The 261,173-nt window shown below is 45.8% G+C and overlaps 3 protein-coding genes across 29 annotated transcripts in view; 1 reads left to right on the top strand and 2 right to left on the bottom strand.

The window, feature by feature from the left end:
• The first annotated feature begins 48,963 nt into the window (after nucleotides 1-48,963).
• Nucleotides 48,964-50,325, top strand: TMEM200B (transmembrane protein 200B). The gene has a single exon (XM_065421505.1). The coding sequence runs from the start codon at nucleotides 48,964-48,966 to the stop codon at nucleotides 50,323-50,325; it is 1,362 nt and encodes a 453-aa protein (XP_065277577.1).
• A 29,318-nt stretch (nucleotides 50,326-79,643) lies between these two features.
• EPB41 (erythrocyte membrane protein band 4.1) lies at nucleotides 79,644-236,217 on the bottom strand. 27 transcript variants are annotated; one of them, XM_065421530.1, is made up of 26 exons: nucleotides 236,125-236,186; nucleotides 214,916-214,993; nucleotides 164,368-164,842; nucleotides 160,307-160,537; nucleotides 157,026-157,130; nucleotides 152,524-152,566; nucleotides 149,735-149,810; nucleotides 148,622-148,840; nucleotides 143,834-143,921; nucleotides 143,110-143,262; nucleotides 141,901-141,998; nucleotides 140,775-140,947; nucleotides 139,741-139,857; nucleotides 138,071-138,193; nucleotides 136,416-136,541; nucleotides 134,357-134,571; nucleotides 131,636-131,692; nucleotides 131,478-131,519; nucleotides 130,554-130,616; nucleotides 126,966-127,145; nucleotides 125,182-125,232; nucleotides 103,781-103,909; nucleotides 92,588-92,689; nucleotides 91,124-91,204; nucleotides 86,873-86,980; nucleotides 79,644-84,219 (listed from the first exon to the last, which is right to left on the bottom strand). In XM_065421530.1, exons 3-25 carry the CDS (start codon nucleotides 164,833-164,835, stop codon nucleotides 86,882-86,884), a joined length of 3,039 nt encoding a protein of 1,012 aa, XP_065277602.1. In that variant the 5' UTR covers nucleotides 164,836-164,842; nucleotides 214,916-214,993; nucleotides 236,125-236,186; the 3' UTR covers nucleotides 79,644-84,219; nucleotides 86,873-86,881. The 27 variants fall into 27 exon arrangements, with proteins under 27 accessions (XP_065277602.1, XP_065277604.1, XP_065277607.1 ...); XM_065421532.1 differs by having other exon boundaries at nucleotides 134,357-134,568; XM_065421535.1 differs by lacking the exon at nucleotides 136,416-136,541 and adding an exon at nucleotides 134,837-134,902.
• A 23,205-nt stretch (nucleotides 236,218-259,422) lies between these two features.
• Nucleotides 259,423-261,173, bottom strand: part of LOC135893760 (CCN family member 2-like) — a 15,000-nt gene continuing 13,249 nt past the window's right edge. Inside the window, exons 4-5 of the mRNA XM_065421683.1 lie at nucleotides 260,788-260,999; nucleotides 259,423-259,734 (exon numbers count right to left, since the gene is read on the bottom strand). Of these exons, the coding sequence (XP_065277755.1) occupies nucleotides 259,423-259,734; nucleotides 260,788-260,999 (524 nt within the window). The remainder of the gene's footprint in view (nucleotides 259,735-260,787; nucleotides 261,000-261,173) is intronic.

Raw genomic sequence — 261,173 nt, 5'->3', positions numbered from 1 at the left:
GTCGTAGTATGCTATTCTGCCAAGCGCCCAGTATTTTCTGCTAAGCACCCAGAAGAGGCCGAGGGCGATCTGGGTGCTGGCAGACATGGGGCTGGCAGACGTGGGGCTACATTGCTACACAGCAGCAACCCCTTGCCTTTTGGCAGTAGATAGTATATTATGACTGGTATCCGTCATCATCATACTGCAGTGGGTATCAGATCGTGCAATAGGCCTGAAGGCTAACTGCCAAGCGCCCAGTATTTGCTGCCAAGCACCCAGAAAATGCCGAGGGCTATCAGTCATGCTGCACCATCGTCTTAAGATGTAAAAAATAGATTTGTTCTGTATTCATTTCCTTCCCCCCTCCCTCCCTCAAATCAATGGCCTGCTAAACCCAGGCTTAGGAGTTCAATCTCGGGGGGGGGGGGGGCATTCTGTGTGACAGTTGTTTGTGTTTCTCCCTGATGCACAGCCACCTTTCTTGATTTTAATTCCCTGTACCTGTATGCCATGTCGTCACTCGCCCCTCCCTCCCTCCCTCCTTCCCCTGGTCCTTCAGATACTAGTTTCGCGCCTTTTTTCAGACCAGATGCCATAGCTAGCACTGGGATCATGGAGCCCGCTCAGATCACCGCGGCAATTATGAGCACTATGAACACCACGCGCATTGTCCTGGAGTATATGCAGAGCCAGGACATGCCAAAGCAAAACCAGGACCAGCCGAGGAGGAGGCGATTGCAGCGCGGCGGCGAGAGTGATGAGGAAATGGACATGGACCTAGATCAAGTCACAGGCCCCAGCAATGTGGAAATCATGGTGTTCCTGGGGCAGGTTCATGCCGTGGAATGCCGATTCTGGGCCCGGGAAACAAGCACAGACTGGTGGGACCGCATCGTGCTGCAGGTGTGGGACGATTCCCAGTGGCTGCGAAACTTTCGCATGCGTAAGGGCACTTTCATGGAACTTTGTGACTTGCTTTCCCCTGCCCTGAAGCGCCAGAATACCAGGATGAGAGCAGCCCTCACAGTTGAGAAGCGAGTGGCGATAGCCCTGTGGAAGCTTGCAACGCCAGACAGCTACCGGTCAGTCGGGAATCAATTTGGAGTGGGCAAATCGACTGTGGGGGCTGCTGTGATCCAAGTTGCCAGGGCAATGAGAGACCTGGTGATATCAAGGGTAGTGACTCTGGGAAACGTGCAGGCCATAGTGGATGGCTTTGCTGCAATGGGATTCCCAAACTGTGGTGGGGCGATAGATGGAACCCATATCCCTATCTTGGCACTGGAGCACCAAGTCACCGAGTACATAAACCGCAAGGGGTACTTTTCAATGCTGCTGCAAGCCCTGGTGGATCACAAGGGACGTTTCACCGACATCAACGTGGGCTGGCCGGGAAGGGTACATGATGCTCACGTCTTCAGGCACTCTGTTATGTTTCAAAAGCTGGAGGAAGGAACTTTCTTCCCGGACCAGAAAATAACCGTTGGGGATGTTGAAATGCCTATTGTGATCCTTGGGGACCCAGCCTACCCCTTAATGCCATGGCTCATGAAGCCGTACACAGGCAGCCTGGACAGGAGTCAGGACCTGTTCAACTACAGGCTGAGCAAGTGCCGAATGGTGGTGGAATGTGCATTTGGGCGTTTAAAAGCGCGCTGGCGCAGCTTACTGACTCGCTCAGACCTTAGCGAAAAGAATATCCCCATTGTTATTGCTGCTTGCTGTGCGCTCCACAATATCTGTGAGAGTAAGGGGGAGACATTTATGGCGGGGTGGGAGGTAGAGGCAAATCGCCTGGCCGCTGATTACGCGCAGCCAGACACCAGGGCGGTTAGAGGAGCACATCAGGGCGCGGTGCGCATCAGTGAAGCTTTGAAAACTAGTTTTGTGACTGGCCAGGCTATGGTGTGAAACTTCTGTTTGTTTCTCCTTGATGAAATCTCCGCCCCCCCACCCACCCGGTTAACTCTACTTCCCTGTAAACCAACCACCCCACCCTCCCCTACCCTCCCCCCTTCAAGCACCACTTGCAGAGGCAATAAAGTCATTGTTATTTCACATTCATGCATTCTTTATTAATTCATCACACAACTAGGGGGATAATTGCAAAGGTAACCCGGGATGGGTGGGGGAGGAGGGAAGGAAAAGGACACACTGCAGTTTAAAACTTTAAAACTTTAACACTTATTGCTCGGGAAATCATCTAGGGTGGAGTGACTGGGTGGCCGGAGGCCCCCCCACCGTGTTCTTGGGCGTCTGGGTGAGGAGGCAATGGGACTTGGGGAGGAGGGCTGTTGGTTACACAGGGGCTGTAGCGGCGGTCTCTGCTCCTGCTGCCTTTCCTGCAGCTCAACCATACGCTGGAGCATATCAGTTTGATGCTCCAGCAGCCGGAGCATCGACTCTTGCCTTCTGTGTGCAAGCTGACGCCACCTCTCATCTTCAGCCCGCGATTCAGCACGCCACCTCTCCTCTCGCTCATATTGGGCTTTTCTATAATCAGTCATTGACTGCCTCCACGCATTCTGCTGTGCTCTGTCAGCATGGGAGGCAGTCTGTAGTTCTGTAAACATTTCATCACGCGTCCTTCGCTTCCGCTTTCGAATATTCACTAGCCTCTGTGAAGGAGAAAGATTTGCAGCTGGTGGAGGAGAAGGGAGAGGTGGTTAAAAAAGATACATTTTAGAGAACAATGGGTACACTCTTTCACGTTAAATTTTGCTGTTCACATCACACAGCACATGTGCTTTCGTTACAAGGTCGCATTTTTCCTCTTATATTGAGGGCCTGCCGGTTTGGTGTGAGAGATCACTCACGCAGTGCCAGGCCACAGATTTCAGCTTGCAGGCAGCCATGGTAAGACACAGTCTTTTGGCTTTTTTAACCTTGTTAACATGTGGGGATGCTTTAAAACAGTACTGCTCTCATTAACCATACCAAGCACCCGTTGGGTTGGCCATTTAAAATGGGTTTGCAATGTAAAAGGAGGGGCTGCGGTTTCAGGGTTAACGTGCAGCACAAACCCAACTAATTCCCCTCCCCCACACACCCAATTCTCTGGGATGATCACTTCACCCCTCCCCCCCCCACCGCGTGGCTAACAGCGGGGAATATTTCTGTTCAGCAGAGCAGGAAGGGGCACCTCTGAATGTCCCCTTAATAAAATTGCCCCATTTCAACCAGGTGACCGTGAATGATATCAGTCTCCTGAGGATAACAAAGAGCGATAAGGAATGGATGTTGTCTGCATGCCAGCAAACACCGGGACCATACGCTGCCATGCTTTGTTATGCAATGATTCTAGACTACGTGCTACTGGCCTGGCGTGGTAAAGTGTCCTACCATGGCGGACGGGATAAGGCAGCCCTCCCCAGAAACCTTTTGCAAAGGCTTTGGGAGTACATGAAGGAGAGCTTTCTGGAGATGTCCCTGGAGGATTTCCGCTCCATCCCCATACACGTTAACAGACTTTTCCAGTAGCTGTACTGGCCGCGATTGCCAGGGCAAATTAATCATTAATCATTAAACACGCTTGCTTTTAAACCATGTGTAATATTTACAAAGGTACACTCACCAGAGGTCCCCTGTGTGCCCACAGGGTCTTGGGTGAGTTCGGGGGTTACTGGTTCCAGGTCCAGGGTGATAAACATATCCTGGCTGTTGGGGAAACCGGTTTCTCCGCTTCCTTGCTGCTGTGAGCTATTTACATTATCTTCATCCTCATCTTCCTCGTACCCCGAACCCGCTTCCCTGTGTGTTTCTCCAGTGAGGGACTCATAGCACACGGTTGGGGTAGTGGTGGCTGCACCCCCTAGAATGGCATGCAGCTCCGCGTAGAAGCGGCATGTTTGCGGCTCAGCCCCGGACCTTCCGTTTGCTTCTCTGGCTTTGTGGTAGGCTTGCCTTAGCTCCTTAATTTTCACGCGGCACTGCTGTGCGTCCCTGTTATGGCCTCTGTCCTTCATGGCCTTGGAGACCTTTTCTAATATTTTGCCATTTCGTTTACTGCTTCGGAGTTCAGCCAGCACTGATTCATCTCCCCATATGGCGAGCAGATCCCGTACCTCCCGTTCTGTCCATGCTGGAGCTCTTTTGCGATCCTGGGACTCCATCACGGTTACCTGTGCTGATGAGCTCTGCATGGTCACCTGTGCTCTCCACGCTCAGCAAACAGGAAATGAAATTCAAACGTTCGCGGGGCTTTTCCTGTCTACCTGGCCAGTGCATCTGAGTTGAGAGTGCTGTCCAGAGCGGTCACAATGAAGCACTGTGGGATAGCTCCCGGAGGCCAATAACGTCGAATTCCGTCCACACTAACCCAATTCCGACCCCCTAAGGCCGATTTTATCGCTAATCCCCTCGTCGGAGGTGGAGTAAAGAAACCGGTTTAAAGGGCCCTTTAAGTCGAAAGAAAGGGCTTCGTCGTGTGAACGTGTCCAGGCTAAATTCGATTTAACGCGGCTAAAGTCGACCTAAACTCGTAGTGTAGACCAGGCCCCAGTTTAACCCTGTTCCTAATTAAGCTAGACTGAAATAAGCCTGATCTAAACAGAAATAAGTGTTCGTTCTGCCTCTTGCACCAGTCCCAACATGGATGGGACCCCAGGGGGTGGGGAACACATGTGGTGATCTGTCCTCCTTTCTAGAGTGCTAAATGAGAGGAGAGTTGTAGAGGGAGTGGGGTGTAACTATGCAAAAGGCCTAGTCTGGGGCACTCGTCAAGTTTTAAAGAGACTCTTTTTGTTTTGTCTTGTTTTTTTAAATACACCTTAAACTAGAACCGTTTTAAAACCAACTTCTACACGTCCCAGAGGGTGAGTGGCTCGTTGGCTGGTGGAGTGATTTACAATCTTGGTGCCATAGCATTGGTCTTCTTTGGGCCATTAATCATCTGCTTCTCACAGACCGTCTCTGTGATTACGTGGCCATCATATTCACAGCAACCGTGGAGAATAAGAGTCAGTTGGTCCCTGGAGCGTGAGAGCAAACCCAGGCAGTGGGAGAATAAGTCACGCTAATGCACTCGGAGAGGGCTGCCGATGATTAAGGTTGAAACATACAGCGCGATACGCAAGAGAGGGCCAACTGTGCTCACCTTGCTCCTGTTGCGTTGTCTTTCTGGGGCTGCTGCCGGGGGGGAAAGCTCACGAAGGGAAATCCAAGGCCTGATCCTAGCAAATCTCAGGCACATGAGTAACACTGAATATGGACTATTTCCGACAGGGCTGGTAGAATCTCAGGCCCTATCACAAGCTGTTCCCCAGGCCCTGGAGTCCCATCGCATTGGCAGTTTTACCTGGGCAGGCTCCAGCCTGTCTGTTTTATTATCGGGGCTTTGCTAGGAGGGGCGAGGATTGCACTTTTGTAAATGCGCGTGTGGTTATTCAAAAATTCCATCTTCTTAATGAGACATAATGGAGTGAGCCCATAATGTCCTGGTTGGCCAGAAAAGCAGACAACGAGAGCAACAAGTAACAGACAAGGTGGTCTTGGCAATCAACAATTCCCTTACATTTTGGTGGGGGAGTTCCAGATAATCAAGTCAGGCTGTAGGGAAAAACGATGGCCACATAGTCATGACTAGCCTCATCATCTTTGCCTGGGGACATTAGCAGGGTGGGAGCAGTCTGAGCGGAGAGCAGAACGGGATATCGCTAAAGAAGGGAGAGCGGGATGGTAGCGTAAGTGTGTGGAAATGGGATGAGTCCTTCCTTGTGGGTCTAAATGCTTGTGAGGGAAGGTTCTCTGGTTTTGCCTCTCCCCTGCTCATCTTTCTGTTGTCTGCAGCAGAGAAGTTAGAAGGAAAAGACCATCCCTGCATCTGCCCATACAGAGGTGAGCACTGCAGTGCTTTGTCCGGCTGGTTTTAATGCCTTCAGGGCTGGAGTTTCCACAGTTTTCCTTTGGAGGCTAAGGGACAGCTCAGTCCAACAGTCTCACTTGTCAGGGTGGCTTTTCCTGATGCTAGTCTGACTTTAGCTCAGTTTCTTCCCATTCCTTTTAATTAGACCTGTCTGAGCCACTTTGAGCAATTCCTCTTCCTCCTTGGAGCTCACCCCACCCAGGGCTTGTAGATCTACCAGACACCCTCGCCCCCGCCTCCTCAGCACACAAAATCATCTGATTTTTATTCTTTGCGTCCACAACTCCAGTTGGCAAGGGCTTCCCCAAGCTCCTTTACGCTTAGTTGCTGCGGTTTCTTGTTGACCATCTTGTGTGACACTGGCAGGCCAGGTGCCAGCCCTTGCTCAGGCTGCAGGCATTAGCTGAGAACTGACAGTCTCCTAGCTGAAGAAGGTATTAGCGTTATAAGCATGTAGTTAGTGTTTAGACTCTATGAAATGCTTGTATGTTACTGCCTGCACTAATCTCACTTATCATATCTATGTCCCATGTTATAGGGTAATAGTGAAGTGTTTGCTCTGCAATTGGAAAACCCCACAGTCAGGAGCGCTGCATTCCCAAGTGTGAAATATTTGTGATCTCTTGCCCAACAAAAGAAGGTCCATAGACTGTACCAGACAAATCATCGTGGAACATCAGAAGACAGACTTTGTTGATTGCTCCCACACACACACACACCCTTATGAAGAGGAGACGTCCCATCATCTTGAACTCTGGGGGAAGGGAATAAAAATCCCTGGCAAGAAGAAACTGCTTCTTTTTGGCTGTTTGAACTCTGAAGGGTCAGAGACTGTAAACTGAGGCCAGAGATCCCCAGGGGCTGCCCTGAAAGACACTTTGAATAGACAGTTCCCTACAACTCTGTCACTCTTAGGATTTAGCTGGTAATTCATTGGTGTGTCTGTTTGCTTGCTTTAACCAGTAAATCACTCTTATTCCTTTTTCCTAGTTAATAAACCTTTAGGTCGTTTATTATAGGATTGGCTCCAGGAGTTGTCGTTGGTGTAGAATCTCCAGTACCAATTGATCTGGGTAAGTGACTGGACTCTTGGGACTGGAAGCAACCTTAGTATGGTGTGATGTTTTGGGGATAAGAGACCATTTATCACTAAGTCCAGTTTGGGTGAAAGCATAGACTGGAGAGTCTAAGAGGACTGTTTGACTCCGTGGTAAGACTGTTATAGTGATCCAGGAACTCACATTTGTTACTGGCTTGGTGAAATCTCATTATAGAACGTGCCACCCTCTGGGGTGCCTGCCCTGTTTTTGACAACCTGCCCTGAGGTAGGCACTCAGTTGTGTGCCACTCCAGACAGCATGACAAGGTGTCTCTGTGGAACAAAGCAAGGCTCCCCTCTCCATCCAGGACCTGTGTGTCTACCTGCTGGCTGGGTGAAACTGGCTAGAGGATGCACATATGGAACATGAATCTTGCTGTAGGCTGCTGTAAAATGTTTACTTGCAGTAAATTATTCAGCCACTAGATGTTGCTATGTGCTGTATAGAGTTCCAGGCTGGGTGTTCTTCCTGGTAAACAAAGGAGAAGCAGCTGGAATTCAAGCTGTGTGGAAATCTGTTTCAAAGGTACTTTCTTCAATGCACCACCTAATTCAGACAGATCGTGTGATTTTTCTGCACCATGCCTGCTGTGAATCTGGCCATCTTGACTATTTTTCTAAGAGGATACAATGAAGATGCTACATACCATCTACTAAAGGGTGTTTCAACTGAGACCAAAGTACATCATCTCATTGTCTCAGGGGGAATCCCATGAAAAGCCATTGCCTCCATTGCTAGTAAATAAAATGGTGCATTAGCCAGAGCCTCTCTACTTTGAGACTATCGCAATCCCTGAATCCATGGGAGAGTTAGACAAATCCAGAACCCCTCGCTGTAGCTGGCTTGGTGGTTAAATAGGTGATGGTCCACATCAGGGGGCTCCTTTCTTGGGCTCAAAGTGAAGAATTAAAGCCCCCTGTACATTAGAGATTAATAGGGGAAAGCTAATCATTGCAATGGGGGAGACCAGGGCTGGCTCCAGGCACCAGCTGAGCAAGCTGGTGCTTGGGGCGGCAGATTGTTGGAGGCGGCATTCCGCCCAATCCTAGGGCGGCACGGCCACTTTTTTTGTTTGTTTGTTTGTTCTTGTTCCGCTCCAGCCGCCCTGTAGGGGGCGGCGGCGCGGAGAACCAGAGCGCCCTGCAGGGCAGTCCTCTTCCTTCCTTCCCCGCCGACCGGAGCGGAGCCCTCGCGGCAGGTGGCAGGAGGCGGTGCAGCGGGAGGGGCCGCGGGGCAGCACCCCTGCTGTAGCCCTGGCCACCCCCTTCCCGCCCGCTCCCTCCCCCCAGCCGGTCCCCCTGCACCCGCGCTCCGGCCGCGCCACAGGGTTTTTTGTTTTTGTTTTTGTTTTTTTTGCTTTGCTGTTCTGGCCGCCCCGTTTTTTTTTTGCTTGGGGCGGCCAAAAAGCCAGAGCCGGCCCTGGGGGAGACATCCAAATGGTTGACTGTGAGCCAGGATCATGGGAAGCTGCAGGCACAGAAGCCGAGGACTTTGAATGGCCAAGTGGCACAGTGGATAGCTCTTCTCTTCTCCACCACCCAAGTGTGTGGGGCCCAGGATTGGACTAGCAGAGGGGCTGCAGGCTAGGACTACAGCACTGCCAGCCCCACGCATTCAAAAATCATGAGACTGACTTTAAAAAATGCCGGGGGGGGGGGGGCAGTGTTTCTTTATTTGCCTTTCAGTTTTTGAGCCATTAGGGGCCACTTGGATCACAGCTTTAGGTGTCTCTGCAATCACAAGAGGTAGATCATCACTTTTTGTTGTTTGTTCATTTAAATGGAAACTGAGATTCTCATGTAATCACTTGAATCCAAGAGCTGGGGCTTTGAGAAAAACACCAAAATTCCCTGAGACGACTGGAAATGGCAAGAGTTGGCAATGATGGGCTGGGGATGAGCCAGGTGGGAGGACCATGTTCCTTTCCAGTCTGCAGCTGGTGCTGAATGTCCCTCCTTTATTTAGCACAAACCCTTTTCCCCCCCACCCCACCCCATATCCATACCAGTAAGGACAGGCAGCACCTCTTGCTCATGTTCAGTGAAGTGGGTTCCTATGGCTCGCTGTTTTCTCTTTGCTCTCCGAGGGTTAGGATGACACAGAGTATGCGAGGTATCAGGCCACGCTGCACTCAGGGCCACCACAACACTGGCCAGCACTAGACCGGTTAAGTGGGGCTAGGAACCATGGACCAAATGGGCCACGTCCTTAGTTGGACCCTGTCCCTGACAGCTTGGGGGCATCTCCCTGGGCCACTTAAATGGGTGTGTGCCAATGGGCTCTGTAGACAAAGGCTGGGGGAGAAAGTGCCTGGAAGAAGGATGAGGCACCCAGGGAAAGGTGGGTGAGAATGTGTCCGAGGCAGCGGGCAGAGGGAGACAGAAGCAGGTGGGATTGTGGCCCTGTAAGAAGATGTGAATGGGACTGGGCCGTGGACAGGCTCCATGAGCACCGCCTGGCCTCTCTGCCTTGGGGGAGGGGGTAACTCCTCCCCATGGCTATTCCCTGTTGTTTCTCGCTGTCCCCTGCAAGGCCCAGGCCTTGAGCTCCCATTGCATTGCTGACCTGAGCTAGCAGAGGGTCCCTGTGCCATTCTCCTGGGCCCGAGGCTGACTTGGGAACAGAGTCCAGCAACCCTGCACCACAGTCAGGGGGGGTCAGTGAGCAACTCTCGGCTCCCGCCTGCCCAATGGGAGCGCAGGGGCAGCCTTGACGCTGGGCGGCTGCCCCTAGCCTGTGTCTCCACTTTCCCGCCTGCCTGCTGCATTTTCACAGCTCTCCTTCCTCAGCCACTTAATGGGGCTCCGAAGGCAAAAAACAGCCCTTGACTCAGTTTGGTACCAGATCAGGCCCCCCTCCCGCCCTCTGCCTGCATCATGGAAAAATGTTAACAGGCTTCCAGCAGAGGCCACTGGCAGGTTTCCATCAACCAGCGGCTCCACCATTGCTCGTGCCAGAGGCAGGCTGAGAAATGAACAGAAGGATCCCTGTGTACCACTTCCCCCTCCTCTGGCTGTGCGGCTCAGTTCTGCACACGTCCCTGCCCTGCCCCCTCTTTAGGCAGATGCTTTCCCCCCCCCCTTCCTTTCCCCTCTCTTTGAAATAACTATAGCTACACTGGGAATGCTCGGGAGCCGACTGCGCGTGGAGCCGACGTGCCTGTTCACGCCGAATCCTCGGCACGCTCTGTGGAATGCTCGGTCCGGAGTGGAGTGAGTGGTAGGTGTGAAGGAAATCCTGTGCGCCTTTCAGAGAAATCACAATCTGGAAAGGAAGCGGGCCGGTTTGTTTACCTGCAGCGTCTGCAGGTTCGGCCAATCGCAGCTCCCACTGGACATCACGTGTAAATCACGTGACAATAGATGCATTCTAGAAAAGTAACTGGTTTGTACAGAAGGCAGTTTCTTGATTTGGTCACTCCAATGTCAACTGATAGTAAGAAGAGGAACTGGGGAGGGGGGCAGGATAGGTTAGGAGATGCGGAGTCCTTCACCTCTAGCACCCCTGTGCCAATCTAGCCCGCATCAGCCATTACCAGCCGATGTGTGTGCCCACTGGTTCCAGCTCTGTTCCCAGCAGGATGGGTGCCCATGGCACAAAATCCCTATTGCTGGAGGTCCTACCTTGTCCCTTGTTGGCTGTCTCAGCAGAGACAGCCAATAACAGCACTTTTCATCAATAGGTCTCAAAGCACTTCGCAAAGCAGGTCAGTATTGTTAACCCCACTTTACAGATGGAAAAACTGAGGCACAGAGAGGCAGTGAGATCATTCAACAGGCCAGTGTGAGAGCTGGGAATAAAACTCAGGTCTCCTGAGCCTCGGTCCAGTGCTCTGGGGACTAGACCGGACTGCCTTTAAGGACTAAGCTGGTCATGGCATCTGAACTCCCCTCTCCCCTCTGCAGGTCAGGACTGTGGCATGCTGGCAGGGTAGCGTGTTGGCAAAATTTGTTCTGTTGCTGCCTGTGCTGTGGAGAGAGGGCTCTGATTGCCAGAGCTGTGGTGTTGCAATAGGACTAAATGTGCTTGTACTCATCGGGGTGGCAGGGAGCAGCAGGTCTGTTTGGGCTAGAAGAAAGAGCAGTTCCAACAGGCGGGAGTGGCATCCTGGTCAGCACAGAGTCACGCTAATCCCATTGCAGGGCAGGCGCATCGCTGGGGCTGGCTGCCCTCTGGTGCTCGCTGGATGGTCCACAGAGATTTAATCTCTGCTCCTGAGAAAACAGCAGCCTGCGGTGTAGCTCCACTGAACGAGCTCCCTCCACTTAACTTATTAAGTGTACTAACGCAGGGGCGCCGGAACGGGGGGCGGGGACCATGGCCCCATCTCCTTTTACCGGCCGTAATGGTGAGAAGGGACGGAGAGGAGTGAGTGGGGGGTGTGGCCTTGGGGGAAGGGGCGGCTCGTAGGTGGGGGCTCAGGGAGAAGCGGTGGCGCCTCGCGTGGAAGGAGCGGCATGGGGGTAGGGCCACACTGGTTCAGGCACCGGGGATCCCCCCACATTTAGGGCGCTTCCACAGCTCTTGTACTAACAAGGATGTATTCCTGCTCCAAGTGGTGTCTGTCTGCTCCGGGCCAATGTGCCCTGCAGACAAAAGGCCTCAGCCAGCGTGGAAGCGTGGCCCCTTCATTTGGTTGCAGATTTTATTGGTAAACGTCGATTTCACCGTACACGCAAACTGACAAAAATATATTTCCATCCATGAGAAGTGAAATTGACAGACAGGCGGAGTAAGAAATGTTGCTTGAGAACACATTAGAGTCCCACCTTAATGTGTATAAAATGTTGGAATGCTGTTGTTAGCTACTTATTGTCTGACCCAGCATCATTTTGTGCAGCTGTGGACATTGAAAGAGACAAATCTAAAATAAACATTGCTGCTCTAGGAAATATGAATTGAACTCAGCCAAACCTAGCTGTAGCTAATGTGCAGCTTACTCATGGGAGGCCAAACTTTGCTCTTGCAGCAAAGCCACAACGAGGCCGCCGAACTCGGGGAGTAGCTCCAGCGTTACGCTGACGTACATGAGAGCAGGAAATGGCCTGTGGTCTGCTCCATGAACTGGGGCGTGTTTAGGATGGTCTAAGATATAAGACAATCCCATCTTGTGGTCAGAGCAGGTGGCTGGGAGTCGGGTGGGACCCCTGGGTTCTATCCCTGGCTCTGGGAGAGAAGCGGGGGGGTAGCGGTTAGACCAGGGGGCTGGGAGCTGGGACTCCTGGGTTCTATTATCTTCTCTGAGTGGTGGTGTCGATTCATACTGGTACTTGCAATAAGAGGGAGGGGTGAATGGGAGACCTTGGAGGGGGCATGAGCCATTAGAGCCAAATCCCACAGAGAGACCCAAGGGAGGAGTGCGATAGGCTCAGGAAATACTGTGAGGTTGAGCTTTCCATCAAAGGGGAGGAGTCTGCTTCCCATCCCTGCAGGCCTCCAGGAACCAGACAGCACCGCGGAGGGTCCGCTACCCTGGGTTGCTGCGTTTTCTGCCCTCCCCCTGCCTGGCAGTGTCACATGGGAGCTGTGCTACCCTGCCCCAGGAGCAGGAGTTCACGCTACTTGGATAGCTGATGGGCCAGCATCAGGGGATGATGGTGCATGCGGTGTCTGCTCCCCTGCTCTACCCAACCCTGGCTCCACATTTGACCCCACAGCCAGAACTCTGAGGAAGGGGGATTCTATGGTGTCCTTGGGAGGCGGGTGCGATGCCCTGGAGGAAGCATGCCCTCCTTTCCACCCCTGTGTCTGCCCCACCAGACTGTCATCCCCTGCTGCCCAGGAAAGCGGAGGATGGTCTGGCCCAAAGAACCTTTGTTTTATTGGAAACTTGATCTAGTGCATTGAGCTGGGAGCCAGCTTTCTGGGTTATGCTATACCAGAACTGTACGATGGTTCCACATGGCTACAGAAAGGGGAACTTTTATAGACTCCTATAGGCTCTGGCCCAGATCCTCAAAGGAATGTAGGCTCCTGACTGCCATTTGTCTCTTGTGTTTGAGTTTATTCTCACCTTCTTCCCTGTGCGACCTTACTCTCTGTGCCGCAGTTCCCAGTCTGTATGATGATGATAGGCGATCACTGGTTACCAAGTATGATCATCTTCCATGGGAGTTATGGGTCCTCAGGTGGCTGATAAGGCCAATCCTTGAACCACAAGTTCTATTACAATGAGGGCAGATGTTTTCAGGCTCAGCAGGAGGCTGTTGGCCATGACTGGAGACCAGTTTTTCCTTCCTCCTGCACCTCTTGTCCTCTTCGGCTTGTCGGCGAGCAAGTTCAAAATGCAGGGGACCATCACGTAGGACTTCACTCCATTTTAAGCGATCCTGGGCACGTGTCTCCCAAGTATCAATGTCAATATTACATTTTTTTAGGTTGTCCTTCAGCAAGTCCTTATAACGCTTCCGTTGTCCACCCACGTTACGGTACCCAAAGAACAGGACCCGTTTTGGGAGGCGATGGTCTGACAACCAGACAACATGACCAGTCCAGCGGAATTGCTGACGGATGATCATTGCCTCGATACTGGTGGTCTTTGCCTCTTCCAGAACACTAATATTGGTGTACCTGTCTTCCCATTTGATCTTCAGAATCTTATGAAGGCAGCGTTGATGGTGCCTCTCAGGTTTTGGACCCATACAACAGTGTTGGGAGAATAATGGCTTGATAAACAAGAAGCTTTGTGTCTGTTTGAATGTCATAATCTTCAAAGACCCTGTGCCGTAAACGAAAAAAAGCTACACTGGCACAGCTCAGGCGATGTTGAATTTCTGCATCAATATCTGCCTTGGATGAAAGATGACTTCCTTCCAAGGTAGAGGAAATGATCGACATTCTCCAGTGCCATTCCATTGATTTTGATAGATGGGGCATGTAATACGTCATTTGGAGAGGGCTGATAGAGCACTTTAGTCTTCTTGATATTAAGAGTGAGACCAAGACATGCGTAAGCATCGGCAAACACATTCAAGATAGTTTGAAGATCTTTCTCAGAGTGAGCAAGATTGCGTTGTCATCAGCATACTGAAGTTCCACAATAGATATTGTGGAGATCTTACGCTTGGCTTTCAGCCTGCTAAGCCTGAACAGCTTCCCATCCATTCTGTAAGTGATTTCAATGCCAGCTGTAAACTTCCCAGCAATTAGGTAAAGAGTGACGGCAATAAAAACCACAAACATGGTTGGAGTGATGATACAGTCCTGTTTGACTCCTGTTTGTACTTTGAAAGGTTCACTCTGAGAGCCAGTGCTGCTCAGAACAGTCGCTTTCATGTTATCATGAAGCAATTTTAGGACATAGATGTATTTATCAGGACATCCAATCTTAGAAAGTCCAGTCCAGAGGGCACGGCGATTCTCTGAGTTAAAGGCTTTAGTTAGATCAATAAAAGCCATGTACAGTGGTCGGTTTTGCTCCCAATGCTTTTCTTGCAGCTGCCATGCTGTGAAGCTCATATCCACAGTTCCACGACATGGTCAGAAACCACTCTGTGACTCCAGTAAAATTTCTTCTAATGAGGCAGAAGGCGGGTTGCAAGGATCCACGCCAGAACTTTGCCTGCGATGGCTAGGAGGGAGATACCATGATAATTTCCGCAATCCACTTTATCCCCTTTCTTGAAGAGGGTGACAATCAGGGCATCCCTCATTTCACTGAGTATCTCCTCCTTTCTCCAGATTTTAAGGATAAGCAGGTAAAGCTGCCGAATTAGCTCTGGTCCACCGTTTTTAAAGATTTCAGCAGAGATCCCATCTAGACCTGCTACCTTGTTGTTCTTCATCTGCCTGGTGGCATTGTGTACCTCATACAAATTGGGAGGGTCTCCGAGCTTGTCCCTAAATGGTCGTTGAGGGATTTGCTCAAGGACTTCATCTGCAACCACAGAATTACAGTTAAGGAGATCTTCAAAATGTTCTTTCCAGCGAGAATTGATGGCTTCATTGTCCTTCAGACATGTGGTTCCGTCCTTAGCGCGAAGAGGATTCATACCATGACAAATTGGCCCATAAACAGCCTTGGTGGCACTAAAGAAACCTCATGTATTGTGGATGTCCACGAGATGTTGGAGATCTTGCGCTTTCTCAGTCCACCATTTGTTCTCAAGCTCTCTGGTTTTACGTTGTTCTTCCGCCCTTGCGTGGGCTTCTCTCTTTATATTACAATTGATGTCATTCTGCCAAGCACGAAATGCCATTCTCTTCTCATTGATGAGTTGCTCAATTTCAGCATCATTCTCATCAAACCAGTCCTGATGTTTTCTGGTTGGTAGCCTATGGTTTCCTCACAGGCATTGATGATTCTGCTTTCAATTGGCTCCAATGTTCCTCAATTTCTTCCGGAAACTCTGATGGGAGCTTTTTTTTCTAAGACTGCTTGGAAGTGGTCACGCTTAATAGGTCCTTCAAATCTTGAACCTTCAGCTTGCGCCTGACCTGCTTCTTTTGCAGCCTCCCTTTGGGATCGATCTTAATTTTCAGTGTGGATCGAATAAGGCGATGATCAGTCCAACAGTCATCAGCACTTGTCATTGCTCTTGTGAGAAATACGTCACTACGATCTCGGGTACGAACGATGACGTAGTCGAGGAGATGCCAGTGCTTTGACCGTGGGTGTCTCCAAGATGTTTTGAACTTTTCCTTTTGTCGGAAAAGGGTGTTCATAATAATAAGTTAATGTTCAGCACACTTGGTCAGGAGCAGAATTCCATTCGAATTGCTTTTGCCAACTCCTTCTTTCCCGATTGTTCCTTTCCACAGGTCTGAGTCTCGTCCAACACGTGCATTGAAATCCCCCAGAAGGATGATCTTCTCTTCTGTAGGGGTCTCCGATAAAATGGTTTCCAACTGAGAATAAAAATCTTCCTTTACATTCTCATCGGCATCCATTGTTGGTGCATAGACGCTCACAATAGTTGCCTGTTGATTTTTGGTGAGCCTCAGTCGGAGTGTCATAAACTGCTCACTGATGCCAACTGGTACCTCAGAGAGGCACCTTATGAGCTTGTTCTTTATAGCAAAGCCCAATTCATGCAATCGGGGTTCATTTATAGATTTTCCCTTCCAGAAGTAGGTGTATCCTCCTTTCTCCTCCCTCACCTGTCCTGTCTTCTAGTTTCGGACAAAGCAGCAATACCGATGTTAAACCGACTCAATTCACGAGCAATAATGGCTGTACGTCACTCTGGTCGGTCGCTGTTTGAATTGTCCATCAGGGTATGTACGGTCCAAGTTCCAAAGTTGAAAAGTTTCTTATATTTTCGACCGCTGAGGTGGTGATCCTGCTGGATGCAGCTATCCAGCCAGTAAAAACAGAGGCAAGACTATTTTTAGGGTACCTTTTCTTCTCCCTTCCCCATGTGGAGTGAGCAGAGTGAATCCTAAAAAGGACTGCTCAGTCGTGGGTGCAGCTGCCGAGATGCTCGACCCACCTCAATCCTCGAGCAAGACGACTGTATCACACACCCACCGCCTGTGTGTCAGTCTGTAACTAGGAACTTCCGGATTTCACTGTCCTGTTCCTGTCGCCGATTGCCACCGGACTTTTGACTTGTGCAAATGTTATTTTCCCAAAACCTGGAAGATGCCTGTGCGGGACTTCTTTTAAAGTGGGGAGACTGTTGCACAACAGTCACCACACTATTCTTGACAGATAGAGGACTTGAAACCAATGGCATGGACACCATGACGATTGGAAATCCTCTATTTGCTGCAGCCTTCATCCACCTTCACAGCCGCTGTAACATTACACAACAGTTTCACCTCCATTGTGCAGATATCCTCCATCTGCTCTGCTGTTAGGGACAGTCTATATAATGGATTAACGTCTCAGGTAGGGAAATATGATGATAAACGTTTGTGAGGTGCTGAGATACTATGGAGATGTGGTCATAGAGGTATTGGCGTGAGAGCCAAGATTAGAACTTGGAACCTCCAAGGTCTGTGCTCAGACTGCTACCCCACACCTTTCTTATACCAGTAAGCATTCCACTAGGTGATGTTTCTTATTTAACCCTTTAGGGACTAAGACATCCAGGGCCGGCTCTAACTTTTAAGCAAAAAAAAATAAAAAAAAAATGCCCCACCGTAACAACCCCTCCCCCAGCGCCACCCCGCCAAACCAAAACCAACCAAACAAAAAAACCCAGCGTCGCCCCGCCGAACCAAAAACAACCCCCCCCCCCGAGCACTGCCACGCTGAACCAAAAACAACCCCCCCGAGCGCCGCCCCGCCGAACCAAAAACAACCCCCCCGAGCGCCGCCCCGCCGAACCAAAAACAACCCCCCCCCGAGTGCCGCCCCGCCGAACCAAAAACAACCCCCCCGAGCGCCGCCCCGCCGAACCAAAAACAACCCCCCCGAGCACTGCCGCGCTGAACCAAAAACAACCCCCCCGAGCGCCGCCCCGCCGAACCAAAAACAACCCCCCCGAGCGCCGCCCCGCCGAACCAAAAACAACCCCCCCGAGCGCCGCCCCGCCGAACCAAAAACAACCCCCCCCGAGCGCTGCCGCGCCGAACCAAAAACAACCCCCCCGAGCACTGCCGCGCCGAACCAAAAACAACCCCCCCGAGCGCCGCCCCGCCGAACCAAAAACAACCCCCCCGAGCGCCGCCCCGCCGAACCAAAAACAACCCCCCCCCGAGCACTGCCACGCTGAACCAAAAACAACCCCCCCGAGCGCCGCCCCGCCGAACCAAAAACAACCCCCCCCGAGTGCCGCCCCACTGAACCAAAAACAACAACAAAATACCCCCGAGCACCGCCCCGCCAAAACAAAACAAACAAACAAAAACCCGAGTGCCGCCCCGCCACCCCAAGATTGGCCGCCCCTTACAAGGAGCCTCCCCAAGCACGTGCTTGGTCGGCTGGTGCCTGGAGCCGGCCCTGAAGACATCAGAGCCTTATCCTCCTACACTTTCCTGTGGCGCCCTGGAAAATCTTGCTGTTCAGACACACAGAAAATAGCAAAAACAAATAGATGTGCAAAGACTGTTAAGAGTGAATCTGGCTGTGCTGATTTTCATTCCAGCATTTGAGAGCCTGCTGACATTTTGCACCTTTTATTTACCCTGCAGAAAAATGTATCTACAACTAAATAATAGAATGGTACCAAAAAAAGAATTAAATAGTTTAGTGTCTGGAAAATGTGTGACTCAATTATCTAGCTCATTAATAATGCATCTTTTGTATGCTTGCTGCTCTAGGCTCTGTCGACCTAAGGTAGGGCTTTATCTGCACGGTATAATGGCAAATAGGCAGGTAGGGACTCAAGGTACATCTATGTGCAGTGGCCCAGCTATGATGCTGCAATAATGTATATGCTTCCTATACTGATGGAAGGGATTTTTGCATCAATGTAGTAAATCCATCTCTCATAGAATACTAGGTCGGAAGGGATCTCAGGAGGTCATCTAGTCCAACCCCCTGCTCAAAACAGGACCAATCCCCAACTTTTTTTTTGCCCCAAATCCCTAACTGGCCGCCTCAAGGATTGAACTCACAATCCTGGGTTTAGTAGGCCAATGCTCAAACCACTGGGCTATCCCTTCCCCCATCTCTGAGAGATGGGAAGCCAGGTCAATAGAAGAATCCTTCCATCAACCTGGCTGTGTCTACGCTGGGGGCTAGGTCCGTTTTTTCACAGCCCGGCGTGACATAGCTAGCTGGATCTAAGTTTTAGGTGTAGAACTGGCCTAAGTGTGCTGGTGTCACTTAGATTCCTATACTCACAGAGTCAAAGTTAAATCTCTTCTGCCTGTCCACCGAAGCCAGTGGGTTTCCTCCCATGTCGTTGAGATCAGAATTTACCCCAGTGATATTAATATGTTTCACTTCAGTAGCATTCTGTAAAGCACTTGGAGCTTCCTCAGATGCAAACGTTATTTGGACTGCAAGCTCTCTGGAGCAGGGACTGTCTTTTTGATCAGTGTTTGTACAGCACCTGACGCAATGTCGTCCTGGTCCATGATGGGGGTGCATAACACCAGTGCCGAGATGCTGAGCATCTTACGCTCCCCTGACTTAGGCTAACGGAGCCACTGTGGATTTACACCAGCATAAGTGAAATCAGAATCTAGCTCACTGAAGTAAAGTGACATTTGATACGGTCTTCCACAGTATTCTTGCCGGCAAGTTAAAGAAGTATGGGCTGGATGAATGGACTATAAGGTGGATAGAAAGCTGGCTAGATCGTCAGATTCAGTGGGTAGTGATCAATGGCTCCATGTCTAGTTGGCAGCCGGTATCAAGCGGGGTGCCCCAAGGGTCGGTCCTGGGGCCTGTTTTGTTCAATATCTTCATTAATGATCTGGAGGATGGCGTGGACTGCACCCTCAGCAAGTTTGCAGATGACACTAAACTGGGAGGAGTGGTAGATACGCTGGAGGGTAGGGATAGGATACAGTGGAACCTAGACAAATTAGAGGATTGGGCCAAAAGAAACCTGATGAGGTTCAACAAAGACAAGTGCAGAGTCCTGCACTTAGGACGGAAGAATCCCATGCACTGCTACAGACTAGGGACCGAATGGCTAGGCAGCAGTTCTGCAGAAAAGGACCTAGGAGTTACAGTGGACAAGAAGCTGGATATGAGTCAGCAGTGTGCCCTTGTTGCCAAGAAGGCTAACGGCATTTTGGGCTGTATAAGTAGGAGCATTGCCAGCAGATCGAGGGACGTGATCATTCCCCTCTATTTGGCATTGGTGAGGCCTCATCTGGAGTACTGTGTCCTGTTTTGGGCCCCACACTACAAGAAGGATGTGGAAAAATTGGAAAGAGTCCAGCGGAGGGCAACAAAAATGATTAGGGGGCTGGAGCACATGACTTATGAGGAGAGGCTGAGGGAACTGGGATTGTTTAGTCTGCAGAAGAGAAGAATGAGGGGGGATTTGATAGCTGCTTTCAACTACCTGAGGGGGGGGTTCCAAAGAGGATGGATCTAGACTGTTCTCAGTGGTAGCAGATGACAGAACAAGGAGTAATGGTCTCAAGTTGCAGTGGGGGAGGTTTAAGTTGGATATTAGGAAAAACTTTTTCACTAGGAGGATGGTGAAGCACTGGAATGGGTTACCTAGGGAGGTGGTGGAATCTCCTTCCTTAGAGGTTTTTAAGGCCCGGCTTGACAAAGCCCTGGCTGGGATGATTTAGTTGGGGATTGGTCCTGCTTTGAGCAGGCGGTTGGACTAGATGACCTCCTGAGGTCCCTTCCAACCCTGAGATTCTATGATTCTATGACTTGCCCAGGGCATACAATAAGTCAGTAGCAGAGCTGGAAATGATCCGAGGAGCTCTGATTTCTTCTTCCTGTACCCAAAACACTATACGTATCCCTTTCCTGGTGCCTGGGGGTATCTCTTCAGCAGCTACACTTATTTATACTGTATGCAGGAGCGTAGCTGGGGGGGAGCAGGGAGAGCGGCCGCTCCCCCACTGAGCACATTCTCCAAAAGTGGCGCCTTGGGCCATGCTGGGGCTGCGCACTCCCGCAGGGCAGCGTGGGCTCCGCGGGGAGGCTAGGATGTTCTTCGGGGCAAGGACCTTCTACTACTCTACCATGTCTAGCACAGTGTTGGCTTGGTGTCCCTATTGAAACAAACATGATGAATAGACTGGGCCTGATTGTCAGTAGAAGAAAAATTCATTGATTTCCCCCCACCCCCAGCTCCATTGAATCAAAATGAAAATGTATCATTTCAAATCAAATGTTTGTGGTTCCCATTTGGGGGGGGAGGGGTGCAGAGAAAAAGGGGGAGAACCACAATGAAACCAAATATTTCAGTTCAAACAGACATGAACCTTTTCCTTAAAAAACAAACAAACAAACAAACAAAGCATTCTATGAAAAATTTCAACAAGCAAAAAATGTTCATTTTGTTCAATTTTTGTGCAGAAAATACCTTTTTTCTTTTTTCTTTCTATTTTTTTTTTTGACCAGCCCTAGATTTAATGTCATAAACATCTTTCTGCTTTGCGTTAATTCACTGCTTTGTTGAATTTGAATTCAGTTCACAGAATTCTGGGTTCCTTTTTCAAGAGCTTGCTAGACAATCTGGCCTCTGGCCCTGACTTTTAGTGGCCCCTCTCCTTGAGAGAGGGGGTGTGATCTGATGAGTTGTTGGGTAGGCCGGAGGACATGCTGGGGGAACTTGCAGAATGTCGGTTTGCACCATGCCTGCCTCTAGACCAGTGGTCCCCAATCTTTTCCGGGTGGCGGGCGCCGGACGACAAGCCACCGAGGACCGTGACCGGTGGACAAGCCTCTGCCGAAATGCCGCCGAGAAGCGGCAATGTCAAGAGGCATCGCCGCCGAAATGCCACCGAAGTAGCATCATCAAGAGGCGTTGCTGCCGTAAATCGGTGGCGACGCCTCTTGGTGACTCCGCTTCTCGGCGGCATTTCGGCAGATGCTTGTCCACCCACCGGCCAGTACGCGGGCGCACATAGATGCCCCGACGGGCGCCGTGGCACCCGCGGGCACCGCGTTGGGGACCACTGCTCTAGACAGAACTTTGCAGTGGTGTTGTAGCCATGTTGGCCCCAGGATATTAGCGAGACAGGGTGGGTGAGGTAGTTTCTCTTACTGGGCCAACTTCTGTGGGTGAGAGAGACAAACTTTTGAGCTACACTGAGCTCTTCTTCGGGCCCAGGCCTGTGATCCTTGCAAACCTGCAGCTGCTTATGCTGTACTTGTCTCTAGCTCAGGCTTGCATGAGAATTAACGGTAATGTTCCTTTGCTTTTCAAGATTTAAATTAGAAAATTATGCCCAACAATTCAGAAATGTCTTTAGAACCCTTTATTCGAGGCTTATAAAATGGACTCATCAGACTTTGAAACACCACAGTGAACGCGGTGGCCCGGTGGGACTCAATGGGCTCCCTGCAAACCCCAATGAAAGCTCCACCCCCCCACCCCCTCCCCCAAACCCTTCATCCTGTCATGCCCAATCATCTGCCAGCAGGTGGGCCCAATCCTGCCAGGTGCACTCAACTCCTTGCTCAGCAACGGGAACTTAGGTCTCATGTTTTGGGATGGGGAGGAGCTATGCAAATGAGAGAACACAGGTTGGTATGAGGATGGCGAGCTCAAGACATGTTAAGGCTCTCGGCACACTCAGGGTGACCTGGATGTTTCCTGAAGCTTGAGCAGACTCGGACTGATCAGCGTGCTCCTGCAGTTCAGTGCTGGGCTTTCTACTAGCTGCCTGTGTGTACCAGCACCTCTCAGGATGGGGCCCTCCGGCTCTTGTCAGGCCAGTAGCGGGATGGGAGTATGTTCTATTGCTTAAGGCTCCAGCTGAGTTGTTACTGTCTCATCTCCTCCCCCTTTATATCCCCTCTTCCCCCTTCCGTGACTCCAGAGCAGTGATTACTCTGCCATCTGCCATCTGCCAAGCTGCTGTCCGTCAAGCATCTCCACAATCTCTGCTTACTGCTGTTTTCCTTGTGGGAATTTCTCATTTATATTACACAACCCCAGGAAACCTCCTCGTCTTAATGGGTTTGTGACTTCAGCACAGTAAGTCACTAATAAAGTTAACCTTATATAACCAGCATAAGCCACCGGCCTGAGCTGTGAGCTAGCACAGAAGGTTAGGACTCCCATCAGCTGACTCTAATGAGGGTCAAGGTGGGTGAGGGAACATCTTTTATTGGACCAACTTCTGTTGATGAGAGAGACCAGCTTTCGAGCTGCACAGAGCTCTTCTTCAGCTCTGGGAAATTTACTCAGAGTGTCACAGCTAAAGACAAGATGGAACCGATTGTTTAACACATTTCAAGGGACCATTCAAGGTGAAGTGGCCCATTAATACCTCTGCAGTCATAGGGAGTAGCAGCTGTGGAGGCGTTGTTAGTGCGTTACAGACCATTGTAATACATTATAAATCTAGTATCTCTGCAGGTTTCCTTTGAGGATGAGGCCTGACAGGTCAGATATGGAGAGAGTCCAGAGAAGAGCAACAAAAATGATTAAAGGTCTAGAAAACATGACCTATGAGGGAAGATTGAAAAAATTGGGTTTGTTTCTTATGGAAAAAAGAAGACTGAGGAAGGACATGATAACAGTTTTCAAGTATGTAAAAGGTTGTTGCAAGGAGGAGGGAGAAAAATTGTTTTTCTTAACCTCTGAGGCTAGGACAAGAAGCAATGGGTTTAAATTGCAGTAAGGGAGGTTTAGGTTGCACATTATGGAAAACTTCCTAACTATCAGAGTGGTTAAGCACTGGTATAAATTGCCTAGGGAGGTTGTGGAATCTCCATCATTGAAGATTTTTAAGAGCGGGTTAGACAAACACCTCTCAGGGATGGTCTAGAGATAATACTTAGTCCTGCCATGAGTGCAGGGGACTGGACTAGACGACCTCTTGAGGTCCCTTCCAGTCCTATGATTCTATGATTGTTTTGTGAGAAGTGTATGAAAAAAGACAAAGCCACCACATCAGCTGTGGGCGCACACTAGCAAGTGTGGCCTGGGGCGAAGGCACTGGGCTGGGTCTCAGGAGAGCTGGGCTCTGTTCTTAGAGCAGCCACTAACCTGATATATGACCTTAGGCATGTGCTTTCCCCTCTCTGTGCTTTTGTTTTCCCGCTTTAGCTGCTCTGTCTACTTAGCTCTTTGGGGGAGGTTGGAGCTGGTAGAAAAATGAAATTTGTCTCCCATCAGAAATTCCAACATTTCTAAATTTGGTTTTGTTCGGAATCAGAAAGAAAAGTCAATCTGGGAATTGTTCACAAAATGAAACAATGTGTTTTGACTTTATTGTTTCGGAGTTAATGATATAATATAGAAATCAACGTTGATAGGTTTTATCATTAAAAGTCAAAGCAAAACATTTTGTTAATTTCTCATCAAACTTCCACTAAATCCATCCAGTCCCGCAAAATGTTTTTCATTAGAAAATGCTGAGTCCACAAAACCGTTCTGTTGGAGAACTTTAGACCCGCTCCAGGGCAGGGCCTGGCTCTCACTCTGTGCATGGAGAACACAATACCATGGGGCCTGAGCCCAGCTGTATCCTCTAGGCACTATAAAATCCTGGAGAAGACCCTAATTATGCTAGTTTTTTGGGTTGGGAGTTTTTAGGGAAGCTACTTTGGCATTTCCCCTTGTATTTGCCCCTTTCTAATTCCTTCTCAAAGGTATCTCACACTGCAATAAAACCCCTCAGATGGCCCATGTCAGCTGAGTCAGGCTCGGGCTGCAGGGCTCCTAGGTGCCGATTCCGTGGGTGCTCTGGAGCTGGAGCACCCACTGGCAGCGCTCCCCCCAGCGCCTCCCCCCTCCCTCCCCGTGCCTCCCACCTGCCGCGATCAGCTGTTTTGCGGCATGCAGGGAGGCTGGGAGGGAGGGAGGGGGAGGAGTGAGGATGCAGCACACTTGGGGGAGGGGGCGGAACTGGGCAGGAAGAGGTGGGGCGGGGCCTTGGGGGAAGGGGTGGAGTGGGGGCGGGGCCTGGGGTAGAGCCAGGGGTTGAGCACCCCCCGGTAGTTTGAAAAGTTGGCGCCTGTGGGGCTATGAAATTGCAGTGGAGAGCCTGACTGTCTGCACTGTAGCCCCATAGCCCAAGCCCCATGAACCCAAGTCAGCTGTCATGGGGCAGGCACAGGGGGTTTATTGCAGTGTAGACGTATCCAAAGACACCACAGCAGGCTGACCAAGGTAAGACAGATACAGCTGGTGCTGGAGCCCAGGAACGTTCCTGCCCCCCCAAAGGGGGGCAGACAGGGAGGGAGGTTTCATGGGCTGAGAATGCTGTCCCTGCTGGCCTGCGATCCCCTGCATGACCAAGGCAAGGGAGCGCTTGGTCAGTGATGGCCCTGCAAGGCAAAGTCCACAGAGCCAGATGTGTCCATCCAGTGCAAACCCCAGGGAGCACGGATCAGTGTTCACATCGCACTCCCTTTCCGAACCTGGCCCGGGCCAGGGAAGCTAATACTCCAACCCATGGCCCAAATTCAGTGATGAATCCTGGTCACAGCCAGTGTTCCCTCTAATTTTTCCCATCTATGTGTGTAATGAATGTTATGTGCACCAATATGGAGGTGATGTGTGGTGGGGGTGGGGCTGAGGGATTCGGAATGTGGGAGGGGGCAGAGGGCTGGGGTTTGGGAGGGGAGGGCTCTGGCTGGGGGTGCGGGCTCTGGGGTGGGGCTGGGGATGAGGGGTTGGGGTTCAGGAGGGGGCTCAGGGTCAGGGCAGAGGGTTGGGGTGTGAGGGCTCTGGCTGGGGGTGCAGGCTCTGGGGTGGGGCTGGGGATGAGGGGTTTGGGGTGCAGGCTGCCCCAGGGCTGCAGCGGGGAGAGAGGACTCCCCCCAGCAGCGGGGGTCCGACCTAAGATACGCAACTTCAGCTACGTGAATACCGTAGCTGAAGTTGCGTATTTTAGGTCGGCTTACCTGGCGGTGAGGACGCGGGAAAGTCGACCGCTGCCGCCTCCTGCCGAGGTGGATTTCCGGAGTCGACGGCAGAGCGATCAGGGATCGATTTTACCGCGTCTTCACTAGACGCGGTAAGTCGATCCCCGAAAAACCGATTGCTACCCGCCGGATCGGCGGGTAGTGAAGACAAAGCCTTAGAGGGAACGTAGGTCACATGCCACCTGAGGTACATTGCACATACGCTACGAAGTTCAGCCCCCCTTGTTTGACCTTTCCAGTGGCTTGCAAGTGGCCTGTTAATCCCATCTCAGACTGTCCAGGGTGAAGAAGCTGAAGTTGCTCAGTGGGATTGAATTCTGGCTCTTCCCTATTCCCTCCGGGCTCCATCTGTATATTCGGTTAATAACGTACTGACGTTTCCGTGCTTTAAAGAGACACCGGGTGAAACTAAAAACTGCTTGAAAACAGACTTCCTCCTCCTGCTTCTACTAAGCCCTCGCTGTCGGAACTGAGGCGAGGCTACGCTACATAATTAAGTCAACCTACGTTATGTTGACGTACACCGCAGCAATGTAATCGGTTTTACACGTCCACGCTACACTCCTTGTGTCGGCGGCGTGCGTCCTCACCGGGAGCGCTTGCACTGATGTGCACTGTCAGTGCGGGGCGTACTGAAGGCGCTGCTCACTATGGATGCTGATTGGCATTTCGTTTAGCTTGTCAATTTCACTTAGTTTCACCTTCCCTTTTACATTAGTAGGCTGCTGCAATGTGTAGGTTGCAGGTGCAGGTTTTTTGGTAATAGTTTCTACGGAGCATTTTATTGAACTCCTGGGATATATTTCTGGTGACCTTTGCTTGTATAAAAACTTGTTTTATGGAGCTCAGTTCTGGCTCTTAGTGAAGTTCCTTTAAACTGACTGTATTGAGGGCTTAATTTTTCAATCCTTCCCTGGAACAGTACTTTTGAAATCAATGGGCTTGAGTAAGTATCACTTATGGGTCTGATTCTCCACTGCCTTGTAAATCAAATTTGGATTCATTTTACACCCTCTTTCCAGAGGTGTAAATTATGTCCCAAGTCATAAGGCAGTGAAGCCTCAAACACAATATAAGTGAGGATTTGCAATCTAGCACTCTATTTCTCTGGAAAAGCTCCCCTTCCAACGCTCCGTGTCGTGTAACTCAGCGTTTTATAAATTAATGAGTTCTGCTGATTTGAGTTTATCCTTGTCAAGGAATAAAAGTCTAACCAACTTACCAAAAATGTGTAAGTTTGCCTGTAAATGGAGACTGGTTAATATCTTAGGACTTCAAGTTGTCAGGCTGTTTCCAAGACCTTATTAAAAAATTAGATCTAATTACTTTTCCAGTGACATGTAAAGATAGTGAGTTTTCATTTACAGAACTCTCCTCCGATCTGATCTCAGTACAATCACTTAGTCAGAATTTGAACTATTTATATAGAGGTTGCGTCTCTTAACCACTGAAATGGTGCTACCTCTGGGGTGGAACGTGGCAGCTGTCCAACAATCTACATCACAATTTGAGTCCAGTTTCCAAATCAAACTACAATGACCCAGTTGGAATGTGGACAGGATATGTGGGGGCTTCATTTCCAAGGGTACCTAAATAAAGCTAGATTGTCAGAAGTGTTCATCCTGTACAAATGTGAACTCCTAGTCGTGTACGTGTGTGTCTGCCTGTTCACACAGCAACAAAAGCCCAGGCTGATCCCCCTTCCGCCAAAAATTGTTTGGGTCCTCTCCCAAACCTAGGAGGTCCATGGCCACAGGCGACAGCAATTAACCAATGACTTTCAGGACCATTTCTCCCTCTGCCATGGACTCACAGTGTGACCTTGACCACATGGCATCACTGCTCTGTGCCTCAGTTTCCCTAGCCATGGGGATAAGAGCTAGCTGCCTCCCATAAGCGCCTGTGGCGTCTCATTCTTGGCAATCCAGCACGGAGAGCCTGCAGCAGGGAAGGCTTCAGCGCAGGCCCTATAATAACTGAGTGCAGCAGTGCCCACAGCCACTGTGCGTACCACTGGCTGGGGGGAGGGGGTCCAGCACCAGCTGGTCTGCAGCCCACTTGGGTTTGGCCCTGCCAGGCCTCCGTCATAACAAAGGACCAGCATGGCCAAAGCGGAGCAGGCACACTGGGCAGTGGGTTGGGCAGCACTGGTCTTCCTCGCCGCTGCCATGGGGCTAGCTCCTGCACCGGGGCTCTCCCACCCACGGGGGGGCCTGCCTGGCCTTGGCCCGCATCCAGCATGCTCTCTGGGATGGCAGAGGGTTTGACACTGCAGCTGGGTGGGGGGGGGGGGGCGGGGGTTTGAACGTGGCAGCGGAGGGGCTGGGGCTAGAGACGGCAGCAGGAGCAGCTCCTGATGGTGTGTACGATGAGAAATGTCTGGGAGCATGCGGCAGTGACTTGGCTGGAGGGGAGGAAAGCCCCAGGCAGCCCCACTCCCTGCTCTCTTCTATGGTATGTCTACACTGCACACTAACCCTGGGACCCAGGCTTGTGGACGCAGTGTTTCCAAGCCCCTGCTTGAGTGTCCAAGCTGCAGTGTAAACCCGGGTTTACCATTGCTGGCCCCAGGACTCTCAGCCGTGCTAACGCATCCATCCTGCACCGTGCAGACCTTCCATCTCGCGTCTGCGGCTTCACTGCAAAATGACAGGACTTGGCCCCAAGTCACAAAGGGATTTGAGCTCCGACCAACCCCCCATCAGGGTCCTAGGACCTGGCTCCTGGCTGCTTCATGACCCAAGTCAGCCTGACGCGGGCGCGCGTGTGTGTGTGTGTTCGCTCGCTCGCAGAAGGGGGCTGGGGCTCAAACCCGAGTCACAGCCCAGGTTTAGTGTGTAGTGTAGACATACCTGTAGGTTCCAGCCTACTGTGTCAGGCACAGAGCTGGCACTAGGCGTCAGCACAGGCCCCGGTCAGGTTGCATGTGCTTGTCACTACCTCTCGCCTTCCCCTTCCTCCCATGGGCAGCTGCTCCCCCCCCCCAACTGAATGGCGATGGACCAACCCCGCCCCTTGCATCCAAAACTTCCCTCACCCCTTCTGACCAGCCCTCTCCCCGTACCTGCCTCCCACTGGGGCATCTCTAACCGCCTAGCCGCCACATCTCCTCTTGAGATGTGCATTTGGCGCAGCTTTTTGCTGCTGCTTGGGCCGGGTTCCCGCTGCGGGGACACCACCCCTGTGCAGCGCTCCAGCACGAGGGAGCAGCATATGCCACTGCTGTCCAGTGCGGCCCGGCCTGGCCTGATGCCGGCACCCAAGCAGGGCTGATTTCCAGAGGCTTCGCTCCCAACTCCTGCTAAGGAGGAAGGTTCTGCTGCCTCTGAAAGCCTGCGCAAAAGCCGGCTCTAACAGCTGTGTGTTCTCCAGCGTGAGTCATCCCCACCTCCCCATAACAACATTCCTTCGCTGTGAAATAAGGTCCTGGCTGTGTTAAATCACCATGCAGTTCTACTCCCCCCCCCCCCCCCCCCCGCCCCCACGCACCTCCTTGTAGCCAGTCTGGATGCCTCAGGCCCAGAACAAGGTGCCAAGGAGCAGGGAGTATCATCATTCTAATGCTTGGCCCTCCCTTAGCATAGGAAAACCTATTCAATGGCTGGGGAAAGTGAGGCACAGAGGTTGCAGAAGATCGCACAGCAAGGCAGGGGCAGAGCTGAAACTGGAGTGAAGATCTGCCTGTCCCTCGGCTCTTACATCTGGACCATGCTGGGTGTCATGTATTGTAGAGCAAATGCCAAGGTGATGTTTATTTGCAAAGCAGGAGGAACCTGGGATAACATCCTAGCAGGGAACGTCCTCTAGCATCCAAAGTGCACCTAATAAATAATCTCCCCTCTGCTGTTGGTTCAGGAGACTGGGCTGTTATGCATCAGAACCATTCACACTGCTGGCGCCTGCTCACTCACCCTGAGGTAAACCAGAAGACACCCAGCTCCCGGAGCAGACAATAGTGCTTCAGAGCTAGTGCTGGCCATAGGGGAAGGAGGGACTGGCCCATGTGTAGACCCTGAATATAAATCAAACATCTTTCTTTAAAGAATTCTTTTTTCCTGGCATATGGAGCCAAGCTCAGATGCTCATGCAGGGGGCTTTAATGTGGTGCTAAGTGTTAGGAAAAGCAAGGTCAGGAACAACGAATCCATGGTGTTTCTCTGCTAACTTTCCTTGCAGAGGGCTCAGCCATGCAGCTTTCTGGTTCAAGGGTGGAGCTAGCAATTTGAAATGTGTCATAATAACCCTTTGCCCTTCCCCTGGGCTTCTCATCCAAGGACCTCCAAAGTGCTTTCCAAACACCACTTGAATTAAGCCTTGCAGCATCCCCAGGAGGGAGGTAATGTGAGAAAAACGAAGTGGTTTGCACAAGGCTGTACAGCATGTCAATGGAAGAGCTGGGAAGAGAACCCAGGAGTCCTGACTCTCACTCCCATCCCAGAGCTGGGAAGAGAACCCAGGATCGCCATATTTGGGGTCGGGAAGGAATTTTCCTCCAGGGTAGATTGGCAGAGGCCCTGGAGGTTTTTCGCCTTCCTCCGCAGCATAGGGCAGGGGTCGCAGGATGGAAGATTCTGTTGTGGGTGGGTCAGCTTTTGTGGCCTGCATCATGCGGGAGGTCAGACTAGATGACCATATTGGTCCCTTCTGACCTTAAAGTCTATGAGTCTATGAGTCCTGACTCTCACTCCCATCCCAGAGCTGGGAAGAGAACCCAGGAGTCCTGACTCCTAGACCCCTGCTCTACCCCTTGGACCACTATAAACAAATGGGCAGGTGCCCCCTCTAGCACACAACAGGAGGGCATGCAATGTACGTCACTGGTGAACCGAGCCCTATATCTCCCAAAGCAGACCTGCCCTGCCCCAAATCCTGCAGCCCTGACTTCATCAAACCTGCCACTGATGTTACGCATATGGACTGTGGGATTTGATCCCTAAACCGAGTGGGGGAAGGGCAAGGTCCAGCAGTGTTTTAATGAAAGGGCTGAGGAACAGGCTTTTGCCTGCTACAGGTCAACAGGAATTTGGCTCCTTAAAACTGATGGACATGGCTGATTCCTGCCTTGGTGCAGGCTGGTGTGAATGTGATATGCTGTTGGGTGCATTAGCACTTCACAATTGCAATTCGGATCTGAGGTATGCTGTTCAATGAGAGAGAGAGAGTGTGTGTGTGTGTGTGAGAGAGAGAGAGAGAAACCTTTGTTATTTTTAGGTCCACTCTTCCTGTACATCCTGCTACTGATTTTAGGACCAGAGGGTCATCCAAGATGGAGGAAAAAATACACACACCAGCATATTTGAAACTGTTTAAAAAAAAAATCTTTCCTTTTCATTGTCAGCCAACATAGGACATGCCTTGAGACCTTAATTTAAACATCCCCTCCAGGCCCTTGTCCAAGTATGTTAGTCCCCAAAAGTGACACTGCATTTAGTGCAGCGGGCTTTCACAGTGAATGATAAATTCACATAGAAGAGGTACATTTGGGAGGCAGAAGGTAAAGCGGTGAAATAGGTTTCAGAGTGGTAGCCATGTTAGTCTGTATCAGAGAATAGGCCACTTCCACCTTAATTGAATTGGCCTCGTTAGCACTGACCCCCCACTTGGTAAGGCAGCTCCCATCTTTTCATGTGCTGTAATATTTATACTGTTTACTGTATTTTTCACTCCATGCATTTGATGAAGTGGGCTCTAGCCCATGAAAGCTTATGCCCAAATAAATTTGTTAGTCTCTAAGGTGCCACAAGGACTCCTTGTTTTTATAATGAAATAGCAAGTCTGTCTGTGCCCCGCTGCCCTCTTCTGGGGAAAAATCGGAACTCTTCCACACTGTGTCACAGGCCCTGTACTGCTGGCAGCTGTGGGAGACTTCCTTAGCTTCTGTGTAGGAAAGTGGGCTTTCAAATCAGCAGGATCTCTCTCTATTGGCCTCTTAGTATCCGAGTCTGCTCAAATATTTATGGATCTGTTCTTACACCATCCCTGGGTGGAAGAATCATAACTGATTTTACAGTCGGTGAGATTAAGTGATGTGCCGGGGTCAGGCAGAGAGAAAGTCTGTAGCAGAGCTTGGAATTGGAGTCACAGCTCCTGAATCCCAGCCCAGTGCATTAACCACAAGACCATCCAGCCTTCCTCTGTTGACCCCTGCCACCCTCACGGAGTTCCCAGTGGCCACAACTGGTCATCATCCAGTCAAAGGCAGTGAACGTCTACAGTACAATTAAAACAAATCAACATACAGTAAAGCAATTGCTACTTTTCCATGAATAGACTTTGGGTTGAAATTCATAATTACTCATCACAAGACCATAAAAAGTTAAGGAAGCCTCTGTTCCCAGCTGGATTTCCCTCTCCCGCCTCCTAGAATGGTGTAGCCAAGTGGGCAAAAGTGTGACAGGAAATATTACAGCCTCTTTCCAGCTGGCAAGAATCCAAAGCCCTTTTTCCTTTTATCCCCCTTTGACTCACCTTCAACTTGTTAGAATCGGAGGGGAGAATGGCTGAGGACATTCTATTCCAGCCTGTTCCCACACTGATTTTTAATTAACCTCCCCCCACTCCTGTGCTAAGAACCAGTCCACAACCGAAATTCATCCAAAACGGGCTCTCTACGTTTCCCCCCCTCTCCTTATAAAGCTCTCTGCGGGGAAATCAGAGACTATCTTGCAAAGCAACTGAGGGGTGGGGGGGTATTTTACATTTTTATTTCTGTCACTTTATGGTGCAGATGTTTTTTAAAACAAGAAAAAAAAACCCGAAGAACTCTCCAAAGGCAGCAGGGCCGCGCGCGGAGGATGGGGAGAAATCTGAGCCCAGCCAGGGGGGAAGCGGGAGAGGGAATGTTTGCGCCCGAGGGGAGAACGGCAGAAGACACGGAAGAGGAGGAGGGTTTCAAAGGAGGCCAGCGGGGGATTAAGGGGAGGAGATCCCGGGCAGGGTGGGGGGCGCTCAGACCCTCGCTGGGGAGCAGCCGCCCCACGCACGCAGCAGGCGGAGAGGACTCTCGGAGGCGCCTCTAGGGGGCACAGCATGGCTCCTCGGCCCCGGGGGCTGGAGCAGCAGCGGGAGCCGGAGGCTGGGCGGGACGGGACCCGGACGCCCCCCGCAGCGGGTAACTGCCTGGCGGGGGGCGGGGGGCAGCGCGGGGCGGTCAGTGCCCGGGCCGGGCGCTCCGGCTCCCGTGGGCACCTGGCTGTGGAGTGAGTGACCCGGGGCCAGCTCCTGTGCCGGGCGCTGCCTGCCCCTTCCCGGCGGCTGCAAGGCGGGGTGGAGAAAAGTGACCCGTCCCCTCCCGCCCCCGTGTGGGCTGAACATCCCTGGCTCCCCCCCGTGCCACCGGCCGGGCGGGGCCCTGCACTTCGCTGGCAGGACTCGGCCCCGCCTGGCGCCCCGAAAGTGGCCGAGCTGGCCCAGGCGGGTGTGCGTGGGAGCGCCTGGGCCGCGGGGAAACCCTCTGCCTCTTGCGCCTTCGTCCGGCCTCCCTGAGAGCGCAGAAACTTCTCCGGCCGCCCCCGTGACAGCCTGCTCGTCCCCCGGCCTTAGGTTTCCCTCAGCCGGCCCCCGGAGCAGCGATTCGGCGCCCTTCTCCGTCCAGCCGCCCGGCTTTGGAAACGCTTCGCACGGGGAGAGCAGCAGCCCCGGCGTGCTGCGGGTGGCTGACTTCAGCTGGTGATTAGCGCCTTTAAAAACCCAACCGTTCTTGTCAATGTTTGAAGGGGGGGTTGGTTCAAATCAAACCTTCGCCCCACGGGGGAGAAACTTCCCGGACAAACTCCACTGGGTCCGCAGGGAAATCCCCAGAACTGTGTTTTTTGGGGGGAGGGAACAGCCACCCACCCACCCTGTTGTCATAGACTACGTGCAAACTACAGCGGGGAGGCAAGTCGCCTCTCTCGGCTCCCCCAGGGCCAATCCCCGAGTGTTTACGCGCAGATTGAGCCCGGAGGCAGAATTTGGCTTGGAAGAGAGACAGAGGATCTACGGAGGATGATCTAGTCCATGGCTAGGAGGCTGTTGGAGATTTCGCGTCCGAGAACTGCTGTAGAAAGAGACTCCCTCCCGCCCTTTGCACAGAAATCACAGGATCAATCTTCATGCAACTTCCCTTGTGTTAAAGGGTCCAGGAAGGGACAGAGGGAACCCGGCTGCTGAGGCTAAAATCCCAACCTCTCATGCATTGACCTAAAGGTGGGTTAAACTCCTGTTCATAAATCTGCATCCTGTGAAGCTAAGAGGTGTGTGACAGGGCTGGGGGAAATGCAACAGTGCCTGTAGCGATTCATTGCAGCTCGCCCATTGGCATGTGCCTGGGCGAGACACCCTTGGCCATGGGTCTGTCCCCATATTCCAAAAGCAGCCGTTTCAAGGAACAATATTGTGGAACGGCCAATGGCGGGGACTTTGCATGGACAGTCACAGGGGAGCTGGGGTAAGAGGTGGGCAAGGAGCAAAGGGGGGTATCTCTTCCCCGGCTATGAACATTCAATAACGTACTAGCCCCATAGAGCAGCTTTTACCTTCCTCTCCTCTATTGCTGGAATTTTCAAAGGCACCCAAGGGACCAAAGTCAATGGGAGCTGAGCACCCAGCCAACTCCTTGAAAATCGCGGCCCATGTGTCTTCTTTTTGCTGGATCGCTTGCTAAATATGTTCGTCCGTACATTTCCCTCTCGCTGCAACTCTGAGACCTCCGTGTCGCTTCCAGTGTGTAGGAATTTTTAGAGGAAATGCCGCTATTTGCCCACTCTGTCCCCTTCAGTTAGGGGAAGGAGCTAAAAGAAAAACATCCCATTCTAGACTCAGTGTGAATATACTGTTCTCTTGAGTTAGGATTTATTTATTGTTTGCATTGGGTTTGTTAAAAAGATGAGCAATGCAGGTTCCTTTCCGAATCTGCCCAGAGAAGTGCAACCTTCGCCCATGTCGCCTTGTTGGGCAGTGAGCCAGAGTAGAGACAACTAGATGAGAAACCCTTTCTAAGAAGCCTGTAATGAGTTATGTGGCCATCTAACTGGCTTGACCTGCCTGTGACAGATTGTTGTTCAATTCCCAGCTATGGTGATTAGTGTAATTAGCAGAACAAATCTGCCTAAAGCAGGCTTTGTAATTAGCAATCAGCTGGATGCTTCTGCACATCTCTGTGTTAGGGGTAGTAAGGACTAGACCCCCAAAGAAGCCAGGGTGAGTTTACTGCTGGGAACAATCCAGGAAGGCTAGGGCACTGCTCCCTGGCTGTCAAACTTTCCCTATATAGAACCCAGGCTCCCCTCCACTGCCTGCCTTGTGCACAGCTCTGATCTTTCTGGGTCACTCTGCTGTTTGGTTCTTTCCTACTAGTCCCTGCCTGCTCCAGTTTGTCTGTTCCCTTCATCCTGGGCTGAGAGTCTGATGATGAGTCAGGCCATGAGTGACTTGCGTATGATCCTAGAGTGAATCGGTGACCGAACCCAGGAGTCCTGATTTCCCTGTCCACTGCTCTAACCACCAGACCATGCTCCCTCCCAAAGCAAACTCCTTTAGGCTGCTGGCCCTTACTTGACTTTTACAATGCAGTGATGACCCTGGTAGCTCCTGCAGCTGGCTCTGGTTTGGGTCATTCAACCTAAAAATACAGCCAAATCAAATAGCCCGGTCAGTTGCCAGCCCACCAGCTGGGCAGAACAGGTGACTGCTCGGGTCAGCAACATATTCAGGGACCGGTTAGCGGCTGCAGGGTTGGAAGGAGCTGATGTGTGCGGGAGCCCAGGGCAACTTCAGCGCGGAGACCTGCACTTTGATGCATGAACAACACTGTGATATTTTAGATGCCGAGCTCTGATTCTTAGAGCTGCCAAGCCCTGTTCCGAACCCATCGCCTGCAGGGGGATTAGCAAACAGCGAGGAGTCCTTGTGGCACCTTAGAGACTAACAAATTTATTTGGGCATAAGCTTTCGTGGGCTACAGCCCACTTCTTCGGATGCATGGAGTGAAAAACGTCCCACGCATGGGCCTCTCCTGCATGGGACAGACGGGGGTCACAGCTGCTGAAATGCCCCAGCAGCAGAATAAAATAGGGGTGCTCAGGACACACTAGCAGACTGCTGTGCCAGTGTCACCCCCTTTCTGGCTGGAGCACCCTTTCGGAAGGTTGTTCTCCAGCAGGGGCTGGGGTAGGTGGATTTTTAGGGCCCTATTTCAAGAGATTGGCCTCAGGTCCTCCATCTCCCACTGGCGTTGGGAGCACTCCGCACCACACAGGATCAGGCCCAGATACACGCCCATTTAGGACAGACCTGGCACCAGGCTCCCAGTGTCTTGCAGCGTGTTTGGTGCACATGGGCCCTTTCGGCATTGAATGCCTCTGTGCCAATACATTTTGAAACCCCCCAGTGCGAGTAGCTGTTCCCTGCCTGCGTCGCCCTGATGGAAGACAGCCGGTGCTGCTAGCCAGTGTTGCTTGAAGCTTTCCCAGCCTGCAGTGGGTGCTAACTCCAGGGGCAGCTCCAGGCACCAGCGCACGAAGCGCGTGCCTGGGGCGGCAAGCCGCGGGGGGCGGCTTGCCGATCACCGTGAGGGGGGCAGTCAGGTGGCTTTCGGCGGCATGCCTGCTGGAGGTCCCGCGGCTTCGGCGGCAATTCGGCGGTGGGTACTCCGAAGGCGCGGGACCGGCGGACCTCCCGCAGGCATGCCGCTGAATCCGCGTCACCAGCGGACCTCCCGCAGGCGTGCCGCCGAAGGCTGCCTGACTGCCGTGCTTGGGGCGGCAAAATACATAGAGCCGCCCCTGGCTAACTCTCTTCCTGGCCCCTCTGTGGGGAGTTGAGTGGCCTTAAGTCCTGACTGATATCGGATGGTGCCAGATTTGAGGAGGTCTCCTGCTCTCTCCAGCTTTAAGCTTGGCAGACATCCAGAGGAAGGCAGAGCCCCATGATTAGGCCAGGGGATTGGCCACTGGGACTCCTGAGTCCTATTCCCAATCCTCTGTGGCTCAGCTTACCTGTCTGTGAAATGGGGATAACGCTTTTCTACGTCCTAGGCTCTGGCGGTTAATGAGTTCACGTTTGCACTTGTAAAGCCCGTTAGATCCTTGTGTGAAAGGCGCTGGAGGAAATCTACTTAACTGTGATTAATTAATAGTCCCCCGTTAGTTTGGAGGCTAATGGGAATTTCATCGCAAGGTGACACTGCATTGGGGTAATGCTGATGGCACATGAGCTGCAAACATCGCAATTGTCATGACACACAGACTTTATCCCGAGGGAGGAAGCCAAGAAAGTGGCAGCCCTAGGGATAATAATGGGCAGTGAGCAATTAAACAGGCTTTGTTTCTGTGGAGAAAACTCCATAAAGACCCCGTCCTTATTCCCTGCTTTGCCCATTTTATTTCCCTCTGGGCTTGGCAACTGAACTTTTTATCCACGGGAAGAAACGGAAGTGGGCTACTGATGATGAAAAGGGGGCGGGGCAGTAGCTGTGACGGGTGCAAAAGCCAAGGGGGCAGAGGCATTATTTAGGGCAAGGAGGCGTCGCTGAGATTAGCAGGGGAAATTGAGCAAAGGAAAATCTAGGTTGGATACCAGCCAAAACGTCTGATCAGTGAGCTCCAGCAGGCTGCAGAAGACTCTGCCCCATTGCTTGAGCTGGACTAGACAGAGCTCTGGGAAATACAGACCGCAGGGAGAAATCCAGCACCAGTTCTGGGAGGTCTCTTCTGTTCCTAACTTCTCAGCTAAAAGACTCGGAAGAGATGAGTGGAAAGACCAGCACAAGCACAAGCTCCTGTGGCCTGGTCACCCTTACTCACGGGAGCAGCGCTGCTGAAGCCAGTGAGTGGGGCTACTCAGGGGAGCAAAGAGCAAACCTGAAATCACGTCTCAGCTGATTCCCGAGTCTCTCGGCAGCCTGGCGTTCCTGTCACTTTCCTTCTCTCTAGCTCTAGGGGCCAGAAATAGAAGCCCACGTCCGATTTCACCTGGTTCTATTTTCTTCACTTCCTCCTGCGGCTTCCAGGACGGGCTTGATCCCCTCGCACGCTCTCAGCGGCTCACCACGCTACCTCACTGCTCTCCCGGCCCCTCTCACGCCTTGCCTTCGCCCCTGCTCGCCCGTCCGCTCCAGGCCCGTGGGTGCTTCCTCCGAGCGGAGAGGTTGCCCTGAGCCTTCCAGCTCCGCGCCCTGCCTGGGTGTTGCAGTGTAACAGAGGCCTCTGCTGCTCACCCTTGGCTTTGAGTCTCGCACCAGGGGGGTACCTGGGGGACTCGAACATGTCTCTGAGATGGGGGAGGGTGTGACCCCACTTCCCTGCCAGCTCCCACTGCCCTTCCTGCTGACTCCTTCCTCCAGCTCGAGTGCCATCCCTGCTGCCAGGACGCTCCTAGCCAGGCCTAGCTCCCCAGAGTCCCTAAATGCTGCTTAAGGCTGAGATGGGACCTGCTGCTGCCCAATTGCTGCTGGGGATTGTCCATTTGCAGCCCAGTGGGGGGCCCTTCGCCCTCTTCCTCAGCAGCCCTGCCTGTTCCGGCCCTTGCCCCGGCAGCAGGCTCTGGGTGCTAGCCTGTGGCTGGCCCGTTCGCAAAGGCATTTCAACAGCGAAGCCCAGCGGCTGCCTCAAGATTGGATCTGCCCAGAGGGGGTGGTGGCAGCACCAGGGCTGCTTCTATGCTCTGGCAGAGCTACTGGCATTTCTTGCTGGACACTGGTCCCTCAGAAGCAGAACTAGGCAGGGCCCCCCGGTGCATGGCAGAACGGCGGTCACGCCCTCCCCGGGCAGCCTTTCAGTGCGTCACCTTGTTCTTGATGACTTTGTTGTTGATGGGCTGGCAGCCCTGGGGCTGAAATGCTCCAGTGAGCCCCAGACCAGGGGAGGCCTCCTCACGCCCGGCACCCTGCCACTGTGTGCTCAGTTCCCATCTGAAGTGATCACCCGGCAGGGGGAGCGGGGGGCCCTTGGCTTCTCTGCGGAGATGGCTAATTCCTGCCAACTCCGCTGAGGTTCTTGTGATGTGAACGCCGGTGCCCTGGGCACTGACCCGAGCTCTCTGATTCATTTCACACCAGCGGCCACCCAGCCAGGGGGGAGCTAACTGGTCTTGGTCGTTATGGGCCCAGTCCGGACCCAATCCCACCACAGAACCCACCGTCGCAGTTAGCACTAAGTGACCCCTGTTGGCCAACTCCCTGGCGCAGGCTCGGCCTGAATGGGCCGTGGAGGGGGGACTCCGCTCCCAGACGTAGTCCCCTTGACGTTGGGCTGTTCTTGTCCTGGGAGGAACGAGCAGCCTCCAACCTCCCAGGGCTCCGAGTCCAACAATTCCGATATTAAAGGGGAGATTGACCAGGGGATCAAAGCAGAACTAAGGATGGTGGAAGGGGGCAGCGCGGGTCTTGCGCCTGGCAGAGGGCTCCAGGAGCGTCTCCTCTTTGCCCCCTGGGCGTGGGTGGCGCTGGAAGGTTACACTGAAAGGGAGTTATTTTTAACCATCATATCTTGGCGCAGACTGTAATTATGATTCCCCTTCTCCTTGCGTGGTGGGAGGTGACTCCGGGGATGATTGTTCCAGCAGGAGCAGCGCTGCCTGGCCCCTCCCGGCAGTCGTGTCTTGGATGCCTTGCCCACCCGGGGATGAGTGGGTGACAGCACAGTGGTGGAGGGAGCTCTGCGGCTGGGTGGGGGATGCAGCCTTGAGCTGTAAGGATCCCATCCACCTCCATTGACTTTGATGGGGCGCGGATCGGGCCCCGGGTGAGACCCTGTGACGGGTTGGATCACAGAAACCCCCTTGGGAGCTGCCACCCGATGTGCAAAGACTACCCCTGCTTCTGTTTTCCCTGCCAGCTCAAGACTCCAGCACCCTGTCTTGCTGAATTAGACACTCCAGTCCGCTTCAACACAGACCCAGGGTCCGAATCACTTGTCCCAAAGCTGCAAGTTTACCCGAAAACAGCTCATAGAAGTGTGCTTGTCTTTAGCACTCAGATGCCCAACTCCCAATGGGGTCTAAACCCAGATAAATCCGTTTTACCCTGCATAAAGTTTATGCAGGGCAAACTCATAAATTGTTTGCCCTCTATAACACTGATAGAGAGATATGCACAGTTGTTTGCTCCCCCAGGTATTAATACATACTCTGAGTAAATTACTAAATAAAAAGTGATTTTATTAAATACAGACAGTAGGATTTAAGTGGTTCAAAGTAGTAACAGACAGAACAAAGTAAGTCACAAGCAAAATAAAATAAAATGCGCAAATCTATGCCTAATCAAACTAAATACAGATAATCTCACCCTCAGAGATGCTTCAGTAAGTTTTTCTCAGACTGGACACCTTCCAGGCCTGGGCACAATTCTTTCCCCTGGTACAGCTCTTGTTCCAGCTTAGGTGATAGCTAGGGGATTCTTCATGATGGCTCCTCTCTCTCTCTGTTCTCTTCCACCCCTTTATATATCTTTTGCATAGGGCGGGAACCCTTTGTCCCTCTGGGTTTCCACCCCCCCTCACTGGAAAAGCACCAGGTTAAAGATGGATTCCAGTTCAGGTGACATGATCACATGTCACTGCAAGACTTCATTACTCACTTGCCAGCACACACATATACAGGGAGACTCACAGGTAAACAGCCATCTGCAGACAATGGTCCTGGTTAATGGGAGTCATCAAGATTCCAAACCATCATTAATGGCCCACACTTTGCATAATTACAATAGGTCCTCAGAGTTATATTTTATATTTCTAGTTTTAGATACAAGAGTGGTACATTTATACAAATCGGATGATCACACTCAGTAGATTATAAGCTTTGTAATGATACCTTACAAGAGACCTTTTGCATGAAGCATATCCCAGTACGTTATATTCACTTATTACCGTATTTTCTCTAAAACTATCCCAGTTACATTATATTCACTTATTACCGTATTTTCTCTAAAACTATCCCAGTTACATTATATTCACTTATTACCGTATTTTCTCTAAAACTATCCCAGTTACATTATATTCACTTATTATCATGTTTTTATAAAACCATATAGACTGCACAACGTCACAGACCCAATGCGGTGGCACCTTCTCCCTCTGCTTGTCTTGGGAAGACAAGGGTTTACGTGTGCTCTGGAGTCTGGCGCTGTCCTGCCTGCCCAGCTAATGGGGTTGGAAGGGCGCTGTCCGTAACAGACCAGTTCTCTTGAGTCACATGCCTCGGAAAAGGGACATTGCATTCGTTCCAGTCAAAGGGGACGATCATTGTAGCATTTGTTAACTCAGGGCTCGGCACTCCCACCGCACGCCGCAACGGCCGCGCACTGCACAGCCTCACCCTGCTTGGCCCCTAGAGCACAAAGCAGATTGTGGGCGACGTGCCTAAAGCCACAGACGAGGACAATGGCAGAGCCAAGAATTGAACTCTGGCGCGCTCGGTGCTAACGAGGCCTGAACGGGAACTGGAACCAGAATAGTGGTAAACCACTTTGCTGATCGCTGTCTCCTCGCCTTGCCCGGGCCAGGTATTGCACAGCGGAGTGCAAAAGGAGATTTAGAGACCCATTTCTAGAGATCAGGCTCTGAGCTGTGCTTGGGCTCGGCCGGGCAGCTAACTCCGCATGAGAGATCATGAGAAGTATTTTTCTTCTGAGACCTCCAGATCCCATCTCCTCTTCTCGTCTCCCTCCCCTCCAGACCGCTAGCCGTTTGTTCTCCTGCTCGCCCAGCCTGACAGAGCAATTTTAGCTCATACAAGTTTGTGCCCTCAGTACTGTAAATTAAACCCCCAAAGTTCACAAAGCAAGAGTCCCCCCCAGCAAAAAACCACACAATTTTCAAAACTAATCAGAAATGCGGGGGGCTTTTTATTTGCCATGTGGTTTTTTGAGCCTTTAAGATGCACTCAGGTCACTTCTTCCACAATCACAATTGCTCGTGCAATCAGTCCTCTCCAGGAGCTGCCTGGGGCTTTAAGCAAAACCTTTGATATGGTGAGAGCTGGCAATGCTGAGAAGCCAAGGTGCATGTGGGCCTGGGACTGCCATGCTGGGCATATGGGAGGATGTGGCAATTGGCTTGCAAGGAAGTGGTCCCCAGGGTGGTATTGGGCTGTGTCCCCAGAAAGAGTGTGAGCATGTGGTCGCCAGAGGGCCCCTCGGTCGGGTCCGTTCCACCTAGGGCATCAGCACCAGGAATTTCTTTCTCCCCTCCCCAAGGAAGGCAGAGCTCCAGGCTTCCTGTCCTGTAGCATTCTCTGGAGATACCGACATTCCTTGGGCATCTCTCGCTGTCCAGGAGCGAGCAACTGGTTGGCCTGCAGCACATTAAGGAGCGGCTCTAGCACGGCTCACCAGGACACTGAGGGGATTTGCTGTGGGGGCAGGCATGAGGCTCGCTGGTGGCGGTGCATAGGTCCAGGAATAGCGATATTCTGGTACGGCGGCACTGTATCCCATCTGGGCTCCAGGGCATGGGTACGGGAGAAAGCTGCCTGCATGCCGGAGTATTGCAGATTAGCCAGGGCTGTTCTAACAGGGGGTTCCTCTGAAAACTCCCTTCTGGAGCCTGTGACAGTTCCAATGTTTTGGGGGTGCAGGAGCTGCAAAGTAGAGAAACTGGGGAATCTGCTTCAATGGCTTCTTCTAGCGCTCCAGCCAAGGAGGGAGACAGCTGTGCAGAGCAAACAAGCTTGCACGTGAGCGGCACTTCGCTGGAAACGTAACAGACCCTGTTCTTGAAGAACCAGCTCAGTGTGGGGGTGGCACGGCCCAGCGCTCGGCCTGTGTGGTCTGGATGGGGGGGAAGGTTTTGAAAGGAGGCCGTGAGACTGTATCTTGCCCAAGGAAAGTTTTGCTTCATACCTGCCTGTTTGGGGCAATCTCATTCATTCCAAAGGCCAAAGGAAAACCCTTCCCTTTTGCGAAGCAGTGTTACAAGCCCCAGAGATGAGCCGTGCCTGGCGGGAGCACCCAGGGGTGAACTGCAGTGAAAGGAAGGGACTCACCCCAGGCCTTGCTTCTATCTGGAACTTTAACCAGGGGTTCCCCAGAGTCTCCTCTCACACAGCAGCAAGCCTGGGTCCAGGAGCCACTCGCCTGACTGCGCCTTCAGAAGTGCCGAGGAAAACCGGAACTGCCCTTCCCCAGCAAGTGGGGATTGGATTCCCCAGGTCCTCGTCCAGGTCGCTCACCCACAGGTGTAGTGTTTGGAGCAGGGGGTTGTGTTAAATACTGCCCGCAGGACTGAGGCTCTTCCTGGGGGGCGGTGGGGGCGGGGAAGTCTTATGATAATACCCAACTCTTGTCATCAGTAGATTTCAAAGCCGTTTACAAAGGTCATCAGTATCGTTATCCCCATTTTATAGATGGGGAAACTGAGGCATAGAAGGGGGCAGTGACTTGCCCCAGGTCACCCTGCAGGCAGAGCCAGGAATAGAACTCAGGTCAACTAACTCCTGGTCCAGTGCACTAGCCACTAGGCAATACTGTCTCCTTCCTTGTGTCTCTGCTTCTTGTGGGTAACGCAGAAGAGAGGGGTTCCGGGGATCTGGGCTCCTTTCCCAGCGCTGCTGCTGACTCACTGGGAGGCCTCGGTCGAGTCTGTTTCCCCATCTGTAAACTCAGGATACGGTCCTGGCCCGCGAGGTGAGTGCGTGGGACGCTTCGGGCTCACGGGATGGACGGTGCTAGGGACGTGTGGAAGAGCAGCATCTCCTTCCAGCAAGCTGGGCTCATTCTATACCGCCGAGCAGGCCAGGGGGCTGCTGCGAAAGCTAACGCGCCGTTGTGTAGCGCTTTGCAAACCCAGGCCTGTGGTGCTGGGCCTGTCATGAGTAGAATGCCCCTACCCACAGCCAGGGGGTGTTGGGAAGAGAATAGTGCAGCGGATCTGCAGAGAGGCTTTTCCCAACGCCCACGTGCTTCATGCCAAGTTTGCTTTTGCCAAGTCCTCCAAGGTTTATCTTAAGATTTTAAGCAAGTAGGGGTGGGGGTGGGGAGGGGAGAGGGGTGAGAGGGATTGGGGGGGAGCCATCAACCTGTCTATGTGATGGGGGATTAGGGAAATAGTTCTGATTTTTAATGAAAGGCTCATTGCAGGGATTGGAAGCTTAACTTCCAAACGCCCAGTCTAGGAGCTGAGCTGCTGCCTCACTCTATAGTGCTAATGCCATTTCTGTAGCAGCTTTCATCCCACGGGACCCCCCAAACCCTTCCCAAACTGCAGACATACAGATCTGCTGAAATGCAGCCACCTCTGGGGTTGGCGGGCAGCAGCCGATAAGCTGCACAGCAAACTGCGCTTCAGGAGGGATGGGGCATCTTTCATCAGTGACACCGGGGCAAACGCCCCTCTTTTACAGGGAGTGCAGTAGGGTCCCACACAGAACAGAGGGGGCTTCAGTCTCTCTTTACACGTGGTGAGGTTTGGTGCTCCTGCTAAAATAGCGAATTAATCAATTAACTCGAGTGACAGTGTCTGGGAGTTTTAGAATCTGATGGCAACGCTGGGTTTTTTTTAAAAAGAAGCTTATGTAACCCTTGGGGATTCTATTAATAAAAATAATGGTGCTGAACTCTGGGAACAGCCATCTCTAGCGAGGAGTATTAAATGCTCCAACTTTTAAAAACACGCCGCTTTGTGTTGATACCATCTATGCTCAGGAGAGGGCATTGTGGGCGGGGGGAGAATGTCACATGAAGAAATTTTGGGGCAGGGTGGGTTGTTTCTTGCTTGTCCTGAAATGCCACTTGCAGTGATGATTTGCAGGACAAACAGCCTTTTGGGGATCAGAGGATAAAATGATGGAGACCGTTCTGGGAGGCCAACCAAACTGGAGTACCCCTTTAAACGCAACACACCCTCTTCTGATCAGCACTCGCCCACCCCACCACGGAAAGCTTTGGAGCACTCCATTGCAGAACTCACCTCCCTGGTTGGCTGCCTGGTTGGAGGGCTGTGGAGAAGCCAAAGTGGATCATGGAGAATCAACTCCCCGCCCGCCTGGACAACCAGACCTCCCACTCGGAATGGAGGCACGGTCGTGGGGCAGGGAAGGAAGCTCACACGACACTCCTAGTCTGGAGATGACCAGAGGCCTGCTGGCGTCTCTTGCCAGCACTAGATGAGCCCCAGTTCATCGCGCGGAAGGCCACTAGCTCACTTACCCTTTTCACAACTAGCTGCTGGCACCGTCCGTTCTGTGTGTAGCACAAGAGACGCCGTGGGCCTGATCCAAAGCCCGTGAATTCAGCAGGCTTCGAATCAGGTCTTGCTTGAGGAAACCAGAGGGTAAGTAGCAGATCGTGGCTCAGAGGAGTAGAGGGCATAGCAGCAGAGCCGGACACATCAAACCACATGGTGCCGTCTTACACAATTGTCATCTTTCTTTTTAACAGTTTTGGCTTTGTGAGCGGGCACTTTTGACACAGGTCATTTCCAGTAATGAAGGGTGGGAATAACAGCCGGTCTGTGTGGGACACAGGTAAACTTAAGTCCGACTGACGGATGACCCTTGGAATGAGGGTCAATTGGGTGTGATGCTTGTTAGTCCCCAAGCAATTATAGGCAGTTGCCTTGAAAAGTAGCTGGGTCTCTGCTTCGACATGCGGAGCTTAGGGGAAGCTAAATGAGATAGGAAGGGAATTAGGTTTAAAGAGACACTGACAAGGCTGGCAGCCAAAAATAGGACCAGCCCATTGTGTGTTTTAATGGTAAGACCATGTGTGAAATTTACAAGAATCCTCGTCCCTGAAACTGCAGGCAATGGACTGCGCTCTGGGGAGTGGATTTCACTCGACCCTACAACAGCCAAAGTCTGCAGCAGCATCAAAGAGGCTTTGCAAAATCCACGGAGTTTGGAGTTGTCAGCAGGACATTTAAAAGTTTGAATGTCGTTTTTTAAAGGTAGGTCAAATCTAAGATTGTAATTGAGGTTAGTTGCTCTCCACAGAGGGCTGGAGACAACACAATATAAACAACGGCACACTGAGGAGAAGCAAACGTAATCTTAGGAAGTATTAGGGAAGATTTAAAATGCCTGGTAACTTCATTTGGTAGCAGACGGTTTTAAGGGAGAAAATCTCGCTCATTTTGGGGCTGACTCCATCACTTTAGGTGACTGTTAAGGCAACCTTTATAATGCCTTTCCCCATGTGATGAAGGCTTTAGCAGTATGTTTCAAAGGCAGATTTAAAATCTCACTCATCAGTAGGCTGTGGGGTTTGTTGGGTTTTTTCCCTTTAAATCTCCCTCATTCAAATTGTCACAGCTTGACAGCCCTGGGCCAGGAACACACTGTCATCATGAAGCTTGTATATTTAATTCCTTCCCTCTGATACTAATAATGCCTTAAGATGATTAAAATTGGAAGAACTTTAGCATCTCATTTGCTTTCCATTGGTTATGCTGTTTGCTGGCTTTTTGCACTTCGCTCAAATTAGGCAGTGAAATTAGGCAGGTCGCTTTCCTTCTTTCCTGGTGTGTGTTTTTCATTTCTAATCAATTTGACTTTCTGTCTGTGGTGCGCAACTCCCCATCCTGTTGTGACTGGGTTCCCAATTCTGCAGGGGAAGGCTGCGAACTGGTGTGCGCTCTGTCGACAGCTGGGATTTAGGGCATGGTCTCTTTAACCCGTTTTGAGGAACACAATTCAGACTGGGTCCAGGCTATAGTTTGGCTGCCTCAGCACCACGGCACGTCCGCATCTACACCCTGCGTGCTTGTATCGGTGCATTGTGGGAGAAGCTGGGCAGTTCTCCAATCCCGCTTCGGCAGGGGATAGAGTGCCCGGAAGTCATGCACACAGAGGGAGAAAGGAGGGCTGGCCAAGTCAGTCATACGGGCACTGCTGGGGGGGTCCTGTCCGTGCCACATAAATACTACATTCCAGTCTAGTGACAGGAAAGGAGCCGCGTGCCAGCCTAGTCCTCTGACAGGAGCAAGATGCTGTTAGCTGCCAAGTTGGTGTGTGGACACAAACTTCCTTAGTGCCAACCAATGTTGGCAGCTGGCAAGCTGGAATGTGGCTGCAGGGTTATTTTTAAACCCAGTTTCAATCCACAACATGGGGGAAAATATTCTCCGCATGTTCGATTTGAAACCCCTTGTTTGTTTGCAAAATCTGATCATCCGTGGCTCAGTCAATGCCTGTTTGCTAACCCAGCAGCCTGCTCCCAGCCACTGTCCTGACGTCCCGACAAGCTGGGGTAAGGATCTGCCTGGGGGGTAATCAGCTGGTTCAGTCAGCTCTAGAACTGACCTAGAAAACAGGCTGTGCTCCTGCGTATGTAACAAAGACTTGCTGAGTAATGCGCACGCTGTACCTCCGTGGGAGAAAAGCCACTCAGACGTGGCTAACTGTTCTGTGCGTGCCGAGTACAGCCAGCCCATGGCTTTGCTCTACGCTGAGGGGAACGTCTCAGTGTTGCTCTGGAAGGGTGTTTTTCTTGCACACGTGGTACCTTTGGGGTATATTGGCAGTTGCCCTCCGGGCCCCTACTGCACATACCAATATACTGTCCATATATTCATTTATTTTCTTACTTTCTCAGTAGCTTAGCAGATGAGTGCTCTGCTTAATGTGCAAGTGATCCAGGTTCAAATCCTGCCTGCCTCAGAAGAGGTGAATATTCTCTCCTAGAAAAAAGAATGAGGAGTCCTTGTGGCACCTTAGAGACTAACAAATTTATTTATTGATTCATTTGGGCATAAATGGGTTAGTCTCTAAGGTGCCACAAGGACTCCTCATTCTTTTTGCTGATGCAGACTAACACGGCCGCCACTCGGAAACCAGTCTCTCCTAGGTCACACTAGATCAGTGGTTCTTAATCTTTACTGCAGCCTGCCCCCCTTTGGTTCTCGCACCCCGTATCAAAAATCGTTAAAGTAGGTCAGTTCTTTAAACCTAGCTATATTTTTTGTTTGTATATTACAGTAATCGTTAAAAAATGTATAATGTTAATAAATACATAGGTGTGATGAAACAAAGTAGTTGTACTTGCGTGCCTGTGCTTAATTTGTGTTTTCAATGATTTACCTTCTAAAAAATCTGGCATGTCTCGCCCCCCCAGAGAGGGCATCTCACACCCCCAGGGGGTGCGTGCACCCCAGGTTAAGAACCACTGACCTAGATGATCTAATAATCCTCCTGGGCTTACAGTCTATGACTCTTACGTTTCATTGAAAACAAGGTTTTTTTATATCAACCAATCCCTGAAGTTCTAGGAGCCCAAACACAACAGCGGGAGCTAATGCAGGACCACTGAGGAAATGCAACTGACTATGAGCAAAAAGCAAAAACCGGCTAGTCTAGCTCCACTTCCCAAGCTGAGCAAAGAACAAGAAGTAAATGGTAGAAAGGTCAGTAAGACAGACTCTTCCGTTCTTTCAGTTCTCCTGCCACTGACCCTGTAATAAGAAAAGAGCTTTTTCTCTCACCCACTGATGGGGTCTGTGAAACCCTCACATGGCGTTAATGGCGAGGGTTGTTTAAGTGTGGCCATAAACCAGACCCCTAGCTCTGCACTGATCTGCCCCCCGTGCCTCTTTCAAAAGACATCAGCTTAGTTTGACAAAGATCTTGCTGTCAGCCCTGTGACGCTGCAGGGGGAAAACGAGCCAGATTCTGCCCAGCTTCTAGAATCATCACTAGAGCTTCAGGCTGAGTCTGGAATGGGAAGGTCATTACCATTAACGATGGCTGCTCGAGAGTTATGGAAGTTCACAGCTTGGTGATCAGACCCCCGGCTCAGCGGCAGTCAATAATAATAATGATAACGCTGATCGTTAAAAACAACAACTTGTTTTGAGTAGGAAACTGAGCAGATTGGAGAATAAATGTGACGCTCCCAAGATCCTCTGCTGCTTTGTTTTGTTTTAATGGAGATATTTTTCTTGCTGCCTGAAGACTGGCTCTGTTGCTAAGATCCTGGGCTGGGAGTTGGGAGACCCGGGTTTTGTTGCACGCAGACTTGCCGTCCCTGCTCCGTGCCTCAGTTTCCCCAGCTGCAAATGGGGTGGGATAACGAGACCGACCACCCAGAGACGTTGTGAGGTTTAGCTAATACGTGTAAGATCCTTCGACATCCCTACCTAGAAGGTGCCGGAGAAATGGAAAGTACAGGCTGAAAGCCTGAGTCCTTACTCACCACGACTTCAGTGTGAACATTGTCGGAGCAAGGGCTGTTTATTTGTCCTGTCAGTAATTGGGCCAACAAATCTTGCATGTGCCCGCGCTGCTTTGACGTGCCCAGGGAGCTATTTTCACCTGCACAGACAGGCATTCATGCTCACGGTCTCCTTTTCATTTGCTGGGCTGTTCGGGGTGGGGACCATTGTTTTCTTCCGCTATACATGCAATCAACCTTACTAATCCATCAGGCAGATGTGCATTGCTTTGGGTGGGCATGGGCTAGGCGCTTGTGTTTGAAAGACACCACCCAGTCTAGCTTCTGAGTGGAAAGGAGAGAAATGCCTCCAGGAGGACGTAGGCAGGAGGCAGAGAAGGGAAGGGGAAGGCCTGTTGCATGAGCCACCATGTCCCAGCTCCTCGGTTGTGAGCCCTTCCTCTCCACTGTCTGCTAGTGATGCCTTCTGTTCATCTCTTTTCTCCCCCACTCTCTAGAAAGACCTGACAAGGAGGATGCCATGACGGCCGGCAGCGCCGAAGCCAGCAGAGCCATGAGAAATCAGGAGCCTCTGGAGAAGAAGCCCCTGGGACCCGCCCCTCCTCCACGGAGGCACAGACGCAGGTTGAGGCGCAAGCCGCCGACCGAGGGGGCCGTGAAGGGACAGCTCCGGATGCGCTCGCCTTCAGGGGCCTTCGTGATGGTGGGTGTCTCCGTCGTCTTGGTCGGCATGACGATCGCCGTTGTGGGCTACTGGCCTCACCGGGGCCCACACGCAGCCGGGCCCGGGGCCAGGCTGGGTAACTCCAGCGGCATGGGGGACATGAAGAAGGAAGTGAAGGTCTCTGCCCAGGCCCGCTACTTCCCTCACAGTGAGAAGCTGAAGCTGATTGGCCCCGTCATCATGGGCGTCGGCCTCTTCATTGTCATCTGCGCCAACACCATGCTGTACGAGAACAGGGACATGGAGACCCGCCTGTTGATGCAGAAAGGCCTCTACTCCATGACCCCGGGCCTCCTCCAGGACTTCAGCCAGGAGGACAAGTACTGCCAGAGGACGACTAGCTTGCCCCTCCTCAAGGCCAATGCCGAGTGTGTCGAGGGCTGTTACGAGGTGGATCTCTCCTCCAGCGGCTTCCAATCCTGTTCCAGTCCCAGGAACAAATGGGCCGACTGCTACGGGCACAACAGGCTCCAGACGACAGCCCAGCTGCTCCATCACAAAGGGGTTTCCCCCTCCATGTCCCTCCTCAGCGTCCGCTCAGACTCTGGCAACTCCATGGAGGGGAACCTCAATCTGTCCTTCACCCGCGGGGCCGAGTCTGTAATTTCCTTGGCTGCCACCGCCCGGTCACTTCCCATCATCAAGGTGAACAACTGCCTCATTGAGAAGCCATCTGCATCTCCGGGGGCGGGCGACGAGGGGGGGATCAGCCTGGCAGGGACGCCGGATGAGGCACCAAGGCTCTCCTGGACTCTCCCACCCAGGGTCGGCAGTGTCTCCCCCAGAGGAGATGACCTCCAGGGTGGCCATGTTGTTATTAACATAGGCAGCAGGCCTCCGTCCGTCGCTGCTGGCGAGACGTACCTGGACCCAGAAGGCACCGAGAACGACTTCAACTCAGACGTTCAGCTCCACAATCCGGGTCACTCCAAGTCGCTGGACCTTGGCAGCCCGGGCGTGCTGCTGGTGGCGCCCATCAAAGACCGGAAGAACAGGAGCTGGCCTAGACTTGACCACATCAGCCTGGTAGGCTACGCCAAACTGGAAAGCACGGGCGAGTCCTCCGACAGGCTATTGGAGCAGACAGATCAGCAGGGCAGGGACGAGCCCAGCCCCAGCACCCAGGAGGTGGGAACAGAGATGGGTTCATGGGTCTGACTTGGCAGGGGATGGGTGACACGGCCAGGACACTCTCCCGTCTTTTCATTGCCTCGCCTGGGGGACTGCTGGGTGTGTTCTTCTTTGAAGCAGATGTTCCAATGATGGGGGGAGGTCAGTGCTGCTGATTGAGCCCAGGACAGGCCTGCTGCTCCTTAGGGGAGACTCTTCAAGGCATAGTTGTCTCCTCCCCAGAGGCACCGGGTGCTGAGGTGTCGCTCGATTTCTCAGTGGGCAGTTCGGCCTTGCCTTACGACCCCCTCTCCCCGAGCCACGTGGGGAATCTGGGCTTAGACAAGCACCCCCAAAAGGGGAGGCGGGGTGGGGATCCCTGCTACTAAGCCACATGGACCCCTTTCCTCATCGTTAGCCGGAAGGGCTGCGGCAGCGGGTGGGTGAGGGCCCCCCCCCCACCGCCCCACTCCGCTCAGCAATTCACTGGCCAATGGCACGTTAAGGCTACCAGGGTTATTAAATGTTCTCTCGCCACCACCAAGGTGCTGAGTCAGTCATTTTGCCTGCATGATGTTTCGGCATCTGTCTTTGCAAAGCTCGCTGTCACGGGTTGCCCCCCTTCAGGATGCCACTTGATGGGCTGAGATACCACTGAGTCCACCTGTTCTGCCAGCCTGGGCCCCCTTTAACCTGTCTTGCTGAGCCAGGCTCTTAAGCCTCCTCCAGCACAGACACAGGCAGGGCCACACCCACCTGCAGAACGACACAGACACAGAGATCAGCTCTGGGAAGACTCAGCTAACGGGACTTGCCCCAGCACTCAGGAGCCCACCTCCCCTGGAGTGCAGACCCAAAGGGATATTGTCTTGCGCTGTTCAGAAGAATCTGCACCGCGCAAGCTCATAAAAATTCACCCTCTTCCTCAATGTGAAGAGAAATATGCACCCCTTTGTGCCCTCCCAGTTAGAAATCGCACAAACTGGGTTTAATAATAAACAAAATATATTTATTAACTATAAAAGGTAGATTTTAAGTGCTTATAAGGGTTAGCAAACAGAACAAAGCAGATTACTAAGCAAATAAAACCAAACACGCAAACTAAGCTTGTTTCACTAAAGAAATTGGTTATAAATAGTAATTTCTCACCCTGAATCTTGAATTTAGGCGGGATGCAGAGTTTCTGTAGCTCCAAGTTCCACTTATTTCTTCTTACAGACTGGACCCCTGTCTCAGTCTGGACTCACCCCTGCCTTTCCCCTCAGGTTAGTTCCTTTGTCCCTTCAGGTACTTTCAGCAGTCCCTCTTCTTTCCTCTCCATTTGCCTTCCTCCCCACCCTTAAATAAGTTTTACAGAAGGTGGGGATCTTTTGTTTCCCAAACTTGACCCCACCCTTTTAGTGGAAAGTGACAAGAAGTCCCAGATAATGTTCAGTATCAGGTGACAAGACCACCTGACCTAGTAGTTTCACAGCTATGGCCTCCCAGGAGGGAGAAAGATTAGTATCTTCACAGTCTTGTTGTTCCTCCTAATGGCCCATCAAATCTGATGGCCTGTCGTTTGGTGGGTGTCTTCCCAACACACACCCAGTTGTAATTGTTACATAGGCCATATTCCTAACTTTAGATACAGAAATGATACATGCATACAAATTGGATAATCACATTCAGGAAATCAGAACCTTTCCAATGATACCTTACATGAGCCATCTTGCATAAACCATATCTCAGTTATGTCATATCCATATTATAAGGATATTTTCATAAAGAATCTGGAGTGTAACGTCACACTCGCCAGCGGCCTTCAGCTCCCGCGTCCTCCAGGAAGTCCCTCCTGCCACTGTCAGAGCGACAGGAACCGTCAGCGGACGGGGCCCAGGCAGGATCTCTGGTGTGTCTGGTTTCATTGAGGAGGGCACCTGGCTGAACATGAAGAAGCAATAGGAGCATTTCCGCGGTGTGGAGATGGGACTCCGTTGGGTGAGGGCAGGTCCACACTGCAGTCGGGGGCGTGACTGCAGCTCAGAGGGGCACACCCCCTGCCTGCTTTAATCTAGCTAGGCTAGCTTGCTAAAAACAGCAGCCGCACAGACCTCACCCTGGGCTAGGAACATGAGTCGTACCCAGGGGTCTGGGCGGGTTTTATGCAGCCCCCCCTGCTGCGTCTTCACTGCCATTTTTAGCCGCACTCACTTGATTAAAGCTCGTGTGTGTATGCCTTTCCAATCTCCACTGAAGCTATATCTCTGCTCTGCAATCAGACCTCTGATTGCTGTGTAGCTAGCGCTTTAAAGGAGTGGCACTCACTTACACCAGCTCTGAATTTGGCCCTAGAGCTGCGTGACACAGCAGGGGGAGGGAAGGAAGTGGACTTTTTCCTGGGAAATGTTCGCCATTTAAATTGGATCAGTTCCCATCCCCTTCCCGGAAAGGTCAACTTTTGCCTCAAACGTTGGTACAAGCATGTCTCGTCACCTGTGTCCTCTGCAAAGCTGCTCGCGTGGGGGCAGGGGGACACTGTTGGGGCATTGTCACAAAAACACAATACATTTTTGCATTTGGATCATGTGCTCATGGGACTTTTGCACAGCCCTGGCACATGCCAGGAAAGAGACGGCTGGGGACGAGGAGGATAACTTTGACCAGGATGAGCAGCGTGTTTTAAAAGTGTTATGATGTAAGCAGGGATGTGACAGCAGGTACCCACGCAGGCACCAGGTTAGCCATGCATAGGTGACAGCGTAGTCATCTGCAGCTATGAGACCCTGTGCATCAGGTTGATTTGTAACTACAGATAAAAGGGAACCTGGGTCTGATCCCTAGTTTGGTTGGTCGGTTTGTACAAAATCAAGACTGAAGTTTTGCAAACTCCAAACCCGGCTTCCTCTGCCCCTGGCAGTCAGCGCACCGGAGGAGCCTTCTCCAGCCCTGTGGAACAGTAGGTATGGGCTGTCTAGGCCCACATCTAATCCTGCATTCGTGCTGCTGTCCGACTAGGTAGAAGTTAAAGGCTCAAGGCTTGTTTCTCTTGTAGCCACGCACAGCCAGGCATGCAGCCCTTGCAAATATGCTAGCGCTACTGACTTCTGTGGGAGCTTGGGTAGATGATATCGACCTGTGTTAGGATTATGTGCGGCCGCCCATCACTAGAGGTAGGTGATAGTGCTTAAATCGATAGCAATAGCAAAGTCCCTAGGGGACTTTCTGGAGTTTCTGGCTGTTTGGGGGGGGGGGGTTGTTTGTGTTACATCGTTTCAGGCAGGTAGGGATTGATGGGGTGGAGCGTTTGAGTACATGTGAAGGAGGGGAGGGGCATCAGGGCTGGGATTCTTATGGTGGAAAGTCGTTTTCAGAAAGGAAGGTTTTGGACAGACTCTGGATTTGCCTGATCTCCTCTGGACGTTCGCTCCGTAGCTGGACTCCCTCGGCCAAGGCCCTGGCACGGTGGAATCAGAGCAGAAGGCCATGCTTTCAAAGGGCTGCCTCCCGTGTGCGAGGCACAACTCCTCTGTGCAAAGCGCCACGCCGGGGTGCACACCTGCGCCCAGCTGCACGCTTCTCCCACAGACGCCTGCGCACACACGGGCTGGCACAAGAAAAAAAGCACTCGTGAACTTTGGCCAAGTAAAAAAACCTCCCCCTCAACCTCCTTTTCCATCTGGGTGAGTTCAGGGCTGATGGAAACAAACATCATCCTCGTCTCACTGGACCTGGGTGAGTCATGAGGGCGGATGACCTGGTTACTGAATAATCTCTTCATTGCAGAACCAGGTAACTTACTAGCCCAGGTATCAATGGTACTTCCAAGCTGCTCTGCTCGCAGGGTCTCTCCCATCCTTGCTCTACAGCTCAACACCTTGTTCCCTAGGAAAGCGAGAGCTGGAGTGAGAAAAGTTCCTGGAACAAAGGTTTCCATCACCCTAAGGACCGGGAGAGTTCAGCTCCAGGGGTCTGATTTGCAAAGAGAGGGGCCACCTGCTGAATTTGGATCTGGGTTTGGGATTCTAACGCCTGTGAAGCTGGGAGGGCGTCGTTTGGATCTGGGTTTTGTTAGTGCTAAAAGAAACCAAGACCAAAGGAGCTGTTCCATACCGCCCAGTAACTCAGTAGGGGTCACACATTGTACGGTGAGTCTGACTCGCCCCACGCTTACACCCGTTTAAACTTTGCTGCAGTCAGGGGAGAAAGGCTGATCCAGAGGTTTGGGAAACCTGTATTCAATTCCCTGGTCTACCACAGATTCCCTTTATGATCTGGGGTAAGTTTCTTAGACCTAGTGCTTTGAAGCTATTTAGGTGCCTAACTCCCATTGGTTTATTCTTTGGACCTCTGTTCCCCATCTAAAAACAGGCCAATAACATTTCTGGTGCTGGAAGCATAAATGCATTAAAGACTGTAAGGTTCTCAGATCTGATAGTCGTGGGGGCTGTAGAGAGATTTACACCCGTGAGAGGAGTATCAGGCCCCCCCAGTTCTGAAATCGGGACTTTGGCAAAATTCCCGCTGAGACCTCACTCCCCACTCACCTCGCTAAGCCCAGTCTGTCGGGGTGTTGCAGGCCCGTCTGTCACAGGATCCTTTGTAGCCGATAGCAGGGAAAATCGCAGCTCGGCATTAACCTGCCGAGGAAGGAAAACATCTGCTGCCCATTTCCTTGTGTGTGAGGAATTTCCTAGAAATGTTTCTAATTCTACTCCCAATGTCCTGTTCCAAATTCTTCACTGTGGCCTTAATTACCCTCTGGAAGGTGGGGTGAGAAGCAAACAGTGCTGGCTTTGGAGTTGTTAAAGGGGCCGCGGCAATATACCACTCATCTAGCTATGTCTTTTAGCTCCGTCCTGACTCATATTTAATAACATGCCTCGAGACTGGGCCGGCTCATGGTGTTTAATTTTTCCCTTCGTGTTGCTTGTTCGATGCTCTGCGCTTTGCTCCGCGGGAGCAGTGAGACGTCTCACGGCCGGGTTCTCAGGCACTAGCCCTGTGCTGTGATGCGCCCAGCATTGCAGGGACACAGTGTAGTCTAGCAGGATTTATTATAGCCAGTGAGGAAGGCACTAGACACAGTCAGTTTAGCTAAATCTAATCCCCGATTTCCCTGTGTCTCTGTGGCCTCAAGTCACATAAACATACCGTGCCTCAGTTTCCCCATCTGCATAATGAGACTCCGCCTCCTTTGTCGCGCACTTACAGATCCTTGGATAAAATCTGCGCTGTAAATATTATCAGTGGATTGATCACATGAGTCGTCAGTTCTGCCGCCAGCTCGGCCTGTGGCCACGACACTTAACATCGCCCTGCCTCAGTTTCCACCTCTGTTTTAAAACAAAAAAGGGAAAATCATCGGTAGCACCAGGGTGTCGTGAAGATCAACTAGTTAACATGGCTGAAGTGCTTTAACAGTGGGACATGCTAAATATTATATGGCAGAGGGAAGTTTGGGTAAACAAATCTTTTAAAAGCAAGACCCCACTGTTTTTCTCCTGGGCCCTACTCGCCTGTCCTCACTCGGGTTTTACTCCCATTAAAACCAGTGGGAATTTTGCCTGAGTAACAGCTGCAGGATGTGCCCATTTGCTTTCCTGAAACTCGTCCCTTCTTAAAAACAAATCTGAACTCAGCATCACCCCGAGCCAGGCAGCCTCTCAGCAGGCTGAGGGCGGAGGAAGGAGCGTCTTCCAGAGGAAGCAGCTTGTCCCCATTCTGTTCGCCGCCAGGGAGGTGGTTGGTAACGGACCAGATGGGCGCCTCCCATACAGCCTTGAAAAGCGGTGGTAGTGGGATCTCCTGGATTTCGCCAAGGAGGCTCTGTGCTGCAGTGTAGCACCTGAGCTGAGCGGGGTGGGAAGTGACCGACTTGGGCTAAAGGCCAGACAGGAGCCATAGTGACCATCTGCTCTGAGCCCCTGGGTAGCACGGGCCAGAGCTCCTCACCCAGGGCGTCACTTGTGGTTGAGCTGGAATTCACGTCTTCTTAGACATCCAGTCCCGAGGGGAAGGTTCCCGAGCGATAGAGAATCCACCACATCCCTTGGGAAAATGTTCCAATGGCCAACGAGGTTGTTGCTAGGCTCTGGCACTGCAGTTGGGAGCTGGGCCTGGGACTTCCCCCTTAACAAATATCCAGAGTCTCCCATTCAGGGAGGGCCTGGGCTGGCTTTAATCTAGCCGGCTCCGACAGCAGAACGGTGCTGCCGTGGCAAGGTGAGCGTCAGTGCTGGCTGTACAAACCCGCCTGGAACACCGGGTACATTCCTTGCAGGGCTGCTGCGGCTTCCGGCAGCCGAGCTAGCTAGATTAAAGCCAGCTCAGGCGCGTCAGCTCAAGCGGCAATCACACCCCGCGACCGCAGTGGAGACGGCCCCAAAGCCCCAGGTCTGCTCTTGGCTACGTTCACCATCAGCATTTTGCTGAGTGCCCTTTTGCGTCCCGAGCTCCCCAGCCATTTCTCCGGAAAAGGAGACAAATGAATTCAAATTAAAAAAAAAAAAAAAAGCGGTTTGCGTTGAGTGACCTTTCACTCCCCTCAGTTCCGGGCACGGATTGCTGGCTTTTTGAGGGCCATGCTGGCAGCTTGCCAGCTGCCCACGGGCCGCACCAAATGCAGCATAAACCTCCAATTCCAAAATAACCCTGCCCGGTCGTAGTGTGTGAGCTCTGACTTGCCCTTTGTTAGATGACTAGAAATCGCCTGCAGGGCAAACCTGCCCTGGATCCTTGTTAGCCTCACTCGGCAGCAATAAGGAGAAGCCCAGTGACTCCACGGGCTGCGCTTGGTCTGGCTTAACGTCGGCTAGGCACACGCACCTCTTTTCGGAGCCCCCCCCCGGGCCGTGCTCTGCCACCACTGGGCCCCCATGAAACTGAGACCCGAGCTCAGCCCAGCCTGGGTCACATTTCCAGAAAGCGGGAAATTTGTCAGTGCAGCTTCCAGTTTTTATTTGTGCTGATGACATTCCAGTCAGGGATCAGGATCCCATTGTGCTAGGGGCTGTACATTCATGTAATGTATCGGCGGTCCCTGCCCCACAAGAGCTTACACTTGAAGTATCCCGGGAGAGACAGCGTTAGGTGGGGCATGGGTATGTAGCCATGATAACCTCCGTCAACTGCCTCCCCGTGGACCAGCACCACATCCCAACTGGTCGCATGCTGCACTCAGACCCGGCACCAACCCAGGCCCACCCCAAGGAGGGCATGTCCAGGGGAAGTGACTTATTTCAAAGGGGACAAATGGAGGGAGACGTAAGAACAAAAATCAGCCAAACACAATCTGTGATAGGCCCACAGCCGAGCCCTAAATGCCCACCCTGGAGGAGGTGGAAAGGTTCAAGGGAATCCTCCGGGCTTACAGAAATTGGGCTCCCAGCTCCTCTGCCTTCCTCTGGAGGATTTGAAGAATAGGGGGAACTATCCAAATATCCTGGGAGGAAGAAACACGCACTCTCTGCAGTCAAATGGCGCCCAGCCCGGTACTGAGAGCCGTCTGTCACTGACGGAGCTAGACACTTACTCGGCTCCGAGAGGCCTCGGCTCTGACGTGCCGTTTTCTGTGGAAGTCGGCTGCTGCTGTCAGGATCGCGGAGGGGGCGTTTTAATAGCAGCCCTTCAGCTGCCTTGTACAATCAGGCTCCAACGCAAAGCAGAAAGGTTAAAATAGCAGCGTCGGCAGCCCAAACATTGCAGGGATCGGAGCTGTTCGCTCGGCGTGGATCCGGGGCTGTGGATTTTGCATGGGGCTGCTTTATTTTCGGGGTTTCCTCACGGCAATATTAGGGTTTATCATTTGTTACAGTAACACCGAGAGGCCCCGAATGAGGTCAGGGCCCTACGGTGCTAGTAAGAGCCAGCCCCTGGCCTAAAGAGCGTCCCAGACAAGGCAGAGAACAAAAGGCTTTTATCCCCATTTCACACATGGGAAATGGCCTCACAGAAAGAGATCTAGTCACCGGCCCAAGGTCCCACAGGCAGGTTGGGAAGGGACTGGGATTTGGAGCCGCTGGACCAGCTCTCCTCTCCGGCGGGACCCGTGTACTCTGGGGACGGTGGTTCTTTGTAAAGCCCCCTGACCTCCACCCAGGACACGGGCTCGGGTTATTGTTCCCCAGGGATGTGGAGGCAGCGCGCTCTGCTCCCTTCCCCCACGCGCTGGGGCAGGGTGGGGCTCATGTGACACTTTCTCCGAGCACCCAGGACTGTGGGTTACCTTGTTACCCCCCCCTGCCTCAGCAGGAGAGAGATTTGTTGGTGCTAAACGGGGTGATCATGGGGTGGGGGGGGTTGGCCTGTCTCTGGGGCCAAAACAATGAGTTTGGGGGAAATATAAGGTGAAGCAAAACGACATTTTATTATCCACCCCGAGGGAACAAACAGGACAGCGCTTTTATTATTTATTAATATTTTTTATTATATTATTTTATATATTTTATTCGCTTTTGTTTCCAGGACCCAACTTAGACCTTCGTCTCCCATGGCTTCATATCCCCCAGCCCCTCCTCAAACTGTTTTCCTGTTGACTTAATAGGCAAATGGGGCTTCCTTTGTGTTGGTGCCACAATGCTTAATTGACATTAGACCCAGCAGTGTGTTGGGTGCAGTGAGTTTGTCAGGCCTGATGGGATTTACTGATGCAGAGCAGGGAACCACTCAGGGGTTCCTGTGTTCCTCAGTTGTGAGTGCTGTGAACGGTGCCCGTGGCTTCACAGGGTGTCCCAGCCCAATCCTCCTGAACTAGAAAGCTGCAATGCTTTGAGGGAGGGGGAATGAGCCCTCCACATATTCTCCCACACACTGGGTTCTCCAAGGGCTGGAGTCGCTTTATTTATGTAAGGTGGGACTTTCCAAAGTGCCTCGGAGAGTTAGGAGCACAAGCTTCACCCTTAGTCACTTAAATGTAACAATGCAGTTCTGTGCACCCTAATTCAACTCCCAGGAACAATGCTAGCCACCCTGGGGCGTTAAATACTCGGATACACTCCGCTCCTGACTGCCCCGCATTTGAGAGAGGGCAGAGCTGGACCCAGGTTTCCTTTCACTTCCCTCTGAGGTTTACCCTCTGGCTGGTTCCAGCTAATAAGTTGCACAGGTGGAGCTAAATCATTAGTTGATGCATTTCACCTGCAGCAGCAGCTACCCCCCCTCCTCCAGCCGTGAGGTGACCTGCAGGGGGATTCGTGCTCTTCCCCTGAGCTGCAGGTTGGAAGTGGTTTGAGGAGCTCTGCTTTCTGCGGACAGGTAAGGGAAAGTCTTGCTAGCTTAGTCTTCAAGCCTATGCCAAGCCTAGGGCTGTATTAACAATTGGGCACTTGTAACAGCCAGGGAATTCCTATGTTGGTGGGGGATTTAAATGGCATGTTCTCTGACATAAGTGTTAGGGTTTTGTACGTTACTGGCCTAGAGGACAGCGGGGGAGCTGTAAATGGGATATATCGAGATATTTGTAAGTCTTTTGACGCAGTCCCACAAGCCATTCTCCTAAGCAAACTAGGGAACTGTGGTTGAGATGGAAATATTATAAGGTGGTTTCAAAACTGGTTGAAAGAGCCTGCTCAAAGAGTAGCTATCAATGGTTTGCTAACAGACTGTGGGACGGACCTACTGGAGTCCTGCAGCGGTCTGTCCTGGGCCTGGCACCAGTCAATATTTTCATGGACGACTTAGATAATGAAGGTGGGAGGGGTCACAAGCACTTTGGAGGACGGGATTGGAATTCAAAATGACCTTGACAAATGGGCGCGTGGGTCTGAAATCAGCCAGCTGAAATTCAAGAAAGACAAGTGCAAAGCCAAAGGGGGGGAAAAAGTCAAATGCACAACTACAAAAGGGGGCTAACGGGCTAGGTGGAGTGCAGCTGAAAAGGATCTGGGGGTTCTAGTGGGTCACAAATTGAATATGAGTCAACAATGTGATGCAGTGCAAAAAAAAAGTGAACGTCATTCTGGAGAGTATTAACAGGAGTGTCGTATGTGAGACCCAGGAAGTCATTGAGCCAGGGAGATTCTGGAGCAGTGGCCCTCACGGGCATGCTGGCAGGGGCCCGAGTGGGCAGTGGGGGGACTCACGCGAGCACCTGTCAATGTCCTGCTAACTACCTGGGGGCTCTCCCTTGACAGCCGCTCTGTGGGAACGATCCCTATGGCAGGGCTCGGGTCCCAAGGGGGCAGTCCCTTGGCAGCCATGAGCTCCTGCTCCTCCCATCAGCAGGAACGAACAGCTGTTCCCAATGAATGAGGCAGGCGAACTGAGATGGATGACTTAGCTATGGGGGAAACCCGGGGGGAGGGGCGGGGGGCTGATGGAGAATTTTAACCCCTACGTTGCTGGAAAGTCTCGCTCAAAGATCTGGAGAGAGACACGTGTGCCATTACACTGAATACAAGTGTTTCCTGGCTGTATTTGGCATGTCCAGCATGGAAGAGGTTAATGTGGCCTTCCTTTCACTCCCTCGGGTGTCAGTTTGGTTCAGGGGCCAGTTCAGCGGCTTGAGCACTAGGATCCTGGGTTCTAGTTCCACCTCTGTGGCCGCCTGGCTTTGAAAAATCATCTTCCCCGTCGGTAAAATGGGGATGATGATCCTTGTGTCAGAGGCAGCGGAGGTTTAATTCCTGCCAGGGGAGCGGGGCTGCGTGTCTAGTACTGGGAACGGGCTCGACAGCTGTTTGGAGCAGAACTTGGCAGCTCAGTGCAGAGGGGAGAGCTCCCATCCAAGTGCAGCTGCCTGGCAGGCCCGGGGCAGAGCCGCTGGGAACGTTGTGGACCCAGCAGGCTCACGAGGGGAGGCTGAGGTGCCTGAGCGAAGGCTGTAGGCTTGGGCTCTGTATCAAAGCCATAATCCATTCATAACCTCCCACTCCACCCTCCCAGCACTGCAGAGAGTACCCCAAACCATCACAGCTAGAGCTCACTGGTCGGAGACCTCTCTCCCGCCCCGCACACGCTCCCTCACTCTGAGTCTTGCTGCGCGTGGTCTGGTGTGAACCAACTTGGGGACGCCGGCTGCTCTCCATCCATGATTCGGGTAGCTCTGAAGCTTGCACTGGGTTGCTGTGCGTGTGGTTTCGGGGCTCCTCGGAAGTACCCCTCTGTGCTCCGACAGGCTCTTCGTAGCCCCGCTGTTTTGAATCCTGTTTCTGGAACAGACGCTGTGGTTTGGAGCAGCTGCCTCGGCATGAATCTTGCAGGCGCTGGGCTCGCTCATCAATAGCGGCTGTGCTGAGAATTGGGGTGAAGGTAGTTGGCTGATTTATTGTCCCACTACACGGAGAGCGTTCCTTGTTGAGATCCCTGTCAGAGGCCGAGTTTCCAGTGCAGCATTACAGGAAAGCATTTCTCTCGCTCAGATTCCTCCTGATTGTGCAGCCGGCTGCTGCAGGGCCATGCTGGTTACATCCCACAGCAGGAAGAGCTCCGGATACCCGGGCCTCTCGCAGTAAATCTCCTCTCTGTGACTGTATCTACAGGGACGGGGAAAGTCGGTGGCAGTTCTTCGGCCTGTCCAGGTGCCTCTTCGGCAGGCAAAGATGGTCAGGGCCCCGGTGCAAAGAGTTTGCCCGGAGAGAAGTGCGTTCCCAGTCTACACAGCGTGGGCTTGGGATTTGCCCATCACGCTGCTGCATGCAGGGGATGATGTGTCACATGTGATGTTTCGGGGTTGATCAGCTGTGCATCATTGGATGCAGGATGACTAGTGATGAAAGGGGTACATGTGTAGCACTGAAGGATCCAGTATGAAGCTGTAGATTTTTTGCCTGCGGTTGGTTAGTTTCCAAGACTTTCCTCTCTTAAAAACTAATTTACTCTCCCTGCCTAGCGAACGCTTATCCTCTCTCCAGACGTACCTGCAGACACATGCCTGGGATGGGCAGGCCAGGAGGAAGGTCCGTCAGCAGAGCTGCATAGGGGAGTCCAGGGTGGGTATAGCAGGGGGTATTTGCATGGGGCGGGTGGTAGATGATGGCTGTGTGCATGGGGGGCTTCTCCGTGTGCATAGGGGGTGAGGGGAGAGGCTGCTCTTGTAGGGAGAGTACTGGAGACTTGCTGTGGGTGCTCAGGTGGGAGAGTCCAGGGTTGGAGCCACACAGGAAGTGCTGGGGGTTCACCTGTGTTTGGTGCAGGAGTCATTGCAAAGAGGCAGCACGACCAACCCTCGGCACTCGCCAGCCAGCCCCCAAGAAACCATGAAATTGGCATAAGAGTCCATGCGGTTTTAAAAAATAATCACTGCTGGGCTTGGTTTCTTTGCCCCCTTGTCTCTGACCTTTTAGGGGTCATGGTTTTCCAGCTGTTCATGGCTGCAAGGGCTGGAGACTTTCATTTAAAGCTGATGTCATCACCTGCCTCCAGGAGCTGGGGCTTTGTGCATGACACCAACTGGTGGGAGACCTGGGATAAAGTCATGAGTATTGGCAGCACTGCAGAGGGTGGGGACCGTGGAGTGTCTGAGGTTAGCGGGGGGCGGAGGGTTGCGGAGCGGAGTTTGTGTCACTTATGGGGCAGCTATGTGTTAAGAACCAGAACCGATCAGCCTAAACTCCATCCCCTTTCTCCACCCCCTGGCTGGGTTCAGGATTTGGGGATGGGAAGAATCCTCCTTGAGTCTCTTGCTGGTGTGGGGGGAACAACAGCTCTTCTCGTGTCCAGGAGCTTCTGCACCTGATTTCATCTAGTCGCCAGCCTCTGCTGAGAGCACACGTTCCGTGCCGTCCTCCCCGGCTCCTCCTGGCCCCCTGCTCTCTCGTCAAGCAAAGCATCCTGCTCGTCCCGGACTCTCTGGTGAAAACACTGAGGGCATTCAGGCTACCTTGGAAGGGGAGGGATAGCTCAGTGGTTTGAGCATTGGCCTGCTGAACCCAGGGCTGTGAGTTCAATCCTTGAGGGGACCATTTAGGGAACTGGGGTAAAAATCTGTCTGGGGATAGATCCTGCTTTGAGCAGGGGGTTGGACTAGATGACCTCCTGAGGTCCCTTCCAACCCTGATATTCTATGATTCTATGAATTCCCCAGCAGCCGAGCACAGCTCGGGGCCCTTCCTCGGCACTTCACCTTGGGCTGGAAACTGGGCTTCCTTGCACCCTGCCATGGTGCCACCTCCTTTCTCAATAGGCAGGAGCATAACCATAGCATCACAGCTGGGGCTGGGGCAGAGGTGTGGGGGGGGGATCCTTGTTCATGTGGCCTACACTGAAAGATACTTCTGGTCAGCGCTGCAGCCAGGGTCTGTGGGGTCTGGTAGAAGCTATAGAAGCAGGACACTGCTAATGGGGCAGAAAGGGGATGCAGGGAGGCTGGAGATGTCCGAGTCTCTGGGCCAGTGCTGGTGTATTCATAACCGTTCTAAACTAGCAGGTTAGTGCAACATAATGTGTGTGACCCTGTCTCCCTCTAGTGGCTGATTGAAGTGACTACAATAGCCTGCCACTTAAAACCAGGCTTGGCACAATTCCATATAATTTTGACAGATAATATCAACGTTTGTTTTTAAGCCTTTTTCTAGATATATATTTGTTTTACAAATTTTCACAGTTGTCAGAAATGATGTGGGTGGGGTCAGAGAATTATTTAATGATGAGACACCGTGGTTCAAAAAGGTAAACCTTGGCAACCGTTAGCACAAGCTGTCAACTTCACATAACATTTTAGCCTCCAGTCAAACTCTAATTAGTTCTCAAACAGCATTTGTGTTACTCTGCCGAGCTGGAAATTTTGATTATCAATGGAGTCTCTGTGTGTGTGTGTGTGTGTGTGTGTGTGTGTATTGTGACAGACCCAGACCAGTGGGGTACAGGAGTCTGGTAGAGGGCAAATATACTGGTCACTGGATGAGTAGTTTTCTGTTCCCTGAGTGACCAGAGCAGGGGCTGCACTAGAGTAATCAGGAACCTGCTAGAACCAGTTAAGGCAGGCAGGCTAATTAGGACACCTGGAGTCAATTAAGAAGAAGCTGCTAGAATCAATTAAGGCAGGCAAATCAGGGCACCTGGGTTTTAAAAAGGAGCTCACTTCAGTTTGTGGTGCGAGAGTGTGAGGAGCTGGGAGCAAGAGGCGCAAGGAGCGGAGAGGGAGAGGGAGAGGGAGTGCTGTGCTGCTGGAGGACTGAGGAGCACAAGCGTTATCAGACACCAGGAGGAAGGTCCTGTGGTGAGACTGAGGAAGGTGTTTGGAGGAGGCCATGGGGAAGTAGCCCAGGGAGTAGTACCTGTCATGCAGCTGTTACAGGAGGCACTATAGACAGCTGCAATCCACAGGGCCCTGGGCTGGAACCCGGAGTAGAGGGTGGGCCCGGGTTCCCCCCAAACCTCCCAATTGACCTGGACTGTGGGTTCTTCCAGAGGGGAAGGTCTCTGGGCTGTTCCCCAACCCACATGGTGAATCTCTGAGGCAAGAAAATCCGCCAATAAGCGCAGGACCCACCAAGATAGAGGAGGAACTGTGTGTGTGTGTGTGTGTGTGTGTGTGTGTGTGTGTGTGTGTGTGTGTAAATTGAAGTTTACCAGTAAAAATCGAATCCCTCTAAGCCTACTCAAAACAAAGCGTTCTCCCTTATCTCAGTGGCTAGGGTCCTGTATGTCTTTGGGAGTTGAGGTTATAGGTTTGAACCCTGCTAATCTGGCATCTGCCACTTACCATATAATCCTTACATAACTTAGTCTAGCTGCAAATATACAGAAGCCACCAGGCCTGCCAGAGTCTTCTGATTCTGGATGGAAATCTCATGGAGTAGAGGAAGAATCTGAAGACTTCAACGCTTTCAAAAGTGACCAGAGATTTTTGGTACCCAACTTGCGAACCGGCTTCTCAGAGGGTGGATGCTCAGCCCTGTCTCAAAATCTGCCCCTTCTCAGGAGTCTGAAGTTGGGCCACCCAAGTCACTGGTCACTTTCTTTTGAAGAATTTAGCCTTTATTTTAGTGTCTAATGTGCATACGCTCTTCAGCTGATCAAATTCTTATCGCAATAGCACAAATTTCCCCATGGGCCAGATACAATAGGTCCAGTCTGCCATTTAGTATTATTAAATGTTGATAGCTCGGTAGAGTAACCTGGCATTCTTACAATTGAGAGGAAGAGGCTCCCAGCACCTGAGGAGCTGACACTTCTGACTCCAGGGGGAGAAGTTCTACAACAGTATTGACATGGGAGCTGGGCAAGGTCTGTCCATCTGCTTTTTTTTCTTTTTTTTTCTTGTTTCTTTTGAAGTCTTCTGACTCTGTTTTATGCTGTTAGCCACCGTAGCTGAAATACATCCCACTGAGAGTTTGTGTGTGTAAATACTGTAGAATCTAATTTTTCAGGCACACGTGCTTAACTTTCAGCCCAGTGAATAGCCCCTGTTCCTTGTACTTAAAGTTAAGCATATGCGTGAATCTTTGCAGGATCGAGGCCTTAACGTCTCCGCTGGTTGGGGGAAATTGTCAGTCAAAAATAGAACTGACAAAGGAATTGAAATTTTGAAAGAACTTCTGAGACTCGTTTTCCCACCCAGCTCGGTAACCTCAACAGCAGTTCCCAAACGGAGCTTTCTTGGTGGGGGCTACACTTCTGTTCCACGCTTTGGTCATGGTGGGTTCAATATGTGACCCAGACCCAAAATGAGATCACAAGGTTGCAGTGGAAGTGAGGAGTGGGAATCCGCTCTTTGGTGTAGATAATTGCCTAGAACCTCAGTTCCATGGATCTTTCTTTCTGATGTAGAGATGAAGGATGGTCCAGTGGTTAGAACATTAACCTAGGATTTGGGACACATGGGTTGAAGTCCCTGCTCTGTCGCAGACTTCCTGTGCAACCTTGGGCAAGTCACTTAATCTCTGTGCCTCAGTTTCCCATCTGTACAATGGGGATAACAGCATGTCCCTGCCTCACAGGGGGATTGTGAGGATAAATACACTAGATTGTGAGGCACGTGGATACAGTGTGTGTGTGTGTGTGTATATATCTACCTAAGTAGATGGAGATTTCCATCAATAAAAGTGGAGGGCCATGCAGTGGTGTGAAATGTAGGAACATGGAACTCTGGGCTGAAATGAGCGAAATCCCTTGAAATGAGGGGTGTGAAGTAGACACCTTGGAGAGGGAGGCTCCTAACTTGGGTCCCCTACAGAGCTGTGTCTCCGTGCTGTCTCCAGACCGTGCGTGAGGTGGCTCCAGATATTTGAGTGATCCCCTTGCCAGATCTGGAGTTACCCATTGTCAGCTATGCCCTGAAGTCTGGCTATTCCCAATATCTTCTGTCAATTGGCTTGCTGCTGATGTGCCTTAGATAGGCTGGTTAAATAAATCTCGGCCTTGCTATATCCCCGCTCTCCCCCGGCAGCTGGCCTGGGCTCCGAGCTCCATATTTGCCACCGGGCATCCGTCCAGCTCTCCACTGCAGCTGGGCAGAGACCAGAGAGCCTGCCTTCTTTGGAAGGAAGAGGCAGAGCGCTGTGAGGAGCTAGAAATGGACACTGCTGGGGCTGGAGCCTTGAGCATCTCAGCCCTCACCTCCTTGACTTGATGGGACCCTCCAGCCAGGGGGCTGGCAGCAGGTGCTGGTGTTACACATGGGTTGTCACCCAGTGCCCTTGGTGCTTACAAGCCTCCATTGGGCCTCTCGTTTTCCCCCTACCCCATGAGCCAGCCGGGGATTGTTCTCTCCTGCTGAGCGAGTTGCTGGGAATTGGGGTTGCTGATTTCCCTGTTCTAAGGGCTAGGCTGGCCTGGCTGTTCTGCAGGTCCCTTTGGTGGGAGAGGCCCCGTCCCGCCGAGCCCATTTCTCCCCACTATTCGGAGATGCTCTGCTCACACCCTGCTGGGTCGTGCTCTACGTCAGCGGCGCGGTGGGGGTGGAGGGAAGGAGGGGCTCCCCACGCAATGGCCTTTTGAGTCCTGGGGGGCTGTGATGAGTCCCAGGGCCCATTTCCCATTGCAGATCTGGGCCCCAGGAGCTCTGACGTTACAGCCAGTCTGGAGCGGACGCACTGGAAGGGTCACCCAGCGCCAGTGGCCCCTTCAGGTGCCATGTAGCCATTTGCAGCTCCCTTAACTAGCCCCCCTCTTGTGAATGGCTCCCCATTGGCAGGACCGGCCTGCTCCGAAGGGGGCTGGCGGTGGGGGAAGCCTGCCCTGAAATGCAGCTGCCGGAGCTAGCGGCTCGACGTCCAGTCCAGCATCTCTCAAGCAGAGGGATTCGCTCCCGCAGCGCACGACAAGCGTGATGCTGGTGGACGGGGAATTGCACTTTGACGCAGCTCTTTTCTATAGCCCCTCTCGTCGTGCCATCTCTCCCCGGACACCGTCACAGCTGAATGCTAGGGGGGAGAAGCAAAGGGGCCTCGTTAGGGGGATCAGATGTTCCCGACTGGGGTGGGGGCCGGGCATGAATGAGGCTGGAGGTGGCAGGAACCACAGAGGAGACGGTCCTTGCGCTGAAGGGTCTGAAACCACATGAAGAGATGGGGGGGGGGGGGGGGCAGTGAGATACAGCATCCGTGTGGTCAGCGGGAGCGAGTCCTCGGTGAGTTTTCATGAACAGGGCTTAAATTCTCAGAGTATTTCCTGGAGCCCACCATGCCCCTCCCCCCATTCTTTGCAGGGGTCACCAGGGGAGGGTGGCACCAGGGCTTCAGCCCCACCTGGTGGGGGGTGGGGTACTGGGGCTGTAGCCCTGTGGGGCTAAAATATTTACCGGAGCTCTGCTCTGGACAGCTCTGGCTGAATTTAAGCCCTGGGCATTGACCTGAGAGTCAGGGGGGCGCTCGTATTCCCCCTGGCTGAGGCCCAGGGAGCCGGGTCCGTGCTGCATCCTGGGATGAACGAGAAGTGGGCCAGGTTGGCCAAGTGACTCTTGCAAATGTCCCATGAAACCAAGTCACCCAAGTTGGGAATGTGCTCCCCACGCTCCTCCCGAGCTGGCTTTCGGGTCCTTCCATGGGAATGAGGTGACAAAGGGCTCGGCCTACGCTGCAGCAGCCAGATGGGCCTGCTTAGGCTGGAGAAGAGTGGGAGCCCAGAAATGCGCCCTGCCCCCACAACACAGAAATGGGGTACACATCCCAGGCCAGGGATTCACTTGTCCAGGGGAGTGACACTTTCTGGAAAGAGAACAAGAGAGTGAAAGCCAGGGGACCAGAGTTCCTAGCGCTGCCACTGCCATGACCGTGTGATCAAGCCCTTGATCTTTTCATGCCTCAGTTTGCACACCTGTAAAATGGGACTAATGCGCCCCCCCACCTCTCCAGTTGTTGTCTGCAAAGGGCTGTGTATGGGAAACACCAAGTATTGCCCCTGATCTGTGGTTAACTGGTTGTGAATTAAGAGTGCCACTCTCAAAGCTGACTCTGAAAGCCCATTAGAATTCCTCCGCTTTATGAGAAATGGGGATGTAGGCACCATCTGTTCCTGTTAAGCTGCTGCTCTCCCTCCATCCCTGTTCCCCTCCCCCCTTAATAATCATCTCAATTATACCGAGACACTAAGGAGACAGGGAGGGAATCTTGAAATAACTCTGCACAAACAGGATCATCTTTAAAAACGATGCGCTCTGCTTCTGGCTCCGGCCTGATGGGATTTTGTCATAGGTCTTGGATCTGCTCTGGTGCATCGTGATCTGGGCTGTACCGTCGGATGAGGCAAGGTCCACCTTAACTTCCGGAAAAACTGATTTATCCTCATTGAGCTGGGAAGATCAATCCCCTCCCTGCCTGTTCTCCACCTGCTCTTTGTTTATGGAGGGATCCCTGGTCAATCTGAAGGCAGCAAAGAACAAAGGTCAAGTCTGCACGAGGGAGCGCAGGGCGCGTCTGGACAGGCTGCACTGAACGGCCTGAGTGTGAAAAGGTTGAAAGGAGCAGTAGGTAGAAATAGCTGTAGTTGTTTCATAGTTAAATAGCTTCCTGTTGGGCATCTCCACTCCTCCAGCCTGGGCTGCAGCCAAGGGATTGCAGGGGAGCTTTTTAGCCCTTGAACGGCTTGCAAAAAAACCTGTTTCCAGCATGTCTCTCTCGCTCCAAAACAGATGCTGTTAACTGACCCGCTGCCTGGGTCGTGCGGGGGTACATCTCCGCTGCAGCGGGGAGACGTGGTTCCTGGCTCGGGTGGACCCACACACACTCACTCTGCCCAAACGTAGCAGCGTGGCCGCGGCGATGCAGGCTGTAGCTTGGGCTAGCTGCCGGAGTGCGGTCCCGCCCAACCCCCTGCGTATATACCCAGGGGGCAAGCCGCATGCCGGCACCAGGGCCACTGCTGGTTTAGAAGCCAGCTTGAGCAGCGCTCCAGGGAGTCTCATCACAGTACTGCTCGCAAGAGCGTCCGTTGCTTCCAGCCAAGGGAGTGGAGGGGCAGATCTGAAGTTTATTTAAGCACCTAACGCCCATTGCTTTCACTCCCTTGGCTGGAAGCAGCAGACTCTGACCTTACATGGATTAGCCACTAGAGGGGGACATAAACCAAACCATCATAGCGTGTGGCCGGGCTGTCATGCCAGTAAATCTTTCTAGCAGCACCAGGTGAGACTAGGGTGACCAGATGGGATGAAGAAACTATCGGGACACATGGGGGGAGTCCCGCCGGCAGAGCAAAGAAAAAAAACAAACAGGAGTGTGAAATATCGGGACAAATTACATCCCGACCAAACATCGGTCGGGACGCGGGACAAACGCCTAAATATTGGGACAGTCCCGATTTTATTGGGAGGTCTGGTCACCCTAGGTGAGACCAAGAGCAGGATTTGGCCTCCTTAAAGCGTAATAGCTCATAGAGGAGCTAGTCACTGTTTAGCGTGTGCCATGTATCCCCTTCTGTGCCTGAGCCCCAGAGCAGAGTCTGTGACCGCTCCTGACTCCAGGACTGCTCCTAGATCCGGAGGTCGTGAGTTCAATCCCTAGTTACTACATTTCTCCAGATTCTAGAGCAGCGGCAAGTTCCCGCTGAGAATGGGCGTTCTGGCCCCAGACCTGCCTGCATAATATTTATCCCTCGTATGCTGGGCTTTTTCACAGAATTCCCTGGCGGCCCTGAGGCCAGCTCTGACCCTAGTTAAACAAACGGAGCTGCCAGAAAAACAACCCGGCTGCGTGAGTCTCGGAAGAGAGAGAGAAAACTAAAAATACCCGGCTCTGGAACGTTGTGGTGTTGGATTGGAACTTTCTCCTCCCGGCCTGGCCAGGGCTCGTGGCTGCTGCGCTGGAAACTCCTTTTAATTCTGGTTTTGTTTTGAAATTGCTTTATTGCCTTAATTACCAGTTTGGGGAAGAGAGCTGGGCCCAGGCTGCGCGCCAAGGTGGGCCGGATCATCCAACAGGGAAGGAGGGGACCGAGCTGGGGTCAGCTGGCAGTGAAATCACTGCCACAGTCGCCGGGCGAGAGGGGCTCTCATGCTCTTCCCCTAAGATCCAAAGTGGAGATGCCAGGGGTAAGAGTTGGCAGTGGCCCCCCTGTTGGACTGGGGACCATCTTGGCTGGAAGTGGGGTAATTAGTCTGGAGTCAAACCACTTCTTGTGCTCTGGAATAGTGTGTTCACAGAGGCAGCTAGACAGCCCTGTCTGTGCTGCTTCTGCCTTCAGGTACCACCCCCGCAGCTCCTATTGGCCGGCAATGGGTAACTGTGGCCAATGGGAGCTGTGGGGGTGGTGCCTGTGTCCTGCAGGGAGGGGCAGCACACGGAGCCATGTAGAAAATCTGCTTTTCACCCAGCCCCGCAGTTACATGCCTCAAAAACAGAATTATCAGGGTATATACAGAACTCCTGACGTAGGGTCTGTACATATAGGCACCGACTTTCTAATGTGCTGTGGGTGCTCTGCCCTAGGCCCCACCCCCATCTCACCCTTCCCCAAGGCTTCACCCCTGCCCCACCTCTTCCTGTGCCGTTCTGCCCCCTCCCCTGAGTGCACCCCACCCTCGCTTGTCCCCAGCACCTCCTGCATGCTGCGGAACAGCTGATCATGGTGGGCAGGAGGAGGCGCTGATTGGGGGGCACCAGGGGGTGCTTAGCACCCCACCATTGTTTTTCCATGGGTGCTCCAGCCCCGGAGCACCCACAGAGTCAGCGCCTGTGTCTGTCCGTACATCTCCCAATGGTAGTGATGTCTAGAGTGATACAGATTTTTATTTGAGACCTCCCATGACACTTTGAGCTAGAACAGGGGTAGGCAACCTGTGGCACGTGCGCCAACGGTGGCACGCGAGCTGATTTTGAGTGGCACGCACACTGCCCGGATCCTGGCCACCGGTCCGGGGGGCTCTGCATTTTAATTTAATTTTAAATGAAGCTTCTTAAACATTTTTAAAACCTTATTTACTTTACCTACCACTATCGTTTAGTTATATATTATAGACTTCTAGAAAGAGACCTTTAAAAACGTTAAAATGTATGACCTTAAATCAGAGTGAATAAACGAAGACTCGGCACCCCACTTCTGAAAGGTTGCCGACCCCTGAGCTAGAATGTAACAGTCAGAGCCAGCAGACTCCTGTAACCCGTAGGCCCCCTTTACGCCCGCTGCCACTCGGCCTCAGAGCTCCCCGCGGCAGAGTCACTGCTGTGGGTTACAGGAAAATGGCAGGGGGGTGAGGGATGGTAGAGGGGGCTGGGCAGCACGACGGGCAGCCACTGGACATCTCATCAGCCAGGAGCGGCTCTTCTGGGTTTGACCTCAGGCAGCATGTTCTGTGCATTCTCCAGTCCCTTTCCGAAGCACCGATTTCCCCAGAGGGCTTTAAAGGAAGAGAGCAGAAGCAGGGCACAGAAGGGGGAGGGGGGGCAGCAAAGGAGAAAAGGCAGTGTGAGATCCCTCCTGGAGGGATGCATCAGGGTCGGGATGTTTGAAATCCAAACCTAGAGCTGGCTCTGATCCTTGGGGACCCCATCTGCTGTAATGGGCTGACCCAAACCTCCCAAGTCCAGGCGTGTTTGGAATGCAGGGCCCCCCGCCTGAGCCCGTGTGTGTAACTTGGTGATTCTACCCCCTGCTTACGAACAGGAGGGTGGTGGCAGGAGAGGCCCGGGAATGGGAGGCTGGCAGTAGGGTTAGGAGCAGCTCTACGGGATCGCAGGCAGCAGCGGGGTGGGACGGCAGGAATGGCCCTTCAACCGGGAGAGTCCCAGGTCTCCTGTTTAACCTTCCCCGGGCAATAAGCCAGACGGCTGGTTAATTTCACTGGCGCGTCTGGGCAATGGAGGTGGCAGAGTCTGCTGGGGCTCAGGATAAAATGCCAACTTCTGTAACAACTGGCTGGGAGCAGCCTAGAAACAGGGATGTTTCCAAGGATCTAAGCTCCCCTTCCTGGCAGAGCTGTCTGCGTCCTGGCTGACACGTTAGACCTGACTCCAATCGGTGCTACAGCATCGTTCCCTGCTTCCAAAGGAAAACACACACACACCCCACCCGCAAACTAAAGCCAAACCACAGAAGTGAGGGGGTGGGGGGAGGGAAGAGAAACTACAGTTTACGTAGGCCCTACCCAAACAAGGCAGTGCGCTCCTTCTGCTGGTGCTCTAATGATAACCACCGCTATTACCTGAGCTACTCTGACATGAACGATGATGTGAGCTCACAGGGCAGCAAGGAGAGAGGTGCAGTTTCTAGGATCCCTCTAGAAATATTGGGGGGTGAGACAGAACAAAAGGCAATGACCAAGTGAGTAATGTCTAGGCGCACCTCTAACAAAAGTCAAAGCAATGGAGTATAAAGAAACAAAACACCAAGAGCCCAGAACAGCCCTCGGCCTCCCCCTCCACAATAATCTCCTATAAATAACACGCTGTGCGGAAGCTCATCCGAGGGTGTTGCAGACATGGGAGAGTCAAACAAAGAAATCTCCTTTCCTCCTCCTACGCACGGCCCTAGCCCCGGTACCCTTTTAAGGTAAAACTTTCCCCAGTTCCATTTCTGTAGCGTGACCTCTCTCTCCTCCCAGCATCATCCTTCGAAGGCTTCTCATTCAAATGTGCTTTTCTCCTGAACTTTGCCTTCACAGACCAGTACCCCACATTTGCGCCTCTATAGGGGTGAGGGGGGGATTGAGCACCTTGCCTGGACCAACTCAGGAAAGAATCCCTATGGCAAAAAGTATATTGTCATAGTCTAGGCCGGGGAGCAGAACTGCATTCCAGGTGCGCTCCCAGCAAGCCACTCTCAGCTCCCTGGTTGTATTTGCGAGGTCCTGTCTGCTTCAATCTAGGAATAGCATTGGTGTCGTGAGCAGCCTCTGACTGCAAGTTCTTGTTTAGCGTGCTCTGTACGATCACTTCTAGCTCTGCCCTGGCCTCCATTTCCCATTGAGTTCAGAACTGCTGTGTAGTTCCCTTCCCGGGCGCCGGATGTTCGTGACAGCCAGCACTTGGACAGACGCTTAATGCAGGTGGACAAACATCATCATCCCCGGGGGGGAAGGGGCCGCTCAGACCTGGAGACCAAGTGAGTGTCTGTGGATAAGGGTCAGACCTAGACCCAGGGATCCTAATGCCCACACGGGGACTGACCCCACTGGGAACACTCAGATGTTCGAGGCTCTTCCCCCCCCCCCCCCAGTGTTCCAGGGGAGAAGGGGGAACCCAGCATGGACTACGGTATGAATAGTGATGTGGGGAAAGCCAAGTGCCCGAGGGGACAGGACGATCCGGGGAGTGGACGGGGGAGCTGAGAGATGGGCAGCGCATAGGCTGGGGGAGGCTGTGCTGCCCAAACAGCCCACGGTGGCCCTGCCCACACTCGACCCCAAAGCCCTGCTTGGCCCCAGCCCAGGCAGGCTCCTGCCTGCTCCTCCTCAGGGAAGCAGCGTGTTGGGGCTGGGGGCATTGGGGCTGCCTGCCCTGTGCTCAGGGGCCAGAGGTGGGGGGGTCATATGCTGCCCACCCAGTGCTTTGGGGTTGGGGGGGCTGGCTGGGGACTAGCCTCCCCCAGCCGGTGGTTCACCCCCTGCCCATGGGGTGACGTTGGGGTTAGTAACCTGTACTGGATTTTCCTCCGCCTCTAGCCCATGCAGAACAGGGTAACTAACTTTGGTCCCAGTTCATGAATTGGATGCTGGTCGCTCACTGACCCTGTGCTTATTTCAGCCCCATCTTCCGCTCTGTCCTGATCGGCCCTAGGTCCTCGCGTCATGCCTAGCCCCAGGGAATCTGGCCTCAGCCCTGTGTTACATCATCTGGCTTCTGTCATCTTGCTGGGGGCTCGAGCGCCTGCTGCCCATTTCACTTTATTGGTTTGGTTTTTTTTCTCTTTTTAATTAAATTGGCCTTTCTTAATCTATGAAATCCCTTCAGATGGCAGCAAAACCCAGACAGACCCCTCCCTGCTACTCGATCTTGCCCTTCCTCTTGCTGGCTCTTCTCAACTCCCCGCTAACGATTCTACAAACCATGACGGCATCCTGCTTTGGGGACGTGATCTCTGCTTGGGGAGCCGAGCGAGCCCAGCGCACAGGCGCCCTAGGAGGGTGTCAGTGGCTAACTCCAGCCAGCTGCCTGGGTCAGCTTTTATAGGCATCCAGGCCCCCTGAGGAAGGCAGCAAGAGACTGTAAGGTAGTGGGCATGTTGCTGTGACCTTCTGCACAGGATCCACCTCACGCAGGAGAAAGGTTACGTGCTATATGATAAGGCAGCTGTGCTGGTGCTGAGCTTGGCTAGCTAACTCCCTCCCCCCCCCCGCAAGCATGTTGGCGCTCCTCAGTTGCGAGACCGTTCTGGAGCCACATAGTATCACAGGAGCACATTCACCCTGAGTGACATTCTCGCCTGCCCACTGCCCTCCCCAGCCTAAACTTCACACAGCGCAGAAGGATGAGAGGCTGCATCTAGGCTGACGTGTTGCCTCTCGGAGAGAATAGAGGGCCGAGTGGGATCAAGCTGGGAACTGGAAGGATGGATCTGAATTGAGTTCCGCTAAGTGGCAGCTTATTTTCTTCATGGATGACAGTAAATAACGGAGAGGAAGGAGATGGAGGGGTGGGGATGTCTTGCTGGACTCTTTGCCTGCTCATGTGGTTTAAACACACAGACTTTCTTTAAACAAACCAGACGAAAGGGCCATCATCTTCTTGACTCAGTAAAATACAGTGACTGTTGGGCAGTCTCCAGTTAGTTACTTTCAAATACTGAGAGAAATCTCTTCTAACTTTTGGGTATCTATATTGAGATCTCTTAAAGGGACCTGATTTTCAGTCTCTCTTGAAAATGGAGGCATCTCCTTTTAAAACAGTCATTCTTGTTGGTCCTTGTGTGGTTGCTCACAAAGCCTTGGTAGCTGTCTGCACTGGACAGATTTATTCCCTTAATGGGGAATAAACATCCCTAGCTGGATGTTTAGTACAAGTCTTACTTTCTGCACAGCTGAACTGGGAGGAAGGGTGGGGTTTTGTAACAGATGGAAAAATAGCTTAAGGAAGGAAGCAGGGGGCCTAACACTTATACCTTTACATTTCACCACATACCGGTCTTCTCACGCTGGTGAAGGACTGTAAACCCACAGACTAGATGCGCAAATAATTCAATTAAGCATCACTAAACACACTTCCTTCATTCTCTTAGTCTGTTGTAAATCTAACTTTCTTGCCCACTGGCGTTGGAATACTTTGCTGGGATGCAGCATGCCATCAACGTCTATCCAGCTCAAGAGACTGGATATGATATTCTACATCCTCTTTAAATAGCTCTATCCTGAGGAACGGAGCACTTGGGAGGGTTGGATGCACATGGTGATTCTAATGAGGGTAGACAGAGCAAGGGCATACCCCAGCGTTGGAGCAGAAAGAGCGCTGGATAGCCTTATATGCACAGCCGAAGAGGCTTATTTTCTGTGGTATTTTATTTTATTTGAAACTGTATTAAACAGCTCTTGTGGGTGTGTGCTGTATTAAGTAAATCAAGTTCTTTGGAAGGATTATGAAGAAATCAGTCACAGCAGTGGTCTTTACCCAACGATTTCTGGCAGGTTTTTAATTTTACTTAGTGTGGGGAGCTGATGGCTGGAACGGTTTGAAAGCACACTGGCCTAAGGCCATTGTTAGTTTTGCAGTAGGGCCAACATTATGGTGTCAGTAAAAGAGAGACACGGAAGTGTTTTGATGCTGAGTGTGTATCTGCTTCCAGCATTCTACAAGCATGAATCCCTCAGGGCTGGGATTCACAAAGGTGTTACGGTACTGATTCCCATTGCTTTCAAGGGCAGTTAAATACCTAAATTGCTTTGGGAATCCACACACACATCCCCCAGTAAAATATCTCCCCTTTGCAGCTGGGCAAACTGAGGCATGACAACCAAGCCATTAGACTTCTCCACCTCCACCCCTGGAAGCCTGTAGGCAACAGATCATGTTCAAGCCTGCGTAGGGGCTGAAAAGTTTTAGGCAGGGGACTGCTGTGACCTAACACTGGTTGGGAGAGCTGGGTTCTGTTCTACAACTCTGCTACTTAGGGCTGGTCTACACTGGGGGGGGGAGAGAAATCGATCCAAGATACGCAACTTCAGCTACGCGTCGAAGTATCTTGGATCGAATTACCTGGGCTCCCCCGTCGACTGCGCTACCGCCACTCGCTCTGGTGGAGTTCCGGAGTCGACGGTGAGCACGTTCGGGAATCGATATATCGCGTCTTAACGAGACGCGATATATCAATCCCGGATAAATCGATTGCTACCCGCCGATACGGCGGGTAGTGAAGACGTACCCCAAGTCACAGGATGATCTCGGGAAAGCCCCTTTAATTTCTTTCACGCCAGACTGTGGGGAGCCGAAGGGCTGAGTGGCAGCGCTATAGTCTGGTGTGCATACACTCTAGTTCAGAGCAGGAAAGGGCCACTCGTGTGCGGCTGTGTGGTTCTGCTAAGCCCTGCCGCTCTGCCATGAGAGAGCAGGGAATTCATTACAAATGAGCAGCAAGGACTCCGGCTGGGTGCACAGATGAAACACATGTGCCAGACTTGCTGCATCATTAATTTGATCCTTTCAGCATTCTTGTCTACAACTTGGAGCAGCTGCGCTGGAGAACACAGATGGGTGCCGAGGGCAGGAGAACAGCTGCCTGGGCTGCGGCAGGCCTGGCACAAAGGAAAAGCTGTGATGGTACAATTAATCTGGCTCATAACATCTATCATTCTCCAGCAGAGCTGCCCACAACTCCAAGGGGAAGGGGTAGACTGGAGCAGAACCAGCTTCTACTGGTTCACAGTCCCAGTCACCTGTTAACCTACCAGTTCAATGGTCTACGTGTTCCATCTCATCCTGTATCTTGTACCTTGCTAACATCCAGTAACCACATGCTGGAGAGGAAGGTACAAGACACTGCAGTGGGGAACTGGAAGCAGAAGCGACTGAACCTTACTTCACCCTAGAAAGGCAATGTCAAAATTTATCTCTACGTCCTGCTCTCCCTCCTAGCTGAAGCCAGTATTAGAATTAAACTAACTGGCTTCCACAGTAAATCTCACCTTACCCTTCTTATTGCTGAATGCAGTCGTTCCCAAATGTGCTGCAGGCACTATTGTGGTGTGTAACGGTTCTCCCTCTGGCACAGGTAAGAGAACAGCTAGTGAGCACATGTGCAGTGTGGAAGTAGTTGGAGCAGAGCATGGAGTCATCAGGATTGCTAGGTTCCATTCTTGGCTCTTGCCTCTGGTTTGGATAAAGCTCGGTCCAGTGTACTAGGGTGGTTCGTGGCTGCCTTTCCCCATCCATGCCAGCTGGACTTCCTTACCCCTATTCCCAAGAATACTGCATCAGGGAGTAGTGATTGAGTAAGCCTCTACATGACTGTTGCCTTCTCTTCATCCCTCTTCCCTACAGGAGGGTCACTCCCATCTGACAGGGTCTTTATCCAGAAGCTCTCTGCTGGTAACAAGCAATCCGTTGGGGGTCCTGTAACAGGCAGAGTTGATATGCAATCCCAGCCTAATCAGGAGGGGTGGCTAATACCAAAAGGGCAAAGGCCCAATATAGATGCAAGCATGGCCAAAAAAACCCTATTCTCCTAGCTCTAGGGAGTGAATGAGGTCTACCAGATGTCCTCTGAATAGGGTGTGGTTAGGAATAAACTATGTATACTGAAACCTTATGCAGCTAGCGTAGACTGACTTGTGTTCAGTGGATTGGTGCTCTGGGGCTATTTGAGTAAAATTTCCCACAGTGCGTAAGTCACTCTTGAAGACTGGATGTAAAGTTCTAAGTCACTTAGGTGCTGTGGAAAATTTTCCCCCTTGTGTCCAGCGGGACAGGCCTTCAAACTCACTGCAGGAGGCTTTAGCGGGTTTAACAACGCACAAGCAAATCAATTAAAAGTGGAGGTTGATGACAGCAGACACTACTGCAGCCGAAGTCTAGTGCGGAGTTGTGGAGTACTCTAGTGGTCATTTTCCTGAACTGCAGGCAAAGCTGGAAATGCAGGAAAGCCTGAAAGGGTTCATTGGTAAAGTCTCAGCATCCTTCAGAGAGACGCAATGGCACGTCTATCGAACTCTGCTTCCAGTTTTCTTCCTCCGCGCTCCACCTGAAGAAACATACTTGTACTGTCAGAGAACGGGTGTAACTCACTCTACCGTCAGCAGGTCAGGGCCTAGTGTTGCTAGCTGGCCCAGGAATCCCTTTCGTTTCCCCTGTTCAATCACAGGGAATGAGAGACCAGAGAGGTAAGACGAAGAGGCAGGAGATGCTTATCTTGGAAGTGTTGCTTCAAAACTCTTTGGGGGAGGATTTGCAAGCCCCAAGCCCAACAGGATTTCACTGCAATATAGTAAGTGTTCCTGAGAGGCTACAGGATTAACTACAGCTGCAGCACTTCAAATGTAGACAATCTGCCTTCCTGAGAGGCAGTAGCTAGGTCAATAGAAGAATTCTTCTGCCAATTTAATGCTGTCTACACCAGAGGTTAAGTCAGCTTCATTACCTCAGTCAGGGTGTGGATTTTTCACACCCCTGAGTGACAGTAGCTGAGTCAACCTAACTTTAGTGTAGAGCAGGCCTTAGTCCCATTTTCAAAAAGTGAGTTAGGAATCCAAGAGTCACTTAGGCACTCTTGAAAACTTTATCCTAGACTTATTCTGGAGTACCACTGAGGTCACAAAGAATGCAGGGACTCGGAGGAAGGCTTCAGAGCTGGTGTTCACAGTAACAGGATTTTACTTTGAGATTCTTCATAATTGAAGCTTGTAGGGTGAAATCAGCAAATATATCTTTGCTAGCTCAAAAAGGCCTTGTCTATACTCATGAAAGTTGATCCAGAATAGGAATTGAAGGCAGATTAAGTCCATGGCTGGATGCGCCTATTCTGGAATAAGAGCATCTGCCCAGGGAGTTAAGTAGCCATTCCAAATTCAGAATAACTCCCCATGCAGACAAACCCTGAGTGACCTGGACAAGGGAAGATTTTTTTTTTTTTTTTTTTAAAGACAAGAATGCAGTAGTTTGAAAATTTATTGAAAAATGCAATACAAGAAACAATATTGAACACTTAGGTCTGTCTAAACACTACAGCAACTTTCCCTTTGAATTACTACAAAAGTCCAAAATAACAGCTCCTGTCATTTACTATTCACTCTATAAAGATTTGCCAGTTTTAAGTCTGTTGTGATATTTCCTATTTGTTGTAAAGAAAAGATGTAAACAGCTATTCTAGACAATTCACAATTGTCTTAAAAAAATGTACAAAGCTCCTTCATATTTGCAACTAAATTTTGATTAAACTTATAAAAAACCCCACGGTTGGGACACTAACATCTCTTAAGGTAATTGTACATTGTATGAAATCAGCAAACTACAGTTTACTAAAATCAGAACTCAGTCAGTCAAGTCCTTTAATACAGCTGTATTGCTTGGAGATTGCAGTCTGGAAACCAAAGCTGCCTTTCCAGTTTAATTAATCAGAGGTCTTGCTTCTCCTGCCTTCCTTTCTATACATTCATTCATATATAAATAGCTTCCGTAAAGTGTATACTATACAATCAAGCCAGTCTCTGGCTTACCTCCTGGACTGGGAATAGCTGAGAACATTCATATCTTATAAATACAGACCTTGTTCATATGTTACATTGACATGAGCAGCGCTGGTCCCTGGAAATTCACAGTTCAGGGTGGACCAAATTTTAAAACTCAATCTGATCAACTCATTGTAGGAGGAAAAGGTGAAAAGTGGGATGGGGCACAGGCAGTTTTGCAAAGGTAGAAGTTAATTTACACCTCTACCCCGATATAACATGAATTCAGATATAATGCGGTAAAGCAGTGCTCGGAGGAGGAGGGGGGCGGCTGCGCACTCCGGTGGATCAAAGCAAGTTCGATATAACGTCGTTTCACCTATAACGCGGTAAGATTTTTTGGCTCCCGAGGACAGCGTTATATCGGGGTAGAGGTGTAGTTAGCTTTTAGTGAGATTCGCTCTACCTACTGCTACTATTTTCTTCCCTGTCCCTCTATGAAAAGCTCAACTGCTTCAGTAGGAGCAGTTCCAGTGGCAACCCCTACTCCTCTCCAAGATCTGGACTAGGAGAACCTTCTGCTTATAAAAACTTGTCCCTCAGAAGTGTGCTGGGGTTGCGTGGGTGTGGCAGCTAGGAATCCCTCCTGGGATTAGGCAACAAGCTCCTGAAAGGTCAACAGTGCCCAAGGGAAAAAGTTTTGCCTGCCTTCAGAAGCCAGTTTGGTTTGCACTGTGTTTTGTCCCATGAAGATAGCACTGACGTATAATATCAGAGGGTGAACAGAAGAAACAAGCGCGCTTAATGCTATCAAGGGAACCTGAGCAGCACAGCTATCTAAAAGTTACACTATTCTACGTCTTGTCCCTTTTTAAGAAGGGGTTTTCTTGCAAAGGCAGAAGCCTGTAACATGTAGGAAATGCTTGTGCACCATTGTTTGGGAAGGGAAAAACTTCTCACCAACAAGAAACTCCTCTGGATCTTAGACAAGTCAAGATCTCTGTTCCTTAGGAGGAGTTTTTTTGTTTTGGTTTTGTTTTTAATAAGATCAAACTTTGTGCTGCCACGGCTTTATTGAACAAGCTTGGGTGTGAACTAAGTTACAGCTGTGTCAAGGTCCTTAGTACTTCCTTCACTAGTTAAAGTAGCATATCTAAACCCCCACAGCCACCAAATGCCTTTAAGTGCTAGGGACAGATTAAACATTTGGTAGCTCTAAAAGTCCCATGAAGCCAGCTGTGCAGAACTGGGAAACTGTTTATGAATAGTGTGCATACTGCTTGCAATAGCATGTTAGAGCAACCAGACAGGAAAGGCAAAACAATGACCTAGATAAGGAGCATCCCAGCAAATGCTCAACCACCACTGCCAGATTATTAGTTGTACCCAGCAGGTGCCAGCAAAGCTACAGAGATGTTTTTATCCCTCTCTCCTCAGCCTTAGTAAGATAGTGGCCAGTTGTAGGATTTGCCCCAGGGAGGGGGAGAAAGGTTTGGCAGCAGACTGAAAAGGGCTGCGGAGATGCAAACGAACCCTCAGATTCAGGAGCAGGGACTGGAATAAAATGGCCCTACCTAAACTATGGTTAGAGAGGTTGACTCATGCATATAGGCCTCTGACTAACCCTCTGCACTATGTGCCTTCTGGGTGGATGAATGAGTGAAATGCTTTGTTTTGACAAAACTGTCACTGCAAGCTTATTCTGGGAGGAAACTGCCTCATAGGTGCCCAATCCGGTTGGGCCTGTCAGATTTTTGTGGTTGGTAAACAGGGGGCCTGGAGCTCCAGTCTAAAGCCTATGCGGTTCCACCCAGAGCAGGAAACCAGGTTTGTCAGCCGAGGGACTGAAAGGGGGTCTAAATTGCAGTTCACTAGCTAACTGCACATTTAAATGTCTGCCTACAGGAGGTAAAGTAGCATTCCCGCAAAACAGCTGCCTTCATAGGAAGCAAAATGCTGATAACTACCCCAGTATTCAAGCAGCTAGCTCCATAATCCTTTCAAAGACAGTGTCTCCAGCCAATACTAACACTTACTTCAAGGTGGGGTGAAATTTTAATTATAAGACAGTGCCATTTAAAGACAATTTTCAACCAAACAGTAAGTCATTGAGTCTAGCTCAGTCTTCTACCTCTTTAAAAAAAAAAATAAAAGGTCAAACTTTAAGTAAAGCACTTACTGCCCGTTTCTTCTCATCCTGGAATGTGGCTTAGCAGCAAAGGGCTCTTTTCCCTCACAGCTAGAGGTGTGCCACATCAGATACAGAATTACAACTTCAAAGCTCTATCTTTAAAAAAATATTGCTCACAATTCTATTCATTACAAAACTTTAAAATATTGCTGGAAAGAAAAACCAGGGCATGATTAAGAGGTTTCCATTAAATCCAAACAGGTGGTGGTGATCTACTGCTGCGGTCATGAAAGGAGGTATGTCCTACCCCCATAAAAGCATTACACACTCATTTTGAAAGTCATGATTAACACCACAGTGGTCACCTTACAAATTTATGGATCATCTCCAGGTAGAAAATTCCATTCACACACAATCTCCCTAAAAATACTTTAAAAATGATTACGATTAAAAAACACCCAACCTCTATTAAGTATGCCATAAGCTGCTATAGTGGATATGACAGGAGTATCTAGAAAAAATACTTTCAGTGCTTTTTTGGTAAAATACATGGGATGTTTTAAAAACAGCAGCTGGGTAGTTGTCATTATAGACCTGAATGCACCATCATCCAGAAGCTGAAAACTGCAGCCAGCTCTGGCCCTGGTGTTTCATTGCAGCATGGCAGTGAAGAAGCCAATGTACTACAGAACCTTAATTTATGTAGAGAGGGGAATGCCAGTGATCTTTCCAAATATGCACTTTCCAAATGGTTTGACTTTGTTCCCACTGGTTGCTATAATCTACAGCTGTGAGAATGTCTTGGACTGCCAGCCCAAATTGAGCTTACATGTCTAGGAAAGTGAGAGTGTCTAAGAGATGATTTTAAATTAAGTTAAGATTACACACACACACACACACACCCTGCCCTGATTTGTGGGTAATGTGCTTAGCTTTAAATAGTACTGGAAAAAACATGATTTACAAACTTATTGAAAAATGAAACATAAATAAAAGTCTGACACTGAGAAATCAACTATTGCGAATAATGCATAGCCTACCATATAGCATTCAGAGCCCAAACCCCTTAACCACACACTTCAATAGACTTATTTAAATGGCATCTAGAAAGCAAAAATAGGTAGGCAGCATTCAGTAGAAATGCAGTCTCTGAGGAGCAGGAAGGGGTAGTGCCCTGTCACAGTTCTCTTAATGCTCTAGAATTCACAGTATAAGAGAGATGTGAAGCAACTTCCAGTATTCCTTAATCTAGCCAACTACTGAAATGTGTGAATATTACACCACAACCCCCCCTCCCCCCCCACACACACACTATGTTCAAACAACATCAAGGGACCAAAACCCATAAAAGCAAGGAAATGCAGAGTAAAGGTATAGAAACACCTGGGTAGTGAGACTTGGAGTTTTCTGGAAATATCTAGGGCCAATCGCAAGAGGCTAGTAGAAATGCCACACACGGACATCTAAGTAAACTGATTCTTCTGGCAGAAGGCCCCATCAATCACTAGGGTTTTCAAACAGCTGTTATTCTAAGGTGCAGTTTCTAAGATATGCATGAGCATGGCTTAACCCCAGTATATCTGAAGGAATAAGACTTAAGAATCAACCCTTTTGTGAGGACCTATGGAGGCTATGCATGAGGGAATGCAAAACTGAAAACCTATTTAAAAAAAAAAAACATTCAGTACAGTGAGAAGTATGGCATACTGTTTTACAATATAAAAATATTCAAAAGGATCCACTGTATTCTGGAAAATCCCAAGTAAATGTCAAAGCGTAACTCCTAGTAAGTGATATGAATGTTCTGTTATTGACAGCAAAGCTTGTAAATCTGTGGTCTTTGTGCTCCAGGTAGTTTCTCTGCAGTTTTTCCCCTACCGCTCTCTCCTCCCTTTCTGGCGTTCTCTCAGTCAGGGAGGAACATCTCCTAGAAAGACAAGGTTAGGGTAAGTTGCCAGCTTCCTGTGGAAACACTCCCAGTGGCACCCAGTGAGGGGCATTTTAACACCACCAGCTTCACAAGGTGCTTTCTCCCTTGCTCCCAATACTCAGATCCTTAAAGCATTGACCATAATTTTCCACCATGTGTCTAAAGTCAAGACCCTAAATAAGTGCCCTGATTTTTAAGAAGCCACAAACACCCACAAATCCCAATGAAGAAGCCAATGAGAAATGTGCATGCTCAGCACTTTTGAAAAAGCAGAGTAATTTTATTTAGGAGCCTACATATGAGACGGGTACTTGACTTTCAGCATGAAGGTTGGAAAGAGAGGCAGTCAATGGGATTTTCCTCCTATCAAATTTGGCTTTTTAAAATGGTCTTGTCGTGATCTCTCCACTGCTCCCATATTCATCCTCTCCCTCCACCTCCCTAACTCTCATCCACACACTTTTTGTTTTGAATGGATCAAACACACACGTGGACTGTTCAATTATACTTTATCGAGCATGCTATCTGGCCAAAACATGCTGGTGCACCAATATAACTGATGCTGAGCACAGCTCTAGGAATAAAATGTTTGCTAGACAATGCTGCTGCCTTTATGGGTTCTTAAAGCAGCTTTAAACAGTTACTATTGTCTCCAAACTACTAAACTGAAAAGCTAGGTATTGAGGTCATAGCAGATCACAGCAACCTTATCTCAAGTTTTGGGGTCTTTTCTAGATTAGGAAAATAAGCAGATTTACTACCAAAGCAGAGGAGAACTATTTGTTAATCTTTGGCCTCAGGGCTAGTGCTGGGATAGAGCCCATCCCATAACCCGTCATTCACAGCTGCAGATAACAGAGCCTGGGGCGAAGGGGAAGAAGCACTTCCACTTCCAGACCTGAGGAGTGGGGCCCCCCATTGGTTCTACCATTAAAATGCTCCTGCACAACTTCCTCGTCAAGTGATGTTGAACTCTGACCCTTTTCACAGCCACTGTAGCTCAAAGAACATGTGCCACTGCAGCTAGCAGAGACACCACTGCTCCTTGTGCGTACCACCATTTTAATATTGCTGAGAGGGGAGGAGACCCAGAAAGCACCTCTTCTTGACATTGTCAGACTGCTGCTTTTCCTAGTGCAGACAGACTCAGAGTTCCTAATTTTAGTCAAGGGGTAAACATCAGTCTGTGGTCGCTTGTTCTTCTGCACTGCATAATGTTATCAAGACAGAAAGACGGGGAGGAGAGAGAGAGTCATTACAGGTAAAAATATGCTGCAATGACGCTTTTTCTATATAGGGCTCTAGAATTATCAGTGTCATCAAGCTTTTGTTTACATAGACAAGGGTAGGGAATTTCACCTGAGTCTGGCTGTTATCAAAACAGAAAAATGACAGTACCTGGTTTTAATTAGGTTATGCTAATACAATAAAATTGGCACAGTTGTGTTATTCATTCTGATTTCTCACAGCAAAGCCACACCAGGCTTGGACAGTCCTCTAGGGAAAAAGCCAGGAGCTGCAGGAAGTGATGTTGGCAATTTAGTGAGTGGTGAGGTAGGGGTTCATATTTAACACCCTTGTCTTTTCCTTCTGAGCAAGTACTAAACCAATGTCCAAGTAATGTGGTGTTGGAGATGCTGGATACAAAGTAAAATGGAGATTCTGATCATCCATGGTCATAGATGAAACTTCTTGCAAACATCTAAGCAATTGCCTTCACTGCAAAGTTAACTCAGGTTATACCTAAACTCTGCATCACTTGTGGCAGCACAAGTTGGCTGCCAAGACCAGGGCTAAAGCTTGAGTAAGCACAACTAATCAGCTGTGCTGTAGTGTGGACACAGGACTGGCCAAATTCCAAGTTGGTTAACTGCATCCAGCCTATCCAAATTAACCTGTTGCTTCATGTGAAACAAAAGTTGATTATCATTTCCTGTTCTAAGATGGTTGTAGTATACATGCCAGCCTTCCTATTTAAAAAAAAAATTAGTATCTTCATTCTGTCCCACAGACATTTTAGTCCAATGTATTTCTACTGAGTTAGTGTCTCTACTTATAGATAACCAATGGGGTAGCCTTCGCCTGCTTGAATTTGGCATCTATCGAAATGATTTCTGCAATACAACAGTTCCTAAAATTCACACTGGTTGTTTTTCCCCTTTTTGTCCCCAAAGATTTGAAATCCTGCTCCCACAGCATCAGCCTGAAATCTAATCAGCTGAAGTTAAAAGTAGTCTTACATACTACAAGCATTTTCCTGTTCTGTGTTTTAAAAAGAAAACGCAAAGATCCAGAGATACAGGATGCCAGTGCACAAAATAAACTAAACACTTTTTTCTCTGAACTAGTATTGAAAGAGGTGCTTCTTGGAGCTTCCAACCAGTGAGGTTCTATTGTAGCTTAGGTCTGTAAGACACCTTGATACTTGAAGTGCTATGCAAATGAACGTATCTGTGCATCTTCTGCTTCTAGAGTTACAGGAAGTGCCTTGCTAGATCACATTCAAAATACTGAGATTCCAAGAGAAACCTAAAAAGCTTTGATAGATTTTTCATGGACTCGTGATGACTGGTCCTCTCTGGCTGTAGGTGTTCCCTCCTCCAGTGTTTCCAGAACTTGTGGGTCAGAACACGCATTTCTACCTGCTTACCTGGCCTTGCTATTCTTCAGCAATCTCGGTCTCCTGGTGGACAACGACCTTGGTCACAGACATGTCCGGGTGCTGCTCTTTTGCTTCTTTGATGGCCTGTACTAGAACCTGAGAAAGAAACATCTCTTCAGAGAAGCACTTTGGGCTGCATACAGCCGAACAGTTGAAAGTGAATTTCACTGCAGTCTCTCCCACGTCACCAGACCAGACACTGGGTGAAATCCTGGCCTCACTGATGTCCATGGCAAAACTCCCATTCTTTTCAGTGGAGGCAGGATTTCACCAATGGCTGCAGCCTTGAGCAGCAGGGGGAGGGTAGCAGGCCTGCCAGCCACTCCCACCCAGACCAGAGGGGAGCCAATCTGGGACAGCAGGTCCAGTTGACAGTCGCCTGAGGGTGTAAAGAGCCTTAGCTCCAGGAAATTCCGCTGCTAGCTGACTTCATTGTTGCTACCTTCCCACCTTACAAGGATGATAACAACACTGTTTTATGTATGAAGCCACAAACAGGGAATGCTTTTGCAATTTGCATTTGGTTGAGTTGTTGGTCTACATTCACACTAACTCACGCTCTTGCTCTCCACTAACGAATATGAATCAACACGCAACCACCCTTGTTTCTTCCTCCAGCCATCAACCACTACTTTGTTTGCATGTTGTGTCTCTTTCCACCTTACTACGTCTTCCCTGTCTATGTAGTTTTGGAAGCTCTTCAGGGAAGATACCATGTCTACATAGCACAGAGAGGTGCCCCACTCCTACTGATCTCTTGACACCATTACAATACCAATAGCAGCAGTATTGCCCATTTACTGTAGCCGCCATCATCTTCACAGCACGCCAGAAAATACATAAAACCTGGAATTATTGGACAGTCATGCCTTTGTCATTGAGTGTTTATCCCACCTAACTAATCTCAGTCAGCCTGAACTAGTATTTGTTCCTGTACAATTTATGGTTCTTATTTTACATGCTACAAAACCATAGTCTCATTGGGGTGGAATCATTTAGTCCTAAATCAGCAGATAATCAACAAATACATTTCGATCTTCAGAGATCTGGGATGTGATTCTTCAATATACTTCCTGCACTGAAATTTGTTCCAGTTGTCACAAACCAATCTGTTGTAGAACCTGGTTTTGAGATCCAAATAGCAACCAGATTTGCTGCTGAAGATAGGTATTTGTTTTCATTCAGATTTTGTTACCTGTGTCCAGGAAATGAACAGTCTTACATGCATTTATGTCACACCTTTATTAAGCTGTCAGAAGACTACTTATCTTTGGCAAAAATGGAGCAAATGAAGCCACTTGAATCTCTCAGTCTAGAAAGAAACTAAGCAGAGAACTATATGTGGAAGTTGCAGTGCTTTCAAGTCTTCCTGGAAGCAAGTGGCATTGCAGGGTGAATGCCCCACATTATTTTTTTTTGGGGGGGGGGGGAGAAAAGGGGGAAGTCAGAAGTTCAGAGGCATTAGAGATGTACAGTACATTCTAGTGGGAGCACAAAGAAACAGAAGCTGCCAAAGTCGATCAGATTGTGATCCATCCAATCGGGAAAAGCACATTTGCTTTACAAGAAGCCAGTTGCCAAGTGAGTCCATTGTTACAGGCCTTTGCAATAAAGTTGTCATGAATGAGAAGAATTAACAGATTAGAGACACTTGTAGAACAACAGAAAGTCTGGCCTATGTAAGATTATTGGGAGAAAGTCTCAAGTTTGCAAAGAACAGTGGATATTAACTAGTAAAACCAGTTTCTCAAATGAAAACGTTGGTGAATGGAAAAACTGAAGTTAATCTAAATAAGATGCACACTGAAGCATAAAGACAAAATCTGAATAAAACAAATAGCAACCAGATTTGCTGCTGAAGATAGGTATTTGGGTCTCAAACTCTCAAAACCAGGTTCTACAACAGATTGGTTTGTGACAACTGGAACAAATTTCAATGCAGGAAGTATATTGAAGAATCACATCCCAGATCTCTGAAGATTGAAATGTAGTTGTTGATTATCTGCTGATTTAGGACTAAATGATTCCACCCCAATGAGACTATGGTTTTGTAGCATGTAAAATAAGAACCATAAATTGTACAGGAACAAATACTAGTTCAGGCTGAATGAGATTAGTTAGGTGGGATAAACACTCAATGACAAAGGCATGACCATCTTAGAATGCTAGAGGCAGTTGTACAAATGGAAAGACCTCAACAGGATGGCCTCACAGACATTCATGGGCATGTTAATTTTGAAAAAAGTTAGGGATGAATTTGCTTAGGTGGGTTAACTTCTCCATTCAGAATGCTGTGTGAGAACTACACATAATGGGGCTTGAATGACTGGCAAGAAAGAATCATTTGGGAATTAAATCACAGAACCACCTGTATTGAAATATTTGGAAAGAGTCTAAGATCTTAGCTAATGCATGCTGACATGATTTGGGGCTGTCCTAAACAATAATTGCCCTATGGCATGTGCTTCTAAAAGCACTGACTAATATACACCAGAACTGTGCTGTGATTAGTGTTGAGTGTCTGGAGTACATAGCACACTTTTCAATGCTGTATAAATAATTACTCCATTAGACACCAATAAAAGGCCTAAAGCAGCTTAATGTTCATGTGAAACCGTAATATTGTTATTATGGGAAAGGGAAAGTTCACAAGAGGAACAGTTTATTGGATCAGGTTTAGGCAGCAGCTCAGTGGCTTTGAGAACTGTCTAGATCTGTAATTTCTAGGAAAAGCTCATATCTCCAGTTAGGAAGAGTTACCAGATTCCCAGTCAGGGTTCTGTTACTACTTGGGTGCACTAACTGTAACTTTTTCTGATCTTTTGTTTTTATCACTGAGCTCCAACTGCTGAAGCATGTTGTCTATGTGGAAACAAGAGTTCTTCAAGAAGCAGAAAACAAGAATACCCAGCATAAAAGGGGAAGAGCGACATGAGCACTGTTAACATGTTAAAGAATGTATCTGAACCTACCCTGACACTGTCTTTCTCTGGTGACTTCTCCCTTCACAAACTAAATGAAGATTAGCTACACCAGGATGACAGAGAGAGAGAGAGAGTGTGTGTGTGTGTGTGTGTGTCATCTTTTTAAATACATCTGAGTTTCATACTTGCTCTCTCTAAACTTTCCTGAGCCAATTTAATAGTAAAAATGACAACACTACATATTATACTTCTCTAACACCGTTCAACAAAGGTTCTCAAAACACTTTCCAAACATTTAACCCTCAAGATCCCCTAAGAAGTTGATATGTATTAAGTATTTTACAGACAGGTAAACCAAGGCAGAGTAGGGCCTGTGACTTGCCAAAAGATCGCACACAATTAGTATCAGAGCCCAGAACAGAACATAGATAGCCAGATTCCAAGGTCAATATTCTAACCACTGGAAAACATGATGATCAGTGGCAAAGGCTGTTTGCTTCTAAACTTCAGTTGCTTTCAGCTCTGATACACTTGTATACACAAACTTCCAACTCTAAATTTTTAGGCTATTCAATCCAAATTTTTACATACATCATTCAGGACATAAAAGCAAAACAAATCCTTGCAAACGTGCACACAGAGTCCCCTAAACTCTACAATGCTCCTTGAAAATACAACAAGGGATGAATTACTGGTCTCTAAGGAAATGTTGGGCAGAAAGTGACTAAAAGAATGACTGAGCTGTCTCATACTTATTCTTCATCAGAGACTTTCATGTCACATTTCCTCAGATTTTAAAAAACAAACTTGTTTTGAATTGAAAACAGCCAGCAGCACACTCAAAGCTGAGCCCTTCTGCTTTGGACATTGCCATATATAAAAACTTCTGGAACCAGAACTTTGTGCTAATATCTGGCAGAACAGAATTCAGCTCGCTCTGCCCCAGCTACAGTATGTCTCTGCAGAACTAAATGCCTGTTTGCCAGTCAGTTACAACTTGAAGACATACAATAGTAATAGGTAGCACCACAGGAACATCTGCAGTCACTTTTCTGACATTAACAGTTTAAAATGAGACAGATCTATGTCTGCAGCTGAAACACCAGATATGAAAAGTGTTACCTCTTCCACAGAGACAAGCAATTTTTATTCTAGCCCAGGCCAATTTCCCTAGGCTGCAACCTAAATGACTGGATTTACCACAAGTGAGGCCACTTGACTGTCTAGCACAGAGATAATTTGCAGGTCAGAACAACTGATTAGCTCTTTGCAAAACTAAAATGGCTCTTGGCTGGGTAACACTAAAATCGCTCACCTGATCGTGGTCAATGTCTGCATCTCCTGTGATGACAATTCTTTTTTCAATTCGTGTCTCTGAAATTCCACCTTTTACAGTCTAGTATGAAAGAACATAGGTTACTGGTAGCCTACAGAGCAACAATGATAAAGAATTACAAAGTGGATTGGGGGGAGGGATAGCTCAGTGGTTTGAGCATTGGCCTGCTAAACCCAGGGTTGTGAGTTCAATCCTTGAGGGGGCCACTTAGGGATCTGGGGCAAAATCAGTACTTGGTCCTGCTAGTGAAGGCAGGGGGCTGGACTTGATGACCTTTCAAGGTCCCTTCCAGTTCTAGGAGATGGGATATCTCCATTAATTTATTTTTTATTTATTTTAGCCTGGCTTTCAAAGACAGAACTCAAACTAAAGTCACTTGCCAATTACCAAAACACTACTGGGAAACTAGCATAACTGGATCATAGACAGAGTGAGAGGACACAAAGAAAAAATCTCACCTCAGTGTATGACAATATTCCCTTCTTCCAAACCAAACAAGCACATTGTCAATAAAGAGTTTTTTAGTAAATCAAGTATTAATCATTCCGGTCTGCAGGCTGGAATGTTAATCATGTGAAACGGACACGGTCAATGTAACATGTTCCATTATTACAGCTGAAAGTCATTTAAAAAATTTAATTTGTATTTCAGCATCTGGAGTATGCACTCTCTGTTGTGTGCTTCACTCAACGTGGACAATGCACTCGGGCTGCTTAGTTTCACTTTGACTCCCAGGAACTAGCACAATAATAGTGTTTAATTTTGTTCAAATTCAAAAATTCCCTGCAACTCTGCATTGAAATAAATAAATACAAAACAAGAAGCCCACAGCAATGTTGGCAGTCCATGACAGCATTAGTGAAGTATTTTAGGTTTTGTAAAACCTTTGATAAAAATGTGACATGAGTCTAGAACTAGGGGACATTCCTGCATATTAGAAGTCAATTGAAGTCTTCAAACTCATCCCTACTTTCTTAAATTGATGATTTCTCACATGTAAGTTTGATTTGCCAACATTCCCCAACTTTAATCATTCGTAGCTCAAACGCTGCATTAATTAAAAAGTTCTAAACAGGACTCAATCTTATTTACCGCACAGAAGAGCAAATAAGAACCCAAAGGCGAGCTACATTTAAAATAAATATCTGGCTAACACACTGATGGGAGGTTCTCAGAACTGCCTCAGGATCCCAAGCTACTGTTGGATCACTCAAACTGTGGTGGTACAGTTCTTCAGGAAGCAAGATAATGTCCATTTCCAAGTGATCCTGAATTGCGCTGGTGTCAGGCAGAATTAAGGGCAGAGAAAGGGGGAAACAGGATTGGAGGGGGAAATATTTGTACAACTAAATATTTGGCAGGAAAAGGCCAACTTTGCTTCCTGTGGTTTGAGCATCAATAGAACTTTTAGATTTCATACCAGTCCTGTTATCACCTTTTTACCTTTGTAATCTGTGTGGTGGTTGTGCTACTGGTGGTCTCTGACGTGATGGTCTGAGCAGTGAGCAGGACTCCAGGGTCTGAGTCCCCATTGCCATCATCTGTCTATGAGACACACACAAAACAGCAATCAACCATCTTCACACAGTCACCATTGCAACAGGACCTCAGTGCTGTAATTTAAGATGATGTACAATCATTGCAAAAGTAGACTTTGCATTATTTATGAGACGAAGTGAAGTGATTCACAGCTGCATGAATAATTAGCGTTTTAGCAGCGTAACAAAAGTTTCAAGACTAATGCTGTCTGAAGGTACAGCACTTAAAGAACCAAGGAGCCATGCTGCCCTCCAACAGAGCCACAATGAAATCAAGCAGAGAAGCCTTGAGATCCATTAGGACATCTGCGCTGTGATCTCACCCAACCACAGGGTGATGATTCTCCATTTCACACAGTGACTTTGTTCAGCTCTCCCGCTCTCAATTCTGGGATGATGAATGGGTCTTCCTATCCTCTCTCTTCTCCTCTCTCTTTCCAGTTGAATTGGGGTGCTGTGCTGGTAAGGTTGACTCGCATGTTTTAGGCAGCAGGGGTAGTACTGCGTGTTTACTTTCTAGTTGCTCTGCATTGTCACAAATTACTCCTACAGATTCCATAGAAGCTACATGTCAAGGTCCCCACACCCATCACTCCCCCTGCTCCACCAATACCAGCCTTGTCCACGCTGCCTTTTTTGCATATACCACCTTCCCCGAACTGGTCTATAAAGGCCATTACACTGCTCACATCTCACTTCTGTTGAAACTCCTATAAAAGAATCCGTTCAATTAAGATGGCTGAGGGGGCAGATGGGGTTAGTTGGCATTTTATCCATTTATCATTCTAAACAGGTTTGGAAGCTATTTTGAATCCATCTCCCCCAAGCCCTTTGTACATCAACCTCTTCAGGGCTGTGCCCAGCGCAGCGCAAGAGCTCTGGATGCTACTAGAACCTAAATAAACCATAAGTAACAACAACTGTGTACCATCTCTTTAATTACTTGGCTCCCATCCTGTACAATTCTCAGGCTTTCCAAAGCCCATCTATTGCTCCAGAGTTTATTGTCCAAGTCTCCAAATGACTGAATTAAAGATAGACAGTGAGTAACAGCCTCTTTTGTCCAATTATTGTTACAGAACAGTCTATGAGATTGTAATGACAATTTAAGACAAGATTATATCTTCAGAGTGACCACTAGGGGGGACCAGTTTCTGTGCTGTATAAAACTTCAACTCCCCAGAGATCGGCATTACTTTTTGGCCAAATCTCACCTAATCTCAAATAATTAGGTTACAGAATTCTTATTTCTCCCTTGAGACATTAGAACTAGAGATGTAAAGATGGTGACTAGACTAAGCTGGAGCAGTTAATCTCAGCCACTAATGCTCTGAGCAATACGGGTTCAAACCTAACACTATAACCTGGAGCTTATGCCCAGTACTGGTGCTGCAGTATTTGAGTGCTCTACCTCAGATGGGATGTTGAACAATCAGTTGCTGATCATCTCTGGAGACAGAGTTTCCACAAGGATGACAGTATGCCAGGTATGCATTAAACAAATGGTCCACTGCACAGATACCTCCTTGCAATAGGCAATCTCATGAACTCCGTATTACAGATAGGGAAGCAGACACAAAGGCAAAGCAAATATTTTCAAATGTGGGTGCCATATTTAGGCACCCAAATAAGTTACTAAATGACACCTGTAAAGTGCAAAGCATTAAAGCCAGTCAGTGGCAGAACAGAACCCAGTTCTTGGTTATTCCTCCACCATTTAGCCTCCAAGTTGCAGACTTCCTAAAGTAAAAAAAAGGTTACTTACCTGTTCTGGAACTGTTCTTGGAAACGGAGGTGCGGACATGTATTCCACTCAGGTGCGCGCGCAAGCAGCACACCAACGTCAGAGAACCTTGCCTAGCAGTACCTGTAGGGGCAGCCCTTAGCCCCTCCCCATCCCTCTCAGTTCCTCTGACCCGAACATCAAAAATAGAGACCCTGATAGAGAGGCGACAGAGGGTAGGTCATAGTACACACATCTACACTCACATTTTGAAGAACAACAGTCACAGCACAGGAGGTCACCAGTTGCTGTTCTTCGAGTGGTTGTAGACAGACACATATTCCTCTTGGGTGACTCACAAACAGTACTCGGAGGTTGGCGCCTACTTAAACAAAGACTCCAGGACTGCCTTCCCAAAGTCTGCATCTGACCTAGACGCAGTGGTAACAGCATGGTGCTTGGTAAAAGAGAAGATCAGGTAGCAGCCCTGCAAACTCCTACTATCAAAACATCACTGAAGAATGCTATCAGTGTGTCTTGGGCCCTCATCAAATGGCCCATAATGTCTATGGAGACATGGTCTGAGCTACATCACATGCTGTTATAAAGCAGGAAGTTATCCACCTGGAAATCGGTTGTGCAGAGAATGACTCTTCACCCGATCAGCATAGGAAACAAAAAGCCTGAAAAGTCCTCTCTAAAACGCCAAGCACCTTCTCCCATCCAACGTGTGAGGTCACTGTTCATCTGCATTGGAGTTTGGTTTAGGGAAGAACACCAGCAATAAATCATTTGGTTAAGGTGAAACTACTTTTAACAAAAGTTGGCCACTTTGTTTGAAAAACTGAGTACATGGGAGCTCTGCCATTAAGACCTATAGCTCACTTGCTATAACATCTGCAAGTAACAAAGGCTGTCTTGTGGCACAGGCGGGACCGGGAACAAGTCTCCTGGGGCTTGGGTGGAGGTCCCATAAGGGCAGCTAAGACAGTATTAAGGTCCCACAAGGGAACCTCTTTCACAGGTGGGTAGAGACAATTGACTCCTCTTAGAAATCTCACTATCACAGAATTTGAGAAAATTTCCTTCCCTTGGACGGACCGGTGTCTTGAATAGGAGGACCGATGCCAGGGGTTGGGCGGGATCAGTACTATGATGGAGACCATCCCCGCGGTGTGGGAGACGGGGATCTGTGCCAAGGAGATGGGAGGATGAACAGTGCCAGTGATACGGTGACCGGCGCCTCCCCCTAGGCGATCCACGTCGAGAGGGCAGAGACCACGATGCTGGCAATCTAGGGTGCCAGCACAGGATCTGGGTTGAGAAGCCAGAGATCTGGGGTGTCGAGATAGTGTGTGTTATAGACTCATAGACTCATAGACTTTAAGGTCAGAAGGGACCAATATGGTCATCTAGTCTGACCTCCCGCATGATGCAGGCCACAAAAGCTGACCCACCCACAACAGAATCTTCCAGCCTGCGACCCCTGCCCTATGCTGCGGAGGAAGGCGAAAAACCTCCAGGGCCTTTGCCAATCAACCCTGGAGGAAAATTCCTTCCCGACCCCAAATATGGCGATCAGCAGAACCCCGAGCATACAGGCAAGATTCTACAGCCGGACCCTCATTTTACCCGCGATGGCACGTTAATGCCTAATTGACTAAAATCACATTATCCCATCAAACCATTCCCTCCATAAATTTATCAAGCCTGATCTTGAAGCCAGAGAGGTCTTTCGCCCCCACCGTTTCCTTCGGAATGCTGTTCCAAAATTTCACCCCTCTGACGGTTAGAAACCTTCGTCTAAGTCGTGTTGTTTTGGCTCTAGAGATCTGCAGGGCTGGCTTGCCCTCGTAGGGAGCCTTTGCTGCTTCCTGCGATGCACGCAGTGCCGGTGGCGCTGGTAGAGGCCTCAGGTTTCTGGGCGCCGGGAGACCCTGGGAAGGCATGAGCCCTGCCACAAGCCTGTGTCCCCTACCACTCCTGGGAGTCAGTGGTGGATCCCTCAGGGGGCCATGGGACCCCATTGGGAAGGCGCTCCGGTGTGGGTGGGAGGCCCGAACTGGGTCCTTTGCCCGATATCCCATGGCCCTTCTTGTTCAGTTCCGGGGAGTTACGTTTCTTCGATTCCTTCTTGGGCGCTGGCGACGGAGCCCAGTGCTGGGGTGCGCTATGCACCGAGGCCGAAGTGCTAGGGGTGGAGTCCGTCCGGGAAGGCTCAGAAGCCGGGCAGAGAGCAGCCCTCAAACGGATGTCGCGCTCTTTCCGAGTTCTTACAGGAATGGCCTATAGCTCACGGACTCTTACAGGAAGCAATTGTCTCTAGATAATACGTAGTCCTGCCACGAGTGCAGGGGACTGGACTAGATGACCTCTCAAGGTCCCTTCCAGTTCTATGAAGTCTATGCGACACCTGTCATTCAGATGTGATTCCCCCCAAGCACTTCAGGCACCTGCTATGGGGGTCACTAAAAGGCATAGGCCTGTTCCAGTCAGAGCAGGGCTTAAAACCAGAGGCCCCATGGGGCCATTCTCCAGCTTGTAACTACACTAAACAACTACTTACTAATTAACTACTGAAGCAAACTATTTACAAGACCCTAATGCTCAAAAAACAGTAGAGAAGAACCGCTAATCCTTGCTAGGCAAGGAAAAAGGCACTCCGATAACCTCCACTGGCAGTAAGGAGGAACTGAGAGAGCGTAGGGCCGGCGGTGCCTGATGTACTGACGCATGAGCACGGCACTCAAGAGGGCACCACAGTCGACCCTACGGATACTGCTAAGGCAAAAATCTCCGATGACCAGGCATGTGGGTGCGCACACGCCTAGAATGGAATCGGCATGAGCAGCACTCGAAGAAGAACTAAGGGTACTAACTAAATAACTGTAACTATCCCCAGAACAACAAAATCTCAGAAGACCGAGATAGAAAAGCGTGAGGTAAATACCACACAGAACACTCCGACTCTAGCCACAAGCAGGGAGAAGGAATGGAGGAGGGTCAGAGCTGTGCTGCCCTTAAGTAGCCAGGAGAGAGGGTAACAGCTGCAGGGCGCGAGCGCCGCTCCTACAGGTACTGTAAAGCAAAATTCCCCAACTCCTGTGCTTTGGGAGTGCACACTCCTGAGTGGAATACACGTCTGTAGCCACTCAAAGAGGAATCTGTACTACGCACAATTTGGGTATTCTGCTTCATGCAACTGCAGGCCCTCAGCAGTATGAGTCTGAACTGTAGTACCATGGGGAGTTCCAGTGTACCTTTGTGCCATTTGTGAAGCTCTCATGCTGCTGTTGCGACCTTCCTACACTTTGTCAAAGCCCGCACCTGGAGCCCTTAAACTGCTTTCAACAATCGCATTCTGCCAACAAATCTCCAAAACTGGGAAAGGGCACAGGTCCTTACCACGACCTGAAGTTTACAGACCAGTCCATTTTGGACTAATGATAAGCCAGAAAAAGATAATCAGGAAAAAATAGTGAAGAGATGTTTCTGAACCACTGTCTGTCTAAAAGCTTATCTGATTTGCCTTGTCAGAAACTTTTTTTACTCTGACATAAAATTACATTTGTAAGATATTAAGAATTTGCATCAGGTCAAAATCTGCTTCAGCCTTAACTATGGAGCCACATTTGAATATAGTTATTACACCACTAATTTAAAGTGCTTTGAGATTGAGATTGATTATAACAAGTACTTTCACATTGAGTCTATTTTTGGTTTCAGTACCTGCTTTAGATATAGAAATGTAGCAGGAAATCATCAGGATAAGATGATACAAAACAAAGTTTTTAAAAAATGTCAAGATAATTTAATCTGTACACAAAGTTCTGAAGAAAGAAACAGAAAAGAGACTACAGGAAAAGTGTGATAAACAGGAATGAAAATAAAATAGACAGCAAATCTCTCATAGCACAAAGGCTACACTTTGTTTGCTTAGAACAGTCTAGTCTACATCAAAGCACCAGCAGCCGGTGAGAAATTCTGTTCAGACATGGAGTTATTTTGAAAACCTCTTACTGGTAATTCTTACTGGTGCGCACACATCAATATATACACAAGTTATTTGTGACAAACTTTCACATTCACATAAACAAACAGAATCTTAGTTTAATACACAGAGATCTGGAGTGTTGAGGCTGATTTCATTCAGCCTGTTTAAGGATTCATGAAACATGCCAAGCTTTTCATTTTATTCAACACAGAATATTTTCATTTGATGGGCATTGTAAGGGATGAAACTGGAGGACTCAGAACTAGCCATCCTGATATCAGAAAGACAAGTAAGGATTTTCCCGATAAAGAAATGTAATCTGAAAAAACTACTACTACTATGGTGTCAACTGGCCAACTACCTAACTCGAACTGGGGATTAGGACAACATTTAGAAGGAATGAACAGAGAGCCAGCAGCACATTGAAAACAGACAAGGGAGCAGTTCCATTTCAAAGCTAGAGCCAGCGAGAGGAACTGAGTGGCAGTTGTCCACTCTGCCCTTTTTAATGTGGTTGGCATGAGACATGAAGGAAAAAACGGTTACTAACCTTCCGTGACTGTTGTTCGAGATGTGTTGCTCACCACATGAATCAGTGCTGAAAGTTTTCCCCTCACTGGTATCTACAGGGGACCAGCTGTGGCGCCCTCTGGAGTAGCGCACATATGGCGCCACTGGCTCTCCCACTCTCAGTTCCTTCTTGCCGCAACTCCAAAAGAGGGGAAGGAGGGCGGGTCATGAAATGGACATGAGCAACACATCTCAAAGAACAGTAGTTATGGAAGGTTAGTAACCGTTTTTTTTTTTTCTTCAAGTGCTTTCTCATGACCGTTCCATGTTAGGAGACTCCCAAGCAGTATCTCCGGAGGCGGGTCAGAGTTCATGGACGTGTCGATTGCAACACAGCTCTGCCAAAGCCAGCGTCATCTCTGGCAACTGGGTGATGGAGTAGTGAGTCGTGAAGGAGTGTACCAACGACCACATTACGGCCCTGCAGATGTCCTGGATAGGGACTTGTGCTAGGAAGGCTGCTGCTGACGCCTGAACTGTAGTTGAATGGGCCATCACTATCGGTGGAGGTACAACCTGCGCCAACTCGTAGCAAATACAGATGCAGGCAGTAATCCAAGACGAAAGCCTTTGAGTAGACACCAGGCAGCCTTTCATCCTGTCAGCCACTGTGATGAAGAGTTGAGTCGATTTACAGAAGGGCTTGGTATGCTCTAAGTAGAAAGCCAGAGCCCACTTGACATCTAGGGTGTGCAAGCGCCTCTCCTCGTTGGACGAGTGAGGCTTTGGGCAGAATACTGGGAGGAAAATGTCTTGGTTAACATGAAAAGGTGACACCACCGTTGGCAGGAAAGCAGGATGGGGACGCAACTGAACCTTGTCCTTGTAGAACACCATGTACGGAGGTTCCAACGTAAGGGCTTTAATCTCAGAGACTCGACTCGCTGAAGTGATAGCCACAAGGAAAACAAACTTCCACGACAAATGTGAAAGAGAACAGGAGGCTAGAGGCTCGAAAGGAGGGCCAGTGAGCCTAGAGAGGACTAGGTTGAGGTCCCATTGGGAGACCAGGTCCCAGGCCAGCGGAAAAATCTTTTCAAGGCCCTTAAGAAACCGGATCATCATTTCATGCAAGAATACTAATCTGCCCTGGACGCGGGGATGGGAGGCCGAAACGGCTGCCAGGTGCACCTTGATCGAGGAGAAGGCCAGGCCTTAATGTTTCAAGTGAAGCAGGTAGTTCATAATGGACTGCAGAGAAGACTGGGTCGGGGAGATCCTCCGCTCCAATGCCCAGCAGGAGAAGCACTTCCACTTTGCCAGGTAAGTTGCTCTAGTGGAGGGTTTTCTACTCTCCAACAGAATGCGCTGGACTTGAGTAGAGCAGGCCTGCTCCTCCGGGTTCAGTCATGCAGCATCCACGCTGTGAGGTGGAGAGAGAAGAGGTTCAGGTGACCTCCCGTGATCCTGAGAGAGCAGGTCTGGACAGTTGGGAAGTGTCCATGGGCGCGCTGAATCAGTGCTGGTGAGGCCATGCTGGGGCTCTCATGACTTTGTCCCAGTCCCTCTTGATTTTCAGGAGGGTCCTGCTGATAAGCAGGATCTCGGGAAGGTATACATCAGGTCGCCTGCCCAAGACAGGAGAAAAGCATCGGAGAGTGATCCGCTGTTGAGCCCTTGAAGGGAGCAGTCTTTGTTTTTGGGAGTTGGGCCAGGTTGCCCCTGCCTATCCCTCTCATTGGCTACAGAGACCACTAAAGAGTTCAGTGCCGGGTGGGAATATAAATATTCAAACCCCTTCCCCGGGACATAATACTTCCTCTCAGCCCGCTTGGAAATAGGCAGGAGAGAGGACAGGGTCTGCCATAAGGCTTCCACCAGCTTTACTACCCCTTCATATAACGGGAGCGCCACCCTAGACAGGGCCACTGTGGCCAGAACGTCAAATAGTGTGTCAGAGGGTTCCGCCAACTCTGCTTCCAATCCCAGGTTTGCCACCTCGCTTTAGAAGCTCCTGGTATGCCTTGGCATTGTCCTGTGGCACTGTCTGGGATGGTCCCGCCATTGCCTCATTGGGTGAGGACGACGAGGAGGCAAGGGCAGGTGGAGGGGCTGGCTCAGCGTCCCCCACATGGGAGGCCTCCACCGAGGCCTGAGGGTGCTCCTGGGCACCTTGCTCAGACCCTTCCTGTAAGTCCGGAGGTGGGGCAGGAGACCGTCGCCGACCTCTATGCTGCATCTGGGTCTCCGATGCCTGGGAGAACCCCCACATGTTCCAAAAGTGCCACGGGGTGGGCCATGCTCCAGCTGGTGGCCCTGGAGGAGCCTGCCCAAATCTGGCTGGGTGTGCCTGGCCCGAGGGACCCGTTATCTCCTCAGCCTCTGAGCTCGAGGACGAAAGTTCCTGCCTTGGGGACCACTGCGGTGCCGACGCTATGTCCACGACCCCTCCATGTCTACCATCCCTGCGCCTGCAGCTGTGGGCCAGATGCCAGGGCTCGGGGTCCCGGTGCTGCCTGTATGGGAACCAGCGACGGCGCTTGGCGACAGTACACCGGTGATCGACAACTAGAGCTCTGGGAACAGCGTCGGGAGTCCGGCGACCAAGAATGGGACCGCCTCAACCCCGGGGATTGGTGCCATGAGTCCGGCGATCTGCGTCTTGGCACTGGGGACCTGTCTCGTGGTGCTGGGGATTGGCATCGTGGTCCCCGAGGAGCGATGCTCACGCTCCAGCGACCAGTGCCATGCTTCGGCTCTGTGCCGGACACTGGACAAGCGATGCCTTGTGGGACCGGTGCCAAGAGTCCGGTGAACGGTGCTGGGAACTCTGGTTGGTATAGGCAGGTCGGAAGTGCATCCCTGGGGATTCGACGTTGACTGCCACGGTGCTGGGGAGTGATGCCGCACGGATGGAGACTGTTGCATGGGCCCCAGTGCCAACTTCCCTCTGGAGATGTTTACGTCTTGACGGGGTGTTGGTGGCACCGGCAAAGACATGATGTCTTCTGCAGCCTGGAAGGCCTCCAGCGTGGATGGGACCTCCGCCAGTACCCGGAGTGGCTGGTGGGTCCCTAGGAGGGAAGGGTAGCCTAGCCATTTATGCAGGTGCCTGGTTGGGCTCCGGACACATGCTGCCCCGCATGGGCCTATGATCTGCTCCAGACTTTGCCTTTCAGTACAGGATATCAGGGAACGCCCGCTCCTGGTGTGCTTCCTTGCTTCTTAGCGGATACCGAGGACTGGGACCGGTGTCGGTAAGCCAGTGCCACCGGCACACTTCAAACAGGTGCCGCTGTGCTCAGTGCGGAGTCCGATCTCGGTGGTCCGGAGACCGGCACGAGGGCCGACTCCATGAGGAGCGCTCTTAGGTTTATCTCCCGCTCCTTTTTAGTTTTTGGCTTGAAACTCTTGCAGATGCGACACTTGTTGCTAATGTGGGTTTTCGCCAAACACTTCAAGCTGATCGTCATAGGCTTTTTGTAGCCATCACAAGGCTTGAATCCGGGGAACTGGGGCATGCCCCGTCACTGGGCTAAGTCCCTTAGGGGACTATCTAACTTATCTACAGTACTATTAGCTAACTATTAAAAGAACAAAAAGAACTACTTATCTAAGAACTATTTAGACAATGAATGACAGGAAGAACCACTGAGTAAGAGCACTTGCCAAAGCAAGGAGATGTTCCAGCACTGTCACTGGCAGTAAGAAGGAGCTGAGGGAGGGGGAGCCGGTGGCGCATATGTGCGCCACTCCAGAGGGCGCCAGAGCCAGTCCCTACGGATACCACTGAGGGGAAAAACTTCTGCACTAGTGCATGTGGTGAGCACACACACCTAACATGGAACGGACATGAGCAAGCACTCAAAGAAGAACTCAGGTTATATGGGTGGCCACAACGGACACTGCTAGCCAAAAGACTCCAACCTCAGGCCCATGGGGCACATGCACACTATCAGTGGAATATGTCTATGGACAAGCAGTTGAAAAAGAACCTTAATTCAGTCCCCTGTGTGTATGTATTATGATATAGCTTTTAATTAAATGATCATATTCCTGAAACCTGCAAAAAATACCTGGTGCAGGAAAGAATAATTCTTGCACTGCTAGAATCTACAATATGCCAACACCTTGAATAGTGCGCGCAGTTCAGGTCGCCCCATCTCAAAAAAGAGAGACTGGTATTGGAAAAGGTACAGAGAAGGGCAACAAAAATGATTAAGGGCATGGAACAGCTTCCATATGAGGAGAGATTAAAAAGACTGGGACTGTTCACAGCTTGGAAAAAAGATAAAGGGGAGATATGATAGAGGTCTATAAAGTCATGAAAGGTGTGGAGAAAGTGAACAAGGAAGTGTATTTATTCCATCACATAACACAAGAACCAGGGATCACCCAATGAAATTAATAGGCAGCAAGTTAAAACAAATAAAAAGGAAGCATTTCTTCACATAGTGCACAGTAAACTTGTGGAACTCATTGCCAGGCGATGAGAAGGCCAGTACTATAACGGGGTTCAAGAATGAATTAGATAAGTTCATGGAGGATAGGTCCATCAATGGCTATTAGCCAAGATGATCAGGGATACAACCCCATGCTCTGGGTGTCCCTAGCTTCTGACTGCCAGAAGCTGAGATTGGACAACAGGGGATGGATCACTTGATGACTGCTTGTTCTGTTCATCCCTGCTGAAGCACCTGGCATTGGCCACTGTTGGAAGACAGGATACTGGTCTAGAGGGACCATTGGTCTGACCAAGTATGACCATTCTAATGTTCTTATGTGGTCTCATTCTAAGGATTAATAAACTTTGCACTTACATAATGTTACATTTAATTAAATCCACTGTGAGTTAGGCAAAACATTTCTACCTGTGCAGCTTCGTAGGTGATGGTCTTGGTCTCTGTGTGAACAATGGGAACTTCTTTTGTTGGAATTTCACTTTTCACAGCATTGGACACGTCAGAGATGGTAACTGTCTGAGTCTTCACTAGGGGTGGCTATGAAAGAGGTTTAAAAAAAAAAAACACGGAGCACAGTTACATACTGATGATATTTCTGGTCAACGCTCTGACATTGATCTGATAAAAACATCACAGACAGAGAAACCAAGACTCAGCCTAGAAATCTTGAACATTTTAGCCCTACAGAGAGTTTGATAAATGTTTCAGAGGATCAAGCATTGAACCAGCAAAGTCAAATTTGAGGCTTAAAACACACAGTGAAATCCTCTCTGCTAACAGCGCTGTTCTGTCTTAAGTTAGACCAAGAAAGTCATCAAGGGTTAAACAGTCAGATTGCTATGAATGTACTATACTGATTAGCTTCCTAATTACGAGGATGAGGACCCCATAGAAAACTGCCAGACAGACCATGACTCTGACTGTACTGAAATATCAAAATTGATGCTGTAGAGACTGGACAAATAAAAAGTTAATCATGGCTGACTGAAGCTTTATTCTGAATGCAAACAAAGCCATTTCCATTGTTAAAATACTCATCAATCTGTGGTTCACTGGCTTTTATTAAATCAATGTCAGATACAAGTCTTTAAAAGAAAAACTGTGTGTGTCTTGAAAGAGAAACTGGAAAAATCAGTTCTTCCACCACCTGGTAATTCATCAAAAGAGAAGATAATATTAGCAAAAGACCCACAAGGTTTTCCCAGCTCAATCAGTTTCTGCTCACCTTCCCAAAGCCTGACAGTTGCCACCTTGTTAGTAAGTTAAGTGGTCATCTATTTTGACATAAATGATGGATATTCAGCAACACTGAAGCAGGCAAAAATCTCTGCCATGGTGATGGTGGGATTTGAAATCTCATGACAATTACAATGTAAATGTAGACTTTTGACAGAGCTAGAATTTGCTGTGCTACATTACGTTTCAGCCCTGCAGCATCTCCTTTAGCCTGATTTCCAAATTTTCTGCAATATAGTAGTAAAACACACCAAAACCCCATGATAACCACCCAATTCCGTGGAATAAAATTAAACGTGGTGGTCTTTGGAGTCTGCATGTTTCCTTTTATTTAGAAAACAGGGCACTTGAGTCAAAGGAAGACAAAGGCCATTTTTCATTGAGGCATGTCTGTCACTTTATGCAAGGCTAAATTGGAGGGGGCTCAGTTGCACAGACTTTGCAGGAGATTAACTGGCTGATTAGTTTGGGGAATGAATTCAGGCCATATAAACGTAATTCCTCATCACAGATTTGTAGCATATGCTTGCTGCAGTGTTTGGGATTTCATTCCAAAAACCAAAAGGAAGATTTGAAAAAAAAAAGGAGGTATTCTGAGCTCACAGTTACTACCTGAAAACAGCGAATGAGTGTGGGAAGCCCATTATCAATATTCCAGTTGTGACACTCTCCGTTTAGCTTTCTAAGTGGATCTCTTGTAAAATAATTTTCTTCAACATTCTCTGTCTCCTCCTCTCTCTGACAGGGATGCAGTGGAGGTGAAACAGAGATTGTAGGGGTCTCCACCTCAGACTGCTCATCTGAGTCATCTGCCTGCTTTTGCACACCTGCATAACCCTTTTCATATGTTAGGTCATCCTGGCTCTCAAGGAATACAGGAGCTCTCTCCTCCTCCTCACCGCTTAGGGAGGAAGTGCCAAAGTCATGACTTTGTAAAGACTCTGGTGGAGTTGACATTTGGTTCTCACTACAGGCTACTGAATGCTTTGGGACCACCAATTCAAAGTCAGGGTTAGTACTTTTCCTCTCTGTCACTGCATCCACATCCGTTTTGGGGGGAAAGTCACACAGACTCTAAAAAGAAAAAAAATACACAAAAAGGCCAGAGAAGGTTAGGAAGAATGTAGCATCCTGAAATATTAAGAAAAGTAATGTCAGTCTCTAACTTACACTGTATTGAGTCGACTGCAATCTATGCACAGCAATAGGTGGACTTTAAAAAATAAAAACAAAAAAGCCTGAAAACGTTGTGTAATACACATTGCATCCAGAGGACATCCCAAACACAACCTTCCAAACTGACTAGTTATCCGTGTGCTTTAGGGTTATGGAGTAACAACAAACCGCTGTCTCTCCCTGGCACCTTGAGAAATCACAAGGCTGATTCTTGACTTAAACACTCTTTGCCTAAATTAGGAAATAAAGGAGTAACTGCTGTATGATGGATGGAGAGGTCTGCACACAACCAGAAATTGTAGGAACAAAGATACCCATCACTGTAGCGACACTATACTCCAAGTCCATTTCTTTTCCTTAAAATAACACTTTAGTGGAAATGAGGAGGGGAGAAGTGGGCACAAAACCACCATGAGCCACTGAAAAAGCATCACTGTCACTGGGAATTCAGACAGCCTGTGTTCAGTTGATTAGAACTCACATTGTGTAGCACCTTTGAAACATAACTGCAGGGGTCTTGTTATTGCAGCCCCTAGCAGAGTAATTCTCACCTGTTTACCACTGTGAGCTGCATATGCAGCTCTCTGTGTTATGTGGGCCACATCCACACAATATATATACTACCTGTATGGCCCCGAGGATGTCACATGGGCTGCAGCTGTATGCTAATTGGGCCGCAAGTGGCCCGCAAATTGAGAACCACTGATCTAGGATAACTAATACAGACATTGTTGTAAAGAACATGATGCTGTTGATAATGTTATTGAAAGAAGTCAGTCCTGTAGTCAACTGATTCAATCATCAAGAGGCTCCCAAACTGAAAGAAACCACTGGCTCACCCAGGAATTATGATGTATCCTTACTCAACATAAAGTAATCATTATTCTAGTCAAACCAGATCAACTGAGGATACGTCTACACTACCCGCCGGATCGGTGAGTAGTGATTGATCCCCGATCGCTCTGCCGTCGACTCCTGTACTCCACTGCGGTGAGAGGCGGAAGCGGAGTCGACGGGGGAGTGGCGGCAGTCGACCCCGCGCCGTGAGGTAAGTCGACCTAAGATACGTCGACTTCAGCTACGCTATTCTTGTAGCAGAAGTTGCGTATCTTAGGTCAATCCTCCCGCCCCCGCCAGTGTAGACCAGGCCTGACTTGCACAAAAATTTAACATACTCCTTGTTTAGCTGAGGAATCACGTAAGTAAGCAATAGCTCTACACTGGAAAGCCAGATAGTCAAGCTAATGCGTACTGACCCATTGTGGTTGAATACGCAATTCTGTTTATTCCAAAACAGGTTAACAACTGCATATTGCAGTATGATTTGTCCAAAACTATTGAAACACATGTACCATACTTTGTTGCAATAGTAACAGTCTGAGCACAGAAACCCTTACAATACCAATCCTCTTAAACTTACAATATAATTCGTATTAGCAACAGTACATTGTAGAGAAAAGACATGTAATAAATCAATACACCTCCCTAGAAGAAAGCAAGTGTGTCTATAGCACCTGAGGTACTTTGGAAGCCTGTGCCAAGCCAGAGGATTTAACTAAGGCTGGAGCTATTCTGCCTTCCATTCTGCTCTTGTTAGCAAGTTCTCAACTAGGTCTTCTTACATCTCTGGGAGCCCTCTAGCCAGAACTTGAAGAAAAGGAACAGTGACAGAAGAGAAGACAAGAGTTAAAACACGCACAAGACAAAACTGGCACAAAATCATCTGTTTTCCCAAATGCCCAATGAGTACAGGAAAAATATTTAATACATAAACTCATGTCAAACTCATTCTGCATAGAGGACTGGGTTCCATTTTTAAGTATGGGCTGTGAACCAAAGCTAGGGTCTCCTATCCTATTCTAGAGTCACAGCATTTCTTCCACTGACAATCTAATATTAGTCTAAAAACGGAGGGTACAATAAGCAGCCTTACGTAGTAACTACAATTTTACTATCATTATTAAGTTACTGCTGCATTCAGTGTCACTCAATGAGGGCAGGGGGAAAGCACCAAATGATGGAGCTCATTTAGCTAATTCTTCTCTTTATTTAATTGGTAATTTGCATGGTTAGTTGTGGTAAATGTACACAAATAGGACATACAAATACATGCATGCACAACTGCCTACCTCAGCTTTCAGAAAATCTTGCTCCATTAAGTGTTACCATTAAGCTTCAAAAGTTACCATTAAGATGATCAGTAGACATCATCACATTGATTTGCATTCAAAAGGTTTTCTTAGCAACTTCAAGAACTATCGTCTTTGTTTTAAATTAAATTAAAGCTTGCATTCAGCAGAAGCTGAATCTGCCATAGGGTCGAGATCAATGTATCAAGTGGGTCAGAAGTCTGACATCCCTGATTTAATGGTTCCCATTTGATGGGATAGCACAAATCTGTTTTAGGAACTATGACTGCTTTTTATTTAAGGACAAGTTAACACTTACTTTCACTTTGTTGGGATGAAACGATGGCTCAATTCTAGATCTCTACACTGTAACATTATGGATAAGGTCAATCACAAATTGCTACTTATTAAGATTTCCCAATAATTTGTGTTTCCTGTAAATTCTTTGGATTTGAACTTGGGAAACACATTCAGCGGTGACTAAAATGATACAAGGACTACCAAGATAGAGGATATGCATAAACTTATTTGATTGAAAATATTGCTTTTACATGTATCTACACACACACACCCCCCTAGGTAATGCCAATTTTGAACTACTGCCTAATACGAGGCAGTATATTGCAACTACCTTTCACATTTCGGGGAGACAATGAAAACTGTCAGCTTTTTCTGCCCGTGTGTTAATCTCATTTGAAGTGCTCGTTTAGCGTCCTGTCAGCGTGCCGAGTGATACATGACAACGTTTTGCAAACTAGGGGCCTGATCCAAGGTCTTCAGTAGGAGCAGCAAGTGCTCAGCACGCCTATGGAATACGCTCTGGAAGCACAATTTGCTTCAACATCAACTGTGAGATTAAGTTGAACAGCACGAAAAAATGAAATCCCATAAAGAAAGCAAAGAGTCTATAGAAAAGACCGAGAAAACTGGAACTGTATTTAAGCTCTTACAAGAACAAATATTTTGCAACTAAACGTAACTTTCATTGTGAGTGTATATAAAAATATCAGCACTCAGAATGAAATCTACATAAAGATATATTGGGTTTCAATAAAGCAACATCCTGAAATAAACATCAACATGCAAACAAAAAAAATGGAACAAATTATGATAAGATCAATTGACCAGAAGTGCTTTGTTCTTCCCTTCCTGTTCCAGCAGTACACCAAGGGAGCCTTACTTAAAACTATTTCTATCTATAAACAGATATAATTACCTATTTACACACAGAGACTTTTTTATACAAATACGCCTGTGCTTGTTCCTGTTTAGAAACAGTCTACATGCAGGTGAGAATAGATCATCTGTTTATAAAGATAAATTGGGAATTTGGACATCTGATCTCATCAAGATGTTTTTTAATTTGCAAATGCAAAGGCACTCCTGTTTTTAGGACGATTAAAAGCCTGATTTTCAGAGCTGCTAAAGCCTCTCAACTTTGACTTAAATCAGCAGACGTGGAGGGTGATTAGCAATTCTGACAAATCAACCAATTAGTTTCTAATGGTGACTTGCAATAAAAAACGAATCTGATGTGCAACAGACTATTTTGCATAAGCCATACATAGTGTAGGACGAGTACAGGACAAGATGCATTGCCCCATTTCTTAAGAGCAAAAATGAATGCAATTAAAACAATCATCCTGGGAAACCCCAATCACAGTGCATTTGATGTTGAAAAATACTGAGGATACCGTTACATTTACTTAAAGTTACAGTGAAAAAAGTGACACTAAAACCAGCAATTCAGATACAGGATAAATTAATAACAGACTAATTGTGTGGCTGATAACAAAGACCACAGATATTTTTAGTGGTTTAATATATTACTGCTTTTTAACGGTACTTTTTAGCAGCAAAATATATGAAGGCTGTTTCTTACCCACCCTCCCAACATTCAGCCAGTTGCTCATGCTTAACTGTCAAGTTTTCCTACTCTCTACCCTCCCTCATTTCAGAAAAGTGCTTGCATAGAGCACATTTCCACAGAAATGGTGCTGACTTTCTCGTCAAAATTTTCAATTACCTCACCACATGAGAGAACTGTGGAGGGAGTGTCTACGGATTGATAAAGTAGTTGTTAAGCCACCAAAGCTGCCAGTTACTGAATGTATCTGATAAACATTTAGGATGATGGAATAATCCTATTAACAATGCCAACTTGAAACAAACAGAACTGAATGAAATTTACAAATTCTAACTAGCTAATCTTTCTAATCAACTTTTTATTCAGTACAGAATTATCCATGTTGAACACTTGCATTTGTTATTAGGTTATCCCCAAGATACAAGTGTATGCATAAGCAAACAAGATCGATGTAAATGCCTACGGATGCACAATTAGCCATTAAATAGAAGACATTGATTTTTCAATGAACTACACTCACCAGTAATAATTCCACAGATCAATTGATGAATGTTCTCAACCTCAACAAAGCTGTCAGAAGCACTTGAGCAAAGAATATTATAAAGCAGTAAATAGATATCTTTAATTTACAACACCTTTTTACACATTATATAGCTTCCTGATTTCCCAAGACAAGGAAAGTTAAGGCTTTACAACTAGGACAGCAAAAGCTATCTTTTATTTATGGCCATCAGCTGTGAGGTTGCATATTTTGGATTCGTTTTTAGGTCACCAATGAAATGAGTATAATATTCTGATGATTAGCCTGTCTTGTAATTTCAAACATTATTGTACTGAATACTGATCCAAATCCTGCAAGATGCAGTGTGACATCAATTCCCAGTGCATCAAAATGAATTTCAGTTGCTTAGCGGCTTGAAAGATCAATACCCCAGTAATTTTATTAATAAAGCAATTTGCCAAGTTATACTCTTCCAGAGCACACTTCGCTCGATCTTTAAGGAACAACTCTGTTCTGGAAGGCCACAGCCCAGGATATAGTATTGTGGTGTGAGGTTGCACATTTGCTGTTCTAGTACCCCTTCCATGGGGTATCAACTGCCTTTAGAAATGAACACTGCACTCAGAGTCAGTTTAGCAGCTGCAACTGAAAATATACTAGAAACATAGTCAGATATGAAAACTGAGAAGAGATCATTACTTTTTTGCTGCTTCATTTCCCCTACTCCATCTCCAGATACTATTAAAGCCTCAGATCTGCAAGCTGCTCCACATGGGCAGAGCCTATGCTCATGCAGAGCTCCAACTAAGTCAGTAAGATTCTGCACGTGTGCAGGTCCCAATCAAGCAGAGAAGCAGTGAGGATATATGAGGGTCCTTGTTCAGGGGGTGGTTGGTAGGGGAGCATCAGACCTAGTGGTCAGGGCCTAGGCCAGTGACTTGCAGGTGCAGTGACTGGTAGGAGAGCCTGGGCCCTTCCACTCCACCAGGCTCCAACACAGGGCCCTTTGAGGGCTATCAGTGAACTGACAGTCAGGGGTGCTTAAAGCTGCCCTAGCAGAGCCACTTCCTACCACCACCCTGCGATTGTCCCAAGGTTGCCATCTGGGTTAAGGTGCTGTGTTCACTATAAAAGGCACCTTTCCAGCGGTTGCGGGTAACATGAGAGCTTCCTTTTTCTAGGGGCTGCAACAGCCTCATCCCCTGGCATGGCCCTCCCTCCTGGGCCAGATCAGTCCTAGGGCAGTCCCCTGCTGGGGCAGTCAACAAACAAACCCACCAAAGGGAACTCGCACAACCCAGAGTTCACAGGAGAGGGGGATGTTTCCATCTCAGGCTGTCTCTGAAGTGGGTCTTCCCTTCCCTCAGGGACCTTTCAGCAGTTTAGGGAGAGATTCTGCTCGATCTGGATAAAGAATAAACTCACAACTGAAGAGCTGGTATAAAGAAAATTTACTCTAGTTAATTTATGAATGACCCTTCACGTAGGGATACGTCTTATGTACAATTTTAGTCAACTTCAAAGTAAGCCCGTTGCTGAAACAAGGCCAGCTAATTTTATTGCATGAGCATGGGGGTGCAGGGGAGGGAAGCTGGTGTGAGTGGGGGAAAATAGAAGTTGGTTAGTTAGGGAAGTTAGTGCTTCCCAAATGAAATGTTGTTTTTTTTAAAAGGAGCATAAAAAAAATCTTTGCCTGAAACCACATTTTTCCAGGTACTGTGCAATGAATTCACATGACTGATGACACCACAGAACAACTGTAGTGTAAAAAAAACCCAAAGGTTAAAAAACATTTCAACACAATTAGAATCACTGACCAGCAACGTCCTATGCAGCTTTGAGATAGGAAAGAATGTTTCTCATGCTGGCTGCAGAACAGATGCAACTACTGTAGCTTTTCCAAACTCGTTTGCTCACCTTCAATCTTAGTAGCGAGTACGAAGAAATGTGTTACTTACATGGAGCAATTCAGAGAGGGCCACATGATTTTTTAAAGCTATTAGGGTGCATGAGCTTTAGTCTCAACAAATTATTATGGCTGTATTATATGGCAGTGAATATAGGGGCCTATAAGGGCAACCTAGTGGGACCCTGCACTAGCTAGTGGTTAGCTCGAAAATAAAGTAAGCAAAAAAATGGATTAAAGATCCACTTTTTGTGTAAGACTGCATGGTACCGGGTTTGGCATAAAGGGCTCACGCAGACAAGAAAGAGAGCGTTAGTCCAAATAGGTTATAATGCGGGAATACTTCCTGTTTTGTTACAGAATAATAGAAAGAGGGTTCAGATTTGCAACAACATTTATTAACAATACATGTACATATTTACAAAGCAAATAATCGGAGAAAAATACAAAAGAAAAAAGTGTTCCAAAAGAGAGTTTTAGTTAAAAATAATCTTATTGTAGTTCCCATGCACTGACGTTAACTATACCATGTACCACTGGTATAAAATTACAGACACTGAGTGGCACAGACACGGAGTTCATCAGAATGCAGCTTCCTAATATTGGGTGCTTGTCAAGGAACATAGCTCAAGAGTCCTAAGCTTTCCCACAGCCCCATAACTGAGAAACATTCCTGTACCCAGTAAGTGAATGTGCATCTATCTAGATACCCTGGGTCACCAGTACTCTAAATGGAGACCAAACTGGGTTCTAAACTAACTGCCCTTCCCTCCTTTCATTGAGCTTTTCTAAAAGGTATTTTTTCCTTCTATCTATTGGAATATTCCTATTGTCTATACACTGTTTTTATCCACAGTCTCTCTCTCTCTCTCACACACACACACACACACACACACACACACACACAAATCAATTAGGCTAGTGGTGTAATTTATACAGTGAAAAGTTACCAACTCTTACATAAATTAACACACTTTATAACATTGATAATCATCTTGACAAGCTCAGAAGTGTAGACTGAACAGATTCGGATTTCACTATGGTGAGAATCAGGAGTAACTCCAGTGAAGTCACACAAGGGTGTAAGAAAATCAGTCTCCCTTTTTCTACTTGCCCTTTGATCATGTCCAAACCCCATTGCTTGCTGTTCCTCACTATATCCTTCACAAACTAAATGGGGAAACAAGGAATAAGAAGTCTGCAGAAGAACTGGTTTGGTGCATAAATGGAGATTAGTTTCCTGTAACTGCAAGTTCTATGAGATGTGTTGTTCCTATGTGTATTCCACGTGTGGGTATGCATGTGCACCATACACCCAAGCCTGGAGATTCTCAGTAAGCAGTGCCCACACACCTGCACAATGGCTCTCCTCATGCTCCAGACCAAGGACCTAAGAGGCAGTGGAGGCTGATGCCTCTCCAGTTACTCTTCTTACCATGAATCAGATAAGATCCAAAGCAGGGGGAAGGAGGGTGGGTAGTGGAATACAGCTAGGGACCACACATCTCAAAGAACTTCTAGTTACAGGGAAGTAATCTCTTTCTGGTCCCTATGTGTATTCCACACATGGGTGACTGATAAGTAGTACTCAGACTAGAGGAGTGTATGAGAATGCAGTCCGTAAAGATGCTTGAAGAACTGAAGTCACTACAGCCGCACATGCAGAGGCGGCCTGAAATAGCCCATAATGTTTTGTCAATGTGTGAATGGAGCTCCAAGTAGCCACTCCGCATATATCCAGTACTGGTACTTCCTGAAAAGATGCTGTGAAGGCAGTTTGTGCCTCTTGTGGAGTACACCCTTACCCCTTCCTGGGGAGGAATATGCACTAATTGGTAACTCTTGATGATGATGCAACCAGAAATCCATTTAGAGATTCTCTGAGAAGATATTGCTTGTCCTCATGACATTTCTGTTATAGTGACAATCTTGGTGATTTTCTGAATGGTTTGGTTCTTTGCAGGTAGACTGCAAGGGCTCATCTGACATCCAGGAAATGAAGTCTTCTCGTCAACAGAAGCACTGGGTTTCGGGAAGAAAATCAGTAAATGGAAAGATTGGTTTAGATGGAATTCAGAAATTACTTTAGGGAGGAATTTAAGGTGGCGGCAAAGGGAAACCTTTCTTCTTGTGAAAAATGGTGTATAATAGGTTGGCCATGAGCGTTCCTCTCTCACTCACCCTCCTGGCCAAACTAAAGCAACTAAAATTGCAACCTTTGTGGAAAGGTGGGACATAGAGCATGTGGCCAAAGGTTCATATGGTGGCCTGATAAGTATTGACAGGATTAGACTGAGATGCCATTGAGGTGTAGGCTTGACCACTGGTGGGAAGGTCCTGACTAGGCCCTTTCGGAATCTAACTGTTGTTGGGTGAGTAAAAATGGAATGCTCATATACTAGGGAAGGAAGGCACTGACTGCTGTGAGATGGACCTGCAGCGAGCTAATGGAAAGACCCAAATTCTTCAAAGACTGGAGATAATCTAAAATGACTGGGATATCTGCAGATTCTGAGGAAGACTAATTGTGCCATCCCAGGGGAAGAAGTCTCTAGCTAGGTAGCATTTCCAAGTGGAGTCTTTCCTATTCCATGCAGACTACAAGAAGGCAGCTACTACAAGAAGGCAGCAGAAACAAAGTCACCAACCTGACCTCATGGTTGGAATGATCTGTTAGGAGCCAGTTGTCCAAGTATGGGAAGACTACAAAGCCATGGCATTTCATTTGGGCTGCCATCACTGAGAATACATTCGTGAATAGCTTGGGTGCAAGTTGCTAGTCCAAAGGGAAGGACTCTGAACTAGTAGTGTTCCTGACCTACCAGGATCCAGATACATTTTCCGTGGAACGGATAAATATCCACATGAAAATAGGCATTCTTCAACTCGACAGCTGTGAATTACATTCCCTCCCACAGAGAGGGGATTATTGATGCTAGTGTAACCAAGCTGAATTTTGACTTTTGAATAAAGATGTTCAACTGTTGAAAGTCCATGCTCTCTCTTTTTTGGGGACTAAGAACTATGGGGAATAGAACCCCCTCTTCCTTGATACTGAGATGACAATTCCTTCTATTGCCTGTCGTTAGAGAAGAGAATTAGCCTCCTGGCAGAATTGAGAGAGTGGTCCCTCGAGAGGAATCAGGAAGGAGTTTGAGTGGGGAAGGGGGAAAGAAAAATTTGATGGAGTAACCATGGTGGATGATTTCTAGAACCCAATTGTGGGCGAAAAGTGTGAGACAGCCCGCAAAGATAGGGGTAGGGATATAAGTGGTTGGCATCAATAAAGGCAGGTGGTTCTTGACAGACATCAAAAGTAGCCCTTAGCAGGAGGGTGGATGTTATGGTAGCAAAGGGGGTGAAAATTGAGGTCTTTGAACTCAGTTGCTTGTGTGGAGATTCAGCCAGATGCTGATGGGGGAATGGTTGTGGAGGGAACAGTCTTGTTCTGTACACCTGCCTCTGGTGTTCTCTCTTTCAGGCCAAGGTGTAAGTTCCCAGGGAGCAGAGGGTCAGTCTAGACTCGTCTTTAAACATGTGCAGGGACTCAAAAGTTCTTTCAGTGAACATGTCTGACTTGTCAAATAGTAAGTTCTCAATGGTATTCTGCACCTCCCTGCGGAACCCCAAAGAGTGAAGCCAAGACTCACGCCTCATAATTATATCAGTGGCTTGCTCTCTAGATGCTGCATCCGCTGTGGCTTGTAGGGACGTTTTTGCCGCTAGCCTGCCTTCCTCAATTAAGGTTTAAAATTGGGCTCTGTCCTCTAGGGGAAAGGTTGTCCTTAAAGTCTGCCAGTCTGAAGTAGTTATTAAAATTGTATTTCACTAACAAAGCCTGACAGTTAGTGATATGGAACTGCAGGTTCATAGATGAGAATACATTTCTTCCCCAAAGGGTCAACCTCTTCAAGCCCTTGTCAGCCAGGGTGGCCTTAGGATATGTCTACATTACCCGCTGGATCGGCGGGTAGCGATAGATCTATTGGGGATCGATTTATCGCATGTAGTGTAGACGCGATAAATCGATCCCCAAGCGCACTCCCGTTGACTGCTGAACTCCAGCTTGGCGAGAGGCGGAAGCAAAGTCGACGGGGGAGTGGCAGCCGTCGATCCCGCACCACGAGGACGCAAAGTAAGTGATTCTAATTCGATCTAAGATAAGTCGACTTCAGCTACACTATTCTCGTAGCTGAAATAGCGTATCTTTAGATTGATTTCCCCCCCCCAGTGTAGACCAGGCCTTAGGGTGTTGTAACCGTCTCTTTCTGTGGCTGCCTGCACGAAGTTGGGCTCTGGGTGCATGAAAAGAAATTCAGCTCCTTTGTCTGGGACAAAATGGTGCCTTGTCTCTTTTAAGAGTGGGGGTGTAGGAGGCTGGGGTATGCCAGATGATCCTGGCTAGTTCCATGATGGCCTCGTTTACTAGGGGAGACACTTTGCTGGGACCTGTAGGTTACAGGATGTCAAGGAGCTGATGGCTGGGTAACTTGGTCCTCTTCCAGTGGGATCTGGAAATCATTTACTATCATCTGCAGGAGCTCCTGATACTGCCTATGGTCGTCTGGCAGAGATGGTGAAGCATTTGCTTCATCCAGTGAAGAGGATGAGTTCCCTGTCAATACCATCAGTACTTGCGGATTTGGATCACTTCCTCCTCGTACTGCAATGGATCCAATAGATGCTGTGTGGAAGAGGTATGGTAGGGCTTGTGAACAGATCTGGGAATAGTCATATCTGGGAGGAAGGCATCCAGATCTCATGAAATTCCCTGTCAAGATTCATCTATGAGGGGTTGATGGGCTGGCCAGAACATCTGATTTGTCCAAGTAGGTGACTTACTCTTGCTCCACCTGTGGGACCGTTGGTACTAGAGGGTGAACACTTCTGCCTGAGGGTTCTCATACTGTCAAAGTAGTTTCTTCCTCTAGTAAGGGAATGTCTCTCCGGAGGATCAGGCTCAAAAGGAGAGTGGACTGAGGATAAAGGAGGAAGATATCCTCCAGTGAGGTATAGGTGTCTCTGCATGTCCCAGTGTTCTGGGTTGTCCAGTGCTTGTGACTGACAGTTCCAATATGTCCCAAGAAGTTGAAAGTGAAAGGACTTTAAAAGGGTGGGCTGGTACTGCTGAAGAGTCAGATGCAGCACTCTTACATGGAGCCGGTGGATGGCGGTCTCTATGTCTAGCAGTCAGAATCAGTGACAGTACCGATGGATCCGCTTTCATGCTTTACCCTCCTGCCCGGGAGTCTTAAGCAGTCCTGAGCTAAGAGTGCCTTTTTCTCGTGCAAAGCCCTGGATAATGATTCCTTGGGCTTAGCAGTTCTAGGCTCCACTCGTGAGCTTGTGCTCAGAGGGGTGTTGTTTGTTGGTTGACACTGGTACATTGGGATGGGGTGAGGGGGGTCTCTCTGGCCTGGATCACAGTGAGGTCTCATGGCCCTCTCCATAACGTGTTTCCTCAACTGAAGCTCACATGCTTCATGTGTCCGCGGGGGAAACAAACAGCAAATGCTGCTCTTTGCTTAGATATGCGTCTAATCCAGACAGTAGAGACAACATTGATGCCCATGATTCAGAGAAGGAGCGAGGACAAGAGACAATTCTTGAATCCTAAGACTCCAGGCATAGTCTCAGTGCATGAGGAGAGACTCCCAAGAAATGGAAGAAACTAAGCTAAACCATACAATATTAAAGCTTTAACTATGCTAAATATTAAAACTATTTACAGGCTGATAAGAAAGAAACTGGAGAAATCTGTGGACACACAGGATTCTGACTCAGGCCATGCGGCAGTAAAAAGGAACTACAGAGGCGTCAGCCCACACAGCCTCTTATGTCCTCAATCTGGAGCACAAGGAGAGTAACTACGCATGTACAAGTGAACAGACTAAGAATCTCCAGACTTGGTAGCATGGTGCACATGCATACCCATGTGTGGAATACACATGGGAACCAGCACTTGAAGATCTACTTCTGTATTCCAAGAGAACATCCAACTGATAATGCTCAAATTATCCTGCTATATTTTTGATATTAGTACTGGTCAAGAGATCACTAAGATCTCACAGCACCTGCTGGTACCATTAACTCTTTGTGCAACACAGTACAAAGGAATGATGCTGCCTCATGAGACTGATAGCCTCTGGCACCAAATACTAACTACGGAAGGTACACTGAAGCACTGTAGGTCATACAACTTGAACAGTCTATTTTAAAAATTTAAAGTGTACTAGGTAAGGATGTTACTGGTCCTCTGCTAACAGACTTCATCTGAGTGTCTCCAATTAAAATGTAAATAATACAGGTTTTTTAAAAAAATTATATCCAGTACCACTTATCTATTTTAATATATTTTATCTTCATCATTTAATCTGAATTTCAATAAGTCCTGAGTTGAGGAAAAAAATCTCTGCGCAAGTTTCAAAATGCTAGCATCATAGTTAGTAAAAAGTCCCCAATGATGCCTGGGCCTGAAACAGACAGCCACCAGGGAACTCAAACTCACCTCCCTGCTTCAAAGTGCCGATAACTTTTAAAAGAAAATGTGGGTAAGACCAAGAGACTATTTTGCATTTCACCCCACAAGGGAGTTTAGCAACGCTAACATAATAATGAAAATAAATTAAGATTCACAGAATTTAAAATGACTTCTATTTAAGTACATGCATTATATATACAATCAACTAATTTATTCTGGAGTTTTGAACTTCACAACCCAAAGACTACAGGGGATTGAAGCCTTGAAGAGAAGTCTCTTATTTCTGCCTCTAACTGGACTGCATCCCCAATTTTACATAACCACACAAAGCACACAAAAGTCTTAGCTAAACAAAGTCTAGGTGTGACAGTCGAAGATATTAGAATGAAAAACGCTGGAAAATAATTAAGACTAATTCATATTAATACTGTTAGCAGCCTTTATCCATTTAGGTATTTATAAAGCACCTAGTGACCAGTATCTAGGTGCCACTGAAACATCCTGAGTTGTAATAAGTCATCAAGGATTAAGTGTAAGAATGCAGCCTTCTTCACATAAACCTAGGCAAGGTTACATTTTATGCATCCTGCTGACATGTTTACTCTCCCTTCAGAGTAGCAAATATTCACAACCTTCTCAAATATTCACCATCAGTGCAACAGACCTCAATTACACTATTGGCCAAATACAAATAATGACAACAAGATCAGCACTGCCATGAATTAATGTATGACACTGGCATGGTAACAATTGGCCAGTAGGTTAGATGGTTTGTGACCACTCCACTCCATCTTGTCCTCTGGAGTCAGGATAGAGTAAGATACATTCTTGCAGTATTTCTTCATGAAAGCTCTGCGACATCTACCTTTAAACTAAGGTATAGTGTTAAACACCTTATTCTGCACCTAATCTGCCTGACATCAGAAATTACGTATCTAGTTGTAAGGTAACAACTCCTCTTGTAGCACTTTTTAAGAACATCTCAGTTCTAGAAACAGTAAATCATACTGTTAAAGTATCTCTGCTAGCAATAGACATAAAAGGAAAAAACATCTCCTTGCAAGCTATTTAAAACTGACATTTTGTACTACATTAAGCATACAGAACTATTTATACATACACAAATGTGTATTATTCATATAATGTTTTTATTTCAATGCTGCATCTTAAGCTGACCTAAGGAAAGCATAGAAAGACAATTAGCATAGCAAAGTGTATATGATGTATGTATGTATGTATGTATGTATGTATGTATGTATGTATGTAATGCAATACAGAATCACCAAAATGCAGGACTGAAAGGGACCTTGAGATACTGAACACATATGCAAGTGAGATTTTACCATCCTTACCATAAAAGGTGGTTTTGTGGTAATACTGTGCTTAAATATGCCCTGTAAGCAAACAAAGAGGTGGTAGTCTCTCTCCAGGATAGGTCAAGACGTAGCACAGAAGACTACTTATACACATTTTCAAGAGATACACTGCAATTTTGACTGGACAAAATTTCAGTCTCTGATACTCTATATTATATTATTTATAATTATTCTCCATCTAAGGGTCCAAGAAGCATAAGACTCTCCAGTCTAAGAGGAGGGAAGAAAAGGGTAAGACCTCATACATAGCGAAGGCAAAATTTTAAGTTTCTTCCTTGATGTTCCTTCACTCAAAAACCAGATCAGAAAGATGGCGGCTTACAGGACGTGAACATAAAGGCCAACTCTAGGATACTAGGTTATAGCTCTATGAATTTTTAAATGTGGACAAGACCACATCCTAAGGGTGCTTGAAAGTAATGCAGTCTTTACCAGGTATTTCTGCGAGAAACAGACTTGTTTGAATGGTATAAATCTAATCTAATGTAAGACATGCACCTTCACAATTTGTTTGGCTGATTAGCGGACCTCTAAATAAAAAGATATTAATAGCTTGTTCAATTTCTTCATGTCCTCTTCAGAGATAGTAATTAAGTGCTGAGAAACATTATGTGGGGCTCTCTCAGAATCTGTATGTAGTTCAAAGGTCTTTTACTGATAGAAACCAGTCTCATTTCAAAGTTATCTGGATAAAGAGATGGTTTTATTTAGGAAGTTCAGAGACGACCTGAGTAGAACAAAAGGATATAAACTCTTCTTATCCTAGAGCGATAGATCTCTTGAACACTACATTCAAACCTCTTTCTAGGTAAGGTCCCAAAAAGATGCACTTCCTAGTTCCTTTTGACAAGGCAGATATGGCTGTAGAAACCATGGCCTTGTGATGATTGATATTCATTATAGTCATTTCAGGGTATTCTCTCTCTTTTTATTTTTTTTTTTAAACAGGAGTTTCTAAAGTAGTCTTGTGAGAAGTTGATTTGCCTCAAGTCCAGCTATCCTCAATAGCACCATATTAATCTCAGGCCTATGGCTCTTTAAACATAGTGCTAAGTACTTTTTTCTAGTTATAGTGTGTTTTGGGGGCACAAGAATAGTTAATGCCTGGGAGTGAAGGCACAACTACCCCTCACTTTTGAGATGATGTGCTGTGGAGAGCAAACCTTTTTTTTAAAGTAGCCTGGGATCGGAGTTTTAACATCTCGTCCTTTCCAATTCTTGCACAGCAATTCTGGTCAGAACTCAAATACCAGAAGTGTTCAACACCCTGCTCCTATTTCAGGTTCTCCCTTTGGCTTTTGACCCACTGATCCAAATTTCCAGCTTCCTCACTGCTCTTTCCTCCCACTTCCTCGGGGCAATCCTCCTACATTTCACAACGAGCCCTACTACTGGGGTTCTCCATTCATTTGCCTACTGAGCCTTATTCTTTAGATCCATCCAGTGCATGATTTTTTGAAGTGGCATTTCCCCTTAGCCTGTGGCTAAACCTGTATATGCATACCAATGTTACCTTTAATGCTTAATTTAGTTTTTACATTTTTAAATAGTTACAAAGAAAAAACTGTATATTATGGTTTCAGTATATACTATTTGGCATCAATACAATGTTCAAATTTGTTTTTAATAGGAAGTTTACAATTATGGTACTAAAAGGGTCTGACGCTTTTCAATTAAACTGGTATTGACACAAAGCAAAATCCTGAGGGCACAAATGGGAACACTAATCTGAACTCATAATAAGTATTCAAGCAGTACTGGCCAAAATCATGAACATTCTCATGAGATTAAAAACAAAATTAATGTTTCACTAACTAGATTCTTCCTAGCTAAAGTTCTGAAATACTGTTCAGTGAGCCTCACTCAACGCACTTATGAGCGTAAATAGAGATGCAAATGAGATATTTTAAAATTCACTATTATCCTCTCACTGGAGAACAAGTGCACAATTCCATGCACTCATTATAGATTTGTCTCCTTTCTTTTCCTAGTGCACACACGCACACACCCACCCACACGTATACTTACACATTAACTTTCTAAAATAACATTGTGTACATAGCTCTATAAAGAAAAATATAGACACAGATTTTAGTCCCTTTCATCCAAGTGTCTTCCATTCTTTAATAGCCCCTTAGTGTGAATACTGATGGCAGGTCTCAGCAATAATGTTATTTCTACACCCATACTCTAGAGAATGCAAATTACAACGGGAAGAGTGGGCTGGCTCATCTCTGTCCCCTGACTATTATATACTCAGAAGCAACTGCCCATGAGAAAGAGTCCCATCTTCCCTCTGCTTTCGGAGCCAGGTCTGCTCAGCCCAGCTGAGCATCAAATCTTGGTTCTCAGACAACTGAATCATTAACAATACAGTCAAGTTTAAACTTAATTATAGATCATTTAAACCAAATAATCCAGATATATACAAAAGTGCTACAAAAAATAAGCCGCATGCAAACGTTTTGTTAAAGAAGTCAAAATAATAATTGTTTTAACACTAGAATTATGATCTGGACATACTGCTCTTTTACACGTTTTGATAAACTTAAACTTAAACAACAATGCTATTAGTCAACATGCAGACACAGGATGTGTACTTAACAGCATGTTACTTCCATTCACATGACCATTAGTACACACACTTCAGTGAGTTCAACACAAATTGAAAGAACATATATCTACAGTGCACCAAGGGAGTCAAATTCAGGAAACAGATTAATTTAACCTTACAATAAATAAGTATTGCTTTTAATGAGGGTTCCCCCTCCTCCCCCCAAACAAAAGTTAGACAGTATTTTCATTCGGAGGAGAGTTCAGCTATGAAAGATAAGCAGTGATGCTCGTGCAAAGACAGTAGTAAGACCTGAAAAGGATCTTCCATAAAGAGGACAAGTTGAAGTAGTCTGTCCCTATGCACATATATGAATTATCCCTAAGAGAGCCACTGACACCAAGCCTTTTTTAATTAAAGAAAAGCGATTTGTATGCTAATATTGTTTTCTTAGAAAAGGAGTGGTTATGGATCAGACTCTGTACACTGTTGTGAATGATCTTAAGCCTTTTGAATAAATATTTGAGACTGAATTTTCCCCACCATAAACACTATAAATGTATACAAGAGCTGGGTTTAAGAATAAGAGTAACCTTCAATCAAGTCTTTTCACAAACTGCTGTGCAAGAAATCTTTGAAGTGTACTGAAGCAAAACGGCCACTGTCAGCATGTCCACCTCAGCACTAAAGACTTTCAGATAGGTACTCAATAGCTAACATGCTTTTTAAAATTTAGTCTATGGATCACCAAGGCTCAAATTTCAGTGCATTATTGCAGGTCTGGCAACCCATTGCCACTCCTTTAGAATTCCAAATCATACACTGTACAAGGTAAAATATTATGAGCAAAAACATAGTTGTAGAGTGTTCGTAGGACAACGAACTACGGAGATCAGAGGGCAACACGTAGAAGACACAGTAGAAGATGCAGTTGACCATTCAAGAGCTGTGGTCATGAGGTTTCAATTAGGCCCCCCCGTTTCCAATCACAGAAAGACCAACCACCACACAGTTAGTGCAAGGACCACAAAAAGGGACATCATAAAGGGAATGCGTGGAGAAGGAAAAGTACTAGAGTACAGGTGGCACTTTTTGAGTGATTTCTGCTCCTCAGGAATTGGAATAGAAACCTTTGGAAGAATGTCTTCTTTTGCTTGCTGGGGCACTGCTGTCTCAGTAGGCATCTGCTTTTTTATTTTGTCTTCATCCTGTACTAACAGAGGACGTTCCTGTGTCTGCTTTCGTGGTAGAAGATCAAGAAAGACAGAGAGATGAACAAAAATGACAGATGGGAAGTGCTCAAAATGGTACTTAGGGATGTACAAAGTGTTAGGACAGGTCTTCCAGAGGCTCTGATCAATATTTTATTACTAAATTGGCAAACTGCTGTGAAGGACAAATTCTGTGGAGGCTCAATCAGGATAGAAGCACTTCAGCAATATCCTATAACTTAGCTTCTGAGTATGACCATCTTCATAGAATCCACTAATCTTAGGGCCATGTTCATGTGTGTTCACAATTTCCCTTTGAGAGACGAATAATTTAAAATCTAGTACTTAAGTGTTCCACAATTGAAGTTGCTGAGAAAAGTTTATTTTGTTGTATTACAAATAGAAATGGTAGTATAAAAAATGCAGTCTTTTACAACTTCCTATACTATACTGGCCTTAAAAGTGACATTAGTTCGTAAGGTTTGACACCTAGATTTTAATGCAGATGATAAAATCTTGTTTTGAAAGTATTGAAGATTTTGCAAATGAAGATAGTATCAAAATTTCTATTTTCAAAATATTGTAGTTATGAATGCAAAATATTCAATCCCTTAGAAATCAGGAGTGTGGAACATGAATGTTTTTAGTAGTAACATTCCAAACTCTCTGGATTTTGTTTTACATTTTAGTGCATCTGAGTCTTCAGAATCTAAAGAATGTGAAATTATAATGAACACAGTATCATACAAATGCTTTAGCACTTGTGAAAATTGTTTGGGGAAATTTTATTGCACTTTATTCAAGAAATGCTTTCCATCCTTTCAGCTGGCCAAGCATGGTCAACCCCGGTAAATCTACGAAAGAAAAAATTTGGCCCTAAGCTCCCTCAGTTGATCCAACCTCCTTTGATCAGTCTTGTGTTTTGGGACTGGTTCTTTGCACACCCCTAAGTGATGAGTATCAGGGAGAAAGTAGCTGGGGGACTGGGCAGCAAAAGAAATAAAATAAAATGCAAGAGTAACATGATTATTAAAACAAAAAACAAAACGGAAAAGAAAGGAAAGGAAGACAACATAAAAAGAACAGGGTATAGTTAAACTTTCAGAATTGTTTTTCTTTCCGAATACACGGTTACATCTTCATGCAGCTTTTCAACCAGCCATGCGCCGAAATAAGCAAATTGAAAGCTGCAAAAGCTGCAGCAGTGCAAATCCTTTAAGGTGTTAGGTCAGGAGGCTGTGAGATATGAAACTACTTAATGTTGCCAAAAAAAAAAAAAAATGTTACTCAGCAGCTGCTGTTGAGTTTTTGCTTAGTGCCATTACAATAGCAAAATTCTGGTTCAGAAGCACATATAAACAGCAGCTTTACCTCTGGCCCACCAACCCTTCTTTCAGAGGATGGGAGATTGGCTTTCTTGACCTGGACATACACAAAGTGTGTAAAGTTCAGTTGTCTTGTAATGGAAGATATAGGAATAGCAGAAAGATAACCCCATATAGAATGCCATGACTTTGGCAACAACAGCATAATGGTACATCAGCAAAAAAGAATATTACATTCAAATTTATCTTCCTTATACATTTGATAATAACGTGAAGGCAAACTAAAACACTGTCCATGTGCCTTCCTGCAGGTGTCTCATGTTCTGATCATAAATCACCTTCACTGAAATGCCGTTTTCAGAAGGATCATGTCACAGGTGTTGGAACTTCCAGAGACAGGTATCAGTGAAGTGATGCACATAGGGCTGGCACCACCCTTAGCACAGTGTTAAAGAATTGCTAACAAACCACTGTAGTTGCGGGTTGGTAAGCACACACTATCCCCTCTGTCCCCATCTTGGGAAATACTCTTACAGGTGGAGACCCCTGCATCATCTCTACTGGAGAGCATCCTGCAGAAAGGCTTCTTAAAATAAAGTTCAGTGATCAAACTGTTAAGTGGCTTCATGTGTTTAACAAATTAACTGGCAACTTCCTCCTCCCTCCCCCAAGATGATTCCATGTTACAAGTTCCACACTTGCATGGTTTAAAAGTCAAGCAAAGAAAAACACAGTCTCCACAGCAATTGGTGGTGGGGCAAGGGGGGGGCGGATCTACAGTGAAATCCTGGGCCTACTGAAACCAGTGAAAGTTTTGCCATTGATTTCAATAGAGCTAGGATTTCACTCCCTCCCTTTAAGGCAAATAACTATCATTGTTCAAGAAGTTGTAATTATTTTGATCTATGAGCTTTAATTAGGAGTTAAGTAACAGCAGTAGTAATATGACAGGGCCTATCCCAGTAAGATATTGACTACCAGTAAGGAAGAGACTAGACAGACTGACTGATCTCTTGGCTTCTCCAGCTTACTTGTATTGAAAAGTAGTAAAATTCTTATGAAACTAAACAAGAGGCCTATGAATGTGCATAACTGCTACAAATATGGATAATACTTCCCTAAAAAGCAATTAGGTTTCTACCAAGCTAGGGCCCAACCCCTTGTATACCTCTGTGCCTGTGTTAGTAAGACATCCCACTGGAATATGGGTACACACAGGCAGTTCCTGATGCAAGATCAGGGCCGAGTTGCATACAAAATTCTCTTAACAAGTTCCTCTCCCGCTTATCAAGCCTTGTGATTTTTGGTTCTTAGAGGCACCATCCAAAATAAAAAAATTTTTCCTCCATGGTTTGTGATAATATCCTTGAAGCTAAAATTTAAAATTACAATCCACATCAATTTTGACATTTTCCATTTTGGAAGATAAGATTTACCCCCACCTGTATATTTTGAATAAACCAGATCCCAACATAACTATTTAAGTCTCTGCACTTGTAATGCTGAAACTGATAGCAAGAAAACAAGGTTCCAGTGGCAACATTAACTAATGTTGCTACAAAACCAGATAGGAAGTGCCAATATTGTTTTATACTGTATCACATAAGAATTGTGACTTAAACTAAAAAAAAAAAAAAAAAAAAAAAAAAAAGAATACCCTCAGCAACAATGTTGTTCTTAAAACCCACCAAAAGAGACATCTGAAATGTCCCCAACCAGAAATATAACGAGCCAAGTTTAGTCCTCCACTATTTAAAGACGTTCATTTAGCGTCAGTATTTAGTTGCTACAATATAAAATCAGTCAATACCACATTTCATAAGTACTCACTCCTTCCACTCCGGTGGGGACCTGCCCATTGACGTTAAATGTTCTGAAGGGGGAGTGAGTAGACAGGCGCTTATCCCATTCACTAGGCCGGGACTCGGGGACGGACTCCATAAAGTTCTTCTTCAGCTCACTGATGTTAGCATGATGTTTCTTTATTTCTTCTTGAGTTTTATCTAGTTCCTATGATTTAAAACAATCAAATGAAGATGAACATAAAAAGAGGCCATCTAAAATTGCCTGTGCTGCCAGATAGCAAGCTGCACTCAAAGTTGTTGCCAATTTCCATTAGTTGTGCTCACTCTGTAAACATACAAGGGAATATTCTCCTTCCCTTTATTCTACCCTCAGATTGAGGGACAAATTTTAATTAAGTGGAAGAGGTCTGCCCCTCTAGCAAGGAGACCTGACATTAGTCATCTTTTACTTCAGCAAAATAGATTATAGTTGAAACACCTGGATTTTTACCTAAAGAGGATTTAAAATATCAAGGTACAGAACTAAAAGAACCCTGACAATTTGATTTCATATCCTTCACTGCATGTTTTCCTCTTTTGTTGTTCTTCCATTAACCCTGAATATCTAAGGCCTGGTCTACACTAACCCCCAAATTCGAACTAAGGTACGCAACTTCAGCTACGTGAATAACGTAGCTGAAGTCGACATACCTTAGTTCGAACTTACCGCGGTTCAGACGCGGTCCACACGCGGCAGGCAGGCTCCCCGTCGACTCCGCGGTACTCCTCTCGCCGAGCTGGAGTACCGCAGTCGACGGCGAGCGCTTCCGGGATCGATTTATCGCGTCCAGACCAGACGCGATAAATCGAACCCGGAACTTCGATTGCCAGCTGTCGAACTACCGCGGTAGTGTAGACCTGGCCTAAGGGAAGCTCACAGATGCTGTTAACATTCTTAAGAGTTTGTTTCTAGTTTCCACTTCTTCCCCTCCCATATGAAATTATCTTTAAAAAAGCAACCTCATAACCTTCTTTGCCCACACCTCATTCCTTCCAGGAACTATACCGGTGGTTTCACACTAGTGAACAAATTGTGAGATAAGAAAACGACTCCTAAAACTAACTGAGCACCTACTTCATGTCAAAGTAACCAGTGCACCCAAGCTAAAACGATAAGGGTATGGAAAATGCTAACTCTCTATTCTGTGATGCCAGGTTACAGCATAAATGCACAGACTTCAACACAAGTCCACTATTCAACTAACTCATTCAAAAACAGCCTCGCCTTGCAAGTAAAAACAGAGTTTGTTTAAAACAAAGCCTTTTGAATAAAATAGGCTTAAGCTAAACAAAGACATTTCAAGACAGTGCAAAAAACAAGCAAGACAAAGTCATTGGCAAATTTGATTTTGCAAATTCCATTCTCTATACATTCAATTGTTTTTCAACCTACTAAGTCACTTACTTACACAAGACTAGATTGCTTGCATTTGCTTTAAATTAATACCTGTCAAAAGAGGCTACTCTGTTGTCTGGTCACCCAGTCCCGCGACCCTGCAAGCTTACCAAAGACAGACTGCCTTCAGCTAGCAGAGATAAAAGGGTGCTTCATTAATATAGCTTTCTCTTTTGGCCTATCCGTGGGGAACCAATAGTTTTAGCTTTTGTCCCACATGAAAACATGAGATGAGTGTCTGCTAGTTAGAAAAAGCATGAAAACGACTATTGAAGACTCCACGATAAGCTCAGAAGCTGGAATCGGCAACACATGCAGAGGAGCCCTGCCACTGACTCTGGATTGAAAGAACACAAAGATCACTCCTCTTGTTTAGCCTGCCCCTGGTAAGAAGCACTTTATTCACATTTGGACTTCCCCTGCCAAAATAGTATTAATGTGGAAGCTAAAGTTAGCAAGATGTATCCCACAGAAGTTTGAATTGCTTTTGTAAGCCTCTTTTAATGAACAAAGCCCTCTAATAATTATACTTTTTTCCTGTTCCACCTTTTTATAAATTTATGAAGCACAGAAGTTCAAGATCTGAAGGAGTAACTGTTTTCAATAAAATAAAATAAAATAAAACAAACATTTTCTAGAACATTTTCCCGCACTCAGCCAGTCTGCTGGATTTAATCTGATCTGCCAAATACACAGAATAAAAAGGAAGAAACAATAGACAACTCAACCTTTTTGGTTGCCCATTTCTAGCTGAGGGTCTGTGAACACCTGTAACAAAAGTGTTTCGGGTGGCAGGGGAAGGCAGTAAGAGGTTGAGGAGGCTGAGGCAAAACGAAGCGCACTGGAGCACACAATACATGTGCCAGAGCCAAGTACCACACTAGCAGGAAAAAAGCATTTAAGACAAATTTTCATTGAGAATTGATAAACAATTAGCTTATGCATGGCCTAAACAAATGGTGGGTGAAATCCTTGTTGCATTCTGACTCCTGCTGACCATTTTACTGATGTCCAAAAGCTTAAAATTGTAGCAGTCAGAAACCAAAAGCTGCAAAGCTTTAAATTAAGATTTTAAAAAAGGCAGTTAGTACATTTCATTTTCAAAAGCAACTGCTGAGGAAACCCCTATCAGCTGCTGAAGCTGTAATCGTTAATAGAAACACAACACACAGAAAAAGTCAGTACCAGAAGCCACGAAGTGTCTTCCATAACAATGTATAAATATATGATTGGAACGTTCCAGTCTTCGAGATCTTGTTTGCGTGGGAGCCCTCTAAATTTTAAGTTTCAGTGTCATAAAGCAGACTATCCAAGATCTACACCTGTGCATGAAATGACAGAAAACAACCTTGCACCCTCAGAATACATGGCAACTGACAGCTGAGCATTAGCCTACTGAAGTGTACTCAATGGTACACTTCGCTAGGGATAGTAATTACATCAGACACCAGGGGACTTGCTATTGACCACTCGTTTGTTCCAATGTAGGAGAACTGTAAGTTTCCTAGAACACATTAGAGCAGGAAAGTGTTTAGAGAAAAATTATAGCAACAATGATGGTAAATTCTATTGGCAGGTCTCTGGAAAGCGAAAAAGGCCTCATCTAACATTACTGTGAGCAAGCAATGGTGGCTTGAGCCCTCCTGAAGTGGCATGAGCCCTTCTGAAGAACGCTGAACAAGATTGCTGTATAGTTTATACAGCTTGCAGCTTTACTGTCAGTCTCATTTTTATGTGCTCAATTGTGATTCATCCTTGATTTCATTCCCCTCTTTATTCCTTGTCTCAGTCAAGGGGAGAGAGACACTCTCTCTATATACTTGCATCTGCGTGATTCACGTTAGTCTGAGTTACCAGTGCAGAAATTCCTATTTGTGGACTGAAGGGAAAAAAACATGCAATAAAGTCACTAGGATGCTAGAAATAGATTTAACACAGGACTATCCCAATCATATATTTTTCTGGTAAGTATGACAGAATGAAAACCAAAAAAGGTAGGAGAAATGACTGCACATCGTCGTGTTTATTGTTGACATGCAAAAGCATATTTTTTAAAAGTCTTCATGCAATAGCATGCAAAAACAAATTCAGCAGCAGAGGAGGAAGAAAAAGAGTTCAGCAAAGAATGCAGAAGGTCCAGGCAAACGCAACTGAAATAAGCGTCAAGTTCATACAAACCTCCAACATTAAATTGCTATGCCTGATATAAATGTTTTCACCATCTAGTTTCTTTGATCTTTTCTGTGAAAATGAAAGAAAGGGGGAACAAAAAAATAGAAAAGCACAAAAAATTAAAATGTTGTTCTTGCGGGAATCGCAAATTGGCAAATAAAGAAAGTTAAATAAATGTTTGGAGCGCAGCATTGTGCCAATATGGGATGGGCTGTAGAACCACAAGAACGTGTGTAGACACAGTCACCACCAAGAAATGGAGGACCTTGCTCATGAACAATGGAATAATGTACATGAGTTTCATTTAAAGAGACAGTTCCCAGAGTTTCATTGGCTTATTTGCATTGCTACAACAAAGGCATCCTGCTCTCAGCAAATAAGTGTTCAACATTTTCTATGGAAGACTTGCAAAGATTAAGACATTTTCAACCTCCTGATAATGAAGTGTGTATGGTGCTGCATTAAATGGTATTGTATGTGTAGTTTTTCCAATGCTTCCAAGCCTTTAAAAAGCATTTTATTAAAATGTGTACTACAATTAATATACTTGAAATAACTTCAGCGTTTTACATATCTTCCCCGTCACGTACCCCATAAAACTATAAATGCTTAAGTTTTTGCATTTCCTGGAACGTTCAATGTACAATTTTCTTGTGCTTGTTACTAGCTTTATTTCTGTACAGAACTGTGAAACAATTCATATTCAAAGCAGAGTATGTTTCTCACTAAGAAGTTCTTTAACAGAGATTTATTTAACAATCTCAGATTGCCACTGGGACAAAAAGCTGAATCGTCTTGAAAACAAACAACAGATACTTGCCGATTAAAAATCAAAGCACATGAAGAAATTGGAGCACTGTCTTTTTAAATAGATTAAGTATGCATGAGTGATATGGCAATTTTGCTTGGTGAAAGTGTAAGATGGCTAACCTTCCTCATTCTTATCGGATCTTCCTCTTTTTCTGCAGGCTGCTGTTTTGCAGTGATAAAAAACAAAAAATGTTGGTTCATTTAGTTATGCTGAACCTTCATTTTACAACCTTTTTAAAAAAATGTGAAAAACCTAACTGATAATTATCAGCACAAACCTGGGGCTGGTCACCATTTGTGGTAGGCAATGTGACCTCGCTGTGCGTTTTCCCCACCTACATTTAAGAAATAAAGTGGTAAAAACATTTCTTGTTAGTAGATTTTTGGAAACCACTCAGTTTCAAAACACAGCTGAAATATTAAGTTGGTTTTGAAATGTGTCAACGTGCAGGAATCAACATGCAGTCTTTTGAAGAGGGTTAACAAGAGTTAACATAACTAACAGTGACAATTTGTTAGTTCAACATCATGTTTCTAAAACTGAAAGTACAATTGACACCAGTGTTTTAAAAGACCCCAAAGAGCATTTATTTAATAGTTCCACCAAATATAGGCTTTTTGTTTTAAGGATATTTGTAAGCCAGTGTTTCCAAAGGTTATCTACAATTTGATATCCCAATGAGATCACTGTCAAAAGTGACATGTTCAAATTAATAGATATACAACTTTTCAAAGACAGAAAATAAAGATGTTCTTTCATGGTGATCATCTAGTCTGACCCCCTGTATAACACAGGCCATACACGTGTCTATAAGTATGTATTTACATTTGTCAGCCAATTGACCTACCAGTAGCACTGGATCTGAGTCTTTCATTCCACATAACTGTAGAGCTAAGAACCAATATTTTCAAAGCTTTTTAAAGTTAAAAGGAATTCAATTCATCCAATTCACATAGGCAATCCAAGCTGTAACAGAGATGGCATGCTTACATTTGATGGGCAAGGTAAAGACCAAGAATCACTCAAGTAAGACTGCACCGCCTACTAGCCTATCACTGAAGTAACTTTGGAAAGATTACCTTGATGGGCCTGTTGAACTAGCAATATCACCACCACAATGCAGGAAGAATGTTGAAATGGGATAAAGTACAAATACAGGAAACATCACAAAGATTGGTTGTCACAAGGCAAAAATAGTTATATATGCAAGGATAAAGAAACACGTGATTAACCCAAGACTAGATTAGATTATGGAGCAGTTTAGGAGCTTCTAGAGTCTACAGGATTTTACAAGAATTCTTTCTACACTAAGCGCCAAAGTAAATCTAATATCGTAACTAGAAAAATCTGTCCGATAAATGAGGGACTGGGTGAATGGAATTATTTTAAATGTAACCATTGTGTGGCATTAACCTGTTTTACAATGTTTCAATTATCTGCAAGACTCCATTAGTCTTTAGCACTCATCCTCAGTGACTTAGTGCTCCTGCTCCTGCTCCACGCCTTTATGACAAAAAGTTCAGAGCTCTTAACTATTTGGCAATCGTGTACAGCCATTGACAATTTTAATCAGTGGTGTCATCAGTCCAAGTGTGGGTTACCAAAAGTTGTGTTTCGTTAATCATATAGACGGTCCTGTTGACTAACTGATTTGTTCACCTCTCGTGTGTTTTTAAGGAAGAGAGGCACTTAGATATCAAAAGGAATACACTTAGTACTGTATGTTAAGGAAGCTACAAAGTGATTAACACACAATGAAAATGTGACACTGTGATTATGTTAGGCAATTGTGGTTTTGAAGGGCCAAATTCACTAGTTTTAAGTGGATGCAACTTCATGAGAGTCAGAGATTGACCAGATGTAACCAGGTCCAAATTTGACCCTATGTTTCCAGATTGCCACCAGTTTTCTCCAACCAACAGGAATTCTTATTATCCCTACAGGGATTCCTTGAAGACTGAAAATAAAGATTTCTTGGCTTGTCTGGGGGGTTGGTGAGGATATTGCACTGTCTCCTCCCTCATGCCTCAAGTGCTTATTTTATACATACTGATCTTCCATGGAATACAACTACAGCTACCATACGTGACTTGCTCTCTATACGATGTAATTACAAGAAGAGTTTGACTCACAACAAAAAATGGGGAAAACAGAATGTACACTATTCAGAGTGACAGGAAGCAATCTTAAGTTATCTACCCTTTCTGCCTCTAGATTCTCCACTAGCCATACCCTCTCTCAAAATAAACTTTAAAATAATAGTGTTGAAACACCCTCTTCATACACTATTCTGCTTTATATTTTTATCTATCTATATTTTACACAGAATACTCACAGAAGAACCAGATATTTTCACTTTCCAATTTTTTAGTCCCACTTAATAGTAAATCCAACACAGTCTAAACAGTGTTTAAATAGTCATAAATCAACATTTTAGTCCAGCTGCCAGCCTGTCAGAAGTCCATTAACAGCTCTCCAGGGAAAACAAATCAATTAAAACACCACTTTACACTATAAATGCTGGAAGATTCTGGGCCCAATTCTTCTCTCACATGGTGTACATCAGGGGCAATTCCACTGAAGTAAAGAGCGTTACTAGTTAACAAGAACAAATTCAGTTGTACATGGGGTTAATTCTTAGTGGAACATATTTTAAGGTGATCAACGGGTAACACCTAATTTGTTTAGGACCATCCCTGAAAAAAAAGGTTCTGCCCTAGGTACAATTAAGACATGAAAACTGTAACATGCACTGTAGCATTTTTTTGTGGTATCTTGAAGTTCAGGAAAGGTATTCTCTGGAATCACAACCAACTAGCTAGAGAGGATCCCATTCCCAATCCACTGACTATACAGGAATGAGATACCTCTCTACCCCTTCCCATCTAATGCAACATTGCCATTGGAGGCCATTTTAGAGCTAGCATTCCATATAAAGCAAAAATCACTTGCAGTCCTCACAAATAAACACTTTATGGTAATTCTAAGGCTAGTGTACCTTGGCCACTTCAGATGGTTCCATCTTCGCCTTCTCTGGTAGCATTTCTTCATGCTTTCCCTCAGTTTCCACAGCTTCCTTCTCCACTTTAGAGACTACTACTATTTCCTTGGTATCTGATGCAGCTGGTGGGGTAGGTTCAACAACATGTCTCTGAGCAATGGCTGGTGCAGAGGTGGGCCGTGGGCTTCGGTCAGGTGTAACCACCGCTACTGCTGAACAGGGAAAAAGAGTCAAGGCAAGGTTCAAAATGCATAATGTTTCTAGATCCCTAGGAAAATCTTCCCAGATTAGAGCACTGTAGTTAAAAAAAAAAAAAAGTGGGGGGGGGCGGGGGGGAGAGAGAGTAAAGCAGCTTGTGCATTTAGTACAGAAAGGTGGAGGATATTTTCCTTATAGTTTTAATAATAGGCATTGTACAGAAAGTAAAAAAGCAAGCTTGCACTCTGCAAAGAAGCCACACCAGAAATGCTAATTTACTTGTGATCCTGCAAGGAGTTTCTGGATCTTTCAAACACCACTGATGTAAGTTCATCACTATGAAACCTTTAAAGTACAAACATTTATAACTGTGATCACTTGTTTTAACTGCACCATGAAGTCCCCAAACAGAAACTTTAGAAGTTTTTGAATCAGACATTGAGATTCTCCACCTCCTCACCATCTCTGGATCAGATTTATGCATTTTCTTTTGGCCAATTAAAAATCACTAGGTATTTCGTTATAAAGCTTTACAGACAAGCAGCAGTCTCCACTTGGCTTTCAAAGCAGACTTCTACTTTTTAGGTCAGATGATTTCCCCTGCTACAAGAAGAGTCACTGTTGAGGACCGATGCCCATCATTTCCCAGTTGCTGAAAGGTGCAGCACTGAACATATAGGCTTCTAACACGTGTCTGTCAGCAGAAGCATGACAAGCCTCACATACAAGCATCAGGTACATGCAAAACTCACCAACCCTCTTCCTTCCCCAATTCTAGTTTGAGCGATCAAGTTTCTAAAAATCCTTACATTTAGGAATAGGTGGTCAAACTGATCCTTTATGTCAAAGCAAGCCCCAAACAATTCACTAAGCAATTTCTATACCCACAATAGCCTATTCATTTTTATGGTTGTCCAATTAAACTTCTTCCCATTATTTGAAATAATAAATTCAGTTTGACAGAAGCTCATATTCATGAAGTCAACTACTGGTTCAAATCAGTGGCGCTGGAACATTTTTAACAGTGGGGATGCTGAAAGCCAGCCCTCTTACCCCTTTCTGCGCCCCTTCCCCCCTCCCCTGAGCTGGGGCCAAGAGCAGGGCCCTGTCTCCGGGAGAATGGGACCTAGACAGGGGTAAGGGGGCTGAGGCTGGGGCCGGCAGCTAGGACCCCGGGCTGGGAGCCCATGTGTGGGGCCAGGAGCTGAGCCCCACCTAAAACCTAGGGGTGCTGCAGCACCCCCCACACCCTAAGTTCCCGGGCCTATGGCTCAAATAGGACAATACACACTTGGTACTTTGTCCAAGCGAATACTAATTTACTACGGTTCACCCAGCTAGACCTAAGACATCAGAAATTTTCAGATTTAAGGATCATAGTTTGTATGTTTAGATATCCTCTGATCCCTGTTTTGCCTCTCATTCAAAAAGGTTTTAAAATGCTTTTTGTCTTTGTCTATAAAATAAAATATGCAGAAATACTGTATGTATTTGACCAATACAAATAGCAGACCAAGAGAAAACTGCAAGAAAACTGCAAACATAATTTTACTGGTAATCAAGTGCACAAACTTGTTGATACCAAAGTTTACTTAATTTTCACACAGTTGCATATTAATCCAAGGTATGACATTTCTCAAAAAACATTTCTCCTACACATCAATAAGTGCCTGGTATTGACCTGGCGTCCTTTTGACACAATCTCATCTAGCACCACTGCCTTGACACTGCTTGTACTGTGGAAGTGACAATAAACATGGGAGAAGTTGTATGTGGTAGCTGTGAGATAGCAAACAGAGGCAGGCTTAGTAGAAGGAAATGTAAACCACACGGGTGTGAGAAGCCATCACAACTGTACCTGGCTCCTTTTGGACTGGTTCCAGAAATTTGGGCTCTAGTTCTAGATCTTTCATCGTCATCACTTTCTCTTCCTCCTCATCTTCGTCTATTGGGCTTATCTCAATATTTTCAAGGACATGTATAACTAAAAAAAGTATGCATTCATTAAAATGCCACCTCAAAGACGGCATGGAAAAGGAGAAGTTACCAAGAGCAAACTTGCAAGAACCACCTCTCTTCAGGAACCTTGTCTGAATATCAGCACGCAGAATTATGCTACTAATTTTATGATGCTTTGGGATAAGAGGACAGGGGGAGAGAACACAAAATTCACACAGTTTCCTTTAGCAGCCTATAATTACTTATCTGATGTATCAAATACTAATTACTTTGATTACTAGGTTATACTTAAAATGTATTTCTGTACCCAGCATAATATTGGCTATAGAGGCACAACTTGTTATGGATAATAATGAAGAACCACATAAAATGAGAGTGGTCAGGCTGAGAAAGGAAACAATTAACTGTCAGGTGGGCATGGATTCAATGCCTGGAAGGCAACATGTTCACAAAGGTCCATCTCAACAGAGCTGGGTGGAGAAATCGTTTCAATTTGGCAATAACAATGTACATGGTTTTGGAGGTGTAGTAAGCCACTACTCTGACCCACAGAGGTGTATGTGATGGGACCAAAGAGTGGAGGGAACGGGTACCTTGCAAACAAAGACTGGTTGATGGGAGAACAAAGGGATGATTTCCCTACAAAGGGAAGAAGAAACTCTGCTGATGCACAGAACCGTGGACCATGTGATCCGGACATAGCTGGCAGGCTGAAAGTGCAAGGTTCTGAGAAACTAGTTTTGCCTGCCACACTGCAGTAGGTAATATTTGGATATTCTGTAATTTAAGCACAGAGCTAGTTTACTAGTTTATCAACCTTTTCCACAGTATCCAAGTAGGTGATATGTCTACGTATTTTACATTTTATTTTATTACATTATGTTGGTCTCCAACTTCTGTAATTTGCCAATAAAATCTGCCTTTATTTAAGACAAATGGAGGTTTATTTGAAGCAATGGAGTGGCTTGGAAAGAGCAACTGACTCCAGGGGAGGCTGAATCAGTAGTGAATAGCCGTCAAGTACAATGCAATAAAAAAAGGAGGTTGCAATCTAACTCCTCAAACTGTGTAGCACAACAGCTGCCACAGGTCAGGGAGAGCACAACTTGAACAATTCTAGACTTTGTATACTGCTAGTAGGATTCATGACACATATGCCTATGAAAGTGACAACACTGCAGCACTTCCAGCAAGGTACACCACCTTTGGAGGTTGCCATCTGTATGAATCAGTGCATGTATCAATGGAACTGCTGAACCACTGCTGTAAAAATATTTCTTTTATATGTCTCCCCACCCCACTAAAGTTGTCTGGCTCATAACTACGTTTGATGTTGTAGCATTATGATCCAAGGTACTTGCCACATTTACTCTGGTTTTAATTGAGTTAGTACTACAGCAAAAATTCTAGCCATATTCTATAGTATTTCAGCACCTTTAACACTGGCAATCCATAACGCTGCTTGTACATAACAAATAAGCTGTGTAAAAGCAGGTGTAAGTACTGTAGGAGGTGATGTTAGCACGACTGTATGAGAAGCCATCACAGCTGTACCTGGCTGTTTTTGGAATGGTTCCATTAATTTTGATTCTGGAACAGTAACCTTAAACACCTCCACTTTCTCCTCTTCCTCTTCTGCTATTGGTTTCATCTCAATATTTTCAAAAGTATGTTTGGCTAGAAGAAGTTACGAATGCATTAATATACCAAATGGAAGACTGCAGGGAAGTAACAATCACTAATGGTGAGGTTAGGGTCAATGGGGACTCATCTCTTAAGGACAGCGTATGTCTACATTTGAAAGGGGGGGGGGGGGGGGGAGAAATAGCCAACACACTAAAAAAGCCTGTTTTAAGCCGCTCTAGGAGTTAGATCTTTGGTATAATCCTGCGTTGCAATTGCATACGAAAACAATCAAAACAATCGGAATTGTGTCCTGGTGTCTTACTTGCTAGCCCTTTGCAGTGCCTTGTGGGAGGCCTGGGTTGATTTACAGTATCAATCTCTGACTTCTCAAGCCAGCCGGAGCTGGCAACACTTCCGTAGGCAGATGTCACTCCGGTATGGAAGATGGGAATGACTGACCTGTATCAGTCTCCATCTTAGGAAAGGTATTGATGGGCCTGTCTATATCTTTTTGGACAGAAACATTATGGCTACAAAACAAGGTTTCTATAGTGAATTGTGGTGGAGTGGCAGAATGGGACTCTACTCAAACACAGATATGGAGGATGCTGGCTGGACAGAAATATGCGCCAGTAAGCATTCATCATGAGTTTCCTTTCATTATTAGGAGAAGTAGCAAACAGAGCAGATTTCTGATAACACTGGTATAATACACAAATTCGTCCTAACACTATACAAAATTTATACACATCTCAGCTTCTTTGCCAAGAAGTCAACAAGATACTGTTGTAACAAATAATAAACATGTCCTAAGAAATCTAGGCTCTACAAAAGATGGCTCCCCAAGATGTCATGAACTACAAAACGTATTTAACAAGATTTTAAAAAAAAATGAAAGCAACCTCTAAGATGAAATCCAAAAAGAGAGTTTTAAAGCAGATATTTTAAGACCACAAAAACAATATTCCACATTTTCTAATCTAGCATTTATAAGTACACAATTTAAAATATAGTCTTATTTGAAATGTAATTATACCTTTAAAATCTCTCCATCTGAGCACAGAGTTTCTGTCTAAAAGTCTGCTAGATTTATTTACAACAATCTGTATCCCACTAACCCCCTCTTTTTGCCCTATCACTGCAGAGATATTAACAAGCCTCTCTACCTTGAACGATCTCTTAGAAAACAGTATGTTCCATCTTGCATTTAGCTGTGATGCTCAGAGTACTTTTCCCAGACCTGAAGAAAAGCTCTATGTGGCTCGAAAGCTTGTCTCTCTGACCAAAAGAAGTTGGTCAAATAAAAGATATTACCTCACCCACCTTGTCTCTCTAATCTCCTGGGACAGACACAGCCACAACTACACTGCATACATGTCTAAAAAGTGTAATCAAGCAATTCTATTCCAACATTTCTCCACACTTAAGGACATAAACCCATCCCAGCCTGTTGGTTGCCTGACTATAAAGAGACATCTTGCAAAGAAATGAAGAAAAAGGCCAAAATTAGTGAAACATTTCAGAGCTGTCAAGTACAAGCATAAAAAAGGAAAGGATAGAAAAGGCACTGCAGAGAGTCATAGCCACCACAGCTATACCTGGCTTCTCTCCGAACTGTTCCACAGGTTTTGATTCTGGAATCTCAACCATCACCACATCCTCCTGCTTCTCCTCCAATATAGGTCTGACCTCAATTTTTTGAGACGTATGTTTAGCTGAAGAAATTGTGCACATGTTAACAAGCTACTCATGTAGCATATAGAGAAGGCTGCAGACTTCAATTCAGACAGAAGCATTAATTTGCTGTTTTTATTTTCCAAGGTCTGATATTAAAGCACAAGATTAGTAAAAGTGGAACTTGCCCTTCTCCTATGGTACTTGCCCATAGAGTTTGACATGAACTGTCATGCCAACACCGCTGATGAAGTTTAAAAACTTACTAGCAGTACAAAACAAGTACCACCACTTGGATCCCAGATGTAGTATGGGGATCCAAAGCTAGATCTGTGGTAGTAGTTTTCAAAAACTACATCAAAGTTAAAATGTACTATTTTTCTTTTAGCTTTTGGTGGCAACAGGACAAGCAGGTACAGACTTTTTACTGAAGTGTTTTATGGCATTTTCTCAAGACTTGAGTTATTACTTTCAAAACTAAAAGAGGAGTCTTTATATAATAATTCATATTCAGATGAAAAAGCAATCCGTTTCAACAGACTTTAGGAATAGAGTCAGTCTTCAGGATTTAAATTCACAACATTCTTTTTTGCTTGTCTTATTTGACAGTTCTGTGAAGTGTCACCTCACTGTCATTTATGAGCTTTATAACAAACCAATTTATTTCTCTCTACAATTTTCTGCCCACAAATTTTGAATCAGAATTGACTATTTTTTAATAAACTAAAATTAACAAAATGAACTTCCTTACAACAACTGAGTGTCTAGAAATACATTCCAGGCACTGTCTCGGTTTCAGGCTCTTTACATCAGCTTTCTTCTTTAGCTAAAATAAATTATTATTGTTAATAATAATAATAATAATAATAATAGTTATGAAGCCTAAGCCTACAGGGTGATTTTCAATAGAAAAAAAAAGTATGGAAACCTTACAATAAGGTAATGAAACTTCACTCACCTCCATCAAGGCTTCTAGATGCCCGTTTACTTGCTGTTCGTTCAAACTGTGGAGCAGGTCTGTCAATCAAGGCACTAGCTTGTCTTGTCTGGGCCTGCGTCCGTCCACTATAACGGAATTTAGAGCCCAGTGCCAGGAATCTGCTCTTGGGAAGTGCTTCAGGGGAAGTTAGCCTGAAAGGTACACATGTACTTTAGTTTTATATCTCCAAATCACTCATATTATATAGAAAGAAATTAAAGAGATGGGGGGTGGGGGGGGGTGGAAAAACTGAATATATTTTTCTAAATGATCTCAACATAATATATTCCTGGGGGGATTCTGCATCACTGTGCGCCCGCCACCACTGCAGAATTCCTGTGCTTCTCTGCGGAAAAAAAACAGGGAAGCAAAGGGAAGCGGGGCACAGGGGGGACCATGAGTGCAGCTTGGGGCAGGATTGCACCCCCCCAGAGTCGAGGCATTGGGGGGGCACACAGGGTTACATGCCACACCTCTCCCCCCCCCCCCCCCCCAATTTCTGCAAGCACAGATCTGCCCAGCTCAAGGAGGATGCATGTCTGCTCCCCAGACTCTGCAGCTGAACGCCGCCTCCTGGGTCCTAGTGCCAGTCGTGCTGCCCTTCTGTGTGCTGGGAGCCTTCCTGTTTTTTGTGCAGCGAACGAGTGCCCGCGGTGGGGTGGGGCGGGGCATAGGGCAGGGGGAAGGGAATGTGAGAGAGGGGATGGAGAAGAAATGGGGATAGGAGAATCATGAGGGGAAGCAGGAGCCTGGCATGCAGCATCCCCTCGGCAGCAGCTGGGGCTCCCCTGTTAAGCAGACCCATCGAACCCTCACCCTGACAAGCCCTACCCCCCTATACCCGGACCCCTCCGATGAGCCCCGTAAACCCAGACCGCACCTCATTGATCCCCAAGCAGCTGCACCTGGACCCCCACCCCATCAAGCTCCACTCCCCCAGCACCCAGACCCCACACCTACAAAGTTTCTATATTAACCAAAAATATAACATTTAGATTTCTAAGAAAAAGCTTTAGGGAGTAAGGAGGGGCACTTAGTATCACTTTTAAAAACCCACTATATTTAATAAAGAGATTTTTTTTTTACAATTTTAAGCAAGACATACCTGAAAAAAGTGTGATGTTCAACACAGACTTTCCACAGTTTCTTAGCTGCTCGATAAGTAGGTAGTTTGAATCCAATGGTACTTTCATATTGTTCGTGCTATGGAAAATTGCAATGCAGATTATTTTATTATAGCTACAAGTGACGTATGCAAAAGAACATTACTACATAGAACATACCCAGTTAAAACCCAGGCAAGCAATTCCAAAATTCCCCTCACAGAACTTCTTCGGCATTCTTCCACTAGAGAGATGAGGGTTTGGTCCACAAACCCTGTAGATATACGAACATACCCAGGCATCTGCAAGAAGGCGTAGGCCCTTCTATATGGAGCCTATATTTCTCTGCAGCAGTTCTGGGATCCCCTTTAAAAGGGATTTTCCACCAGAGAAATGAAAACGTGGCCTGCGACTATATTACATTTCTAGGGGTATTTTCCCTGGGTGGGGGGAAATGCGTCTCCCCTGGCCTCCCTACTCATTGTCTGCTTCCATTCATGCTGGACCCAACAAGGTGGGGGTAAAACAATGCAGCAGAGGCCACTCCATTCCCCTTTCCACATGGGAAGGAGATCCACATACAAGTCAAAACAGCATGATCCAGCCCCCTCATATACCATGTTGCTACATACTTTGACAATTGATAAAAGTACAACATTCTGAATTATGAATGGTCATCTAAGGTCTTATGAAATGAACAGCTACTTGCTTTCCACAGCAAGAAAAAAAAAACGTCTTTACCACAGAATCTTTTGCTCTCCTCATTAAAGTTATGTTTCCAAGTACTATCAGAAAGATCAAGCATTTTGCTTCATATGGGTAATGGTGAAATATTTTGTTTATATTTGTATTTCTGCAACAAAGATCTGTTATATGCTTGTCTTATTCCAATGAGAATATGTTCAACAGCAGAATACCATACTCTACAAGTAGGTGGAGCTAACTATGTAATTTATAATTCAAATGTAATTTTATAGGCTCAGATATTTTAGTTTTATATTATAAATTGAATCTACTACAAAGCCAAATAACACAGGCAATAAGGTACAATTTAAAATGAAAAACCAATTGTACTACTGCAATTATGGAAACAACTTTAAATCTCCACAGCACTTTTCTGTTCTTTATGTAAACAAGAACAAACTGGACACTAATTAGAAAATGTTTTATTACTATACAGGACAAAAACAGAAGATAAACTGGCAACGTACCTCCCCTGGCCGGATCTTAATGAAGAAGCTGCTGCGTTTGTAGGAAATCTTCAGCACTTTGGGCCAAGGAAAGCGGTTGATTCTCAGTTTATCTTTATAGACAAGAAGGCCACTGGAACAGACTCCCAGAATGATGTCAACTCCCTCCAAGTCCTAAGGAAGTTAATACATATTTATACCTACAGCAGTGTTGAAGTTCCAACAACTGATCACCCAGCATTTTCTCTATACACTCCTTTTGTCTTTTCCTAAATAGCTACTGAATTCATTTGTCTTGCATGCTTGAACAGCTTCCAACTTCCCACGTGCCAAGGGCCAATTTTACTTTCCTTCATATCTCTCCTTAAAACCTCCTCCCTTCTATTGATCTCTTCTCCAATCCCATCTGCTTAAAGTTTGTGTCTGATCTTTTAGGGTTTATACTGTATTTATCAGAATTCTGAGAGTGGATTATTTTTCAGGCTCAAACATTAGTTTAAATTCTTCAGACTAAGTGCTTGTCTACATTGGTAGGTTTATAAAGAGCTCTCTATAATATACAGAGAAGCAAATCAGGAAGTGTAACTTCCTTTTTATAAAGCTTGCACTAATGCTTACAACATATCTATTATATGCTTGCATTTCTGCAAGGGTGGCTGCCTTCCTGCCTACATCTTTGATCAGGGCTCTTGAAACAAGGAACCTGTGGGCCCCAACCTACACCACCACCACCAAAATCTCGTACCTTGGCTTGGTGAAGGTCAACTCCATACATAGATAGTTTTTTTGCATTCTCAAGAAACTCGAGGTCTGCTTGGGCTGGAGTCATGGATCTAAAAAAGGTTATGGGGGGGGGGAGAAAGACAATAAACTTACTGTTATCTATAGTAATGATTCGTTTAAAAGGAATAGACAGTGATCTTCTATTTAGCAAAAGAATTGCTGAGCCTTGGTTTGCTGAATTGATTTTCTGAATGCAAAATGTTATGTTTACAAAAGATACTGCTTCGTATTTATTCTATGATAATTCCTCAACATCTTATGCCTCTGAAGTACCTAGGGTGACCGTATGTCCCCTTTTGGCCGGGACAGTCCCCTTTTTAAGTCCTGTCCTGGGCGCCCTAATTTTTTTGGCAAAACTGGGCATTTGTCCAAGTTGTCCAGTTTTGCCAAAAAACTGGGGCATGAAGGAATGTTGGGGGGGGGGGGGGAGGGGGAAGAAAGTGGCTCGGGCCAGCCCTGCACACAAGAAGGGGCTTGGGTGAGCCCCACACAATGTCCCGTTTTCCCTTTGGGAAACATGGTCACCCTAGTAAACGGACTGAAAAAGGAAAGCACCGCTGTACGAATCATGGCACTGATTCTCTAAACAGCCAACTTCATTTGCAAAAAAGGTGAACAAATTAAAGCTACTGAAGCCAAACAGCGAACTGTGGTACCCACTCAATACTTTTCAGAATCCAGCTATTGTTCTGAGAATTAAATGCCAGGGCAGTTGAAATCACTTAATAGGAGACTCCTACTAGGAGCAGGCTACATGAATGAGACATTTTCTGGGAATAGATAGTGTCCTGTCCATAGGAAAGGCAATACAGTGCAACTCTGGATAACAGAAACATCCTGATAATGGGGCTATTTTCAGTGTTATTGAAGTATCTCTGGTAATAGGCTTCTATTGTGCAAGGTGTCCAAATGCTATATTGGGACAGTACTCATTTATATACATTTAGTTTTGTTTGCTGCTTTGATATCTTACTTACAAAAGACTTTACATTTTATGTAAACTGTAAATCCTAGTGTTGTGTCTTATGCAGGCATGATACAATACAGACCAACGGGAATAAAAAGGATTAATATTGCAACAATAGCCCATTTTAAGTGGAACAACAAGGTCAACATTCATCTCCTAAACACAAACCCTCTGTAGTTCAAATAAAACGGCAATAGCAGTAAGAACATTTTATGTGGAAATTCTTTACCTAAAAACCATCTGATGTTTAAAGTTCTCAGAACAACATCCAATATTAATGAATTCATCTATACAAGAGGGAGGCTATATAATGCTACAAATTTAGATATAGCCATGTTATTCAGGTCAACTTTTAATATTTTTGTTTTACACAAAATGCTTTATGTTCACTGGCTCTTTTAAGAGAATAAAACAGCCAAAAAAATAATTCGGCCATGTTAGTTGCCTGTTCTATCACAAATAGTATTTCATAACCTGAAGTCAAAGGAAGATACTGAGCAACTGAGAAGCTTATCTTCCGCATGCGTCTCCCCCTCAGTACAAATATAGAGAAATCAGTTTAAAATATTGACCTGACAGTGCGAGTTTGAGGTGTTCATTAGAGCTTCGGTATCACCCTTGGACTGAAGTCCACTATTACAGGTTATGCTTATGTTATTAATTTGCATTTCTTGTGGAAAGGTCTTCATCTTTGCTTTTAGTTTTCTATAGGCATTACTAAAAAGCGACAAAGAGTCCTGTGGCACCTTATAGACTAACAGACATATTGGAGCATAAGCTTTCATGGGTGAATACCCACTTTGTCAGACGCAGAAGCTTTCGTATTCACCCACGAAAGCTTATGCTCCAATACGTCTGTTAGTCTATAAGGTGCCACAGGACTCTGTCACTTTTTACAGATCCAGACTAACACAGCTAGCCCTCTGATACTATAAGCATTACTGTGGCTCAACTCACAGCTTTGGGGCAGTCAAGAGAGACTACAGGTTCAAGTCCCACACAAGGGCTTGGGCTCATTCTCAGTGTTTTATGGCGTTTTCTTTCTTCCCTTAAAACTACCGACACTTGCACCCCTCTTTCAGATTGTACAATACTTATATATCATGGTGGTAGGCTCCTTAAAAAGTGTGAAGAGAGCTAGATAAACAGTTCAGTGTGGTCTCTGTAGTTGAACATGTCAGTATATTAGCGAAATATGCACAATATAGGATAAAATTTCTTTTTCAAAAAGTTAAAAAAGTTTTAGTTTAGTTATGATCCTCTAACCTGATACAAGAGCTGCTCAAGAGAGACTCACCAGTATGAAAAGGTAGTCACCGAGGGATAAAGAAACCTTTCACAAATATTAGGTTATAGGAAAAGTTCATTCCTATGGGGTCAAAAGACATATCTGGCATATCTGGCTTCAAGACTAAGCTTGATAAGTTTATAGAGAGGATGATATGATGGGATAGCCTAATTTTGGCAATTAATTGATCTTTGATTATTAGCGGCAAATATGCCCAATGGCCTGTGATGGGATGGGATCTGAGTTACAACAGAGAATTCTTTCCTGGGTGCTGGCTGGTGAGTCTTGCCCACATGCTCAGAGTTTAGCTGATTGCCATATTTGGGGTCGGGAAGGAATTTTCCTCCAGGGCAGATTGGCAGAGGCCCTGGAGGTTTTTCGCCTTCCTCTGCAGCGTGGAGCACGGGTCACTTGCTGGAGGATTCTCTGCACCTTGAGGTCTTTAAACTACGATTTGAGGACTTCAATAGCTCAGACATAGGTTAGGGGTTTGTTACAGGAGAGGGTGGGTGAGATTCTGTGGCCTGCGTTGTGCAGGAGGTCAGACTAGATGATCATAATGGTCCCTTCTGACCTTGAAGTCTATGCATCTATTCCCTTTAATATCATCATCCAACCAAGTTGAAAGTGCAGCTACATACCTAGTAATAAATTTGAAAAATTGCTACACTCTGAAATCCTTCCTCCGGGGTAGAATGCAATTGTACTAGCTCTCGCCGTCCATTTAGATCATGCACCCCGTCGAGTAGAGGCCACATCTTTGTGTGTTTTATATCGTGTTAGTGCTTAGTAAATAAAACCAATGCTCCCTACAACCTGATGAGAGTTCTGCTCATGTCAGCACCAAAAACAAAGTTATGCGGAGATCTCAGTATTCACACCTTTCATGCACACGTCCGATGCATTTGGTGTTGTACAAGGTTATTTATTAGTAGTATTGCAGTAGCACCAGAAGACTCCATTCAGGATGTAGGCCACGGAATCCTAAGTGCTAACATACACAAAGGAAGACAAGGCCCCCTCCCCCACAGGACAACTGAATAACAATAGAAGAGGAGAAGGGAGAACAAAGGACAAAGTTAACAGTATGCACACTATACAGTTCTAAGTGGAATCAAAGCCATCCTCCACTGTCATAAGGGTGAGGACTATAGAGACTCCAAAAGTGGGGTTCTTAAAGATACTTTTTAAAGTTTCACGGAACTCTTCTAAAAATAGTTTATTTTTTCTAGTAGGAAGGAAGAAAACCCTTTTACTAACTAACAGCTGCAGGATATTCTCAGAACATTCTCACTGGTTTTGGACTCACCAATGTTTTCACCAACTCCTGTTATTCTTTATATTGCGGTAGCGCCTAGAGGTCCCATTGTGCTAGAGACCATACAAACAAGTAAAATGAGAACACAAAGACAACCTCTCCCCAAAGAGTCTAGGGCAGGGGTCGGCAACCTTTCAGAAGTGGTGTGCTGAGTCTTCATTTATTCACTCTGATTTAAGGTTTCGCGTGCCAGTAATACATTTTAACCTTTTTAGAAGGTCTCTTTCTATAAGTCTATAATATATAACTAAACTATTGTTGTATGTAAAGTAAATAAGTTTTCAAAATGTTTAAGAAGCTTAATTTAAAATTACATTAAAATACAGAGCCCCCCGGACTAGTGGCCAGGACCCAGGCAGTGTGAGTGCCACTAAAAATCAGCTTGCGTGCCGCCTTCGGCACGCGTGCCATAGGTTGCCTACCCCTGGTCTAGGGCCTTGGCTACACTGGTGCTGTACAACGCTGCAACTTGCTGCGCTCAGGGGTGTGAAAACGCCCCCCCCAAAGCGCAGCAAGTGCAGCGCTGTAAAGCGCGAGTGTAATCAGAGCCTGCAGCGCTGCACGCTCGCTCGCAGCGCTGCAAGCTATTCCCCTCGGAGAGGTGGAGTACTTACAGCGCTGCGAGACAGCTCTCGCAGCGCTGGCGGCGCAACTACACTTGCTCTTCGCAGCGCTGCCACGGCAGCGCTGGGAAGTCCTGAGTGTAGCCAAGGCCTAGGATTATGACAAGACACAAATGGTGAACAAAAGGACAACAATGGGAGTGAGTGGAGGGGGAGAGGGGAAGGAAGCAGTAAAGGCTACAGTTTGTAGGTAAGTAGTCTCAAGGGGCAATTACTATTACATGACCAACTCTGGACTCTCTTAGTATCTGATTCCTTCATAGCACTAGCAGGATAGTTTATGCAAAGCAAGTGGGTTATAAATTCTGGAAGGACTTTTTGTAACTGTTTGGAGTTTATTTATTTACTTAAAGCAGATAGATTTTCTTTGTGAACTGAAAACTCATTTATGAAACTATCTCTCTCTCCTCCTGTTTGAGGCTCACAAAAGATATTGATGGCCCTGAAGAGAAAAATAAAAACACAGAATTTGTGAAAATACTAAATGGCTATAATTCTAATTACTCCTTTTACTTTGTAGTGCACAGACAAGTTCCCTTAATACCAGCACTCACCTGTATGTTTTATGTAGTTCCATGACTTTTTCTTCAAGTTCCTTTGTCTGGTTTGGGGCCAGTTTAAACTCACTGACATAATCTGCACTATGTAACTCCGGGTCATAATCTCCCAATTCAGACTGGACTGTGTAAGAACTCAGCAGGGCCAGTGTCGCAAAGGAACAAGGCAGACGCCCTGTAACAATGTCATGTCTAAGCTGAAGACACAAATAATACCTACAGGGAAGAAGCAGAAGATGTGATTTTAACTGAGAGTTCAATAGAACAGTGGTTCTCAACCAGGGGTCCGGGGCAGGTTTCAGGGGGTCAGCCAAGCAGGACCAGCGTTCGACTCGCTGGGGCCCAGGGCAGAAAGCCAAAGCCCCATCACATGGGGCTGAAGCCCGGGGCCCTGAGCCCCGCCACACAGGGCTGAAGACGAAGCCTGAGCAACGTAGCTTCGCGGGGGCCCTGTGGCATGTGGTCCCAGGCAACTGCCCTGCTTGCTACCCCTTAACGCCGACCCTGGCTTTTATATGCAGAAAACCAATAGTTGTGGCACAGGTGGGCCATGGAGATTTTATAGCATATTGGGGTGGGCCTCAGCAAGAAAAAGGTTGAGAACTCCTGCAATAGAAGACAAAAATGTGGTCATTTTATTTTGAGCTCAAGCTCCTGAGGAAATGAAGAGAAGGGCCACTTTTTATGCTGCTAAATGGCATGGAGTGGTTTTTGTATTGGCTTATAAGAAAAAAGAGTTAGTGCACCCTCGTCATTCAAAGGATAAGGGCTACATCGGTCTGAAAGGAAGAACGATCACAGGATTTAAAAATAAAATCACCACCTTCTAAATGGAGCTTTTGATAACTGAAATCAGACTTTGTTCAAGGCATTTAAAAGTATGTGTAGGTATGCATACATAAAAATCATGCACATATAGACTTCAGTGCAGACTAGGTCTAGTCCTATAGTATTAACTCTAAAATATACTTGAAAACAAAGATTTATAAATAGCTTTTGAGCTTTTACCTGAAAAGCAAAATATCGCGCACGTCTAGTGTACTTTCCACTCTCAGTACTTTACTAAGCGAGCCTGATTAGCAAAGTTAACGGGAAATAATGTATCTTTACCTCGTTATATCTTCTGTCAGCTGTGCTGGATCTGGTGGATAAAACTTCACATTGAATGTAAAGTTCCAGGGGCCTCCTGTAGTTAGAAACATACAAGTTTTGAAAATTTACAACAAAAATGTTCACAATACAGAAGTTTATAAAAATTAGGAAGATCAAATCTGACTTTAAAAATAAAGCATTCAACTGATATTTATAGTTGAATGCTGCCATTTGAACTATTGATTATAGAATGTAGTTTAAAGAAGTGATAAAGTCTCTGATCTGTTTTCATTTACTTAGCTTAAAATACATCTTTTATGGGGAACACGTAAGCAGACTATGTGGAGGTGGACATATTCAGATAATATAAGAAATGTGGAATTCACTTGTTTTGGAATCTACTGCTCATTAAATACTTCATATCTCTCTTTGCTTTTTATAGATGTGATCAAGTATGAATAGAGGTCAAACTGTGGTGTGGGTTAATGAATTAGCATTTTACCACCAAAGACTCAGGTTTTAAATCTCCCTTAGGTGAGAAGAAAGAGGTGTTTAGTGGTTAAACATTGGCCCATGCCACACAGCCACCATATAAATTCAGTACAAATGTCAATGTGTAGTCAAGAAACACACTAAAACAGCAAGGGTTTTGCAGGTCAAGACTGAAATGTTTTAGTACAGCTGAATTACAAGGTTTATGTAGCACTTTCAGAGATAGTACTTCGCTCTAGTTAGTGTCATCAGTCTTACTTCTACGAGTACTACAATTATATTCAAAATGTATGCTCAGACACTGTTCAATAAATCACATCTAACAAGCAAAGATGCAAAACTATGTTTATTTTTCAATTTATACAAAAATGAAACCTTTCATAAACTCTCTGGGAGTCATACTGTATTTGAAAATAAAGATTTTTAAACAAACTGATAAGTGAAATCATTAAGAAGATACAAAATACAATGTTCCAATCTAGCACCTTACAATCATAATTACATTGTGTGGACATTAAAACTCACCCCTCCCCTCCTTACTTCAGAGAGTTCAGATACCAAGAAGGCAGTAGCTTTAAAGATTTATTTTTTCAAGTGTTCAGAATGAGGTCACCATTTCCTCTTGGAGGGTATAATCAATTTTGCCCTTAGATAGCTGACCTGAAGGGCAGAGGCATTAAATGCTTCAGTAGGGAATTTCTAAAATTGCTGCAAAAACCTGAGTCAAATATAACGACTTCATTCATTACCCTCTAATTCAATAGTTTAAAATGGTACTTAATTCAGGAAGGCAAGTTTTCCTGATTTGGTTTCTTAAAAGATTTAATAAGTCCCACATGGGGCTGGGACAGGGGAGGATGGGAGAAACCAAACAGACTCCATTTACAGATTTGCCTCTTACCCAATAACATAACTGAGTTAAGAGACAAATCCTGCCATTTTCATTCTATGGTGCCAGAAACATTCAAATTATTCATGAATAAGTTTAAGATAATGGTGAGCAACTTTCCATCTATTTTAAGGGGAACACAAACATTCTGGGGTTGTCTGTAGAAAAGTACTGTTCCCTTTTTTAGATCTGTATCTTAATCATGTCATTTTTCTAGTAAGACAATTTAAATTTATCTCAATCAGCTGAGTGAAACAAAGGGTTCCTTTAAATATCATCCTGCTGTAGGTTTTTGCACCAGTCTCATAATATTGTACTTTTACCACTAATGTCGCAAAGGAGAAAAGCAGCTAAAGCTGTGCATACAAACAATTGCTTTTGTAGATTATAAAAATAAAAATAGATGACTGAATGAAGAAGCTTTCCCAGTGCTGTTTATTTATTAACACCAATGGAGTTTTGCCTCTATTATGCCACACAGAGAGCCTCTTCAGTTTATAGCTTTGTTGAAATACCTCTCTTCCTCCCTGTAAACCTACACACAAATTCACTTTCACTACAGTGAGGCTACATCTACACTACGGGGGGGGTCGATTTAAGATACGCAAATTCAGCTACGCAAATAGCGTAGCTGAATTCGACGTATCGCAGCCGACTTACCCCGCTGTGAGGACGGCGGCAAAATCGACCTCCGCGGCTTCCCGTCGACGGCTCTTACTCCCACCTTCGCTGGTGGAGTAAGAGCGTCGATTCGGGGATCGATTGTCGCGTCCTGACGGGACGCGATAAATCGATCCCCGAGAGGTCGATTTCTACCCGCCGATTCAGGCGGGTAGTGTAGACCAGGCCTGAGACGTCTTGAGTGTGTGTATTCTTTGAAGAAAAACTGGTCTCTGAAAATGGATCTACATGGACACTGATATCAGAAGAAGTCACAGTCCATTTCTGCTTATACTGTGAGACATTCATCCTGACACTGTTCAACCCACTTGTTCAACTCAGATATCCCATTTGGATGCCTGAGCAGTTCTGAAGAATCCACAGAAGTTTGCTACAGCATATACTTTTCTTTTCCCGATTCCCATCTCCTTATTTATCCTTAAGTGGTTCTCCATGACACTCATCTCTCCCCCCGCCCCACACACCAGCAGGCTGAAAGACATCTACCTAATTCTGGATTGCACTATGGAGGCACAGCATTTGTCTACCTCCTGACAATGTACTGTAGGATATTCTTCATTGTACCGAAGTGCCACTATTAAGAGTAAAAAGAGGGAGTGCATGCTGTTTGAACTTGTGCTGATCCCTGACAAACACCCTTCCATGAACTCTAACTGGTCTTCGGGGGTTGTCTGAATTGTAGACCAAAGCTATAAATATCTACCAGTAAAAAAAAAATAGATCGAGATTAACTCAATCCACTTACCATGAACCTGCTTTTTTATTTCTTTGGCAGAATCCAACCATGTCTGTAAGAGGAGAAAACAGTAAAATTCACACAGTTGACAAGTATGAAAAGAAACACCACAGGAAACAGTGCTGCCAATCAGCTAAATAAGCAGCTATCAAATGTGAACTGAACTGGCTGTTGTAATGTGTGTATACCGTCTATATTGTACAATATCTATCCACCCACCTCTATATTACTCTATACTACTACTCAGACACATGTACAACATCCTAAGTTTCCCCATTTTTCAGCATGTTCACTCCAGCCTACTATCTCATCACACCATTCATCTACATGCAGTTCAAAGTGGAGAGAGAGAAAGGATGGGATGGACAGCAGCAGAATTCACATCCGTGGCTTTTGTCCCCCAGTGGCCAGCTAGTACATATACACTGCATACATGATAAATTAAAATTCCAAAGGACATGAAAGCTCTATATACAAAAAGCTTCATTTATTTGAGCTCCTACAACGGCCTTGAACAATAAAGTGCTAACTTCCAAGGGAAGCCATCTCTCTGGGATCTAAAGGTGCAGACTACTCAGTTTTCTCATTAAAATAAATGCTCTGATGAAATACTGCAAACTACATTTCTCTCAAATTCCAGCATCAGACAGTCTAAGCTAGAGCTAGACATTAGATCCATAAAGGTTTTAACTCTGACATTTTCTCACAACCGGCTGCACCTCCCTCCGCATTTTAAGATGTATTTCTCACACTCATTCAGATGTTTAGATAGTAAGTTAAGCCCCTCTATGTGTAGTCTTTAATAAAGACAGTTTTATGTCCTATCAATCACTGGAATAAGTGAAGATTTTACGATGACAGCAAAAACTTAGCACCTATCATGACAGTTCGGGGTGGGGGGTGATAATCCTTATTTTTTAAAAAAAAAGGCACATTTCTGAGAATTAGCTTGAGGAGATAATATATTTAGACATTTTTATCCAGTTTCCTCAGCTGCCCGTAATTCAGCTCCTTTATTTGTATTTTTGAGGAGCAAGGAGGTGGTGCAAAACTGATGCCAGTGAAATTATTTCACAGTCCTGCCAATGCTCCTCCTTCAGTTATAACCTGAAACATCTCCGTCTCGAGCCTCTTCTTAGCTGAAGCGATCAGTTGTGATACACTGTATGAAGACAGTGCAATATTGATAATCATCTTCTAGAGGCTAGAATGAAGCCATCAAATTCATGTTCATGTGACCTAAGCAGGATTTGTAAACCTGTGTCTTTTGAGGTGAAAAACTAGTATGCCCACCCCATTCAGCCCTCTAAGCTCATCTTTCTTAATCTAAAGGACATTTTTCTTTAAATGTTTACTGGTACAACGGTGGATAGGTTTAATTTAAATTCATTATTAAAAATCAACTCTCTTCTACTCTTCCAATCTTTACAACTAGTGCTATGAAACCCATGAAAAACAAGGCCCACAGGCCATCTACATAGCATTTTTTGGGGTCTATGGTTTTGTCAGCATAGCAATTTTAAATGTAAGTGCTGATGCTACAAATGTTAGTTTTCTCCAATGAGAATGGGACAGCCTAGCTGCCGGCTCTAACGCAGCCTGAGTGCAGTCATGCATTCATGGAACTCATCCTGTCTGCCTAATCCAACAGACAATGAGGGGTTCGGTAATTAATGATACTCTTATCCAACGCTGTTTCATGAATCAGTGGGAAACAATTCTCCCTTTCAGACTAGTATAAACTCCAATATAAACTCCTTCAGTGCTAAACAGTCCCTCTATTCACTTTCCCACACTGGAAAAACAGAGGATGAAAGTGCCCTTCCTTGCAGACACTGTTGGTTTATTTCTGAAGGTAGAAATATTTAGGTATAATATTTTCATGTGTATGTGCGTGCGCATGCACACAGCCCTTTCTCCCATCAAACCCTAGCTATCATTTTGGAGGAGGTTCAAATGTTGGTTTGTTGAAGACTCTTATTAAAAACACTTTAGCTGGTAAATCAAATAACTAGGTGAAGGCGCTATTTAAAGAGTATTGTAGTACTGGAGGGAATGTCAGACTTGGAAGTTTACACTCCATTAAACAGAAAGATATATAGATATATAAGGCAATTATCTCAAAAGAGCAAAAGGTGGCTGCAAACATTAATAGTTTATTCCAGACTGGGATTAAAAATCTATATCGAACAGCTGTTTAACTCTCTCATTCTTGGTTTTAAGTGACAATAAATCTCCGACACCGAACAATCCTGCTACTAACTGTGTTCCCTCACTCGTTGCAGTCTGTAAGAAATTACAGCAGCAAACTCCGAATCAGACATCGAGCGAGTAAAAAAAGCATGTCTATAATTCTGTTTTCGAAGACGGCAATGCAATTAGCTTTCTTCCACTCCTCCTGTCCCAAACCTAAGGAAGCCTGCTTGACTCAAAAGTAATGGATACAAAGAGAGGCAGACAAAAGGGGAAGTGGTCAGAGAATGATGACCTGGCAATTTTCTTCCCACAACACAAAACACATTCGTTAAAAGACTTAGCTTGAACAGCTTGACATTTCTGCCTTTAAAAATATCTAATAATGTTTTACATATAGTAGATTACATTAAGTATGGAGTAATCAACCCCTTATATTTAGAATTTGATTTCATTCTTGCAGTAAGAAAATAAAAACGAGACTTCAGCTGACATGAAAGCCACCATTCTGTTAACTGTCCACAAGAAGAATCTTTCTTTGTATCTTTTAAAGAATCTTTTAATGGTTTAATTTCTTCATCCCACCGTAGTAAACCAGTTTAACATAAATGATTCCAATATGTGAAACAGGGAGGTAGCCAGAATACTGACCATAAGCTATGAAAAGTCTTTAAATACATTTCAAGTCAGACAATGATTTGAAATCAATCCCCAGGTAGGCTTAATTTTTACTAAACAAGGCCTTAACTTTTATGTCAGGCAGTCTGATTTGTTAAAGAACACACAAGCGGGTTAAAATAACAATGCATGACAATGACGCTGCATAAATCTAAACAAAAACAAAGTAAAACTGACCAATTTGAGTTTCAGTATGAAGAATTTAACTTATTTTCAGCAAATACATTAAAAATTGCATTGCCTCACTAAATATTTACTCTTAGTATTTTCCTTCCCTTCCGTCAGTGACAAGCCTCAGCTTGAAACATTAATCCAGAATGGCCTCCCACCAAATCTTGTAAATGCTGACAAGAGCTCCAGGGACTTTTTCCAATGATGGTCAGGCCAGCTGGAGCCATTCTCCTGTGACATTTTTCCACTCTAAAGGGAAAGTGCTCCAAGAAGGCTACACGCTTATTTGGTTAGTTCAACTAATCACAAATAAGTGTGGATGAAAACTGACAGTTTCCATTTAGTGTTTTCCTGTAGAAAATCAAATGTAACTAAAAATTTTCTAACTCTATTTCCTCGGTTACACACAGGACAGGAGTGGAATTTATATATGCAACTCCATGGGAATTATCCAAATAATTCCCTTGTGTGCGCACAGAACACACTGTTAAATCTGGAACCACTTACATTTCTTTCCATTTTTTATGAAGTTGGAACAGCCAGTATTGTACCGCAGAATACTAGGGTGCAGGAAGTAAGTTGTTTCCAGTCACAATATTGATTGACTGGTTCATTCAGATACATATCAGAGGTATACCCATGACAGTGAAGAAGGAAGCACTTGCCTGATCAATAAAACAAAACAAACCTAAGGCTAAATCACTAAGAGTCAGCCATAACAGTGACAGACAAGTCAGGAAGAGGAAGAAAATGAACACGGGACCCTTCAGAAATTGAGATGAGAGATGCCAATCTACATACACTTGACTCAAATTAACAGCTAAATCAAACATGCTTATTTACCCCCAAAGTAACAGACGTTGATTGCTCCTCTTATTGCCTTTAGTACATACATGGAATAATTTATGACTATGAAGAAATTCTCCCTGATTTCCTTTTGTGCTCAGGTTCTTCCACAACTTAAGTATCTACTACTCCTCTATCCTATCCACTCTATTTTGTAAACCACAATTCTTTTTTTTTTTTAAAAAGGAAATATCCTAATATCTCCAACACTTCTGAATAACTTAAATCCATGAGTTCTTCTGCTGTATATTTATAATGCAGAGAGAGAGAGAGAGAGAGAGAAAGAAACCAGAGTCTAGTCTAATCTATTTTGTATGTGGCTTCATTCCTCTAGAATAGATTTTTCCAAGTTCGTTTTGCTCCCCTCCATTAGCAAAGCCCACGCTGTCCTATTTTATAGTAGTTTCTATTTTATTCACCGTATCGTTACTCTTACAATTCACACACTTTGCCAGTTCTTAGAAAAGGTCTTTCACACATGGGGAAAAAATAAAAATATAGCTAGATTAAGCATAATTTTTTGGGATGCTACACACTTCTTCCCATTTTGGAGACAATAACCTATCAAGAAGAGTTTGGGGTTTTTTTGATTGTTGACCGTAGTTCCACAAGCACCTTCTTACCTTGGAAGTTGGAGAGTCCCATACGGCCAGTCCAAAGTAGTCTTCTTCCAGAAGATTGAGGTGCTCGCATACTTTTCTAAGCAGATCCTGACCCTTGGCATGTTTCTGCAAATAAGTAACAGATTCTATATTATACATTGCTTTTTGCCTCTCCTCTCCCCCCAATAACCCTCCCACTCTACATAATCACTGAAGAGGGCTGGATTCTTGAGCAAAAGAAAGGGTACTGACTGGCTCAGCAATTTATGAGCAAGTATTTCACTTTACAGGCAAGAGCATCAGATAGGAAATTCAAATACAGCAAACCCGAATTACTGGGGAAGTGTTTAAAACTGATGTAGACTCTGTTCCTGACCATACTGACTAAGCATCCTGAAAGTCATTTTATCTGCACATCAGTTTACCCATCTCAAAAAATGGGTATATAATTATTCCCTACCCAAAAGAGGTGTTGTGTGGCTTAAGTGATTGTAAAATGCTTCGAGATGGTACTTATGCTACAGTGATAGGTGGCAGTAAAAAATGCTCCATTAGCTAGGTTTATCAAGTGGTGACCAGACAGACTTGTGACTGGACACAGCGCCTATTATTCTGACGCTAGTTTGGGACACAGCATGATCTAGTGGATTAAGCATAGAACGGGGAGCTAGGAACCTTGGGTTCCAATCCTAGCTGTGCCGCTGACTTCCAATCACAAGCTCCCTGTCTCAGTATTCCCATTTAAAATGAGAATCATATTTATCTGTCTTTAGGATTAATTTAGGTTTTTTCTAAATGTTCTGAAATGAAGTGTTATTTAAATACTACACTTTGGGGAGGTTTTTTGTTTGATTTTTATTTAGGCATTCATTACACCAGCACTTTCAGAACAAGAATAAGCACAACACCACAAGAAGCTCCCTAGGAAATAAAAATTACTTCTGACCCACTGTATTTTCATTGTAAAACTACTTTAAATGCTACAATATGTTCATTTTAAATTCAAAAGAGATTAAAAATTAAATCTAAATATCTGCCATATAGCAGAGTTCAACAAAATTTCAGACTGGGTCTAATCCACATAGAATCCTGACAAGTGGATTCTATCAAACATTCTAGAGAAACAATGGACATCTCGATAATTTAAGCTTGAGATGTTTTAAGAGAATCGGACTGGCAGAGAGAGAGAGAGAGAGAGAGAGAGAGAGAAGCTATAGCTTAAAGGGATTTACAGCTCCAGGGATACTACAGCTAAGAAACTGCAAACTGCAGCAAACAATTTTTTAGGCTTCAACTACATAATTGTCCCAGGCCTTCCCTTAAAAGGTCAGCTATTTCTTGTGACCGGATAAGGTTTTGCCCCAACCACGTTCCTCACCATCTCTAGGACATAAAACTATGTTACCAGAAGCATCCCATGGGATAGCAATGGCAGCAACACTGTTACACAAACTCTGATGCACTGACCTAATTGTACAGGGTCATCTAAGGTAACTGCTTTGCACAAGAAGCCCTAGAAACCGAAACGGGTCACAAATGAGCAACTAGACTTAACCAGTGGGTTCAGGGCTTAATTAGCTCATTATGTCTCAAAGACTAAGTGCCAGATTGTTTACGTGTTGGGCTAGTACTCAGATGTTGAATTAGATTTCTGTTGACTTCTTATTTCTATGACACTGGGATCATCCTATGAGATATATATGAAAAACATGTACAGCCAAAAACCTTTCAACAATAGGGGACTGAGCAGAGCTTCTGAAATCGATTTAATGGGGATGCTAAAAACATTATTTGTTTACTGCTATTTCTATTCTGAACAATACTGCTAGACATTGTAGCTCTACTAGCAATTTTTACATACCCACATAAAAGGGCATGTTGGCCCCATAGGTGGCGAGTTATATGGGCCCGTGGTGCCCATGCTCCACCAATATTCTGGAATGTGGGCCTGGCTCCACCAATGTTTGGGCTTATATTTTACATACATTTTGATGTAAACAGTATCTATGTTCACAGTTGTCCACTGAGCATCAACCTGAAGGGCACGCTTGAACCTTATTTTCATAGGCGCAGGAACTAGGGGTGCAGGGGGTGCTGCAGCACCCCCACATTTTACATAGGGTCCCAGCTGCCGCCTGGGGTGGGGGGAGTGGACAGGGGTAGGATATAGATCGGCTTACAAGGCAGGTGTGGTGAGGAAAAGACTGCCTTGGATCCATGCACCAAGAGGTGAATCCCTTAACCTAAAGGGAGAACTTATGAACCTCTGATACAAGGACAGAAGGTAACCCAGACCATAGTGAGAGGGCTGTAAAGGCGGAAGAGACAGTTTACAGAATCTGAAACAGAAGGGTGAATCAAGCCTGAGCAGATGGCATAGAAAGGAGAGGCTTCTTGTGTTGGGATGCATTTGTGTCAAGACTTGTTAAACTACACCCAAAGGGAGACAGTTTCGGAATTTGTCATTTTGCACGCAGTTCCCCCTAATGGAAAACTAAGGCAACTGCAACACTGATGACAGGAATAGAAGCAAACCTTTCACAACCACTAAAACCCAAAATCTGATAATTAAGAACGAGTGTTCAGAACCAGGGTTTGGCCTGGTGGCAGTGCTACCATCACCCTTTGTAAGAATTCCTATAAATACTGATGTAAGGATTGTGGCTTAGATAAATGATTAAGACAGACTTGGACGAAATACAACTGATAGTTATGTGCCCATTAAGCATGCCTGCTAACTCTTTCAAGGCATAGCTCATATGAGAAGGAAGAATTTGAAAGAACAAAGCAAAAATAAGTATTTTGACCAAGTTTAAGTGGTGATAATCTCATTTTTTTCTGTGGTGATTTGCTGAAACTGTTTTCCTGTTACTAGTCAGCAGCACGTGATCTTAGGTTTCCAAGGTATTCTGGGTGAAAAGCCAGCAAAGCACACAAATCCAGCTGACAAGAAACATTTTCTGGCTCTGATCTGAATATTATTTAGAGTTATAATCAAATCTTAAAAGGATGTAAAATTATATATACACTCAAGCCTGGAGTATCAGAAATAGGGGCAAATGAAGGAGAAAGCATCGGCAAGTGAGATGACGGCATTTTTAAAAAATCCCCCAAATAGAGATGTTGGATTTTTTTTTCCAATGTCCAAAGTGCCCCACATTCTTATCATATCTTAAATAATTGTTATGGTTTATGGCAGAAGTCCTACTCCAATGGAGTTTAACCATTTACTTAATTGGCAGCATCACCCAATTCCGAACCCTCCCCCCGCCACCCATTTTAAGAGACTGAATGGCACTTACATCCAAAGCACACTCGTAAATGGTGTCATCCAGCAAGGAAACCTTGCAGTACATATTTCTGTGTCTTCTTACTGATTTCTGGGTGGCTTTTAATTCTTGGTCTGCTTTTGTCTCAGGGTTCTCTCTTTTCAACTCTGCCTTGGAACACTCTTCCTGCACTCCGTCTCCTTCCTTAATCTCAAGGTCTCTGCTCTCTGGGTCTTGATCTTCTCTCCTGTCCTCCTGAGCAGGCTGAAATCCCACAACACCATATTTATTACTTACATGTTTCAAACAAGTAGTGTCACACAGCATAAATGTACTGTAGGTGATTAAAGCCCATTAGAGATCAAAGTGGGCCACCTCACAGTGGCTCAGCAACCTCGAGTTTTTCTCTGGTGCTGTATCTTGTGCTCTAAAGTCTACAATTTCTTTTTCTAAACTACAATGAGAAGGGCTAGAGATGAAGATCATTTAAATGTAAACCAATGCAGTGATGTCTGCCCAAGTCTGCAAAGAATCTGAAGTGCATGTTAACTCTGAAGTCTAATGAAAATTTCAATCAGTCTCATTAGCTATTAGTTTATCAAAGCATGTCAGAAGGGACAGGGTTGATTATATTATGAAGACCTGTTCAATCTACTGTTAGTGGCATCTCATTTTAGATTGGAGACACATTTTTCCAATCTGACCCCTCAATCTTTCAGGCAAAATGCTCAGCTAATCCATAAAAACAAGCAATTTCCTAGAATTGTTTCATTGTAAAACAGTCCTTTCTACATTTCCATTGAAGCCCTGAGAATGTGTCTCAGTTTTCATCACAATAAACCTACCCACATAATGCAGAATTTAATTTTGGGATCCACCATTCTAATCAGTCTTCCTGTGTTATGAGTGATCGTAAAAACGGAAGACTGCCTTCATGCCATTGTGCCAACACATGCTTTAGTATCTGCAATTATTTAAATTTGATCAATGTTCACAGACTGCTGCTTTCTGCTAGGACAGAGATAGGATAATCCGATAGAGAATCGGACGGCTTTGGACACAAATGCTGGCTCAGAGGTTTTACAACAGGACACTGCACGTAAATGGTTTCACAGTAGAAATATCTGTTAAGAGTCAGGATTTAAAAGGACATTAATACTAATTTTAAACATGATAGTCAAAATTAGCTTGTATGCACTGACCGTTTGTGGGGCTTGTTTTTGCACAAGTTCACATACACTCAGTGTACCAAATGCCTACAATTTTATTGCAAACCTCACGCACAGTATTTGATTTGCTTAAAGGCCCAGCTCCTGGAGTCAAGTGGTTACATAAAAATCTCAGTTCGTATTTTCAAGCTTCTCTCTGCAAACATGAGGGATAGAAACTTTTTTTAAAAACTAAAGCAGTGTGTATTGAAAAGGCTCAGAAACCAAAAGGCAAATAAGAATCCCCACAATTATTATTTTTTAATCTCATGATTTTTGGGAGCCTAACTCATGATTTCTGAATGTTTGGTTTGGCAATGCTATACAATTTAAAGTGGAAATTTCATAAAGTCCTCAAGTCAAAAGAAACTACAGTGACTCCTTGCTTAACGTTGTAGTTATGTTACTAAAAATTGCTACTTTAAACGAAACAATGTTAAGCGAATCCAATTTCCCCATAGGAATTAATATACATGGGGGGGTTGGTTCCAGGAACATTTTTTTCGCCAGACAAAAGTCAGTGTCTCTCTCTCTCTCGATATACACACAGATTATATATAAGTTTTAAACAAACAATTTAATACTGTACATACACAGCAATGATGATTGTGAAGCTTGATTGAGGCAGTGAGTCAGACGGTGGAAGAGGGTGGGATATTTCCCAGGGAATGCCATACAGCTAAATGATGAACTAGCATTTGTCTGAGCCCTCAAGGATTAACACATTGTTGTTTAATGTACCCTCACACTCTACAAGGCAGCACAAATGGAGGGAGGAGACACAGCATGGCAGAGAGCGACAGAGACACACACCGTGTGTGTATGTGCGCGCGCGCGTGTGTGTGTGAGAGATACACACACACACACACACACTGTGTATGTGAGAAACACACATTGCCCCTTTAAGTACACTGACCCCACTCTAAGTACACTGCCTTTTTAAGTAGATCAGCAAGTTGAGACAGCAGCAGCTGCCAGCAAGCTCCCTCCATCCTGAGCCCTGTCGTGTGTCCCCCACACACACTCACTCTGTGGAGGTGAGGTACAGGATCGGGGGACCAGAGCAGGGGGAGGGGGACACCCTGACATTAGCACCCCTCTCCCGCCCCCCCTCTGCACAGCAAGCAGGAGGCTCCCGGGAGCAGCTCCAAGGCAGAGGGCAGGAGCAGCACATGGCAGTGGGGGGAGGGACAGCTGAACTGCCCAGCAATTGATAGCCTGCTGGGCGGCTGCTGCACAGGGAACTTCGGGTAGCTGATAGGGGGGCTGCCGGTCCACCCTGGTTCCAAGCCCCCACCAGCTAGTTCCAACAGGCTGCTCTTCCTGCAAGCAGTGGACAAAGCAGGCGGCTGCCAAACAACATTTAAAGGGAACATTGCACAACTTTAAAGGAGCATGTTCTCTAATTGATCAGCAACGTAACAACGAAACAACGTTAACTGGGACGACATTAAGTGAGGAGTTACTGTAGCTGTAAGCTTCCTATTTACACCACTGACAAGCAGCACTAGCCTGTCCACTAGATATCACTGCCTCCAGCACACTGGGCTGGGAACTAAGGGACCTGGATTCTATTCCCGGCTCTATATACACTTGCTTGGGTGAGATACCCAGGCTAAATTATTCAGAAACAGCCATCAACTTTAGGTATCCAACTCGAAACAACCTGGACCTGACTCTTTCAAATGCTGAGCAACCACAATGCCAGCTGAACTTGAGTTGCAGATACTTAGCACTTCTGGTAGGAAAGAAAAAGAAAGCAGCCCATTGTATTTCATGTCCAGTAGCCAAGAGGTGATGTACCTAAAACCACAGGCCACTTTTGAACATTTGGCTATTAACATTCTGTGCCTCAGTTTCCCATCAGTAAAACGGGGATAATACCTACCTTTTAAAGCTCCGAGGTCTATGCATTTAAGGCTAGGATTTTTAAGGCGCCACAAAATGACTATAAGTTGGACACAAAGTCCTTAGGCTCTCTTTAAATCCCCAGTATATATGCTCAAAGTGATTAATATAAGTACGTGTGGGGCCACAGAAAAAACAGGGCCTAACACACTGGTGGGAGAAAGATGTAAACTGAACTGAGGTCCATGAGGTTCTGAACTGTCACTTGTGTTGCTTGCACTTAAATCTGTTTTGCTGTTTGTTTTCTGCTGAACACCGCTGTAATTTCCATGCTGTGTTTTCTATTGACTTTTCTTCTACCCATAGTGTACATATCAGAATATTTTAAAATGATCATTAAAAGTAACTTTCATAGAGTATAATCTGAGTTCTAATCCCGACTGACAAATTTCCTTGCCTCAGAGGAATATTTTTTTTAAGTGTTTTAGGAGTTTTTGTTAGTGTTTATATAATGCTTTGAAGATTAAACTTATTATGATTAAAACAGTAGGAATAAGTATTAGACAGCAGATCACACTGCAGAATACAAAAACGTAAGAGCAGGAAGTGTCAGATGTAGCATAATGTCTGTCAAACACTATCAAAGGGGTAGCCATGTTAGTCTGGATCTGTAAAAGCAGCAAAGAGTCCTGTGGCACCTTATAGACTAACAGACGTGTAGGAGCATGAGCTTTCGTGGGTGAATCCCCACTTCATCGGATGCACCCTTGCACCGGAAGAAGTGGGGATTCACCCACGAAAGCTCATGCTCCTACACGTCTGTTAGTCTATAAGGTGCCACAGGACTCTCTGCTGCTTTGTCAAATACTAGAAGTTCCAAAAAGGGTTTTTTCAGAATCTTGTGGGTTCTCATTGATCAAATCTAACATAGGAGGATTACAAACCTCTACTCCTTACTTAACCTGACAAATAATCCTGACGACATGAGCCAGCTGATTAGGAAGCCAAAGAGAATCCAAATCCACTTTGTTGGTTTACCTGTGTTTCTGCGCTGCTTAGTGAATGAAGATCTAAAGATGGGTCAGTCCTGAGTTCAGGTTCAGGGGCTGCTATTGGGGCCTTCAGTAGGATTTCTTCATCAGGACTGGCTCCTAGATCGGTCTCTTTCTGACCTCCTTCACCTTTCTCTTGTGGAGTCTCCACTTCTTTGCCCTCTTCAGAAACTTGAGACTTGGGCCTTTTGAGAAATGATGAAAATAGGCGTGACAGCCCCCGACTCTCTGAAGTGCAGCGCTCTTTGTTCTTGCTCTGATCTTCGTGTGTGGGGGTATCACCGTTGGAGGCCTTCTGTTTCTGTCCCGTTTGATTATGCCCCTCAGATGCCTGTTGGGAAGCCTCCTCCAGAGAAGCCTCTTGCTTCTGTGTTTCAGCAGCTACCTCCTCCTCTTTTTGCTGCTGCTGCTTAGGATTCTCGGCCTCAGCCACTAGACTCTTCTCTGTTGTCATGATGACACTGTAACCGAGATTTTAAAAAGTAAACAATAATATTTCTTCAGTGTTTACACATGCATTTAGCCATTGTAAATCAAACAGCAAGCACTCCAAGCACCACTTCCGGAGAGCTGCGCTCTCTGGTCTGTAGCCTACTGAGCTTTATATACAAAGCAATCTTATCACTGACAAATCACACTCCTATGTAAAACTAGACTTGGCTTAGTGTAGTCTTTTCAAAAAATAGAGACCTCTTCATCCCTGTCTACCCACACACCTTTTACAGTGAGGATTGTACTAATAAATGTGTTTCAGATACATGAACAATTCTGCTTCACTCTGGTACTGCAAGTGTCATTTCCTTAGTACTTCCTTTCCATCACAGTTAAAATTGCAGCCATCTTGCCTAATCAAAATAGTCAATGAGAGATATTTCTAGTGTGACAACTGCAGAAGACAAACAAAAGCAAATAATGAGGTTTGTAGAAATAAAAGTGAACTTCTCTTAGCATTTCTAGCTTTACACTTCTTTCGAGTCTTCTTTTTCACCCTACAGTAAAACTTTGTCCCAGTGCCGTTTTGTGGGAAGGGAGTAGGGAAAAACAGACATGTAACTAAACAGTAACATCCTATGCAAAAATTCTGTGGCAGCCGTATCTCGCTTCCGGAGATACAGAACTGAAAAAAAAATGGTGTAAACAGGAAGTTTCAGAAGAAAAACCTCCCAAAGATACACCACCTACAGGCAACAACAGTCTGCAAAAGATGAAAAGTTTTACTACTACAAATTTCAGGTCCTACCAAAAGTAAGCGTCCCTGTAACAGACTAAAGAATCTAAATATTAAATTTAAGAAGTGATAATACATAAACCCCTTCGTTTCCTCTACCAACCTAGATTGATTATTGCATTACTATACAGAAGTACTCAGAATGGTGCTTATTGAGGCCAAGTTTAAAATATATCTATTTCAACTAAATAACTTTGCCTGTAAGCAATCTGGTTTTAGTAAACTAAGCTGCGGAAACCTAAGGAATTTGGCATTTAGAAATTGATACTTGCACTGCATGGGCAAAAAAAACTCTCAAATTTAAACTGCAAAGGCTTTCTCAAATGCATTTATCCCGCTAATGGACAGCAGGTTTTTTTGGAGTCCATTTTACTAATCTGATGCCATGTTTACTTCAACTTCAGCCTGGCTGTTGACACAAAGAGATGGAAATCACATGAAGAGCGTATCTATTTAAAGTATAAAGAGGACCTGAAATAATCATGCTTTGGAGGGGATAGAACTAATCTTTGAGAGTTACATCACATGCATCTGTGGTAAACTACCATTGCTTACATGGGGCAAACATGTCTGTTTCAATCCCTTCTAGCCCAAAACTTAAGTGGAAACATTTATTTAAAGTTCTCATTTAGAATTAAGAAACATTCAAGACATCACTCATTTAAGCATTACCACACTTAACATTCAAAACTTTTCCCAAATTGAAAAAATGTAAATGTTCGTTTTCCCACAGTAATCAAAATGCTTCAGATTTAAAAACAAAAACCAAAAAGTTTTTGAAGTTTTCAACCACAGATATAAACACCACTGAATACTGATTGTCCTAAAAATATTGCAACTCTGTACAATACATGTCTACTGTTCCAAACAGCTGAGATAGCATAGTGCAACTACTACAAGTCTCTTATACAAAGCCCATTTTAAAATTTGTTTCAAATAGGTCACCATTATTTAAACACCAGTATCTTGTGGGTTCTTTTGCTCTGAGAACATATTGCTCATGAAAGGTGCCCTGGATGGGAAAGTCCTCTACTACAAGCCAACAAGTACAAGCAGCAATTCAAGTTTTCCCTCATCAACCCTCCAATACAAGATATCTCAGCCCTGACCTGAAGGGACTATCTCCGGGGAACTGGATGAAGGAGTGTAGTTCCACAGTCCTTGTCCTTTTAGCTGAGGCTGCAAATCAAGTGGTCACTGGTGCTGGAGGATTCTGCTATGTGAACACCTCTGTAGTAACACAGCTGTTAGCTGGAATGAGACGCTCCAAAATCCCCACTGAACTTATTTTACATTGACCAGTGAGCTACCATCCCATGGAAAAAAAAAAAAAAAAACCTCTGTTGCTGTTCACCTTAGATGAATTTGAACCGACAATCCATAATAAGTGACAGGTTCCATATCCTATTGCAATCCCCTGAGTCAGGTGTTCTCAAACATTTTCATGAAGTGGATCATATTCTAATAGTGTCTTGTGGATACCTATCCTTGCCACTGATGGACCATCTCCTGCTCCACCAGTGATCTAATACCACCACCATGGATTACGGCAATTTCTCATGTGGGAAAGTGAAGTATTTAATGTATTTTTAGCTTCCTTTAATGTGATTCAGTAGCTGGAAACAAGGAGAGCCAGCAACACAGGAGCAGCCATGGACCACCAGAAAGTGCTTGCTTGGGGGAAAACACAGTTTGGGAATGGCTGCACTGAGCCATCTAGTCCATTCAATGGAGGTTTGCTTTGCATTGCAGCAGGCTCCAGGAATCAAAACAGTTTTCCCCACTCACCCATAAGTCTACATCAAGGGAGTGCCCCCAACAAACAGCAGACTAGACAAGATTTAACCTTTCACCATCATTTCAGGCTGGTTTTAAAAATCTTCCCAAGATTACATTTCAAGAAGTCTGAATCCTTAAATAGTTGCCTCTCTCTCCTTTCCACCCCACTCTCTTAAAATCTCCCACCACTCATTACCTACACTGAAGCTTAATGCTGTATTTAAAATTTTCCTTATTCCATAATTTAGTATTCTTAACTAGGCAATTAAAATATAAATTAATGCTAAGCACAGCCACAGAGAAAACCTTGTGTGTGCACAATGCCTTCTGCTGTGAGAGTTTTGAAAAGCCCCCTTAAATATGTTCAAAAGAGGAAATGTTAAATAGAAGAATGAGGTAAGGACAGCAGAACTAGAGATTTGTAATGACTTAGATCCGACCCCTTTGTACCTCCCTGCCATCCTGGAACAGCATGGTAAGCATGTCCTTTCATATCTAATGTTTGTTTCAAATAATTTAGTAATTCCCATCTGCACTATTCTCCTTGTTCTCTCAAGCCAGCAGGGTAAATACAGCATAAGACCGTTCCTTAAAAAAGTGTGGTTAAACTATGGAAAGTGAAAATGACATTGGAGTTCCAATTTATTGACTCAAATGTCTTCTAGCATATCTCAGATTTCTTCAGTTTACAAAGAGGAGGATAATGTTTAACTTTCCAATAATCAGCCCTGCAAAAAGTCTGGAATCTGACAGTCAACTGTGGGTTATTTTAACACCAGCAATAAATATTGCGCAGCTATAACCTACTGTTTTTTTCCTTTCAGAGGTTAAGTGTGTGCTAGTGGTACCTAACTGTGTCCCTGTGAAATGCTACCACACTTGCTGTCAGTGGAGGCACAGTGGTATAAGAGAGACAGGACATTGTCTGTTAGCTAGCTCCCCCCACCCTAGCGTTTGGAACTCATTTGCTCACCTTATCCTATGAGACACTTTTGTTAGCTTCCAGGGTGCACTACAAAGCCCATTTTCTCTTCTCTCCCCTGTAAGGTGATTCGGTATGGCTAGCCAGAGACACTCGAGTGGGAATTCCAGGGTGAGGTTCATTTGGAATATTTATGTTGTTGCTAAGTTAACTGATCTTAGGGTAACTTACAGGTCTGTTGAACTAATGGGTTTTGAAAAGATTGTTACAGGTCCAGACAGAACACAACAGACCCTCTTCAAGCAGTAAAAATCCAATACAGTTAGAGCCAGATGGCACAACCTACTTGCAAGAGGGTATGTGAAGTGTGGTATTGAATAATGTAGATCAAAGGATAAATTTTAATGTAACTCATATATACGTAAAAGGAGAGATTATACATATGCTTTGTAGGATTTTTTTTTTTTTTTAAAATAGGTCTAGTATTCTGTAGCTTGATAGAGGATTTGGTAGGGGAAAATGGACAATGAAATCTCAGCAGCAGCAACATAAAACTGGCAATACTTGTCTTCATCAGCTACTCCTACTCTCTTGCTGGGGGAAGCAGCAAAAATTACATATCAATGTGTTTCAATTTGCGGGCCCTATGTGCAGCAAAACAAGCAAGACATGATGTATGAGAGAGGGGAAAAGCAAACACACATGGGGCCTAAGATACCCACCCTGTACTCTTGGACCCCAACTGAGTCACGTCTCTATTCCTCTACAAGTTTTGGAATGATACCTGCCTAGAACAACAGTTGTCTTTCAAATTTTTCAAGTCTTGTCAAATCAATACAAAATTCCACCCACGAATGCACATTGGAAGCAACACTAACAGAGGCAGAGAAAAATCAAAGTTAATGTTGTTAGTCCAACTTTAACAGCTACAAACTAGATATTATGACAGGAGTTGCCAGGCAAGAACTAGTGTTGAACCAATTCAGTGTTGCCCAAAACCCTGGACAAAAACACACACTTCCACCAATGGCCAACTCACTGGGTACATCCCCGAAGAGTTGGTGTTTAATTGCATTGCTGACACTCCTATATAATACAGAATGAGTATACGGCACAGATGAATCCATATTCAGGAGAGAAGGGGTTAATTAGGAGTTATGTTTTGGTCTGGCGGCCAAAACAATGTGCTTTGTAGCTACTTCCCATTGATTTCATTTAGAAAAAATAAATGGGCAAGAATCACTATCAAAACATCATCTATTCAAAATTCCCTCCTATCTAAAGCTAAATGCAAGGCTCTGGAAGTGAAGAATAGGGATGGTAGGCCTGTAAGAGAAACTTTTGTTATTAAGTGAAGTAAACAGGATAACTCCCCAATAATAGACACTTCCTCTCTGAGAAAACTAATATTAAAGTCTCTGGACCCAGAACAACAGTCTGTTTACTTGCTTGATTTCAGCAGTTGTGTAGTTGCAGACTATGTTTTTTTTCAACACTGAAAGGTGGGTCTTGTTTTAGATGAGCAAATGTCTCCAAGTCTTTCCTTTGCACCTCTGCTTTTCTCAGGGACAGCCCAGTGATCTGATCCAAATGTACTTCACAAAACTAGGGATGTGGAGATAGGCACGTACTGTATTGCCTCTCCCTGTCCTTCCCAATAAAGATTTAATAGAGTCAGTTAGCTACCAACAACAACAATTCACTAAGTGCAGTCAAATATTTTGTTACAAGGTCCCTGATGCACTCATTGTCTGTCACTCTGCTTGGACACACTAATTATATTCTCTCTCTGAAGTTTTACATTCAGAATTCATTTTTATGGTTTTAACTGAAAGTGTAGAACACAAGGCCCTGTCCTGTAAGATGGAACAAAATTAAGAAGATTGAACATATATTATTTAAAATATACGTCTTAAATCTTTCATTATAAGGAGGCATTTCTAAATAGTATTTTGTTTTCCAGTGGAACCTTCACAGCACAGCTCACAGAAAGAGCAACAGTTTTTTGTTTTGTTTTTTTTACACACAGCTATTTTGTTCAACACTTAGGGAACACACTATTAATAAGATACTCCCATACTTCCCCAATTTGGAGATGTATATATTAAAAAAAAAAAAAAAAAAAAAAGACATTTTGAAATGCAAAGTTTCCATTCAGATCTCCTCCACCCCCAAACAGTCTCTCTCAGATCCTGCAGATCATTTAGATGTCATCTTATTATTCATAACTTCTGGGACACACAGACACCTGCTGTATAGATGAGGGTTTGGCTCATGCAGTTCTGGAGATGTGAGTTATTTTTAACAATTCAATTTTAAAGTTACATTCTATTCTATTCAAGTTGTTATCCCGTTCTTCTCACCATAACATCAGAGCACCTTCCAGTAGTGCATTAAGCAACATGACTAATGTCTGTGACATGTGGTTAGCATCTTCTCTCATCCTCTCCCCAGGGGAGAACTGTGTGTACAGTGTAGCATTTTGTTTTGGTAGGCTGGTTGGTTGTTTAGATTATTTATTAAAAGGTATGCTGCTGTGTGTTTGTTAGAAGTTAAAATCAACAAAGCATGCCTTCCAGTTGGAATGGAAGGCATAAGATTTGTTATGGTCCTTAGCCCCTGTAGGTGTCTATTCCACAGCCTCAGATCAGTCCTCCAGAAAGTGCTGTCTCCTGCACTGACAAGCTTTACCCTTACAGTAGGGAGATCAATTGTGACTGAGGAGCAGAGTTGAGCACGGTGGTCAGCATCCCAAAGCTTATCTTTTATATATGCTGGATCCAGGACATTGAGCACCTTGAAAATAAGGACCAACACTCTGAACTTGCCTCCATAGTCTATGAGAGGTCAGCACAGAGAGCAGAGGACAGGTTTAATGTGCTCATGATAGCCTGTATTGCTGAGGAGCCATGCAGCATTCTGTAGTAGATAGAATTTCACAGAACTGATGATTTCAGGCCCAGGTACACACAATGTCAGTATTATGCCAATGACAAATATTTCAGAAGCTACAATAAAGTGTTTTTTAATATAAGAGAAAATAGAACTGTAAAACTGAGCTTGAAATACTCTAACTCCTAAAAAAGACTGCTATTAGCGATCCAATGAATCCCCACCACCCCCTTACATCCTCACCTTCAAACTACCAGTCCACTTGTTACCTCCCCTGAAACTCAAACCATGCCCTAATTGTTCACATGGAGGGCATCCTCCTCTGATCCGCGAGGCTAACATAATATAGTTACATCTTTCTAGACATCCTTTTTTCAGCAAGGGACAGAGTCTGGTTTTTCTAACAAAAAAACTAAAAAAATTAAAATTAAAATTTAGTAAGTAATTGGAAGACTTTCCATCCTATTTTCTGTTTCCAACATTCATGGTTTGAATAAACTAATTGGTTATTCTATTTTATTGGCTCTAAAAATAGGAAGTTAGTGCTGTTCTAAATACACTGGGTGTTCTAGATTTCAGCATCAGTTCTGCCCTCATTTACATAAGTGCTACTTTAATGACTAAAATATGGTTATTTGCATTATTTACGCTGTAAACTTTTTAAGGTAGTAAATTTTCATGTTTCTAACACCATCTGAATTATTTTAGTAATAAGTTTTCAATAACAATTATCAATTTAATTCTATGCATCAAGAAACTACAACAAATATCTGACAAGAGAGAAATGATTTCACTTACAAGCTGCACACAAGTAGGAAAAGGGAATTGTTAGTGAAGGACACTAGCGCAAACACCCAATTCAAACAGCAGATCAGACAGGACTTTGGATTCTGGAGTCTTGCCGACTTCCACTTCTTCCAACATACCTACACTCAACTGTGGTAATTCAGAATGTATCTAACTGGAAAATCTGGAAGGACTGAATTGATTCTGTTGGCTCCCTTGGTTCCAAGGAGTCTAGATATTTCAAGCCTTACATTGAGAACACTAAGTTATCACTGTATAGTTGTCTTCAAAAGATCTTGACTAGCATAAGTGATTAAAACGTATTAAAGTATAATAAAGATGTCACACCAAAAGCAAATATAGCTGGGCTCATTCATCCCGATGGCTCAGAGAAAGACTAGTAGGGGGATATAGAGCTAGCATAGTGGGTCTTAATATCGTTAAAGTGCTTCACTGTCCATTAATCAATGCTTACTCAGAAGCAAGCACATTTATTATTCGAACAAGATTAAGTCACTAACTTATCGCCTTCAACGCAGAAAGCAAATCCCCTGATAATTTCAACATAAAGTTATGAAAAATACCATTTAAACATCAAGGCTTTGTTCTTTTAAAAGAAAACAATTGGCCTTTTTTTTTTTAGTTAAGAAGCCTTAAATTCTTATAATATCTAACAGTATTTAATGGTGTAGTAGATCCTAATGCCTAAATACACAATATAACGAAAAGTTTAGTTTATAAAGTCATACACATTACAATGTGCTGCTGTTGATCTAGTTACCTAATAAACCAACATATGGCCTTACTGAAAGACAAAATGCAACATGAATGCTGCTGCTGCAATAAGAAGCGACAAAGAAGGGAGATTTCAATTAAAGGACACAAACTTTAAATCTTGTCCATTTTTAAAGAGCAAATTAAAGGTAGTTTCAGGTACTATGCTGCATCCGAGTCCCCCCTATCAATTTAACAATTACATTTTCCTGTTTCTCTTAGTAAAATAATTCTCTCCCTCCCCCCACCCCGGTCTTGGTTTGTGAAAGGTCCGCTCAAACCATTAGGGAAAAATGACTATATGAAAAGTACTGTCAAGTGCACAAAGTAAACAAACTGAAAAAGAATTCTCTCTAATGCATCTTCCACTTATAGCAATCTTTGGTACTTGTTGTAACAATAATAGATAAATTTTCAGAAGAGCGCTACTGAAGTGTTACTGAAGATTAACAATCAAACAAGTACCCTCCAGGTATATTTCTCAAAAGGTTCTTAGAAGGGTTAAGAAAAGACAACGAATTTGTTGAAAAAAATTTAGAGAGAAACCTAATGCAAACCTCAATAAAAATGCTAGCAATTCCATTACAATGGAATGCTGGCCACTGCTTCCCTCAGCTCCCATTGGCCAGGAACGGCAAACTGCGGCCACTGGGAGCTGCGGGCGGCCGTGCCTGTGGATGGTCAATGTAAACAAACTGTCTTGTGGCCCGCCAGCAGATTACCCTGATGGGCTGCAGCTTGCCCACCACTGTTCTAAAGCTTCTGGTGACATGAAGAGCACAGTACAGATTTTATATTTATTCCATTTGTCCTTGATAGAAATATCTGATGTGTGTGTTCTCTATTTAAAACATACTAAACCTGCTTAGAGCTCCCCAAATTAGGAAGGTAAATCCCTTGCAGGTTATTATTTAAATGTTATTTGGGTCCTTTACAAGCTGTTAGGCTTTGGGTCTTGAACAGACTGACAGTGTCCCTTTAACCAAATGGTGAGGTCCTATTACCAGAAGAAATAAGATACATTCACCAAAACATCTGAAAATTTTGCCTCAGTAACAGAGGAAAAAATAAGCCTCCCAGTGTTACAACACAGATGGTACATTGTAATTGCCTGGATTTAATTCTCACCGGACCACTCCCAGTAATCTACTGTGTATCAGCAGCACTATACCCCTCCTTCATCCTCCTACCATGGTACAGCTTTTCTATTTAAATGAGGGTGCAAAACAGTAGCTTACCATCTGCTTTCAGCAGATCACTTGTGTCAAACTGAGGACTGGATTTATAAAAGGATCTGACATTAATAGAGGGATAAAATTTATTACGAGTTAATGGTGTGCAAGAACTCAGATAAAGTTCCTCTTTGAAGTGTCCCAGAAAATCCTTTCTTGAAAATAGCCTCGATTTTTTTAAAAAAGTTTGTGATATGCGGCAGTTTAAAGATCTTGCTAACTGACAAGGACTATAGCCTCCGGAAGGTTTACATTTCACTTACATCTGCTCCCCAGTATTACAGCTGGAAATGCCTACAAATTCACAATGTGCCAAGGAAACTTATTCAAAATTGAAATGATTTAGGCCCAATGCGAGGACAAGCAGAGTCCATAAAAACTATTCTTTTAAGTTACTTATGGAATGAGTTCACTCAGACTTACACGATTATCTTTTCCAAGCCCATTGGTAACAGTAGAGACCCAAAGCTTTATGGTCCTTTTAAACACAGCACAGGTACAGAGATACAAGTATTTTCTTAACTTAAAATATGCTTTAAAAAAAAAAAAAAAAAAAAAAAAGTCTTCCCATGCAAGCAGCTGTTTCTCTTTTTTACTACATTACAGAATGTAATCCTTATGGCTAGACTTTTTCTTTATTGCCATTCATTACAGACATCAGAACAAAACTGCAAGATCTAATATAAAGAAATCTGTATGATATAGCTGTTAAAGTTCACTTCTGAATCAATAGCAGCAATGCTACGAAAACAGTAAAAGCAGCAACGGGCACAACTCCATAGCTGGCAGCTTGCCTCAAGCCCTGTCTTTATCAACTCTGAACTGATGACGCATCAAACTGTACTGAGGAAGGTAGAAACTGTTAGAAGAGCTGCCACTCCAAAAATAGGACTCTAAGGCCATGTCTACACTACAAACTTTGGGTGACAAGTTATGTCAGCATGCAGCCACCCAAGTTAGTACATCACTCTTGTACGTGCATACTTGGCTGCTTGGATGGGGATAGCATGTACTCACCAGGAGTGCCTGTGTCTAAGCAAAATGTGGGGCACCCCAGTAGGTATCCCAGGGTGCCACATGCCACAATCTATGCAATGCCTTTTGGGAAATTTTCACGTGTGGTGGGGGTAGAAATGAGTAAGCACAGGGATCTGTGAGATCTTGAGGTCAAGTTCCCAATATGTAACTTTCTCCACTGCATGCTGCCATCTATAGCCCATAATTTTCACATTTTTTTAATCCCACAAACCCACACAGGATATTTGGTGTCCACCAGTATCTCTAACAGGAGCATGGAGACTGAAGAGCTGTGCTGTTCTCATGAACACTGTAAATACAGGATGCATGATCCTCTTGTATTTGGAGATCCAGAGGAAATACCACAATAATGGAGGTGACTATTTCTCGGAGGACAGTTTGCTGAGGGACAACAATTCAAGGCTGTTGGTGGCATTCACAGAGCAGCTGAAGACAGTGGAACCCCGCTTCTGGACCAGAGAAAAGAGCACTGACTGATGGGATCGTTCTGTAATGCAGGTTTGGTACGATGAGCAGTGGTTGCAGAACTCTCGGATGCGAAAGGCCACATTTCTGGAACTACGGTCCAAGCTCACCCCTACTTTTCTTTGCAGGGACAGCAGAACGAGAGCTCCGTTGACAGGGGAGAAGTGTGTGGTGATCACACTCCAGATGCTTTTAATACCAGATTGCTACCAGTCAATGGAAAAGCATTTGGGAGTTGAAAAAAATCCACAATGGGGGCTGTTGACACGCAAGCATGTAGGTCCATTAATCATCTCCTGATACACAGGACTGTGACTCAGCAACATGCAGTTCATAGTGGATGGATTTGCAGCAGGGGCGCAATGGACAGCTAGCATATCCCTAGTTTGGCACCAGCCCACATTGCCACAGAGTACATCAATAGAAAAGGCTATTTTTCTATGGTTATGCAAACACTGATGGATCATCAGGGATGCTTTACCAATATCAACATGGGCTGGTGAGGGAAAATGCATGATACTTGCATCTTTAAGAACACAGGACTGTCCGGAAAGCTGCACGCAGGGGCACTCTTTCCAAACCAGATTACCCATAGACAATACTTAAATGCCAACAGTGATTCAAGGGGACCCAGCCCACCCCTTGCTCATAAAGCTATACACTAACCACCTTAACAGCACCAAGGAAAGGTTCAACTACAGCTCAGCAGTGCAGAATGACAGTTGAATGTGCTTTTGGTAGACTGAAGGGATGCTGGTGGTGTTTACACACTAGACTGGATCTCAATGAGAAAAACATCCCAATGGTTATAGCTGCATGGTGTGTGTGCATAATATCGATGAGGCAAGGGGGGAAAAGCTGCCACCAGGGTGGAGGTGGAGCAGCTGCCTGCTGAGTTCAAACAGCGAGACACATGGGTCATTATAAGAGCTCAATGTGGAGTTATGCTGTTGAGGTGGGCTTTGAAAGAGCACTTTAATGGTCAGCCACAGTATCGTTCTGTGCTAGACTGATGCTGGCTTTGGGTGCTGGTAGGAACCATGTTGTGCTTGCTGTACATTTATAACTGACTGTGCATTTTACTGAAGCTATGAATTATGCAATGCTTGCTGTACATTTATGTATAGGACTAGGCGTCTCCTTAACCTATCACTTCTGTGGTGCTGTACGTTTACATGTACTGGGTGCTTTGAATATCACTAAGCATTCTGCATGATGGGTTGTGAACTAATAAAATTCATTTTCAAAAAATATAAATTTGTGTCAAAAACAGTGCAGAAAAACACTGTGCAAGAGAACAGGCAATGCAATATAAACTAACATAATAAATTAACAAAACAGAACTTTAAAATTTGAAAGGCAACAAACATTTCTGTCCATTTCGGTGCACAAATATTGTCGCTTCTAGCTGCAAGTACACTAACTGTGGTTCACACAGGTCCGGGTATGTGAAGGTGTGGTTTTCCTTGCTGTCCCATGTCATGGAGTGATGGGGGTAAGGATGAGGCCAATGATGCCATGTGGCATGCTGCGGAGTGCAGGGAACTGCTACCATGGAGTTCTCTAAGGACTGCAAAGGGTGGGAAGTCTAGGATTTTTGACCAATAGGTCAACCAGGGTCTGCAGCATTTGGGTTTGCTGCCTGAGATGACCCATTATCCTCTGGTGCGTCTCCTCTCCACTCTGTCCATCTCCAAGCTGTCTGACATGTTGGCCCTCCAGGGCCTTTGTTCGCAGTCCAGTGCAGCACTGGCTCTCAGAATCTCACTGCAGATATCTTCCCTACTCCTTTTCACATATGTCCATGTTTCTATGGCTGGTCCACAGCTGTGCTCACACAGACTTTTCGTAACAGGCCAAAGAGACCCAATTCCTAATGCCTACTCCAAGCAGAAGCATGTCTAGTGCGTAGAGACAGCATGGTTGGTTGGTCAGTTGTACACAAGGGAGTACTGCTAATTGTGCTCGCAACGCTAGGCAATCAGAAAGGCATTTCAAAAACATGTGGGATGTTTTCAAGGAGGGGGGGGAGGGCAAAGGGGCTTTCCAGTCTCTGTGATCCATGGGCAGTGACGTTTACAATAATTACCAGAGCAATCACTGTCACAGGGCATGGGACATTGTGGGACATCTGCTGAAGGACTACTGGGTCGACAAATGTCACGCAGTTTCACACTCAGACTACATTGATCTCAGTAGGTCAACCATGGCTCAACACCATTTGGGGAGGTGGTCTCCATAACAGGGCTCTTAAATCAGCTGGAGACAACTTTGAGTGTAGACACATGCACAAATAGGTCAACGTAACATGTTGACCAGACATTAGTGTTAGCAACCTGCAGTTTACAGACAGCAATGATTTCCTGCTCCTTTCACAAGTCTGCGTCAAAGTTAAGAACAGCAAGGCAAACGAGTAGGCACAAAAACAAAAAAACACCAAAATCTGATCAGATAAGAGCACAGTCTCAGCCAGGGGCCATGGTAACAGAACAGCATTCCATCGGCCACCACTAGAACCTAATCAATAGAATTTTAGCCTCAGATACAGTAGGATATACAAGGTCCCTTATATTAAACAATGCAAATTTGAATGCAGGTGAAGGCTCATGAGTTAACCATATTGGATGACAACTACAGTGAGTCAAAAACTATTTTTTCTGATTGGCATTATCCACAGGTCAGAGTCAATAGTGCTTTTACTTTATAAGAGTCATTCCACTTATGTCTTTAACACAAACTGCAAATGAGACACCGACTCAGCAAGTTGCATTCAAAACTCTCACTCTATCAGTACTATATAGTTTCTAACAGAATAGTTTCTTCTGCTCAGAGACAGAGGCAGTATACTTCCACTGAGTGAACTGGAACAGATTTACCATCAACACTTCACAAAAGATTTTTTTCCTGTGCACAGATGTGTTTACTCACACTTTGCCTCATTTATGCTGGAGGTATAGCAACAGAGCTTGGTCTCCTTCCTTCACCGTTTTTCAGGCACTTAGTGAAATGGTTTTTGCTTTTGTTATTTTTCCCTTCGGTTGTTTCCAAGCCAAGGCTATAATTAGGATCCAAAAGGGACCTATATACTCTTCTGATAAAGAGCAGCCTGCTAAATAATAGCATGTGTACACACAAACACACAAGCATACGTATTATTAGAGGAATGAAAGATGTTTGAGACTAAAAGATTTCAAAGGCTTTAGTTGGCTACTGCTTTTCTGTAGCAGATTCCAAATGGCTGCATTAAGCATGCCTGGCCATAGCTAGCTCATGCACTCAGACTGATTCTGCCTCTCCTCTATGCACTCATCACATTATAGTTAAATGCTTACAGAAGCAACTGTACGGCAACGAGGTTTGGGTGCACTATGTGGTTTTCGTTATTCAACCCCCTCAGCTTCTCTCCCCCACCCCAAGACAAATTGCATTAAAGGGACGTCAGGTTTTAAATCATTTTTCAAAAACAAATTGCTTACCTTCATTGTAAATACTACTCAAAAGGATTAAGACTCTTTAAAAGACTCTTTAAAAGCAAAAACAAAAAACACAAATAAAACCACACAATCCAAAGTTTTGGGTTTATACTACCAAACAACGTCTCTTTAAAATGGGAATTGAGCACAACTCTATTTCTTAATAAGTCACACAGACCAGATCCCACAATCCCTTGCTCACACAAGTACTCCTACGGACTTCAATTAGGGAATAGGGTTTTCAGGATCAGGCCTTAAATCAATTACTAAACATCTCAAAATTGCTGTCCACTCAAAATATATATATATATTTCAGCAGATAACTAAATACTGATGTAGCTCTGAACTGATTCCAAGATCTCTTCCCTTGTAAAAGTCGTTTTGTTTTTTGACCTTCAGTCACCAGCTGGTAAAGAGCGCGGGGGGGGGGGAGTGAGGGGGGAACCCTCAGAATTCCAGAGTCTAGTTACAAGTTTTGTCAACAAGCTTTCTGTAAGCTAGTCACTTTTTAATACTATTACAAGGCATATCAGTGACCTTAGACTATACAAGACCTAATTGCCAAGATAAGAAAGGATATTCAGTGTAGAACAAAAAGAAACTGAAAGTTCTCCTTCTTTCCATTGTTTGACATTTTGAAAAGAGAGGACAGTTGAGTATAATGTATTTTAGTTCTCCCTTGTGCCAGGTTATAACATGACATGTTTCCAAGGCAGTGATGCCTCGATCACAGTCTTTCAAATAATTTAAAATGTTGTTCAAAGACATCAATTCTTTATTTTGGGGGGTGGGGGAGGGAGGGGTGGGAGAGAGGCAGGGAGAGAAGGAAGAAGTATAGAATAGTCATGAATTAATTACATCAAAACAAAACATTAGTGGCTAATTCCTTCTTTACAACCATGGTGGAGCAAGCAAAGGAGAAGAGAAGAGTTAGAGCCTCAAGAATCCCCATCTCTTCATTATTCTTGCTACAACACCATAGTGTACATAGCACTATTAGAAACACAGAAACTACCATACTAGATCAAACCTATGGTCAACTTAGTCCAACGTCCTACCTCCCGCAGTGGCCAGGACCAGATATTTCACAGAAAAGTGTAAGAAAACCTACTATAGGTAGCTGTGGAGTTGCCTACCCTCCATGAAAGTCTCATCATAAGATACTGACAAGCTCTGAAACATGAGGTTCTCTCCTCCTTCCAATACTATTTTATTAGCATCAACTATGACAATTCTGGATACTCTTACTGCCCTCATAAAATGTCTAGTTCCTCTTTGAATTGTGCTAAATTCTTGGCCTCAAGTACATCCTCTGGCAATGAGTTCCAAAGCCAAATGATGTGTTGTGTATGAAAGTATTTCTCTTTATCACTTTTGGTTCTTCCAAACACATGTAGCAGTGTGGGGGACAAAATTCCCACAGAAATGTGAATGGAAGAACGGTTCAGCAAGGCAGATGCACACAGCATAGAGTAAAACATTAACAGGGGTGAAACAGACAATGAGGACAAAGATGTAGGTGAGTTACAGAACTTTATGAAGTAGGAGACTGGGAACCAGGGGAGGGAAATGGAGTATGGGATAACGGATATCAACACAAGAGGCAAAGAGGAAATTTGCATTATGTTACTAGATGAAGAGGCAAGAGCTGGATGGTGAGAGACAGAAGTTTACCACAATCTAGGAGGAAGCTCAGAAAAAAGTATACTGAGATTTTGGCATTGGAAAGAGAGAAATAGAAGCAGATACTGAAGCGAGCAGGGCATGGCAAGCTATGTGAGGAGAGAAGGAAAAGTAGGAGTCAGTAGGGACCCCAAGGATGTGAGTTGGGCAAAAGGAAAGATAATGAAGTCATCAAAGATTGAGAAAAGAAGAAAAGAGAAAAGGTTTAAGGAAAAAAAAGGAGTTCAGGTTTTCAAAAGTTTGAAATGAAGAAGTGATGGGACATGCATTCATTCTCAAAGCACTCATATTAAAAGTGACCACCCTACATTGGGCCTGGAAAACGATCCTACTGAAGACAGTCAACTCCACCTTAAGATGACAAGAAGGACTGCTACATAGCAAGACAACTTCTAACAGCCCAAGAAGAGGACAAAGCACATATCCGATATAGCCATGTAGTAGCATGTTGTCTAGTGGGAAATTTAAAGTGATTCAACTTTACAAATACATATTAAGGACTCAAAAGGATATGGCGAAATCACTATTATGCTTCACAAAAATAGACATCCACATCTTATTCTCAAGAGAAAATTCTTTCCCCTTATCTTTTCCTTAGACATTTCTCAAATTACTACCACCACTCTGTCTTAATGTTCTGCCACCTTTAATTTCCCTTCCCTTCCAATGTTCAGCACCATGTGTGTTACTGCAGTAGCACAGAGAAAACTGAAGGAAAGAAGAACAATCTGTTCCCAAGAGCAATCATCTTAAAGGTGTGTACTACACACAATGCAGTCAAAACCCTTATCTCCACTTTGTAAGCCATAAGGGTTTGTCTTTTAAAATGTGCTATATGGTGCCTGTACTGTGCCCCATTGCCTAGAGCAGCATTTCTCAAATGCGGCCACCAGGCGCTTTTCTTGAGGCCACAGCCTCCTGGGCTATGATCTGGGGGGAGCGGGGCAAAGCAGCGGCCTCTCCCCGTCCCTGTTGCTCCTGGATGCACCGTCTTGGTGTCAGTTTCTGGGGCCACCAGCAGGGTTTGGGCCCTGCCCCCCTTTGGAGACGTCCGGGGCACAACACTGGAGGAGCTGGCAGCCAGTGAAGTCCCCACCTTCCCAGGGGCAGTGGGGCTCAGGCTTTGGGCTTAAGCCTTGAGCCGGTGGGGCAGCCGGCTCCGGCTGCAGGGCTCCAGGCTCCAGCCCTGGGCGCCGGCTGCATGGCAGCAGGCCCCAAGCTCCATCTGTGCAGCTTCAGCATCCCCGGGCTCTGTCCACTGTCTGCAGAGCTTCAGGTTCCAGCCCCCGCGATCACCCCACCCCTACCCTATGGCCTCCGCTGCCTCCCCCAACCCCCATCCAGGGTTTAATTTGTTCCCAGGCTTGCTGGGGCTGAGCAAGTCTGCTGTGAAAAGTGATACTTGTATGTTTGTTAATATCACTTTTCAAAACAGACTTACTAGCTAGCAATAAATAAATTACAATGATTTGTACGTGTATATGTGCAAATTTATTTGTTTTTCCTAAAGCTAATTAAGTATTTTAGGAAAAAGAGAGTGAGAGCAGCCACAAGCAAGAGTTGATGCCCGCACTCTGAGGCCACCAAATAATTTGTCCTGAAAACCCCTGGCCTAGAAATCAGAAAAGTGGAAACTACCTCTGATGAGCCCCGACAGTACTAGCACAGCAATGAATCCACTTCGGATGTTTTTCCTTACTTTAGTTGCAAAGGTGACTCTAAAACTGAAGACAGTAAGTCAGACAGATCAGAAAGAAGGAGAAAAAAGTCTGCAGCATATGCGCAATGGCTACTATAGTACCTAGAGGATGTGCAATCTAAACTTCTGTATACGACTGAAAGTGGTCTAGAAAACTGAGAAAGTACCAAAGAAATCTAGTTTGGCACTGAATAAGAATTCCTCCTTTCCACCAAGAAGAGGGAAAGATTGGAATGAAACCACTCCAAAAAACAACAATTTGAGCAGGATGTGGAAGCCAGTTTGCAGGGGACTCCAAATTAGGATGAAAAGAAAATGATTAAGTGAAGACAGTCTTCTTTGTTAAATAGCCAATTATACAAAATTAAAATATTAATGTTAATTAAGTCCTGCTCTTCCCTATGAACCTTTTCAGTTTTTCTACAGCACCCATCACCACAGAAACATATGAAAGAGCCACCACTGTATGAAAGAGTACCGTCGCCTGCTTCACCAATTATGGGACCACATTTTTTGCATCAGGCAGTGAAACAAGGCAGCTTCCCTTTTTAATCTTTATGAACAGGGATATGTGGTGGAGTTTTCATTCCTTAATTATATCAACAAACAGCTGACGCAGATGATGAAACATATTTGTAAACTCATTTGATTCAAAGCCATCTTGAGTGAAAAACTGCTGTTCACTTCCCAGAGATCAGTATTTCCATATGACCAGTCACTGATCTTCTACAATAGTAGAAGTGACAGAACCTTCATGAGCCAGCTTTCCACCAAGCACTTAAATACAATGTAGTAAGACAAACCTTCACACTACCACCATTTATGCCATTTAAGCAGTTCTTACTTGTGTCCCATTTGTGGCATGACTTTTTCAAGAGGACTAGTTAACTAAAACAACAGGGAAAGTAATCAGTCTGCGTGTGTTTTCACTGTTTAAACACAATTACCAGCTGTGGAGAAAATTACAGTTTTAGGGATTTCACTGCTTTTTAAAAAAAAAAAAAAAGCTATTTCCCCAAAGTATATTCTTCAGGTTCTGACAAGCGGTAGGGAGCAGAGATTACTTTTTATCTGGCCCCATTTTTGGCTGCCTCATTTTAGTAGTGCACTTCTCGCTGGGAGATGGCTCTCGCCTCTTCATTTGAATAGCTCAGCTGTCGGGAGTCCCTTTGATCCCCTGGGAGAACGAATACATGGCAAGCACTTTATTAACCCCAAATCTGCTCCTGAACCAAATAATTATGCTGACACCTTCTGCCTGTCTGTGCAGCTATTATACTATTACCAGGAGGGGGTATTTGCGTTCACTCTTGCCTTTGAACCACTATATCCAACTCCTACCCTAATATGGTAATGGATCACTAGGTCACCACAGCTGAGTTCCAGTATGAAGTCTGTAATGTCAGTGACAAGACTAGGTAAGCAGGACTTGTATAGATAACATATGGTCCAACCTTTTCAATACTGTAGGCCAGATGCTAGTTTTGGGGCATCTCCATGGGCCACATTCAGAAACAGAATTCCAGATTCTAGAATCAGATCATTTTTAGGATGATTTAGCCATTAAGACATAAATGGGCTTAAGAAATAATATCAAATTAAATTGAGAATAACTCACCTCTTAGTACGATCCCTGAAGAAAAGGTTTTCCTTGCACTAGAGTCCAAATGTGGACATCAGTCTTCATAGAGGCAAGTCAGGGATAGTAGCCAAGGGTGTTGTTCTCCAGTTTGTTGTGATATTTTGACTTCATGCGTTTTATAACTGAGAACTTTCAAAATCGGCAATGAACTCTGCTAAGATATCTAACATAAAATTTCCAAGAAGCTGCAAAAGAACATCAGCCATCTCAGTTGCGATTTCCTTGCATGATGGAAAATGGGTGATATTCTTCTGAAGGGGCACATTGAAGAGTCCAGGTTTTCTGCGGAATGCATTGACATGATCCATAAGAGTAGAAATATTCTGATCTCTACCTTGCAGCTAGAGACTGAGTACACTGAGATAAGCGGTTATATCTGTTAGGAAGGCCAGTGAGCAGAGAAGTGCTTGGTCATCCAGCTGCTCTTGAAACTGGGTGATGTTGCTTATTTTCTCTTCTTTCAGAAATGCAAGGCTCTCCTTTCTAAGTGAAGAAAAGCATAGAAGGCACTCATCCACACTCAGCCACCAAACTTGTAAACAAAGGGGCAAATCCCTATACTCTGCATTCAGCTCCTCAAGGAAGCCGATACATTTTCTGAGCCTCTGTGCTGTTTCCTCCATAGGTGATGCTAACCACTTAGTTTGAAATGTTCTATTCTCTACATCTACTTTTCTTTTCTTACTGCAGCCATTGCGATTACTTGCACCCTTGCACTGTGATTATTGTTGCAGCACGTTTAAACGTGCTAAGTTTCAAATCCACAAAGCACACACCACAACACACAGATATGCTCACAGCAGAAATTTGAAAGCAGGTACCTCCTGACTCAAGGAGGAGACTCTGGCAGCAGCCCTACAGCCACCACAAGGAGCACATGCAACTGAAAATTATTCATGGGGGACAGACAGAATCATCCTACAGACTGGATCTGGCCCTCGGACCACCACTTGGACCAAAGTCTCCAAAGTCCTAGAAATGCCTCTCACCTCTGGAGTCCTGGGTTTAAATTCTCACTTCTTATCACAAGCAAAAAGATTCCTATAGTCTCATTCAGGTTCTTAACTTATTTCATCTGCCCACTTCAGAAAGCCACCCCACAATTTAAAATCGTTTCTATTGAAATCAGGCCCACAATCATGGTGCTGCAGCACCGAGGAGATGCATAGACAGCTATGTGGAAGAAGCATGCACAAATCTTACCTTCACTATGCTTTATTTCTTTAAAGAAACAAAGTCAGGAGAAGTAAGTTACATGCTGATAGTTGTGTGTATTTAATACTTGTCTTTATGAGAGAGAATGAAAAAAGTTTAACACTTTTCTGGACCAACTTCAATCACAACCATCTTCAGAATGGCTGGTCACTTGAACTTCCATTTTGTTTGTCTGAGACATTTTCTGCTATTTCTACCTCTGTAACACTCAATATTAGTATCAAATCTGTCTGTACTTAACCAATGGAACTGACCTTCAAGACTGAATTGAGAAACTAGATCAGGACGAAAGCCATCACAAAAGCCAAAAGTAATTGACATCACTATACAAGATTAATGTTGCCCTATTTATGCCATTTTTGTTTTAATGACTTAACAAAAGGTAGAAATCTCAGTTTACAGATTAGCAATTTCAATATTCAATAGACAAAAAAATCCTTTGTTTTAACATTATCCATTAAATGAAACTAGCATGGATGGAACACTATCAGACAGAGGAAATGCAAGCCAGCCCCCCAAAATTAAGATATCACGGCCAACAGGCCTTGTATTTGTGAATGAATGTGTTCCAGGGACTGGGTCACTAGAACTTCTCATGTATTCCAAGTCACAGTATTAATTCCTTGTATTAATATAATGCCTTTCATCTCAATTGATTGTAAACTGTTCTACAGGCTATATATACACACAATATGTCATGTATAAATTATACCTTTATGCTCAACTTGCACTTGTCCATTAGTCTAGGCCTCCCTCCTTTACAACCACAGCTGCTCTGCTCTTACTTTTGTATAATTGCACTGCCTCTCCCTTTGTTCCCTCTGTTCCTTCTGTATATTTTCCCTCCTACTGCCCAAGACCTTTCCTTCCAGACAAGACACGGCTGCAGATCTCCAGTCCCCACCCGCAGCCCTATTAAGCTTCTGTTTCATTTTGTATTAAAATACTGAACTGGGAAAAGCTTAACCTCCCCAACTCAACTGCATTAAAGAGAAACAGGCTAACCATAAACAGACATTTCTAATCAGACCCCAGGGGGTGTGCTGGGGAAACCTGGGGCAGGGCTTTGAAGTTTTACATCAGTTTTCCCTATTCCTGCATCTGAGTGATAGCCCTGGGTTCTCTCAGCACTCCACCCACAATATCACCAGTGTGCAATTTCAGTTTGTATTAAACCCAACTGGGAAAACTAAGTAGCTCACAAGTTTTTTACTACTACACAAAACTGAAGAGCTATGCAGGACACACTAAGGAAACCTGCAGTCAGCTAAGGACAGAATAGAGAAGGGCAAAGAAAGAAAAGGAGGGAAAACATTTTAAAAAGAGCAATTTAAACTAAGTTTTCACATCTACAAAAACCAAGTATTAACATACAAAAATAAATGTATTTTTAAAAAGTACTTCTAAAGTACAAATACATCATGTTATAAAATTAGTGACTTTATATATTAGTAAGAGACACAATAAATGTTATTTGACCAAAAATAGGTATTTTTAAAGGATGTACAGATAGCTGTGTGCTCTCTGGTAGCTTAACTTTAGTAACTGCACCGCCCTAGTTTTGTAACCATAGTCCTCTCCTGTTTGTTCCTCATTTTTTCATCTCTTATATTTAGGCCCCAGTCATGCAATATGATCTACTAATCTGGACCTTTGTACCAACTGAAGCCCCATTAAAGTTAACAGTATTCCATCCAATTGGAAGATGAGGGCTGTGAATACAAGCTCTTTGGGACAGAGAATGTCTCATTCCCTTATCAGGCACCTAACACTTTCAGGTGCTATACAAATAAAAGTACATTTTGAATGACATAGCAACATATTTTTATGATGAGACCAGAACATATCTGATTAGTATCACCACTTTGGCCTCAAAGCCACCATTTGTCCTGTTCAGTTTATATAATCTAGAAAAAAAACCTCAATATCAAGAACTCTATTGAGTTTTGCAGCTAAATTATGCTTCTGTTTAATCCAGGAGTGCCCTGCATGTCACAGCCTTAATACCAGACAAATGACCTATTATTTTCAATGTGTTGCTGACAACAGAACTAACAAAACAATGTTGCTGAACTCCACATTCATGGAGCACAAGAGAATAAAATACCACACAAATCCTCTTTTCTGCAAGCTCTGTTGATATCATTGTTAAGGCTACAACCACAGCAAGAAGCCCCTTCAACTGTATCCACAGTGAAAAAACGGAGAGAGGGCAAAAAGCAGCTGTGATGCTTATGCAAAACCAGCTTTCTGTCCTATAATGAAAACATTCTTAAAATCCACCTCCTCTGGATTTCCTCAGGGGCAAATTGAAACAATTTCCTTTTGTAAACTATTACAAGAGCTTAAGTAAATGGTCACAAGTATTTCTGGCCAGTAGCTCAGTATTACAGAATGAAAAACACAGAATAATTCACATAAATTGTGTCTGATTGGAAGTGCACCTGGCTTATAAGGCATTCCTTTGAAAATGTGGGCAAGACCGTGAAGCCAGCAAGAGGGCATTTATCTGATTAAAAATACTACCCTCATTCACATTTGCTTACTGTAAATCAAATCTTAAAATATAATGGAAGTACAAGGAAAGTACGTTTTAAATTAAAAAGGATGTTCTACTAGCTGTGTAAGCCCTAGACTGTGTAAATAAACAAAAGTTTTACAATCCAAGAAAAATGATCCTTTAAAATGTGCTTTTTACTGTTTGTTTCCTTTCTGCATCCTACTTAGCAGTAATGAAAATGGATCCGTTCCCTTTTTTTGGCTCTTTAGTACTCATGCAGTGTTTGTATTGCAAGTCCTAAGCCTAAGGGATCTCTTAAAGTAAGAAAATAAAACTGCATTACTGAAAACTTTAGCACCAGAATTTCAAAGTTATTTTACTAAGATACTTCTAATATTCTAAAGTTAATACAGCTAAGGAAGTTGGTTTCTTAAAAATGACTTTATTTGTCAGTGTCCTGTTAAACCCTGAACAGGAACTATGAAAAAAACATGGCTTGTGTGTAGAAAAATAACACCGTATGCAAATTTTTAAACTTTTATATTGAATGTAAAATAAGGCACTTTGTTTTGACCTGCTAATTGTTCTTACTATCAATACATAAAAACAGTTGAATTTCATCATTTTAAAAGTTCCTTTACCTGGTATCTTACCATTCCCAGATGTACTTGTTTTATAAAATATGTTCAAGAGTTCATATTTTTAGATCACTATCCAAGTGCTACTCTTACTCAGTTCCAAAGCACTCTGCAGTTTGACCATTGACACAGCTCTCAAAATAGTCAAGTCAAGAGTGCTGACTATTGCTGCAGTGTGTAATTTTTTTTTCTTTCTACACACTTTCACACACTCCCCAAAAAAGCAAAAGTGATAACAGAATATGAGGGGCAATTTAAAATACACCTAGACCTAGTGACTGATGACAGATTTTAAAAAGCATCCTGCAAAACAAGACAGACAAGTCCAAGAGTGGAGCTAACAACACACATGTCCTGTCCCCCCCCCCCCAAAAATTAAATTAAATTTTTAAAAAAGAGCCTCTATCACCTGATCTGAAACTGACTGGCTACATTTATTTAGCAGACCACAGCTGAAGTCTGAGTCTCCCAACCGGAGATTTAACAAACAAAAAAACACCCCCCAAACACACAGGTAGAACCTGATCTAAAGCTCATTGAAGTTGTCAATTAAAAGATTTCCATTGACTTCAGTAGGTTCGGGATCAGTCCTTGGGGCCCAAATCTGCTCAGACTTGAGTGTCCAATTCCCACTTGCTTCAATGAAGTTTTAGGGCACTCTGAAATTCACAGAAGGGACTTGGCACCACCTCAGAACTAGGACTTTTAATTACAACCTCTTTAGGACATGGAACATACATTACTCTAACAGATGCCATGTAAATCCACAGTTATAAGTGGCTAATAATTCATGATTCATTCCAGATGAAATGCAGGAGCAATTCAATATCTAACAAACAGGGACAGAGTTGGTCTCTTTTATAACCTTTGTGAGCCTATGATTTACAAATTCTTGAAAATCATCTCCCTCAGAACTAGATTTGTGTGCCATGTTTATTATTCACCTCCACTGTGGTTGCAATTCCCACACTGACAAGCAAATGTTTCAGGGTTAAGCTACTTAAACAATTCATGGCTATTGTGTGAGAGTGACAAGAAGCAACAATGTAGCACACCCCTCTGCAACTTATGAAATCTTAATGCAAATGCCTATAACTTCAACTATTAATGCCAATTTATTCTGCAACTCCTGTTCCTAATACACAATGAGCACTCAAAAGCCACAAACATGCTTAAGATTGCTGAAAGTTTATAATGGATTAGTGTTTTGCACTCAGTTTTATTTGCATAATTTATACTGAGTACTTCCACTAATACTTTGATGACAGGAAGTATCAATTGTTCAGAGTTACAATCCAAATCAAAAGGTTGTCCCACATTACATGCACACAGGAGTTTATGTTATACATAACGTTAGACACAAATGCAACTGCCCTTTTAAAAAAAACAAAAAACAAACAAAAACAAAAAACCATCATTGTTAAAATGTGTTCTTGTCTGTACTGCCAGATAAGAGTTCTGGTATGTACAGATCTGTATAAAATTACAGTTGGTTACACAGATCTAAAAAGTATGAATAAACAGCTCTAAATATTAATGGTTTTGAAGAGTGAGCATTTCCATCATTTTAATGCAGCTATTAAAACCAAATCCACATGCATTTCTATCTCATGTAATCTTTTCATTGTTTAATTTATGATCACTCCAAATGTGCACAGCACGTCCACTTTTTGACAAGAATATGCAAAAGTTAAGGGAAAGATTCAAAGTCTCCTGGTTGGAACAGCAGGGATGAACTCTAAAAAGAGCAACTGAAATTAAAGGATGTATGTCTATATCATATTAGCACCTAGAAGCCAAATACAAATGTATGAACAGCTTTCTGTATGCCAAAAAAGCTCTGCTCTTCCACCCTTCCTGGAATTAGTTAACTGTTATTTAATGGGAGAATCTGTCACCTTCCATTCTTCATCCATGATACCCAGTCACTTTTCAGCCTCTGCTGTTGAGAAAGTCTTGTGCAAAGATGAGTCTTGTAGCTTGCTCACAAAACAGACTCAGTCACACCGTGATCACTGATGGCACAATTTCCACAGTCAAAGAGCTTCCAAAGACAATGCTTGGTCCCCATCTCTTGCAAGTTTCATCATGGGCTCCAGCAACTGTAGCATTCCCATAAACTCAACTGTCTTGGTGGACTGTGAATGCAGAGTCCTTAAGATAACTAATCCTCAGGCCATTAAGTGAAGATAAGAATCAGGACATTCAAGTGGACCCAGAGTTGAATGGAGGGAGCTACTGGAGTGCCCTAAGCTCTGGCAAGATGGGGCACTTTGTATCACCTAGAGCTTTCAAGAGACTCTCACTCTACATAAGGAAGGTAGCATGTTGAAGATGTCCAAAATGGAGGTTGGAAGAAGAATAGTTTCATATGGTTACATCCTCACCCAAGAGGTTCTCTAATTGTGGTCTGCGAGCTCCATTCAGGTGGTCCACAGATAGTTCCTTCTAAGGTGTGCGCCTGGGCAGCCGCACACAACAGAATGAAGGGCCACCCGCCTGATTAGTGGAGCTGGACAGGCATGGCTCCACTAATTAGGTGCCTGGATCCTGGAGAAGATGCACATGTAAGGTAAGGTAGTGGCCTTGGGGGGGGAATAAGGGGTAGGTGGGAGGGGGCAGTGGGGTGAGAAGAGGGGATGGGGGAAATTTGGGACATGCAGGGCTGCGGTGGCCAGAGAAAGAGGCGACTTTCCCCAGCTCCAGGGCTCCAGCTGCTGGGGAGAGATGGTCGTCCTCTCCAGCCTCAGCTCTGTGGCTGCTCTGGCGGGGGGGAGAGAAAGAGAGAGCACATCCATCACATTAGAAAGGTAAGACTACTGATATTAAAATAGGAGTTGTGTGCTTTTATTTGTAGAACAAAAAACGTTAATTATTATAGGTTTTTTTTATATAGTGCTTTTATCCAAAGCTCTTTACAATAGTTAGCTAACAGTACAAACAACATTTGGAAAGATCATTAAGTGATCCGCCGAGACCCTCAGCAATTTTCAAGTGGTCCGCGGGGGGAAAAAAAAAAAAAAAGGTTTGAGAACCACTGGCCTAGCCAAAGGACTATGCCCAAAGATGTGGGAGAAGCCATTCCTCAGCTTGCTTGACCAGGAGCAGTGATTAATCCAATAGGACCCTAAAACTGCATTCTCTGATTAACAGGGGACTGATTCAGGTGTTCCAGATAATTTTTAAGTGACTCTGGCAGGAAGGAAGAAACAACTGTATTGTTGGGCTGCACTTAACCCCTGGATGAAAAGCAGAGGGCTTTATTATTTAAGCATGAGACCCATCATAAGACAAATCCTGCAGTTCATCAGAATTGCTTCAGGCAATGGGAGTTTTGCATGAGTCAAAACTACAAAATTTAGCATTCAACCATATGCTGTTAGCATGCTGGTAGCATTGGAGACCGACCATATGTCCTGCATAAATGTTGGGGAGGAAAGAGTTTTCAACTAACCCAAAAGTTATAGCCCAATCAGAAAAGTTGTCCTGTAGTTTGAAAATCTCACTGCGAAATAAGATGTGTAAGTGCTTTCCAATATTAGTTTGTTTGTTTTTTTAAAAGGAATACCTCAAAATATTATCCTACGAAGAGTGTTTTCACTGAAATGGATTATGGTGCTACCCAATGCAAAGCACTTAGACCCTTAAGGTAAATAAAACCTTTATTAAATATTGTGTTTTAGAGAAGTACTAATTGCAATTTACATCTACCTACTTATCTCAAGTTTGGGACTGTAAAAACTGTTTATGGAAAAAGGGCAACGTTTTTGTGCTAATTTTGTTCAGGTTCCTAGCTTCAATTTCCTCTAAGTTCATATAAAGGCCACAACATACATAAAAATATAGAAACCTAGAAGAAAAATCTGCCCCAAAACACAGAAGTACCATATTTATATTCAAGCATTACCAGTTTCTTTTTAAAACTATTTAAACAAAGCCTTTGCAGAGATAATTTTCAATGATGAAATAAAACCAAGTATAGAATATACTTGTTGCAAAGATAAAATTAATTTACAGCAAAGATCCATTTACATTCCAACCCACAAATCTGTTTCAATATTACTCCTCACTACCTTTTTTACCAAGTTAAAAGGTTAAACCAGAGGCAGCAGGGTTTTCAATTGTGTTTTTTTCAGTAAATAAAAGTTATACAATTCTAACATCAAATCAAATGAATGAAATCTAGCTTCAGTCTTCTAAACTTACCTTTTTTACAATGACTCAAAACAAGAGACTACCCAGAAGAGGCACAGACCTTTACATTTCTTCACAATTCAGTTTCCTTTTTAATTTTTAAAAGACAGACCCAGTAAAATGCAAGCTCCTCCACGCTTTTCAACTATAGACAAGAACAGGATGTAAATGCAGCCTTGACCTACAACATTAACAATCCACACCCATTTCTGGTGAAACAGCAAGAAGAGTTACCACAGGCCCCTCCCCTCGGAAGCAGCTCAGCAATCAAATACTTCTGAAGCTGACTATTCAACAGGTCACCCTCTGCACCTCAGGAAGTTAAGTTGTATCTGATTATCTTTGTATGAAAGCTGCTGATTTACTGAACACTTGCATTACTGGAGTGCTAAGAAAAGTCAACTTCTTTATCAGTTCTCTATACCTGATTTCAATTTGTGCTCTACACAGAAGACGAAGATTCATTTAGAATGAAATTGATCTAGAATTCAATTTCTGTGAGCATGTCTTTAGATGTAGAGACGCAGGTTTTGTTTGGTCCAGACAGATTTAGAAAAAGGTTTTAATTCCAGTCACACACATTAATGAGATAGCATTCATATTAATGAATAAATCAAAGGCAGCTGATGAGTAATTTTATGACGACCAAATCCATCCCTCACCCACTAAACTAATGTTATGGTCAAAAATATTCTTGCCAAAAAACAGTACAGTTGTAGATTTTATAGAAGTAAAATTTGTCATGCAAAACAACAGTAAAATAAATACTAAGGAATTTCACAGCTTTGCTGAAGACACCACTAGAGTTCGTTATGCAGTCACATTCAGTCAGCTGAGTGGTTCAAGAGCCACAACACAGAATAGCAGTCAATTCAAGATTTCCAAATCATTACTGCTAACAATTAAGGTAGGACTTTGTTCTTTAAATGTAAATGGTAAATCCTCACAAACAAGAATATAGTCATTTAGCTGCCATCATCAAAAGAGATTAAAGGAGAATGTATGGTCAACATAAAGAAAACTACATAGCAGTAGTGGAACATATGCAGTTTTATTTTGGTTAGTTTTGTTGGTTTACTGATTTTTACTTTAACTCTATCCCATATTCCTACTCGCTCTCTGAAACTCTATGTATGACACACAGCACTTTGTAAACAGAGAAAAACTAATTATTGTTTACTATTTGTTTCATCATAGTAGCTTGGAGAGATTGAAACGTTTTCTGCTCCGTTAACCAAAAACTGAAAGGGCATGTGAAGGATACCTATTCAGGTCATCCCAAACTTTTCATGAAAACACGAGGAAAAAAACTGTATTAAACCTAAGGGGGGGGGGGGAGAGAGAGCGGGGAAGGGGAAATATGGGAGAAGGTGGATAAATAGCAAACTGCCATCAAATTAGAAATAGACAGCCAACACAGAAGGATAAAACCAACCAATACACTGAAGTTCTGTCCTCAGGTTATTGTACCTACCTCACATACAGTAGGTTTCAACAGCAGTGTAGGTTTGTGTCAACTCAAGGTAAGGAGACTAATTTTTTTTTTTTTGATGGATTTAAAGAAGTAGTGTTATGACTAAGGCTAAGATTTTGTTACAGACAATAAAATCATGTGCTAACTAGTAAAAGTTACAGACAGGTCATGGGCAATAAAGAAAAATTCACGGAAGCCAGTGACCTGTCCCTGACTTTTACTAGAAATATCCATGATAAAATGGGAAGTCACTGGACAGCTCGGAGCTCTAGGGTGCCCATCCACCCATGGCTCAGAACTGCAGCGGTCTGAGGTGAAGGAGGGCTGCGGGTACAGTATCATTTTCACCATATTCAGGGCCAGAGAGATTGTTAATCCATCACTGTCTAGCCTCAGAACACAAATTAATGAAAACAGGCATTAGTTATATTAGGACCACATTAGGGTAAGCCTATACGGATGAGGCTGAATTTGCACAAAAGACCAATGTAAACTCAGAGGACTGAGAGCTGTTGAGAAAAAGGCTGATTTTTTTTTCCCCAGGGGGAGGAGGGAGGGGAGGAGAGAAAGGAAATTATGAGAAGAAAAAAGTATGAAACCAGCAGACAGGAAAGAAGTTACAAAAAAAAAAAAAAAAAAAAAAAAAAAAGACGGGCAGTTGGATATAAAGTGAGGAAATAATATAAGCAGCAATACACAAGTAACAAGAACTCAAAGGGGAGGGCCAAAGTAATAAGGTATCCACCTGGAGTTTTTGTTTGTTTTTTAAACACTTCTTAAGATGGTGCCAAAAAGACTACTAAAGTTAGAAGGCAGGGGGGGAGGTGGGGGGGACGACAACAACACTTAAGTTATCCAGCCCAAACACAGTACTCCATACAGTATATTTTTCTAGTGATGTACAATCTAGTCTAAACTGGGGCTTCCATTCCTATGACTAGTAAGCCATTCTACAGCCTGTCAGGGATATTTTCCTTTCTTAATTTTATCCCATTACTCCTGGTTAAACCTCCTTGCTCCACACTAAATAATTCTCCCGCTCTGATGTTCTCACCTGATTTATTTATATATCTCATACTCTCTTTGCCTGACAAGGGGCTCACCTACAAAATTTTGTGTTCCAAAAACAGCTGCAAAGAATCGAGTTAGCTAATCAATCAGTTGTGATCAATACAGCATCAGTAACTCTGATCTTCACAATCATGCTTGAATGCAATATAGTTTCATAGACAAGCCTCTTCTCGGGTATGAAAGGGCGTAAAAGCCTGCAGTCGGAACAAGGAAGATTTGTCCCAAAGAAATTACCTAGACTGCCAATTATGAAGGGAGAGCCCCCCCAGTTGGGCTTATTAGGTAGCAGCAATAGAAGAGGTAGCGACAAGCTTGGGAAGAATAGAATCTTTCTCCAGCTAGGGCTGGAAGTTGGAGGAAGCAAAAGCGCTGGTCTATATAACACCTCTAGACCACAAGACTTTGTTTTAAAAACCCTACTGACAAGCAAAGAGTACTGAGGAATCTGAGAATTTGAGAGCTAGAGCTGACTCAAGAGTGTCAAAGCCTGACATCTCAGCACACTGTGAAGTGCTGTAGAGTCATGTCTCCATTTTAATCATTTGTGAGACAGGCTACACACATTTAAGCCTTAATCTTTCCTTATGAGTCCTCTCCAGCAGAGTGTGGTGGCTTTTACATTTAACTACCCAAGAGCTTATATGAAAAAAGTAAACCCCCACCACAGCAACCAAGTAAAAAAAATCTCAGCAATGCTTTTAACAGCTGAGCTCCTCTCCTCTCCTCAAAATGTCATATCAGCTTCTGGCTAGTATGTAGGTGAAAAACATTTCAAGCCGCAAATAGGAAATGCACATTTTCATTTTATGTAGTCTAACAGTAGATTATCTATGGGTTTATTTGCAAAGTCCCTTCCTAGTTTCTTGCTATATATGTTTACTTTCAAATTATTATATGCAATGTTGTCATATCTCTCTCTCCTAGGATATTAGAAAGACAAGGTGCATGAGGTACTATCTATTATTGGACCAACTTCTTTTGGTGAGAGAGACAAGCTTTTGGTTTTACACAGACCTGTATAAACTCTAAAGCTTGTCTCTCAGCAACAGAAGTTGGTCCAGTAAAAGATATTACCTCATCCACCTTGTCTCTCTACTTTTAAATTGGCAGTTAAAATATAAAAGCAAGAATACAAATAAGAAACATTAACCACCTTCCTTAATTCCATCAACCTAGGAAGTGAAAGATTAGAGGTGAAAAGGGGGGAGGGGAGTCTGCTAATTGCAGTATCATTGTAAAGTACTTCTTTCCACCTTCCATCAACAAATGTAAGAATATATGCTGCAAGCAAGAAGAAAAGGAAAGGGAGACTACATGCAGGAACATAACCATTTCTAGCATACCCCTAGCAAATGCTGGAAGCATTCCAATATCAGAGCTTGAATTTCAATTTTATGCTGGATGTAGGGCAAAAAGTTGCCTCCTACAGTTTTTCAGAGTGGCATGGTAGGAATTCAAAATGGACAAGATATTTTATTATGGAGTTTCTTTTGTTTACCAAAACAAATGGGATCCATATCTGAACTCAAAACACAAACACACTAAAATTAAACAATTCACTTACCGTATTTTCTCTCCCTATTTTCAGTTTTCCCTTCCCTATACTTTATAATGCATTCCCTAGAGCTCTGGCATACTTTTTATTATGAAATGTCTACTCACCTTAATGTGCATACCTACATACAGCATTATGTGGGTGTATGAAAACAAAGTAGCATAAAAATACATTTGGGCTGAAATTTTACACAGTGTATGTCTGACAGACTTTTTTATTTTTGAAAAATGTCTATCAAAATGGTTCAGCCATTTCAGAGAACAAGGCTAGTGTAAAGATATATTGTTTTGCGCCTGTTTAAAAAAAAAAAAATGCTGACAATCTTGTCATTGAGAAGTTTTAGAGACCCCATGCTATGGAGCAGAGACATGAGGTTTCGCAACAGAGTGTCGTGTGTGTTGGGGATATGCCTTTTGCCATCATGGTGAAAAATCCACCCACATTTGGCCAAGTTATAAAAGACTTGCAGCTTTAATTCCCCAAAAATTCTGTCTGTGCTGAGCATGCTCTAGTCTGAAGCATATACTGGGTTTGCCTACACTGCAATTAAAAACCCAAGCTGGCCCAGGTGACTCGGCTCAGGCTAAGGCTAATGTAACTGTGGTTGTTTAATTGTGATTCAGTTTCAGGATGCAGCCCAGGTTCTGGGACCCTCCCACCATGCAAGGTCCTAAAGACCAGGTTCCAACCTGAGCCCAAATGTCTACACCATAATTAAACAGCTCCTTAGGCCAAGCCAGCAAACACAAGTCAGCTTGCACAGGCCAGCCATGGGTATCTAACTGCAGTGTAGACATACCCACTGGGCCCAGGGAGCACGGAGGAGGCTGCTTGATTTGAATGCATAGACGAGAGCTGGACCCCGTGGATGGTACAGAAAGAAGACAGACTGAAGGTTAGTAGGGCAGGAGAGCAAAAGGGAAACTGGACTGGAAGCCGGGGGTAAAGAAGATTGAGACTAGCTGGGCATAGAAACTAGGAGCCAAGGAGGGAAGAGACTGAGATCGGAGCCCCAGGGAAGGGGAGAAATGGGACATGATCACATACTAGTTTTTCACCACAGGAATCCTGTCTCATTCAGTGCATAGCATGAACAGTGCTCACTGAGTGAGCAGCTATTACATATTTTATGTCATTGGTCAATATGTGGCCCTATGTCTTATTTACTGCCTACTACTCAAACCCTGTTCTCATGACAAAATTATTAAGTTTCCTCAAGGGCTTTTTATGGCAATCAATATAGTATCCACATATTTCAAACATTAATCTTCACAAAACCCCTGTGAAATTAATATTATCCCCATTTTAAAGACAGGGAACTGAAACACAGCGAGATTAAGGTCAAAAGTATCCACTAATTTGGGGTGCCCAGTTTGAGATACCTACGACTTGATTTTTCAGAGTATGTACCATTATATGGCAATTCATAGGTCCAAAACACTGCTTGCATTGACTACAGCTGCACATTCTCAGCACTTCTGAAAAATCACACCATAGAGTTTCAAGTCAGACACCCAGAAAATGAGGAAAATGTAAATAAACCAAACTTTTTAGAGGTGGCCACTGAGTGACTTGCCCATCATCACATAGGAATGCAGAGGCAGGGAGGGATAGAATCTGCAGGGCAGGTACCATTCAACTGCCTTAACCACAAGACCATCCTTTCTCATCCTGCAATCCCCTGCCTCATTTGCTACACACATTCCAACTTCTGGAACAAATAAAGCAGAAGTTGTACAGACAAGTTGTCTTCTCTACACAACTTTGATTCATCCCTAGGACAGGTCATTCCTGTGCACTGAATGAGGCAGGAGTTTTGTGGGAAAAAATAGCAAGTTATCATGCAATTAAGAACATATAATGCATACACACAGGAAGGCTGAATTAAGGTTGCACGGACAACTGCAATTATGGCATATCCTACTTTTGATTCCTTGATTTTGCAACCTTAATAATGCTCTTTAGCAGCTTTGTGTACAATACATAAAAAAATTAATATAAGATGCCAATATTACTACAATTTGAGATTATCTAGCCACTCTAAATCAGTCAGTCCACCTCCTTCCTAAAAGCACTGCTCTCCCATGTCTCAGTGCGCTACATGAGGTCAGAATACTGGGGAACTTTATTCTACTGTTATCTAAAAGAACAGTTCAAGACAACGACAATAGAAGACATACAAATTGGTAACACTAAGCCTAAACAAGCTGATGGCCAGAAAGATTATTGGAACTGTTTTTCTAGAATTGGCTACTAAATTAATAGCCCAAATTTTACCTAGTAGTCCTTACTGCATTGTTTGAATGTCATTTTGAATTATATGGGCCACAACTCCTCAATCGGCTCCAGAGTGTAATGCAAAAAAAACATTTCGGTTCCCTAAACTCTCAAAAGGCACTTTATGCTTTCAGGAGAATGGGCAATCCACGGGAACGTCTACACATACTGGTGCAGATTTTCTTCCATTCAGAAGGAGAACTGTTAGTTCAAGTGTTGAATCTGCCAGAAAGCTTTGGGGATTTAAAAAAAGTGACATCACAAGGCACTCCTCTCCAACAACAGATGGGAGAAACCACTCTTCAAATATACATGCGTGGGAGGAAGAGTACACAACATCACATGATGCAGACAGATTATTGCCTACTGTCACTTAACTCTTCTAATATCAGAAGCGCCCTGCAGGTTGTAAGCTTGCTGCAGTGATTATGCTTTCACTATACGTGAGTGACGACAGAAAGGAAAGATGCTCAAAGTAAGCAAAATGTTTGATGTCCTTCATCTGAGCAGATATAAAAATTAAACAAGTCACTGTGCAATATAGGACAATGCAAATTACACATAAAATTATAATGTTGGATATGTTTGCTCTGTGTAAAATGTATTTTAAAAGGTAAAATGACTAACAGGATTACATAGGGATTTACCATAAAAGCGGTATACCAAAATCCCAGCAAAATCCTGTACGAGTGTGTCCTCAAGAGCACATCAAATTAAAACAGAATCTCGCCCCAATCTAGAACTGCTCCATAAAATTAACAGACGTATGTCCGCACACAAAAGTTAACAATATTTGATTTTCACACACACACCAATAGTTGTGTCATGCAAGTAACAGTTCATAGTAAACAGAATACAAGTGTAAACAACTGATAGAATGTAAAGACAAATTTTAATAATATTATCTGGATTAACGAGAAACCACAAGCATTCCTATCTAATCCATCTGATGGACAAAGATAACTCCTGTCGACACTGCATTCCATAGCTCTTTGCAGCTTTAAGTTATCTTCCTATTCATCAAAGCAGTGCAACAAGTAATATACCATGTTATAACGGACAACAGCTATAAACAATCACAAAGAGCTCATCTTTATCCACACATTCAGCCGATGGCATGAAACTAAGGTGAAGCAAAGTATGGAGAAAGCACAACAACAAATACAATGGATCACAAACAAACTAGGCTTCAATTTGAAATATAAAAACTCCACATAATACACTCCCTAAAGAGCCTTTGATTTCACTAAAAAGAAAGACTGCAAGTTTGAAAACCTTTTATTCTATTTGGTATTTTTTCTAACATCTTTGAAAAATTATGCTGAGATTAAACACGGCCCAGGAAATTTCAGGGAAACTGGTATGTCTCGAATGAAGTCTGAGGCAGGAAATAAGGTTATAAAATGGGAGGCTAGTTTCATCGTTAATCTATGGCAGGACAAGCATGCCCCCTGCCCAAATGAACCTCTCCTCTTTAAAATAAAGTGTTCCACAACACCTTAGATTTCTTATCATTGCTCTTCACCATGAATTTGAAAAACAATTTCAGCAAGCATTAGACAATTCCCAGTAGAGCACATCCAAACACTAACCTAACCCAGTGTACACATATAGGTTTATTATTCTTTTAGTTAATATAGGCTGGACAAAAGTTCTCAAAACCTAACAGCAAATTTCAAGGGCACATCAGCACACACAGATGAACAGCAAAAATAGAATCACACACCCATGTCCTCCAGAGCTTTGACTAGATTTTGCTAGTGAAGGTGAATCAATGGTCTTGCCACCATTTTAAAAGCTCAGTTTTTTGCATGATCATGTTCCAAGAAGGATCATTTCTGGTATGTTCTTTCTCTTGGTACTCCAACTTCTGGGATTCTTTCCAACAAAGATGTAAACAACATCCTAGTAAAAGGTTGACAGAGCAAACTCCTTTATGGAAAATAAAGGTATAAAACAAATTTGTCTCTTCAAAGCAAATCCATTTAATGCAGAGGGTGTCAATCCATTATCCTGCATTTGAATATGGATCAGACAAAAGCTGTGCTTGATAATCTTCTAAACAGACACTACCCTGACACACTGCTAGCATGTTTAGCATATTGCAAGGAATCATAAGGAATTATGTTTTCCCTGTTTGGATTTCTTGGTTTACAAATAAATATAGTTTCCTGAAGGACAACTCTATTTCAGGACTCACTTGTGATCTAAAATATCAGTACAGCATTTAGCTTCTAAAGATCACACTGACACTTGTGTGCACAAGTTCAGAATCTCATTTCATATGAGAATCTGCCTGTTATATCAAAGCATCTAGAGCATTGACATGTCCTATGGTTTTAAGCCTCTTACTGTACAGCGATTCTTTGATCACTAATGACTGTATTTTAAGTGTGGTTGCTTACCATGGAAGTGGCATAAAATCTGAGGTACACATCTACTATAACTTTGAATTTACTCAATAAGGCAATAACTAAAAGAATAAGGTATGACATAACAGATGGGTTCTTCAGCCTTGCAAATTCAAACACAGTCAACTGAAAATATCACATCAACTCATACAAATGCGATCTTAATGCACAATAGCTGCAGTAATTATATATATTAGATGTAGACTGGGGTAAAATTTTCAAAAGCACTCCAGTGACTTAGGAGTTTACATTATTTTTGAAAATTGGATTTATGAGTGTAAGTCGCAAGGCACTTTTGAAAATTAGGGGACCAGAGAGAACAAAGAGTGATTTATCCACATCTAACTGTAGCAAGAGATATTTATCTGAAGTTTATGAAATGTGCCTTGACAGATATTTAGTCATGAGACACTGAAGAACCCAAGCCTTCTTTCTTATTGAAGGCATGCCACAACAGTAGAAACCTGTGAGAAGACCTCAGTGCTTTTTGAGCATCTATTACATCTTAAATTTCCCAACCAGAGAAATTATAGGCTGGCATAGTCCATTTATGAAATAAAATAATGGATTCAAGCAGTCATACGTTCCTTCAGTCCACTAATGGTTTTCCCAATTCAGAGGCAGCACTCAAGTCCAACAAACTTAGCAGCTGGACTTTTCTTATTAGTTTAGGATAATATCATTAAAGAAAACTCAGAAAGCTGGCACAACTGACAAAGCTCCCGGTGAAGTCAAAATAAAGTGCATATCACTGAGACTCTGTAAAATTAGGTTTCTAAAAAGCCATCCTTTCTAGAAAAAGCATTCTCTCCAAATATAAGCCATCTTGTGCCCTTTGCTAAATCACATGACATTGTATTTTGGTGGCATTTCCAGACTAAGGACTTGAATATTCATCAAGATAGAAGTGCAGTAATTGTTTATAAGATATGCATATTATCTTTACATCATAGAAGCATCTAAAAAGGTTTCAACCAGGTCAGAGCCCCACTCTGCACTGTACAAACACCGTGGCAGTCCATGCCCCATAGGGCTTAGAAGAAATCTGTTATGAACAGAAATGTTTCAGAAACAAGATGTTTGAGTGATTTATAAACCTATTGGCTTATTTTTAATTAAATACACTTAGCTGAATATCATATGCATGGAGACATTATTTTAATAAAGTGAGTGGCAGTATGAAATTCTACAAACATTAATTTGTTACTTTCTGTGCTAACATTTAAAAATGACAGTTTTATTTGGCTTTTCTTCAGCTACCATAAAATTGGCAAACTAGTGCAAAATAAATTAAGATTTAAAAGGAACATAATTTACTTGAAATCTAGTCAATTAAAAAAACGTTAAAAGCAATTGCTGAGACTATACATACTCTTGATCCTGAGTGCTTCTGGGAATTTCTGTAATTGTACAATGAGATATTTTCTAATTTTTAAAAATAACTGGTAGTTGCTTTACCCAAACTATAAGGAAAGTGATCACACAAGTGAAACTGACTAAACATAGTGCCATCAAATGCACAAACTGAAGGGGGGGGGGAACCCAGAAGTGTTTCTTTTCTTCTATTCCAATGCTGCTTGAAACAACTGTTGAGATAATTTTCAGGCAGATGTGTGTTTTTTAAATGGATTATGTCCTTTTGAAATTGTTTTAGTTTTAAATGCTAGAATTCACTTTAAAAAAACCCTCTTAATTGCACAGTGTCCCTTTAACATGAACAGAAGCAAATCAAGAAATATTTCAGACCAATCAAATCCATGACTAAAAGCAGGATGCAACACAGGGAGATTGGTTTAACCCTTTGATCACTAAAGCATTCAAAAATTAATCCCATGTGTAAGCTTTTTTTTTTCCTTCCTTCTCTTCCCTTTTTTTTTTTTTTATTATTATTATTATTATTATTATTAAAGCAGAGGCAATTTTCTTTGCAGGCATGGTTCATGCAAAACGGCTTCAGTAACAATAGTACCTGCTCCACCATCACAACGTTCAATTCAGCTCATCTACCAGGCCTGCATTGTTTTTGAAATCTCTTCCTCTCAGAGCTCAAACAATTGACGGATTGTGTTTTGAGATTTTTCAAACCTTTCACCGCCATATCTTCATTCCCACCATCCTCCTCCTGAATCTCCCAACCCACCTCCCTCCCACACAATAGACTCACTGAGGTTAGAAATAGGAAACACCTACTGATTCCGCGCATCCATCCCTCGGCACACGCAGGAAAGCCTCTCCTTCATAAAGGACGGGGCTGACATTAAATGGACACACACAGCACATGATCTTGACCATCATCACCACCTCCTCCTCCCTTAACATCTCGCATCCCACCATTTCTGCAATCAGACAATTCCGGTCTCCTATGGAGCCACCAATCTTCCCTCCCACAATTCTCCATGCCGCGCACCTTGCTATTGGGAGAGCTCTGGCGATGTGCTCAGACCCAGGCAAGGCAAAGACACAAACAGACCCTGTAGGGGGACCAGACGTCCCGGTTTTAGAGGGACAGTCCCGATAGGTGAGGCTTTTTCTTATATAGAAGCCTATTAACCCCCACCCCCCCACACACCCCCGTCCTGATTTTTCACACTTCCTGTCTGGTCACCCCAAGACCCTGCCATGGAAGGCACCCCCGCCTTCCCAGCCACCCCAGGACATGCTCAGCCCCACTGCCAGCTCCGTGCCCCCCCCCCATGCTCACCTGCCCCCCCCAGTGCCCCCGCGCCCTGCCCGAGACCCCCCCCCACGCCCTGCCCTAACCCCCACCCCTGGGCAGACCCCTGCACCCCCTATGCCCAGGCAGACACCCCAACCCCCCCCCCCGCACTGACCCTTCTAGGCTGCCCCCTCCCGCCCATTTCCCTTGTACCCACTACCCCCCCCCAGCACACTAGCCCCCCCCCCCGCGCTGCCGGCTGCCCGTGTGAGCCCCCCGCCCCGTACCCGGCCGGGCGCTCTCTCCTCACACACCGGGCCGGGGTAGGGGGGGGGGAAATCCCGCCGGCTCCAGGCCCGCCGCTGTCTCCTCACTCACCGGCGCCAGCGGCCCCAGACCCCGCGCCCGCGCCCCCTCCCCCCAATAACATAGTAGTAAGTTTCTATTGGCCGGGCCGGGAAGGCGGGGCCGCCGCCGGCTCCGCCATTGGCTGCTAGGAACCCGCGGCTCCCGGAGGAGGGGGAGGGGCGGCAGCGCGTCGCGCACGCGAGGAGAGCGGGGTGCACCCAGGGGAGCCACGGGAGCGCGCAGTCAGGCAGCGGGGCGCGCTCCCCCCACGGGACAGAGGGAGGCTGCTGTGCCCCACTCCGAGCGGGGGGGGAAAGGGGGGTCCCTGTGCCCCACTCCGAGCGGGGGGGGAAAGGGGGGTCCCTGTGCCCCGCTCCGAGCTATGGGGGAAGGGGGGGGTCCCTGTGCCCCGCTCCGAGCGGGGGGGGAGGGGGTTCCCTGTGCCCCACTCCCAAGGGGGAGGCTGCTGTAACAGGGAACAGGACTCTCTTTCCCTACTGAAAAATGGGGAGAAGGCGGCGAAGTGGGATAGCCCCCCCCAGCCCCCACTCCTCCCAGGCAGCTCCTGGGCCTGATAATGAACCAAAAAAGCACCTATATTACACCCCTGCTCTCCTCCCAGTTACTCAGCCCAGGGCACATGGGACCGCAGAGAAGCTGCCATAGCAGTTTGGGCCGGGTACCTATAGGCATTAAAGGGGAAAATTGCAGGATATGGAGCCTGATCCCAAACATCCGGCCCAGCTCAGTACTTGTGACAGGAGAGGGGCCATTTCCAATTGTGCCCCCCACACACACACACAGATGCATGCAGGGCCTGACCCCGTACACTTGAATTCAACAGAGATCTGTCATTGCTTCTGAGCCTTCCTAACATTGCGCCTGCGCCTTTTTAATCAAATCCTGACTTCACATCAATCTTTGTTCTGTAGACTAGGGGGAGTGGGGGAGAAGACCCACAGCCATGCAGTTACCCGGGAACTCTACCCAAGCACCCAGAGGAACCAATCCTTGAAGGATAGTCCTTGGATAGAACAAGGAATTCTTTGGACTTGCCTCCACACAAACTGGAACGGACAACACTTAGGCATTGTATATGTTACCGATTAGTGGCAGCACAGCTACGTCAGTCAGGAATCACACCTCTTCTCATCCCTGCCTTACATAGCTATGCCAGCAAAAGCCTGTAGTAGAGACGGTTATACAAGCAAAACTGCGCTTTTACTCGTATCGCTTGATTTGGGGGGGGGGGTTCGTATACCATTAGAATTGTAAAGCACAGCTTTGGCAGTACTAGTAAAGGAATAGGGTTAAAGTGCTTCTAGGGTAGACTTATCTACAGTGGAAAGTTGTACTGCTTTAACTATACTAGTTTAGTGTAACGGCTAGTGGTACAACCCTTGTAGTGTGGACGCAGTTGTACTAGTATAAAAATGCTTCATCTCTGGATGCAGTTAGACTGGTAAAGACTAAAGCTTACAAATGGATGTGGGATTGGGGTAAGGGGGGGGGGGGAATCATATCCTTAACCAACATAGTTATACCAGTCAAACATTTATGTTTAGACCAGGCTTAAATTAAATTAAAAACAAACAAAAAACAAAACACTCAATACTAGTAGTAATTTTAGTGCAAGTTGGTAACTATAACTGATTATTTCAGTTTGTTTGTAGACAAGCCTCCATTAAGTGACAGAACCAGCTGGATGCAAATCCATGTCTAGGAATAGTCAGAAACAGGCTTTTCCTCTCTTGGGCTCTGTGGCATGGCGCTGCATGACATGCAAGTTACTGACAACAGACTGTTTCATGTCACTGAAAAAGTCGCAGATGAAGTCCCCACAGGGTAAAGCCCTTTATGAAAAATGTTCTCCTGTCTATGCATATTAATAGCTGAGGTCTCACAAAAGGAGAACTTCCTGAAGTGAGCTATTAGACCATATTATATACATTATATAGACTGCCAGTGCTATAGGAATGGATGCCTTTTGAGTACTTCAACCAGATACATCATCTAATCCCAGCTTCTTTAAATCTCTGCTCTAACCCACAACAAACACTGTCCTTTAAGAGGAGGTTGAAATGACATGATTACTCCCACTGCTACAGCTAAGAGGATAGAGCAGTGAAGTGTTTAAGGTAGGGGAGGAGTAAGCAGAACAGCAGCTTTAGACCGTTACAGATAAATTGGAAACAATACAGAAAAGAAATACACAAATTTAGAAACCCTTCTGATGGATGTCTTAAATCAGAACAAACTTTTTTTACAGCGTCCTAGATTTTAGATACAACTTTCTCTATAAAAATAGAAAAATGTAGTGTAGTTCAGAAGCATGGAACTATTCTCCTGTAACAATCTATGTACAAAAGCAAAACTTTTTTAAAGATATAAAACAAAGGCCATTAAGTAAGAAATGGAACAGTTACTGTGTCCCCAATCAATAAAAACTTTGCTTTTAATATATCTCTACTAACTCAATTAAAACCTGGGGGGGGGGGAAGAGAGGAGTGAGTACTTGTGAAACAAGCAGACTTTTAAGTGAGGTAAATTTGGGTTCTTGTCTTCAAAAAGAGATAATTGTGTTGGCCTCTCTTTTGAAAAGAATTTCTGTACTAGGATGAGAAAGTTTCCGTGCCATGGTCTGGAGACTTGTAGGGTATACAGTGTTTTCTATTGTACTAACTGTGGAACTATTAAATCTTCCCTCTTTGAATTTGTCGGTAGAAAATAGATATACTATACAATTTTACATTGTTTATCATGTCAGCTCCAGCAAGTCCTCATCAAGATGGATTTCCTCGCATGTAAACGTACCAACAAAGAGAAAGCAACTGCTTTGTCTCACATATTTACATAATCCGCAACAGACCTCATGGCAACAAAAGCCTTTTGGAGCAAAATGGGAAGAGATTTAAACTATGGATCAGTTTTCTGTTTGCATTAAGATCAACTCCGTCACACCCTATTAATATACAGTACTGAGGTGCTTCCTGGTTTGGGGTCAATAAGCATTGCACCTCCACCACTCCGCACTGAAGTTTATTTCAACAGCATCCTAGCAAGGGCCAATTTCAAACTTTTGGTTTTCAACTAGTACCTGATACTTTCCAAACAATCTATTTCCTCATAAAGAATTCACGTCCCACTGAAAAACGCCCACCCTGCTAGGATTACTTACTATGGCAAGGCCCTCTCTATAAAGCTTGCAACCAGCTTCCATTACAGGTTCACGCTGTTGAAAGACATACAAATATTTCCTAGCCTTTCCTTATCAATGTTGCCATCTTTTTCAATTGTAATCATAAATCTCATGATATTTTGTCGTTTTCATAAAGCCCCAGCTCCAAAACTCTCATGATGATGTGCAAATCTCAGTTTCATTAAATCAGTTTCTAGCCTTCATGCTTACATTGAAGTACTTGGAAATGTGAGTATTAAAAGCTCAAAAACAGATCTCAAATAAGAACCCCAGTTTGGTTTAAAAAATAGATTTTTAAACCAATCTCATAATTTTTTGGGTCCTGACTCACGATTTTTGAATACTTGGGGTTAGCAACACTACTTGCACAGAAGTCCAAAATAGACTTTGAAAGCTTACAAAGGTATTTCACAACACTGGGCAATAAAATGGCAGATGAAATTCATTGTTGATAAATGCAAAGTATTGCACACTAGAAAATATAATTCCACCTAGACATACAAAATGATGGGGTTTTAATTGGCTGTTACCACTCAAGAACAATCTTGGAGTCATCATGGATAGTTCTCCAAAAACATCTACTCAATGAGCAGCGGAAGTCAAAAAAGATAGCAATATTAGAAATCTCTAGGAAAGGGATAGAAAAGACGACAGATTTTCTGTCACGATATAAATCCATGGTACCCCCACATCTTGAATGCTGTGCACAGTTCTGGTCACCTCATCTGAAAAAGATATACACCTCTACCTCGATATAACGCTGTCCTTGGGAGCCAAAAAAAAAAATCTTACCACGTTATAGGTGAAACCGTGTTATATCGAACTTGCTTTGATCCACCAGAGTGCGCAGCCCCGTCCCCCCCGGAGCACTGCTTTACTGCGTTATATCTGAATTCGTGTTATATTGGGTCGCGTTATATCGGGGTAGAGGTGTACTAACAGTAGTTACACATATTTCAAACTGGGGGGAGGGGCGGCGCATCCAAAACATTAAAACTGATATGCAACTCTACAGTGTGTTAGGAGACAGTTTATACCAAAGACTCTCTATATAATGTATTGATCTGTGCTGTATATTAACCCAGATTGGGGAACATTGTTTAAACTGGTTCTTTCATAACAGTACTAGCATTAGATAGAATTTTGATTTTAAAAAGTTACCTGTTACATCATATACTATACAGTTTAATGAGACAGGCCGCACAGAACGTTAAAAACCCTACATGAGCATTTAACACAACACTACCCAATATTAGTTCCCATCCAAGTTAAAAAAAATTAGGCAAACTGACTAAAAATTACTTTGGTATAAGCTCAAATCTGCCTCATTTTCTAACTTTCACTTTAGGTTTTGGCTCATTTTCTAACCTTTTCCTTCCTACACATCCCCAGACTGACCTCTGAAATCCCACAGGAAGTCATGGAAATTTCTTAAATTCTTAGCTATAAACAGTTTGATCCATGCCAAGACAGGACTGCAAATATTTAAAGAACTTCCCTATTCGTTGCAATTTTTTTATGCAAGTTAGAAATCACATTATACAACCCAATTAGAAACTCAGTCATATTAATGAATCATGAAACCTCAGTAGCTGAATGCTGTTATTTTAACAAGGGTTATAAGCATAGAAATCATATTCCTTTTTAGCATGTATATGTGCGGCTAAGGCAGCAGACTATTTTACTGAAAACCACAAGGTAGTTCCAGGCCAGCAGCAAACTCAGGACTCTTGCAGCCTTGATTGGTGAAGATCAATAGGGTCTTGCAGAGAAGGGGGCGGGGGGAAGAGGTAAAAGAGAGTGAACAGAGGGAGGGCAAGTAAGCCCACTGTGCTGTTTTCAAAAACAAGCCATCCTAGCAGTTTAAATATGGTGCATTTAATAGTGGATTTAGAAGCCTTTTGGAATGTACATTACGATGGAAGAGAACTCTTGCCCTACACAAATAAGAGCTCATATATAAAAATCTTAGAAAATAAATCCCTATGTTCTGCTAAGACACCACAGAACATACAATATAGTAGGATTCCCACATTCAAGCATGCAGAGACCGAGGGTCCTCTTATTTCAATGCCCGTTAGCTTTATGTTAAAAATTTAACAATCATCAACAATGCACTCTGCTCTGAATAAAACTCACCCTGCCCTGAAGAGTTGATCTAAACAAGGAGCGTACCATCTAAAAAGGAATTATTTGTGTGCGTGTGCAACACTTAGGGATTTTTAATGTGAAAAACAAGAGAATCTGGGGAGGGGGGAGGAGATCAAAATTGACATACACTATAAGAAAGAACAAAATTAAGTGACCTGAAGCTGAATGGTAACTAAAGTTTAAAAGAAAGAAAAACAGCCCCACAATAGGTATTTATTGTGAACTGGCTAGAAGTAATTGAAAATGTCAACTTGTCTTTTCTACACTGGTGCACGAATTAGGTCAAACCAGCAGCAGCAACATTAAGTCGTGCAAGCAAACAATCCGGGGGAAGTCAGTGGTTTTGTCTCGTCAACCTCTGGCTTTCCAGCCCTGGCTCTACGGTTCACATTCACTGGTATAATCACAAACGTTGATTCAATTGGTATCAGAAGGCTATGAAGAGGTGTAAAGGAAATCTCATTTCAACTTGGCACTGCATAGTAGGACAAATCCACTTTGGTCTAATTCAGATATATTTCGGTCAATAAATAGAGTACATGACCTCTCTCCCTTCTCAGCAAGTCATTTAAGATCCAGATTCCCAGTATATTTTCCCCTCCATTGAGAAGCGTACAAATTAACATAATCATTGTGTGGGAGAAAATTACTATTCACAAAGTCTTTAATAATCTGCCATAGAGGTAAAGTTACAAATATGTGGAAAATACTTGCATAGCTTTTGAAAGCTTATGCAGCTAGTGCTTTGCTGCGACAGAAGAGTAACCTTTTGGGATGACGGCTTTTAAAAGCCTGTCACGTTCGGAGCTAAGAAATGAAGTGGAAGAGATTTATTAGATCATCAGTCCAGCTCATTACTAGTCTCTAGGATAAGTCGTCTCTACAGTGTATTCACTCCTCGGTGTTTTATTACAGAGCCACAACAACCACCCTATAGTAAATGTTAAAAAATAACTCGCCATTATAATCCCAATTTTGGCACACTGCATCAACTTTTGCCAAAGCCATAGCATGTGTCTGGAAGTTGTCATGGGGTGGTCTTTTACCATGGAAGACTCTCCTTCCCGCCCACTCTCCCCCATTTTGTATCATTTCAACTATCTAAGCGCGATCAGATGTTAACAAATCCTGATAATGCATTTTTGTAACGTGTTCCTTTTTTGAATAGAATAGAATCTCTCAAAAGGCAGTCTGGCCCAGAAACTCCAGATTTGGCTTATTCTAGTGTCCTCACAGAGTCATTTGAGTATTTTCCGAAAAGTCAAAGGGTTAATTTCAGCTTTGCACCTATGAGATCTAAGGCTTGGTCTATACTAGTGGTTTTCAAACTGTGGGTCGCGACCCAGTACTGGGTGGCAGAAGGAAGGCACTGGGTCACGGCAACTCTGGTCAGCACCGCTGACCGGGCCATTAAAAGTCCCGTCAGCGGTGCTGCCCAGCTAAGATAGGCTAGTTCCTACCTGTTCCGACAACGTGCTGCGCCCCAGAAGCGGCCAGCAGCAGGTCCAGCTCTTAGGCGGGGGGGGGGGGGTCATGGGGCTCTGCACGCTGCCCCTGCCCCAAGCACCAGCTCTGCATTCCCAGTGGCCAGGAATCAGCCAATGGGACCTGGGGGGGGGGGGGGGGGGCAGTGCCTGCGGGCGAGAGCCGCACAGAGTCACTTGCAGTCCTCTGCCCCAGCCCTGAGCCCCCCCTCAAACCCAGAGCCCCCTCCTGCACTACAGCGACACTGTAAACGTAGACAAGCCCTACACAAACACTCTGATGCCTGTAGAGATTCAACACAGGCTTAACCTGACCTGGTATTTTATATACTTTTCAGTTTTCAAACATGCACCCACCACAATGTTGTCTGGATGTAAACAATAAAAAATAGTATGTTTTGTATTTGAAGTATTTACTACGGCTTTTGCTTGAGGGATGTAGAAAAGCTTTGTACAATGCCCTGAAAGTTTGCAAAAATCAGGTCCGTTGAATCAATGGAAAGAAGTGAATTTTTACAGGACCACCACTGAAAGCCTATCACCACTGAAAGCCTATCACCTCCAGACATTCAAATCTGGGGACTGTTAGCAAGTGTGTCACTTTCATTTCCAGAGCTGCAGTAATACAGAGGAGAGAATGCCAGTGTTGTCAAGTCTTGCCATTTAAAATCACAAATCTCAAAATAGTTGGTGGGTTGTTTATTTTTTAAAGCTCCAGCTCCTGGAGTCACGTTACTACTTTTCCTTTTAAAAATTAAGTTTCTAGCCCTCATGGCTGTGAAGAAAAGTTTGAAAACCATGAACTGGCAGTTCAAACAGCAAAATGCATATTAAGATCATGATTATTTGGGACCTGATTCATGATTTTTGAATGCTTGGGGTTGGCAATATCAAGTCTCTCCGATAGTAGGACCCAAGTCACAGAGTGAAGAGGTGTCAGTTATTTGGCTCATGGTGTACATCTGGCTCACTTGATGGATTTTTCTCTCCCCCCCTCCACTCCCATGAAATGGGTCAAATTTTCAGCTCTGAAGCACCCTGAGATCACAGATCTTGTCTAAAATTCAGTAGTACGCTCTTCCACACAGGGACTGTGTCGTCTTACGTTTTTACACAGCACCCAGCATGGTAAGGCTCCTCGGCACCAATACAAAATATTTAATATTCACGAATAATCATGCCTTCCCTGGAATAAACAATCAGCTGTTCCCTTTCATTTCCTTCAATTGGCACCAAGTCGGGTTCTCCACCAGCACAGGGTAAGAACAGACAAAAGAGCAGAGTTCTTTTTTTAAAAGATTACAGGTGCAATAAATAAAAATGGCTAATCTCTTTTTAGAGTCACAGACATCTTAATTCCATTTAAGTGGTAATTTGTTTGGGAATTCAAATTAGTTTTAAATGCCGGGCAGGGGGAGGGAAGGGGAGATAGAAGGTTACCACCACTTCCCTGGGGAAATTTTTCCACAGCCTAGTGGATCTTGCTGTATTCAGTGTACCCTGATATTCAGCCTACATTTTCTTTTATTCATATACATCTGAGTAATTACATTTGATCAATTAAGTCCCTATTTATGAACTTAGCTTTTGAGTAAGTCAAGTCAGTATCATACGCTTCTCATTTTGCATGAAATCACTGTTCATTTCATCAGTTGGCTAAGCACATGATAGGAGACAGGCTACGTAAGCAATCAAGGAGAAAAGAATAAGAAAGGGCTATAGCAACAAAAACTAGAAAAGAACAAGCACTCAGTAATATTAACAAACCACCAAAAATTAAGTTTTGAAAAACTTGCTTTGCACGAAAGCACATCTCCTGGCCTGATACATCATTTCACGAGATGACCCATTAAAACACTGACCTTTCATGGATTACAGGGCCAAACTATCAAAGAGTTAAACTGTCTATGAACAGATTATCTACCCTCTGAAGAATAAAACAAATTTTCCCCTCTTACAATACAGCTTGAAAGCATTAAAATTCACAAATGGCCGCCGCTAAAACAAAGCATACAATTTATCATGGCATCTGTAGTGCTGCTGCTTATGCTTAATGCTGCGAATACCACTGTAAGGCCAACAGTCACAGGGCACCAAATGTTGACAAAATAACACCACATGATAACCAGCATAAGTCCGTAAATTTTAGAAATAGTCGCACTTCTCAAAGAAATTATATCAGTAAATTAGCTAGCACAATGGGCCCTTATCTTGGTCAGGTAACAGCTTTACTGCATCTGCGAAGTGGGTATTCACCCATGAAAGCTTATGCCCCAATACATCTGTTAGTCTATAAGGTGCCACAGGACTCTGTCGCTTTTTACAGATCCAGACTAACACGGCTACCCCTCTGATACTTTACTGCATCTGATTTCTCAGAAACCTAGTTTAGATTTTCATTCAAAGTTTATCGGTGTTTCTCTATTTTCAAACCATGCCTTTTGCACTTAAGTGTTCAATTTTCATGTCTCTTTTTAATAGATTGCAGAGGAATTCTGCTAAGAACCTTGATGTTATTGCAACAACAGGAAGTTCCAACCATAAACACCAGCCTCCTAAACCAAAAACACAAGCAGACAGTTTTGCTGAAATTACCAATGTATCTCAAGCTACAGGTCAAAGCTCAACTGTGCAAGATTTGTTGAAATAAACCTGAAAATAACTTTAGTGCCACCTAGGGGGACCAGTAATAAAACAGAGACAGAAGAGCTGTATTACAAGCAATCACTGTGGCTGCTGTATTAATTTATCCCTCAATAAAAATGAGCTTATTCTGGAGAGAAGCTAAATATTACTTACATCTACCTGGTAGAATTGCTACTCTTATAAAATGTCTCAGGAATTGTTACACAGACTTCTAAGGCAGTGTTTCCCTACCAAAAATAAAATAAAGAAATCTCTAGCTGTTATGGTTCTCAATAAAAAACAATTTTCAAGACATGGTGAGTGTAATCAGTGAAGTAGTGTCTGCCTAAGTTTGCAGAGAGCCTGAAACAATAGTGCTAAGATGTGAGCTGCCCAGTTGTTTAAATGGATTCTAACTCAGATGCCAGCCATGATGTCTTAAATCAAGTGGTTCTCAACTAAGGGCACATGTACCCCTGGGGGTACTCAGAGGTCTTCCAGGGGGTACATCAACTCCTCTAGATATTGACCTAGTTTAGAAAAGGCTACATAAAAAAGCACTAGCAAAGTCAGTACAAACTAAAATTTCATACAATGACTTGTTTATACAGCTCTATATACTATACATTGAAATGTAAGTACAATATTTAAATTCCAATTGATTTATTTTATAATTATATGGTAAAAATGAGAAAGACAGACATTTTTCAGTAAGAGCATGCTGTGACGCTTTTGTATTTTTATGTCTGATTTTGTAAGCAAGCTGCTTTTTAGTGACTTGGAGGTATGCAAGACAAATCAGACTCCTGAAAGGGGTACAGTAGACTGGAAAGATTGTGAACCACTGTGACAACACTTCATTCCCCCCCCCCCCCCCCCCCCAGTTTACCAAAGCCTTTAAGAGGCAGAAGATGATGTAAGATATGTAGACCTTAAAAGAAAAACAAAACACACTTGGCTGGGTCAGAGATGAGAAAAACAGCAAACACACATTTTACAACTTTGAGAAAAACACTGCACTAGTTTGTCATTGTGGACTTTAAACAAACAAACTAAATAACCTGAGATAATGATTACTGAAGGATAACCCAGTGGTATGTGTTTATACATATGATGGTAGCACCTTCTGTTCTTGTATTCTTCAGAGAAGTTTTTGATGTGAATCTCCACTCTGTGTACTGCCTGGATGAAGCCACAAGTTCTATCTGCAGTTAAGGTATAATAAAGCAGCGGTCAGAAATTTTCTGACCAAAACAAATGGTAATTCACTGAAATTTTGCATGGGACTGTTGCTTTTGATGAAATTCCAACGGAAACCCAGCAGGTTTCTAATGGAACCCAGTCTGCACGACAGGTTTTAACTTTTTCAAACCGAAACTTTAGGATTCCCATTCCACAGGGAATTTCAAAGTTTATTTTTTTTTCCCATTTCAGAATGATTTTTTTTTTAGTTTTGGAATTCCCACCCCCACGCCCCAAAAGGAAGTTTCTGGCCAGCTCTAGTTTAAGCCAAGTTCTGCTCTCAGTCACCCTAGTATAACTACAGAACACTGATTTCAATGGAGTTCATCTAAATTTACAGCAGACCACAGAATCCCACTATCACAGGATAATTATAAGCATGTAGCAGCTGCTGGGAAGTAAGAAACATCAGTGAGGTGGGAAAAGCTTGGAGTAGGCAGAGAAAAGTCTGGCAACATTGCATTTTCTGGAGTGGGGACTTGCAATGTTCACAGCATACAAACATAGCTGTTAGATAAAAACATAAAATACTCTTGCTGGAAGGTTGCAATATAAACTCCAGAACTTCAACACACAAGAACTACGGGGGGGGGGGGGGGGGGGGGAAATGGCAGCCTAAAGCAGAGAGGCGCAACTTTCCCCACCCGCTTCAAAATGGCTCTTTCCAGGCAAACTCTGATCACATGCTTTGCTACACAGCCCCCTAGCCTGCAAGCAGGACCAGGACCAGGACCTTCTTCCCCATGCACACTCTAAAGTGATGGCTTGCAATTCCAACACAGTCCTCAATACACCGCAAGACTATGCTCACATAGGGAGGACATTTTTTGGAGGAGGTTCTTGAGATACCCTGACAGGCCAGCAAGTAGAGACAGACACACACACACACACACACACACACACGGGCGTACACACACCGCTCAATTGAATGCTGTGTTTTCTGGGCCCTGTGTGCCATTAACTGGGTGAGCCTGGGAAGCGGAATTCAATCCTTGAGTGTTGCCACTTCCTCATCTTCCTCCTCAGGAGTCTCAACTTACGCCCCCCTCCGCCATTTCTACATGACCTTAGGAACCCAACGTTCCATCCAACCAATCCCCAATCTCCCATTCAGTACTGAGCTGTTGGCGCCGCCTCCGATCAGCCCATGTTGCCAGCCTCCATCACCTGCTTATTACATCTTCAAACCACCACCCTCATGCTTCCTCCCATGCTGCCTCTCTTGCTTGGGAGGCACTCCCTATACACATCTGCAAAGCTACCTCCTTATCCTCCTTCATAGCTCTCCTCAAAACTCTCCTTTGCTGGGATGCCTAAAGAAGGGGAGGGGGGGGTCAACCATTAGGGTGCTAGTGTGCAGGGACCACTAGGCATCATGGGGGCCAATTCCGTCTCATTGTTCCCTGGTACTCGCTCATCTGTTTGTGTCCATCTGTTGTCTCTTATACTTTGTAAGATCCCTGGGGCAGGAACCATCTGTTTAGTCTGTTTGTACAGCACCTAGCGTAATGAGGATCTACTCCATGATTACGGCTTTCAATGGCAATACAAATAACAATGAAGTGCTCGCTCTCTCGGAGACCTTAGAAACGGTTTCACCGGAAGCATGGAGTTAGAGAACACTCCCTACATTGCCCTCCCTTCCTCCTTAGCAGCTACAAAGTGGAGATTAGTTTACTGCTTTTCCTATTCTTTTTACATCTAGTGCTAAGATATAAAGAAGCAAGGTTTATAGATGGAAAGATAACAGGAGCTGTCCGATTTCCCTACTGGGCGAAGTCAGTACTGTCCCTGTTCCAGTGAACTATGCCACACACGTTTTTCTCTTTCCCATCATTAACGTGATACCATTTAGCCTTCTAAGCTTCTTGCTTGGCCAAGATTAAGACCCACAGCATTCAGTGAAATAATGTCTATTACCAGCAAAGCCTGCTAAGTTGCTTGTTTCCATGCAGCACCCCTTTGAGAAATCTGTGGCAAACATTAACCTGCAAATTACTACACGCTGTGCCGTATGGGACATGTAAATATCACCAAGTAGCTCGCCATGCTAGCGAGCGGAAGTGACCAATACACATTCCTGTAAAGGACGATGGACCAGTGGCCTTGTTCAGACTCTAAATTCTTTTCAAGTGAAATTCCCTTCAGTGCAGAAGGCCAACACAAGGTTTACATTTACATCCACAAGCGTGCAATGGTGTAAGCAAGATCAGAATCAGCCCCTCCGTTTTCTAGACACTTCTTTCTTTTAAAATGCCATGTTCTCTCATGCCTTTCTGTGTTGTATCTAATATGCTGCCTGGGCCTGTTTGGCACACTGTATATACTAGTGTTGCTATGATACAATATAGCTATAAAATAATCCACAAACTACCCAAAACGGGTAGCAGAAGTACAGCTGAAAGCCTATATATATATATATATATATATATAAAAATAAAAAACCCACAATCCCCCAAACTCCTCCCACACATGACACAAAAAATTAACCCACTAATAAAACAGATGAGAACTTCCCTCCCTCTGGCCCTGGAGGCAGCTACACCCAAGGTCTGCTGAGGATGTCAATAGAAGAAAGTCACAAATATGGAGGTCAGTCACATGAGCAAGTCCCAGAAGCAAAAGCATCCCAGCAGATTTTAAAGTGCTGCAACCAAATACACAGAGAGGGCCTCTTTTCTTAAGTATTCAGGCTGACTCTAAGTAACTGGACTCCTAACGTATGCTGTTCAGGAAGTTTGCCTGCTACCTTCAGTAGAAGCATGCATGTCACTGAATATTATGTAAGTGAACAGCCTTATTCTGCTGCACATGCCAGTTCCCCCTCCAGCAAACACAATAGCAAAGGACTTTTTCCTGCAGTTGTACCTCACACACTAAGAGGGTTGACTCTGTTGTGAATGCACTAGGGTTGTGTGCGTGAATGTGTGTGTGCGTGAGAGAGAGACAGACAGACAAACTCTGATCAAAACAAGTTCGGAGCTACTGATCGGTTGGCTGTAGCCCTGACTTTCAGAGGTTCTCCGCTCCCACCAATTCCAATAATCCTAACAAAAATATCCTTAATGTAGCATTTTGCTTTCACTGCTTCCCCAAGGAATCCAGTCTTTCGTGCTTACATTTTATTTACTAGGAGATGCCCATTACACCTTACCTAAAGTCACAAACCCTCTTGACCATGAGTGTCATTTTGAAAGAGAGCCTGTAACATCACTTGCCTGGTTATTAAACCCAATCTGCTTTCATGTTCCCTTTGCATTCTCCTCAAATGCTTCTTCAGTGACTGGCATTTCTGCATCAGCAAGCACCCAGATACATGCAGCAGTTTGGCTCTGGATTTCTGCTGTCCTACATCCCACTTCCTTGTAGAAGAGAGCAACCATTACTAGTGGTGAATCTTGTTTAACACTTCAGAAGAATAGAATTTAAAATAATCAGATAAAACAGGGGTCGGCAACCTTTCAGAAGTGGTGTGCCGAGTCTTCATTTATTCACTCTAATTTAAGGTTTCGCGTGCCGGTAATACATTTTAACATTTTTAGAAGGTCTCTTTCTATAAGTCTTTAATATATAACTAAACTATTGTTGTATGTAAAGTAAATAAGGTTTTTAAAATGTTTAAGAAGCTTCATTTAAAATTACATTAAAATGCAGAGCCGCCCGGACCAGTGTCCAGGACCCGGGCAGAGTGAGTGCCACTGAAAATCAGCTCGTGTGCCGCCTTCGGCACGCGTGCCATAGGTTGCCTATCCCTGAGATAAAACATCCCTTAAGCACCAAAATCTACAGTCCTACATTGTCACCTCTGTAAGGCACCCAGGTGCACAGAAAGACAACTATGCCAAAAAAAGAGAGGCTCATTACAAGGGGCTTTCATAAGTTAACACCAGCAGTTCCAGACTGTGCTCTACAGGAATTCTTGAGGACCGCAGGGTCGGATTTCACATGTAACTGCTGAAGCCAGTGGAGTCAGACTGGTAGGAGGTTAGAGAGGCCCATAAAAATGGTTTATGGTACAGACAGTACAAAATTAGCGCAAGACTCTGCTCAACTATTCAATAAGAAGCAGAGACTAGAAGGCACTGTACTGGCACTACTCCCTCCCTCGCTCTCTGCCTGTGGTTTGCATGCTCATTTGTTACTTTTATAGTGAAGTGCTGCTCACCTGTCTGCAGATCTGAGACTGAGGATCCTGGGGTGGCTTCCCCTCCAACCCTACTGGTCCCTTGCAGGGAGATCTACATAATTGCAGCACCGATCCACCACCAACATTTTCAGGGGGGGTTTCCAGAAGGAGGGGCATGGGGAGAAAGTGATTCTCTTTTCCCCGTGCAAAACAATTCTTACTAACAAGTGAATTATAAGCAGAACATGTTTTATTTCAATGGCAAGAATACAAAGCAATCCTAGCCGGCAAGAACAGCCTACAGATAAAGACGCTTTAATAAAAAGATATCCAGAAATAGCAACATAAACTCATTCTCATTATCCAAAACCCTAAACACACATTTCACGTCACCTCCTATTTCATCACCACCACACAGACTCCATATGCAAAGCCTGCAATTGCATAACGAACAATGCACCAAAGGATAATAAGCCAGTAGAGCCAACCCAGTTTCCTTTCAACTGAAAGAGATCACCGTTTTTAAAAGAGGCATATGGACCATTTATTTCCGCTCACTAGCAGTCTAACGAAGCATGTACTCACCCAGAGATAAGCCAACCGGAGGAAGCCCGCAGGTGAGGTGCCATAATCCATTGGAGGACAGGACATGAAAGTGAAGGGAGGGAGAGAAAAGACATCAGTTAATAAGGAGTTCCAGCTTTTAAAAAGACAACCACACCCACAAAAATCCCTTAAACCACATAGCCAAGTGCTCATACCTATATGTTTTTACATACACTCTCCAAGAGTGTTCACTTGACTTTTCCAGGAGCGGAACAGATGGCTGAACCAGAGGTTCATATTGGACTATTTCTGGTTAGTGTGCAAAGAGGTAGAAAAAAAATAGCTGTGTTAATGAATGCAAATAATCCTGCATATGGGGATGCAGAGCGCTGTGTTTTATCACCGCTAATATGATTCACAGAGCATCTCGGCTGATAATCTCACACCCATGCACAGAGCGCAGATTTCAGGTCGCAAATATGAAAACAAAGAAGACTGAAGCAGCAAGAACCCGAGTGAGCTAGAGAAATGTTGAGACTGAATTTGGAGACTGACAATTGGGGTATACTTCACTTCTCTTCATGCTGGGTCTGGATAAGCCTGGAAAAGATCAGTTATGTAAAGGCAAAGTCCATCAGGCATGGGGGTCGGGGGACTGAGTGAGTCTCCATCCCAAATCCAAATGGGTTTTGACTGAGCCCCCTAGTGGGCTTTAAAAAAAAACAACCACATTTACTTTTTCATAAATTAACACTACTTCCATAAAACCTCTACATCCTAATCCTCTCCACACAGAAACATTAGCCAAATACAAAGGGATTAAAAAACCACCACTGTTGCACTATAAGGCACAATGCACTATCACTACCTGCTACTGCTCCCCTTCCTCCATCCTTTGTCTGTATGCTCTTCACACCAGGGACTCAGGATGCGCAGTGCTCAGTACACCAATTGTGGCTGTATCGGTATTTATATAGTCCAAATTGTCATTTAGGCCCCCAGAGTCTATGCACATTTCTCTGGACAATCAAGCAAACAGAGGCATCTTTAACTATTGTTTTAACATGCACTGGCACCACTTGCCTTTTATTTTGTTCTATAAGGCCATGGCTGCACTACAGAGCTATACTATACTATACTATACTATACTGGCAAAGCACTTGGAGTGTGGATGCAGATTATACCAGCAGAACTGTGCTTTTACTGACAACTTTTATTCCAGCCACACCCACACCCCCAAAGCAAGACACGCTGTACCTGCCAGGGTAAGCAGCATCTGTACTTGGGGCTTTTGCCAGCACAGCTATATTAGTCAGGGATCACACCTCTTCACACCCTGCCCTGACTACCACAGCTGTGCCAACGAAAGCTCCCAGTGTAGACATAGCCCTAGCAGCTGGTTGGGTCACATTCCACCTACATATTGTGGAGATTTTGTGGCAGTGTTCACACACCACTTTGGGACATTATGACACGAGGGGCCCAATTCTTTACTTCAGTTACACCTGGCACCACAAGGGCAAAAACCCACCTTAATCAAGATGGTGGCAAGCGACACCAACTTTGCCCAGGTTTAAGAGGTGATCAGGTGCAAGGGCTTAATTTCCCACTGCCTACCTTTGATTTATCGAATCTAATCAGTCACCACACAACAGAGACATACTGTTAAAAGTCCAAAGCTGACTGCAAAATGTTACTGACGGATCTCACAAAATTGGGTGACTGGGCAACAAAATGGCAGATGAAATTCAATGTTGATAAAAGCAAAGTAATGCACATCGGAAAACAATCTCAACTGTACATACAAAATGGTGGGGTCAAATTAGCTGTTACCAATCAAGAAAGATCTTGGAGTCATTGTGGATAGTTCTTTGAAAACATCCACTCAATGTGCAGCGGCTGTCAAAAAAGCTAAACAGAACGTTAGGAACCGTTAGGAAAGGGATAGATAATAGGACAGAAGATATCATAATGTCACTATAGAAATCCATGGTATGCCCACACCTTGAGTACTGAAAGCAGTTCTGGTCACACCATCTCAAAAGAGATATATTAGAATTGGAAAAAGTATAGCCAAGGGCAACAAAAATGACTAGGGTATGGAACAGCTTCCATATGAGGAGAGATTAAAATGATTGGGATGGTTCATCTTGGAAAAGAGACAACAAAAGGGGGATATGATAGAGGTCTATAAAATCATGAATCGTGTGGAGAAAGTGAATAGGGAAGTGTTATTTACCCTTTCACATAACTCTAGAACCAGGAGCCACCCAATGAAATTAATAGGCAGTAGCTTTAAAACAAACATAAGGCAGTATTACTTCACACAACACAGTCAACCTGTGGAACTCCTTGCCAAGGGATGTTGTGAAGGCCAAAAGTATAACTGGATTCAAAACAGAATTGGATACATTCATGGAGGATAGGTCCATCAATGGCTACTAGCCAAGATCGCTAGGGACGCAATCCCATGCTCTGGGTGTCCATAAGCCTGTCTGGCAGAAATTGGGATTGGATGACAGGATGGATCACTCAATAATTGCCCTGTTCTGTTCATTCCCTTTGAAGCCTCTGGCACTGGCCATGGTCAGAGACAGGACACTGGGCTAGATGGACCATTGATCTGAACCAGTTATGGCCATTCTTATCCTGCTTTGGTTTTGTACGTTAGAAATTTAGATCCTGTCTAGTGTTTAAAAAAAAAAAAAAAAAAAAAGACTATAGACCACTGGAGAATTAGTGGGAGATCCTTGCAAGTACCAAGAGTGAAACCTGCACACTCAAGAGGAGGAGGCATTTTCAATCAGACTGTTAACACACTACTTTTTTAAAAAAAAAAAAACATCTACTGAGTTCAAGAGCCTGGCAAACACTTGGGAGAAGAGCTCTCCTTGTAAAAAATTAAACCTCCTTCAGCTGAGGGCTGAGAAAGCTTCTCCTGTAGTTCTCTGGCTCTGCCAGCATAAATAAGGGAAGACAAGAATTGATGGGCCAGACCCTAACCCAGTGTAAACTGGCAGTGACATACTGATTTACCCCAGTTTAGGATATGGCCCAATATTCCAAAGGTAGTAAACAACCAGGAAGAGACCTTTGAAAATCAAATAAAGAGAAGAATTCCAGTTCTTTGTTATCCATCATAAAGAAGCCCAAAAGGACACATTCATTTTTTCCATACCTTTGCAGGTCACTTTTAAACTTAACTTAAAAGAGCCTGTGCATGGTTTCAATTCCTAAGCTATATTAGGAAGCTAACCACTGAGACAGTAAGGCTGCTTAGAGCGGGTCTGCAAAGCTACTCATTACTATGGTGACCAGGATTAGAAAGTATTTTAATCACAGTGTAAAAAATATCCCCTTTGGGGTTGTACAATTTTGGGGGGAGCCTTAGCATAGTGACCTCAGCCCTCCAGTACCAGCTGTGACATTAGTAGCTAGGCGTCTATCTGTTCTGCATGGGAAGTCCACTACGGCAATCTGTAACCTGGATGCTGTTCACAGCTGCTCTAATAAGCTGTGGAACCTTGACCTGCTTTTGCAAGAACCTGTACATGAAAAGGCAGGACTTTACATAGTTACTTGGTACAGGCATCACAATGCAGAAATAAAAACGGGCAGGTACAAACCGACCTTCCGTTTTTCACTGTACACATCTCAGACTGGTCGTCAACCCTCTTCCGAAAAACCCACGACCATTATTTGTATTGTGGTCGCACACAGAGGTGCCAGCTCCATTCCGCTACGTGCTACACACACAGGTAACAGAGAGGCAGTCCCTGCCTCAAAGAGTTCACAATCTCAGTTGCTCCTAAGGGCTCATCTACATGGCAAGCCACTGCCCTGCAAGATAGGGCGTGAATCGACAGAGCACCAGATTTACCACTACGTCCAAGCAAAGCATGCCAAGCCAAACTCCAGGACTTACACCGAGTAGCAGTGTCCACAGGAGACGCTGCCATGCAGCAAGCTAGTGTGATGTAGAGTCACACCCTCGCTTGCTGTGCAGAAACTTGCCGTGTAGACAAGATCTCAGATACAGATCCTAAGACTTTGATTCTAGTTCCAGGTGCGACACCCTCCAAGTGAAGCAGGACAGAGGCAGTGAGCTGAAACCATGGTGGGGGGAGGGGGAGAAGAGAGAGACACTCAGACGTCCTCAGGCTAAGAGGCACCTCAGGTTAGCTAAGAGGACCTGTGAAACAAGCTGCCTCCATCCACCTAGCGTCCCTCCCCGGTATGGACATCACAGCCTCATTATAAAATCCAGGGCGTAGGCCAGGGGTAGGCACCCTATGGCACGCGTGCCAAAGACGGCACGCGAGCTGATTTTCAGTGGCACTCACACTGCCCAGGTTCTGCATTTTAATTTAATTTGAAATGAAGCTTCTTAAGCATTTTTAAAACCTTATTTACTTTACATACAATAGTTGAGTTATATATTATAGACTTCTAGAAAGAGACCTTCTAAAAACGTTAATGTATTACTGGCACGTGAAACCTTAAATTAGAGTGAATAAATGAAGACTCGGCACACCACTTCTGAAAGGCTGCCAACCACTGGCGTAGGCAATGCAGGGGCCCGCTCTGTATCTAGAATTTAAAGCACCTTCTCTCTCTCTCACCACAACAAAAGCCCACACTTGGAAATTGGAAACCGGGCATCAGGGGGCTGCCTTCCCCCCCCCACACACACACACACTTACTTTTAACCCTTCCCCATCACTCCCATCCAAGCCCACATTCCCCTTTCTCTCTCTTAGAATCACCCTGACTCCACCCCACTACAGGGCACTAGGGGAGGGGAGAGGAGAGAGCTGACAAGTCAGAATTTCTGCCCCGGGGACCTTTACCCCATGGGTACAGGGGGAGCTGGAGAGGGAGCAAAACTTTGCTTAGAAGAGGCAGGTGACATCTCTTCTTCCCCTATCAGATGCTGCTCCCCCTGCATCTACTAGCTGGAGGGCCAAGAGCTCAAGAGACTCCCACGCCAGGCTCTGTCTCCATCTACTGACCCCAGCTCAGACCCCTTGCCTGGCAAGTCCTCATTTCATCAGCTATTGAGGAAGGGAAACTAAATTCCCAAAAGCAAAGGAAAGAAGGGAGAGAGCAGCTGCACTCAGCCCTGGTAAAGGCCTAGACCCCACACAACCCTGGTGCTTTACAGACTGACAGGCTGTTTGTACAGCGATCTGATGCAGCGGAGTATTTGGGCATGTGACGACTGCAAAGCACATGTCTACAGGTTAGATCAATTGAACAGATGTAATGGGGAAAATCCAGGCACAGTTCCCCAAAGAGCAGCAGCCTTGCCCGTACTGCATTAGGCCCCGTGTATTTAGAGTGTTTCTCTGGTTTGTGAATAAAGGAGTCCTCCTCCTCCAGGATTTGCACCTCCTCTCTGGGCATGGCCTTCTCTGGGTCTGTCATCACTCCAAGTGTCAGCTACCCGGAGGCACTCAATTGTGACCAAAGCAATCCGAGCCCTCTGCTCCCTGGCAGAGGCAGCACAATCAAGGACTGACACTTCACTGTTGAAGGGCTGGTCTCACACATACAGTTGTTTTAAGTCCCCGTCCGCCCCTCGCCGCCTCCTTTAAGCCAAGACCATCTGTTCTTTCTCTCCAATAAAATCACGGCATATTAGAAGTCAGGGAAGCAGCACTTCTAGCAGACAGAGCAAAGGACTGGGAGACAGGCCCCCTGGGTTCTAATCCTGGCTCTGCCACACACTTGCTCTTCAATCCTAGACACGTCATTTCACCTCGGTTTCCCCATTTATAAGCAGGGAATACCAATTCTTACCTACCTCCCGAGGGGGTCATGAGCCTTCGGTCATTGGCCAGCAAAGCCCTTGGAGATGCTTGGGTGGAAGGTGCTAACAAGGGCCTGTATGTTTCTCCCTCTTATTTTCAGTATACTGGCTCTCTGAAAACCCACATCCTAGATCCTGGTGGCACTTCCTAGCTACCATAGCTGCCTGCCTGACTAAAATGTGAGCAGCTATTTCCAAAGCTAATGAGGCTGTCCTCCTCTGACCCAGGGAAGGGATCTGCAGGCAGTTCTCTTCATGTTCACCTCCTGGAATAAATCCCGAGAGTTCTATCATCTCCCCAGCCTAGGCAGGGACACAGATGGTCTGAGAGATTAAAACATACAGGGAATTAACGGCCCTGTGCAAATGAGCTCCTTCATTCAATTGCCGAGCGCGTCTGTATGTGATCATTATTTGTTGTGCTCAGGGCTGTAACTAACTTGAACTACAGAGCGCAGGGAGGTGTGTGGAAAAGGAAGGCAGTGTGGAAACTACAAGGGAGAATTAGCTACTGTGTACATGGCATTTGTTTTCTCATTTCTTTAGTGTTTTCAGTAACCACTTACAGACATTTAGCAATTGGGTGGCAGAAATATATGCAGTAGCTACTATAAGAGAAAAGCAACAGAGCCAGTGCTGTGCTGGGGAAGAGACTCTGAATTTTCTCCTCCAGGGTTGCATGATCTGCACCCTTTGCTATAGAAGAAGCTGTTGTGCATGCTTCGCTAGCTTAACAATAAAAGGGTTCACTCCTAAAATAGGAAAAGACGACATGTTACAGAGTGATGGCTGATGGGTTCCGGCTGAGTCGGCTTTCCAAGTGTCAGTTACAAGAGTTCTCATTGCTGACGCCCCTACAGAAGCAAGATACTGGCATGTCATTATTTGTAGAAAATAGTGATGCTAAGGGAAGATATATGGGCAAATTGTGGCTTGATTCTTGGCTCTAAGATCTCCTTTCTCCCTTGTAGACCGCCTGCTTGGAGGGATTTCATCAACCCCCACATGCACATGCTGGTGCTCTTTAGAACTACATGACTCAGAACAGGTACTCATCACACGTGAGCTGTCAGCTACTTCTAAGTAGACATCTACCACCAGTTTTCTGCCCAGATCACAAATATGCAGATTCTGCTTGGGTGTCAACCATGCTGTTAAAGACCCAGATGGACTGGCAGAGCTGGGGACTGAGGATAGGGGAATAGCTGGGGACTGAGGATAGGGGAGTAGCTGGGGACTGAGGATAGGGGAGTTGAGGGCTTCAGGGAGCTAGCCCGAGCCAGTCCTGTCTTGCCTGCATTCCTTGAAGACTAAATTAGGTCATCACACAGGAGCCAAGGTTTTCAAGAGTCACTAGTGATACTGGGTGCCCTGCCCAACATGAAACACCTTAGAAGGATCCAATTGTCAGAATGCTGAACACCCATCCTCGGAAAAATCAGGCCTCTTTAAGGTGTCTCATGGTAGGCACCCAAAATCACCGGTAGTCACTTCGGGAAGTTTGCTACCCAAAATAAATAAATAAATCAATCACATACCAAGTCTCAGTAACACTACTACAGCTCGATTTTTAAGACCCTATTTTGTACCACTTGGGATTTTTAATAAACTTTTTTTGGACAGAAAGTCTCTCTCACTCAGCCCAGAACCAGTCAGTGTTTGCAAGGAGCTGGTTTCAAATTATGCAACTCACTACAAACGATTCCATCTTTTATTTAAAGCCTCCCTCCTACATCTGAGGAAAACCCCAAGCAGCACTGACCCCATCTGCCAGCCTGGAATTAGGCTACTCACAAGCCTGCAGATTGGACGAGGACAATCCGTACCATCCGGGAGAGGTTTACCTCCACGTCACTGACACGTGCATCCAGCACAACATCAACAGCGCTAGAGAAAGTCACGTTACAGCGCAACGTGGTTGAAGAGTGGGTCAGCTTCTGCCCTCATTCATCCCAGTGCTGAACACTGACATTTGTGGGTTGCGTGGGTGTAATTTAGGATAGAACCTGGCCCTATCAGAGATTTATCATTACTAATCAAAGGAGCCCAAGTTCTGAAGGGTTCTTTTGCTGACATGTCAAATGCTAACTAAAAAAAAAAAAAGTACCACCACTAAGATTCTTGGATAAAAGAGGCTATAGAAATGAAAAGCCCTTAAACACTGATTTATTGATCCTCCCACAGAGCCTTGAGAGGCAAGCGGTAGCATCATTTGACAGAGGAGGAAACACAGCAGTTAAGCGAGGTCACACAGCAAGCTAGGAATAGAAGCCAGGAGTCCTGGCTACATTAGGCAACACTGCCTCCCCTACTCTTGTTTTATCAGCTGCCATCTGCCTCAAGGTATAGAGCCATTATCTCCCACTTTTTGGTTGCTACATGTGATCCGGAGTCATTTTAAGTATGGAAATGCATTAGTGCCTTAACAATACAATTAACGCCTGTAGCACCGTTTCTGGCCATCAAGCCACCCTGCCGTTTCCTATTAGGGTTGCCAACTCTGACACAAGCTATTCCGGGAGAATTTTTTCCCCCCCCAACATGATCAAGTCGTTTTCTTAAAATAGCCTATTAAAATCTCCTGGCTTGCTTTCAATAGTCCCCGGGAGATGGATGCAGATGGTCTTCTTCTATGCCTGTGAGATTCTTCTGCACCTGTAAACATGTAATGCAACATCCTCAACTATTCACAAACCACTTAGTTTACACTGCAGTTGGCAGTACTAGCTGGCTCAAAGCATTGGTAATGGCACACACGGCTCTAGATTACTTGTTCAAATCTGGCTCAAATCAGTTGTGGCAAAAAGTAATGACCATCTAGTAGCCTATGTGAAATGAGTTACAAATCACCTATAAGAAGAGGATTTATTCATGTCTTCAGGATGCCTGTGTTCCCAATTTTACTTTACTAGGTACCAGGGAAGCCCAGGAGTGTCACACATTAAGATGAGGAGCAAAAAGTTTGCTGGTACCCAGAACTGGGCTTGTTTGAAAACAACGCTAAAGGGTTATATTTTACAAGGAATAAGCTCATAAATTAAAAAGAAAGAGGGGAACGATTTCCTAATTACCTATTTAAAAGTACAAGCAGGAGCAAAGAACATTTTAATAAAGTTCTTTTATTTAATTGATTTCACAGGGTGTTGGGTGGCTTAATTGGCGTTTGTAAAACATTTGAGATCCTTCAGATGAAAGAAACTCTACATGTGCAAATGTTAGTTATCAGAATTTGAAATAACTGACTAAGAATCAAAGGTGTCTGGCAGTCAAAGAGCGTGCTCCCCAGAAATCTGCTCCACTCAGATGATTTTTACATGCAAGAAGCCCAGTTCTCTCACACCTCAGCCGCTTTATGCTACTCTGGCCCCCAGGAATAGCCCCTCGGGGAACAGCCAGGTGTAAAAAAGGATTCCCAGCTGGTTTACAGCTACCTGACTGGAACTATGCTGCCCCCCGCCAATCCCCAATGTAGGGGACATGTCAAAAGCAGACAATCATCCCAAGGAAGCGCACCTAAGTGCAGCCTTTTAGAACCATCACCACCTAGGGCTGCTCTAACTTACAGCAGGGGACAGCCTGGCCCCGGCAGGGCCCACACTGCAGGGAACACAACGCTGACTTAATGCCATCATCACCCTCCGTTCCTGGCCTCAGCACAGGGTGGAAGAGGCGGAGAATCAGGGCCTGTTTTTAATTGACACTTTCTAAATTTGATCGCGCACTTGGGATAGGAGCCCATACAATTGCACTCACCCCCCACCCGCCCCAACACACACAAGAGTGACGTTTCAGGATTTTCTCCCGGGTATCACAGCGACTGAAAACAAACACCACTAAGTGGATAGAGGAAGAGTCCTGAGACCAAGCCCTATAAAGCTGCACGAAGCTGCTCAAAATCTCTTGTGAAACATTGAAATAGTTTCATCTGGGGAATGCCGGTGGACTAGATGCCACATACACCCGACGCTTCTGACTGGGCTCTTTGCATCTTTCTCAGACAACCCAGAAATCTGGAAGGGAACCCAAGAAGTACAGTAAACTTTGAGCAGTGACAACAGCAAACAGGATTTGCCAAGCCCCTGAGCTTGTTTTGTAAGTCCCGGATTATGTAAAGCACTGGCCTTCCACAAGCAGGGTTGCCTGTTCCCCTCCCCAAGGCAGCTGGCAGAGTTCATACTCCCGTTACGCCAATGCTGGAACGAATGCAATGCAGCTCTTTTTATACAAAGTACACGTAGGTGCAAAAAAGGTGCCTCGTTGCTGTTTGGTACCATGAGCTGCTGTTTGAATATATTGCCAGTGACTCTAAACTTTGCAATTACTACTAAGCAGCAGTGGACTAGGTATTTACCTTTACTGCTATTTAATTATCTTCCCAGATTGTTTTAATAGTAATTTTTTTTTTACTATAAACTAAAAAAAAAAAAATGGTGTGAATTTCACCCTGTAATAGGCACCCAAATAACTGCCCTGCAAAGTAAAGTCCCTTGTGTATCCAAACAGCTTCTTCCACATTGCCATGCCAGTATGTTACACCCTCTAGCCTACAGGGAGGCTACTCCTGGGCGTTAAACATCTATTCTGTCCCCAGGGTCCATCCGATCCTTGGCTTTTCTGCCACAATTGCCAGAGAGTGCCTAGTTAGTGTCAGACAATTGTTATCTGCACATCTGCCCGCTAGGAAATTAAAGGAGATGCCCACAAACTCATTCCACATATGCCACCAAAAAGCCATCAGACAGCAACATCTTTCAGTCACCGCTAACCTCGGCTGGATTTGAGCTGGCATCCCAGTTGAGACACGCTCCATATCCATTCCCAAACCTCTAAACCATTTCCTCTTAGCAATATATTTTTTGCAGAAGCTCGAGTCCCCTACGTTTTTCTAACTGAGCTGTAATGAGGTGCAGAGTTCTAATGCAGTCCTGAAAAGAGACCATGTTCCTCATTCTCTACGGCTCTGCTGTTTGGGGCACTCCTCTGCTGTCTCAATGGTTATCGAGAGGGAAGAACTACTGGGGAATAAGCACCCAAATGTTCTACATGAGCAGCTCCTGTTCACAGCGCAGGGGACTGGAGACCCTAACGTTCACAATCCAAGCTAGAAACAAGTAGCTCCTTCAGCCTGTCCCATGAGCAGCCTCTAGTGGGCAAACAGAGCAGACAGCCCTATGTCCTCTTTTCTAGCTCCCTGGGAGAGAAAGCTGGGTAGGACTGCCTCTTCGAGGTGGGCAAAGCCTAACAAACTCTACGACCCCCGAGACCCTGCCACCAACTACATGCCTTCCTCGCAGACAGAAATTCTGACGGCTGCCAGCATGGCGTGTCTTCTCTAGTCCTCCCTACAAGCAGAGGTACCTACCAAGGATGATGCTCTACCCATGACACCCAGCAGAAGTAGCAGGGAACTATCATGCTTATCCCAGTTTGCTCAGTCAAAGCCAGGGCAGTCGGAGGTGTTGAACCAGCTGGCCTTCCAGCATGAAGGACCCGTGAGCAAGTCAGCCACACCCTGGGGAGCAAGGCACAAGGTTAAAACAGCCAGATTCTGCCTGCATGGCAAAGCGGTGACGGGAAGAATAGTCTCATGAAGAGCACAGGGATTGGACTTCAGGTGTGCATGCAGCAGAAAGGGCTTCCAGGGCCCCACGCACCCTTTGACAGTTTTCCACGCAGCACTGGCCTCAGACACTGTCAGCTGGTTTACAATTACTTTTAGGCTTGCTGTGGCTAGGTGAGAATGGCACCTTTTCACTCTGCATACACAGAGCGGATCAGCTGACTTTAGGGTCCCAGCAGAGCCACCACAGTTGGATTCTATTCCCCCCTCAGCAGCATCAACGGAACTATTTACTCTAAGGCCTTGTCTACCCTGAAGATTTGCCATGAGCCCAGCCATCAAGGGGAGCCCACAGCACAGATCCACCAGCGCTAAGTCCTAGAGTAAAAAGGGTAACCTGTTATCTACAGCAGCACAGCTGACTCCTGCTGAAAACCAGATGTACCAGTACAAATCATCGTTTATAGCAGGCGACCCTGCCTGCAGCAGGGGTTTGACTCCCAAAGTTCTGGGTGAGTTTTCTGACAGAAGAGTTTTACTTTAAATAGACCACATTTGAGAGGTGGGTCCCTGAGAAACAGACATGGAACCATATGGTGCCTTTTGAGAGTCACTTTTCAGAGCCTTCAAGGGCAGGTTCAGTAACCCCTTCAGTTCCTGAACTTTTTGTGACCAAATCTTTTAGCTTTTTTCTCCTGCAGCTGATTGGGATTGCATAGCCCAGGGGTTCCCAAACTGGGGGTCACAAGGTTATTACATGGGGGGTCGCGAGCTGTCAGCCTCCACCCCAAACCCCACTTTGCCTCCAGCATTTATAATGGTGTTAAATATGTTAAAAAGTGTTTTAAATTTATAATGGGGGGTCGCACACAGAGGCTTGCTATGTGAAAGGGGTCATCAGTACAAAGGTTTGAGAACCACTGGCACAGCCAGAGTTAAACTATCACTTGAAATGTAAAGCAAGTTGTATATCTGCAGAACATGGCTAGTTTGATACCAGAAAGGGAAAATAATAGTTTCACACACCTGCACCTTCTTCCTCTGGCAAACAGCTAGTCAGGTAGTAACTACAGATCAGGCCATCAGGAGCGCCAAAGAACAACTGTTTAATTACACATCAGCTTAAAAACCACCATATCCTAGAACACAATCAACATTATCTCCGTTATCCTCCAAGGTCAGCCATCGACTTCAAATGAACACACTGACCCAGGGCACACCTTGAGCTTTGGCTAATGTCATGTGACTAGAGATCGATTCTAGACAATTGCCATGTCTCTCTGGCTAAAATCCAAGAGGCGGCAGTTATGATAACATCACGCTAGCGGCTAAAGCCATGGATCAGAAAGTACTTTCATTCTAAGCCGATATTTTCAGGCACTCACTAGAAAGGTTGGCTTTTGAGCTGAAGTTTTGCTTAAAAAAGAGGCAGGTGAGAAAGTAACAATTCAAAACATGATCAAAACACAAGAGAGTCATTTCATGCTTCGAGGAATCCAGATTCTTTAGGTCACTCAGCATTCCAGTTTAGAAGCAGCATGTGCCTAGCCCTTTGTGAAGAATGCCAGGGAGCTGCCAAGCTTGAAAGAAACTGGTTGAGGAAGAACTATAATTGAGTTCAACGACTGTCCACCGGAGTAGCCCTGAGTTTTTGTTACCAATTCAAGAACGTATCAAATGTGGTTGTTTAGACAGCCAAACACTGAAATAAATGGAGTGAGACTCCCCTTCTCTCAACCCACACACAGGTCTCTAGTCTCAACATTCTCACCTCTGTGAATGCACATACTGGGCTTGATCCTGCCCCGGGCACATGCCGAGCTCTGTATAAAGGAAAGGCTGGGTAAATAGTGCTAAGCAAAACAGGGAACCTCAGCCCTGCATTACAGTCACTGCTGTATGCTTGCCAAGTTTCTCCTCCCTGATGGCAGAAATGAGGACTAGGAGGGGAATCATGTAACAGGGGTATGTCTACACTGCAATTAGACACCCATGCCATGCTCCCAGCGCTGGGGCTGCAGGCTGTTTCACTGCTTTAGACACCAGAGCTCCAGTTCTGGGACCAGTCTCCAGCCCAAGCCCAAACATCTACACCACAATTAAACAGCCCCTTAGCCCGAGCCAACGGGCACGGGCCAGACGTAGGTTTTTCACGGCAGTATAACAAGTGTCTCATTGGCACAAGGAGGAGCGTCCTTGACCCCATGCCTCTCCAGACATGACCCTGCCCCCCCCCCTTTTTTTTTGAACCTTGAACCAGCCCAGGAGCAGCCAAGAAGGGGCTCGAAATTTCTGACTGATCAATTTGAAGGATTAGTTAGCGCTAAACCTAGTTTTCTCCCACACGTGGCATCCACTCACCCCCATGCTGGAGCGCAGCAACCTTGCACGCCCTGCTGCACCCCATGTAAGGATTTATAAGGCATGGGGATGGGTTACAAAGGCAGCGAGGGTGGCAGTGCAGTTTCAACGCTACCATACGCCTTCATGCCCACCACCAGGCCGTCCAAGTTTCCCCACAGCAACCTATTACCCCGTCCCATTGTAGCCTGGTATTCATGCAGAAAAGTTAATGCCACAAAGCCTCTCTCTCTGTGCAAGAGTTCATTGCTGCTTCCATTGAAGTCAACGGCAAGACTGACTTTAGTGGTGCAGGACTGGTCTGTACGTTCCATGCATGGGCAAGGGCTGGGGCTGGACCGGGCTTTCCCGTCCTTCGTTTTGTGGCAATGGGATTCATCTGTCCAGACCTCTCTGCACAGCAACGGACAGGGGGACAAAACTGCTGGGTTCAACAGCCTGTTTAAATCACATGGGCCGTGCATTTCTCCTCTGGAAGCTACAATGGGCTTACATGTTTTTTAACAGCTGAGTAAGGAAACTACACAAGGCCTTTCCATCCATGACTGCTCGTATCTAAGGGCAAAGGGAGAAATAATGCAGTAACTGAAAAAACCTTTGGGCCCGATTTCATGGGTGCCCAGCCACAACTCATGAAAAAGAAGCAAGCCCTCAACACCTCTGGGGAAAAAAAGTCAGGCCCCATGTTTGGAAGCTAGTCAGCTGAAGTCTCCTTCTGTGTAAAGAGTTAATATACCATTAAATATGCAATGGGCATCTTTAGGTGGAGATACGTATGTGGAATATACCAACACTGTAAAATATCCCCTTATAACCTAAATATAGATCAATATGCCATTTAAAACATTCATAGGTATTTATCACACACCCAATCACCATGGCATCTAGGTACAAATACCAACACAGCCTAAACCACAACACATGGAACATTTGCAGGTGGCCCTAGAACGATGGTTAATCACATGGTACTGGCTCCGCCTCCCCCACATCTCCAGCAGATCAATCACATTAAGTGATGCTAAAAATACATCGGAATGTATTTTAAATAGGACTCTCCCCTGCAAGCAATTGCTGGACTTATCACAGGTATGCTGTGAGAGGGAAGGTATAATCCAATGGCTCCATTAAGAGGTTATTTATACTTTGTAAAAATTTGAGAACCCCTGCTCTCCTTGATCCAACACTGGAATCCATTACTCCCAGAATTCTTCTGCCATACTTCTCACCAAATATTAAGTTTTTACAGGCTTGTTTATCAACAGCTCAGCCACTGGCGCTACCTACACCTCAAGTTATTTGTCAGCCTTTCCGAATTTACTCGGAGCTGAAGATAAAAGTATTATTGCATTCTTAGCAGAGTTTGCTTTGCAACCTGTGCAGGGTTTATTTTATCCTCTCCAGAGGCCGTTGGATGAAGTACAACATGTTGAAGTTGGGTTGGTTTATGTCTGCAAGCAGCCAGAAGGAGGAGTGTTTGTTCTCCAAGAGACAGACAGGGAAAGAGAAATTCCGCAGTGCTGCCCTGGCACGAGCGTACCTCTGAACACAACAATCCGGTCTCCTGCACACCCTCAGAGTGCCAACTCCTTCCCTGCCCTGCTAAGTCTGCAAACTCACAGTGCATTTTAACATTAGCACTCAGGCAAAGAGAATTATATGGGGGGGGGGGAGAGGGGAGATACAGGACGATGAGAGAAAGCAAGCTGGAGATGGCATGATCGGCTAGAATAGTGGATGTCACATTGCAGAGGCTGCCCATAAATTCATGCAGGAACTTTCCAGCCCCTTGTGCATAAAGTTGGGAAAAGTAGAAAATATCCTGAAAAAGCTGAACATATACAGACAGGATCCTGGCTACGAGTTAGAAACTAAGTGCATCGCTTACAAGGCACAGCAATTCCCTGCGACTGCTGAGTAATGGCAAATGTCACATAGCCAAAATACCAGAGATGCAAAGTCATTCAAGCCCTCAAGTCTTCCCAGAACCACTAGCGTGTTTGGCATACGCCAGTTGAGGCAACAAGTCACTGGTGGCATATCCCTTCTCCCCCTCCCCTCCGATACCCCATACCCCGCTAGGAAAACAAGACAAGCAGACGGGGGGGGGGGGGAAAGAGTGCAAATTATCCCTCTGCAGGCATAACAAACACAGCCCCAGACCTGGGCTCTTCCCCCACCCACTCCCCTAGGTATTCTCCCCTTGGCAATCCCACGGATCATCCTGCGCTCCCGTCTGCCTCTCATTCCCCCTTGGGTACCCTCAGCCCACCCAGCCCTCACTCCTTAGAGCCACCCTGGGTCTCTCTCTCTCCTGCACCCTCTAACTCTCCTCCCCAGCTTTCAGGACCCTCCACCATCTCCCTGCTAGTCCCTGGGGAAATTCTGGGGTTCTGACTCCCAGAGCCCCAGATGAGTTTTCAGGTCAGACAGTCAGCCCCCTAATTCCCTTCCCCTCTGAAAAACCATGGGTCCCTGCCCCCCCTCGGGGGTCCCCGCCCTCTGCCCTCCCCATGGGTCCCTGCCCCCCCTCTGCTCCCCACAGGGGTCCCCGGGGGTCCCTGTCCCCCTGCACTCCCTCTGCTGCCCACGGGGGTCCCTGCCCCCATGGGTCCCTGCACTCCCGCTGCCCCCCCAGGGGTCTCCCACCCCAAGGTCCCGCAGGGTCCCTGCCCCCCGGCTGTTTACCTGAGCCGGAAACCCGGGGCGGGGCAAGCAGCCCCCCTTGGCCTCGCCCTGTCGGAGGCGCCTCTCCCCACCGGCCGCTCCGAAATCCCCTCCACCTGCCCGGGCTGGAGCCCTGCCCCCGTCTGACGTCACGACATCGCCCTGGCCCCACCCCGGGCCTCGCCATTGGCTACCGGCGCCGCCTATCAGCCGAAGGAGGGCGGGACCTCGGAGAGGCCGCTGCAGTGGGCGGGGCAGGCAGGTGGAGATGTGACGTCAGGGGAGGGGGCGGGGCCAAAGCAGGCAGCTCTGGCCAGGTGGCCAGCCAGGCAGGGGCAGAGTTTCTACCCTGGCTGGGGGCTGTTATTGCCAGGGCTGGGCGGGGGCAATTGTCCCGGGGCCCCAGAACATGGGTCACTGAGTGAAGTGGGAGAAATGGGAGGGGGCCCCAAATTTCTCTCGCCCGGCCTGGTTATTGCAACAGACCCTAATTCAGTGGGAGCAACGTCGCCATCGGCTGGGCTAGCAGGAGTCCAGCCCCCAGTGGCCACTGACCAACAATGGCATCACGGTGCCCGGCGGGGATGCCGTGACCAGGCATCGTCATGGGGGGAACGGGGGTGCGGTGGGTTACCCACAAGCTATTCCTGGACCCGTCACTTCTATTCTAGACAGCTAGATTCTTATCCCTCCCTCCTCACCATAGGATCTCAGCACCTTCCAATAATGCATTAAACGACATGGCTAACACCTTTCACGGATGGTTCACATCCTCCCCGCAAGAGGAGAAATGTGTGTGCAGTAGAGTGTTTTGTTTTGATGGGGAGGTTTTAACACAAGTCTGTCTGTGCTGCTCTGCGTGTGTTCGAGAAGGCAAGTTGAAGAAGCAGGCCTGGCACTTGGAGCGGAAGGCGTGGCGGTTTGGGGTGCTCCTTTAATCCTGTGGGATTTCACCGCACAGTCTCAGACCAGCCCCCTCCAAAGTTCTGTCTCCTGCACGGCGTTTTACCTTTGTGATAGGATGTTCCATCGTGCCTGAGGAGTGGAGCAGTCAATCATGATGCTCATCCCAAAGCTTTAGGTTTCTTTAGGTTTTCTGGGACCAGGTCATTGAGCTCCTTGATGATAAGCCCCAAAATCCTAAACTTGGCTCAATATTCTATGGGAAGCCAGTGCAGAATGGGCAACAGGTTTGATGTATTCATGGTAGCCTGTGTTGCTGAGGCTATGTGATGCAACCTTCTGTACTAGTTGGAGTTCCCTAAGGACTGATAGCTGCACATCCATCGGTATTGCATTGCTGTAGTCTAGAAGGGAGGTCACAAAGGTTTGTATCACCAAGGCCAGGTCATCATCTGACAGGATGGGATGGTGTTTCCTCACCGGGCGGAAATGGTAGAAAGCATTACTCGCAGATGCCATGTGAGAGCTTAGTGTCAGTGAGGAATCCAGGAGCACCCCTAAACTATGGACTCAACTGACAATTGTGGGTGCGTATCCATCCAAAAGAGACTGCATCATGGCCACACCTCTAGGCTAGAGGGATACAGGAATTGCACTTAGAGGAAATGGGACGGATCTGGAATCTCTTTTCCTGCCTGTCAAATTCCTCCTGGAGGATGAAGGTTCTCACATTGTAACATCAAGAGGCCGTGCCGCCACATAGTATCACCCCTGAACATATAATTTAAAGGCCTGGCAGGACGGTCCTCGGAGTAGCACCACTGCAACTTGGAAGTATGGTTAGGTGGCCATCCTTCTTACATACAATGATCCCACAGTACTCAGTCTACAGCATTGTTGCTGTCATAGCATTAATTTAAGCTATAATGTTTTGACCTTTATTGCATGATACTATAGTTAATTGTTCATAAGAGATGTCTCAGGTCACGGCTAATTGATTAAATGATACACCCCTTCCAAAGCATTGTGATATCAGACACTTGTTAGAGGGGATGGGATAGTGGCCTAAGATGCAGATTTAAAATACTGCCACTTCTTGGAATCAGAGGTTCATATCCCAGCAAGTTACTCTCCACCTTTTACCCTTCCCTAGTACCTAAGCTGTTCCATGTGAGTTATTCATATGAGACCTTCCATGTGTTCAGTGTGAATATTAAAGATTTCATGATCTCTTCATAAGAAAACTCTGCCGCTGTCTCCTTCACCGAAATGTCCTGCTCCTGCCGCCCTCGCCAACTGTTGTGCTGTTTGTTGCTACCTTTCTCCTCAGAGGTGGCTGCATTTCTGCAGTCTTGTATTATCGCTTTATAGTAGATGCTGTAGTTGAGCTTACAGGGGAACTTTCATCGTAAACCCCCTGCTTCCAGTTACTCCTAACTTTCTGAAAAGTTTCACATTTTGGCCTGGAATTTTCCATATCTATTTTCAGATCAAAGATTATTATATTTTTAAAACTGAGCAAAATCCATTCACTGGCCTTTGAGTTATGCAAGGGCACAAAAAAATTATTTTTCTGCTGTAAAAACTTTTTTAAAAAACTCCTAGACATATAACAAATTAAGTTGTATCTTTTCATATTGAAAAAAAAAAATCTGTCAATTAGTGATGGAGAATTCTGTTTAGCACATGCTCGGTACTAAGTTTAGAGTTCTGATACCATGTATGAGACTATAGAATGACTGACTTACATTTGTGAGGTTAATATTGTTTATAAAGTGTCTTGGAATCTCCCGAAGGAAAGAAAATGTAGAACTATACGATACTATGATGTGCTTGCTAGTGTGTATGTGCAGCACAATTCTCAACAAGATGGAATCAGAAATGCTCCGAGGTTTCTAAGTGTTGGCTTTTTCAGAAGAGCTCAGGGCTAGAGTGTTAAATTCTCAGCACTCATAACTGGGCCCAGATTTTCAAACACCTCAGCTCCCAATAGCTACCCGCATGCTGACCTCTCTGGAAAAATCTGTCCACTTATTTTTGTGCCTAAATGGCAGCTGATCTCATCTAAACTATGACCCTAAACTGTTAACAGATAACAGATTTTTTTGCTAGCTCAAGTGGAATGTTGGGCATGTGCTTTTGGAGTGGAAATATCTGAGTCCTGCTCTGGGACTGGACTGCCCTTTCTTCTGCTGACTGTGCCTCTTGTGCTTCAGAATCTAAACTTTCGTTTACATCTATATGGCCTGATTCACCACTCTGTTATGACGGCTTTACAGCAGTGTATGCTGGTGCAACGAAGGGATGAATCAGGACCTACATCTCTAGCCCTGTGAAACAAGTGTAAACCGAACAGTGAGATCTGCGTGAGTCTGAAGACAGTTTAACACAGTAGTTCTCAAACTTTTGTACTGGTGACTCCTTTCACACAGCAAGCCTCTGAGTGTGACCCCCCCCCTTATAAATTAAAAACACTTTTTTATATATTTAACACCATTATAAATGCTGGATGCAAAGCGGGGTTTGGGGTGGAGGCTGACAGCTCGCGACCCCCCATGTAATAACCTTGTGATCTCCTGAGGGGTCCCAACCCCTAGTTTGAGAACCCTATAACTGTAAGAGAAGAGTGACCTGCTTCTATTCATTTCAAGAGGAAGCTGACTCTGAAGTCCAGTGATGACCATTTAAAACCCAGCATTGTTAATAATTTTACTGTTGGCCAAAGCATGCAAGAAAGAGGAGAGACCATCATATTATGAAGCTCTTCACAACCGACTGTGAGTAGCACAGTAAACGTTTCACAGTAGTACTGTGAAAAGCTTCTTCACTGGAGGTTTTGAAAAGGAGGCTGGGTAGCCAGCCGCCGTGGGTGGTTTAGACACAACAAATCCTGCATCTTGGCGGGGGTTAGACTAGATGACCCTTGTGGTCCCTTCTAACCGTAGGGTTCTACGATTCTATGATTTTGATGTCACGAGTGGGTGGGGCCTGAATTGTGGGCGGAGTCCGGGATAAAACCCCATGCTTATTTTTTTTCCTCCCAGTCTGCCTCCTGGTTCTATCCCTGTTGTTGCATTAAATTTCACATGCAGTGTAGGAACAACTACCCTAAGTGCCCATGGATTTGTTACAATATTAATAACTTCACCATGCACGTGAGACGTCTCATTGAGATGAAAAATGAAATGAAACCCTTCCACATTTCTGAATGGAAATGGCTTGGAATGTTCCATTGCGCAAAAGCCTTCAGCGTTTCAGCTTTTCCTCCTGACTTGGGAAGCAAACCAGTGTTGGCGTTTCTTACGGGATGGAAATGCCAAACTTCAGCTCCAGTTCAAGCTTGACTTGCCCCTGTGCACACCAACCAGCCACAAGGGAAAACAGCACAGCAGGTGCCACTTGTTAACTGTCTCTTAAGGCTTGAAATAATTTTCCTGTATGGACAAGCCCTTATGTGCTCCCTTGTGTGTGTGGACAGGACCTTAGATGTGTCTTTCTTCAGAAGGGAGTTTAAATCAAGCCCCATGTTGCCCGTCTCCAACGGCCCAGGTGAAAGTTAAAGGCCCACAGCCCCCTTCTTGAAATCAACCAAGGGTAAGTCTAATGGCCTCACCAAATGAGGTCTGGCCAACCAAGAGCCAGATACTGCCTGCTGCAGTCACTTATTAAGTTATCTTGCATGATGGTTGCAGCTATGTGGACACAGAGTCCTTGCCATAAGGAAGAATCGGTCAACATCTATCCAGATACCACGGACAGAGCAGGCCAAAGGAAGAACTGATGCAAAGGAGTGCAACTCCCATGGTAGCAACTAACAGGAGGGCAGTTAAAGGGCAAATAAATTAGCTTCTCCACTACACATACACACACCCCCTTTACCACACACCCTCAGGTCAACGTTTCTTGCTGCATCTTGGCTACTATAAGGTGGGTGCATAACTGGCTGGATAACCGTATTCAGAGAGTTGTTATTAATGGTTCCCAATCCTGCTGGAAAGGCATAACGAGTGGGGTTCCGCAGGGGTCTGTTTTGGGACCGGCTCTGTTCAATATCTTCATTAACGACTTAGATATTGGCATAGAAAGTACGCTTATTAAGTTTGCGGATGATACCAAACTGGGAGGGATTGCAACTGCTTTGGAGGACAGGGTCATAATTCAAAATGATCTGGACAAATTGGAGAAATGGTCTGAGTTAAACAGGATGAAGTTTAACAAAGACAAATGCAAAGTGCTCCACTTAGGAAGAAAAAATCAGTTTCACACATACAGAATGGGAAGAGACTGTCTAGGAAGGAGTACGGCAGAAAGGGATCTAGGGGTTATAGTGGACCACAAGCTAAATATGAGTCAACAGTGTGATGCTGTTGCAAAAAAAGCAAACATGATTCTGGGATGTATTAACAGGTGTGTTGTGAGCAAGACACGAGAAGTCATTCTTCCGCTCTACTCTGCTCTGGTTAGGCCTCAGCTGGAGTATTGTGTCCAGTTCTGGGCACCGCATTTCAAGAAGGATGTGGAGAAATTGGAGAGGGTCCAGAGAAGAGCAACAAGAATGATTAAAGGTCTTGAGAACATGACCTATGAAGGAAGGCTGAAAGAATTGGGTTTGTTTAGTTTGGAAAAGAGAAGACTGAGAGGGGACATGATAGCAGTTTTCAGGTATCTAAAAGGGTGTCATATGGAGGAGGGAGAAAACTTGTTCACCTTAGCCTCTAAGGATAGAAGAAGAAGCAATGGGCTTAAACTGCAGCAAGGGAGGTCTAGGTTGGACATTAGGAAAAAGTTCCTAACTGTCAGGGTGGTTAAACACTGGAATAAATTGCCTAGGGAGGTTGTGGAATCTCCATCTCTGGAGATATTTAAGAGTAGGTTAGATAAATGTCTATCAGGGATGGTCTAGACAGTATTTGATCCTGCCGTGAGGGCAGGGGACTGGACTCAGTGACCTCTCAAGGTCCCTTCCAGTCCTAGAATCTATGAATCTATGAATCTATGAATCTGCTATCGCATCCCCTCACTGGGCAGATTACACTCAGAAGACTGTAGCCTGCTAGTTATTTTTCCTAGCATGCGAGCAGTGCATGGTCTTCTAAGAAATGCTGTATTTCTGTCAGTGATGCTGGAACCCTTTTAATAGTGGGGGTGCTGAAAGCCAGGCCCCTTATCCCTGTTTGCACCCCCCCATCTGAGGCTGGGAGCAGTGCTGTGTCTCCAGGAGGGGGGGACCCAGACAGGGGCAAGGGGGCAAAGGCTGGGGGCGGGCCCGCAGCCAGGGCCCTGCATGCGGGGCCAGGAGCAGAGCTCTGGCCACAGGGCCAGTGGTCGGGACCCCGGGAGCAGAGTCTCAGGAGTGGGGAGCTGGGTGCAGGGCCCCAGGCATAGGGCCAGGGAGCAGGGCCAATGCCCCAAGAGGCGCAGGACTGAGAGTAAGGCCCCAGGCACAGGGAGTGGGGCACGGGGCCAGTGGCCGGGACCTGAGCCCCGCGCTGGGGAGTGGAGGACTGGCGCTGGCCCCGCGTAAAACCTGGGGGTGCTACAGCACCCCCCGCACTCCTAGTTCCTGCGCCTTTGATATCTGTTGGTTTTGTGGAGCTCATCTTTGCAGGGAGCTGTTGCAAACAGCAAGAGTTCTCACTCAGTTTTAATCTCTGTAACCACAGCCAATTCTTGGGGCACAGTGGCTTCCCGGGAATCAGGCATTGGCATACAGGCTGAGATTTCTGAAAGGGAGGTGATGGCATGCATGCTGTTTGGAGCCACCTTTGTTCCAGGACTGATGTAGATAGTGTAAATAAACAATGCGGTACACACAAAGAAAATAAACTGACTTTGCATCACTGATTTCTCCTAAGGAAAACTGACCTGCAAGGCCTTGAAATCTGGTACCACCTGGCAAACGACCAGTTACCACTTACACCCACTGGGTCTGATTCGCCGCTGCCATACACTTGTGAAAAAGCATAAACTGCCATGCCCAGTGTAAATGAATGGAGAATTCTGAGGTAATATTTTCCAGTCACTTGGCACAAGGTGGAGACGAATAACTTACACCACCATTTGCCTCGCCACTGAATGTGACCCTGGATCTGATGACAAAGTCACAGGTTACTGACAGAAATCCCTTGTGAGGGTTGCCTGCAGCCCCCTTAGCCTAGTGAGTCTGATTGTGATCTCACACTGGTGTAAAGCAGGAGGAATGCCACTGAAGTCAGAAGAGTTACACCCGTGTAAAGCTGTGGCCATTTATAGCTGTGAAGAGGGGGTGCACACCTGCTTTGCTCTCATTTGGGCCTGGTACAGGGCAACGGAGAATCCCTGGGGTAAGCGAGAGCAGGAGCAGAGCCGTTACTCGTTTACCATTGCAATCCTCTCAGTCAGACACGCTCCAATGGCCAAGGGCGGCTGTGTGTAAGTTGTTGCCGGGTGTAGAGCGGCTGCTCTATTTGCTTACTCAGGGCCTGACTGTCCTTTCATCACTGCTGGTTTTGTAACTCCGCCGGCTCCATCGGACGCTGCCAGACACTCCGCCCGTTTGAAAAGCAGCCTGCTTCTTTAACTGCAGCCTCAAAAGCTTGGCCACTGGAATCAAATCCTATTTTCCCCTCTGGAAACTGCTTAATTTTCATTCTCCAGAATTTCAATTTCCCAAGTCGTTGTGCAGCGACCTGTATTTTCTTCAGAGAAACTTTCCCGGGGAGTGAAGCCTCCTGTGTGCTTTTCCTAACTCGGCCACTGCGTCACCACCGGCAAGTCACTTCAATCCTCGGGCCCCATTTCCCTGCCTGCACGAGGGAGATAAATATCGTTATCTGCGTCACAGGGAGGAGGCTGTGAGGTGTAATTCATTCCTCTTTGTAAAGCCCTTTGAGACCTTCGATAGCAGGTGCTGTCGAAGGGCAAATGACCATTAGAAATGCTGGGAGAGCCTCAGGTGAAAGAGAAGCATTGAGGTGGACTAATCTCCCAAGGGAAGTGATGGAAATCCCATTGCTTGGCCCATTTAAAACTAGTGCACTGATAAATGCATGAGAGACAACTCTGCTGGCCTGCCCAGCAGATGCCCTAATACGACTCGTCCTTCTTCGGCACTTAGGGTGATCATGGCAAATGATGTGTCCGAGTGGCCCTGGCAGCCCTTCCTGCAGTGTGGGGAGCCATGCCTGTGCCCGCAGGCCCAGCATTGTGCAAGTGAAGCTGGCCCGGTGTTTGCTGCAGCAGCCTCTGGACTTATCAGCTTTGTGCATGAACTTTCCAACCAGCTGAGTGCCAGACGCTCAGCGAACGGCTCTGCTGACGGAGCGGGGAAAGGGCTTACGCTGAAAACAAAACAAACACAAACAGGGGGGCGAGCTAGCGAGCGGCAGACCGACGGGGTTTGGCCCAATTGAGCTGACCCAGCACAAAATCTTTTGTTCTCCTTCCTCAGCCACTCAGTAGTTTTGTGTGGAGGACTCTGAGCAAAGGAGCTTTCATTGGACCATAAAGCAGTGATTAAACCCAGGCTCCCGGGCTCTGTTCCAGGCTCTGCTACTGATTCTCTGGGAATCAGGCGATCCCTTTCCCTCTCCGTGCCTTGGTTTCCCCGTGTGTAAAATGGGGGTGATACACTGACAAATCCACTGTCACCGAGGATGTCACAGCTGGCATTCTGCTAGGCCATGTCCACGAGGAACTGCACAGCCACAGCAGGGTCAGAACTCAGACCTTCTTGCTTCAACAGCCCATGCCTATTAAAGGAGAATCTCCATTAGCTGTTAGCCAAATAGGGCCCATGACACATGGATGAGCAGTTCCACTTTGGTCCATTACAGGGCAGTAGTGCACACATTAGCTGGTGCCTTACAATATTTCCTTCCTTATGGTGGCTGTGAGGTTAACTAATGTTTGTTAAGCAGGGGTTGAACGGGGGGGGGGGGGGCAGAAGGTGGTACTTGTCCAGACTCCTCCCACAAAATAAGCTCAGCTCATGTGAGTCACCCGAACAAGAGGCTGCTCAAAGTAGATTGTGTGGCTGTTTACAATGTGCTCATGCAGCTCTCTGAACTCCACAGGGTGCCTTGAGCCTGGCTTCCCCTCAGTGGGGCCTCACTATCCCCCAGGGCTCTGATCGGCTTCTCAGGACAGGGTCCTTCTTGATGGGAGATAAAAAAAATAAGTGGTGGCATCTCCCAAATGCCACCCAGCTTGTGGCACCAGAATGAGAAATCGCTCCCAGAAAGCAATGCAGATCTGGGACCCACCCTCTCCTTTGTTACATGAGGTCGGAACCTAGTTAACAAACAGGCATTTCCATGATCATCACTGCACATCAGAGTTAGCACCTCACTGAGATGAATGCGACAATTCACACGTCCTCTGCAAACTCAAGCAAATCTCTCTGCCTCACTCACATCTGGGTCACATTTTTGACATTTTCTTTGCAACCGTACAAGCTAGAGCCTTTAAAAAAAATTAAGAAAGAAAGAAAGCTGAGATGCTGGACAAGAAGGAAGCACTCGGAGAGAGGTGCCAGTATGCCATACCATGTAGAGCACTCAGAGGTCCCTAGCTGAAAGGCGCTAGAGCAGGAGAAAGTATTTTTTTGTGGGTGGTATCTTTCACTGCAAAAGTGTCATGAAAATTTTTATAGATGGGTAAAATACGGCGTCCTGTGCACTAGTGTGAAAATAAAGCTGAAGCTCCGTAGCACTGGAAGACAGCACATCCTGTTTGATTGGACAAATGAATGACTGTCACTAGCGGTAACTCTAAGGAATCCAGGTCATCTCGTGAACCGTTTGGGCCAGAGACCCGTGTGGCAAAGAGGAGCTCTCATGCTAATCAGTAGCTTTGTGCTCAGTCTCTCTCGCTCTCATTTTAAGAGTTAATATTCTCACCGCTATTTTTCATGCAGCTTTTGCTAATTGGCCGGGCGAGGAGGTCATGTGATGTATAAAGCCACCAGGAGGGCGGTGATCTGTATGTACCCAGTGGGTGGGGCCCGTCAGCTCAGTCCCAGAGCCTGGATCTTGACGCTGGCCCGGGTGCGAGCAGAACGGCAGCTGAGCTGTGGGCGGGGGCAGTGCTTGAGTTCTGGAGAGCTGCTGAACCCCCTGGCTCCCAGCGGAGGGGGAGGGGGTGAAGATCATGGGGGAGGAAGGCGGTTGACAGAGGGTTCTGTAATCAACCCAGCAGATGTTGTCAGTGTGACAGAAGGACCCTGGTGGGATTTTTGGCACCGGCCCCTGTACCAGTTTTAGGAGCCTCTGTTAATTATAGAACATTTTCAGAAGCACTTAGCTCTGCGGGGCAGATGGAGTAATCCCGCTGATGCCTGGGCACGTGTCATGGCCCCCCTTGTACAGCCCAAGGTGCGGGAAGCTTGCTAGAGGCATGCGGGCTGCCCACACAGAAGAGGGGCCCTCCCGCCATGGCAGGCAGCAGGGGTCCTCTCACCACCAAAGGAAGATTAATTGGCCAAGGGTATGTGTCTGCTCTGCAGAAGCAGCTGTTTGCCTGGAGTCCTAGCTGTAGCCGCACGTGGGTGGGGGGTATGAGTGAAAGAGGAGAGACAGAGAGAGAAAACACAGGAGCAAATCTCGGGCCAACTTTGTCCAGCGTCCACAAGGAAATCTACTGAAACAATGGGGACCAAATTTCACCCGGGTGTAATCAGGTGCAACTCAATGGAGCTGCGTCTGCTTGGCACCAGGACCGCACCCGGGCCTATGTGTGGCCACCAGTGCTAATGCAGAGTAACTACACCAGCGTCAATGGAGTTACTTTGGATTTGCACCAGTGTAATGGAGACGAGAATCGGTCCCTGCGAGTCTGGCTCCCACCATGAAGAGGATCCGCTGCTCACAACACATACTCTGACGCCCTTTTTGCTCCTGTTCGTGGGAGCAGGCGACAGGTGGAAAAAACCCCTGTGAGGAGGTTTCTGCCCCTGGAGGCACTCAGCTGCGGAAGCCGCCTCCCTGCTCGCTTACCTGCTTTGCCATGAGTGACGCGGTGCCCTGACGCTGCCTCTGTTTCATACCCGCTTACCCAGTCTGGCAAGAACAGAGGGATTTAGAGAGGAAGGGGCAGGTGCTTGCATCAGAGCTACTCCCTTTGCATCCGACAAGCCGGGCTAGACTGGCTGGCTGAGAGAAAAGCTGCATCACGGCTTGGCGGGCGGCCTGGAGAATAGGCTGGGGCAAGAGAGACTTGGCCTGCGTCCTAGAGATGAGTGCGCATTGTGTTTGCCAGTGAGAACCATTATGGGGCTAGCAGTCTATCCAGGAGAGTTTCCGGCAGTGGAATAGCCTGGGGGCTGCCAGCCAGGAGTGAGATGCAGCGGCTGTGCTGCACAGGGGGAGCCCGGGACTGGAATAGCAGCGGGGGCTGTGGCTCAGGATTGAGGGGCCCTGGCAGAGCTGTGTAGGGAGTTTGGGATTTGGGGGGCTGCAGAGATCAGGACCCAGGATGCTTTCCCGGCACCTGCCTGCACCATCGGTGTCTCGCTTTGATACGCACGTCATGCGGCAAATAAGGGGAACGCCTTGGCAGGTGTCATATAGGAAACAGCACATGGAGTGGAAATGCTCAGGGGGGCGATCTCTTTGCTGGGAGAGTCTCAGAGCTCTCATGCCCAGATGCTACCGTCAGCTCTCACAGCAAATGACCCCCCATCACCCTGGGTGTCTCAGCAAATGGAGCATCTGGAAGGGAACAGGGGAGAGAGGCTTGTCCCTTTGGCCTCTGCAACGCTGCCTGAATGTTGATGGGGGACTGTCTGGCTGGAGGACCACAGCGGGCTCCTGCTGCCGCCGCTCAGCCCTAAAGCAGCCACTTGGGAAACCAAACTAATTAGGGCAGGGGCATCTGGCCAGCCTGGCAGAGCAATTAACCCTCTGTGGACTGCAGCATTTGAAAAATGGGCAGCTGCCTCCAGCCACAGGCAATAAACCACAAAAAGGCTGGCTCGACCCTACTGCGAGATGCAAGGCAATGCTGACAGATCACAGCTATCCTGCTGGATGCAATGCTGACACCCGGGGAGGAGTATTAAACCCTACAGATGCTAGCTAGAAAGAGGACTAGATGAGAACACAGCTAGGGTATGTTGTTATTGCTCTAAAAGGTAGGAGACATTAATCATGTCTTGTCTGCAGCCCTTTTCATTCAAGGGTCTTAAAGCATTTTACAAACCGCACTTAATTTAGCCTCACATCTTTCGTTCTTTCTCTCTGAAAAACCACCTGAAAATGAAAGGCTTTACCTGTCCCCACACAGCAGTAATACTTGCTTATTGGGCCAAAATCTGGCTCTAAAGATCTCCCTTGGATGTTTGGCACAGGGGTCTCCCTGAATCACTGATAAGCTCATAGTCCTCGGAACCTGAATAACTAAACTGGGTAATTGTTCACCAGCAAATCTGGAATAAGAGAGACGGCCAGTGACGCAATCCAGTTTGCAGTGCAGCAACGGGGGAGAAGGGAGGAGATTACAGCCAAGTAGAGGCAGGGCGGGTCACTACCTGGCTGGGTGGTCTTGTGATAACTGAGCCTACAAAGTTACCCTAATTGTGAGTTTCACTGTAGGAAGTGAGTGAAAGTTCATAAGACATCACAATAACCTATAACAACCAGTGTTGATGGGAAAGGGTACGAAAGGGAGACAGAAAGACTGAATTAGTCCAAACAAAAAGGCCGACTGATATAACTCAAGGACTGTGTTCAGATTGTGTCTGGTGAACAAGAACAGTGTGGGACCAGAAATCAGTGAACCCAAATTGGTGTGTCAGAAACTAGGCTTAATTGGTAGACAAAATAATGAGGGGATGGGCTAGTCCACCCATCACTCCCTTTTGGGGTCCTTAAAGAAAGAGACTTTGGGGGGGAAATTGGTTACTGCAGCAAGCTGCACCATCATGGCTGGCACACCACTATCTTTTGGGACCCCAGCAGAGGATTTTGTGGGGCCCTGGGCCTGAGCAAGTGGGGGCCCTCCCCACCCCTTCTGCCTGCAGTTCCCACCTACCTCCGGCACTCCTGCTGGGGACTGAGATTGGGGCGCGGGGACTTCCCCTCCCCACCCAGGAGTCCTGCCGAGGAGCAGGGCCGGGGTGCAGGGGCTTCCCTCACTCCCCGGCAGGAGCACCGGGATGGGTCGGGGCACAGGGGTGCCCACTTTTCCGAGGCCCCCCAGTTGGCCAGGGCCTCTGAGCATGGGCCCTGCTGGCCCAGTGGCTAATCTGCCACTGGACCCCAGGCCTTTTTCAATCTAATCCTGAGAGATGTCCTGACCAGAGAGGGCCAGAGAGAGGCACCCAGACGACATTGCCACGTGGGATGAAACAGGATCAGATGGATAACAGCAGCAGCAACAACCAATCCAGCCACCTCAACTACCTTCTTCTCTTGTCTCCAAAAGGCCAGTTGTTACCATCTTTGATACCATCTCAGACCCTCGAACAAGGGGTTTTTCCTTCTAAAACTCTCTCCAGCTAACGGGAAAGGAAACAAGGGACGTTACACTTTACATTTCAAACCTGTGACTTCTAATAAAAGGCTAAAAGGGTTTTTAGTGGTGTGTTTGCCGTGGTGCTAAGCAGGCTGAACACTGATGGATAATGGTGGGTTATGCTAACACCTTTGGCCCATCTAAATAAAGAAAACAGTTTCCAAGGGAAACCAAGGAGTCGTCAGGAAGTGGCTTTGGTGATTCCGTAGGTAGTGTGCTTCCCTCTGAGACCACCAGAAGGGGGCGCCGTGCTGTGCTGCTGGACGACAAGAGGTCCTGACCACTTGTGGTCATTAAGGAGCCCATGGTATTTTTCACAACTGTTGGGACACTAGCCGTGGTGTCCTGGCCAAATTCTAACTGGGCAACTGCATTGTCTCTCTGAAATCCCCCTGATAGTTTTAACTGAATTCAGTATTCCTCATTTCCTGGCCTAAATGTCTGTGCTCTACTCCAGAGCTGGCTGCATTTCAGGGGCTGGGTGCAGTGATTCTGACCTCCCCAGCTTGTAAAGCCATATGGGTGGAAAGGCACTGTAGAAATGTCAGATTATCTTCTGTTACGATGACTAAAATAAGAGCCAGTTTAGTCTCTGCCGCTGGGATCCTAAGATGTCAGCGTCACAGATAACACCACGTTCCAGCCAGATGAGCATCTCCAGCTGCAGGCTCAGACACAGCGAGGGAAATGACTATCTACGGCTCTGTCCTCGTTTCGCCATGTATTCCTGCGGAGGGAGGCCTTGTTCTCTTTTCAAAAGACTAATAATCACCAGCAAGGGCTCCACAGCTGTCAATGTGCTGCACACCACAGCTACTTGGGACTTCACAATGGCAACACGGCTAGAACTGGAGCTAACAGAGATTCTCCATGCGCTCCCCGCAGTATAGGGTCTATGGCACACCACTGAGCGGTTCAGATTCCATCCAGCAGAGCTCAGAGGGTGCACAGACAGAATAGCCAGCATGGTACAGCAGTGCTTATGATAGCATCATTATGGGTGCCTTGTTTGTGACCTGGGTATATTTCCCTATATCCCAAGGGGCGGGCGGGTTGCTAGTTAGTACTTTGTGCATGCAGAGGTCTATGTACGTGATACGCAGCATTTGTTGTTGTTATTATTAAAGGGTTAGGAGGCAGTGGAGTCCGGCTATCTATCTCCCTCCTCTATGGGGGATGCAAACACTCAGCCCCACCTTTGGCCAGGCTGACAGAGCCAAGGGCAGCTTGCCTTGAGGGGCAGCTGCAGGAGCCTTTACTAATGTTTGCACAGCTCCATCCCCCAAGCGCCCCGGTGGAGGACAAAGGAAAGAGCCCAGAGCCTGTTTTCAGCTCCACTGAGCTGCAGGCTGCAACTGACAGTGATACGGTCCCAGAGGACCGGTGTGGCAGGCTGATAAGGGACCTGCTCTGCAGGGCGAAGAGCACAGTGGAGAATACCTACCCACTCCGTCAGCGCTCTTATCCCCAGCCAGGGCCCTGGCGACACACCCAGGCTATCGTCCCACACACGCAGCCAGGATGTGGTTTGGGCTAAAGCGATAAAGTCCCCGAGGTAAGAGAGGGCGGCAGCCCTCCGTTCACAGCTGGCCCCAAGAACACGTCCCATATGCATGTTCCACTCAAGTCCAAGCCCAACAGCTGAGCAGCTCAGTACGCCATGGTAAAACCTGGGGGGGGGGGGAACTGGGGGCTTTTCTACAGGGGGATATTGACCAGAATAGCCCCCCCAGGGTGGACACTCGTAGTATTACGGAATAGCTCTAGCCCAGGGATAGACAACCTATGGCACGTGTGCCAAAGACGGCACGCGAGCTGATTTTCAGTGGCACTCACACTGCCTGGGTCCTGGCCACCGGTCCGGGGGGCTCTGCATTTTAATTTAATTTTAAATGAAGCTTCTTGAACATTTTAAAAACCTTATTTACTTTACATACAACAATAGTTTAGTTATATATTAAAGACTTATAGAAAGAGACCTTCTAAAAACGTTAAAATGTATGACTGGCACGTGAAACCTTAAATCAGAGTGAATAAATGAAGACTCGGCACACCACTTCTGAAAGGTTGCAGACCCCTGCTCTAGCCTTTTAAGTTCACAGCCTACCTTGCTCCAGAATAACTCTCCCGTGTAGACAAACCCACGTGTTGGGCTGCCCAGCAGATGGCAATCTCACCCTGTGAGCGTGCATTAATAGAACAATCCCACTTTGCTCCAGAGTAAAGTCATCTCCATTACTGTGTCTGTACCAGCTGTTAAAGCAGCTGACACCGGAGCTACAGCGGACTATTTAACCCCTTGCCAGCCCCCCAGAACTCCCCCGGGGTTCAGAGCACTGCAGGAGACACTCGGGTTCGATCCCGCTGGGAACCCTCAGCAGAGAGGCCACGGTCTCGCTGGGGATGGAACAGGACTGACTGGAGAAGGACAATTCCATTTCGCGAAGGCATTCGAGGGTTTGAGATTGGAACAAGCCAAAAACTTTCTGTGCAATGGAATTGGTCCTGCTAGTGAAGGCAGGGGCCTGGACTCGATGACCTTTCGGGGTCCCTTCCAGTTCTAGGAGATAGGTATATCTCCATATATTATTATTATTATAATTGTGTCGAAGCAGCCAGTTTTGGCTCCAAAAGGAGGTGTTTGAATCCTCCCCCTCTGGTCAGAAGTGACCGGACAGTCCGCCTTGGACCGCAGAAACCTTCCCATCACAAACCCAGTCAAAACCAGACGTCTTCTCAAAACATTCCGCCTTCAGGGAACCAGCTGCAGTTCCTGGGCACTGCAGTCATGCCAATAAATACCAGGAATAGTCCGGCACAAATACAGTTAGTCAGACACATTCTGACCAGCTCTAGTCCGGAGATCTAGTCATGCCCGTGGCCCAGGGCTGGGGCAGATCAGCAGGGCCGTGTGGGGAATGCTTGCTTTGGTGCTGCCCTAAGGGCCAACTGGGGGTGGCCGGGTGGCAGTCCGGCCCACTCCAACAGCCCGGGGCTCACTAAAAGGGACACGGAGCGTGTTTGGTGACGACGCGCAAAGCTGCTGATGGCAGCGTGGGGAACACACGTGCCTAGGCTCTCGTGAGCCAGATCCTTTGCAGAGCTGGCCCCTCACCCAGGGGCTCTCCGCACCCACAGTGACTGGGGAGATGACCTGTCCAGGCCCTCGCACGGGCACTCAAAGGGGACATCGGAGACACCTTTAGCAGTGGGAAGGGTTGCTAGGTGGCAGCGACACAAAGGAACCGTGTGTCCCCAGCTCAGCCCGCCCTGCACCTGCCCAGGAAAGCCCCCCACGCACCAGGAGAACCTGAGTCCCAGTTAGTGAGGTGTCTGCTGCCACCTAGTGGCCATTGACTGTACACAACAGAGAATGAGAATGAATGGACATTATGGGGAGTGACTCCAGAGGCCCTATACTCAAAGCAGGCCACTCATCTCTTTCCCAGTGAGCCGTCCCCCTCTCCATTCCTGTCTTCCTCCTCCATCCTCCTCACCTGTCTTCCCCTTGCTGGGGTGAGGGGCTTCTTTCCTGGAGCCCCCAATCACAAGAAGCAGACGGTGCCAATTTCTCTGTCATTTCATGTATTGGTCCCGTCCCCACCCCGCTGGTCTCTGCGTGCAGTGCCCCATTCCCACTGAGGACAGAGACAAGCTCCTCAACTGCCCCCATGTCGCCGGCAGCCAGGAACCTGAGGCATCCCAGCGTATTGCTCCTTGACTCTAGCTTGACAGGCTGCAACGACTCATGGTCATTAAAGATCCCTGGGCACTTCCCACACGTGTTAGCCCAGCATCCTGGCCCAATTTCAGCGCGGATGATCTGATCTGCTTCCCTCTATCCCCACCACCACACACACACACACACCGCACCTCTCCTTCCTGCACTGTGCTAGTGTGCGAGCTGCTCTGCACGACTGAACACCTGCTACGGTCCACCCCTGAAGGGGTGGCACGCCAGGGTGGGTGAAGAAATTCCTACTTCCAAAGTGCTTTGGGAACCACTATAAGAAAATGCCAGATTATTGTGTGACTTCTCTGGTACCCAGGGGTGGAGAGCAGGGGAATGGGTGGGATTGTGCCAGAAGCAGCAGCTCCTGATCGCCCCTCCCCACTTTTCTCCCTCTCTCTGATGACGCTGCCCTAGGAGCAGACAGCTCGGGGATGGGATGGAGGTGGCAGTGCGGTGTGGGCTTGTGAGGCTGGCATTAGATAGGGTCTGGTGGGACATGGATTGCGAAGGGGTCCCCCTCCCACCACTCAGCAATGAGTGATTCACAGGGTCAGCCACCTGGGTCAGATCCAGCTCTAAACATCCCTGAAGTTCGGGAGTGTCTGGAGTCAGTGTGCCCCACCTTGACAGAGAACGGTACGATTCTGCTCTCCCTTAGGCTGGCGTGAATGAGGAGCGGCCCCCTGGGAATTGATGGAAGTGGATGGTGTAAAACCAGCCGGAGCGAGAAGGAAATTGGGCCTGGTTATACACAGTAAAGCAGGGGTGCTGCTGCCAGCTTACTTGTCCTGTCTCCAAGGGGGCCATAGCCTCAGTCTCCCCCCAAAAGAGATGGGGGAGGGTCAAAGCTTATAGGACAGGAAAGGACCTTTCCTCTGTCCCAGTCGGCGTCATGCGAGATTCACCCGCATGCCCTCTGGAAAATGGTTCCTGTAAATATTAAAAGAGAGCGGGGTGGGGGGGAGAACCGCCCTTGGATAATACGATGAAATAGTGAATATCACCCGTAAGCTGCTACGCCTCCATAAAGCTCCCCCCTATTCACACTGACTTCTGGCCACATCTGCTCCCAGGTTTATTTTTATCCGAGTATTAAACACTGTGGGAAGCATGTCTGGCGAATGGCTGCCTCCGCGTGCACCGCAGGGCTGGCACCCCACCGAGTCCTGGCTCACACACACTCGCATTATGGGATGTTAGCGTGGCCCAAGCATCGCCTTGGCCTTGGACGGAGGGGGCACAGGCTGGCACCTCTCCGCGCATGCGCTGGGCTATCGGCATCAGCTGGGATCATGCCAGGCCCTGTCCTTGCCAAGGCAGGACCAGAGGCTCAGCGAGATGAAGTGATTTGCCCAAAGTCACATACCCCAGTGAGCCGCAGAGCTGGGACCAGAACCATGGCTCCTGACCCCCAGATCCAGGGGCTGGTTCACTCAGCCAGGCAGCTTGGGTCTCCCTGCCTCTTATTTACAGTCAGTGAGATGAGATGTTGGAAGGACATAGGGTGACCAGACAGCAAATGTGAAAAATCCGGATGGGGGTGGGGGATAATAGGAGCCTATATAAGAAAAAGACCCCAAAATCGTGACTGTCCCTATAAAATTGGGACATCTGGTCACCCTAGATGGACATGACTTACTGGCAGTATTTCTTTGGGGGGGAGGAATGAATCTGTTTAGAGGACTCCAGCTCGGACCAATGGCAAAGATCCTGGAGCTTTGAGGACTCCAGCACCGACCAATGGCAAAGATCCTGGAGCTTTGAGGACTCCAGCACCGACCAATGGCAAAGATCCTTGGGTTTGAAAGTGGCTGGTGATTGGTCATACAGCTGAGACTTGCCCCTGTTCAGCAGGGAGCTCCTCTCAACTCCCTGCTTTGACACATCCCCCTCTGGGGACCATCCATCCACAGAGGAGTCCAGGTGGGCGGGTTATGTACAAAATAACGAGACATTTATTGTTGTCAGGTAAAGTGCAACCATCATTTTAGTTTTACACTCTGAAGCCAGGCAGCCAAGAGGAAGAACAGCCACCAATCCAGAAGAACTGCACCAAAGAGGCGGGGGCAGGGGAGTTTACAGCATGGAAAGGCCCCAGAACCGGCTGTTTGACCGACAGCAACACCGTAAACTACAGTTTGAATCCCAACGCAAACAACAGAAAAACAACTGAGGAGAGTTGGCAGTTTTTCAAAGGGACACTATTAAGGGCACAAAAGCAAGCTATTCCGATGGTTAGGAAAGATAGAAAATGTGGCAAAAGACCACCTTGGCTTAACCACGAGATCTTGCATGATCTAAAAAATAAAAAGGAGTCATATAAAAAATGGAAACTAGGACAGATTACAAAGGATGAATATAGGCAAACAACACAGGAATGCAGGGGCAAGATTAGAAAGGCAAAGGCACAAAATGAGCTCAAACTAGCTACGGGAATAAAGTGGAACAAGACGACTTTTTATCAATACATTAGAAGCAAGAGGAAGACCAAAGACAGGGTAGGCCCACTGCTTAGAGAAGAGGGAGAAACAGTAACAGGAAACTTGGAAATGGCAGAGATGCTTAATGACTTCTTTGTTTCGGTCTTCACCGAGAAGTCTGAAGGAATGCCTAACATAGTGAATGCTAATGGGAAGGGGGTAGGTTTAGCAGATAAAATAAAAAAAGAACAAGTTAAAAATCACTTAGAAAAGTTAGATGCCTGCAAGTCACCAGGGCCTGATGAAATGCATCCTAGAATACTCAAGGAGCTAATAGAGGAGGTATCTGAGCCTCTAGCTATTATCTTTGGAAAATCATGGGAGACGGGAGAGATTCCAGAAGACTGGAAAAGGGCAAATATAGTGCCCATCTATAAAAAGGGAAATAAAAACAACCCAGGAAACTACAGACCAGTTAGTTTAACTTCTGTGCCAGGGAAGATAATGGAGCAAGTAATTAAGGAAATAATCTGCAAACACTTGGAAGGTGGTAAGGTGATAGGGAACAGCCAGCATGGATTTGTAAAGAACAAATCATGTCAAACCAATCTGATAGCTTTCTTCGATAGGATAATGAGTCTTGTGGATAAGGGAGAAGCTGTGGATGTGGTATACCTAGACTTTAGTAAGGCATTTGATACGGTCTCGCATGATATTCTTATCGACAAACTAGGCAAATACAATTTAGATGGGGCTACTATAAGGTGGGTGCATAACTGGCTGGATAACCGTACTCAGAGAGTTGTTATTAATGGTTCCCAATCCTGCTGGAAAGGCATAACGAGTGGGGTTCCGCAGGGGTCTGTTTTGGGACCGGCTCTGTTCAATATCTTCATTAACGACTTAGATATTGGCATAGAAAGTACGCTTATTAAGTTTGCGGATGATACCAAACTGGGAGGGATTGCAACTGCTTTGGAGGACAGGGTCATAATTCAAAATGATCTGGACAAATTGGAGAAATGGTCTGAGTTAAACAGGATGAAGTTTAACAAAGACAAAGGCAAAGTGCTCCACTTAGGAAGAAAAAATCAGTTTCACACATACAGAATGGGAAGAGACTGTCTAGGAAGGAGTACGGCAGAAAGGGATCTAGGGATTATAGTGGACCACAAGCTAAATATGAGTCAACAGTGTGATGCTGTTGCAAAAAAAGCAAACATGATTCTGGGATGTATTAACAGGTGTGTTGTGAGCAAGACACGAGAAGTCATTCTTCCGCTCTACTCTGCTCTGGTTAGGCCTCAGCTGGAGTATTGTGTCCAGTTCTGGGCACCGCATTTCAAGAAGGATGTGGAGAAATTGGAAAGGGTCCAGAGAAGAGCAACAAGAATGATTAAAGGTCTTGAGAACATGACCTATGAAGGAAGGCTGAAAGAATTGGGTTTGTTTAGTTTGGAAAAGAGAAGACTGAGAGGGGACATGATAGCAGTTTTCAGGTATCTAAAAGGGTGTCATAAGGAGGAGGGAGAAAACTTGTTCACCTTAGCCTCTGAGGGTAGAACAAGAAGCAATGGGCTTAAACTGCAGCAAGGGAGGTCTAGGTTGGACACTAGGAAAAAGTTCCTAACTGTCAGGGTGGTTAAACACTGGAATAAATTGCCTAGGGAGGTTGTGGAATCTCCATCTCTGGAGATATTTAAGAGTAGGTTAGATAAATGTCTATCAGGGATGGTCTAGACAGTATTTGGTCCTGCCATGCGGGCAGGGGACTGGACTCGATGACCTCTCGAGGTCCCTTCCAGTCCTAGAATCTATGAATCTATGAATAAACAGGAGGGCAAAGCTCCAGGAGCGGCTGTGATGGGAGCGATGCTGCTGCAGCTGTTCAGGGATGTGGGAAAAGAGGTGATGTTTTATACCCCGGGCATTTCAGTGGCCAAGTCAGGGATGATGCTTTGAAGCCTATAAGCGAAGGGCGGCATTTAGCAACTGCCTGGAATGTTATTTGAAAGGAAGCTCTGCTCTGAAATACAGGTATGGATGGCAGCATAGGCACGGTCCCTGCCTCTGCAATTGGTTGGACCTCAGTTCTGCAGCAAGGCCCCTTGATTCTGCATCATTCTGGTAGAAATTCTGTCCCAGCTTCAGATGAATTAAAGAATGGAGACAAAAGGCACTTAGAAATGGTGGGATCAGCCCATTAGCTGGATGTTTCTGCTAAAATGAGCAGGCATTAAATAGTAATGTTGATATTTGGACCCTCATTAGTTTTCAGAGTTAACATCCCACTGAGGCAAACGGTTCACACCTCTCAAAGCTATTGCTTCAGACTGGTTGCACACTCTGGTAGATACCCCTGCATTGGTTACACTTGGGCTACAATTGTAAGATTTTTGTTTGTAACTGTGAGGACTAGCAACGATTTTCTCTACTGGAAGCTGAGATTATGAAGCATAGTTCTGCGGCAAGAGATGTATCCCATGACTGACACACAGGGCCCCAGTCAGAGCTTTTCATGTTGTCGTCTCAACAACTCCAGGGCAAATCTGCTCAGTTTACAGTTAACAATTGTTGTTGTTTTTTTCCTTCTGGCACCTCAAACTCTCCCTGGGATCTGACCTGAGCTGGGTTCTTCCTGTTCACACACCACCAGGAATAAAGACTCCACAACTGAAATGTAGTTTGCAATTCTGTTGCTGATGCACGAGCCAGGAGAGAAGCCAGCTCACTCTCCCACAACAGATCTGGCTCTGATGCGGTAACAGACGTGAAAAGTAGGAAATACTAATTTTCTGGCAGTAAAGTCTACACATGGGACTCAGAAGTTACAGGAGCAGATCTGTTGGCTGCGATTTTTCAGGATGGGAACCTGATTCTAATCTAGCACATCCCAGTTTTACCCTGGCAGTGCTCTCCGGAGATACTCCTGATTTACACTGGAGTATCTGAGATCAGAATCAGGCACTAGAGCCCTTTCTGCATTGCCAGTGAGCAGAGTGACAGCCTGGCACAGCCCCATCGTCTACGGAGATGTCCCGAACTGGGTCTGGATTTTCCAAAGAAAGCCACACAGCAATGTCAGGTCTCTTGCAGTGGGACTGAATGGCCAACCCCTTGTAACGTTCTCTCCTGTTCTCAGTAGACCCCAGGGCACATGCAGGATCATCTGGCTTTTGAAAAACGGCTGATGTCAGAGACACGCAGTGAATGCACAGGACTCTCGAGCGGCTGACTGCTCTGGGACATAGGGTATCAAACAGGGGCACTGAGCAGGGGAAGAGAATTTGTCAAACAGCACCAAGACGTAGCAGGTGTCAGTCAAGAGTGACTGACAGCCACGGCACTAACCCATCACTGGGCTTGGGCTACTTTCATTTACAGGGATGCATTGCAAAAAGCTAGATGCCTATGCCCCAGGGCCCTAGTCTGTTGTTTAATGGGAAACAGGCCTAGCACGTTGATGCACATTCAGACTTCCTGGACCTCTCCTTTGCCTCCTGCCCTGGGTTTGCTGCCAGGTACTGGCACAGCAGGGACTTTAAGGAACTGCTCACCCACTTCACTTTCAGCTAGAAATGGGCCTGGGCCACAAGGCTTAGATCCGGATCCAAACTGCCTTGAAGTCTGGGGAATTTGGATCAGGATTTCAGTCCTGGCCCATCTCTGTTTCCAGGCTCGCCTCGTTCTGCCTCAGCATCCTCAAAAGGAACCAGCTCGGCAGGCACTTGAGAGCGCTCAACGCATTAGCCTGATCAGGGAGAGGAGGGGCTACTGCCTCTCTATCTTGACATGGTCACTGGTCATCCTTCTGCGGTAGGTGGCCAGGAAGATGTCGTTGTCCCTGGGGCAGTCATGGTGGCAGGAGCACGTCTTGATGAACATTAGCTTACGGTGGAAGAAGTCCCCCTCCGGGCACCGGAACTCCACCTCCGCAGTGCTGGTGGTGTGGGGAGTGCAGCAGCGGCTGTCTGTGCAGCTCCCGCAGAACTTGGGGCGGTAAGAGCGGACACTGGTGCAGCCCGAGAACTCAAAGCGGATTCCCCGACGGGACTTCGGGGTCCGCACACACTTCTTTCCTTTCTGCGGAGAGAGCAGCAGTAAGGAAAGGGTTAACCCAGCAGGACAGGCTCACGCTATGGAAAAAGGCGGGGGGGGAGGGGGAGTAGAAAAACGCTCAGAGGAAATACAAGTGGTTTTGTTTGGGTTGAAATTCATTGGTTTTCTAGGGGGAAAAAATTCAAAATTGTTGAGTTTTTGGAAACATTTTTTGTTTCAGTGTCGCCGGCTCTATTGGGGAAAAACAAAGCAATGAAACGTAGCTGTGGGGAAAGAGTTTTAAAAAGTGAGAAGTGGGATTTTTCCCACCAAAATGAGAAAAAAAAATTAACATTTTTCCAAGGTTATAAAAAGTTGGAGGAAAAATCGGGATTTTCAAAGAGCTCAGAACACTTTGGTGAATCGCTTCGATTGAACCCAAACATCAGTTTTCACTGGATAGAGACAGAGATATAGACAGACAGGTACAAAGTGTTTGACCGGCTCTAGCTACACGACCTGATCCTGCCAGGAGTTCCCACTGATGTCAATGGGAGTGGAGGGTGCCCAGCACCTCTCAGGACTGGGTCCTGTATGAGCTGCAGTATTAGGGGGAACTGATGTTCCAAACATCCCCTAGGCTTTGAGGGCTGGAGGGGTGAGGCTACGTCTAGTAGTGTGCTTGATGGACCTGCAGAGCGAGCATCCCTGGCCCAGGCCCTCTGGATCAATAGGAGTGGCACCTGTCTATGCCAGGGCTGAACTGGGCCTTTGAATGTTAGCCAGGACGGGTGGGCAATGACCAGCATCTTGGGGGATGAGCTGGTGCCTCCTGAGCATGTATCCGTAGTTTCATAGATTGTAAGGCCATAAGGGACAATTAGGCCATCTAGTCTGACCTGGATTGAACTGACGTGTGTCCCAGGCACACGGAACCGTGGTGCTGCCCGTACCCAAGGCCTCTGAGATGGCAGGGAATTGACCACTGTGTAGTCAGCCTCGTCCTGCTTTGTCCTACCCGCTCCAGCCCTGCTCCTGCTCCATCTAGTCTCACAGACGCTGGTGGCCCCGCTCCCAGCTTCCACCAGCAGCCAGTACCTTGATGATCTTCTCCCTGGGGAAGTCGCAGGGCCGGACCATGCAGAGTCGGCTCTCCTTCTCCAAGCGGCACTGGGGGTTGTCATTGGTGACGCGGGTGGAGATGCCCATCCCACAGCTCTTGGAGCAGGCACTCCATTCGGTGGTCTGGACTAGGCAGTTCTCCTGCAGGTCGTTCAGCTCAGGCCTGGGCGCTGGGTTCTCCCTGTAAACTGACCCAGGTCAAGAGGGACACAAGAGAGCGTTCAGGGACCTGGCACAAGGCACATGGCCAGGTACAAAGCAAGTGACCATCTGGGGCCTTGCTCTGCTGAGCAGCTCACGAGCTGGCACTGTCTTGTTGTCCAGCAATGGGGCAGGAGGGGCAGTAAGCGAGGCCCTGCCAG

This window comes from Emys orbicularis, chromosome 23 (assembly GCF_028017835.1).
Source record: "Emys orbicularis isolate rEmyOrb1 chromosome 23, rEmyOrb1.hap1, whole genome shotgun sequence".
Lineage (NCBI taxonomy): Eukaryota > Metazoa > Chordata > Testudines > Emydidae > Emys > Emys orbicularis.
This window is presented reverse-complemented; position numbering and strand designations above follow the sequence as displayed.

What these genes read in the sequence shown, in the direction of transcription:
- EPB41 (XM_065421530.1), bottom strand. Translation starts at nt 164,835, where the DNA reads ATGACAACAGAGAAGAGTCTAGTGGCTGAGGCCGAGAATCCTAAGCAG. An exon ending in ACCAGTCCAAAAGGAGCCAG is followed by an intron (nt 134,572 to 136,415) that starts GTACAGTTGTGA and finishes TTCCCTGTTCAG; the next exon opens with CAGTAGCGGTGGTTACACCT. An exon ending in CCACCACACAGATTACAAAG is followed by an intron (nt 91,205 to 92,587) that starts GTAAAAAGGTGA and finishes CTTTCATACTAG; the next exon opens with ACTGTAAAAGGTGGAATTTC.
- TMEM200B (XM_065421505.1), top strand. Translation starts at nt 48,964, where the DNA reads ATGACGGCCGGCAGCGCCGAAGCCAGCAGAGCCATGAGAAATCAGGAG.